This window comes from Anser cygnoides, chromosome 9, assembly GCF_040182565.1.
Source record: "Anser cygnoides isolate HZ-2024a breed goose chromosome 9, Taihu_goose_T2T_genome, whole genome shotgun sequence".
Lineage (NCBI taxonomy): Eukaryota > Metazoa > Chordata > Aves > Anseriformes > Anatidae > Anser > Anser cygnoides.
The window spans coordinates 24,567,319-24,779,894 of NC_089881.1; the positions used below are offsets into that span (position 1 = coordinate 24,567,319).

Consider the following 212,576-nt stretch of genomic DNA (forward strand, 5'->3'; position numbering starts at 1 on the left):
GAACAGGTAAAACTGCAGTGTTCTGGCTCCCCAGGGTCACCAAAGGGCTTTCAAATCCCCTAGATAACTCCATTTTCATTCAATTAGTACTCAGCAACAAGGAAAGTATGTGCATTTGTTTTAAGGGTTTAAGGATGGAGTCTGAGGTTGAAAATCCAATTTGCATCCTTTCTAGTTGCAGCTCAAAGGTTTCATACCTAGTGTTATTTGTTTCGGTGACAGAACAGGTACAGACAAGAACTGCAGCGTGCTAAAAAGGGCACAGGGAACAGACTTAGCACCGTGGGTTTTCTGATTTCCAGAGTTTTATTTCAGTGATTCATTAGTATCCATGCCTTGTGCCTGTGTGCATGAAGTGTGTTTATGAGAATGAGATGAGTTTCCATCTGGGATGTCTCTAGTCTTGATTTGATTTAGGAGAGCAGATTTAATAGGCAGTTATCAAACACTTCCTTGATTCTGCTTTTAATGTAACATGGACAAAGATTTAAGACTTCTGTTGACAAACTAGACATGAGAGAGAATTGGGTTTCTTTTTCAAACTACTTTTCAAATATCTTGTAAATATTGATAGACAAAATGAGAAGAATTTATGAAAACATAAAATAAATCCACCCTTCCTATAAAACTTGATTAGAACCATTGATTAGGTAATAAAAGCCTACAGTTTGCCTTTCATAAGCTACAAATGATGTGTCCAAAGCGAGGAGCATTCTCTTTAAAAGTTGCTGGAGATGATGCAACATCCTTCAAGTCTTTGTAACTCTGTTCAAACCAACGGGATTGAGTAAAATCAAAATCAGACCTTTACTATACTCTGTTTTTCTAGTGATTAATGGCATTGGAAGAACGCAACAGCTACTGCTGGCTTTAGGTCATGCCCCAGGCAGAGCCCAAGGATAAATCTATACTAGTGATTAAAGAAAACAGCATTATATGGATTTCAAATACTTGCAACAAATTGTCCATAAGAAATCCACTGGCTAGAAAGTATTTGCAGAATGTATTAAAAGCTAACACCGACTTAAAAGTGAACTCAAAAAGTCTTACTGTGTTCTCAGACAATTTGGAAAGAGACACCGTTATAACTTCCTCACAATCATTATACATTCACCTCAGGGGTCATTTTAGATACCAATGCACACAGGCTATAGGATAAAGCAAGTGAGCTGACACTGAGTACATCTGTATGATCTCAGCAGTAAAAATTCCACTACGGATCAGCCTGGAGTTCACCAACAAATCCAACACACTATTTTCTTAGTGACAATAATTTAATGATGGACTTGGCAGTCCTAGGTTAAAGGCTGGACTAGATGATCTTCGAGGTCTCTTAACTTCATAAAGACAGAATATATTCTGCTATTCTGTTTTAGTTTAAGTTTACAAACAACTGAATTTACCTTGGACTTGTAAAGCTGGTCTGATCAATCAGTCTGTTGCCTAAGAGCAAAGCCCTTTGGGAGCCATTACTCCACTCCCATTTGGTTGCTGGCACATCACCTGCTAAAAGCAGACCTTCTGCTCTTGCCTGCTTTGTCATGCATCGCATGATTTGGGGAAATTTATTTAAACTGACTTTATCCTTACATAAAGGATAATTTAAGATATGCAAGATTTAAGTGTCACTTTTAAGTACTTTGCAATAGTGATATAGAGACTACAGCACACTTCAATCATGTTAAGCTGCAAGAATATCCTGTCCATGGCTCAGAAGGAAAAAGGAGAGCTCACCATTAGAGCACGGTACAATTTAACAGAGCTCAGTAAAGGCTGATGTACAAAGGACACAGGTACATGATACACTGTGAGAGCTGGCAGAATGGGTTATTTAACTACTTTACTTTTTAATCACTTTTTTGAAAGGGATAAGGAAAAAAAATACTTGCAAATGGCTCTAGCTGGATTTCTGGTGGTCCTACTCAGAAGCATAAGGAAGACTTCAATGGCAGAGAGAATCAATCATTGCTGCATCTGAACACTGACATTACACTGAATGGAAGAACTGACAAAATGCAAATCTTTTCTTCTTCAGAAATGTCATCCTTTGCATTTTGTCTCCCTTCAGACTTCGCTGGTATTAAAAAGCTGACTCTGCTTGCGAGGAAGCAAACGGCATGAAGACACCTCCATTCAGGGGAGCTTGAAGGGCTGTCAGGGGTAAGAAGCAAAATAATCAGCAAGAGAAGCAAAACCAGCACACGGCGAGCTCCCAGTGCAAAGCAATAAAAAGCCCCTGTAATAGGAGACAAACCTCAGAAGGTATCAAGTCGAGAAATGCTTTGACAAAGATAATGCACAAATAAAAGGTAGAATATTTGGGGAGAGTCAGCAGTGGAAAAAGAAAACAATTTATACATAAACTCCAGTAAATGCTCAAAGCATGAAGTGGGCCAGACAACGTTTCAAAAGAGCTGCTGGATTATAACACGCAACCTAGCAAAAGTCAGCAGAAGCAGAGTCAGCCTGCTCCTCTCTGCGCCACCCCAAAGCAGGCCGCAATGCCTGTGTCGCAGTGAGCCCGCCCAGGCCCAGAAGCACTTCTCAACAAGCTATTTAAGGTTTGATCCCATACCCTGGCTAGCCCCATTAATCTCTCTGACTCTTCTGGGGTCACTTGTGTTCACATTGGCCACGTGCACCAGGAGCACCAAGCACCCACCAGCACAGGGCCTGTGGAGCTGCAGCACAGGGGTTGGCACTGCACAGAGCCACACACATCAAAGTGTCCTCAGAGCTCGGTACAGATCAGAATTACCAACTTTACTGAGCTCACTGATATATTGCAGTTAGCAGCCCACCACCAGCCCCATCCAGGAAGCCAGCATGTCGAAACAAAACATTTTTGCATAGCGCACACAGCAAATCACTCGCGAGGCTCCCTGCGGACCAGCCATATGCTGCTCGGCGCTCCATCCAGCATCGCACGTCACCAGCTCTTCCCCTGCACAACCCAGTAACAGCAGCCAGCATCACAGGGGCAATCATCCCACAGAGAGCCTACAGGGCCAGCTCAGGGTCCCACCGGGTCCTGTGGCACAGCAACAGCCTGGAGCTGCTCACAGGGAGGGAGATTTACTGGGAAGGCCTCACAAAACAAGCCGGCACCAAGCCCTCTGGAGAAGTCCTCCTCAAAGGGCAGGTATGCCACGCAGAGATAAATGTTATCCTTCTGCCTCCAAAGTTCATTCCTGTTGATAGTAAAGACTCCCTCGGGCTTCAGAGGCCTCTCATAACAGGCTACGCACATGGAGAGGATCCAGCGAACGATTTCAGCTACACCTGAGTGATACGGCTCAATTTGGCTCTAAATAGCTCCTTGTTATCCAGGGCATGGAATTACAGATTTCTGTTCATCGCATGTTTTACCACACGCTCCCCAGAACTTCGGAAGCTGCTCTACAGCTTTCTGCTGGAAAGAAAAATGGTTTTATTTACTTTGATTAATAAAGTCTTTGCTCAGATAATGGCATTTCTAGCATTTGCAAATTCGAAAACACTGTAAATCCCCAAAGCTTCCCTGCTCTAAGTCTTTTAAATCTTAGGCAGATTTGAAGTCACTTTAAATCTCACGGAAAGCGATTCACCATAAATCCACGCACAGCCAGGATGCCTTAGAGACATTTGGGCTGATAAGAGCACCGAGCCAGGGCACAGCCCATCCCAGTCACATCCTCCTCAGAGGAGGGGCTGGAGATTGCCAGGTGCTCCTGAAGCATTACAGGAAAACCCCATCATTTACCAAAAGCATAATTTCTGCCCCACTAAACTTTGGTGTTCTCACCAGGGCTGACTTATTAGTATCACTTAGTGACCCAGCACTCAGAAGCAACTTTCGCAGTAATACCTCAATGACTGATAATAACTTCCACATCTTTCAAGCTGCCCACTGTGAAAGATTTTTTCATTAGGATGAAGCTGTTCAGGGATTTTCAGCGTATCGTGGAATGGTAACCCCTCAGAGAGCAACGCTGGGGCTGTTAGGAGCTGGCAAGTGCTACCAGGCTGCCACCAAGGGCAAGGTGCTGGATGGACACATGGCTGGTTTCAGAAGACAGTTCTACACGGGGCAACGTGGCTGTATTGTTCTCCCTGCATTTGCTGATCCATCTGCATGCCCTTCAGCTGCTCATCAGAAGCTCACCTGTTGGCTTTCTGTTAGACCAGCTTCTCCCACAGCTTCTACCTCCAGTGCACAAGGGCCTCTATTAGCACAGTGCCTTCGCACCCTCTTGTTTTGCCCAAATGAAGTCCTAGACCCTTCATGCAACATTGGAATTATAATAGAGCAGCATGGGGCTCATTTAGCAGGTTATTCTGTATATTCGTCTGATGTAGGAACGCCTATATCTTTTACATCAACTTGAGAAAAATATCAGATTTAGCTTTTCTATAAAACCAAGACACTTTATCCAGTAAAACTAGGCCCATATCATACAATATTGCTAAAAACATGCATGAACAAAGTGCTGAAATATAAGTGACAGTAGAAAATATTTTCCATCTCCATCAAAGCAAAGCTAGTGGCATTAAGCAACTCCTCCGGTTTCAGCTCTGTGAAATGAAGCCTCCAGGAGCCCGTCCGCAGGGCAGCGCACATCTGGAACGCCGCAGGTCAGCAGCTGGCACAGGCACCGCGGGCTGGGGATTCCCCGTGTCAGGCTGCACACCTCTCCCAAAAGCCAAAAACTCCAGGTGCTGCTTTCCGCACTGAATTTGGATAGTTTTCTGTTATCCATGGGTTTGCTTCAGATGCCGAAACTGTTGAGGTTCCTGTAGTTTCAGCTCAAAGTAAAATAAAGACAAGGCTATGGTAACTAGATACCTTGTTTGACCGATCTGACAGTTTGTTACCAAAAACTGTTTTCATTGTAAAGTTTGTTTTTTAACTCAAGTGCTTTATTTTTGTTTTAAATTATGTTTTCTATGCCTTAGATCTTTCTAGTTTTACTTCTTGATTACTCTTTTTGGCTGCCAGGAAATGCTGTAACTCTAATTGTGTTGCAGATGAACTTAGTCTCCACAGGGAAAAGCAGCTCATACATGTTTATTTTAAAGTTTTAAGGAAGGTTTTATGAGCCTGTGAAAGAATATATTTAGATGCTTTTTTTTTTGGGGGGGTTATTTTCCTTAAAGTGACTGAGTCAACTAGAAATAACAATTATTTCCACTCAATTGGAGTTAAACACAGATAACAACAGTGGATAACAAATGGATGGTTTTACTTTGAAATAGCAAGAAAGACCGTGGCATGGCTGTTTGTAACTGTGATTACTGCTTTAATAGCTCTGGGTACTATTTCATTACTGTTGTTTATGTTACAAATGTTGAAACCCCATTTCTCTTTATACAGCCTAATTCAAGAATAAGAGCCAGGATTTGGGCTGCAGTCAACCCCTTGCATAACTGGATCCAGAAAAGTTCTGCTGCTTTTAAATGGCATGGGAGCCAGTCCAGAGGGACAGGCCTTGGAATTAAGAGCTCAGCACGGCCCTTTCTCCCAGATGTAGGAGTGGGCAATGCAGACTGCAAGAGATGGGTTCAAAAGCTACACGCAGAAGCTAATGGCATGGAGAACAGAGTGCCTTCTAGCAGAGAGCATGAAGACCGGGGGGGAATGCAAATAAATATATGTTCTTCTTTATATTGTCTCCAGTGCAAAAAGACAGGCTACAGTTTTCACATTAGTGCCAGGGTCACACACCCTACAGGACTGTAAAACTTCCTGGGAAGCTGTTGGCCAGGTACCTTGGATCACAGTACCACAGCAGTACCACAGGCTGGGATGTGCCTGCTCAGAGGTGCACACAGCAGAACAGGGCACTCCTTTCCTCTCCCATCCACAAAGCTTTGTCCTCCTGCCTAGGAGCAGTTACCCTTAATTCCCACGTCAGCATCAGAAGTGGAACAAATACAACCTGCGGAGAACAGTGCACTCACACAAAGATCAGTACACCTAGTATTATCAAGATTCACAGCAGACTTCCCCAGTTACACAATGAAAGAGTCTTCCTAAACTGTAGTTTCTGGAAGAGTGCTTTTAAATAAATTCTTCATAAAACCAGAACTGCAAATCTATCAAGCATTTTCGCTTCCAATCTCTTTATCCTCAGTATTTTCATCACCCAAATTCCTCTCATCTGGATTCACCAGTGGGTAACCCTCACAGAGGAGCTGTATTCAGCGCTGAATATTCAATGCACCAAAGACGGCAAATACTGTTCTATCTTCATGAGAGTCTGATATTCCGGAGCCCTCTGCTTTCAAGTGGTATTTGTTGTGCCTTGGTATCTTTATACAATAACAGAGCAAAGCTACAGCCAATAGAGCCTGTGACTACTACTTGCACAGAGTAAATCCACATGAATAAATCTTATTAAGCTTAAAGGCAAGCAGTTACTGCACCTGTTTGATAGATTTATTATCCCCAAAACCTAGCGCAGTGATGTGAAGTGCAGGTATGAATTGAGTAGTTATACTGTACAAACAGCCAGCTATTAGTTATATTATGGAAACAACAAGAATGTTGATAAGATGCTGCATTGGGATATTTAACAAGTGTCAAAGCCTAAATTGAAAGAGGCATATGTCTATGAAAGTCAATGAAGATATACCTCCTCGTATCACAGTTAGATTTCTCTCAAATTGCATACAGGAAAGCAAGGAGAAAAAGTTGCCCCGCCACCCCCCCATCATCTTAATTAGCTTCTTTCAGGTGCTACCACAGGAGCCAGATGAAGCTGCCATGGCTTCGAAGCTAACCCTGCCCCAGCTGGGTGGAGGGCTGAAGACCTCCAGGGGCATCTTCCAACCTTAAACACTCAACAGCCCCCAGACAAGCTGTGTGCCCACCCCAGCAGCAATCAGCAACACGCCCTTGTCAGAGCATCCAATAAAAGGATGCAGGGGGACACGCCAGGCCCTCTGTCCACCTCTCACCTGCACAGAGGTCTGGCTCAGAAGCACAGAACTGAGCTACCACTCATGGTCTTGTCTCTGTTTTTAAGAACTTGAGTGGCACGCACTGCCTCTCCCCCCTAAAATTGTTTGACATTTGAAAGCCAGTGATTAAATACTGTAAAACAACCACCTCAGGGATGAAGAACGCTCAGCTACCTTGTCGAGGTGGTCTCCCAGTAAAGGTCAAGCTGCATTATGCTATGCGTACTTTAACGCCTTGTTCATTGTAACTGATCCTCACATCTGGCTTCAGCCTGTTCGCCACGATTTAATTTATTTCCTCACTGATGTTAATAACATTTTTGTCTCCTCTTCTATGCCCATACTATTTATTTAATCTCTCACAATGAGACATTTTGCTGGTGTTAGTCATTTGGGTGTCCTGACAAGACAGAAGTTGTTCTTTCATACATATAAACTGTGTGAAAATCAGTTTTAAGCCATTTGACTTTAAAGGCTACTTCCATTAAGCTATACTGAATAAAAAACAAGATGTTCATCTCTTCTTACTCCCATCTGCTCCAGTACATTTCAGAGAACATTACTGTAAGAGATATTTCTAGTGAAAAATAATTATTGCTATTCTAAAATAGCTTAGACTGGTGTGAGTGTTGCTGACAGCGTTTAAGAAATCCTCGCATTACAGCCTAATGAGAAAAGAAGTCTGTAGTATAAGAGGTGTTTTAGACAGGAATATCACTTATGCTTGCTTGAAGCTGAGCAAACAACAGGAACTAGCAGCCCAGACCCAGCTTTCAGCAGAAAGTATCTTGCTGGAAGCCCCAGGCCCACTCGTGGCACACAGGATACGCACACCCCCAGGATGTGGTGAGGATTCAGACCCAAAGGTAACATGTAGGGTACTAGTACCACCAAGTTCTGGCCCAGCAAGGGGAAAAACCCATACTTGGATACACAATTTGAAAGTGATAAAGGTTACTTGAGCCCACATCCTACTTTCTTTCCTTCTTGGATTTCACCAGGCTGGTTCAGCTCTTCCTTACAGACCCTCTTCCACCTCCCAGCACAGTCCCTCCCTGCTCCCCCAGTTCCCATATCACACAGTTCCTATATTAATATTCGTTTTGTCCAAAATACAAAAGCCTGACTTCAAGCCCAGCCCTGGGGTTTGGGAAGCAGCTACTGGTGTGGCTTCAAACAGCGTTTGAAGTTTCTTCCTGAAGAATGTGGAGCACAATAATTTCATAGAGCATCTTTCCGGGAGGGAAAAAAGATCACCAAACTGCATTACAAACAAAGCATTTATTGCTTTACTTGTAGTCTCTGCCACCAGATGGGTCGAGACTGCCATTCGGGTATTGCTTTCCATCCTTATTTCAATAACTTCTGCTAATGCCTGGGCCAGGTGGATTGCTCAGAGGAGCCATTTCTGGCCCCAGTGCACGGCCACCATACTCGCGTGCCCTCAGCACCCATTTCTTCAGCTGGGTGTAACAGCCCCGAAACTTACTCAGCCTCCACAGGGAGCTGCCCATGGACCCAAGCTTTGCCTTTTGTGCTGTTTCTGGAGCATAAATTCAAGCCAACCTTCACCACAGCCTGGTGCGAGCGGAGAGGCCTACCTGGCCTCCATCCCTACAGTCCCAGCTGCCTCTCCACGGCCCCAAGATGAAGAAGGAAGGCCCCACATGGCATCTTTTGTCTCGATTTTTCAGGGCATTGAGTAGGCCAGACGAGGATTTCCTCGGTGTGCTGGTCCTTCTGTGGCACCACATTGCCATCTGCTGTCCTCCCCTTCCCTGGCAGCCTCGGCAATAGCCAGGTGAAATACAGCAGCACAGCTAGCTCGGCCCAAACAAAGCTGTTCAAAATGCAAATAGGGCCATGATCCATCGCTTATTTAAATGGATTTTAACATTTTAATTAACTATTTAAGAAATACAAGGCATGAACCTGCAAGGATGCAGTCGGATGAAGTGCTACAAACAAGAGGCTGTGTACAACGGCAACGCAACTATTAAATCTTGGTACTTCAGGGTGATAGTATGCATGGATGTATCACTCGAATAGCTGCTTATAGCTAGAAATTCCATCATCCAGAAATAAATTATGCTTTTTCTGTCGGTAACACATGTTCAGATAATTAAAAAATTAACTGGTTCCTAAAACAAACCAACAAACAATTTGCAGCAGATGTAATCTCCTGCTTAAACCCAACGCGCAGCAGACAAGAACACATCAGCTACCTTGTTTTGCAGGCAGCCTTCCTGGCTTGCCCTCCGTCCTGCTGGTTTTATTTCCTATACAACCTCTAGGAAGGGCTTTGTTAGGTACAGGCTTAAGCAGCAGCTTTGGGACAAAGTTGCCCAGAACCAGGGATGGAACCTGGGTCTTGATCACAGTGGGAAATCAGAGAACCTTCTTCAGAAGGTCATTTAGGCACAAATACTGAGAAAATAAGCCCCACAAAGGGGACTGCCTCCTCAAGAGCTGGTATCCAGCCCAGGGCACTCTGCTGGTCACAGCTCTCTGTTGAAGATGAGCAGGATTACCCTATTTGCCTAACAGTAACAGGTTTGTCTACCAGATGTACTGTTCCTTTTCTTTTGTCCTCCCTGCTTTACAAAACATCTGAGAAAACACAGCACATTCAATGCATTTTCCTTAATCTCATGCGTCACAATCCCTGTCACAGCAGCCAGGCAGGAAAGGCCAGAGAAGCAAGGACCTCCTGGAGACTGCTCACCTTCCAGACACCACTTCAGCTCCTTCACAAGCAGGCTCCTGAAGGCAGGAGCTCTTGTTGGCCCTGTTTCACAGATATAGGAGAAAAAGCGGCTCCCAGAAATGAATCTCACCTCCGAGACACCACCTTCAGCATTGCCCAGCCATCACTAGAACATGGGAAACACCCCTCTTCACAAATGTTTTTTTTAATTTCACCATGTCTTGACTTCCTTTGTCTGAGGGATGGAAAACAAAGCCCCTTATTAGGGAGGGGATCAGTCGGTCACTCCTTCAGCACTCCAAAAAATGAAAAACCTAGTGAGTAGCTGGGAAATGGCATTAACCATCCCTGCAGCCTGAGCAGACAGAGGTGTATGCACAGGGGAGCAAGCATCGCTCATTAACTGCCACGGAGAAGCACAGAACCAGGGGACCAGATTACAGAGACAGAAACCAATAGAGGAAAAAAAATAAAAATCAAACACCAACAGGAACATGGAAAGAACAAAACACAAGGCTGTTTGTTACTAATTCTGTCTAGCCTAACTTGCGTGCTTACTATATATACATTGATCCTTTTTGCAGCTCACTGCAAGCTCAGGAGGAAGCAAACAGATGGACAATGACTTATCATTGGAGAGATTTGGATCAGCAACTTAGAAATTCAGATCTGTAGAGAAGAAGCAAGTTAGTCATCCAAACAAATAGATATACCCTGGGGAGAAGAAAAATCTGGATAGCAAGAGAACACAGGGAAAAAAGAAAAACAGAAAAATAAAGAGCATGGGCATGCAGAATACAAACAGCTATAAACTGAGTATGAAGAAAAAGACAAAACAAAGCAGTTATGTACAAGTGACTAGTAAACATTCATTTCCTGCATGGCTGCATTTTTAACAAAATGAAGGAGACAGATTGAGATCTTAAGCATTGAACATTAGCCGTTGTAGCACAGAGGTCCCTATGTTTGTGTTTCCTGGCCTTTCATGCTGCAGAAGAGGAGCAAGGCCATCACACCCCCAGCCCCTTGCCCTGGTCTGTGCAGGATGTTCCCAGGGCTCTCTCCAACCTCCCCGCACTGTACACTCACCACGGTAAGCCCAAAAAGCATCTGGCAGGCCTCATGCCCAGAAAGCAAGCTACCTAGCCTTGTGCATCAGCAGCTTGATGGGGTGAGATATTCAGGATACATTAATGCCCAGAGTTTAATATTTAAATTAGTAGGGCATTAAAGTCACAGAGCACGATCCCTTACACGATTAATAGCTTTTCTGGAGTCATTTCTCTGAAACATTTCAGATCAAGCAACCTTGCCAAGGCAGAGGATGGTCTAGATGACTTCATCTCTCATGTCAGGGCTGTGTCATTACCTTCAGTTCACATTACAGATTACATGTAACGCACGGTGTCTAGAAATAGCATATGCGCTGCAGGTCCTCCTCCTGGACCCCGTTGCTTTGCACCTGTCCAGAAACTGTTTGCCAGATCCACAGATGCAAATTCTGGTAAGTCAGAGGCTACTGTCTTGTTCAGACAGAGGACACTGAGATAAAGAACTGAGATATTGTTGGCATTTGCCCTTCACAGAAGGGGAGGAAAAAGAAAGAGCTGCAGGAGCATTAAGTATTCCTTCCAGGAGGCCGTCAGACACCTGGATTACACTTGGCAGTGAAAGACAGTTACACCAGTCCCTGCTCTGTTTCCATCTACCTGGTAAATTAACAGGGTTGAGCTACTTATTAGTCTGGCAGCTATTTCCCACCCGTCCAGGCAGCGATAGCATCAGAACTGCAAGCAGGATTTACCTGGGAAACAAAGCCAAGGAAAGGCCCAAACCAAAATCCACATTGGCATAGTTTGAATAGAGAAAGCTTTTCTCTTCGGGTACCTCCAGATGGAAGTTGAGATGATCGTTAAAACCAATTTATCATTTTGGTAAGTGTCATCAACATTCAGTGTCTCAAAGAAAATATGGATCAGAAAGAATACATTTATTTTTTTTAAATACAGCCCATTTTGACCAGAAAACTAACCTTCCTCTATTCAGAGGAATTCTTGCAATTTTCTCTTAAATCACTTACAGTTGGCTGCCTAAGGACTTTAGGAGCTTGAACACTGGAAATGAGAGTAGGAGACGCAGGCGGAACAGACAAGGAAACCCAAGCTTTTGTCCTGAGCACAGGCAGAAATATTCCAACCTTTCAGCCTGCCTGCTCTAGTATTTTGTTCCCTCCTGCTGCCACGGAGCTGTGCTGAGTGGGTGGCACAGGAAGCGATCAGAGAACAAGAGTGTCAAAGCATTATAAATACTCGCTCTAAAATTATTTTCGGTCCAAGCATGATAGCAGACATTGTTTTGTCTAAGAAAATGCATCATTCTAGTTAATTAAACTTGAAATCTAGTTCTTCATAAATACATGAATAGTTTGAGCTGAAGCATTTGAATGCTCATCACCAGGACCCTACAAAGCACCACTTATTTCATGTGGTGAGAGGCCCCAGCACTCGTTGGCATCCTTCTGCCAACATCAGTTAAGGAACAGGGCTGAATGAAAGGAGCAGAGCAGTCTAAAAGTGCCGCTTGCTTATGATCGGAGGCATACCCGTCCACCTTTCAGTTATATTTAGCACACTGCAGAGGTGGAAACCTCCACTTACATCTGTGTCAGCCCTGGCCAAGCTGTTGGCGAGTTAATAGTTTCTCGCTCTTTCCCTCAAGTCATCATCGCAGGCAGAAGTAACACATGCATCAACTCCCTTCTCCCCATTTATTATCCAGTAGAAGCAGAACTAATTAAATATCAGCCTCAAACAGCCAATTCTTTCAGCATGAGGGGGATTGTGAAAAATCACATTCTCCCATTAGCTTCCCATGCAGCACCAGAAGAGCGAAGTTAGAAACCCACCAGCCTGAAGACATTTTCTCCTCCAATTTGCATTTTAATGGGAGAGCAGAGGACTTATTGCTAAGTGCCAGGAGCCGACAGAGCTGCGCACATTCAGAGGGTCTAGCTAATAAATGCACTGACCCATATTTTTCCACATTTTATGGGACGGTGGGGAAAACTGCTGAAAGAGCTCATTTGCAGCCATGTTAATTACACTTTCTGTGGGCAAGCAGAGGAACACACCACAAAGAGCTACCTGCAGCTGCATTTGTAGGGCAGTTTAATCTACTGTGTAGAGCAGGTAATGGCATGCTGGAAGGGCCCTAAGTCCTCTGACAGCTGGACCATGGGCCGTGGTGGTCGTGGTCAGGCCCTAACACTCCCAGGCCATTCAGCCCACTTGCAGAAGCCGTAAAAGCAGCCGAGCTTTACTTGAAGGGTGGAAATGCTGCATCTGTACCAAGCTTTCTTGTGTAATTAGGGCCTCCCAAGTACCCATTACAAACTACAGAGGAGTTCATAAAAGTTCTCATCTGTGGCATTTGTTTCCTCTGATCTGGCTCTGGCCATGGCTCTCAGGCAGGTGTTTCTGCTCCTCTTGTCACAATGGGGAAACGGGCAGGGCCCAAGGGAGCCCCCGCTGCCCTCCTGCTCACCAGCTATCAAAAGCAGGGCAGCTCTGCAATTTAAGAGACATCAGCTCTCATTACATACATCAGAGCCCCTCGATCCATCTCCTGCAGCAGAGGAGCGAGGCAGATGACGTTGATACATACAAAACAGGCAGGAAAGCGAGCTACAGAGCTGACAGCAGAACTGCTTAAATTAAAAGGGACAAGCCAGCTGATGGAGGGTGAGGTTTGTCCTCTCATCTGTGGAGCACACAGGCTCTGCCAGAGCTCTCCCAGCCCTGCAGAAACCTTACAGAGCTCCTGGCACAAACCCATGAGAGGAGCCCTAACCACAGGCTGCCTGGTCTCAGGCTGCCACAGCTGCACAAGCCCAGGTTTGCCTTCCCACCTTGGCCTTCCCAGTTTCCACTCTGAGGAGACATCAAAACGCTTCGCTGGTTATCGCTCAACATCCCTTATTCTCAAGGTCCGTCTCAGCACAAATACACAGACCTCTTCCCTAAAACATCAATGCCTCCCAGATGGTCCTAGAGATAACGCCACAGCTGTCCTCTGAGGCAGGGAAACATTGCTCCGTTTTAGGGATGAATAAAATCCTTGCTGAGCTCACACAAGAAGCTGAGCCCAGCTCCTCAACCCCCCTGCTTAATGCCTCCACCCTCAGCAGAGGAACAGAAAAGAGTAAATGGCCTCCCCTTTGATCTAGAGGAAATATATTCTTTAGTTTACCCACTGAAAATGGAAAGTTTAGGAAAACAGCCCGAGTTTAAGGACTTCAGAGTTTTCCTGACCCAAGTCAGGACTGTATAAACCCTGCCCACGAGAGCGCCCAGCACTGCACAGGCACCTGCCCCTTCATCCCCATGGGAGCAGAAAGTGCAGGCTCTCCGATCTGTAGGGCAAGGCAGTAACCAGGATGGGAGATTTCTCAATTGGCCCTATTTAAGCAGGCAGTCACCCTAGAATATGTGGATGCTTAAATACCGAACGCATTGCATGGGAAGCGGATCAAATTCATTATTTTTTGAGGACTTGGTAGGAAAACAGAAAACCATCACACACACCTGGGCTATTGCAACCGACCACCATAACCGATCCCAGAGCAAAGCCCCCCCAAACCATCCCTGCCAGGCACCTTTTAGGAGTGCCATCAGGAGCTGCAATCCACATGCCACAGAGGTACCGAAAGCTCTAAGAGGATTTGTCAGGTTTAACAACATTTTTTTAATTGGGTTTTGATACCATAAACTTAAATACTCAAAATTTTAAGATCTGTTGTGAATGGGAAGAAACGAACATCTCGTGTGCTCTCAACCTTACCTCTCACAATTGAGTTTCTTCACTTGCTACAGAGAAAAATGTTCTGGAACGAGCTGCAAACTGTTTTTTCCTCCAGCAATGGCATTCTCTAGGGCCACAGCTGTTCTGAATGTAAATCCTTACAGTTTGTGTTTATGAAGTTAGTCTCTGTAACCCCAATCTTAAACCTCTAAAGCCAATTTACTGCTCTGTATTATGCAGCTGAATACCAACAGAAAAAGGGCAAGAGTCAAAATGGAAAAACAACAATTTAGCTTGTGAAAGTGATTGTTTTATTCTAACATTTTATTGACTCTTTAAAATGGAACAAACGCCAAGACTATGAGGATCATAGGCAGATATCTTTATTAACTAGGCTGGTACCCTTTCAGTACCAAACCAATGAATAATTATGGCAGACAATTGCATTAAGCTGGCCACATACCTGCGAAGACCCTCTAGCTTAATAAATTGTTACGGGGCAATGAAAGTTTACATAGCTGACTAGAAGTGTCAGAATAGCATTACACAGGCACCATAAAGTAGAGTATCGCTCATTTGAATCACAATCCAACTAAAATCAGCCCCTAAGCTTGTTTTTATGACCTTGCCCTCACAGCAAACTCCAGTTTTCCAGCCCTTTCTCTCCACTTGGTGACTCAGCACAGCTCCTTCTCTGGGCAGCAATAAACTCTACAGAAGTAGCTTTGACTTATCAATAACTTTTTTTTTTTCCACTGGGGAGTAGTATGCTTAAGGTATAGAAAGAAAATAAAGGCAAGCAAGATGCAACTATAGGGAAGGTTTAGCAATAAAGCAAGGGTGGATGTTTCCTCTGCCAGGCACACACCAGCAGTTTCCCCACTGCCTCATAGCTCCTCCTATGAGAGGAGCAATTAAGTCCTTGCTAAAGGAGACATTTGCATTGATTTCCTACCAGAGCAGCATAAGAGAAAGAAAAACAAAGCTGTCTCTGGTCACCTCCTCTCCCAGAGGTCTGCCTGGCTCCCTGCGAGAAGCAGAGCTGGGATAAGACAGTCCATGTACGCCAGCCCCTTTGCAAAAGGTTCTTGTTTCAGATGATCTGTCTCCCATCAAAGACCTAAAGTGAAAGCTTGCAGCAGGAACGGGAGCCTTCCACATTTATACAGGGCTTGGCACGACAGAATCTCAGAGGGGCTGCCAAAAAGTTGAACATATCTGTTCCACACAGCATCCACCAGCAACATGGAAGGGAAACTGAAAATAAGTTTTCAGGCTGCATCCTACCCCTTCTGCGCCTGGCTGCTATGCTGCAATCTGGAGTAAGGAGCACTGATCTTTAGGAAAAACACTCTGATTTTCATCCAAGTCAACCCAGGTTTTTCAGCATCACTAGTGGAGAGGAAGGAAAAGTTGCTTCTCCTAGCAGAAGCAATTAAGGACTTGCTGGGTGGCTCTCACACACACAGCATGTGAAGAAATGGGCCAAAACCCCGTTCCAGACTATGTAGAGCAAGATTATTTTTTTTTCCTTCTGAAATTGCATTGACATGTAAAATATTTCACTAAAATATCTCTTTGGAAAGTGATCCATTACCATAACATGACACTTTTGGGTAAGAGCCTTCTCAGAAAAAAAATAAAAAATACACACACCAGGAAAGCAAGACCAGGAGAGGCAGAGATATAGAATTACAACAGTTTACTGAAATATTTTGGTTAAAAGTGTAACACTGAATTAGATGCACATAAGTGTTACATATGCAGTTCAGGCTGGGGAGGACATGGAAAGCAGCCAAGGACCAGCTAGGAGCCAAGAGCAAACACGTTTTGTAGTCCCTACTATAAAAAAAAAAAGCAGAAACATGACAGCTACCCAAAAACCTATTCTGTAAACTCTTCAAATGACACCACATTCTTTGCTGTAAATAATCCCAAGCCAATTTTGTTCCTGTATAATATTTCTAACAACACCAAGCACATTAGCCCAACCAAGTCACACCTGGCCCCTATCCCCCTGGAGGCACGACTGGGATTTCATATGGGGATTCAGCTCCGAATTTTCATTTACCAAGCAGAACCTAGAGTCCTACTTATTGCTAGCCCTCTCTTTGATTTCTTTCCCCTAAGAAACTTTCCCACTTTACTAGGACATGACCACCACCTAAAGGTGTACAAAGCCCAGTTCAGTCAGGCATGCTCCCTTAAACACAACGCACCATGGCTAGTGATAGTGCTCATCGTTGCTGGTTCATTAATTTCAAAAAAGATACTTGATTCATAAAGACATTTCAAAGGCCTCAATTCTAGGATTACTTTTTTTTTTTTTAATTCAATTCAAAGTCCAAAGAGCCTCAAACAGAGGGTTTGAGGGAATAGTGGCTGTGAAACAAAGCTTAAACTGAGAAGAATCAGACAGAATAAAACCAGTTCACTTTCTGTCCGTCCTCAACTTTATCTTATGGAAATAAGAGGTTTGAGGTTTCACCCCCAAATTTTATGAACTCAATAAATAAATAAATAAATAAAGCATGAAAGGTCTGGTTACAGCAAGTAGAGTTTTACCCAGAAGTCTTCTTTATTAAGACAGAAAGCCTCCCCTCAAAAAGGATTGACTTACGGAAGAACAATTCAAAAGAATCATTAAAACAGACATAACAATTCAAGTTTACCCTCAAAATTGACTTTGCAACATTTAATACATGTACCTAAGTCCAGACACCTCTGTGGAAGACCATAGCTCACGTTAAACCAGACCCTGTAACACCACGCACGAGTAAACACATTCCGTCCTGAAATTAAATCATTGCATCGTGCCATTCTGAAACAATTTCACATAATAATTCTGAAACTCTAGTCTCAGAGGTACAGCTTTGCAGATAGGGGACATAAAACTGTGATAGAGCTCTTACTGTGAATAAATAATGGTGGCTATATCTAGAAAACAATATCAGCCTACACGCAGCTTGATAGATATCCTCTATTAAGAAGCTCCAGCATTTTACAAGCATGCTAGATAACTGGCAGTGATCACACTATAATCCATTTTAATTCACATTGAAAGGCATTTTTTCTCCTTCCAAAAGGGATTCTTTCCACAACCAAGCAGATACCAGCAAAGTTACATGTCTCCAAAGAAAAGGTGAGATATATTTCAACTGAAATACCTGAAGTGGGATTATTATATTGTGCTTTCAAACCTATTAAGAATTCCTGTCCTAAAGTCACTAAAACTCATCTATTTTTACCCAAACCAGCCAGTTAGAGCAAGCACTGTACTTACCTAGCTTCTGCTGAGGATCCAGCACACCAATCTTTCAGGGGAAAAGACCCAACCAAGGAAGGCTGCCTTCTGCCACCCAAAAACACCAACACAAAACCCTCCACCCCACCCGCATCATCCCTTTTCTCAACCAACACAGCAACCCTAAGGCTCTGCAGGTGGCCCTCATTCTGGGGCAAGCCCAGCTCAGCAGGTGAGCAAAATAAGAGGCTTGAAAGCAAGCCCAGCTGCTCACAAGCACTGGCACCTGGAAATCCAAAAACCATGAGCAAGAGGCACCAGGAGAGCCAAGCTACTCCCTGTAGGACACTGCCTCCGGCATTCCTCTGGGCAAAACCCACAGCCCTGCCAACGCGATTACAAAAATTGAGTTAGTGTTATGGCATCTGTGTAACTTCAGAGATGGGGATGAAAAGGCAAGAAAAGATCCAGCGGGGAGGTGGGCATCGGCCCAGCTTTGTACTGCCGCAGCTGATTGCGGCACGACCTGCACCGGGCAAGGGCAAGTTCAGCGCTGGCCTGACACCACGCCGGACAATTCATGGGCCTGGGGATTAAATTGATGGCATAAAGCAAAGGTGCAACAGATAGGGGCTTCATCAAAGTATCAGGAGTGATTTTCCTTCCCATCAGCACACGCTGCTTTTGGAGGTTAAGAAGAATTTTGCAGCAAGTCATGACCGTTCAGGGCACCTCCCGTCCTCCATCTGGTATCCCTCGCTCTTCCCAAGGCTTTATATGGAGGCCTTGCTTGTCTAACGTGGGGCTCAGGGACATTTTTTCTATCAAGGTACCCAAATTCCCCTGTAGATTTAGCCCTCGAGATCCTAATTAAAGAAGCAGCTGCTTTTTATGTCCTTCTGTCAGTTTGGAATAATTTTTCTTAGTTATTGAAAACAGCTGCTCTTTGATTAGCACAATGAGCATTTATTTTCTCTTATACCAGTGTCAAACTGCTTCATTGCAACACAGACAGGAGACACTTAGTTTTACAAAATAAATCTATACTAAGTAGAAGCACAAGCGAAACGGAACAAATATTTTGGCATTTGTAGCAACGGCATGCAATGAGACAAAGTGCCTCCTCAATCAATTCATTCGCTGTTGTTCTGACATGGCATGAAAAATGAGGAAAACCATATGAAAATGAGGGAATTTTTAATTCTCCAAAACTTTCCCCCGGAACAGTTTGCTTCGGTTAAGAGCTGTCGGAGCAGAACGCTTCACCAGAGCACCCCACAGCAGGGAGACTGCAAACGACGTGGTTAAAAAAAAAATAGGGAGAGAGAGAATTAAAGGCTTGGGTTAAGTTTTGCAGCCAGAGCTGCTCAGGGAGGAGACCTGAGCAGGCAGAGGTGTCAGGATGCTGCAGCATCTGGCCCCACGGGCAGCTCCGTGCCCATCCTACAGCCCCAAGCCCTTTCAGCAAGAAGGTTTCACGTGACATTTAAAAGACAGCCCCAGGAGTCTCTGCCTGTAAAAGGGGGAGGCGTGTGCATGTGTTTGCATTGAAATTTTTGACTCATTTGGGGCAATTCATGAGCCCAGCTGTGGACTGATCTGATTAGCTGTACTAGGACTAACAAACAACGCGTGGTTTTGCCAAGACACTGAAGTAGAAAGGATAACAGTGTAGAGAAACAATATTTTCCAGGCATTACTGTTAATTCTATTTAATATTTGATGAAGATAACTCCCTCTCTACAAAGATCTATATTTATCTAAACCACTGTTCACTGTGCTTTACACAGGCCCAACTTCAAAAGATACTTGTTTAATGTGTCTTAATTAAATCTGAAATTATTTCAAAATAAACACAGAATAGATGTGAGCACGCTTTAAATTCAAAGTACTACTGGCAAAGCTATAGACCCTAAGACACTTATACATATGAAGGAGCTGTGTGATATTTCTGTAACTTGTCCTGCATGCTTCTCTGCCTTCCCAGTCAGGGTTTCAAGCAGAAATACCTTCCACTGGTATTAAGTTAATGACAAAAATATATATTGAGCATAGAAGCCAGCTCAGAGTGCCATTACAGCTCTCCCATATCCATTATGGGGGTTCAGAAATGACTTGGGTTGTGCTGTGAGCAACCCATATCCTTCCTTAGCGTCTGTGAGGACCTTTGCGTAGCCTGAATTGTCTCCAGCTGTTCCTGTTAACCTGCTCTCAGGGCACCTCCACAGGATTTTAGCAGCCCAGAGACCCCTAATCTGGCTGGGTATATTTTGCGCAGGGATGTCTGTAAGGAAGCAGGAGCTCTTCCAGCTTGTGTAGTGCTGCCAGCTCTTCTTTTCCCCAGACAGCCAAGCAATTAATTTATGGAGAGGATTAGATCTGAGCAGGTTCTTGTGAGACCCCACATTTTTGCATTGCTTTCTCAGGAGCATTTGTAGAGGTTATTTATATAGAAAGTGTAAGAAACTTCAGCAGGAGAGGAGAAAATTGCTAGTCAGATGTCCGTATACCACCATCTGTTACAGGGACTGTAGGAGAAGCAGCATGAAGGCACAACAAAAGAATTAAGGGTGTTGTGACAGCAGGAATCTGAAATTATTATTATAACTTGTTGTTTTTCCTCAATATTCAACAGCTGCCAGGGAGTTCATAAACTGAAATCTGCATCTTTTATATACTTGGTACTCTGAATTTGAATCACATAGGAGCTAACTCAGATTAAGCACCGAATTAAGTACCAACTCTTTGACAAAGCTGGTTCATCTCATATTTGAATTGCTGATGTTGAAGTGGGGCTGAGAAGCTGATGAGTTGAAGCACCCTTTGCATTTACCAAACAGATAGGATCAACCTTTTTAAATTGCTTTGTTTTTATCTTAAAATTTAACAGCGGTTCTCCCATGTTAATTTTCTCAGCATATATAAAAAGTCTCAGGAACACTTGACCTTGGTGCCATGGAAAAAGAAGAAATGAGGGACACGATTTATGATGGTATTCAAATAGCACATGGCAAGCATGATGGCAATTTAAGCAAGGAAGGTGGGAGAAAGGGGAATAGTAGCCCAATTTTCTGTGTCCTTGTTGGGGTCAGACCCAGCATTCATCGCATCACTGGGAAAATGTCCTAGGCTTGCGACTGCCTGAGAAGAGGAGCAAATCCCAATGCTACTGAATGCTAATCATGGGATCTCAGCTTTATTTTTTTTTATGAAAAAAAAAAAAGACCAGTCTAAAGTATTACATAATACTGATTCAATAAAATACTTTTATATTTTTTCACGTGATTTGAAGAAACCTACTGCTCGTGCTCGTGTTGGATTAAGCTCTCTGAATCAAACACTACAACCTTTGTCAAAACTGTGACTTTCCAATGGTTACCAGTACTGATGTCCAGAGGAGTTTTGACCACGTAAGGATTGCCGGAGCTGGCTTGATAAAAATTTCAGTTGGATAAGGAGCTTCATCATGTAATTTGATGATGCTGACTATAAATCTGAAGCCCATGATGTGAAACCCCCTCGGGTTCCCCCTCCCCACGCTGGTCCTGACGGCCTTTGGGCAGTGGATTCTCTTAGTTATCAGCACCTGCATGAAGGGCGTGCCGCTTCTTGGGGCTGCTAGTTAAAACTAATCACTCTTCCGCAAACATTTTGTAAAAAAAATCACAAAACCTAGAAACTAAACCAATACACTGCCAAGTCACTAAGCCGATACTTGTTTCTCCTCCGGAGGCCGGAGTGAAAGGCATGCTCCTCAGCAACAGCTCTACCCTTTAAACCTACAGCAGGATCTCAAAAACATCGGGGTACAGGAGGAACCCCGTGAAGACGCTGTCGTCCTCGGCGCTGACGTAGACCCCGTTCCAGTCCCGCGCAACCTCCAGCCACACCTGGTCGCCCGCGCTCAGCTTCAGGACGGTCAGGAAGGAGGCCTGGTCGATCTCCTGCCCGTAGAGCGTCTCGCGGGCCTTGGCCACCTTCCTGCTGCGGGCCACCAGGCTGACGCGGGCCGGGCGGCCCCTCACCGTCAGGTGGTAGGCGAAGACGTACGCCCCGGGCACGCTGCAGTTGAATTTCCCGGTGGAAGGGTTGTAATCTTCCTGGTCGTTGTATAAAATCTTGTCAAACCGGATGGGGACGTTGGGCGGAGGGAAGGGTTTGGACAAGCCGGCGCTGAAGGCCGATCGCAGGAGCTTCGCGGCGTCCCCTCGGGCCCCCTTCGCCCCGCGGGAGCCTTTCCTGCCCGGCGCCCCGCGGCCCCCCTTGCTGCCAGCCACCCCCTTGGGCCCCGAGGGTCCCGTCACGCCGGCGGGTCCCAGGTCCCCTTTGTCACCCTTACTTCCCTGCTCGCCCTTTTCTCCCTGCTTTCCCTCCGTCCCCTGAATGCCCTCAGCCCCCACCTCGCCTTTGCTGCCTTTTTCTCCCTTCGTCCCTCCTTCCCCTCTTTCCCCCTTTTGGCCTCTCCCCCCCGGCTCCCCACAATACCCCTTGTCCCCCGTGTCCCCCTTCTCCCCTTTGTCACCCTGTTCTCCGTCCACCCCCGGGTCCCCAGCGTCCCCCCTGTCCCCCTTGTCTCCTTTGGTGCCGTTCTCACAAGTGTCCCCCTTGGAGCCCTTTTGTCCCTTCAGCCCGGGGAAGCCGTAGCTGCCCTTATTGCCTTTCACTCCAGCTTCACCTAGGACAGAGCAGGGGCAGAGAAAAGGTTACAACCATTACCGTAGGATAGGGTATCCATCACCAGCAGCAAAGGGACAGGCCGATGCATTGTTCACGGCTTTCCCGGCCCGTGTTACGTACCTTGCAGCCCAGGCTTGCCTGGATAACCAGGATTTCCACTTATTCCTCGCTCGCCTTGCTCCCCTTTGCCTCCTAGGACATCGCACCATTAATATGTCATTTGTGACACTGCAGCGCAGAAATCATTACACAGAAAGTGACTGGTACCATCTTGCACGTGTCCCTCAGCACGATGAGCAATGTTTGTTTTCAAGAACAGAGCTCACAACCCCCAGCTGCATCTCCCAGCACCAAGCACCATCATGCAGACAACTCCATCTCACACTCATGTCGGATTTCTGCCCCGAAACAAGGGAAAAACTCCTCAAAAACGAGGAGTTCTGAGTGGGATCTTTATGAGCAGCCGTTCCTGTACCGCCTGCACATATGCCACCACCACCCAAGTTATTGTCCCTCTGTTCATGCCATGCTAAATCTCGCAAGGTGTCAATCCGTATCAGCGTACTCTGCTTCCTTTGCAAAAATATTTTTTCCTACAGTTTTGTGTTATCTGCTGAGGACAACAGCATTTGTTTTCCAAAGGAGCAGTTCGTCTACTTTACCTCTTTCTCCTTTAAAGCCTTTGGGACCTTGAGGTCCCGGGGTTCCCGGCAGACCTTGCACACCGGCATCTCCCTTCTCCCCCTTAGGACCTGTAATGTAATCACATCAACAAAGTTATCTTAGTAACTCAGAGGTTTAACTTTACAGAGAAAACGTGTGATAACAGCTAAGCAACATGCCATCAGGGGATGCAACAAGGGCAACCCTGTTTCCATCACCCTGGTAAGAGCTGGCTATTTTATTTGCTGTCATATGGCTGATGCAAACCAAATGTGAGACAGGCAGGTTTGGCTTGATCCTGCCCTCTGTGCATTGCAGCCGAAGCCCTTGGGGACATAAAGGAGAGACAACAACACAGCACGGCTCCCACTGGTGTTGCTGAGGATGCCCTGATCTGGCACACAGCTCCCCAGCCTTCGCCTTTTGCTGCTGCAATCCCCAAATCGTACAGCTTTCCTTTTCGCTCTTGGCTACAGTTAAAGATTTTTTAAAACCGGCTTTCAGCTGCCTCAAAGCTGCAGGGGCTCAGGCATTCATAAAACATCAGAAGTAATCTGTCTTTAATATTTGAGCACATCCAAGGAGCTCCCATAGCTTAGTAATTGCCCCTCTCCTTAAAAAGAATTAAATCTGCAAATATAGAAAAGGAACCTGGCAGGTGGCTCCATCCTGCACAAGGAACGGCGAGCAAGCCAGCTTTCTTTTAGTTTACTTTTTCATCCATGTGGGAGCAAGAGGCTCCCGGTGCCCATCTGAGGGCAGGCTCAGGCAGCTGGAGCCGTCCCAGCACCACCCATCTGACTCGAGAGCTTCTCCATCAGCCCTACGAGTGCAAACTCCTTCCACAGCCAATATAACTTCCATTCGCTGTGGAAGCTAAGGGAAGTGCAAATCGCTTGAGTACACTGTATTAAAAAAATATTATTTCACAATTTTCGCCAGCCTTCCTCAGCTGAGTAGTTCCTAGCTCCAGTATTAGTGCTCGCAAAGCGAGCATTTGCAGACTAGCGCACTGCTCGTTATAACCATTAGATTTTGGCACTGCAGACATCTGGCAACGTGCTGAGCTGCCTGGTGTGAGCGAACCGATCCATCGTGGTTTGCACCTGGAGGCCCTGGCTCCCCCGGCGGCCCCCGGGGCCCGCCGGTGGGGGGACAGCAGTCACAGCAGTTGAAGAAGAAGTCGGCCGCGTCCAGGGTGTCGTTCTCGAAGGGGAAGAGCGTGGTGGCCGCCCGCACCGCGGGGCTCATGGAGGGCAGCTGGGCTCTGCCCGGGGCTCCCGGCATGGGGGCGAGGGAAGGGTTGGCAGCGCCCGGCGGTGGGGATGGCTTCGGCTTGGTGAATCTCAGCGCCGGGGTGACCTTCGCTGCTGCCTGCGTGGTTGCCACCAGCAGCATCACGGCCGCGGGGACGGCCGACGGAGAGCTCCACATGCTGGCAGCTGTAGGAGAAGGGGAAGGCCATAACGAAGTGAGCGCAGCACCCTCTGCACCCACTTACCCCCATAGAGCCCGTGTGTTCTGCACTCACCCTCTCCATTCCTGCACTCTTCCCTGCACCCCTTTCATTATACTTCCATATTTTTTTTAATCCAGATCATCACCTGGTTTTCTGCTAATGTGAGAACCATCGGCCACGCGCATCGCAGCTGACCTACGCACGAGCCATGCGACCTGTGGCAGTGCTGGGCCCATCTGCCTGGCAGGTGGCCTCACACAGCCCCTCTTTTTATGGGGAAAGTAAAGCAAAAACCATGAAACTCCCCTGCCTGCCCACCCCTGCTGACTGCCACCCTGCAGAGCACTGGCCATCTGGCTGCTCCCGTTAGCTCTGGGAAGTGCTCCCAGGGGACCCCTGAGAGTGGCACGATCACTGCCATCGTGATGTCTCTTCCATTCATATGATTAGGAAAAACTCAGTAATGATTTCAGAGCCAAACACTGCCACACACCATAAAAACCTATGCTATAAAAGAATAAATGAAACAATATATATATATATATATAAATTAAGTATTCCAAAATTTCAAAGTAATTTTTTTTTCTTTGCTACTGATTGAGTCCCTAGACTTGCACGTTCTTTTAGTGCAAATTTTGAGGTCCATTCTTTTTGTTTTTAAAGAGGTGGTTTGGCTGAACCAGAAAGAAAGAGCAAAGTAAGAACTGCCTGTTTTTTCCTATAGGACAGATGACGCCTCTCAGATGACTTGTCATATAAAGCAGCTTTGTTTCTTTCTTAATCCCATGTGCCGGCCTGTAAATACAAACAGAACAGACTCCCTTTCTTGCTGAACCTGTAACCTAACCTTCCTATAGCAGCAGAGGTGCTTCATTACATGAGAAAGCCACCGGGAGAAACGCTGACTGTTCTTGCCATCCAGAGGGCAAAAGGACGGGCCCACCCAGAGCTGGGTGTCTGCGGGCTGCACTGAAACCTTTCCATCTTCAAGAATTCAGTTTCAGAGGAACAGCTCATGACGTTCTTACATGAAATGGCAATTCCCCTACAAAACTAAATAATTTAACAGCAAACGTTATCCACAAAAAAACACCCAGTGACCACTGTTGCCTGTTGCTGATGTTTGTCCCATTCTTCACCCCACCGGCTCCAGGAAGATAAGTTATCATGTGTAATCATTGCATCCCTTCTCGCTGTACAAGGTGCGTTAGGATGGGACACGGGGCTCTAGTTTTTGTCGCAGCCTCACATTTGATCCCAACCGGCCCCTGCCAACCTCACCATGAAGCTTCCAGGCGCGGGAGGGCAGAGCTCAGCGCAGGCAGGGCGCAGCCAAACCCCACCGCCGGTACAGAACCACCACCACCACGGACCGGGAGGGTCGGCCAGCTGCTGGGGAGAGACAAAAAGCAAACCACTCCTGCAACAGGTCTGAAAACAGCTACCCTCCTGTTGCGTAGCCACGTGGATGGGTTGCCACCAAAAAAAGAGAAAAACATAACTAACAAAAAAATATACCTTACCAGTCTGTTCAGAAAATAAATTGGTCAGAGCAAGGAACCATTACACAGGTTTTAATTACAATGGGCCAGCCTGTTTCTAAACTAATTATTCTTACATATAGAAATGCATTTCAATAAAACTGGTATTTAGGATGTTTTCATTGTATCAGCTCACCACCAGTGATTCTGAAGCCATTCATCTGAATCCCCCCACGAGGAAAGATTATTATGCACCGTGGACACAAAATATGAAGAATTAAACCTTTTAAACACTAACTTTAAGAAACCAGTTTCTCATGCAGCTATGGCAGTAACTTTCCCGGAGACGAATTATATTGCCCCTGCGTCTTAAAGTCTACGAGTTCATTGCAAATATCCCGACTGAAGACCAAACGAACCACGTAGATTGTCCCCTACCTTGTAGTTGGTACCACTCCCAGGATGACCTGCCCTCAATGGCACTTTGAAAGACACAACCTTTTATTTGGAGAAAATCTGTTTTATTTGAGTAAGTGCTGCTGCTGTGGCCAATGAGAGCACGCATGGTGTGGGGAGAGGGGGCGGTTGGCGATGTCCCCTGAAAGGACCAGGGTGACATTGATATCCAAGGAAATTCAAGCGCTTTCCCCAGCCTGCGACGCTGCTCTTCACATGGGACTTCTTTGGTTCTTCAGCCAAAAAATGTGTTTTGGAGCATTAGGGACTCTGTTCGTGCCACGACATTGCGTGGCCCCACCAGCACTCAATCCCCAGCTCTTCTGCAGGTACCCAAAAATAGGAGGGTTACTGTAATGTTGTTCTAGATCTTATCAGATCTGATCAACCCTCTGGATTTAATTGATTTTCCTTGTCTCTCCCCCCGCAGTCACAGCACCCACCTCCTTCCCCAGGGACACTAGCACGGGCCATCGTTTATCCCCAGATCTCCCAGCCCGGTGCAGTGCGGTGTGAGACGCGGGAATGTGAGGCTGCCCTTCATCGCCCTGTCTTGGTGAAACACGAGCAAGAAACCGTCTCGTTCAATCAGTCTGGATTTACTACATACCAGCACACTCGGAGCTCAGCTGCCAGACAAGAAAGGCTGCTTGTTTCGGGCAGGCTGGAGAAAACAATCAATTCTTCTTTAATGTAAGCTGAGGGAATTGTGAGCCTCCATGATTTATTTGTAATCGCAAAGCTACCTTTTCCTGCACAATCGTCTACAGCTTTCAGCAATAAAAAGTTGATTAAGGAAAGTCTATTACTAAGCATACCGGGCTGGTTCGATTCACCAGCTTTTCAGGCTGCTCCAAAGAAGCCAGTCAGGAGTTTTGCAGAGCCACTCTGCACAGGGCAGGCGCTCGTCCTAGCCCCTGCAACGGGACCTGCACCAGCACTCCCTGCTGCCCATCGGTGCTGCCGAAAACTGAGCACAGGTCTGGAATTCAAGCAGGCCTTAAAAAAAAAATAATCAGCATCATTTTCAATTTCATAATTGGACTAAATGTTTTAAACTGAAGTTAAAGATACCTGTGTCTTCAGCAGCTGAATTGCTGACAAGACTGGACACATACCCATAAATTGCAGATAAAAGGCAGCAACACACTCGTGGGTTAGACCTAAATCAAGGACAACACAACGTCTCAGGCACGCGGTGTAAATCTAAAGCATCTCCATGCACTTGCTACATAAGCAGTTGGTTTGCACCAGCACGGCCGAGGAGGAAGGAAGCAGCTGGCGACCTCCTAAATCACAGCCCCGCCGGTGGCACCCTGCAGCCATCAGAAATAAAATCACGAGCATCTTACGGTGCGAGAACTGGTCGTTCCCCGTAAGAGTGTCCAATCAGAGAGGGGTGGACACCAACAGTGGTGGAATTAAAGTCTTGGGCTAATTCTCTTTAAGAAGCCAAACTGGATGGCGTCTACATAAATACCCCTTCCCTACCAAATGGGAGATTTGGATCTCCAGGAAAAGTCAGTCCCAACAGCCCGGCAAGGTGATGTGTGAAGAGGAGAGGTCTTCCAGGACGGGGGAGGCTGCCTGGCCCGCTGGGATGTATGATGTACGCCAGCCCGCCCTCATGACTGTGTTATTCTGTGTGGAGGAATACATACAAATGCTAAAGCTAGTAAAAGAAGGCTGTTTTACCATACTTTTGCAACAGTGAAATTATTGGATTAAGGAGAAAAAAATACTTGAACTAACACATTCTCATTCTGCAGTGGTAAGACGAATGAAACACTGGATTTCTTTAACTGGAAATTGTTACCAAAATGGTAATTTGCATTCTCAATTTGAGCTGACGTTGCATGCACTCATTTAATCATCTGCATTGTAATGATAGTGTGTACTTGAATCAAAGGGTTTAATTATTTTTTTGAGTGTTACCAGTCACCGTTTATTTTAAATAGCTTAGGAAAAGGTTGCATTTACTTGTTACTCCCTTTCTTATACAATGTAAGAAGTTAAGAAGGACAAAAGTTTTAATCATTTCCAGCATTTTATAACTAAGTTTACTGTGTGTTTTCCAGTAACACAGGAAAAGCTCCAAGTGGTTTCCAGGCTGCTCTTGGGGATGAACGTAGAGCATTATATATATATATATATAAAGATATCATATATAAAATCTTAGTGGCCACACTGTTAACTTTTATTTAATTTTTTCCTTCAGTGTAACTCTCACAGTGAATTATTATAGGAATATACTGAAACTTTACTCACCCAAAGCTATTAACCACTGAATGACTTGCACAAATAATGCATTGCAGGATCAGGCCTTACCATAACCTGAGCTACTTACCTAAAAAAATAGTCAAATCACTTATAACTATATCCTGTCATTAGCAGCAGAAGTTACTCAATATGGTAAAATTAACCATTTTTAATCAAGACTGATGCATTTTCCAGTGTTGCCTCCATATTCACCAGAGCTACTCTTTCATGGACTTCAATTTAATGCAATATTTGCCACACGTTAAAGCTTAAGCAAGAAATACAGCTTTAATCCTGGGTTAGTATATTTTCTTGAATAGCTTAAACAGCAGCAGGCTGGAATGGTATTATTAGGTTATGTGACAACTGCTGGTTTTTAAATTATACAGCACTAATTGAGTTACTGAAGCAGTTTGGGAAACTCATAGGCTGAGAGCGTAAATTAAGATTTAACACTAGATTAATCACTTTGTTTATTCGGGGGATTCTGAGTCCACACTTCACTGATATAAATGATGCATGTGGTCTGTTAACATTCCTTCAAAGTACATTTCAAGCAGATTCCCAGCTTTGCATATTTGCAGATAACTGGTTTGGGGTGAGATTTGCAAAGCTGACAAGTGACAAAAGGCTGTGGCGGCGCTGCTGATTGCTACCGGCACGACACCAGCAGCGGGTAGGGAGAGCTGTGCTCCTCTGATAACTGCTGGGCCACCAAAAGCACCCCCTGGGGCCTGCCGAAAGCAAGCTCAGGGAAGGCAGTGAAGCTCCCCGGAGGAGGCCTGAAAGCAGCTCCCCACACAAGCAGCTCCCCACCGGCAGCCCATTTCTGCATTCGTTGCTCCCAAACTAGTTGGGACTTGGACAAACCTCTGTTCAAATCAGCAGACAACCTGCACCTACAGCCGTAAGGCCTGCTCACGGCCACGGCACCACGTCCCCAGAGCCCCTCGGCTCCCCGCTCCCCAGCGCTCTGAGGCCCTGGATGCTGGGTGCCACAGCACGGGGGGACGCAGCAAACTGCACCAACACTTTCTGTACTGAATTAATTGAGAATTTTTAAAATGAGATTGGCAAAGGTGATTCGAAAAGCACTTCCCAGTAGGCCTCACTGCCATTTGTCTGCAAATGGAAGTAGAAAATGTAGGCCTGCAGACACAAGGGGACTGATAAACTAAGGTAACGCTTTTGGAAATACAGTAACAGAGAAAACAGTGAAAAACTGAGGAGCACAGAAAATAAGGCAGGTTTGTAGTAATACGTGTTTTTAAACTTTCATGCTTAGGTATCAAGAAGGCAAAATGGAAAAGAGGATATGCACACAGAATGGGAAGTGGGTAAAAATGGAACTGAATTGTATTGGAGCTGGGTAAAAAATGTCAAAAGGAAATTCTGCGTGAAAAAACAATTAACATTTCTCACATTTCCTGCAACAATTTCATACATCTCTTAGAAGAGGCCCTCCTTCCTATCCCCCGCCCCCCTTTAATTTTATTTTCTGTAAAACAGGGATCTGTTCTGCTCTCCTGTATTCATTTTCACAAAGCAGTGGAGCTAAACAGAAAACAGACTGAAATTGATTTTTCCTGCTAGGTTGTTAATTAGCAGAGGGAGTATTTCTACATGACACAGTGCAGTAGATAATTTAATCAAGTCAAGACACAGCTTTCGTTCTCCTCTCATGCCCTCCGTGTGTCGTAGCACTCTAACACCCTACATGCAGCCTCCAGACTGAGCCCTGGATGCAGGTTTGTAGGGTTTGACCTCAAATTTACCTCAGATTTACTCAAATATTTACCCAATGCTTGACCTCAAAATGAAAATACTGCTACAGGGATTTTCACTGGCTAGAAGGGGATAAAATAATCTCCCCCTAAAAGTATAATTGCATTTAGTGTTACTAAGATTCAGATATCAAGGGGAAATAACATGGGGAATATATATATATATATATATATCAGTCCATGACAAGGTAACCCACTAGCCCTACACCATGTGTTGCTTTACATTTCCTGCGCCCGCTGGCTGGCAGTGCGGTCACACCTAAATAGAGATTTATGGCTCTTTAAAGCGTAATGACTAGAAAGACCCAAAAGCGGCCATTTCACATAAATAAGCATTTAGGGAGTTATTTAAGAACTGTAAGAACTTTATGATACCTATTACATCCTATTGAGTCAATCACTCAGGAGTCCCTAAATGCAGATTTAAGCCATCGGCAGCGCGTGCTTATTTAGGTGGGAGCTGGGAAGTGGAGCACGGAGCTGTCGCAGATCCCGAGGCCCCTTTGGGGTGCCAGCCCGCCCCGCAAAGGGACACCTCGAGCCACCGAGCAGATCCCTTTGTCACCACCACGCAGTTGCTTCTGCCTAAGAAACTCGCCCATTGTGCTCGTTTGGGAACTGGAGATGGCCAGAGGTAAAAAAAAGTGATAAAGTTACCTCGCTCCCTGCTCTCCCCCCTGGTCTCCCTTTGTGCTTCAGGGTGGGGGTGTCACAGAAACCCTGCTCCTCCGGTGTACTGCTGCTCTCCTTCAGTGTGCCTCAGGAGAAAGAGACAAAACCGTCCTCAATCGCCGGGCCTTTGCTAACAGCGAGTATTGGGATTGCTTCCCTCCGTTTCTCCAGTGCCATCTTCAGGGAAGACGATGTTTGCTGGCGGGGGGGGGAAGAGCCAGGCTGGCTGGGGAGGCCAAAATAACCCCAAAGGAAGTGCGTCCTGCATTCAGCATGCTGCAGACTAGCAGGGTTATTTACCCAAATTTAGAACTGATTGTGTTTAAACAGACACCCAACTGATCCGAAATATTTATTTCTCTCAGGCTAAACACTTGCCTGTGAATAGCCTGATAAAAATCACATGGACTTCTATAAACAGTCATGACCTGTAATTTACTTTTTAAAACTGCTCACACTGTGGACTATAAAATTGGATTTTGGATAATATCACGGCAAGGAGAGGAACTGTCCGAGCGATTTTATATGAAGAGACGACGTTAATTGCACTTTCTGAGCATCGAGAGGCGAGGGCCCTGCCGGCATCTGAGGGTGCCATCCCCTGCTCCGAGCCACTGCCGCTGGGACACGGCTTTGGGAGCGAGAAATTTGGGATGGCAGAGGGGAAACGGAGCTGGAGGCAGGCTAAGGACGAAGGCATGGCATCACCACACCGTCTGCAAAGCAGCACGGCCCAAGGGCCCGCATGGCCAGGCTGGGCCCTGGCTCCCAGCTGCAAGGTGATGGCTTTGTCCCAGCAGAGCCATGCTGCAGGTGGAGCATCCCTGGGGGAAAACAGCCCTCTCCCCCTGCAGGAGGGCAGGGGGGGGCCCAGCAGAAGGCCTGCAGCAGTGGGGGGGCCTACAAGTGCCTTCAGCACCGTCCCTTGGCACCACCGGCTTCGCGGTGCAGACACGGGCTGTTCCACTAGAGAGCAACATCAGCCTGTCTTTTCCCTTCGTGGCCGAAAGAAATCTCTCTCCAGCCGGGAAAAGGGCTCACCTCGGCCTTCTGCTCTGCCAGCAGGCCCCGTGTGCCCCTACAGCACCCATTCACCTCACGCTTGCCCCGTCCAGAAACACCAGCGCAGCTCTCTAGCAAAGAGCACCTTGCGTCGCTTCGTGTTAAGGCAATGTGTTTTAATCGGACCTATTAGAACAGGAATCATAGCCTGAAAACTGCTCACAGCAGTTGAGCCTGGACCAGGCGTACTTCTTCTGAGACAAAAAGTTCCCAGAAGTTTGCACTGACAAATAAATCCGACTTGGCTGGCGGCTAAGCTTTAAGAAGGCTTTTCCCAATTACAACAGGCAACATTTACCAGAGGTGGATGCAGGGATCACCAGCACAGGGGCTGCCTATTAATCAGCAGAGGGCAGGTGCTGGTTTTTAAGACATTTTATGCCAGCCCTGTTGAGTAAGCCCAATATTTTCAGTTTTCATCTAATTACTTCACCAGTCACAGAAGGTCTATCTCCATACACCTCCATGTTCCCTTATGAAAGGCAGAATTTAATTAAAAACAGGGGTTTATGCCTATGCACCTTCTTTTTAAAAGGGGAGAAGTGGTATCAAGAAGCAGGGCAGGTACCTCTACTGCCAACCCACACAGCTTTGCTGTGAGACTTATGATATTTAGTATTCTTAAAGCTTAATCTCTTAAAACCCTGTGATTGCAGAAAATTGCAGATTTCATTTTAAAAAGTCAGCTCTGAGCCTCGTGCTAAGACTCAGGCTAGAGGGAAATAACAATAATCCCAAATGCAATTGCATTTAACCTTTTCCAGTCTCATCGTTTGAGAGGAAATGAGGCACAGGTTGGGATTTTTCAGGGATATCACCTGGAAAGGACAGCCAGTGGCACATGAAGAAGCAACGAGCCGTGTTTCTGATTCCCGAGGTGGATGGCTCCGTGAAACGAGTCAGCCTGAAACCTGCCCGGTGAATTACCCCGACGGGGCGATGTGCCTGCAGATCTCCGCAGCAGCCAGCTCCATCCCGCAGAGCTCCCGTCGCACAACACTGATGGGCTGTGGTGTCGCAACACCCCTGGAATAAAGAAATGGAAACCCCTACTTTGCTTTAGCCCAAACGCTTTGTCCTGGCAAGTGCATGTTTTGTAACAAAGCCAGGTTGCACCGCTTGGAGTGGCGGTGTTTTAGAAGAGGTGCGTGCTGCACGCTTGTAATCCTGAGAGCAGGTGGGAACAAAGCTGCCTGCCGTGTGTGGAGGGCTCAGAACTTGCTGGGAGTTCGGGGTATTTACAGTGTTAAAGAGCCACGGGGGAGGGAGAGCATTGTTTCTTCTGACATGCAAACTAGATGTGAGAGACTCTGGATCTAAACAAAATTCAGAGGAAAGATTGCCACTGGTTTCTTTGGAACAGGCTCCTCGTGCCCACGCAAGGTGAAAATTAACCATCCTAAGAACACAACTCCACATTTAACGGGTGAGAGGTGGCAGGAGCACAGCGTCATGGGCTCAGGCCCATCTCACACCTCAGCGTGCTCTGCGAGGCAGTGAGGTGCACTGCACACGGTGTCTGCATCCCAAAAGCTCGAGCAGCCGCTGTCGCCTGTGCTGCCAGGGGACTTCCTTAAGAGACAGCACCCCGTGCCCAGAAGGGTTATCCCCCACCCACCAAACCACCAACCCTCCTCCCAGGCACATTTTTCCTAATTTCCCCTGGAGATGCCCCGAGAGGAGCCCCTGCCCGCAGCTCTCCCCTCCTTCCCTGCACCTCTCCCAGCAGCAGCAGAGGCAGCGAAAGAATCTCCGACAGGATAATGAAGGCGAATGTCCAATAGTACTAAATTAATATTATAAATAAATTATAAAATATATTGTATTTATTAGATCTTTTAATGGTGTAGGAGCAGAGGGACTTCCTTTCCACCTCTCCTAGCAGGCTTTAAAAATAGACAAAGAGAATAAAAACGTGCCTTGGTAGGACGGATTTCCACAGCAGTAGCTGCTGTCTGCGAGGAGGTGCCGGAGCCCGGTTTGGACTCCCTGTGTAGTGCTGAGCTTTGCCATGTGCCAGACCTCATGTGAAACGCAGCACGTTTCCCTGAGGAGAGCTGAAAGACAAAGCGGGGTTTGCCAGTTGGCAGGGGCGGCTGTGAAGGAAGCGGGATGATGGGCAGGAGGCGGGAGGGGGGGAGGAAAACACCAGAGGTTTCAGAAATTTCCCGTGGAAAACTGGTATCAGAATAAGCAGGATTACTCACAAGGCTGGTTCTACCCGTATAGCGTTGTGAAAGCACGAGGAGATGAAGCAGATAGAGGAGGGAACTGCGTGTGTGTACACGGAGGTGAAAGCCTTCTCCAGCCACTGGCTGCGACCCAGAGGAGCCGCACCGCTGCCTGGCGCCACCGGCCAGCAGGCGAGGGCTTCCAACCCCACCGAACACCACCCAGTGCCCTCAGGGGAAGCATTCAGCCCCCAAAGAAGAGGTTTCCTCCAGAGCACTGAGGACGCAGTGCCAGGAGCAGGTGCCATAGGCTGCCGCCCGCCCGCTGCCCCATCTTCTGGTGCCCTCGGCCGCCGGGTCCCAGCTTGTGGCAGCTTTAGGGCCTGATATTTAAGGTCCCTTAAGGTATTTTTAATCCGCAAAGACAAATATTCACACCTGATATCTGAGTGAGGGTTGGGTATGGACGTGTTCAGATCTTCCGTAGGTCATTTATGAGATTCAAATTGTGACAGGAGATCACGCACTCGCTTTTACAGACTATTAAACTGGCTGTAGCAATTTAATATTTTCAGAAGGACTCATTGGGAGCAGAGTGATGAGACAATGTGAATCATGCAGGAGTTTAGATCCCGCCCAGCCCTGGTACTCAAGTTGATTAATCGTTCATCCTCTAATTACGCGTGGCACCAGATCTCGCGTGCCACCCAGCCCCTCTGCCCCGGCCCGGGTCCAGGCAGCATCGCCCAGCTGGAATCTGCCCACAGCACCCGATAGTGCCGATATTTATGGTGTTAAGAGATCGGATGCTACAGTTTGCTGGGCAACTTCATTTCTGATTTACTGTGCGGGTGCCGGAGCCTGGCCCAGGTACCAGAGGGTGCTGGGATCTCCCTGGGGACCTCCAGGAGCCACCGGGACGTGGCCCTGGGCCCTGCTCTGGGGCAAAGGGACCCAGAGGTGCCTCCAGCCACAGCCCCGCTGTGGTTCCGTGGTTCTGTGCCACCAGACCGTGGATCCCAGCTTGCACAAACCCCGGAGGACTCACAGCACGAGGCAGGACCCTTACTTTCGATGTTTCCCTTCCATCAATCAAGGAAACCTGACTAACTAGGAAAATATATCCACAAGTTTTCTTATTGGAAAAAAGAAAAAAAAATAGTAATAATTAAAGAAAAATAAGGGAAAAAAAAAAAAAGGAAAAGAGAAAAAAAAGAGCTTCGGCCTGTTGTTTTCTTAGTTTCAAAGGAACATCCTTACATCTGCTCAGGCGCGCAGAGGACCCCGCAGGTATTTTGCTCCTGCACTTCAGGTAAACCATACCGATCCAGACTGGAGTAAGGGGAATCTCAGGCCCTGCCCCGTGTCAGCAGAAGTTACCGCCTGCAGAGGGCAGGTGCAGAGCCTGTCGTGGAGTTAATAAAATCATCACCACGGTACTTCAGTGTGACTTGGTAAATATTTGCCATTCAAAGTTTGCAAATACCGAACACGCTCGTAGATTATGACACGAAGGCAGACAGCTAACAAATGCAGATCTTTATTTTTAGAACCTCCGTGGTTTTGTGTTCTCAAAGGGTTGCCTTAATCCCTAGCGAGCAGCCTCACAGCCTGGTGCTTTACCTTCCGGGATGGATGAAGCCTGATATATATGGGCGAAGCAAGTGGCAGAAAGCAATGGGTCCAGGCACTGCATAAATCCCTGATTCCTCTGGCAGGAGCCAAACTGCAGGAGCTGGCAGAAGGAAGCGGGATCAACGTGCACCCGGACAGCAAAGCCTGCCGTGGTGTGCAATGCAGCCGCTCGCTGAGCGGAGCCAAAAAGCGACCTTGCCCGGTGGCATGTCCCAGCAGGGTGTGACAGAGCCTCCAGACTCATGGAATATTCAAAGAGTGCAGTTTTGACTTTATAAATGTTGTGCTAGCCGTCATGGCAGGTATGCTGCGTTATTCCTGACTCAAGGGGGTAATCTGGATGTGTCCTGCAGGAGCGAAAGCGAGTGCTCGAATCCCCAGTAATAATTAACACAAATCCCCAGTGGTGAAACAAGGAAGGGAGCAGATCTTCCAGAGCACCAACCCCCAGCTAGACAAGGAAACAAACTGACTTTTTTTTATATACTTCATAAAAATTATGACTTTGCTATGCCTCTTGCCATGCCAAGTGCGTGACTCTTTGGGAAGTCTGGGGTTCGAATAGGTTTGGAGCAAGGGATGGCAACCCCAAGGAAGGTGACAGCTACATCAGTGTTACCCGTATTACTTAGCTTTTGTTTCCTAGGCCCATTTTTAAGGCCTTGGGAGGGTTTGGGGCTCTGTTGCCCAGGGACGAGGGGCAGCCCAGATTGGTACAGGCTTCTCCTGGCTCAGTGCATGGAGGAGACCAACAGGAGCGGGCAGCTGAAGGAGAAAGAGCAGGTGGAGGGAACAAACCTTCCCTTTCCCAGCACCTGCGCGTGATAAATCAAACCACAGCCTCATTTTTGATAACCAAGAGTGCTTTTGCAAGTATTTTTAAGGGATCAGTGTAAGGGATATGCACCTGCTACTACATCCCTGGCAAAAATCTCATATCAAGCTCCATCCACCCAACATCCATGGAGCTAGAGAGGGGTACGACTACTTGTTGGTTTAAAACAAAGCCTCTGTGCAAGTATTTTTAGGATCAAAGACTACAGTCAACATCCATAAAAATAGTCAACAATACAGTCAACATTCATAAAAGTACCAGCAGAAGAAAGAGGCACTGTTCTTACGGTGTGAGCTGGGAGCAAAAGCGCCGTATCCTGGTCGTCCCTTTGCTGCTGGTGCTACTTTGTTTGTGTAAGCACCCTTAAAGACACCAAACGAGGAAAGAGCGTTTTTAAAGCATCATTAAAACGTGCTCCTATACAAAAGCAGCTTCAGTAACTGTCGTTACTTCTGGCCTTTGAAACAGCCTGAGTTCTTTTATGGCCTTCAGCAAGCACCACTCTGTGCCAGAGCCGCGATGGGGTGGCCCCGCGGTGGCAGTGCCGGGGTGACAGTGGCAGCGCCAGCCACACCTCGGGGCACGGCCAACGGGCCATGGCCAAACCCTCAGGGTGCTGCTCGGGCAGCCACATCCCTGCACTGCCCCCGGGCAGTTGTGCTCGCCATGTGCCGCAGTCGCTGGCAAAAGAAACTTAATTTTTGGCAGATGGCTGCCCCAGCCGAGCTTGTCCTGCTGGGACGTGGGGCAGGGAAGCGGGTGGCTCAGTGCCGGGGCTGAGGATGCACCCATGGGTGCCCACGCTCCTTTGGGCTGGGTGCAGCACCCGGAGGCGACGGTGCCTCTGATGGCACTGGGGTGGCTTCAGCCCACCTCCGGCTGCGGGAGCTGCCTGCTGCCGGCCAGGGACCAGGACCACAGGCAAGGACCCAGCACCACAGACAGCCCTCCACTGGTGCTCGGGGGGTGTCCTCAGCACCCTCTTGCCAAAGCGAGCGAAGGATTTTTGCCTTGGAAAGGCAGCACAGCGTGCACGGCAGCGGGGGGACACCAGGAGCCACCCGGAGATGCCACATCCCCGCAGGAACACCCCTAACCCGAAATGCCAGCGTCAGCCCGGCGAGAGGAGCGCTGCCATCGCTCTGCTCGGCGGGAGAGGCTGCACCTGCATCAAGCTGCCGGGGGAGCTGGCAGAGGGCGAACACGCCGGGTTAGCTCCCGGAGCTCTCGGTGCCCTTGGTGCCGGGCGGGGAATGAGCGCAGGAAACCCAAGCTGCTCGCCGAGCGGCCCTGCGCGGCGCCACTCGCACCTCCCTCCCCGTGCCGGCAGCACCTCCTCTGCTCCACCGCCACCAGTCCCCTCCTTGCGGCGGGCTCCCCGCAGCGCGGCTCCCCCCCAGCCGCAGTGCGAGCTGCGCTCCCGCCCGGCCGCCCCGCATCCCACCGCATCCCACCGCATCCCACCGCATCCCATCCCCCTGCATCCCGCCGCACCGCATCCCACCACATCCCATCCCATCCCACCGCACCGCACCGCATCCCCCCGCATCCCTCCGCATCCCCCGGCCCCGCACGGCCCCCGCAGCAGCGCTCCGGCCCCGCGGCTGGCCGCGGGGGGGCTCCCTCGGGGTTGGGCAGCCGATGCCGCCCGGAGCCGGGCCGCCGGGGGGGGCGCGTTGACCCGCGGCCCCCGCCCCGCTCCGGGCCCGGCGAGGCGGGGCGGGGCGGTGCGGAGCAAGGGCGGAGAGGTGCGGAGCAGGGGCGGCGGGGATTTAAGAGCGGAGGGCGCCGGGGCGCGGAGCGGAGAGGAGCGGAGGTGAGGGTGGCGCGGTGCGCACGGGGTCCCCGGGCTGGGGGGGGCAGAAGGAGAAGGGGAATGATGAGGGAAGAAGAAGGGGAAAGGGGAAAGGGAAGGGACCCCCCGCAAGGCTGGGGGTGTCCCCGCACCGGGGCCGGTGACCTTGGCGGAGCGGAGCCCCGCGGGCAGCCCGCGGAGAGCCGGGAGCGGGGCGCGCAGGGCAGCGGGCAGCTGAAGGACGGCTGCCGGCCCCCGGACTTGTTGCAGGGAGCGATTTTGCAGGTGCTGCTGCTGCAGCCGGCGGGGGGAAAACAAGCCGGGGGGTCCCAGAGGAGAAGGCTGGAGGGGTTTGGAGGGGGAGGTGGTGCCGAGCTGCGGCGCACCCACCGCTCGTTGCGCGCTGCTTTCCGCCCCGGGGCTCTCCCGGAGCTGCTGCTCGCTGCCAGCCCCCCCGGTGGGACGCAGGTGCAGCAGTGCCAGAGGGCAGGAGGGTGCCTGGCGTAAGAGCCGCTACTTTGCTTCATCTGCACGCCCGCCGCTCTTTGGGGCCGTGTATTTACAGGCGCTCGAGGGATTCGGATGTTTTCGTTCTTTTGCACTTGGGTATCGTGAGCGTGGCACAGGGAACTCTACCACGAGAGCCATTCTGCGAGTCCCTGGAGTGAGTCCTGGGTGACGTGGTCCTGGCAGAGGAATGCGGGGCAGCTCTGCACAGAGCTCAGGTGCTGCTTGGTGGGCAGCGACGGGGTGAAAGGGTGCCTGCAGAATACGTGCGCAGTCACACGGTGCCAAGAGCGTGGCCAGGACACACGACCTGCTGAATGGCACCGAGACTCGGGTGCCCTAGCCGTGCGGTAGGAAAAGCCATCCGTGGCCCCGTGGTGCGTTCTGCCAGGCCCGCTTGTACCGAGCTTTCCCACGTGTGTGGGTAGCTGTTGTGCTCCCTGGGCCCTGCCACGCTCCGGGCGTGGAGCTGAGTGCGGGAGCATTCCCCAAACCAGGCACCCGGCAGAAGCCCCGCTCGCTTCTCTGCTCAGCCTGCCCCTGGCGTGGGTGCACAGCGCGTGCCTTCGAGTAAGATCTCGCGGAGACCTCCTCCTCTCTGCTCACCTGGGCCGTCTGGTTAAATATGATTCAACCCCGCTTTTTGGGGCAGTCAGCACAGCGGCGTGTTGCAACGTTGTGCCTTGTTGTGCCCTGCTGCCTGACCGAGCAGGAGCACTGCTTGTCCCCTCCCTCCGCTCCAAAAATCCACGGGGGTCTTGCAGTGTCCCACATTTAAGGGGTGTTCTGCTGTATCAAGAGTTCCTGCCTTCAAACCTCTTTCCTCCTTGGGATGAAGTGGCCTGCCAAGGGAGCTGTTCCTTATCACATCTGTGGGATTAAATAGGTTTCTGAAAAACACAGATCTCCCTTTTTATTTCATATCTGTTGCAAGCGTCTCACTTCGTTTTTCTTTTCACCTTCCAGACTGATAACCAGCGTGGTGCAACACCGCTTCCTTTCCTTAGTGCTGAAGGGACATGCGCTTGCACAAGAGTTCGGTGCCTGTTTTCCCCTAGTCCCTGCCATGACCATGACAGTATTCACCTGCTCGTATTACCTATAACACAAGAGCAGCTATTATGTACAGCTGCTTCTGGAATGACTCAGAGAACCAAGGGAGTCTGAATAAAATAAGAAATACATTTGAAAGTAAAACTTTGCAGAACACAAACCATCCTGGCTGTTCTGTGAAGCGAGTAATGTGGGTTCACTGCCTTCTGAGCTCCCTTGAAGGATCTAGCCAATGGCCCAAATCTTAAAAATCTTGTGGGAGCTTAGGTCTGCCCTCTAGAGCAAGGCCAAAACCCTAGAAGATACTTCATAGAAAAGTTAGTTCTTCAGGAGCTCTAAATTTTGAAGTATTTGCGGTTTAGACCCAGTGCTGGCCTCTTGTCACAGATTTGGGGGCTAGTTGGGAATCAGCTCTGTTCAAAACCACGTTAATAAACTCTGCTAATGTTAGTAAACTTACACAGAAAACGCAGGGAGGAGTTGTGCGGAGGTTTCAGCTTGCCGATGTGTTTCCCTCCCAGCAGTGCCCATCGCCAGAGGCCGGCTCAGCCCCGAGGTGCGGGTCCTGGCACCGCGGGAGGACGAGAGCCCGGAGCATGCTCGGCCCAGAGAAGGCTGGAAAGGAAGGGGCTTGTAAATCGTAAGTACAAGCTAGTTGTGTAGGAGGGTGTCTGCGGGAACTTCAGAGGGGGGAAGAACAGAAAATTCTTTAAAAACTTAACCTGGCCTGGAGTTAGGTATTGGCAGAAGCCGGGACGGAGCTGCCCCAAGTATGGTTTTGTCGCAGAGAGGGGCTGCACCTTCTCCCTCCTCCCTGCCCGACTGCAGAGAAAGGGGAGGGCTCCAATAAATTGGCCTTCAAAGCAGCATTTTGGAAATTATCTACGTGTACTGCCACCGGGTACAGAGAGATGCTGGTGGGAAGCCACCGGTCCCGACTGCAGGTGCGCCTGTGCACTGGTAGGCACGGCCACGGCTGGGTGCCAAGTGATTGCCGCTTCTCTGCCTTGTTGGAAGCTGCCAAGGGCAAAAAGAAGCCTTTGCCAAGTGATGGATGCTGGTTAGGTCCCTAGGTTGTGTTCACATTACACATGCTAAAGCGGAAACATGGCTGAAAGCGCCATTGCCGCTGTTTCCACTCCCGAAGAACTTTCCCATTCCTGGAAGATAATTTTTTTTCCGAGAAAGGCCCTAGGTGCCGTTGGAGCGCGTCCACCAGCGTGCACACGGCTGAGTCACGGGCAGTAGTAAAACGTCACCCGGCCTCGGCCTCATTCAGGCGTTGCTGCGTGAATGGTGGCCAGAAAGGGCACCCGCGTGGGGCGCGCCGGCGCGGCTCCTGCAGCACAGCAGCCAGCAGCGACGCGTGGCCGAGCGCGCGACAAGGTGCTGGTGCGGGAGGACGAGTGCTGAGGAAGAGAAACCAGAAATAGCCTCAAAGCTGCCGTGTGTTTTCTCTCCAGAACTTGAGGAGGGGAGGTGATCGATTAAGGTCTGTATGTAAGGATGCTGTTAGTGGCGCGTAACTGTGCATAACGGGAGCTGTGCAAGGGCTATTGCTGTGCTTTCCACTGACATTCTTTACCTGGCATTACCTCCCTGTGAAAAACAAGCTGTAGGGTGCATCTAAACACCCACGTGTAAGTACTCGGGGGTTCAGCTTGCCCACAGGGCAGCCTTCCAGGCCGGGCTGCGTACGGGGAACCAGAGCAGCACAGAGGCGATGGGGCCGCACAGACGAGACAGTGTCCCCAGGCCATGCTGGCATTTTGGGTTTTCCACACCATTTTAACTGCTGCCTCATCTAAACTTCTTCCCGACTTCTTCCTGATTGCTGGTCCGCAGGACCCGTGTTTCATTCATTACGCACTGCGTGGTGCTCGCCGGATAAAACACGTCAAAGCAGATGCGTGTTGGACTGGGAATGCGAATCCCGTTCTCATTCTGTTTGCCTTTTCAGAAACGTCAGCCTACGTAAAATCAATGGGGTCGTCCCAGAGCTGTGTCAGCATTAAGGGGGACAAGACTGGTGCCTTGGAAAAGCCAGGATGGACTGTCTGAGTAACAGCAGGGCGAGAAAGAACTGCCGCAGGGGGATTACAGATGGCACCAGTTGCAGACAAATAATTTGCAGACTGGATATAGATTTCAGTTTCCATGGGGCATGGCTACCCGTACTTCTAATAGCAGAAGTGAGACAATGTACCTAATTATTGCAGTTTGCCTTGTCGGATCTGCCCCTTGGAGCCTGCATGCTGTGGGTGTCCCGCGTGCAAGGCCAAATACAAGCCTCGGGGTCCCATGGCAGGATTTTTCTGAAGCTTCATCACAAATGCAGTCCCTCAGGAGCCTGCAAAACCGACCACGTCTTGTTCCTGTGCTGTCACAGCAATCATTTAGCAAAAATCAATGTTCAGCCAGCTAAATATCTGCAATATTTGGGATTGATTTTTTGTTTGCTTGGTTTTCCTTCCTACTTTGTTCATAGCACTTGGCTGTGTTTTGCAGCCAAAGCATCAGAGCACCCGCTCCGTGATGGTGGGGCTATCCGCAGCTCCAGCCTTTGTTTTCCCCCGCTCCAGAGTTGTCTAGGGCTGAATGAATGTTGGAAACCCTTTTTCTCTGTACGTGTAGCCAGCCAGACTCTCCTGGCGAGGGTGAAGGCATTTTTCAAGCATTCTTTGGAAACCAGCCTGTCCCAGTTCCCCTGCAAGAATGTTTGTTTCCTTCCACAGGAATTTCCCCATGTGTGCACCTGGGCAGGTGCCCCTCAGCCACCAGTTGTGGACTGGTGTGAACGGAGGGCCCAAAACGTTGTCGCTCAAAGCAGAAATGCTACAGCAAAGTGCTTGTTGCTGGCATCTGCAAGTCATACCTCCAAACAGCGGCTGTAGCACTGTGAGCTACATTTGGAGTCGGGTTTTTTCTTTTTTTTTTTTCTTTTTTTTTGAGACTAGGCATGCTTTTAAAGGAAACCTGGAATTTTTGGGGGTGATGATTTATCTTTCCAAGCGCTCTAATCAGAGACGTGTGTCAACAAGCAAGAAAATCAGGTTGCCACTTAAGACAATAAAAGCTGCTTTACAGGTTTCTCTTCTTGCTTTTTTTCCTTGGAGGTGAAATTGCTGAAAATAACTTGATTATTGCTTGATGGCTCAGCAGCTGGATTCTGTTCATTTCATTCAGAGCTGGCTGTAACAGTCCTGTGCCCTCCAAACAGGAAGGCATTTCCACAGCACAACTGAATACTTAAATTCAAATTTGTAGACAAATGATTGCTAATTTATAATTGCCTAACAGGGAGTTATCTCCTCCCCATTATGGCGTAAACTGACAAACAAGTAGCACAGGACCCCTTCTGCTTGGAACTGACCGCGGCATTAATGTAAGAAAACCCAGTAATGCTTAAAAATGTAAGCAGAAGCTTCTTTAGGACAAATCCTGTTTAAAATGCAGAATTTTTAGCCTCGGAAGTTTGTCTAGCAACCTGCCACTCCTTTCGGGAGTGCTACAGGGCAGCTGGCCCGGCTGGTGAGCCTGGAGGCACGGAGCCGCAGGGTGCTGCTCGTGCTGCAAGCTGGCCCCGAGCTGATGCGGAGGGAATAGGGTCAGGAAAGGCAGCTGTAACACGGGGTTCCTGTATCTCATTGCCTAGGCAGCTGCTTGAGGAGGGCTTTTTTTTCCCTTCCCATCTATGTTTTCCTTCGATAAATTATGCATGCAGAACTGCATCGTCCCGAGACACCCCTGGTGCTTGCTGCGTTCCCAGAGCCCTGCTAACGGAGAAGCCTCCGGGTGGTTACCCGCAGTGGAAGCGTTAGCGGTGAGGCCGGAGGCTGTAATTTGACTGTTCGCCTTTTACTTATCTCAGCCTCTATCATCCAGCCGGAGACCGCGCAGCCCACGAGCACAGCTCGCCTTACGGGCTGCTGGAAGAGCCCGAGCTCAGGCTGGCTGCCGGGCCCCGTGTCGCTGGGGATCGGTGACAGAGGCAGGCCGAAACGCAGTCCCTGGGCTGGAGGAACCATAAAAGTGCCTCCAGAATAACTCAGGAAGCCTGCTCCTTGTTGACTTCGTACTTCTTCACGTAGCCCTCCCAAAGGACAACGTCGAGCAAGCGACAGCGCCGCGCCTGCAGCCGGGCAGGCTGCTCTGGGGTCGGTGAGATCAGCCGGGGAAATTTGTTGTTATCTTGGGCTTTTCCTTCTGCCGGTGAAGGCACGCCAGCTCCGTAGTGCCACGCACACACGTGTGTGCTGCTGCGGGCAGAAAGCTGCTCGAGCCCCCTCATTTCTGCCCCCAAGCCCCTGCAGCCCCCCCGCTAACCTGGCGGGGTGAAGCGGGCACGGCAGGCGCTCCGGCCCCGCGGCTCCTCCTCGGTCAGGCTTGTCAGATATTTACCCAAGCCAGGAATGAGTTTAACCAGCACGGGCATAACCCCAGCGTAAACACTGCGATCCTAGATAGCATAAGAGGGCTCTTACCGTTCTGCTCTCGGTTCTATAGGCTTAACCTCTTCATTGAAAAATGCTGCTCTTCTCGCAGACGGTATAAATAGAGACACTTTTGGCTCCCAGTGACTCACAGTTTGCCAGCTGTGTCATTTTTATTACAGGCTTTGCAATATTTACAAGGCTTTAAGGCCTCTCCTGAGTTCTGCCTTAAACCCATTTGTCTGCAGGGAATCATCTCCCATTCGGACCAGGCCAGAAGCCCACGGCAGACCTTTCCCCCCAGCCTGTGCCCTCGCAGCTGAAGCTTTTCACAGCACAGATACCTGTTGTGAGAGTTAAAAAGGAAGCATTGTAGGACCTCAGTCTGGGAGATGTAGTCTAGGAGAAAAGGGGAAGATGGAAGGGAAGGAAGGGCACTGTTTGGGGAGAAGGAGGGGAAAAAGATGGGTTGGGGCTGGAGGACACCGAAGAAGAGGGGCGGGTGGAAAGTAAAGGCTGGACGGGGCAAGCGCAGAAACTTCTCCGCACGGAAATCGGCTCAGGCAAACCAGCCTCCCCCCTTTCCGTGTTTACCGCGTTCCTGCACTTGTTGGCAGCAGAGAGGTCGTGTTCGTGGGGGTGTCGAGAGCTGAGGAGCAAGAGGGGAGCAGATGGAGGAGGGCTGGATAGGAAGCCGAGGGGGGAGAGAAATGCTGGGAGAGGAGCCAGCGGATGGATGAAGGAGGGAGCCAAGGCTCCCTAATCGGCAGCCTTGGGCAGGCAAGTGGAGAGCCAGATCAACCCGAAAGGCTGCCGTGCTCAGGTGAGCCTGTGCTTGCTGCCCTCCCAGAGAAAGAGGGCAAAAATCTGTCTGCAGCCTCTCCGCGAGGCGAGCTGTGCGCCGGGAAGGGTGGGCAAAGCTGAGCCGTCGAGGTGCTGCACGTAGCAGTGCATCCACTGGGACAAGTGGTACACGGCGGTAACCAGAGTGAAGCTGCTGCAAAACAAACCGGGGTTTGGTTTGGGGGTTTTTGTAGTTTGTCTTCCCGTTGGTAAACACCCACATACTGCGGAGAGAATATACCAGACAGCCCCCAGAGGCAGCAAATGGCTGAATACCATAATTTATTTGGCGTATGCCAGTGATCCATCGTTATTGCAATCACAGGCAGCAAATTTTCCGGTGTTAGCTTAGTATTTATTGCCTTGAGGGACAGAAACCTTCCATTGCCTAAAGCTCTCTGAGGAGCTCAAGACCGGAGAGACCTGACGTGTCCAAGCATCTCTGTGCCTGGCACTTTAGGCAACAGGTTGTACACCAAAATGATAGTCTGGAAGGTTTTCCAGCAGGACTAAGTCTGCTGCTCCCTTTTACCGTGAGCTGGCCTCGTGTCTATGTGTCCTTAAACTCAGTTATGTGTGTCCTTAAACTCAGCCCCCGCAAAATCCCCATGCAGGAGTCTCTCTGTGAAGCCTCGTACAGTTGCTTATCGTTCTATTTTCTCTAAGTAGATGTTATTATCCCAAATTTAAAGATTATTTAAAATAGTGAAAAACAACTTTAACCAAAGAGTGGAAGGCAAAACCTATTTCCTAGTTAATACTTGCTCAGCCGTTCTCCTTTGTGTGTGGAGATGGGAACGACGAATGCATAAAGCTGTTACCTGAGAGGAAATTCCTTCCTAGACACATAGATTCCACTAAATACTCTTCTGATCTATAATGTATCTTGCTGCTTTTGAATGAGCTGAAAAAACTTCTTATGCTATTTGAGATTATTTTTTCCCCTCCTTCATAGCTTGCCTTCATCCTCAACAATTGCAGAGCACTAACAAATGATTATCAGAAGTAAGCAGATTTTACAGAGCTGCCCTTTTCGTTTCATCCTTAGTCCAGACTCTCACGCGAGTCCGCCGTCCACACGTATGGAAGCTGGCCCAAAGCCGTCCCTTTTTAAATGCATATTACCCTGACTTCCACGTGAACCCTGCGCCTTTACAAGCTAATGGGGTTTTAATTCTTAGGCAGAATGAATAGCCAAACATACTCGTAAGTGGAATGCCGGAATCGAGTGCCCAGCTGATACAACTTTAATAACTGCAGGCAGCAGTTCCAGAGCGAAAGGTTGGTTGCCTCCAGAGCAGTAGAGGCCGTTGGTGGTACTGATGCGTTGTTGCCTTTCAAACTTTATTTTATGTAACAATTACACATGGAATTGGACATGAAATACGGCCACCCCACCAGTTTTTATTTCCAGGTCTTTCTTTCCGCTGCAGATGCAATCTAGACTCCTCTGTCGTTACAGGTCATCTTCTCAGAGTCACTGGAAGCTGAAGATGGATATTAAGCACGTGAAGGACTATATCTACTGGCTGTACTACCAGTACCTGCTGATCACCTGCAGCTACGTGCTGGAGCCCTGGGAGCAGTCCATGTTCCACACCATCACCGTGACTGTTTTCGCGATGGTGGTGTACACTGCTTACGTCTTCGTCCCCATCCACGTCCGCCTGGCTTTTGAGTTCTTCTCCCAGATATTCGGAGGCCAGCCCGACAGCACGGTTTCCATCGTGAACTGAACTCGCCTGAGTAGTGATTAGCAGCTCTTGCAGCGTGTGAAATGCAATGGCTTCTACAATTCTGTGTATTTATTCTGAAGGAGTTTTGCAGTTATGAAGACCCCACTCTATCTTACAAAATACGGCTTGCTTAATTACCATAGCTGAAAACCAGAATAATGCACTGACTGCTGGCTGCACAGTCCCAGCTGAATTAAACACAAGCCTGCTTTTGTTGTGTGATACTGGAACACGTCATCTGGAATGCAACGCTTACCTAGTATTCAACCAGCTCACTCTAAGCAAAATATTCATGTATGATGAGTCCCCTGCTTTCAAGACCATCTTCTAGTCTCTAACATCTCCAGGACTTTCTCTGTTGTAACAGAAGGCAGGTAGTCAGAATGGCATGGTTTTCAAGCGTAGGGCTTTATACACCTCCAGCACCCCAACTGAATCGTGCTGGCATACAGGGAACAGCAAAGGCTGCTTGTGATGGCTGTGAGGAAAAGCATTGCGCTGGTTTTACCGAAAGAAGTTCTGCCAACAGAATGCTGGGACAAAATAGGTTGTGCTTAGAGGATGTAAGGAGATGAGTAACAGAGCGTGACCTGAGTGCTAACTAGTATCTGGTTTTTGACTTCTGGTTTGTAATGGGTGGGAGAGGAAATCAGAAGAGAGAGTAATAGGAGTACTGATTGAATCCAACTTTTCGCGTGCAGGTTGCTGCATCTGTTTAGGTGGTCTAACGAAGATAGTTAAAAAAAAAAAAAACAGGTTATAGGTAATCTTGCAGTTTACTGAAAAGGACAGAAAGAAACAGAATTGTGTCTGTCACTGCACTCCTGCCACCTTTGAGAAAATCCGAGACATCTTTTCTTTCTGCTCCCATTCACTAAGGCAAGCAAAGTGCATGCTGCACCAGGGGAAGATGATCCAGTAAATAGAGTGGAAGTAACATTTTAACAACTGCAGGGAAGTCTGAGTGCTTAAAGACATCTCCTTTATAAAGAAGAAATGAGATTTATTTTAATTGCCTGTGGGAAGTTTCTCAAACAATGGAAGGTTTGTTGCTTTTTCACTCTACATCCAAATCAAATATCAATGCCAAATCAAATCACGTGAGTTATACAGTGCATGTATCTAACAGCTGATGCTGCTGTTATTAAAATGAGAGGTGTAAAATGTAAATAGCTTTCAAATGATGTTTGCACACTTATAGGATTAAAAAAAAAAATTCTTTTTCAAGCTGCAGTGCTTAAAAGAATGATGCCTTCCTAAATTTGTTTGGAAACGAAGACATGTTTTGAAGGTTGAACAGATCTGAACATGTGTATGCAGTTTTTCCGAAAACAATAAAATTTTATTCTTTGGAAACAATACTTCAGTGCATGACTTGTATCTCCCTGTGTTTTCTCTTCACTCATAGGCACCGTGATGCATATCCAGGTTGGTATTATGGCAAGCAGGCCATTTTGTTGCAGGTGTTTTGGAGTGAGGTTTCAGAGCTCCTTAAATATATCTGTGCGTGGACTGCAATGGTCACCCTCATTCGTGCTCCAGCCTGAGGCAAAGAAGTCGCTGAGTACCTCAGCCTTCCCCGTGTCTGTTGTTACCAGTTCTCCCTTCTCATCCATCAGAGGGGGTACACTCTCCTTGGCCTTTCTTTTCTGAGTGATGTACCTACAGAATCCTTTCTTGTTGTATTTTGCATCCCTTGCCAAGCTCAGTTCCAGGGGATCTCATCCACTAGGCCTTTAAATAGCGTGAAGTTCGCTCTTCAGAAGTTCAAGGTCCTGACTTTGCTCTTCACCAGGCCCATATTCCTCGAGATCACAAACTCATCCTGGGTGTGGTAACTGCGGCCCAGACGGCCTCCACTGCCTCCTTTTTCTTCTTTTCTCATTTCCCAGAAAGGTTATTTGTTCCCACCGGCATCAAACCCAACTGGCCTGCTTTTGGCAGTACAAGGAAAAACACTTTCTTATAGGTATGCAAAGGTTGGGCCTCGTATCTTAAGGAGCACACACCCCGATGTAATGTTGCAATTTAAACATTTAAAGCAAACAGAACAAGCAAACAGGCAAGAAGGGGGAATTTCCACTGACCTCTCATGGTGGGAGTCCTGTAAAGCACTTCTCTTCCTTATTATTCCTGTTATCTGTGTTTAGCTTTGCAGGAGGTGCTGGGGAGAAGGAGGAAAGCAGCAGCTGCTTCTCTTTGGGATGACTTAACTGAAAACACTTCTTTTGTGTGTGTTTTTCAGCTTGTTTACTAAATTTCAAAGGAGATTTTGGGCAGGAGGTAGTCAAGGATGTAGAGAGATGGCTGAAAATAACCTCTCCTTCCTGAAAAGCCTGTTGAGATTTTTCCAACCCTTTTCACTCCTTTCTACTAGAAAAAAGCTGAAATATCTCTACCTACTTATTATCCAAAATTAGTGGGTTCCAGAAGGAGATTCCCAAAGCATTTCTGGCACATGGCAGAGAACAGAACCATTTTTTCCCCAGCTGAAAGAGAGAAGGCGGGACACCACTGTCCACAGCTTGAGACCACTCCACAGCTTAGGAAATGCTGCTCCAGTTTTGAAATCCTTTTTCCCACAGGTGAAGCCGTTCATACACGATGAAAAGTGGTTTTCATCAGATTGCATCTGAGCATTAACATGGAAGAACCTATTGCTGTAAGAGCAATAAGCCATGGCAGGAGGGTGCACACATCGGAGATCTGCCAGTAACACCAGCACACAGCTCGGTACGTGCGGCACATGGGCAACTACTGTGCTGTGAAGTGTAGTGATGGGCTCCATAGAAAACACCTTGGCAGGACACTCGTTTCTCCTACTTCATTATTTCTCCACGCTAATTGTAGTTAATTGCTCCATTATTACCTTATGCTAGTTGTAGTTCAGGCTGATCACAGCAGCTGGAAGTTTTTATGCAAAAAAGGCAATACGTTGACAGCAGACAGAACCAACAGCAATAAATGAAACAAAAGCAGAAAGGAAAATGAACTCGTTCCAGCTGCATTCACCCTGAAAGTACAAATGCATCATTAAATTAAGCGCCGAGAAATTTTTGAGCTCAGCTGGCCAGCATTTTCTTAATTTCATTTAATCAAAGCTAGCATTTATCCTGCTGTAAAAGTTTCCTGGCCAATTTCATGGCTCACCTCCCAAATCCATTGCAGAGGGTGACTACACGTGCACGTGTCCAGACAACGAACCCCGAGAAGCATCTTCCTGAAGCCCTTCCAGGCAGCCTTTGCTATTAAGACTAGTAAGGAAAGCTTCCCTGGACCTCTTGCTCAGCTGTGGCCTTACACAAGACATGTAGGGATCAGCATCATTACCAGCGCGTATCTTGCCGGGTTTTCTTCTACATTATTTTGTTGTATATCTTCTATCATGTGAATTAAAATGCAGGGCCTGAAATAGGGTAGCAGCAGCTTCTGGCTCAGAAGGTGGTCATGGGATGTAGATGTCACTGATGATCAGCTGCCAGCAAACTCAGTTAACATGAGCAGCAGCAATATGTAGCATTAATGTATATTAAGTGTGATATTCCCAGTTCTTTTCACACCCCTAGAGAGCCTTCAGTGGCTCCTGTCTCATTAATAACCTAACAAATGAAAGAGAAATGCCTGAACTCAGTGGTGAATACTATGTTCCCATCCTTCCTCTTGATTTTTCTACAAAAGATGCAAAATAGCCCAAAGGAGCAGGTGAGGAAGTGCTTACTGTCCTACACATCCTCAGGGCATCTGGGCTCGGAGCAGTCACCTGTGGAGACAGATCATCATCTGGGCATCTCATTCTATCTACACGGAATTCCCTGAAAAATGAGACCCCGTGTTTCTGAAGTTTTGAAATTCTAAGGATATTGAAGTAAAAATTTTTTCCCTAAAGTTTTGTCATGCAAAACTGTCACGAAAAGGGAAATCGTCTAATCACACAGCGTCTGCTGAGGAGGACCCTGAACACGACATCTTGTGTTCATCTCCCTTCACTTCTTACCAAGGCAATGCCCCACTTCTAGAGTTCAATTTCCCTACCTACTTGGAAGCTAGGAAAAGAAATATTTAAGCCATTGTGAAAGTGGCTCTCTAAGCACAAGAAGAGCAGCCGGGTGTGCTGGCAGGCAATAGAGCCGTAAGAACCAAATTACACTCGCACAGCATCAGCATGCAGTTGCCAAAATCGGGCCGATTCTCGCCAATGGATTACTGCTCCCCAGGGCAGAGACATGGACAAGCGGCAGCGTGCCAGGCTGAGCATTCGAAAATTGAAACAGAAAAGGCTAATTTTCAAATTAAACACTACTGACCTTGTGAGAACCTCCTCATGTTCACACAAAAGGATCAACACCCAATGCTGTACTGAAAGCAGTGCTGCCCCTCGCGTGTGTCAGCCCTTACCCAAGCTATCTTCATTATTTACTCCTAAAATACCAAGCCCCCGCTATATCAGCAAGTCACCGTTCTTATCCTACCACAAACTGCTTTCTGCATGGAATCTACTTCCCTCTGTTTGGCAACTCCAGATATCTTCCTAGCCAAGATAAGGTAATTTATTAATCTCGACTCTCTGTGTGCATCTAGGTATTGACAGCAGCAGAATTCAGAGATAAAACGTGACAAGCAGAGCCACTCCTCTCCTTTCTGGAGTACAGGCCACCTGTAATGCTTCTTTGGGGATGAGAGCATGCAGCAGCAGGGCTGCAGGACGCAGCACACCCAGTGCCCATGGCCCCGCTGGCAGCATGGTCACCAGCCTCCCTGCAGGGCCAAGGCTGCTCCTGGCTCACCCGCCTGGGGAGGTGATGTTTGACGTTTGCTGCTGGGACAGAGGGTTGGCTGAGCAGGGAGTGATCACGGTCTCGCTTCCCTTCAGCTCTGAGGGGGTTTCTGCTGCAGGCATTAATCCCTGGAGGAGGGATTTGGAGCCTCATCCCTCCCCAGTGCACCACCTTGCCCTGCCTCCTTGCACAACTCCCACATCCTCTTCTAAAACACCCCCCAAACCAGGTGGGCTCCTCATTACTTCCTGAAAGGTCATGGGATGGTTCATCAGAAAAAGGGGATATAAAATCTCGACTTTCGTCTCTGCTGCCACCTGAATTACTTGGTGTCTCTTAGCTTGCTCATACTCTCAATTCATACTCTCCCAGGCCCCAGCTGCCTGGAGTATTTTCATGCACAAGCCCTGAAGTGCCTCATTGAGATTGTATCAACCTTTCCTTCTGACCAAAACGTGATCAGAAAGTGAAAAACTGGGGATTCAGTAGGAAAGCCAGACTTATTTTGAAGTACGCCACCTCAGCTGCTCCACCCACACGAAGCCTCAGGCAGCGTGCGGCCTGCCTCAGGCCTGTGGCAGCTGAGGAATCGGGAGTAGAAGTTACCAACCTGTTAGGTCGATATCTCAGGAGGATGAAAATTCAGTGTAATGGCAGTGTTTGTCAGCTGACACGGAAGGTGGGACACCTGCAGGGTCCCCAAAGGCAGGAAGGGCCCTGTGTGAGCACACGGCAGAGGCACAGGCCTCATCCCGTGGCTCCAGCCAGCAGCAAAACCAAAACAAAGCAGGCTCCTCTTCACCCCTGTTCCCAACACACACTGAGGAAATTTTGGCCTGGGCTAAATGAAGATAGCTCAGTTCAAGGCATGACCAATTTTGTCATTTATTCCTCAGAGAAAGCAATACTTTGCCACTGAATTCGTAGAGCCCGGGTTATGAAAATACCTCTTGGCAATTTTATGGGAACTCCCCGGCTCTCAGGCTATGATTCACAGGCAGAGGTAAGAATTAATTCCGAGACTCCTGTCATCGCTGGTGTCTGCTCCACCCTTATTTCAGAAGCTGCTCGCAGTAGTTGCTATGTCACTGGAGTTTATAGCTGATAAACTGTGCTGAGTCTGGTGTTCCACCAGAGTGAGCCCAAAGCGAAGCTGCCCCGGAACTGTTCCCAGGATAACCAAGGCCGCCTTAGATTGGAAAAAGAAGTTCTGAGATAGAAATAGGCTGTAGAAATCGCTTCATGTGGCCTAATATAAGCTCTACTTCCTCAGTTACCAAGAGCCATTAGTCTTGGTTTAAAAGTGAATGAAAAGGATGCATGTGTACCCTTTGCATCAGAAGCATGCCCAGCCTACTGCTGATAAACAGGCGGGCAGGGGAGAAAAACTAAGCAGCAGGACTGAGAGGAGAGCAGAAACACCTACAAGATGGAGAATAGGGTAAATCTGGGAAATCTGTAAGAAAAATCAGAGTCTGCTTTTTTACAAGGCCTGAGCAAAGAGGGAGGAGGGGAGGAAAGGATGTCAAACAGTGGCAGTGTCAGGAATAGACATTGTCAGCCAGGGTGATGGTTCAGTTATTTTTTCAGACAGCTCCTATCTTTGCTTCATAATCAGGGAGTAGATCAGATATATCTCATTATTTCAAGGTCATATTCAAGGATGAGTTACATGCCATGAATCTTGATGAGGTTTAGATGTTAAAGGAAAAAAAAAATGAACAGGAAGATAAATTGCCAGTAAAATGTACATCAAGGAGTATTTGACACAAAACAACTGAGGCCAAGCTCAGAATAAAGCCTCCTAACACTGAAGAGGGCTGTAATGGGATTGCAGCAATGTAATTAAAGGACAGGGTGACAAGGCACAGCACATGGCCTCACCCATCTTCTGGCTGGCAGAGGAAAGAGCTTGTATCGGTTCTTTGCATTCCCCACAGCCACGAATTGCACAACAGAAGCCTGCACAACAGAAGCCTGCTAGCCCATATACATTAATTATCTGCCACCTGCGCAACAATTGACTGATTTATGAAGTAACAGCTGGAAAAATGATGGTGCAAAGCAAGGAAACGCATCCAACTCCATGCATCCTGGTGGCTTGCCAGAGGCAGTACATGGCATATAGGGCAGATATTTCACTGCAGTTAGATAACACTCAGATCCCAAGAAAACCTCTCCAAATCACACATGAATACTTCTTGCTTCCTCTTCCTGTATCTCTCCTCATATAACAAAAGGCACAACATGATGAAATCAAGCATAATTAGTTCACTATCATGGTGAGCGTGCCTACAGTCAGCACTGTGGTCAACTGTAGTGTTGCGGCGCACGTACCATGGGGTCACTTCAAGAAACACCAAGTCCTCCTTGCATTAAAGCGTTCACACCTGGATAGATGTGGCTAATTCACACTCCATTAGTCTAGATATCTTAGTATCCAAAAGCTTAACATATTCTGGTGGCACTGAAATACTTCAGAGTTCAGTTCTACATCAGCTTTCTATCCGGAATTATTGTACCTTCTAAAAGGCACTCAATCCAAACATCAATACAAGAAAACAGGACTCGAGCACTGGCATAAGCATCTTTTTGCAACAACCCTGATTATTTGACCTGTTTTTCCCAAGAAATCTTCAATAACAAAACTAGCATCTTTGAGGTTGTCTTTTATATAAATGCATGCATTCTTAAATAAATCATGAGCTGCAAGCATTCATAGCAGCTGTGGAAGTTTCCATGCACGAAGAGCAGTCTACAGTCTGTGCCTTTACATCAAAAGTCTATCGTACGTATGATAAGCTCCAGTTTTGCAATTTTATAGCAGAGCAATACCTGTACAGACATCTTTTAATAGGGATGTGTCAGATCTCCCTGTCATGCTTGTGCCAGCGTGATGGGAGCGGTGGGAAGAAAAATTCAACCCACTGAAATTGCAACACCTCTTCCTGAGAATTTATCTTGATGAATAATTATAAAATGCATATACTATCAGAGAGGACTGGCACAAGCAAAAAGCAAAAAGAAAAAAGAAAAAAAAAAAAGAAAGAAGAAGAAATAATAAATGGCTAACTGCCATCGCATTTGCCAAACCTGCTACTTCAGTAATGTCCTAGGTTACCACTGGTGTGAGACCTATTGGTAAAATGCTTAAGTGGTCTGGCAGAGCCCTGGGAGGGCAGAGCATTCCTGCCCTCCTCCCTCCATCTCTTCCGTTCCTGAATTTCCTTCTCTCTATAAGCTATTAATCTTTGTCTCCTCCATCCACTTTGAAATACCTAACATGCCTCCAACGCACTCCTGCTCTCTGCTTCCAGCCACAAAAGCAGTGATGGAGGGAGGGGGAGCAGTGCACATCCCAACCAAAGGACGAGGAATACAAGTTTGCTTCTGGAGCAAGGTCACTGAACCGTTTCTGGCTTTTTCTCTGACTGGTTTTGTCTCCAGCCAGCTAGAGTGAGGAAAGCCTAGGAAATGTCAACACCAATTTTTATGTACAGGTTTTTAACAGACTCAATGTGCAAACCATTTTTACCTGCATATTGCTATCCTCATATTCTCTCAGAGGAGAACTCAAAGTGCTAATATGTGAAAATATAAACTCTACAACAATATATTTATTTTACTGATGCCAGTGCCCAGAGTTCACACCGCCGTGGCTCCTCTGCTGGCAGCTCCGTGCCTGTGAAGGCAGCACACCTTTCACCAGGTCTCCTTTAGCCGACTAATGGAACCAGAGGTTTTTAGATGAGACAGGACAGATTACAAAACTAGTCGAAAACAAACAGCTACTGTACAATAGTCTCTAAGATTCCTATCATGACCCGACGAACAAATATTTACCTTTTTAAAACAATTATTTCTGAGTCTGAGCTTCAGTGCATCCTGGTAGAGGTAACAAACATACCAGAAGTAAAGCAAGGCTTCCTGGTTCCTGGCCATGCTTTGGCTTCAAGGGAAATCTTGGGCACGGCTGTTCCCCAGCCCTGGTAAACAAGGCTGAACTGAGCAGCATGACCAGACATGAACTTTTACACACACACGCAAAAATAAAGAAATAAAAATAAAAGGAAATTTGAAAATTTGTAGTACTGTAGACTGTAAGTTGGATGGACCTGTGGGACTTGGCTGTGCTTCCTGCACAGGCTCTCAGGGATAGACAGGCAGGTACCAGTACCCCACGAAGACTGCCAACCCTCTTTGAAAGAGGAGAGCAACCTTCTTTGCAATCGGTGCAGAAAAGCCAAGCATTACAGAGCAATGGAGAATTAATCAGCAAAGAGGGTTTCTCTGACAGTACAGCACGTTCATAAGGCATTGTAGAGTCTGAGCTACCAAAGTTGTCCTGATGATAAGGAAAAAGCTTTGGTTTCTGTGGTTATCAAATAACAATAACCTGTGATGTTTGATAAACATGAAACAGGAGCCAGGAGCTGTTAACGAACATAAGTTAGCACGAGGAGCATGTTCCCTCATAATACCCAGAAGAGGATCCTATTTCATGAATCGAGGATGTCTCCTCGTTCAGCCTGATTCAAGGGACATCACGGTTTGGGTTATTTTGTATTTTAAAGGCTACTGGGAAATAGCATCTGGTGCTAACCCCGTGACAGGGGTAGCAGCGACTCGTAAAATGCCCAGGAATTTAGAAAAAATAGGGCCCCTTTCAACACGAAATTGCCATAGGCATCCAGTGGGCCTCCGGCTGCAGCAGCAGGACAGGGCTTGCAGAAAACCAACACCTTTGGAGCATCCAGCAGCTCCACACCGCTTCGACATAGAGCAAGACTGCGGATTATCCCCCTCTGCTGACAAGCAGCAGCACTGACCCATTTTTCTGCGGTACCCTTTGCGCAGCCTGAATTCAACCTGCTGCTCTCTTAAAAATTATTCAAGAAGTACACCCTGCGACTCTGAACGGCACTGGACCAAATATGTGTTATATGAAGGTTTTATGCAACACATTACCTGGTTAAAGGAAACTAAACCACAGATATCTCTGCTGCAATAAAGCTCGTTAAAGCTCGATGATGTAATGCACAGGTTTTATCTACGGATCAGCTAAAGCTGGAGTGTCACAATACGCAGATTTCTGTTGAAAGCTATTTTAAAGAAATTTCTTCTCGTCTCTTTGTTCTTGCCTCTGAAGTTCAGCAGTAATAATGTTTGCGGCTCATACTATAAATTGGATTGCTAATTGGATTCCTTACAAGGAACTGAAGAAATAGGCAAAAACTGGGAAATAATTGGAGCACTATCCCCGTAAATTTAGTGCAGATTATCTCGCAGTGCCTGGAAGTGTCATGTCCCAGAGGAATTAGGTGATGTTATTCCTCCCGTTCGCAGCGCTCCTTGAGGCCACGGAAGACAAGCTGAAGCAGCGCTACCTCTTCCCAAGCACAGCTCCATATTGCTGCATTGTTGAAATTATCAGTGTGCAATTTCACAGCTGCAACCAATAAAAGGCAACGAGAGCCCTCCTCTCCTGAAGGAACAGGCCATAACTGGGGGGGGTAAATGAATCCCAGACTGCAAATGCAGAAACGGTGCTGTACGGGAGAAACTGCCTGAAAAAAAAAAAAATGAAAAAGCAGCAGAGAGGAGCAGCAATCCATGGAGGGGACGTGAGGATGTCCCTCCTGGGGCCCGCGACCCAGCAGCCGCAGCCGTACCTGCAGAGGCAGACAGGAGCTAGTGCTGCATTTTGGGCCAGGGGGGAATACTAAATGTGGAAGCTGAGTTATCGCCCTGCACGCAGGCAAGGCGCAAACTGTTCCTGTAGAAGAAGACCTCCTACAGCTTCGAGCACTGCAGGCACAACCAGCTGCTGCCTCTGCCTTGAACCTTTAAGCAGCTCACTTGAGCACAGCCCCACCTTTATTTCCTCACTCCGAGTACTGAGCATGCTTTGTTATGTTATGTTACGTTCCTCTGAATGGAAACTATTTCATTCCTCCAAATTATTACTTGATGCAATAGTAAGATGAGTGAAATTGCTAGGAACATATGCTTGTTTAGGACCTTGATAGTAAAAAACACAGAGTAATTATAGCCATGGTCCTAACAAAAACTAAATTGGACACTGGTAGGGACCACAGAGGCCTATAATTCCTATTGCCCAATGCTTCCCGTGTACCCAGCTTAAGGTTTTTAATATACTTCTAGAGTTACATCATGGAATTTTTATTAATTTGTCTCTTGGCAGTGTCAAATGTCCTAGAAGCTGTGCATGTTGCTCTGTATCCAAAATTCACTTTGCAGTAAATATTAAAACAAAACCTCATGTATAACCCACTGTGTTCTCTTTTGTTCTTAGATTCTCTGGAGTTTTACGTGTATGTTAATGCACTAATGAAGAGAGCAGGCCAGAGCAGGACAACACCCCTGGGACAGATTCCTCCCTGTAGGCAGGTTGGAGCAGCTCCCCCTGGGCAAGGAGTCCAAGAGCTCCTCAGGTAGCTTCATGGGCTCCTTTCCTGGATCCTGTTTATGTGAGGGAATAGTGACCTCAGGTGGTCTGTTAAATTAACCACAGGAATATCTTCCCCATGAATTTCCATTCTCTGCTCCTTCTATTTATTGAAGCATCTACTGAAAATTAAGCCGCTGTGAGCCAGCTGTTGTGGCTGGCACATCTCCACCAGCACTGTTCTGGCTTTGGGCTTTTGGCACTTGAGCTTTCGAGCAAACTATGTACAGCTATTTACTCAATGACCCAGTCTTCTGCATATAAGAATGAGAGCAAACCTGTGTTAAAAGTGCTTTTAAATGCTGTGCTTGCTTTCCCTACATATTGCACTGATCCTTTCTAATGCCATGACTTCGGTATTGCTTGGTAGCTCAGAGACTGAGCAGTACTTTTAAAGATCAGATACAAAATCTATTGCAAATCCTAGGATAAACTCATCTTGAGTTGCATATGAGTTCAATGTCATTCATATAATTCAGCTGCCAATGTGCACACTGGTTAAATATTTGGATAGCCTAATGATTAGAAATGAAGCATAATACAGCATGAGATGAAGTAGTGTGCTTATGGTAACAGATCATATAGCTCCTAACGAGTATGACAGTAACAGCAGAAAACTAATATATGGCATAAATATTTAGTACTCATCGAAGAAAAGAAGGATAAGAATTTCATTGTGTTCTTTCTGCGCCATGATGAAGACATCACTTTTCAAGACATATTAGTGACTAAATAATATCCCCCAAAAGGTCCCTTCACCTAACTGGGACCACAGGAGCATGCAGTGGTGCCTTCCCTGTTTGAACAAGTGGAGCTCCACACAGACGCAGATGTGAAGGTTCAGCAGGTACACACTGTGCTATGCTGAATATTCATTTCCAAGTCACTCACATGCCAGCCTGTAAATCCATATTGGAAAAACGTGACAAAACATTTTAAATCACTCTACATCATCCCCAAACACTGTAAACTAAAAGTGCACGATAAAAACTTATGCCCACCACTTGCCATGCTTCAGACCTTAGGGAATCCTAAGGAGTAATTAACAACTCCGTGCAACCGGTCATACATTGAAATGCCACGTCAGGTTTGGACAGCAGCAGTCACGGAAGGAGGAACAACATTTCTCACCCTCACCCTTACCACTCTCAATCATTACTACTGGAGTAGCTGGTAGTGGAGACCTGACAGCTTTATCACCCAAGCTGCCAGAATTTACAAAGCCTTCTTTAAATTCACGGCAGGGCCTGTACAGAGTCTTATAACTCCTGCAGCTCCTGGGTGAAAAGGGAAATTAAATGGAGCTGTGAAAACTGAAATGTCCTGATGAGTTACCATCTTGCACTTCAGACAACAGCTCCAGAGACATTCGCAGGGAAAGAAAAAGCCATGCCAAGGCTCAGCCGACGTTAGAAGTATAATTCTTATGTTGTTTTTTCTTTCTTTTTCTTTTTTTCTTTCCTTAGGAAGGTAAGCAGTTACTTCCAGTTTCTTAGTTCTGGCTTATATATGTCATTAAGCAGTGCATGGCTATGTTTCACTGAGAAAGAACAAGAAAGAAGCCAAGAGCACACACGCTGCAGCACATCCAGGCCACAGCTGAACACCCCTGAGTCCAATTGTTCTGTTTCCATGCTGGAGTTTTATACGCTGCTGCAAGTGTGACTGCCCAACGCATGTACAGAACAGTGAAGTATCAGACCTGTACTCATACAGTGTGTTCTCCCAACCCAGGATCTCCCTTTTTTGTCCCACACGCAGTCCCGTTACAGCAGGTATGGCAGAAAGAAGATGGGCGCCTGGTTTTAAAGCAGGTTTCCTGCACTGCTCCTGAGAGTCCGGATCTCAGCAACCAACATACAATGGCAAAAATACACTGCAGTCTTCCTAAGCATAGCAAATTAATTTAAATGACTGATCTTGACTGAAAAGCCAACCACCAAGAACCAAGCCGCTGTGGCTCGACAAGGCTGAAAAAACAAATCCGTATCCATTATTTTTGCCGCAGACATTACCACAGATGGCTGGTGATCATATGCTCAGAAACTGATGACCTCTGCTGGTCATCAGCACACCAGAGACTACAGAATTAACACTCACACCTACGCAAATCTGCCCCTCTTCTGAAGGATTTGTACTACAAAGGATTTTCCTGAGATGTCAGACCTCCGGCTATTGGCAGCCTACATAGACCCATTCCTAAAAACGCACTGATATAGCTGAAACATCATTCATCTTCCCAACTACAATAATACTGGCATTTCTTTGAATACTGAATCCTCATTACAAAGAGATGCTGAAATCTTTCAGTCTACATTGCATTGCCACTGATTTAGTCAGCTTTCTGCACATATAATAAGATCTAAACCCCAGCCCTACATAGTCAAAGTTCTCAGGGAATTTTAAAATCTGCTTTTTATCTTGTTTATTGCATACAAAGATGTACAATCTTTCAGAAGACTACAACAATACTTCGACAGTTTAAAACATATGAATTTTATTTGAATGCGTGGTAGCCATAGAGCAGCGTGAGATTACAGAGGCAATACCTTAGTGACTACAAAGAGCACAGTTCTGATTTCAGCTGACAGTAGGTAGTGGCTGTGCATTAAGCTTAGGCAGAGTTTAATATATTAGGACTGAAATAAAGTGGAGAAAACCACAGCTGAAAATAAATCTGCAATGGAAGTACTTGGAGCATTATTTGGATCAAATTCTCCTCCTGGTGACTTCACAGAAGATGTAGATCCCATAAATGACAGGCTTTGTCTTACCCCTCTTGCAACATGAGACTCGCGAAGAGAAAGCATGTAATTTACTACAGATGTGTTATTTTATAAATCAAAGAAATCAAAGATCAAGAGATCCATCGGGGGTTGAAAGGAAAAACTATACAACAACCCCTGTACCGCAGGGGTTCTGAAGGGTATAGAAATAAAACTTCAGTTCAGTGAAACACTTTTTTTGGTATTTTTTTTTTTTTAAATAAAATGGTCTGTAGTAAGTCTCCAGAGAGGCCTGCAAAGAAACTTAGCTTCAGAGAAGCAAAAGTAACAGTCTGTAGAACACAACAAGCCCATCAAAGGAAAATGTGCCAAAGTAGGGGGAAAAAAAAAAGTCAGACAGCTTGACAGCCTGTGATTTTTAGTCCCCAAAGCAACTTTAAAGCAACCAATGCAGCTCTTCCTTTCCATCAGGACATTGCTGTATTAAATAGACTTCACACAATGTGTTCATGCAATTCTGCTCTACTTTTCTCCATTGTGAGTGAAAATATACAGAAAATAAATGCCGACCTGCAAACATGCCTTAATATCTTGATAATTCAATAAGGAACTCCTGTCCAACAGGAATAGTTGTTTAGTGCAAACCATGAATGGAATCTCATCCAAACAGTCTGTACAAACTCCTCCTTCTATACCAAAGTATTAAGTAATTTAATTAATGAATTAAAACAACATTGTTGACAGCAATCCCACTGTAAGGTTTTTTGGTTGGTTGGTTGGTGTGTTGTTGGTTTTTTTTAGTTTAGCCAGTAAATTGTATTAGGAGTGGATGAGTGGATCCAGGAAGCAAGGTGCTCATTGTTCTGATTTTCCACCCCTGGGGAAGTACAAAGCCTCTTTCTCAAGGGGAAGGAACAATTCTTAACAGGAGGTGATGGGTGGGACAGAGAAGAGAAACTTGGTGCTGTTGAACCTGCCAGGCTCAGATATTTGGGACTTAAGCTTTAAATTCTACCTCATATATATATATATATATATATATATATATATATACATATAATGTATTATATAAATTGCTAGTTCAATCTTCCACTCAAAGCAGGGTCAAATACGAGACCTGAGCGGGTTGCTCAGGGCTTTAGCCAGTTTAGGCCTGAAACCCTTCCAGAATGAAGACTGCAAAACTCTCTGAGCAACCCTGAATCCCTAGCTGAAACAGTTGTCTGATTCTTCACTTACAAGTATCTGCGCCATCAGAACATCTATTACCCCACTTTCAGGAAGACTCACAAATATTTTAATTCACATTCTCTGAAAAAAATAATAATAATAAATCTGAAATTATCACTCGGATACAAGAATACCAAAAATAAATAAAATAAATAAATAAATAAATAAAAGTTAATGCACTTGGATTTTATTCTTTTCATTCCTACAGAAATAACATTAACCATGGGAAAGGAACATTAACCATGCAGGTTGATTCAAGCACCAGGCAGCACAGATTCATGCCACAGGCAGTGGTAATGAAGAAGGACAGACCAAACTCCATGATATGATCATGTTTTTTTATGGAGTTTGGTTTAATTTCCAAAACCTAATTGGTAGCATCCAGAAGTTTTTTACTTTGAATTTTAAAGAATAAAACAGAAATGTCAGAATGTCTAGCATTGACAACAGTTGCCTGTGTTGAAGGCAGAAAAGATACAGAAAAAGGAAGCTTAAACATATGCCAAAGGCAAGCTGAAGTACTACTACCCAAAAATAAAGGCAAAATGAAGAGTTGCTGCACAATATCTTTCAGATTTATTTATTTATTAACTTTTTCCTCTAGAAATCATAAAAATGTACCACTGACACAAAACAGCAAAAGACAAAAAGTAGGAAACAAAATGTTGATTCAGTAGTTTAGTCAAGAGAAACCACAATGTTATTTTTGTGCCACTCCTGAAAGTGGAATTTTCCGTTCTGACTAGACAAAAACAATTTGTCCGCTTGAAAAAGTTCACTTAATTAAATTGCTATTTGCAAGTGGCATACATACGCCAGCAAGTATAAAATACATTTATCTGAAAACCAGAGAGTAGAAGCTCTCTATTTTCATTTTTCTGATCTGAGTGAAGTAGAAAGGCCTCCAGAGAGCTCCCCTGCATCCCACATGAGGGAGCAATGGAGATGTGTGTGGAAATCCCCATCAGGGAAGGCAGCTGCCCGTCACCCTCAGCTAACGGCTTTCCAGTGAAGCTGTGCCAACGTATCGCCCTTCTCCGTATTCCAACTTTTACTGATTTTGATAACTCAAGTTGGCGTTTTGTTTTGTTTTCAGAACAAAACCTATGGCTGCATTTTACATGCCTGCACTAGTACTAAACCGAGACATCGGATGCCTGAAAGAACCCCAGGCCCCTGAAGAGGCTTCAGTGCCCTCCGGCCCTCACGGCACTCTGGCCCTGGCAGCAACTACCGCTGCTCTTGCTCACACCTCATCAAATTTCCAAACTTGATGCAGAAAAAAAAAAAAAAAAACAGTGGGAAACGTCAGAATCTTTTATTTTCCTGGACCATCAGGCTGATCGCCTGCAATAAAATATAGCGCAAACGCAATATTCTTCTTAAGCTTCCCTCTCCAAAACACAGCACTTGCTATTTCTCTGACGTCTTTATTTATTTACAAAGCACGATGCATTAGGGGGCCAGACCGCGCACCAGGCTCGGTGCCCCGGCTTCCCTGAGGGGAGCGACCCGGGGCGGGAGGGCGCTGCCGCCATCTTGTGGTGGGGGCCGCGGGACAGGGCGGGGGGCAGGAGGGCGCTGCCGCCATCTTGTGGTGGCGGCCCCGGGGCGGGCAGGAGCACGCTGCCGCCATCTCGTGGCGGCGGCCCCGCCGCCCGCTCTCTCGCGGGACCGCCGCTCTCCTCCCCTTCCTCCGGCGCCCGGAAGCCGTCCCCGCTGCCTCCGCTCCCGGCCGGCTCCGGGCCGCGTGTGCTGGGCGCTGAAGGCGGCGCGATGGAGTACATGGCGGGGCCGGCGGCCCCCAGCCAGGGCAACATGTAAGCGGGGCGGCCGGGGGAGGCCTCAGCGCGGCGGGCAGGAGGTGGCTGGGCAGAGATAAGTCCTTTGGGCTCCTGGGCCACCGCTTTTATTTGAAGGGAAAAGAAAGAAAAAAATACCCGCACGTACCTTCGGTGTGCATCGGGGTTCGGTTTGTGACTGACTTCTTTCCTCCCTGTGTCGAAGCCTGTGTTGCCAGTGCGGCGTGCCCATCCCGCCCAACCCGGCCAACATGTGCGTGGGCTGCCTGCGAGCGCGCGTGGACATCACCGAGGGCATCCCCAAGCAGCTCTCCGTCAGCTTCTGCAAGCAGTGCGAAAGGTGGGCGCCTGCACCCCGACCTCCGAGAGACGGCACCCCCCGGGGGACCTGCCTCGTGGGGTGAATCGGGCCAGCGGGGGAACGGTGGCCTCTCCGCTCCTGCTTCTGTCGCTCTCTGTGGTGTGTTTTCCTCAAGTCTGGTACAGCTTGGAGGTGGTCTTCTGGTCTCTTGCACCGATCTGGAGATGGTATTGCAGCTGCAGGGTTAGGTTTTTTTTTTTTTTGTAGGTTAGTTAAGTCGTCTTCATGGAAGTCTTCAATACATGATTTAAGAGTAATCGTACGAGCTTATAGGCTCTGAAAGCAGAAAGTGAACAAATTAATAATGATGGGAGTAAAAGTTTGAATGCTTTTGGAATGCGTAAATCTTATTCTCTTAGGGAGGCAAAAGCTGTAGTTGCATAGCTGATATTGCAATTGAGAGCTTGGTAAATAATTGCACATCTTTTGAATGATTTAATTGGTTGAAGTCGCATTATATACTGTAGTATATTTTCTTTATTATAGGTATCTTCAGCCTCCAGGAACTTGGATTCAGTGTGCCTTAGAATCAAGAGAGCTTCTTGCACTGTGTCTTAAAAAAATCAAAGCTTCACTTAACAAGGTAGGCAGTGAATTGTATTAGTATTTCACAACGTGTCTGTTAGCACTACGTAAAGTGAAGTGTAGCTAACTGATGCAGGGTTCAGTTTTTCCAGAGCAGTCATTAGTATTTGTGTAGAGTTTATTAACCACTTTATAGGGAGCACAAGTAATGACAATCTGATCTCAAAGCTCAGTACTGGGATTCTGGAACATTTGTTAGGGACAGGTTGTAAGAAAAGAATTTTGAAGCAAATTGAGGAGGCTACTGCAGTACAGTTCTGTGACCTAACAGCATGCAGTGTCCTGCACAGTTGTTGTCATATAGATGAGAGATGAGCTCAATCAACTGAAGGAAATTAATGTATTTTAGCGCACCTTAATTTTACAGTTTTCTTTTTAAGTATTTTTGAAATGTTTACACAGTACTTGTTTACTGTGATATGAAAAAAATCTGTAAATAGGCTAAACTGAAAGTCACGTTTTAACTTAACATTCTGAATGTATGAGACACTTTATTATTAGATGAGAAAATCTGAGTGTATTAGGCAAAAAGTTGTTTTGTTACTGCATTTATCAAAATTTGAATTTGATTGGCTTACTGAGCTTCTTGCTGTTGACCAGTACGTATGTAAAATATAGGCATATTCGTAAAATATTTGCAGTACATTTGTGCATTCTTAGTTTTAGAGATTAAATTGGCTTTTAAGTCCTGACCAAACCATTGTACGATTCAGCTTGATCATCACATTGCATCCAGAGGTATTGTTGAATTCGCTTGCTCCGGCTTGACGCTCTGTGAGGTTGTGTGTCCATTATTTTAGGTAGATCAGGCTCTGTGTTCTAACAAGCATTATTATTTGGGTTTAGTATTCCAGCATATGCTTTTTATAATAAGGTTATTCATTTCCTCGGTTAGCTGAGGAACAACAAATTATACCATAAGCTTGTGTCTTTTGGTAGCTAGAGCTGCTTGTTTTTAACGCTGAGTCCTCGTTCATTCCCACTGGCAGGTCCGGCTGATTGATGCAGGCTTTATTTGGACTGAACCACATTCTAAGAGACTGAAGCTGAAACTGACTGTTCAGAAAGAGGTAACAAAAGTAGAGCAATCTGCATGTAGCTTTTTTAAAGCTGTCATGGCAAACAGGATGGTTTTTATTGTTGGTATTGCTTTTTAGATTATCGGTTCTCTGATAAAATTCAACGTGTTTAATGCCTTCTCTTGAAAAAAGGTTGACTTCGTTATGCCTAAAGTTTGTCATTAAAGTGCTGTTCATCACAATTTGAAGAAGATTATTTGCTGTCCCTGTAAAGTTGGGAAAACATTGCTGACATTTCTGACATAAGTATAGCTGTCGGTCATACAGTTCTAGTATAATAGGGAAGTTGCTTAGAATGCTGTGGTAAACTAGTATTCTGTCTTGACAGGACTGACAAGAGAGAATCTTCTACACTTTTGTTTTGCAGGTGATAAATGGAGCGGTTCTTCAACAAGTATTTGTGGTGGAATATATAGTTCAGCCTCAAATGTGTGAAGACTGTCATAGAATTGAAGCTAAGGATTTCTGGAAAGCTGTAGTTCAAGTGAGGCAAAAGGTAGAGGCAAACTAATTTTCATTTGTTGATGGCAAAACAGTAACACAGAGAAATCTTTGGATGATTTTCTCAGGAAAAGATGTGCTTACACTTGCCTGCTACCACAGTAATAAATATAGTGATTGGTGTTTTTTTTCCTACTGGTCTTAGTTTAAAAAAGCTTTTTCTGTTTTTTAGTAGTATTAGCATATTCGTTTTTATGTGATGGCTTGCAGGCGGATCCTATGTGAATTTTTAAATATCGTTCTGTATTTTAAGGCAGTGTTAGAAACAGTGGGACAGATTATTTATAAATATTTAAATCTTCCTTAAAGAAAATGTTATCTTTAGCAATCAGTTATACAAAAATAAGAAATAGAAGCTTTAAATAATTTGTTATAAATAGAGCACATCTCTGAAGTCATTTAGATTATTTAGGGTAGCCTTTGGACTCTTCCTTTTCTAGATGTTCTTTTCACATAAATGTTTATTCTCCAGAGATACTGCATTTGCACTAGGTGGTTCTTAAACAGCTTTGATAGATTTATCTTGTCCTTGTTTTAGACTCTGCACAAAAAGACTTTCTTCTATTTGGAGCAGCTGATTTTAAAACACAAGCTTCATCAAAATACACTTCGCATCAAAGAAATCCATGGTAAGTGGGGTGGCTTGTTAATCTTCAGGGTAAATGTAGTACATGAAGTAGGTGTGCTCATCAAGGTTTTCTTTTCCTTTCAGATGGCCTGGATTTTTATTATTCTTCAAAGCAACAGGCCCAGAAGATGGTAGACTTTCTTCAGTGTACAGTTCCATCTAGGTACATCGCTTTATTTATTTATTGCATTGAGTATCCAAGAGCTTCCGAGAAATGTCTGTTTCCTTCATTTTTAAAGAACCGTGAAAGTGTAATGAACCTGTATTCTGGCTAAAATAGACAAAACCCTTTCTACAGAAGTCCTGTGTTTTCCATTTAGCCATTGTGAAACTAACCTTCATGCGTCTTTCCAATGTCTTAATGTATTGGTTGTTCATAGCTGTATGCTTTTGTTGCTGTACGTTGTGGTGATTATTTTCTGTCTCAGGTAGTGTCCTTCTTGCCGCATGAAAGCTCTATTTTTGTGTTTTGTAGATCTAAGTCATCCCAGCGTTTGACCTCACATGATGTTCATAGTAATGTCTACAATTACAAAAGCACTTTCTCTGTGGAAATTGTTCCAATATGCAAGGTAGCTTCTTTCTGTTTCATCTCCAGAGGGTATTGTATGAAGTGGGTAGAGTTTGGTTTTGCTAGTGGAGGCAAGATTTAGTGTGTGTGTAGGGGAATGGGGAGGGTCTACCCACACTGAGCATGAGGCGCTGGTAGCCAGTATCTTGAAGTTATTGGGGGATGTTGGGTGGAGAATTGAAAATCTAAAGTTTAAAAACTTCTGTTTCGGATTTCTCTAAAGACTTGGTTAAAAATTAAGGAAATGTGAGTGTAAGCTATTTTCTGTTTGTGTGCAGGATAACGTTGTATGTCTGTCACCAAAACTGGCACAGAGTCTGGGTAACATGAGCCAGATCTGCGTGTGCATTAGGGTAACGAGTACTGTCCACCTCATTGATCCTAGCACTCTGCAGAGTAAGTTATCAATTCTTTTCTGCACTATGCAGCATGTGATTTTTTCTGTTGTTGGCACGATCTATTTTTGGTTTCATGAAATCTTGTGTTTTTACACCTTCATGTTGTAAATGCATCTGTGCACTCACAGAAATGTAACAGCAAACTGATACGTAGCTCTTCTCATTTCCCAAGTATTCTAGGCAAAATGTGGAGGGTCAGTACTAGGTTCATGGGTGCTCTAGTGCCCCTCGAAGCACTTAGATTTGTCAGAGGTGTGCTTCTAAAATTAGAAGACCTCTTTTTATTTATTTTTTTTCCTCTAATTTCAATTCTAGCTATCTGGGTACCACAGAAGCAGATGCTTTGATTAGATTTTGCTGCTAAGCTGTACTGTCTAGCTAGTTATACAGACTGCACTGTGTGCATGTGTATTCGGATGCTTTATATAGTAGGGGTGCATGAGCGTGTGTATACCCACTATAGTAGTGTGTGTGTATATGCTATGCCATATATACTATATACGGAAAAATACCTCTAATAAGGCTATGTCCCTTATTAGAGAAATTATTTTTGTGAATAAAAGTCTGTGCTTCAGGCAGGTGGTATGTGATTTGGCTGTCACAGATCATCAACTACTGTCGTAGCGAGAGTTTGCAATGTGTGTCTTGTCCCAAATAGTTTGTTACCATAAAGAAAAGTTGAACAGAATGCGTTGCAGTTGCCTACATTTTGGCTAATGCTTTCTTTTAATTTCTCTGATGGAAACTCTCCCTTGTGATTGTCTGTGCTGGTTCTCATTTTTTTCCAGTTGCTGAAATTGATGGAAATACCTACTGGCGCCACCCTTTCAATAGCTTGTTCCACCCAAAACAGCTAGAGGAATTTATTGTTATGGATATCAGTAGAGTTCAAGAAAGGAAGAAAGGTGCAGGTGCAGGGGCAAGATCAAACAAAGTAAGAGTTCATTCCTCTGTGTTTAATCTCATGTTTTAGGCCTTCCTCTCCTCTTCGTCCCCTCCTCCGCTGAACTTCGGTTTTGAATCATTCTATGTTAAAAGCCAGATGGATGCACTTCTGTCTTGTCACTTGCAAAAGCTCCTCTCAGACAGATGGGGACAGTGTTTTGTTTTGGAAATTGTGAAGATGTTACTTGAGTTCCACTTTTAGAATTTTGTATCAGAGTTTAAACTCTACATTCTATTATCATTGTTGAAATTATTATTTTATGTCAGCTTTTCAACTCTTCAATTACTGATTTTTTTGGTTGTTAAAGTACAGAAGCATTGCTTTTTAATCAGAATTAATGGACTGGTGCCAAATGTTTGTGGTTTTTTTCCTCAGGCAAAAGCTATATATAATAGAAAGTTATGAAGTGTGTTTAAAAAAAAAATCATTGAATTCTTGCGTGAAGTGATCGCCATGTCCATTTCCTTAGTTTTGTAAAGATGAGAAATTAGGAGTGGGGAGCAATATGTTGGATGCCTGTTGTAGAAGTACAAGCTTAATTACAAATGTAATTTAAACCAGCAATGTAGCAGTACAAGTATTTCAACAGTACAGAAAGCTAAGCTGCATTTATTACAAGAGTTTATTTTTCATTCCTCAAGCACACGCTGGCTGAAGCCTGGGTACAGAAAACCTCGGAGTTGAATACAGATCATCAATATTTCTGCTCTACTCACTTGGGACACATTCTAAATCCTGGAGACCTTGTCTTGGGGTCTGTTCTGTTTCTTGGTTTTATTTGAATGAGCTATGCCATAGGAGTTAGCATTCGAGCCTTGCAGTAGGAATTCTGATGATGGATTTACGTAGGAAGTATGAAAGACTTTTATATGCTGTTGTGGAAGGAAAGTTTTGAATCTTTCAAGAGCAAACACAGGAAAAAATACTGGCGCCTGATGACTTAACTGTTAGTTGGTTGCTAGGAAGCTGGAATGGTTGTTTCAGTTCAGACTGGGTTGTTGCAGTTCATACTGCTGGCCTGGATTCTTGCTTATATATTATCAAGAAAGTTGTCAGCTTTCTAGATGAAATCTGCAAAAGGGATAGAATCTTTCATCTTGGCCATGAAGAGATGGTTCTAATACAATAAAACTCTTCTAGCAGAAATAACGCCAGGAAAAGGGCTGTTAGTAGTACGAGAGCTAAAGTGTTGACTTCTAAAGTGCAGATAAGAAAAACTGTTCAGACACAGATGAGAGGGATATTTAAAATGCTGGGCAAGACCCGGGGAAGTGAAGGCATGTGGCCTTTTTGCTTGATAGTGAGTATTGTGTACAGCAGTGACAAATGTGAAATGTTTGTAAGATTAGGTTTGGACAGGGATGCTTAAACTGATGGGCTTAAACATGATCGTTACTGAAGCCAGCAGAACCTCAGGGATATTGTTACGCTGGTCCAGGAGGCTGCTGAGTGCCATGTGCTACTGAATTTGGGAACAGCAGCTTGTAAGAGTTACTCAGTTTTGTCAGCTGCATATTGATGTGGATTTTTTCCTTGCTCTCTAATTCATTTGGAAACATTTATCTTTCTTAGGAGCTGTAACTTGGGTAACTTAGGAGCTATGCTCTTTAACACAAGCATTAAATTTGCTCTTTAATACAAGCATATAATACCTTGAGTACAATCTTGTACATTTATATAAAATGATGAACTACCTGTTCTAATTTTAGGTTTGACTTGGCCAACTGTAACTTGAATGATGAGTTTGTGAATAAGATGAACCCACACAGTATTCCTGACGTGGTAAGAACATCTTTCTCTGTATAAAGTTCTCTACGTTACTCAGGGGTATTAAGGCACATATAATAGTTTTATAATGAACACACACGTTCCCTGGTGTTGAAGGAATAGAATCTAATTTTGAGTATTTGCATTTCTGAGTGGTGTTTAAATAATGTAGTTACTTGAACTTACCCGTTGCTGTTCGAATTACCCTGCACTGTGTGGTGAAAACTGTGTTACATCTCCAGTGTGTGCCTCTTCAGGACAGAAAGGTTTCCAAATACCTTGGGTTGAATTGAAAAATACTGGATGAATTCTATATAAAATTGTATAGTGCCAGACTGGCCATCGTGGGGTGTTCAGGGCAAAAGTACAGAACTCTTATGCTGCCTTGTGTTTGTTGGCAAGAATGATTCTAACATTCATTCAGATGATTTTATAGTTGCTGAAATGTAGACTTGGGTGGTGGTTTGGTTTTTTAAAGCGTGCCATCAGTTCCATTTAAGGTGCGTGTGTAAATATTTGCTGGTTTTCACTGTAGGTGTTAATAAAGAAGAGCTATGACCGTACCAAACGCCAGCATCGCAGAAACTGGAAACTGAAAGAGCTGGAAAGGGACAGAGAAGGCATGGATACAGATGATGAAAGGTTTGTTGTCTGCCATGAAGCTTTTCAGTCCTTCCTACCTGGGATACTGTGCCAAGTCTAGAAGTAACAGTTACCACTTTCTGCTGAAGATAAACCCCTGCGATGTAATGCCTTACTGACTGCTAGACGGGCACAAGCAAATGCTGCTGGTTCTATGTGAGCATGGTGGTGGCTCACAGGATAGGTTGATCTCGGTGTTCTCTGACGAGGAGTATCTCTGCATTTTTCCCCTTTCCCTAGCGCAGGAAGTGCTTCAAGCGTATGCACCTTATTTATGCTTTTAAAGTATTCTATTGTGATTACTGAGTTTTCAGAGAAGACGGATACCGAGGCCAACGGTAGGGGGCAAGGCATGAACTAAATCCTGAATCTTAAAGATAACCCTGCAAGTCTTTCAGGTTTACTGTTGCAAAATATTAAGAAAACTATGTCATTTCAAGAAAAACTTAAACCATGAGACAAACGATTAATATCAGAAGCATTGTGTCTGTAGCTTACGGCTTCTGTCGTTTTGGCTAAAGGGATGCTTTTATGAAAACATGTTTGTAGCTGGTTTGTTCCATGGCAAAGCTGAAAGAGCAACAGGAGATACTAGATAATGTCCAAATGAGTAGAAAAAATGGGGCAATTAGAGTTGAACGAGGACAGGCAATTTAAACATCCTTTGGAAATGAATAGGTGCTAATAAGAATTAAAGATTTGGAGAAAAAGCAGAAATAACAAGTTGGAAATGTTGGAGTGCAGTCAGAAGGCATGTCGAAAGAACTGCAGACTGCAGTTGTTTCTTGAGGCTTTGTTTCTTTGATTGTTTTATAAACTTGTGTAAACGCAAAGGAAAAGTTTAGTAAATTTATGAAGCATCTTTTACAGACAATACCAAGACTTCCTTGAAGATCTTGAAGAAGATGAAGCCATAAGGAAAAACGTCAACATTTACAGAAGTAAGGCTTTTTTAACTGTTTAATTGCATGTAACTTCATCATTACTAGTTGAGTGAAAATATTTTTGTTGAAGTTCTGCGTTTAGATCTTTGAACTGCTCGTTCTTAGAGAAATGCTGTAATGTGATAGCATGTGGTATTTCACTTGCACTGAGTGATGCATACGGTGTTTTCTTGCCCTTAATATGGAGGTAAAAGCCTATTTTCTTCCACACCCAAAACCTGTGCTGGATGAAAGATTTGATAAGTAACTTGGCATCTTCCGGGAAGGCAAGCGTTAGTCTTCGGAGCTGTTGGGTTTTAGGAGGGAGTTGTTTGCTTGTTTAGTTTCTTTTGTTTTGTTTGTGTTTTTGTGGTGGTGGTTGTTTTTTTTTTTGCTTAGCTGTTCCTTTGTTGTTGTCTTTTTAATTGCTCTTTTAGATGCAGACATTCCAGTGGAGAGTGACACGGATGATGATGGTGCTCCACGGATCAGTCTGGCTGAAATGCTAGAGGATCTCCATATTTCCCAGGATGCCACTGGTGGGGAGGGAGCGAATATGATGACAGAATAAGAACAATGCATTAATCAATGCAATTAATACTCCCTTGGAGAGGAGAAAGTACCCCATACGTAAGCAAACGTTATGAACTGGGATCACGTGGAAATGAAAAGTAACATGATCTCTATCAGTGTACCCCTAAATTGTGTTGCTGAACGAACACTTTTATATAAATTCTCTTGAAGATCAGCAATTGCAGATAAGTTCCTGTGCAAGCATTGCAGCATCAGCTCCACACGTTCTTTGCACCTCTTGAGCACTTTCTCCTGCAGCTTCTGCAGGGTAAAGACCACTTGATTAACTGCAGGTTTATCCATCAGTTGTCTGAAGTGGAAGACAATTAAGGAAGAATGTCCAGAGGGAGAGATTTTATTCTAGTTTGCTAGACTTTTATCCACTGCAAATGGCTTCCTTTTCTTCACCTGAAAAGGATTTTTTCGTGTCTTAATCTTTTTGGCACAATGGTTTGAAGCCTTTTATGACGATGCTAGATTATTCCATATAATATTTGGGGAAAGTTCAAGAATGTATCTTCGGATCCTTTGATAAGGAGGCTCCAAATATACATGTTGTGTACACAAAAACACTTCCTTTTAAATTGTTTGAAGATGCAGCCCATAATCAGAAAAAATATAGTTTTTTAAATGGTAATGAATATTTTATTGTACTGTATTCCATGCCTGTATCGGTGGATTAAAAGCAGTTTTCTTTTTAATTAGTAACAGCCATTAACAACTATTAAAAGACTATACGGACATTTTTGTTCTATCATTATTTATATAACTGTTAAATTTATCTCTACCGTAAACCCAAAGAAGACACAAGCAGAGTACTAGGACATTACATGCTGATTGTTCTGGTTTTAGTTTACTGCAGTGGCAGTGTGCCAGAGAAGGCAAAGGTATTTTTGGTTGTAAAAGGTGGAGGTTTGTTTAGTCATCAGTTCTTCGTACTTTTTCTGATTATGTTTCACAGTCTTGTAACCATCCGTTTGTAAAGGAGAAAATGGAAATTTGGAAAGACGGTTTTGATGTAGGCATTGTGTGCAGCTCAGGCATTCCTTAGAATTGCCATCTTTTACTGTGCGTTTGTGTAGCACTAAGCTCTCCTGCTTTCTCTCCCAGGAACTGTCTTGTTTTGTTTTGTTTTCTACTATGTAGAGGAGCAGTTGAGAAAAATCCATTAAGTTGCTGAAAAGCGAAGGGACAACTTATCTCATGACAGTAATTTAGTTCAGTATAAGGAAAGGCATGGCATGTTGTTTTTTTCCTTAAAAAAAATGAGAATGCAGCTGCATAGCTAACCTGAATTATCGCTGCAATAAAAATGTTTTATTATACAGATCTTACTCATAGGTACACCTGCCAGTAGTGTTGCTGGGGAAATGTAGATAATCTCAGTTCTCGTGACCCTTGGGCTGAATATGTGGAAATGGAAGAACTTCAATTTGTAGCTTGTAGTCAGTGTGCCCAGTGTCTGGATGAGAGGTTGTGATTTTTTTGACGGATAAAAAAGATCAATCCTTTCTCTCACATGCTTTGGTAATGAGCTTCCTGTTCTTGGCAGATGGAGAGGGAGTTGTAATAAAAGTTTGTTTTAAACTGTGCTGTTTTGATCAACCCTTTTCCTTCCTCTCTAGTGTTTTCCTTCGTAGTAGCCCTCAGTAATTTCCAATGCATTGCTGTCGTGTCTGTCAGCATGTTTGTTACTGGAGATGTCCCTCCTCTTTTTACCCCTGCGATCTGTTACCAGTCTTAGGTTTCAAGCATCTTTCAGCAAGAGACTTGTATGGAAAAATGTCATACAGGGGATGCAAGACAAACAAGTCATAAATCTAAGTCTATTGCTTGGCTTTTGTGCATTTGTTTGCTAGCTAGTAACGCATAGTAACAGCTCGCCAGTGAGTGGGTAAGCTGCGTGTGTGCTTGAAACCCAAGTTAATTCTAATTTTAGGTTCTCAAGTTTACAGTGTCCCTTTAACATTTCAACAGTTGGGAGCCAGAAGAGGCTCAGATGGTGTACCAGCAAGTGAAGTGTTTGCCAAGATCTTCTCAATGACACCGGATAAGTAATTTGACAAAAGGTACTTAACGGCAGCCTTTTCTCTGTTGTCAAGTTACCTTGCATCTCCTAAAAATCCCTACCTGTGGATTAAGCCAGGGTTTAAAGGGAAAGCACCTTGTTTAATACAGTACAGATTTATGGGGAGCAACGCAGGTATAAAAGGGTTGCTTATAGCTGAAATAATTATATGATGGTGAAGTCTGAAGTATGCTTGTCACACTTCAAAACACTTGTTACTTGTAGTAAGCTAGTAGTAAACCGAAGAGAGAGTACTTTCTAAAGTTGTATTTAAAAAAAAAAAAAGCCTAGCCAGCTGAATAGATTCTGCTTCAGCACAGAAGAGTTTTGTCCTTCAAAACAGCGAATGTGTTGTTGTTTCAGAATTAAGTCTTTCTCAGTGAGAAACCAAATAAGGCTCCGTACAGGCCGTTAGCCCTGTTGCCCTAACTTCCCTGATTAGAAATGGTGGGAAGAAATAGTTCCTTACGCCAAGGGAGTTTCACGTTTTCCCCCCCACTGAATTAATGATGGGAGGGAGGGAGACAGGGAAAATGAAAAACTACATCTAAACTTTCTGGGGGTTTTAGAGCTGAATCTTAATTTTGTTTATGATTCTAGATCATTTAAATGAAATATAAAGTTCTACCAAAAAATAAGTCCATTGTCATGAGAGCTGTTGTTCAGAGGCTGTTGTTCCAGGCACGCAGATCCTACAAGCATGCACGCGATGACGGTACGCCTGCTTAAAGGGCTGTTTCCTACATGCTCGCACTGAATGGTCACAGTTATGCTATAGAAGCAGCAGCCTGTTGGAGCGAAAACTGTCTGTATTTCTGGCTTTAGGGTGAAATTTACCTTTTTCCATGAGGTCTGGCACTAATCCAGCCCTGAGAGAGCTCGAGTGCTGTGTGGACAGTCTACAGAAAAGCTAAGGTATCTTGCAAGTTACTGAGCTCACCCCTGTCAGCGTGTCACAGAAACTTCACACATTTCTGTAGAAGGTGTTGTAGAAAAGCTGCGATGTTCTTGTGATTAATGTGACAGTCCACCTGATGTCACTGTTCCTTCGTGTTAATGGCCTGAAGAGCAGTGGGTTTGGCTGCTGGAAGGAAAAGGGGGCTATAAAGTCAGAAAAACTTGGTTCCGTTCTTGTTGATGCTGATGTCGTTTCTGATAGGTTGTTTTAAATGCAAGTAGTATACCTTCAGTGAAAATAAGACAAAGGCTTTGGTCTTGATGTTCAGGACTTACTGCTGGAAACCTCTCCTGCTGGCAGATTCACCTCTCTGCACTTCACCGAGGACACTGAACTTGAGCTGCATGCTGCCAGAACAGCTCGATACATGGGTGAGATTCGTGTTGGTTTCAGAGCTTTTTTGGCAGTGTTTGCTATAGCTCATTCCAAACCATACTTATGTAGCGAAGAATATTATTACTTCAGAATTTACCTATATTTTAAGTGTTCTGTATTTCACCCTCATGATAAGCTTAGGATGGGGACCTGGTTAAAGCAAGAAGAGGAGGTGAGGTTTAAAACTTGTCAGGATCTCAGTTCCGTGATGAAAAACACAGCATAATCAAGAAAGGTGTCTTTGTATAATTTGAATATTCAGCTTTGTAAGATGAAACAATTACGTGTGACAACTTCTCACGTTGATTAGGATGCTTTAGCTGTGCTAAGCACTGAAAGGACTTGAAAGACTAAAAATAACCAGTGTTCGGTGACAAATTTTGTAAGAGAGAGAAACTAGTTAAGCTGTAAATTATTTGGGCAGGTTGTTTGTATACTGCTTAGCATGATGTGCCTTCGTGCTACATGGGCTGTAATGATTGTGGTTAACACCTTTGTTATTAATGTTAATTCATAGTTTTTATTGGGTGGATCTGAGATATAAAGGGCTGCAACTTTTAACCCATACCTCTCCTCAAATTAATTTGTGCTAATGTAAGGAAGCTTGTCATATTTAAACCAGTATGAAAGCAGCAGAAGAGAAAGCCCTCAAAGACATTGTTTGAAGCTCTAGGTTTGTTTTAGATTTTTTTTTTTTCTTAAAAGATGACTATCATATTCAAAACAATCCAGAATTAGATCATTTAGGAGCCTTGAATCCACCAAGGAGCAGAGATGTTCAAACACTTTGGTTTAGACAGCACTAGACACAGAGAGGAGCAGAGGCAAAGCTCTGGCCTCCTTGGAGAAGCAGTATCAGGACAACTTTCTCGATTTCAAGTTGTTATGTGTGTCACTCGGGAAAATACCTGGAAAAGTCTCTGTGTAGATACTTGTATATTGGAGATCTCATCCAGGATGACCACTACTAGGCTGTTGCAGAGAGTAGTTTGAGCTGAGCAGAAAAATCAGGCAGAAAGCTTCAGCCAGGCAGGACTGACTGATTTCAGGTCGGCTTTGTAAAAGGAAACAGGTTGTCTGTAAACCCAACGTTGTTCTAAACACACACGTGCAAGATGGAATACGTTCTGTGGGATGCAGAGGCTAGGGAGCGCTGACAAGTTCATCTTAGAAACAGGATTTTCAAGTCAGATAGCAGGCAGCTAAGATAACTCAAATTGCAGCCAGATGTAAGTACTAGCATAGACAAAACGTGGATGTCATAGTAGCAAAACCAATAAAAGTTAACAAGGATCACCAACTTATCTTAGGCCTCAAAAATTGCTAGAAGCAATCGGTAGCAGAGGAGATAATGTTCTGTGCAAAACAAAATCATTATCTTCATGGCCTGTAGGAATTTTAAACTATTTGGATCTATAAAATACGGATTACAGCTTTATGAGATGAGTTGTAAAAGTCCTACAATAATAAACCTTCATAATGAGGAAGCTGTGCATCTACTGTAACATCATAGTTGTAAAGATCAAACAGTTCACAGTGAACAGCCTGAGCTGTTTTACTTTAGCAGTTATTTATTATTTAGTTCTTTAGTTTCAACTCTTGCTGAACCAGTGTTGTTAAGTTGTACATTTTAAATGTGAGAGCCCTTTCAAAATGTTGGTTAAACAGCGATACGAACAGTGCTTCGTGTCATGCCCACGTTGCTTTCTAGGTCCGAACTGTTCACAAAGATGGGAATGGAAAGGACATCAGAACACCATATCGGGTAAACTAACTTAAATTAATACCACTTGTTTGTTTTAAGCCCACATTTGCAAATATAAAAATTTAATTCTTCTTTTTTTGACAGAAAGTCACTAAGCAAGTAAACCTAGCATGTATGAGTGCACGCTGTGGTTAGCAGCCCTGGGAGAAAGCAGCAAGCGCCTCTTATTCTTGCATCTGCTCGTTAATAAAAACCTGCAAACAGCATCTGCAAACACCCCTATCTTCCCCCGTGCGCACACACCCAAAAGCTCAGCCCCCAGTGACACTGGGATAAAGGTGTGTGAAATGAGTCTCTCTCGTGTGGCACGCAGTGACGTTAAGGACTGGATATCCTCTCATTAAGCACGCAACTCCTGTGACATTGATGTGTAGGAGATTAACCAGCCAGCCCCGCGTCGAAACAACCTCCTACTCGTGTAGCTTGTGCGTGTGCACCAGTGTGCGAGAAGTATCCAGTGCGAGAAGCACCAGCTGCGTCTGTGTGCGAGAAGTATCTGCAGATAGCTGGCTTGTCTTCATGGGCAAGTTGTTTAGTTTGTTCTTGTTTTTTTTAATATAAAGTATCACTTGTCAAGTGTTTCTGGTGCTAGCTGGAGGGAAGGTGCGCCACTTACACCTGCTGTGGCCATGGTGGGTACCAGGGCAGCTGGGCAAGGCACGGCCGGGTTACCTGGTGCGGCACCGCTCACGGGGAGGTCTTGAAAAGCCTGGAAAATGTTGAAGTGCGCTGGTACAGGAGTTTTGTTCCACATCAGATTTCTGACACAGCCAGCATAAATGACGTATGGAGTGCTGTGGCTGTTCTGGTAAGACACCCAGTGGTGCCAGTGCCTGATCCGGATCAAATTTGCACGGCCAGGTGCACGTGCCCAGCTCTGGCATTAGCAGATGTGGAGCCGTGGCCTTACGCTATCAGTCCGGCACCTCGGGCTGCCGCTCAGAGCACAGCTTCCAGGGGGAGCGTGCCCCAGCAGGTTAGCGTTTGTGTTCGTGCTGTTTCAAAACAGATTGCAAAGTAGAGTTTGAAAGTAATATTTTAAATCCTATCCTGTAGTTAGGAGCCTTAGCGACAGGCCAGGAAACGATCCCAATGAGTGAAATTAATCGAGTATTTTTCTCTCGGCTGCCTTTTGGCCCTTAGTTTCCTTCTTTGGTTTTCGGGGCCTTCTGCCCTCTCCAGCTCACACATCTGAGCCCTCAGGGTCGCTGCTGTCGCTGGACGGAGCCAACAGCTGAGCTGGCTCTGCTGTCGCTCGCAGACAGCCAGGAGCCAGCCCCGAGGAAGGGCTGCAGTCTGCAAACAAGGCAGCTCCGCAGCCCGTCCTGTGCCAGCTGTTGCAAAAGAGGCGGCAGGCAGTTCCGGCACCCACAACAAACATCCAGTGGGTTTGCGCTGGGAGGACAGGGAAGGGGTGGCAATAAACAAAACTCACAAACACGCCCAGCACAAGAGTTCTTCAGCCTGATGCCAGGTTCCTTCGTGTCAACAAATACTACGGATGTGTGTGTAGTCGTGCTGTAATTTAAGCATTTCCTTGCTTACATTAGGGGCTGACAGTTTTGAAATGAAATGGTCGTCTTGACAAATAGTTTGGTAATTGATGCGACTAAAATCCTGCGATCCCTCCTGTTCCTAAACCTCACTAAAGGCAGTACATGTCCTGTACGTGAAAGCTCTTCGGAGAAAATGCAAGAAATCTGTCACTTCAGCCATTCTGTTACTTTAACAAAACTTAAGATGGGATTATCATCAGGAAGCATTAAATAGGCTTGTTGTTTAAACAAACTTAGCTGGGACTACCTACGTACTGTCAAAAGTGTTGTAAGTTTAAACTCATCTGCCTTCGCTTTCACAAATAAGCCGTTTTCATATCCTCCCTCATTTTCCCCTAATTATAAATTGGGAAAGTAACTGTATCTTGTGTTGAAATGACAAGTAACATGATGAGTGTTTTAGTTTGTTTTGTCACAGTCTGTGACCAAATCTCGGTTCCTGAGTAATTTGATTGCCACTTCCTGGGAGCATCCCATCCTCTTGAAGGAGAGGATATTCTAGGAGCAGCGCTAAGCTCAGAAGTTGTAGGGGAACTCACTTCGGTGTGGGTGAGAGTAGAGCTGGACTTATGTCACCCTGTGTGCGCTCTGCTCCTGCTCTGTCGGGCTGATGTAGAGCACAGATCTAGTTCCCGATGTCATTGTGGTGGTACCACCCCAGCCAGCTCCTACATCCCCCCTAAAAAGCTGGCAGCGTAGGCACATCGTGCTTCAAAGACTTAAGAAGGCACGGACTTCAAAGGAGCCGACTGCAGGATGCCCAGCGTTTTACTTGCAAAATCTGAGCTCTCAGGAGTTCGTGTTCCAGGCGCTACTCAACAGGAAGCGTGTAAAACATCCCCACCACAACTGAACATGTAGTTTAGTGTTTTGCATATGCAACGCGTGCTTTACCGGTCTTCTAAAAGTAAAACTTTTTTTTTTTAAGTCCAAGAAAATCAAAATTTTATTTTAAATTTATATGGAATTAACCCCCCATATTTTCAATAAATCAACTGCGTTGTTTACATAATGGTACTGAACCAGTCAAATAATTCACTGCTAAATAATTGAGGCAAACGGAATAAAAACTAAAATCATCACATGTATACATACATACCAAGACTAGTTACATAGAAGCAGCTTATGGTTGTATAATATCATACAAAATCTTTCATGTATACATCTTTCCCGTCAGCAAAGCTGTGGCAGACCGGAACAAATACACGCCATGTAATTTCTGAAGATGAAAGCTCCATATCCAAGCAGCTCTCCCCGGAATAACAATATATGCAGCACAGTTGTTTCTGCACCAAACCCAGCTCCGTAACTGCAGCCAGTCTTTAAAACTGAAAGCTCTTTAAAAAGCAGTCAGTCAAATGATAAAAACAAGGACTGATTGAAATTGTTTTGGCAAAATAATTTGCTGTCACAGAGTCCCGGAACACAGAAGAAAACTAAGAGATACTGCGGAATAAAACAGTGTTTGCACACACCCTGAACCTGTCTTTCTAAACAGAAACGGAGCGTTAAGAAAAACACTTCCTTGATCCAAAAGTCAGCATCAGGTTGCCAATGTTACTTCACGATAGAAACGGCGTTCTCGTGTTGGTTTCCAAGCAAATGCAAGAAGAATTGAAAAGCCGTGCTAATGTGGACGGGGATAAAGATGTAGGCGGTGTACGATATCATCACTAACATGCTGATGTTAAAAGTGTAGAAGAGCAGTTTTTCCCAGGGCTCCATGAGGTAGCTGCAGGTGATGAGTTCAAACTGGCAGTACAGCCAGTAGAGATAGTTCTTCATGCTCTTAAAATCCATCTTCGCCTTTGAGCAGCTGCCGAAAGCCTTCCCTATTACAATATAGAGTTAGTAGAATAGAAACCTTCTTTAAAAAGGTTAAAAAAAAAAAAAACCTTCGTACATATCGTAATATTTATATATGAATAAAATATATCACAAAAATATGTATGTATATAATATATAATATATATCAATATATCATTAAAATGAAGAAGAAAGAAGTCTGTCATATAGGCAGCAACTCCATTCTATTCAGTTTATTCAGACTGACCAGGTTTGGTAAATGATAATTTAAAACCCAAGGGAGCTGAAATCCCAAGACCACAAATACACTTTAAAGCATAAAAGATGACCAGATAGAAACAGCCTACAGCGAGTCATTCTTCTGCCCTGTCCCCTAAAAGCTTCCTTTGCACTTCTTTTGCCCTTTCTGCCTTCACTTCTGAATAAGTCCCCTCCAGACCACCGTACAATGGGAGCTGCACCAAGGAGCCTCCACAGATGGCTTCCCAGAAACTGGTTACCCAATAATTGTTCCAGGTTCATTCTCCAAACCAAACTACTTTCGTAACTTTGCCGTGAGCTGGATTATTTCAGACTCTGTTGAAGCAGCTTAATTCAAAAAGCGCTCATCCCTCTCATTTCACCGGTCATGGATTCTGAGGGAGAACTTGGTGGAAGTCTGGTTTCTGCCACTGCGGGTGGAATTTGAGGTCTTACTCTGCAGCTGTTGGTGGAAGACAAACTGGAAGCATGCAGAATGCTGCACGTACAGAACTACGTCAACGCGAATCTATACACGGATCGTACAGCTCCTGCTGCAGCAGAGGCTATATTGATCTGTTGCAAGAATAAAAACATACGCATTTATTTTAAAGCTTTGCGTTCAAACTGATGCTAGTCATTATTTCGTGATACATCGAGTAGCTGTGAGAAGAACACAGAACCGGGGAAGTGAAAGGAAAACAGAACTAGTTCGGTTACTGGTGCTTCCCGTCACTGGGTAAATAAGGGGAGGCAAAACAAAAACTGCAACTCCCCACTTTTTAATTGGGAAGTCAGAACTTCTGGTGGTGTCATGATTGTGGAGAAAATCTCATCCCACAGAAATTAAATACAACTTCAGTAGTTAAGAATTATTATTAACTACTTTTAGTAATATCCTTACTCTGTCAGTCACATTTCTGTACGTTACAGGCAGTTTTTGCTAAATCAAATTATACTTAAGCCTCTTACCAAACAAACGTATTACCAAACTACCTTAAGGAAAGGCTTTTCTTACAAAAAAAGGGTGCAGATTCTGGAAAATCGGAACTTACCTCTTCACTTCTCCCCGGTGACAAAAGGTTTGGATGTGAGATGCTTCCCGACTCTCCTGCCTTTAGCAGCTGAGCGGCTGCCCCACACATCGAGCAGCAGAGACAATTACCTTTGATCCTCAATTACAGAGTGTGGCCTCCACACCCCGCCCTTCCCCACTATTGCTAAAAACTCCCCTGGCCACAGCTCTGCATTATGCAACAAGGACACCCATCGTCTGGCTCGGCACCGCGCTCATGACAGCGTTCATTTGATAATTTGTACCGAGTCAAAGTTGAAGATCTGCAGGGAGGTAGGAACACGCGAGGCTGGAATGCTCCTTAGGAGAACCAGCCAAAAATGTTTACAATTAGCGCCTTCCCTCATTGCGAATTGCAAAAAATCGACCTCTGCTTCTCGTGGGACTTCCCAACGCAGCTGTCCAGGTTTCTACAAGGCGTAATTTAACGTCTGTGCAAAACCATGGTGTCAGAGTCACGGAGCCACAAAAATGCAGCTCAATTATCATGTCACAGGAAAGCCTCGGGTGAAGCCACCACCTCCTGCAGCCTCGGCTTGAAATCCCTTTCAAAGAGCCCCCAGTCCTCGCCGTGCCGGGGTCTCTCCGTCAGTCCTGCTCCAGGAGCACCAGGGCGGACAGAAGATGTGGCCAAGGTTTGTGTGAGGAAAGGCGATAAGTTTGCCTTAAAAATGCTGCAGAATTAAACCAAGCCATGAGTGCTCGAAGCATTTTAATGATCTAATTTGACAAGTAAATTAGGTAGAGATCTGCATAATACATTATGTTCTAAACTATCTGCCTGCAGTCAAATCATTTCCAAATATGAATCAGCCTCATTTGGGAAGAATATGCCACAAGCAAGGTCGCAGGCATCTTTGCCGCACCTTCTTTCTTCCCTTCCTTACCAAACAGCCTGAGCTGATCTGTTAGGAAATGCCGACCTACTCCCACAACCTTTTTTTTTCCATGTTTTCCAACAAAATAAGGCTTTGTATTCAAAACCTGCCCGGTTCACACAGAAATTTCAGAAGTGGTAAACCAGTGCCTCTGGCAGCAGTTCCGATGCCCCATCCCATCAACTGTTTTCCACTGGACCTTCTCAGCTGGGGATTGCAACAGAGCACTGGGGGTGGGAGCAGGCGTTTTTAGGGTTTTTCCAAACGTCTGTTAGTGGAACATGACATTGAAGCAGCGCTGCTGGTTTTATGCACAGGAGAAGCGACGTCCGGCTCCCACAGCGCCCACATTTCGGCAGGCCGGCGTCCTGCTTCATCTCACTCACCCTCCCAGCGGGGGGAATCGGCCTCTTCTCGTTCCTTTAGCAGGAGGCCCTGGCAGGGCAGCGGCAGGGCGGCCCGAGGCAGGTGTCTCCTCACTCCAAGTCCTCTCAGAAAGGTGTTTGCATGAGGGCCAGGGGAGCCCTGGGAGGTACTCCTGCCACGCTCAAGCGCAGAACTGTACAGATGTGTTCGTTGCTTTCAATCTTTCTCCACTGTTTTTTTCAACAGCAAATTCCCCGAGTTTAAACAATGCAGAGAGCGAAGACTTGTCTGGGTTTGCTTTGCCTCTAACAGCTTCAAAACATCTAAGTTTTTCCCTGAAGCCAGGAGCCATGGAAGGGATCGGTGGTAGCGCAGAAGCAGAGGCTTGCTCACAGGAATGAAATGTTCGGGTCAGCAGAATCCATTCGTGACGTGAGGCTGTAAGCAGCTCCGGTGCAAACCCCCGGGCATGCTCTCCTCTGTGCTTTCTGTGCAGCCACTCCTGCTGCTTCTCCCAGCTTCTACCCCAAGGGGAAATAGGAACTCGTGAATACCTTCCACAATTCGTAATCACGTGTATGGCTTCACTCGGAGTACAAAATGTGCCTGGAATGCCTACCTTTTATGCCAGTTTTAGCCTACATGCTTTAAGGTCCTTTTATCTCACAGAGAATGAATAGAAATAGCCTTCAAGACTAAAAAAAACAAACAAACAACCACACTGTACTTGGTGATACACAGGTGGGTGACTGGAGATGCAAGGATAAAGCCTCTTTTTTTGCAGAGTGGATTTGCTGCAGCTCCGAGGAGCACCAGAGACCTTCCCAAATTGCCCCCTGCCCGGAGGGGCCGCCCCCTTCCCCTTTTGGACCTTTTCTGAGCCGTGCGGAGCCTTGGCTGCAGCTCTCCGACAGAGATGCAAATCTGGAGTCAACTTTATCTGTGCTCCAAGAAAACTGCCACTGACTCACAGCGTTGCATCAACACGAATTTACATAAATCTGGTAAAGGGGAACGTGAGAAGTGCAGGGTAATGCCATGAAAGCTTTATTGCAAATTCCTGAGAGCCATCAGCAGCTAGCCTTCCTTCTCCTTAACTAGCAGTGTGCAGCTCTGAGATTATTTAATTAACAAACCGGTCGCCGCAGTTGCTAGTAGAACAGAAACTGGCGACACGAATGCAAAAAGCAGGTTGCTGGGCTCTGCCTCCCTGAGCCCTGCACCTCGATCCTGCAGCGCACCGCTGAGCTGACCGCGGTGTCCCCTTCTCAGTCCCACTCCTCTCTCCAATTGTGTGAGCACCTGAAAGGCAGGGATTTGGGGACGTTAGACAGATTGGCTGCTAGAACATCCCAGCAGCTTCTGCGCAAGCTGATCCTGCAGCCACCAGAAACAACAGATTCTGGTGGTTTTCAGGCCTTCTAATGCTGTTGCCCAGGTCTGTACCGAGGCAGGCAGGTAATTAAATACCAAAATGCCTTTTTTACTGCTGCTCACTCTGGTTTCCAGTCAAACAAAGTTGAACCCAGCCACATAAAAGGTCACGCAGTGACACATCGCTCCTTCTTTTTAGCATGAGAAATGTGAATTAAAAGATCAGACCAGAAACATTCAAAAGAAATGGCCAGCCCCCTCTTCTGCAGTTCTGTGAGGTCCCCCGTACGATAAAGCAGAGACTTTTGGTTTATGCACAATTTAGCAGATAGCTCCATAAGCAGAACTTCGTTTTGTTTCCTCTTATTTTGTGCCTTACAATGGGATTCTCTGAGGTCTAAGGAGTAAGCCCACACTGAGTGCTTCTTTTCCATGCCTAACTGAAATCGGTCCTGGGTTAAAAGGTGTGGTACAGGGGAGTGTAGAGCTAGAGGTGGGGGAAGAAAATAAGCCTAATTTCCATAGAAGACCAAGCTGAAAATGCCTGACATGGCTCTGCCTCACACCTGAACACTGCAGTAAATGATTTATCTGTTCATTTAAAACCAAGACAGTGGAAAATAATTGAAGCAGAAACTTAAGGCGATCAGGGCAGTTTTCTCTCTGATCTGCCCCGCGTCCGTCCCACCCAAAGCAGGACACAGGCAAGTTGGGTTTGTCATAAAAGTACCCCTGAGTTCCTTTGATCCCTTTTGGCTCCAGCACCATTTGGAAGGCCAGCTCTGGGCTTCTTCCTCATGTCGCTCGTATCACAGGCTCCAGAAACAAGGTTGCTGACGAGTTATTAACACACCGGGGAGGCAGGCAGCCTTCTGCACCTCCCTGAGACAGGCAGCGCCTGCCTGTGCCTCAGTTTGAGCTCTTGCAGCTGCAGCTTTGAGTCCGTAGCACAGTTCTGCTCCACAGCAACCTCCTCCTGCCCTCTCCCTTGAAATCAGGAACCTGGCCAGGCCTGGCAGGACACAGACGTGTCGCTCTTCTCACCACCAGATCACACAACCACAGGTGCTGGAGGAAGGAGGGGATGGAAACACATCCCAGGGGGCAGGAGATGGCTGGAGGCTGGGCAGGCCAAGGCGGCCCAGGCAAAGATGAGCTTACCCTGCTGTGGAGTCACACCACTGGATAATCTGCTCCCAAACGGTGGCGCCAGCCTCCTCCCATGAACATCTGCAGCTTCTGATAGTTATCCCGCGTCCTCAGGACACCTGAGCACCAGCTTCACAGCACGAAGAAAGCCAGCGATAAGGAGTGGCTCATAGAGTGAAATGCTAGCCTGACCTGCCAACACAGCCCAGCTGCACCGAAGAACCGGCAGGACACACGCCGCTGTTCTTGGAAAGGAGCAAAAATGCCCTGTCGTGAAGAACAAGCCAATTCTTCGAAAGGCTCCGCTCTGCATGATGTAAAATATCTGGCATGGGGATCCACAAACGCTGGCACCAGACAGGTTTAGCTGCCGTGGTATCACCCCTGGAATCAGCCTGTCAGACACCTACAGGAGAACAACACTCATGAGGGCTGTATCTTGATGAGGGCTGTATCTTGATGAGGGCTGTATCTTGACGAGGACTGTATCTTGATAAGGAATGTGTTTTGGCTCCAGCCTATACGGGCTTGACTTACTGCCATTTGTAATGCAAATAACGTGTTTTAATTATTACATTGTTGTCTGCCTGAATCATCCAATTTCCCAGCATGGTGCTTCACGCCTGGTTAGACCAGTTCAAGAACTGTTTTAAGTCTACATCAAGACACATGTTTAAGTTAGTGAAACTACAGACACTGATGATCTCCAAAAGCATAAGGAATATGCGTAGCAGGCCCAGAAGGATCAGGTACACACCATTTTGGTGTGATGTAAGATGATATCATACCATTTAAAATTTCAGGAATTGAGCATTTTATAAAATTTAGGCAGCGAAATGTGCCAGTTGGGAAGAGCAGCACGCCCAGATCTTCCTAGCTGCAATTCAGATCTTAGTGAAGTAAGAAGCAGCTCACACAGTATTTTATTTAGCTGCCACTGATCCATGGGCAACCAGCAAAGCAGCAGTTTCTTCAGCCCACCGGAGTGTCTCACCAGTATATCAGTCACCCTCCTGTAGGACAGTCTGCTGTCATGGTCCCTGCATGGCTGGTCTCTCACTGGAGGTCAGCGTGGTTCAAAGTCACCACATTTCCCAGCTCCAGTCTGTATTACTGCTGTGCCTTCACCTGGCAGGTTCTCCTGCCCCTTTCTCAACTGAGCATGGTGCATTTAGGGATAGAAAAGATAAGGAAGCCAACGTGATCCTGGATTGAGCAGCTAAGCTCTGTGCTTTCTCTCTTGATGCTTCTCTGGGCAACGATCACCAGTTACAGTTCTTTTCTCTGGTGTTGCCTATGCTGTGGTATCACTCAACGTGTAACTGATGTTGTTTCAGGTGCAAAGCAATTATAACAGAAACGGAAAAGCTGACTAAAAAGAGTTTAAAATGCTGAACCATATAGATACAAAGACACAGCTGAGTTGCAGAGCTGAGTGCACAATGTGGGGCTAGGAGCTGATTAAATGGGGAGCTCTCCTAAGACCATAATTTTCCTGTTCTGTAATTCTAGAATCATTTTGGAGTTTTAATTTAAAATAGGGCTGATACAACACTAGCTATCTTGCAGACCATGAGCACAGGATGTATGAAAACAGGCTGAAGTACTAAGGAGAGCTCTCACTGTTCCCGCTGAGGAGAAGAAATTTCATTCAGCTTTTACTAGAAAAATGGGTGTGCATACAGCAAACAATATGCACAGTAACAGTCATACTTGTGAGAAATAGTGTGCCCTAAGAAAAGTAATACCACAGTTGAGTGGCACAGGATGGGAATCAGAGGCTTTGCATTAGCACTGGTCAGGGACATCGTATCCTCCTGCGCTGCCTTCTCGTCTTGTTGCTTCTCCCCTCCTCACTCACATCAGCAGTGTATACCCCTCTGGTGAACAACAGCCTGAGTACACATTTCAGCTATATACTTCAGCGAAATTCCACCTTTAATTAAGAACTCTGAAGCTGACTCAGGTGTCCTCCTGCAGCAACTGAGTCTAGAGCAATGACAGAAAGGTAACGCAAACTTCAGTTGTGCTGCCGGCAAATACAGTTGTCTGCCACATGTGTGTGGAGCAGAGCGCTTCTATACATAGGCTGCGGGTGGCAACAGCTGCAGTCCCAATGTGCCCCGTTAGTGTTTCATCACTTTTCCAGGAAGACGCTCAGCTGCCTTGTTCTGTCAGAGGCAGCGAGGAAAGCCCAAAGCCTTCATGACCTAGCCCAGAAGCAAAACAAAACGAAGAAAACAGTGGGCAAGGATTAATTTTAAATCATCACAGCATGTAAAATTGTCATAGCTCCCCCATTTAATGCTGAAACCACAGGAGTTTGGAGTATACAAAAGAACATTGCATCAGGAGCATTCAAAGGACCCCGGGTGCTGTTTGCGTGGCGCTCGCTCCCAGGAGCACCAACATCCCTGCAGCAAGAACCAGCTGGCCATCAGCCGGAGGTCTGAGGAGCATGTTTTTGGGAGGAAAGACAAGTGACTCGAGATCTGTTTTTTTAAGAGAATATGCAGGATGGAAGGATGAGCTCGGTGGTTCTGTCTCGCTATAACTACGGTGTGCCTTAAAATCCCCAAAAGCACGTCTATTCACAGGGAAGAGTAATGATTCTCATTCACACCTTGGTTGGGACATATAAAGCCTGCCTGAAGGTTTTACCATGGTAAGGTAAGATTTCAGGGCCGAGCTGGGTGTTTCAGCCCAGTCCAGCCCCACGTCTAGCCGCAGCCAGACGTGGTCTCGCTCTGAGGAGCAGGCACGGTGTCCCTGTGAGGCGGGAGCCCGTGGTCCTCACCTTGCAAGGGGACAGTGAGTCATAAATCAAACTCAAGGGGAAAAATAATCACATAAAAACCTCGTTCAGGTCTCAGCTCTCTGCTACAAAGCAGGGAGAGGAGCCGACGTGAAAAAAATCTCCTCAACACGCCCCGCTCTACACTGCCAAGCCTCACAGGCCCGCCTGCCCCTGGCCGCCTCATAAGCCCGGCTGCAGCAGCTGCCTACCACCCCCAGCAGCCCCCTCGCCAGGGAGCCGCTCACGGCGTCGGAGGGGCACCGCAAAGGCTGCTGGGAATGGTAGTTCCGGGAAAAGGGCGGGAGAATGGGCTCCCACAGCATGGTGCAGCGCGGGCTGAGGGCACACCGTGAGAGGAAAAATCCAGCGTGGGCATAGTGAGAGAGAAAAAATGGTGTCTGCGTAGGTGACAGAGTAGGAACAACTGCACAGAGCCCAGAAATTCCTTGTTGTAGGGTTTTTACTGTTCTCACTGCATCCTCTCACCTCAAAAGCCTTCCAGCCCAGAGCCTCTCCGGCAGCAAGGTTCCATGTGAGTGGTTAATTTCACTTTTTTCAAGCTTACATTTTCCTCCAACTCAGGCAGCAACACTTTCCAAATGAGAAATGTGTTTTACTTACATGAGCCTGTGTTTTTCACCTCAGGTGGAGTGACAAACCCAGAAGGCCAGCTGCTGCTGTCACGCAGAGCACTGCAGGTAGAGCGTGCCCATAGCTTTGGTACGTTGCTTTTCACCATAGCCATGTACTTGCTGAATAGAATTCAAATTAGCTATAAGAAGAGAAAATCCTGGGAAAAATCTAATCAGGCATATGTGTTTTACAACTATAAGATAATTCATTTAGAGTTTTATGAGGAACAAAATCACTCCTGCCTTCCCTAAGCGATCCATCAGAAAGGCAAATGTGCAAACAGTCAGCATGGCAGGGAGGTCCCGCGAGGAGTTCCACTACCACAAAGTATTACATACTTTTCTGTAATTGCTTTAAGAAGTTATGTTCAAATGTGTTAGCAAAACAGTTGCTCTTTTTTTTTTTTTTTCTGTCTAGACACAGGCTTTTTCACTGGAATAAAATTTGTTGGTGCCTTTCTGATTTTTTTTTCAGCATTTTTTCCTTTAATTTTGAAGGAGATTGTTTCCATTCTAGCATGGATCCTTCCTTGCCTCTTCGAACACTGGGTGTAGGTTCTCCTCGGCGTGTAGAGCTATGCCCAGCTGAATGGTCCCTCCAGAGGAACCAGGCATATGACCACAACTGTGGACATGAATAGTATGTCAGTTTGAGGAACCTAAATGAGATTTACAAAGATATTTAATGCATTACTCACATTTGTCTTTAAGAGGTTTTAGTCTTAAATAGCTTTGAGCTATAAATATTAGAGTAGAAATGGCATGTTCACTTGGTTACTTATTCTCTTTCAATGAAATCCTGAATGGATTGAATCCTATGTGGGTTTGAATAAATAGTGTAAAAAGTGAAAATAGTGCAAGGGAAATGCACTAGGAAACAGTCTAATTAATCTAAATCATACATATTCTTTCAAATAGGACACATCGGTCAGCATATATGAGCTTTATCTAAAACCTATTTCAAGTTTTAACCTTCACCAATGTCATCAAATTAAAAGTATTTGTAACTTTATACTCACTAAATTTTCTTTTGCCCCTACATTATAAAAATTTGTTTTTAATCTATGCTGCTGTATGAGGAGAAAGGATAATCTATGTACTGCCGAAAGGAAAAATGTTGTATAGATTACATATAACAATAGAACGATTGCTATAAGTTTATCTTCTGCTAAGAGACTATACCAGGCTGCTGCCTCTTGGGTGCCTTTTATAGGACAGAAGATAGATCTCAGTGAAATTTAATCTCCAATAGGAGGAGCAGAGAAGACAACTGAAGACTAAGGAAATCAATTGTTTTGTAAATTGCTGACTCCTAACACTAGTATGAAAGTGGGAACAGAGATAAGGAAATTAAGAGTCTAGTAAATACACTGCAATCAAAGAAAGACTGGGAGAAAACACCAAACCCTGCAACTTCAGTATCCTGGAATGTTGTCTAGTTGACAAAAAGAAAAGTGCATCAGTAATGCTACCCAAATAAAGAATAGGGATATGTATTTTTCCAGGCTGAAATAATTAGTCACTGCTTCCTACAGAACCCCAGAATGCAATAACCAGGCGATTTCAGCCCAGCAGATCCCACCTCTTCCAGCTGGCAGACCCACTCACACCAGCAGGTCTGAGCTCAGCTCGCAGAGAGGATCGTGCCCTTGCTTCGATCAGCATCTCTGCTCTCCCAAACGGCTTCCAGCTGCAAAGCACAGGGGCAGCAGGACAGAAAATGCCAGCACGCTGGGGTCGTCTGTGCACCAGAGACAGCTAAGTCACCTCACGCTGCCGTCGAGCCCAGCACTGTGGGGCTGCAGGCGTGTGTTTCACAATTGCCTCGTCACGGTCAGCAATGCCTGTCATCGCTTCCAAAGCAGGATGCTTCAGGAGTCACTGTCACCTTTTCCTCTTGCAACACTAATTAATCAGACTCCACATTCTGTAACAGAGGCACAAAGGATGTTTATGAATCTTATTGTTGCCCTGTGGCCATAAAAAAATGTATCTCAGGACAGGCAGATTGAGCAGAAATGTTAGAATTAATTAGCTAAATCAGCAGATAAAGCGGTTTCTGCATTAAGACATTCATACTAGCTCATTAAAACTACATATGGGCCCCGAGAAGATACACTTCTCTTTTGCCAAGATTTTTTTCTCAAACTTTTTAGTGTGGCACATACAGGGGAAAAGGCTTGTTTTCAGGTCTAATCAGGATGGAGAAATTTTGGCATTGAAGGATAATGTCCGATATGGAAGACACTTGTAAGTTTGAGAGTGTCAGACAGTTGAATCTGCACAGAATGCTTCAATTTATGTTCAGAATTCATTTACCGAGCTGGAGGACTAAAAGTTTATTATTTTAAAAGATCTATGAACAATATTTAAATTGTCTGGAAAGTTGCTAAATATATAAAGTGTTGCCTCTATGTTCGTTTCTCTGACTTCATTTACTTTTCATCCTGTCTTTCTACATAAGATGCTTTATAAAATACAAAGACTAAAATACACAGAAGTGCATCCTCATATTTTGCTTAACAATGCTACAGTTCACTATTCTCCAGGATCCATGGATTTGAAACTCTCATATAGCTTTTTTATCTTAGATCCATCTATACTTTGTAGTAGCACCTAACAGAGAAGTGGATCCATCTCATATTTTATTCCTTTAAGTTCCAAATAATGAAGTTGATTAATGGTGAATGAGAATTTGAGCCATTTTTTTCTTAATCTTTACGAATTTTCTATCAGAAAAGAAGTCTTCTGCATTTCTGCACTGTCAAGATAATCAGTGATGCTGCTTCTTTATTCATATTTTTTTGACAGAGGTTCAGACTTTTTCCTGCATCTGAATTCTCTTTTTTTAGATATTTTTATGTGTCCCAGTTTCTCTAGGACTATGGCATAAGAAACAGGGATGTATTTTCAACATAATTCCCAAATCACCACTGACAAAAATTTGAAGGATTATTAGAACTGTTCTAGAAAACTGCAGGAAAAATAAAAGAAACATAAATATACCCATAGCTTGTCATTTACAGCAATATCAAAACGATATGGTTTCCTACGATTACACACTGTGTTCATACGTACGCACGTGTGGCAGAACAGTATGTATTATTCTAGCGTACAATAATACCATGTTATTTTGTCAACTTTAACAGTATTCCTATAAAACGCTCTTTTTTCTGTGCAAAATTTCTTGGGTTTTATTGTTGTCTTCTGAAAACTGTTTCATACTATTGCAAGGAAATAATTTATGGATCAGCCAGGATGGCCTTATTTTCAGTGCAATTAAGCACTACCAGTGGGATACTATCTTGTGTACACGTACCGGAAAGGTGGCTTCACAAGCAACGGCATACTGGTGTCATTGAACACGACAGTAAATGGCCTCGCTTACATGGGAAGAGAAATAAATATGTGAGAGCAATGAACACGAATTAGAACCAGTTGAATGCCCTCTGGAACATTTTCATTCAGCTCTGGTTCTCTGTAATTTAATCCTCCTTTCAGTTATGTTCAGCAACTTTTCACCTAAGAGTGATCTGCCAAAGCAGTGGGTCTTTGAGCCAGAAGCTCTTGTTTTGAACATTTCTCTTTGCGTTTCTCTTTGTATCCTTCTCTTATTAATAGCCATTTGTCAATGTAGAATTTTCAGATTTTTAGTATAGATGTAAAAATATCTTCCTTTATATGTATCCATCTTTATGATTAATAACAAAAATGTAGTGACAGGCCTAAAAAGACTGATTCCTTTCAAACTTATAAAAGGATTTCATTCCGCCTTCTGATCTGGTGTTAAATGAGGACATTTTCCATTCTGAAAGAATGAGGCATTGCTACTCCACATAAACGACAATCTGAGCTCACAGTCTAATTTAATCCAAAAAGGGAAGAACGGCTCTTCCTTGAAAAATGCAGACATGATCATCAAATGATAGATAAGGTCAATGCTAAGTCATATCTTAGAAGAAAAATAAACCAAAGGATTTACAGATGCAAGATGGTATTTACTATTAACCTTTACAGTGTAACTAAATAGAAACATTTCTCAGCAGGAATTAGTACTCAGAGAGTAGCTTTTGGATCTTCATGGATTTATGAACCATGTTCAATTATGTTTTTAATTCTTTCCTCATACACAGCGCTTTATCACCTTCCCACCTATGAAAGCACCATAAAAATAGGACTCTGCCACTCCAGAGAGACTTTTTGTTTCCAGACTTCACAGACTTACTATTAAAGCCCATTTCATGTTTCATAAATTTTTATATCAAACGTTCATCCCTGGCTTGCTTTCCTATCTGGATGACATACTGGATCGTATTCTGAAGATAAATTAAATCCTTGCAGCCATATTTTCCTCATTCCAGATGTAGCCCTAGAGAATCTGTAAAATATTGTTTGACAGGGAGAGAAAACAAAGCCCATTTTGAAAACAAAGGGCAAAATTATCCAGTTTGTCTTATTGTTAGTTATTGGAATCCTCCTCAGTGTTGCTAATATCAATGTAGTAGTTGTTACTTTCCTGCCTCTACACACGCGGAGTTGAGTCAGTAAGTAGGGGGGATGTAAGCAGGGGATGTTTATCGATATGCTTGTAGCTTGAAGTAGCTGGAGAAAGGGAGAGCTCTGAGGACACAAAGCTGTCATTTTAACTGTAATCCTGTCACTGATTCTAATAGAAGAGCAATGTATCAGGCGAAAGATTTAGATGTGGTTAAACGATACCAGGGTGTCTCTGTGAGTCATTCAGAAATTTGCATCTCATGGAAGGGATCGTGTTCGGCTTCTGGTTGTCAGACATGTCCGTATGTGACATTTCAGCTAAGTACATGTAATGCAGGACTACTTGGTGTTCTTTCACATGATTCGTTTCTAAAGGATGGCCAGGGAAGCAGTTTTCCACAAAACAGTGTTAGAATTTTCAAATGTTTTGATTAAAAAATATATTTATATATATTTTAATAATAATAATATATATATAATATATATATAATATATATATTTATATATATAAATATATAAATATATTTTTAATAATATATAATATTTATATATTTAATAATATATATAAAATATATATAATAATATATATAATATATATAATAATAATATATAAAAATATATATATTTAATAATAATATATTTAATAATATATTTTTTATATCCCTTTATCCCTTAACGGATTCCTTAAATAGATAATTATAGCAACTCTGATTTGTAAAATACCCTTTTAAATGTTTCTGGACAGCCAATACAAAGAAGAATCTCAGACAGTTTTTAAAACTAGATCCTCAGGCTGTTGGGAAACAGAACGGTGTTAAGGAACTGTGTGGGCACAGTGAGAAAGCAGAGAATTTCAGCATGGCAGTGGCAGCCTCTTGAACTGCTTTTGACATTGACGAAAAGTACATTGACGAAAAGTACAACGTAGCTATACCTTTGCCCACTGTTCTTTCTACAGCCTTTCATATGTGTGCAGAGTTACATGCAAAAAAAAAAAATACAGTTTAACAGCACAACAGTGAAGTTATGCTATTTTTACTTTTAAATAACCAGCTATTCACATTATTAAATACTCAAGAAAATCGCTGTGAAACTAAGTTCTGTAAAAAGAACTAGTACTTAGCAGCAATACAGGAGGTATGGAGAGAATTATTATAAACCCTTCCTCAAGTCTTTCACTAGTTTATCAATGTTTGCCTTAACAGTGCAGCACATTGTACTTATTCTCCCTGTGAGATTTTGACATTTTCTTATTTATTTATTGTGCTACAACGGCAGAAAACCAGGAGGTCCTCAGCTTTGAAACAAATACCACAAACAGCTACAGGTATATCATTACCCTCAGAACGAGTCCCGTGGATTTCAGTAGTGTGTATGTTCCTGAGATAGATGCAGGACAGCCATATATAGCAAAGCACATGCTGAAGGACAGCGAGACTATTTATGTGCTTAACTGCCTTTCCAGAGCAAGGTCACAGTTAAAAAAAACTTTAATTTCAGATTCTTCAGCAGAACTCAGCTATTTGGAGAAACAGATTTCAAGACAAGACTTAATTAAATGTCTCTTGGCATTAGAGAGGCATAAAGACTAAGTGAACTTAATAAACTTAAGGAAGTAATGGAGCAGGTTTAGAAAATGGCAGCTGCGGTTTCAGATACATATTACTTCACTCCAGCATAGCTTAGCCAAAGTTTAAAGCATATATATTCATTTAAAATGAGACTTTTTCACTTCTGCAGAGAGGTTCTGACTGACGTGCTGGCTTGTACTGTCATTCCTGTCTTGATATTTGCCAGCATGAGGCATCTCAAGCCCTTAAGAACCCATTTTATTGGGCTTATAGTTTTTTATTACCTACAGTTGAGTCTGCCCCCAAAGTACTTTAACTTTCCTACATCTTCTCAACTTCGGAATTAAAACTTACCATAAGAGAACTCTGTGCTGTCTCAGAACGGTATTTTACACAAGTCAACATTTACTGCCCCTGCTTCAGCTCCTTCTCTGGAATTTGCCAGACTTCTCCTTACATCTCAGTAGTGCTGATTTTCTTGAGAGTGCTTGTTACCGGTAGTTTCAGGTAGAAAACGTATGAAGATTTAAAAAATAATAATCTCAAAGAGTTACAAGTAATATGTTTCATGTCTTAATCATTAGGGGAAAGAAGTATGAGAGCGTTTAGGATTTTTCACCGTGGTTCTACCGTTTCATGCGTACTGATTGAACCAGCCCTTGCGAAAGGAAACTCTTTAAAGGGCACCAGGCTCAAAGGCACAGGGAGAGTGAGGGCTTCCATCTTTTACGCAGGACTTTGGTTGTAAATATAGATTGCTTCACTTCCAAAGAGCGTTGTGATTCAAGACTCCTGTGAATTTTCAGATCTAGAGAGGCCAGATAAAGAAAAGCAATATAAGAAGGAGATAAATATGCACACAGCCCACAGATTCTGCACATTATGCTATAGTTTGCGTTTCTATCCTCAGATGCATCAATTCAGGAATTAATTCCTGGTTGGGAACATAACTAGCAGAACTCAGATTTTGGCTGGTAGCCCAGTTCCTCTCATATAAGTGCATCAGCCGTCTCCAGTTCCATTTCCAAAACCATAGCATCACGTATTTGTTACACAGAAAGTGCTGCTAATGTTTAGCCAAGCTCTGAAATTATTTCTTGAATACTTTACTTTTTCCATTACGGCGAGGAGCAGAAAGGAGAAAGTTTTATCTGCACAGCTATCTGGTTTTAGCTCTAAAGCGAAGGATTAATTCTAACATTAAGATGTTTCTGCTCAGTCGATCCGCTTATCCTGAGGTACATTGCTAATGCTTAAAAGTTAAACGAGAAATGCTACAAGTCCGCAGACAAGGGGCTGCGTTTCCTTTGTGGTGCCAGAGCTGAGTGTGGTCCAGGCCCTTCTTCTGCAGCAGGTCAAGACAAAACGCAACAGCCCTGCCCTCCTCCCGCCACCCCAGCACCACTCCAGGACATCGGAGGCACCTTCCCTTTACTTCGCGGGTCTCCTTCCTAACTCCCATGAGCAACAACAAACATCCTTTGTGCCTCTGTCAGGCATTGCAGAGTGAGGAGTCCAGTTGGTGTTGCAAGAAGAAGTGACAGGGCACACTGACTCCTGAAGCATCCTGCTTTGGAAGCGATGACAGGCATTGCTGACCGTGACGAGGCAATTGTAAAACACACGCCTGCAGCCCCACAGCGCTGGGCTCGACGGCAGCGTGAGGTGACTTAGCTGTCGCTGGTGCACAGACGACCCCAGCGTGCTGGCATTTTCCGTCCTGCTGCCCCTTTGCGTTGCAGCTGGAAGCCGTTTGGGAGAGCAGAGATGCTGATCGAAGCAAGGGCACGATCCTCTCTGCGAGCTGAGCTCAGACCTGCTGGTGTGAGTGGGTCTGCCAGCTGGAAGAGGTGGGATCTGCCGGGCTGAAATCGCCTGGTTATTGCATTCTGGGGTTCTGTAGGAAGCAGTGACTAATTATTTCAGCCTGGAAAGATACAAATCCCCGTTCTTTATTTGGGTAACATTACTCATGGATAAGGCATTGCACAGGCAACTGAGAGACAGAGCCCCTGAATGAGGAGCTGACAGTACAAGCAACTGATCAGATTACCAGCTAAGTGTCTTCAACTCCCATATAAAATAAAGTTGTGTTTATTTTCTTTTCATGCACGAGATTTACTGGTTATTCTGGATAACACTAGCTAGCAACAGCAACCCGTAATGACAATGAGGTTAAAAGAAGCAGGAGATACAATATTTTGTAATGGATTCATGATTTGACAATGGATTCCACTGTGTTGTTTTTTTTTTTTGTCCTTTTTCTTTTTTTTTTTTTTTTTTTTTTAATTCTGGTTAAAAATTATTTCAGTTACTTGGCAGAGAAGGTTTCCTGACTGTCGACTTAAAAGTAAAGGTCAGCAGAGAACAATGTTTTTGGAGAGGTCATTAACTATAAATAAAGCAGTTCGTAACATCTGATAAACAGCCTCCTGCAAAGGGATCCGTGAAAATGCATTCCAGTCCTCCTGCGTGCTCCCTCATCCTTTGTTCACTTCTTTCTCCTCGACCGAAGGCAGCTGCCAGCCATTGTGCACTCTCTAAACAGACACCGTGATCGTGGCAAATTTTGTGAGCTGTGAGGATGCTGAAACCACGGAGCTTGCATTTAGTACTGCCTTGCTATCCCCAGCTTTTCCCATCCGCACGTGCAGAAATGAATCCTCGATGGCTGGAAGCAGCAGTAGGGAAGCCCGCAGCTGTCTGAAACTCATTTTCCCATCTGGTGTCAGCTTCACAGTCTGGTGCCTCAGGAGACTTAGGATTGATGTGGGAATTAGCGGGGAAAAAAAAAAGTAGCTATAAAAGAAAATTAAAACAGTCATAAAATTCTCTTGTAGTCAAATGATTTTCCCCATTAAAATACAGCTCCTGTGCGGCAAATCTGCATCAGGGTGAAGCAGATGGTGCTGTGGTGTGTGTATTTCACCAAGTGGGAAAGAGGAGAGACAGTTCTGACAGCTGAAGGTACCAAGCCATGCAGCGATTTTAGCACAAGCCGTGCAGTTCGGATCTTACCAGACATATTGCCCAGGAGAAGATGGAGAACAAACAAAAAGAAATGGTTTTCACTGCAGACACACACGTAGAATAGAGAACACTTAAAACATCCTGGAGTAGGAGTCGTGTTTAGGATTGTTACTTTTCTGACTGCACCCAGTTCTTATGAACCCAGACTTTCCTGTAGGATTCAGTGGAGTGTGGAGATCTAAATATCTCAAAGGATCTTATCACTAGCACCTAACAGGATTTTAAAGTCTTCTTTTGTGAGTATCACTCACAATTAATTTTGTTGTTGTTGTTTGTTTTTTGGTGGTGGTGATGGTGTTTTCCCCTATTACTTCTGTATTTCTTGAGCTTTTGTATCTCTCTTGGAGGAGGATTATGGCTGCGTCCCATGGACATCAGCAAGGCTCCTTCAGTTTTCTGTGGTGGCTCTTTAGAGGAAGTCTGAGTCTCTTCCTTCCCCCAGCACTTACAGAACACGTCCCATTTGAGCCCCAGGGGTACGAGTGCTTCAGCCTGATTTATCGAACCCACCTCAAGCAAATTCCAAACACTGTGCACAAATTTAAAAAAAAATGTAATTTTAAAAATCGTGAAAGTCTTACATTCTCTGTACCCCAATAAAAAAAAAATTCAGCTGAGTCCACAGTTAATCTTCGCTTCAGAATAGACACAAAAGGCACCTGTAACCTCAGTTCACCTCTCATCTCAGTTGTGGTACAGGCCTAGCTTGGCTGACCTAAGGATCCCCTCCAGACTGCAGCCCGTAATGTTTTGCATACAAATATATCCGAAAGAAGTGAAAATGCAAACTTGGAATGGAAATGTATAAATCAAATTTGTAGTCTCTTGCTTAATGCAAATTAAATGGTCTACAACATAAGACAAGAAACATCTGCTAAACTGAGTAAAAATTAATGAAGAAGAAAATTAAGATTCCTTTGTTATTGATTTTTATCAATTTGTGTTCAAATCTCGGAAAGATTTCATAAGAAGGCTGCCAGGTCATCGCTAATTCAAAGTGATTCTAAATTGCTTAGTTTCTATTTATATTTTGCTTGCATATTTTGGAGTTCTTCATGAAAGCGGTAAGTTTTTGAGGCATTAATCTACCAGCGAACACTTTACAAATATTTCCAGATATATCTTCAGCAAGCAGCGATGCAAAGTTAGGCTGCTATTTAAATGAAAGAACACTTCAGATAGCAGTTTTGGCAGCCAGGATCATCTTCAGCTTTATCTGCTGGGCTTTTTTGGCGATATTTCAGTCATGCTCCAATTCTCAGTGAATTAATCTCTGGAAACTGACAGGGAAAAAAATGTGGTTTGAATAATTATGATACAGAGGAGCTAACCAGGGAAACCTCGGAGTAAATCAATGAGAATTTCCAAGAGCATGTCACGTCCTTGGGAGCTGGACTCAGAATCAAAATTCTGGGACCGTCCTCCCACCGAGGTCCAAGGCAAACGCTCGCTGACTTCAGTGGGAACAGTTTCATCTTTTGGCCCGTATTTCATCACTGCCGTCAGTATTATGGTTTCTTTGTGGGTACTTCATACATACCTGGATCATCCGGTATCTGTGAAATTACTGAAACCGGATTTCAGTATCAGTTAAAATCGGGGATTTCAGTTCCCAGGTTCTCTCTCTGTATAGCTGCATACATTTGACCTTCCCAACGCACCTGAGATGGGCTTCAGCTGCACGGCAGTACTCTGCTTCACTGCTCTGCTCCGGTGCGCTCTATTCCATCCCAGTCTTACGTTTAAATAAAAGATGTTGCTAAAACACGAGTCTGTTTTCCAGGAATCTCCCCACATCCTGTGGCCCCCATTCTCACTGACACGACGTGGCCGGGAAATAAACAAAGACCAGACTGTGCACGGGAAGAGGTACTGTGTAGTGGGGAGTGGGAACTGAGAGTCATGGAAAATAGAGGAGAACAACTTATGTGGAAAATTGCTATTTTCACTCCACATCTGCAAATGTTCCTCTTCAAGGGAGACGCGAGATGAGCAAAATTTCTATAATAAGATTTCTCCTGGGTTTACCAGAGGGAAGGGAGAATTTACCTGCAGTGCTTGGCATTTGCTGCAACATAAAGCTCTGGAAACAATATTATAAAGTGTTGTTTACGTCAACTAAAAGAAAGGATAAAAAACTTCTCCTGACAAACTGGATCTTTATTTACCTCTTATCAAAACTACTGCAGAAAACAGTTTATGATATTTTTATACTGCTCATCCTCTGGAGAGCTGTGTTTGTCATGGCCAAAGAACATCCTGAGTATTCTAAAACTCCTTTCTTTAAAACATCTGAGACGAAAAGCAAGAGATACTTTGCTGCATTGCCATTTTGTTCCTCACATGCGAAAAAAGACAGTTTTGTAGTTATCATTCCTCCTAGTTTTTCTATCACGATTGTATATATTAGCAGAAGAAAAGGGAGCTGACTCTGTAGGCTTCGTGGAATATTCTGGTACGTGTCCTTGTTCCCACCTGCAACGACAGGGCTGACCTGCCACCAGTTACACCAGTGTGCTCTTCTGAGCTACGCCAATAGTATCAGTAAAATCAGTTTGCATAAAGAGTAAGTGAAATAATTTCTTTTTTTTAAGTTGTCCTTGCAAGTATCTTTCTATGAGGCTTCTTGCAATCAAAACCGCTGTTTTTCTATCACAAGCAAGAAGTTACAATGCTAAGAGTGTTGGTGTTGTATAAGCTAACAAAGAGCGAGTGCTTTTTCCAATAGCTTACTCTGCATTTTAATTCTGGGTACCGTGAAAATTACCCATGAGTAAAAGTTGTATGTTGCTGGTTTGCTCTGGGCCCAAAAGAATTTCCCATTTTATTCCCTGTCTGGCAACAGAAAACCATTACCAGCGTATTATACCACTAAACATAAGATCAATACGTGTTTATATTAGCTGATGATTTGTTTCTGTAGACCATGCTTGAGATCGAATTATGCCTTCACAGCTTCATGATACACGGCAGCAGTAGGAGGAGCTGTTGAGCAAGATATGTTTTTTTTCTACATGCTCGACTCATTGTGTAGTGTGTAACCTAAGTTCGTTTGTGAAGCAGACTCTGTGGTTGCTTTCATTTCTTTCACAAGTGAACAAATGCCAGAGCTCTCCCCCCAACAAAAACGACACCTTTCAGTAACAACTGATATGCCAAAGGCTTCTGAAGCTTTTGTTTGGATCTTCAAGTTCTGCTCTTCCACTGGGAGATTTGCTGGCGCCAACAGTGCAGGATTTGGCCATGCAGTGCATCACGAAACCCTCCAGCGAGCTCCTTTGCTCGCTCTGGATCTGACCTTCGGGTTGTCTCACTGGTGCTCAGAACCTCCTCATTGTGCATTTCTGGTACCTTTGCGCAGGACTTGTTCATACTATCTGCATTCGTGGCGTTTCATCAGCAGTCGGTTCCATTTCAAGGGTTGACGGAAAGGAAATTCCCTGCAGCATTTATACGGGTTACTTGGAGATGGCCCTGTCAGAATGACGGCTGCTACCTCTCGCATCTGTTCAGCAGGACAAGATCTCGCCCATACCCTATTGTTCCCTATTGTTGTACTTTATCTTTCATTAAACATAAATAGAATTTTAAAAAAGCGATAATACAATTGTCATTAAAAACGAACACAGTCATTCCAGAGGAAATTTTGCTTAGTGGCCACATACGGCTTCCAGCCAGTGCAATAAATACCTCCGAGGGGAGCTGCTCTAGTGGATGCAGCAAAAAGCCAGGGAGAAGGAATTAGCTCTAAGGCCACATATACAAATTGACTGTGCCGAGGGATCTGTGTTGTACCGCAAGTGCCCCAGCCACACTAAGACATCATTTAGATAGAAAAAAAAAATAGCAGAGGCTTTGTTTAAACTGAGAAATTTTGCAAATAAAGCTCTGATTACAAAATGGGGACCCAGCCTGACCGAAAAGCTCCCGTGTAGGTGCTGTTTCAAAGTTTGCTGAAAGAGCAAAAATAATTCATTGGTACAACATATTCCAGCCCCTGTTTGTCCCAACTAGTCCCATGTTTCATGAAATACTCAGTAAATTAGCCATCCAGTTAGCATCAAGCGCTTCCAAGCCTTTGCTGTTACCGTATTACCAAACTCATGTGTGTGTGTCTTGGCCTTTCAGGTAACGGGCTCACGGCTCGGCTCAAGGGGACAGCGGCACGTGGGACGATAAAGGTAAGAGAGTTTCCTCAGGCCTGAAACGTTCAACTTTATACAGTCCTTTAAACTCTTACTGAAGTGCCACATACCGCTAAGATTTAAAGCAGTGTCATTGATATTTACAACATGTCGCTAACTTTCCTGCTTTTCAGAGTTGTTCGTAAGAATCGGACACAAAGAGACAAAACCATTGCCTTTGGGTTAACCAGGTTTGGGTCTGTGCCATTTATTTAAGTTGCTCTTTGACAAACTAGCAAAAACTAGTTCATGTATGTTTACATGGTTCTGCATTGCCTAAGGAGGCAGAGCGGTTGGAAGGAAGGTGCTGGCGCACCCAGCATGGGCTGAAAGGCACGTTTTTCTCTCAAAATTTCAGGCAGTTTTTGTGGTTTCCTAATTTGTGCTCAACCCCACTCCTACGTGCTTGACCATTCCACCGCTCCGAGGCTGGTGATGAGTTCCGTCAGCCCTCAGAGCCGGGGCTGCCCGCTGGCTGAGCACCGCTCCGCACCACCCGCAGCTCGGGCAGCGTGCTCGGCGGGTTTAGTCCTGGCAACTTCAGCTCGTGCTGTCACAGCTTGCCATTCCCATCGATTATTGGTTATCGGAAAACAGCCTCCAGAGGTGGGGCAGGGAGAGAAGAGCCCCGCTTGGAGTCGTTTATTTATGTTTTTCCTTTAAATGTCGTCTGGACAACCTCTAGTTGAATATTCAGGGCTTTCTGCTTCAGCTCCTTGACGCGGGTGCGAAGTCCCCGTGCCCGTGCCTCACCACCCCCACAGGGCGGCGGTTGAGGCCCTGGGGGCGCAGAGCCGTTTCCCCGTCCCCTCCCCGCCGCGGGCTCCCCTCCGCGGCCGCCCGGGCCCGGCCCCGCCGCCCCTCCCGTCGAACTACGACCCCCACAACCCCCCGCGCCTCCCGCAGCCAACCCGCGCCCGCTGCGTCCCCGCGCGGGGGCCGCCGGGACTTGTAGGCGGGCGGCGGGGCCGGGCGCGGCGGAGGCGGCGGCGCCCCGCCCCGGGGGAGGGCCGGCAGGCTGCGGGGGGCCGGGGGGCGCGGGGCCAGGTGCGGCCGCTGCCTGCCCGCGGCGAGCTGCCGGAGCGCCGGCCTCCCGCCGGGCCCGGGGCGGAGCAGCGGCCTAGGGGCGGGATCGGGCGCTGAGGGGAGAGCGGGGCCGGCGGACGGCGACCGCCCGCACCGCGCCGAGCCGGGCCGCGCTGCGCCGAAACGAAGCGAGCCGGGCCGAGCCGCACCGGGACCGGGACGGGGCCGGGACGAGGCCGGCTGCGGGAGGAGGCAGCGGCGGGGAGCGGGGCTCGGGCTGGCCGCCCGCCGGCTGCGCCCCGGCCGAGCGTGCGGTGAGCCCCCAGCCCCCAGCCCCCGGCCAGCCGCAGCCCGCAGCCCCCAGCCCGCAGCCCCCGGCCCCAGCCCGCCGCCCCCAGCCCCAGCCCGGCCGCCCGGGCGCTCGTCGCATGGTGCGGGGATACCCGGTGCCGATAATAAATGATAGAGGATACAATGACTTTGCTGTCTCTGCTGGGTCGGATCATGCGTTACTTCTTGCTCAGACCGGAGACCCTGTTCTTGCTGTGCATCAGCCTGGCCCTGTGGAGTTATTTCTTCCACACGGATGAGGTGAAAACCATCGTGAAGTCCAGCAGGGATGCGGTGAAGATGGTGAAGGGCAAGGTGGCCGAGATCATGCAGAATGACAGGCTCGGGGGGCTAGACGTGCTGGATGCAGAGTTCTCCAAGACCTGGGAGTTCAAGAGCCACAACGTGGCTGTCTACTCCATCCAAGGCCGGAGGGATCACATGGAGGACAGGTTCGAAGTAATCACCGACCTGGTGAACAAGACTCACCCCTCCATCTTCGGGATATTTGATGGGCACGGAGGAGAGGCAAGTGCTCAGCTGGAAAAAAAAAGGGGGGGGGGCGGAGGAGGGTTACAGGGCAAGGGGCACGGACATGTCCTTGCCTGTGAGATTTCGGGGTTTATTTCAAGACACTGGGGGGTTTGTTCCTTTCTCCTTCAATGGTAGTGTGTGGGGGAAGATTCTCTGAATACAGAGAGAGATACTCCATTTGCTTTCTCTTTCATTACCACTTCCACGATCAGCTTGGTGTAAATATGTTTGCACCCCCTCTGCCCATTGCAGTAGTAAAGGTTTAATTGAAGTAAAAGCCGTTGAAGGTGGCTCTTACGTGCATGGAATAACGATGATGAGCACGAACTCCCTGGAGGCATCTTTTGTTACAGCGAAGTGTGGTGTGATCTGATTTTGGCAAAGGGCTAGTCTCCCCCTCCTGTCAGGAGCTGTGCTCATCCGCCGCGTTAGGAAGGAGCGTCCTCTCAAAGCAGGGCATGTGTGCAGCCTTCCTTAAAGCTGGCGTGCGTGCGTGTCTTCTCCGCAATTCACCCTCCCTTGAAGACCAGCAAGTCACTGAGAATGAGCATTGTGTTTATGAATTGCATGTGGTTTTAACGTAATTATAACTGTGCTGGCATTCTGCTCCCCTTCCGAGTGGGAAGCCAGGAACGCTGTCGTTGGGAAACTTCGGGTGTGTAACCTCCAACTTCTCCGGCAGTGGTTTCCTTGAGGTTGTGCTATGTAACGAGGGTTAGAGCATGAGGGGGTACCTCGCTCATTTCAGATGACAAATGTGGAAACTCTAGTTTCCTCTTCGTTTAGGAGCGTGCCACTTAGCTTGTTGTGTAGCACAAAGCACATCCTTCATAACTGTGGCAAAGAAATGCCGGGGAGGCGGCTCCCTGGCTGACATGTTAGCTCCAGCAACCCTTACGCAAGGTAGGAAATTACCTTCAGGGTTTTGCTGGGATGACAGGAGACGGAGAGGAATGGGGAAGTTTTACACGTAAGTGCTCCTGCCGAGGAGAGGGGTGAGGCTGCGTGTGCTGTACAGCACGAGAGCTTGGGTGTTCCTCCAGCTGCTTTCACAGATCAAGCAGATAAAGTCCTTCCCGAAACAGCCCTGGCAGTGACCAGACGCTAATGGAGCACAAGGATGGCAGCTGCTGTCCCTCTGAACCTCTGAGTGCTGCCTGAAGGATCCAGGCCTTAGGCACGTAATAAAAAAGCTTCTCTTCTGTTGCCTGCACAGTTGTAAAGGGAATCATCTGTGATACTGCTGTCCTGCAGTGGCTAGCATTTCGTCCCCTTTAAAATAAAGCAAACATGCTGGACGCTGGAAATAGTCAACTTCCTAAACAGTCTGGTTGTGTTTGAACCCCGGTTTCCTTTTTGGTTGGGACACGGTTGTGCCAGCTCTTAGGGGCACACTCATGCCAGATCACTGTTCCTTGGCCTTCGAGGAATAGCGGTAGAAATGTGTGTATACATATCTCAAACTGAGACGTATCTGCTCTTCAAGGAATATAGCCTCTGCTGCCTGTGTTTGGTACATCTGGCTTTTTTGTTTTCGGAGGCTTTGGGGGGGAAGGTGCTCGTGTTCTGTCTTGTGCCGCCTTCCCCGTTGTTTAAATTGTCAGCTTTCCTTGTCTGAACTGATCAGCCAAAACAAGTTTGCAAGAGTATCCGTGTCATGTTTTTAAATGATATTCTGAGATGGTTACAGATAGCAGTACAATATAAGCACTTAGACTTTGGCGTTGTGGAGGAGCGATCTTCTTTATTTTATTTTGTGTCGTATGTGTATCTGCCCCGTACTTCGTACTCAGTATATTAGATTACCCCAAATTAACACAGAATAGCTAGATGACAAGAATGTGCTCCCTCTGTGTGTATGTATATGTGTCTGTATATACACAGAAATATTTTGTTATGGAGCTTGGAATCACATCCATAAAAGCTGTTACAGTGTTAATACTTGACCCGTGGAAAGCTCAGTTATCTTCTGCATTCCGAATCCTCAGAGAACTTGTTCTGATTGATTCAGTGGCAAAGTGTGAGGCTTTTAGAAGAGGCCTGTCATTTGAAGGGCTTTGCAGATCTTTCTCCAAATCTTACTCAAGTTAATGTTTTTAAAATATAAGTTGTCATATCTCTCGTTTATGTTTCTCAGAAAATCTCCGGATGTTCTTAGTGGCCTTTACAGTCACTGAGAGATAGGCGTCTAATCACCGGGGACATAACTAGTTTCTACTTTTAGATTTTATGCAAAACTGACCAGGAAAGCGTGAACCGTGTGCTTTCCATACGGTGGAAACAAATTATGGAAAATAGGGTTTTATCTAAGCAGGTTTTATAGTTTCCAGTAGAAACGAGGGGGGAGAAAAGAAAGACCAGAACTGAAGAGTCTTATTTAATCTGCAGTACGTAATAGTAAACTTCAGGCCTCCATTTGAACTGGTTTTCTGGATGTCTTATTTTATTTTTATCTTTGTGAAAGAGATAAATGACTCTGTGGAAGGCTTTACGTTCATGTGTAGCAAAGCCTTTGTAAAGATTAAATTTTCACTGCGCGCTCCCATTAAATGTCTCTGTGTGTAGATAAAGAACAAAGCCCGGCTAATCTGCAGAGTAGCATGTGAAACAAATTGTTCTATGTGTGGAAAAACTGTTTTCCAAACGGACAGTGCCGCAGATGAGATGCTAAATGAATACTTCCCCGCTACGTGCAGGGGAACGTGTCCTCATTAATGAGTCCCTGCCGTATCGCAGTGAAGGGGAGAGAAGCGTGATTCAAATAATACGAATTACGGCGTCGTGCTAATTTGTGAAGATTTCTGGGTTTTGCTTAAGTCCTGCCAACTTTTTGCATAAATTCTACCCTTCTCTTATGTCATTTGCTCTCCCATCTTACAATTCCGTCTTGAATAGGCTGGCAGCCATTTACTTCAGTTTGCGGCTGCCTTGGTAAAGTGATAGACAAAAGGAATTACAAATGCTCCGTGTTCAGCTAAGAACCTGACGAGCTGCTGCAATTACTTGTTACAGGGAATCGTGTTTTAGAGGTGAAATTTGATGCATGGTGCGTAGTGCAGGCTTCCTTTCTTACAAAGTCGGTTTGTCTTTTCCTTGGAGGTTGAGCAGTACTGACGTGGGACAGGTAGAGGGCAAAGAAGCAGGCTTGGGAGGAACGAAGAAAAGTTTCTGCCTGTTGTCTCCCTGGATGATTCTGGTCAAAGGAATCTCTAAGGTGATGTGACTTGGAATCAAATCAGAAAGGAATAAAGCATCGGGCTGTTATCTCATCAGCCTCTTTGTAAAGCTTAAAATGTCCTGCACGCTTTTTTTCTTTCTCTATCTAGAAGTCTCGGGGCTGTCTAGACTTGGAGAAGTAGCGAACTAGATAAACGACAAAATAAAACCCAATGAGCTTGAAGGCTGAGCAGCCAAAGGGAAGGGATGCTTAATCAGAATGATTTAACCACGTTAACGAGCATTTACCGCAGGGTCCTCTTTGGAGATATTCAAGGCTCAAGCACCGGGTTGAACTGAGATTTCGGTATTGGACGAAGTAGCTGAGCTGCCATCTGCAGTTTTATGGCTGTGGCTACACTGCAGATCGTTTTATCAGTCCCACGAGGTGAAGACTTCTAAAGTAACGCTACTGACGGTGCCTTCTGTGCTGCCTGTGCTTGTTGCAGCTGTAAACTGACGTGGATCATCACGGTGAGAAATTAAAGATGAGTAATTGGCTCATAAAAAGTGTCTTGCTCTTTCTCGTAGCCTCCTTAGGCAGGGACGTGGCAAGGCTTGCTCCTTAGGAGCCCGTGCGTGTGGATTAGGGCATTTTGCCTGGTACAGCTGGTTTCAGAGCTGCGGGTATGGTGTTGCAGTATGGGAAATGCACCTTTTTACTCACGGTGTAGGGAAGCCTAAATGTGAAAGGAGAGAATTGTGCTGTATCAATGGCTCAGGTTTCTAACTGTACAGAACCTTGCAAAGCCTTTCGTGCCGCGGGGCCTTGAAATCGGTAGCGCGAACCGTTGGCAGAAGGCTCTGGTTACTGATTAACTTACCAAAAGAGGGGAAAAAAAAAAAAAAAAAGGTCAGAAGATAATGGTGAGAGCCCTTCCTAATGTTGTCTGGGACTATGGAAACGAGGACGCTGAGGTAAAGCCCGGAGCAGACGGCACCGCTCCAGCCGCGTTGCAGCGAGCCCGCCGCGCGCTGCGTGCCTGCCGGGTGGGTGAGGTTATGGCAGAGCTGAGGAGCCCCCGGTCGTCCTCGCAGAGCGCGGCGGCGGCTCCTCTTGGCTCTGCACGCCTGCGAGTCGCTGCTTGTGTTCCTGCCAGGGCACGGGGGTTTTTCACCCTTCCCCACATTGACGACCTGAGCTCTCACGTGCAGAGGCCATGCTACGATGAACGTCGTCTTTTCAGGCGCTGATGGGGGGAAATTTATTCTGCTTAACTGGAGATGGTAGTTGCAGGTTGGAAGGAAACGCTCGCCTTCTACCGAATATGAATTAATAACAAGTGAATGACTTTATCTTTGTTTGGTTTTTTTCTTTGTTTTCTTTGTTTTGGTTTGTTTCTGATCCTAATAGCAAAAGGTATTTATGCTGGGAAGAGAGAGCTGAAAATTCTGTTATTTTTCTTTTCTTTCCCTTTTTTTTTAAATTCAGGATCTGTTAACTAACTCAAAACCCGTTCCTCTGATACTGAACTACTTAAGCAAACTTAGTAATGAAAATGTGTCTGAGCAGAGGCCAATGAGGATTAGTGGCTTGATATTTAAAAAAAAGAAACATAAGAATAAATGAAACAACAGCTTTGAGGTTCTGCGGATGTTGTAGCCTCGTTGTAAAGGTGAAGTCTTTGAAGCTTTGCAGTTTTAAAAAAGACACTGCTGGGGTTACTGCTGGTTTTCCTTTTATAGTCATTTCTTTCAATTTCAGAAGAACGCTCTGCAAAGTGCCCAAGCGTTTGAATGGATATTTACAGAGGTGAGGCCACGTTGATACACAAGTTTCAGATCTGCATGTAAATTCCACACAAGTGGCCTACAATGTAAGCCAAAATGATACATGGGAACGCTTCTGTCATTTTGCTTACTTTATCCAAATTTTGGTTCTTGGATGTCGCCTCACAGGGTTACGATTCTCACCCAGCAAGACCACAGTTACGTAATTTTTAGATCTGCTCTGTATTCATGTTTACTTTGCAAAAATGTGACTTAAAATTGGTGAAAATGGTGTTAAAACGTGTAATTGGAAACAGGGAGTCTTACCGCTGTCATTCACAGCTGTATTACTGGGCGTGGAATTGAATCTTTTTCAATTTTTATAAAAATCAAAGAGTCAATTAATCTTAAATGTGGTCTGCCAGCTTAGCTTGAGCCGGTGCTTCCACGTCTGGGCACAGAGGCCGCCAGCTGATTGCCGCTGATTTAATTACATCAGTGTTGATCCATAGATGCTTTTAGATTATGAGCAGCCGTTTAAGTTTCTCGGTGAGCTGGAATAAGGGGGACCGGTCCGTGGGAAGTGTTCGCGTGCGTGCTCCTGCTCCGGGCTGAGTGCTCCGCAGCTCGTCCATCGCTACAGCTGCGGGACGGGGATGTTCAAACAGTTTTTAGTGGGCCTGATGCTTTTTAACTTGAGATCCTGCAGTAACGCTCCTGGGCCCACATCCGTACACGTACAGGCAATGTCTAAGGGCAGAGCAAGGCTCAGTAATGAGCGGTGTCTTAAATAGTTTAAAAATGTGCTAATTCGTACTACGGATAGTGCTTGCTGTGCACCACAGGTGATGGCGAAGACTTGCTGGCTCGTCCTGCTTATCCCAGAGTCCAGCCTGGATGGATTATAAACAAGTGGCTCCGGAGCAGTGGGAGTTTGGTGGAAGCACTTCTGGATGCTTCTGTGTTTGAGTGCAAGCTTGTGAGGGGTCTGGAGAACAAGTCTTACGAGGAGCGGCTGAGGGAGCTGGGCTTGTTCAGCCTGGAGAAGAGGAGGCTCAGGGGCGACCTCGTCGCTCTCTACAGCTACCTGAAAGGAGGCTGTAGAGAGGTGGGGGTTGGTCTATTCTCCCACGTGCCTGGTGACAGGACGAGGGGGAATGGGCTAAAGTTGCGACAGGGGAGTTTTAGGTTGGATGTTAGGAAGTACTTCTTTACCGAAAGGGTTATTAAGCATTGGAACGGGCTGCCCAGGGAGGTGGTGGAGTCACCATCCCTGGAGGTCTTTAAAAGACGTTTAGATGTAGAGCTTAGGGATATGGTTTAGTGGAGTACTTAGTGTTAGGTCGGAGGTTGGACTCGATGATCTTGAGGTCTCTTCCAACCTAGAAAAATCTGTGAATCTGTGAATCTGTAAAGAGGAAGAACACTGACGCTGGTCGTGGGGTTAGTTCCAGCAGATCGCTTGGTCTGCACTTGCCTGTTTTCAGTAGCGCTGTCAGACCGGAATAGTGTTTCTCCTTCCTCCCTGATGTTAGGGAGATCCAAATATTTATGGTGTAAATTGTATCTTAAAGGTGGAGTTGAGCTCTGTAAACAATCCGGGTGCGTGGATGCTTTGCTTTGCTGCCGCCCAGTTCTTCCCAGTCCTGCAGCTCCCTGCAGCCGCCCTGGCCCTGCAGTAAGGCCCCGTGCTGGTGGCTCTGTTCCCATGCACTCGGGCACCTCTGCTTTTTCCCTTGCTCTTGAGACCCTCCAGAGCCGTTCGTCTTCATCTGCCCTGCTCCGCATGCTTCCTCAGCACATGCATCGTGCCTTCGGAGCAGGGAAGCTGCAGGCAGTAGCTTGTCACCCTCGTGTCTTGAAGTGCCTTGCCCTGGCACCAGCAGCCTCTGAATCAGATCTTGGGAATGGTGCTGGACGAGATCAGTCGTGTTTTGTGACCCAAAAGGCATTAAAAAAGTGTCTGGCACTAACAGTTTTGGTCCTTGAACCTCAATGTTCAGGGCTCGCTCTTCATTTTAAGCACATCATAGACACCAGTGGATCCAGAAAAAGGAACAAAGTGCTTATATTCTGTGAGCTCTGGTTTGAATCCGCGGCCTTCAAATGAGAGCTCCCAGAACTAGTTTAAGGGCAGCAGCTGCTATAATTATGCACTCAAAGTCATACACCTCTGGCTCCACTTCTCTCTAAAATTCATTAAAGCCTTAAGGTTGCAGTGAACTCGCCAACCCAAATTCTGCCTTTCAGACCCTGCTGCCACCCCCTGCTCGAGGGCAGCATCCTGGCTCCCGCTCCCCGCTCTCCAGATAACCTTGTGGCCGTACCTTCGTCCCACGCATCCCTAGCATCCCGTGAAGCTTACACCTTCACCCGTTTAGGGGATGCTGTACCTGTACTCTGCCCGCAGCAGCAACATGGGGCCGTGCAGGGGCAGACCCCGTGCGTGCCCTGCGGCAGGACCGGGCGGACGCGGGAGCAGCTGCGCAGGGGCCCTCAGCAGTCGCTGCCTCTGACGGGGTGCTCGCCCGCCTCTGGGGCAGCGTGCCAGGGTAAGGCGAGCTGCTGCCGCTCGTGCCACGTGGCACATCCGTGCTGCTTAACGCGATCTGTGTGTTCCTAGAAGCGCCTCGACGCGCAAACCTCCGTAACGAGCTCGGGAACGCGTGCCCTGTGTGCCTTCGCAGCCAGGCAGCAGGTGACAGCGAGGCTCTTCTTGCTCAACGCCGGCTTCGGTGGCTGCCATCCCTTCGGCTGCTGACCCCTGCTCGCGTTCGCGGCGTGATCGATGTTCCCTCGCCAGCCCCGCTGCTTCGCTAGCAGCCCGGCAGGACAGACCAGTTTCCCTGGCTGGTGGCCAGCTCCCTGCCCAAGGGATCTTCGCTGTAAAAGATCATCAGGAAGATTTAATGGCCCTCGGTTTTTATTAGCCCTGCGGAGCTTCAGCTCACCCTGAACGTAATCGTGACAACAAAGAAGACGTAAGACAAGTCCAGAAGGAGGTTTCCGTGCTGACAAAGACGTGCCTACAGACAGCTCATGGTCTCAGGCTGCTAGGAGTTGTAGGCAGAGTCAGCAGCTGCTGCAAGCCGGAGAGTTTTTGGGTTGGGCAGTTGGTGCGCTTTCACTCCAGTCACTTAGCTGGTGTGAAACACTTCAGCTAGTGCTTTTATTCAAGCAGCTTAAAACTTACTGCTAAATGGAGAGATTTATTTGAAGGCTATTTAGCTTAAAAAGCATGTCATTTTTGTTACAATTTGGAGGAAAGAAAGGTTTGAAGGTGCCAGAATAGTAATAAATACTTGAGCCAGGGTGAGTAGGTGACACTGGTGAGAGTGTAAAGGGTAGCTGAAATAGCTGCCCTTCTGTGCCAGCGTTGCCTGACACTTAGGTGGCAGAGCTGTTCCTGACCTGGTCCAGGTGAGCTATCGTGATCACAGCCAAGAAATAAAAAGAACAGAACATACTTCTTGAGACCAGGCTTTCAAGTTTAGAGTCACGTGCAGGCTATGAAATAATCTGCGTGGAAAATCAGACTATTTTCTGCTCTCGTAGAAGTGTCATTCCGGGAAGGTAGCAGCTGACGTGTGGTTGCAGCTGGTGCTGAGCCGGGTGCAGGGCAGGCTCCGGGCAGCTGAGCGCTGCAGCAGAGGACGGGGGAGGAGGAGGCACCGCTGTGCCCGTTGGGTGCCGTAGCGAACCTGAGGGCGCAGCGTGGCAGCACCAAGTTCCAGTCCCGCTGCTCCTGCTGCTGATACAAATTGATTACGATGCTGAAACATTGCTGGCTCTCATCATCTCCGACCTTGTCTGATTCACAGCTGTGTGAGCAGCTGACATCGCCAGCCAGACAATCAAAGGACGTGTCTTAACTGCTAAACCACGGCGCAATTATCCGCAGCACGTCATGTCGGCAAACCTCAAAGCTCCCCTGGAGAAATGAACATTTATTTGCATTTACTTTCGGTGTTAAAATGTTATCCCTTGCAAATTTTCTCATTGTCATAAATGTTAAAAAAGCTTTCCTTTTTTTTTTCTTTTTTTTTTTTTTTTCCCAAAAATCCCCTTCAGGGGTAAACACTTGATTTTATTAAGTTCTGCTGTAATAGCTGAAACTGTCATACAGTACTGCTTTCAATCAATACACTTTTTAATGTAATAAATCTCTTTACTTTTTCATTCTCTACCAGACAGAAAACTGCTGGAGGGCACGAAACATTTCTTCCGCCAAATGAAAGTGCACGGTCCGTAATACACTTCTCTGGTGTGCCACGGCTCACTTGCACTTCTTTAAACTTGCATTTTAAACGGCACCGTGATTTATTTGCAGGTAGCATACATGTGGACTGCAGGGTTGCCTAAACTTTCCCTGAAATGTGCATTTTCCCCAAACTGCTACTGAAGCGGAGGTATTGAGGAAGGGAGAGCAGTGTGTGTGTGTTTGCATCAGCTTGCCCTAGCTGCAGGTTGCTGTAGGGCTGGGTACGTTTAATAACACGCTCCTAGCACGGCTGTCAGGCAGCCGTAGGAAAACGACTCTCAGTTTCAGTGTGCCACTGTTTATGTGCTGCCCGAGTTCCAAAACCTGGGAGATGTACGTGTGAGAGTTATTTCGGGGTGTTAGGATGAATGCTGTTTTATCTCTCTCTCTTTCTGTGCATGTTTGAGAGGAACAGAGAACATGAGTGTGCGTTTTGGCTGCGTTTCTTTATGGCTCTTTCAAGAGCACTAACAGTTTTATAACTCTGGCTGCTCTGAAAACTAAACTTTGCCCTCTTTGTTTCTACTGATGGTCATTGGTTTGCTGGCATGTATTGAGAGTCCTTATTGCTCAGGACTTCGAGAACAAAATGTGGGACCAGCTGCCTGTTTCGGAGTGCCAATTGGCACGGAAACGCCGGAGAAGAGCTCCAAGCTGCCCCTCCTTTTGCTTATGTTTCATGCATAAATATAATGTGAGGTGCTGCATTAATTCGCAGCGAGATGGATGTGACAAACTTTTCCATTTTGCACAAGATAAATGTTGTATGCTTTCATACAAAATGCATCACCCAAGTTGGACTCTTTTTTTTTTTTTTAAAAGGGGGCTTGTCTCACAACTACTATTCCAGCAGTGGTTTTGAAAGGCAAAGTAGGGTGATTGAATTCTCAGTGGATGAATGTTACATAAAAGATTTGCAATCTTTGGCAATTAGAAAATTGTTGCCGAGGTTAATGACGATATTATTTTTAACATTGAGGGCAGGAGCAATCTCCTGCCTCCAGGATGGAATTATTTCAATCAGTGCTTTAAATGAGCACTTTCTGTGATGGTTTTAATTGACAAGCATTTAAATCATCAACTTGAATTCTTTTTTTGCTTTAGTATTTATTTTAGCAATTACATCTCCTGATATACTTCTTCACATTATCTGTATCTTGTATTGTTTGGGGAAAGGGGAATGGTACATGCTATCAAATTCTTCCTTGAGATTTTTTTTCCCCTGTTTTTGTGTGGATATCATAACTGTAAATAGAAGCAGGAGAAAAATAAGAGACCAAATAATGTATCTACATTTGTTAGGAGTTACAGAATGATTGCTACTAGAACTAATTGTGTTAAATGTTTTAATGCCGTGGAGTGTGAATTGATTTGAGACATACTTTTGGGACTTTAAAGGTTGATTTTGTGTTGGAGGTGTTCTTACCAAGCATCTCTTCCTGAAACCTGGGCTTTGTGGCCAGACCGTTGGTTACGAGGTCAGGCACTGTCTCCTCAGGCTCCATTTCTAAGTTGAATTACAACAGGACAGGTAAGAATTGGAAGTACTGCTCTGCAGTCAAGCTAACCTACCAGCTCTTCAGAGAGAACGATCGTAAGACAGGCAGTAATTTCAAAAGCCCCAAACATTTTCCTGGTTTGGAGAACCTGCCGTCCCGCAAGGCATTTGCTGGAGCGTTGGTGTAAATCTGCTCGAAGGCTCTGTCCTGGTGGCTCTGGTAGAAGGTGGCACCTTGACACTACGACCTCAGTAACCGTTCTTCCCTCTAACCTTCAGAGGCAAACATGTACAGTTCATAACCTGTTATTCCAATCAGCTGTCTTACTAAGGCGATAGTTTCTCTTCTCAAGCATGTTCTCAAACCAGAAAGAGCAGCGCTCGTCTGCCTGCTAGCGGTGCCCAGCCAGGCAGGATGGCAGCTGCATCCTGGCCCAAGTCTGCATCTCGCTTCACTGGAAGGATGTTCTGAGTAGCTCAGCGTCGCTCTTGGGATGTGTCGGTTTTGCTCTCCTCGCTTTAAGTTCCCCGAGCTGGAGTTTGTATATTCTAAAGTGTTCATGTAAACTTTCAAGACTGGCAATTGACATAGCTGCTTCTAATAAACTAAACAAGGCTGTAATGCCAAGGCAGAAGAGCCAAAAGAGAGTGTATCCAGCTGCATATTGGAATTAGTTGTTTCAAACCTAAGTTTTAAAAGCTTTTTTGGCACGTGGGTTATGCATCCCTTATTAAGGGAAAACCTGACGGTGAAGGAAGACGAGAATCATGTTGATGAATAATAGGAAAGGACACAACCTCAAACCTATTACGGTGCAGAGAGATTTTTACTGGAATGTTTTGTTACTGAGCTTCCCAGCACTCCCAATTGATTGGGAGAGCAGAATACAATTTGAGTGACAAACGCCGTTTAACGTTAATTGAGATTATTTTTATATACAAGTTGCAAACTCAGTAGTTTGTCTGTCCCGGGGGCTTTAAGTTTACCTGGCTGAGCTTCTCATCCAAAGTATTTCAAAAGTATATCGGGAGAAAACATTATACCTCTGTGAACAGGTGTTTTCGGATCACTTTACAGGCTTAAATTTCTGTTTATGTCCCTTGGCTGATCTGCTACAAGTCAGCAATACAACTGAAAATAGAACTTTGTAGTCCCCCTGCTTTTCTCTCCCAGGTGCAACTGAGCCTTTTTGCTCTGTCAGGCACCAATATCATTAACTGTGTAGCTTCCAGGTTGATTTTCTTTTTAAAGTAACCTGCCTGCTGCTTTTTGCAATCTTCAGCTTCTTTTCTCTTTATGTGGTTATCAAGAAAATAATGGCGCCTAAGACCTGGGAGCATCAATGCTTTCTCCACATCAGCACCACGGATCGTGGGGGTCACCCTTCATACCAGAGCACGGTGTTGCTGTGTCCCTGCCCTGCGAGCAGCTCTGATGTAAACCTGAGCGGGCTGGGGCTTCTCGCCCGGCACCGCTCAGTGCCTTAGCACTGAACTCTCGTCGCCACGGGTTGATTTTACAACACAAAATGAGCAGTACGGAACAGTGCGAATAAGTAGGAGATCCCCTCCTCTGCCTGTATGCTAACACGAATGACGTCGGATGAAATTTCCTGAATTGCTCTGTCTAGACAAACAAGAAGAAAATACTTTAAATAAAAAAGAAATGTTTGCGAAATGCCAGAACATTTAATTTTGTCGTATTTTAAATGAATTCTTTCAGCATTTTGTTTTGAAACAGATTTTTTGGCGTAAAAACTACTGGAAGTAACAAGGCACGGATGTGTGAAGCCGACCGGCTCTATTAGACAGGACGAGGGTGAGGAGCGCAGCCGTTCCTCTGTAAGTGAGCTCCCAGCCCGCTGCCTGACGTCGTAGCTCACAGTGGGTCCCACGAACTCATCCCGCGTGGGAGCTGTGAGGCTGGCACCGTATTGGTCACTTCTGGAGCTAGAGGGGGTCTGCCTGGCAGTGTCAGGGGCTGGGATGTAGCTGCCTGTAATCCCTGCTACCTAATGGGGTAGCTCGCAGAGCTCCCAGGCCTTCTCTGCGGTGCTGCCTAGGGGGAGAAGCTGAACTGCATCGTGGTGCTCACCTGCTTCTCTGGAAGGGAGACGCGCTGTTCTCTGTCCTTGCCAACCCGAGTCTTTCAGTATGGGGAGCTAACGGCAGGGCTTGAAAACTTGGCATAATGTGCTCTCTCTTGAGCAACATAAAGGAGAGTCACTGCAAGCAACTGCACTGCTTGCAATTTAACGACTGCAGGTGTTGCGGCTTGGGCTCCTGAGGCAGCACTCCTTCTTCACTCCGATTTTCTGGTGCTGAAAGGAGAGTTAAATAAATGCCCTGCAGGACTAACGTCTTCTGGAAGCTGCTGCTTTTGATCCAGGAGACCAGCTTCAAAGAGCCTGGGTTGTGACCACAGCAGCAACGTGGAGCCTGGAAGGAGTATGGTTAATGTGGTCTATTTGGTTTTGGCTTTTAGTTATGTTGATAAAACACTCAAGACTGACCTGATGTTTACTGAATTAAAGTTCTTTATCGCAAGAAGATCGCTCTAAGCAGTGAGGAGGGTTTCAAGGAAGAAGGATGGGTTGAGAACAATAAAAGGGAATTAAATTACAGTTGGGGATGAGGGTCTCTGCTCTTATCATGCAGATAAGAGCATGCATATAGCATTCCCTCCTCCATATAGCCACATGAGGAGGGAAATCAAATGAAGCAAATGACAAAAGCATGCGTGTATCCCAGCCCATCGGGGTTCTTACTGTCGCCTGAGGCCCCTAGCTTGAACAGCTCCGTGCCAGTGGGAAAAACCTGCAGGTGTTGGTTGTGTGCAGCCAGAGATCAGTGAGGTACTGGGCGGGAGGGAGGTTGAAAGAGATAATGAGGGCCTGAAAGGCGCAAATATATAAATATTTTGTAGAGAGAAGTTGTTAGCGGCCTGGGCTGTGGGCTGCCAGGCAGCACAGATGCTCCACTACACAGCTTCAGATTGTCCCACTGCTGCCGTGTCTGCTTCCATCATTAAGCATCACGCCATAATACGCAAGAACTTACTTAAACGTTGGAGTTCAGGAGCTCGCCATGAAGCTGTCTTTGTAGGCTGAAGATGAGGCACGACGCTCCGGGGAAGCTGTTCTCACTGATGCGTCTCTGCAGAAGCAGGGTCCTGCAGAGCGCGGCTCCCAGTGACGTGCTTTAGGGGTCCGAGCACCTCCTCGCATCCGGATTTTGAACACTCTGGCCTCTGATTCACACCGGCGTGCACAGGTGCCCAGACGGGGAGCTGTAGAAGTCTGGTGGCACTGGCAGTGCTCCGTAAGTGCTTTGCATTTTTGTCCTCTAGCTGTGGTGCTGTAGGTTGACAAACTAGGGAAGCGCACGGGCTGCCCTGGGAGCTGTTGGAGCTCCCTGTGCTTCAGGAGGGCGCTCAGAGCCCCGGGATCCGCAGGGGCAGCTCGCCTCCTTGATGTCCAACCGTCCTTTGCTGGTCCCTGTTCTGGGACGTTCTTATTGCACCTGCAATAATTTCCAATGTTTGAGACAATTTGAACCAGTCGCAATTAGTAAACATGTTACTGATCTCTTATTTGCATGAACTTGGAAAAAAAAAGGGGAACTAATTAAATGACAGCTGAATTACAAAGGGACCAAAGTGATGATGGGCTTAACTGCGTGGTGCGTGGCTCACGTAGCTGTCAGGTACGTGGGGAGTCACAGCTGATGGACCTGAAAGGGGAGACATAAGTGCAGCCTTTCTTATGGCCATCTTCCTCTTTCATTAGGAGAATTTACAGTGTTGTGGGACACTATTCATAGCTTAAAATCTCAATATATCGAAGAACAGGAACTGAAGATCTCATCAGTCCAAAGTGAGAGTTGAGGGAAGGTTTAAAAAGTAAGTGAAACGAGGCAAGTTTTTTTTCCCTTCCGTCACAGAGAAAAACAGTCCATTAGCTGCCTTCTTGGTTCATTCCAGTGAGGCTGAGAACATCTGTTCCAGCTTGCAAACAAAGGTTGGAACAAGGGTCAGGAGAGGACCCTGGTGCCGAGCCAAGTTACGGAGGCTGGCTTTGCTGTGCGCTCGTTTGTGTGCGGAATCATCGTGGACACCGACTGCTGCTTCTGCCCCCGCACCTCCCGAGGCCAGGCACCACAACGAGAAGTTTCTGAGTTTTCGTAGGCGTTCGTCAGTCCTGCTTGTTTCCCTTGCGTTGTTTCCAAAGCTCTCGATGTTGAGCCGTTTGCTGTTTGGGACAGAAGTGAAGAAGGAAGGACGACTGCTCTGTGAGCGAGATGCGTTGACTTTTAATATCGTCCTGTGCGTTACTGGGTATTTGCGGGTTGCGCTGAGAGAGGTGATACAGGAATGAGATGTAAAAATGCAGTTGCAGAGGTTTCGGTATCGCTCATCTAATCGCAGTGTGCTGCCGTAATGTACTGAAGGGGCTGCACAGAGCCGGCTCCTGCTTTGCTGTGCGAGTTCTTAATCGGGAAAAAGAGCATCTTGCACAGAAGCCTGAGGCAGTAGCAGATATACCACTCATCTTAAATCGTTCTTGAGAAGAGGAGGAATACTGCGATGGAATACGCGGTCGTATCAGGTTACGGTGGTTTGGAGACCACAGGCGCTGCTGTGGCTGTGACGGAGCCTGGGCACCGTGACTTGTGCAGCTGCCGCGGTGCTCTGAGCCTGATAACGCTGTGCCCAGTTAGCCTCGGCGGCTCTCCGTGCTACAACAGCCACACGCTAGCAATGTGCAAAGAAGCCATTTAAAATCGGCACTTCGGTGCGGGAGTATAGGTTATCTGCGGTATAAATACTTCTTCTGTCTCCTCCAGACCTACTTAATTCCCCGTCATTTTACTCAGCCCCAAAGTTGAAATGTTTAACTGCTTAAATAAAATATTTGAGAGCTATTACAGGGCTTAATACTTGATGTTTGCGCATGAAACCAGATCCCAGCTCATTAGGGTGAAATGGAGATTTCTAGCTAATAAGAGACGATAAAAGTGCTGTTTTATGTTCTGCTGTACGAGAGAATTTAGTGCTAATTATTTATTCTGTGGGCATGAGGTTTGTTATTTTACATACAGCTTTTAAAGTACAGACTTTAAATCCTGATGTCCTGCCTTGAAACTCGGTTTCAGTCTGAATTTGACGATCTGGATTTAGGCTCTTTTGGAAGCCAGAGAGGCTTGCAAAGCAGTAGCTAGCCCTATATCTGGATTTCATCAGTGCTAGTAATTCCTCCCGTTTTTCTGGACAAGAAATCTGCATATGTACTCGTTCAATAAATCAGGCGTGGGCAGGAATGCATGGCGTGGTTGGCCATAGTGCACACGTAAACAGCGTGAGGTCAGACTCCAAAATGCTGCTGCTCTTTTTAAGTTGAAAGCAGATAATAACCATAAATGTTTTATACACCGAAAGTATATTTAGTGGAGGTTTTATTAATAGCTAAAAGAGGTCGTCTTTAAAACAACAGCTCTCGTTACGTGCGTGTATGTTTAAGACCAGTGACGTTCTGCTGTCATTGCTTATGGGTATGCAACTTGCAGCTTGGTGATTTGACTCTGGCAGCTGGTGAGCTGTAAGCCTCAGCGTCAGTGCAAACGGGATTTAACGAAGGAGGAGGTTGGAGAGTTTGTTGGAGTAACTATTTACTCCTGCTTTAGAAAGGGTGCTTCAAACTGCCCTTAAAGAGAAGTTCATCAATTTTTTAAATTGCCCATCCAGTAAAAATTGCAGATTTATGTTGGCTGAATAATTCGTCGCTCCCTGGTTGTAATCCTGGTATGACTGCTGCCTTTCCAGCTGCAGATTAAAGTTCTCAACAGTTCTTCAGTTGCCTTCATCTAGCTGAAATGGAAACTGAACTTTGAGACCAAAGAGAGAGAAGACTTGCGGTGTACGAGCCTGTAAAGACCGAGATGAGGAAGAACAAAAAGAGGGTAGGAATTGTGGCGTTGTGCAGCTGTATCAAACTCCTTTTGGCTTTTCATTAGGTTGTCCAGAACTAGTGGGCTGTCCTTTCCTGACTCTCCCAGCTGGTGTTTTCAGCCCTTGCTCGGCTGCCAGAAGACGACTGGAATGACAGCTATTTGTTGGGGCAGGGAACGCCTCGGTGGACAGCAGTCTCGCTCCGCGGGAGCTGGTTCAAAGACTGTTGAACTAATGTGCACTACCACAGGAAAACAGCCCGTGAAACCCACGTAAAGTAGGAGATATAACCCGATTTTAAAAGTTTTATCCCGACTCAAAGAAAAGATGGAGATTTCTTTAGCAGAAAGGTGAGAATACTTGAAGGAAACATCGTGACATTTCACAATCTGAAAAAGAACAACATCTCACTGGAAATCTGCAGCTTGAGGGCTACAGCTGCTCCTCTACAGGATTTGTCCGAGCTAAGTGTCAAGAATGGAGTGGTCAAGAAAAGATGTCTAGAGGATGAAGATGAATCTGAAAGCATTACTGGCCTTTGGGTCTTTATTAGACAAGAGGCTCCTGAAGATTTGTTAGTTTAGATTATTCTGTGTGAAAAAATAGGAAACTTTTAACATATCTCTGTCCTGTGTTAGAAAGTATGTCAGAGCTTGAGCATCTGTTGTGTAAATTGAGCCACATAAATGGAGCGGTGATATACGAAAACTTGTTTTGATAATTCTTGCATTGTGGAAACTGCATTTTGCTTACAAAACATTTTGAGTGTCTATTGTAAATGTGCCTTTTAAAAGGATGTTTGTGTTATTACTGGATTTATTAGTCCCATTTAAAGTTAATCCCGTCTTAAGAAAATTACTTCTCTTTAGAGAAAATAATGCTGTTTTAAAATCTGGATCCAGTTATATTTGTGCTCTGTGGTTATTTCATTTTTTCCAGTCCCAACAGATGATTGTTTTCCACCGTGATGCTTCAGTCTGGTTCTGAGGTAACGACCATCCTGTGGCAACCACTGATTGCATTAGTGGCCTCCCGAGTTCAGCGAACGGTTTTGTTTTCAACAGTTCAGTTTGAAAATCTGGCTTACGTCTTACAGAAGGTAGAAGAGAAAATTTTGCCCCAGGCTAAGGGCTGTTTACCCCGAACAATTACAACTTTTCAGTCTGAGTCTGCTTATTGTTCAGTGCACCAAAATGCGTACGTTTTTAATTTCGGAACCACTTGGCAGAAATCAGGCACCAGGGTCGTTCTGGTTGGGAGCCTTTGGATGCTGAAGGTGAGACCATTTCTTTATTTTACCACCTGAGCAGCTTTATTGCAGGAAAGCATGGCTGTCTCCTAAGGTTGTGAGAGGCAAGAAAAGCACATCTGGGGAATGCCCGCTACAGCTGTGCTGCAAGCTGCAGGATACTTGCTGGCAGAGCAAGCGTGTCTGGGAGAAGAAATTAAAGTAGTTTGAATTCATCTTGTTGCTCTAGAAGCGAAAAAAGCAGTTGAAACGGAACTCATCTGTAATTTGATGATGTTTTGACTGGTCACAGGCAGTTTTCTTCAGTGCTCTACGGTTAAATAAAGAAGAAAAAATAGTAGTCGTGTTCCAGGAGATCTCAAAATATTTTCCATAGCTACAACAGTGAAGAACCAATAAGCACAGCATAATAATCGTACAACACTGAATTCCACATAGCCAGAAACTGTGCAGATTTTTTTCATGCATGCTTTTTTGTTTGAACGTCTTCCCCTCCAAGCCTGCCTCTAGTTGCGTGAGATGACCGCGGCAGGACAGCTCGCAGGGCGGTGAGCTGCTAGCCTCTCTTGCTGCCTGATGTAACGTGGTATCACTCTGTCTGCTTTTTCTCCTACATCAAACAAACAAACAAAAACCTACTTTGCACTCGACTTCTGCTTATAATCAGGCAAAAACGTCTTACTGTTTTCTGGGAACACGACTGCACAGAGGGGCAGGACCGGGGGACTACGCGCTCGAGTGATTGGCCTGAGCAACCGTGCCTGTGGACTACCCTGCGAGGAGGATGGATTTTCTTTCTTTGCGACGCATGGAGCTCCAGTTGGTATTCTTAATTATACATGAAATTAAATATACATTTCTTCCGAGGCAGGATTTTATAAGTGTTTGTACATGTTTTCCAAGAAATGGTCCTCCTTTGCCTTATCGGAAAGGCCCCAGCTATTATACACAAATGGTACAAGCAAATGCCAGCTAATTCTTCCTCTGTGACAAGCCCTGAACGCCTGCAACCAGCCTTTCCTGCCGCTAAGTTAGAGGTGTGTCGGGAGAGAAGGAGCATCCAAACTAGAGGCCCTGGTTAAATGTCTATGGCACTGGAAGAAATTCATTTACCAGGCAGCTTTCCTGGGACACGCGCCTTTTGATTTAGTTTGCCAGCAGTAACAGGAGCAGTGTGTGTTAGGTGTTTGTATTTGCGCATGTACACACGGGCTCAGTATTGTCAAGCCCTGGTGTTTAAATGCAGAAATAAAAACCCTCGGTGTGATATTGGACGCTAAATGTTTGCATGAGACTTCATCTTAACGCATCAGAAAGTGGCAACAGTTCATGGAGATTTCGTGCTGAATTCCGAGGCCATTTTGGCAAGAAGGAAATAGAGCAAGCTGTGACTGCACGGAGGCCTGGAACACACCAGAAATGTCCTAGAGGCACAGTGGGAATTCTTCTCATGTAGCAGTTCTTGGCCCCATTAAGCGACTGGGAAGCAGAATCAAACTCTGCGGATTAAAACTTTGTGAAACAGGTGTTAAAATTTTAATAGGTTCTGATTAGTCCTAGGGACTGGGGGATTTAAAAAAATAATTGAGCAAGTGGTTCCTGAGTTACGTATTTCCAGCTGATCAAAAACTCTGTGCTAGACCGTTAGCCTGTCAGAGGTGCCTCTGTGGAAGAAAGGCAGATGTGGTACCCGCTGGCATCAAAGAGCAGAGAGAGCTCGGGAGTCGTTTGCTTTTCAGGTGCTCGTCCTGGTATTCTCTGCCTCTGAGAAGGAGAAACACCTGCAGCAGGAATACTTTTATACTAGGAAAAATGCCCTAAGGGGTCTGAAATGTTGTCTAAACATTTGTTGAAAATCTCTTAGAAAACCTTCAATGTGATCAATACTTTTTTTTTTTTTTGACTATTGTGTGTCTTTTTTTTTCTAAAAAAAAAAAAAAAGGCAGAAAACAATTCTGGCAGAACATTTCAGTTTCTGGACACGGTTAAAAAGCACTGATCTGCAGTGAGTGATGCAGTGTAAAGTCAGAGCGGGTGTTATCAGGAGATTTGCCATCTCTTTCCTGCTCTTTCTTTTCAAATTCATCAAAACCAGCTCGAACCAGACTTCCCCAGGCTGTAGTCTGTATTTTCTTAGTGTTCAGCTGTATCCAGAGGTGCTGGCGGATTGACATTTGCTTTGTTTGCACTAAATGACTTTACGCCAACATACAGGTCCGAAAAACCTGTCGGGTTTCCTGTTTCACCCAACCCCGTGCAAGGGCAAGCTGCCAGCAGGTGGGGAGCTCCCGTTCCCTGTGCTTCTCCTCCCTCTTCCCCAGGTGTTCTCCGTGGTCCTGGGGCCACACAGCCACGGGCTCCCAAACGTCCCGTGGCCCTCTCTTCTGCCTGATGCCAGAGATGCCCAGCTCCCAAAGGATCAACCCCTTTTGTTCTGTCCCAGCTGCTGTGATTTTAGCAGATCCTCAGTTATTGCACCTGCCTTTTAACAGGCATCTCTACCTTCTGCCTACCCCGCTTGTTTTCTTTTTCTGGACACTCAAAACACCGCAGGTAGAAGTTTTCTGCCTCACTGTTAGATGAGCTCTCCGTGGACTTTGTTTCCTCCACAGCTTCACTGCTAAAATAACCAAAAAAAAAAAAAGGACATTCCTAATTGCACAGCTCCCCGGAGGTGCTGGCCTAGTAAGGACGTAGCAGCTTCTCAGCTGCGCAGACTGGAACGAGGCTGCTCCCTGCAGCTGGGCCGGTGGTACCTCCTCAGGCAAAGCGACGTGGGGTTTTGTGGGGTCTGCTTTAATCGCTAATAGCCTGCTCCGTCACGGTAAACAAATACCCTGCGGAGCTTCTCCACCGAGATGAGCGTGCCTCTTCTAACCAGCTCTGTTCTTTCCAGCGAAGTAGCCAACGCCAGCCGGCGAGTTCAAAGCCACCCGCCTGTGTTCGTCAGGATCCGGCCCCGGGGGAAGAGCCAGGCAGACCAAGGCAGCGTGGTGCTGGGCCCAACCGGCTGCAGCTTCTCTTCTCTGCCGTCGTGCCCAGCTGTGCCTGTGCTCTCAGCTGCCGTGTCGTAAGGCACAGAGACGTTCAGTTATTCCGGAGGAAGACGGAGCCTGGGAAGGCGGCGTTCAGTTCTCACCCAGGCACGAGTCTCACAGCTCACCCGCTGAACGCCGAGGTGCTCAGCGGTAGGAACCAGGATGTGGTGGCGGGGTGTCGGGCTGATCTGAAGGAGGCCCTTTCCCCTTGCTGCTGGCCCAGACCTTGCCTTCCTCCTGCCCTGACGCTTGACTGACTGGCAAGAGGGGCTTCAGGAAGCTGAATTGGCAGAAGCTTTCTTTTTTTTCCCCCCAGCCGGTGGCTGCAGGCTTGAACTAACGCTAGAGCCAGCGTGAAGGGAGGAGAGGGAACGTGGGGCAGGGACCTCTGGGTTTCTCTGTACAAAGATTGTACTTTCAGACACTTGTTTTTCTGTGCAACCCTGGCAGAAAGAACCTGCTTTGCCTTCTGAAGGCAGTACGTCAAGTTAAGATCCTTGTGATAAACTTAAAAGTATTTCTGTGACTCATTCTCTGCGTTTCAGCACCTGCTTTCTACCCCACCCAGTCTTCCATTGTATTTTTTACACCTGTGACTTGTTGGTAGTGTTTTTCCTATTCAAAAGCTTCCTTTCCAACCCCTTCACTGACTCCAAGGGTAAGCTTAGCTCCTCTGGCCTTGGTGTCCTAACTCTTTGCTGCTGCCCCCTGTTCTCCTTTCTGTGCCTGGTTTTGGGTGTTAATCTGCTTGTGGTTTTGAGTCAGTCTGTGAAACTATGGGAGAAGTAATTGCTCCTTTAGAAACGTTGCAGAGGTAGAGGAGACAAGCAGTGGTGCTTTCCTGCACGATTTCCAGCTGCAGCAGCGTAAGCCAGCCGTAGTTTGTGCCTTGTGAAAGAGCACATTTCCTGGGAAGAAGGTAGGATCGGTAATTAATGTGGTGCTGGCATGCATGGTTTGTGTGCACCCATTGTACGGGGGTACAATGAATTCCTTGTCTCTGACATGGTAAGCTCTTACTGCAGGTTTACAAGTGCTTCAGAATATGCTGGGGGTAGTAGAGACAGAACAAATCTCCTCCGAGGCGCTATTAATATTCATTGCGGAGTTAACAGCATCGCAGCGCTCCAAAACAGACAGAATAACAGAGAGGAGAAACTTTGTGGGGGCTGGATCTGAGGGCTCGGAGCTAAAAGTAGCTGCTGCACTTCTGGAGCTAACGCGCGTTGGCAGCAGGAGCAACAGCACCGCTCCTCTCCTTCCAGCCATTAAAAGGCAAGTAAAATATAGCTTTGCAAAGCCTTTATATTTGGAGCTCCCTAAATCCAATTGGAAGAGATACGCGGCTCTCTTGGCACCAGCTCGAGGCTCTGTCAGGGAAGCTACAGAAACTCCGGTGACGTGCCGCAGCCTGGCACCTCTGGGGTGTCCCCGAGCTGGCGTGCAGAACGGCTTCTCGGTGAAACGCCTCCCTTGGTGCGTGCGCCTCTCCTGTAGCGAGCTAAACCTCGTGTAGCGCAGCCGTCGCTCTGCTAAGGAGAAGGCTGTGCCCTCTGTTTGTGCGACGTGGAGTTCGTGCAGCGTTCTTCATGTTAACAAGCAGCTTATTCTTAGCAGTGCTCTTGCAGAGAAAGCAGGCGCGTTCTACAGACAGGAGGAGGCAAAAATGGAGCTACGTGCTCCTAGAAAAACTGTGAGGTTAGAATAGGAAAGGGACTGACTGCCCACCTGGGACCGGAATAGGAGTTACTTGGCAGAACTTGGTGGTGTTGGTTTGATATCGTTGTTTGGTTTGCTTTCCTGGATGTGACACTGAGATAAATTGAGTTAGGAGCTGAAGCTAGAGATCAGGTGCTGCCTTCCTGTGAGCCAGCACTTCCCACTGCTGCGAACTTCAATCTTAGCGAGATTACGTGTTGTTAGGTTTGCTTGGTAAGGTGGCTCCTGTTGTCTTGGCCTCGCTGACCACATTTCACAGATTCTCGGTGTTTTGATTTATTTTCACTTTGCAGTTGGAAATGTGTGCGATTCCAAATTGGCTTTCGTGCAGCTTGACCCGCCTGGCATCCTCTCAGCTGCAGTTATGAATTTCTAATTCCTTTAACGTAGAAGTAGACGTGCCGTTTGATGTTTGCTTTGTGTCGCCTCTTCGGCTTAGCAGAACTTAGCGAGAGAAGTCAGGGATTATCTAATAATAGCTGCGAGTTTTAGGAATAAGGCCACAAACACCGCATTGCCTTGCACCACGGGAGGTGGGTTAATTGGTCCGCTCCTCCGCGCCAAGGGAGCGGGGCGGTGGGTGGCAGCCAGCTCTGCTCTGCTGCCCGCCTGGCTCAGGGGACCGGGCCTTTCGAAGGATTGGTTTGGGGGTTGGTGAGTTTTAAAGCAAATAATTGTCTGGGCTGGGTCTGGTACAGTGCGGCCTTGCCTGTCCAGGTGTGGTTAGCGCGATCTGGCTCTTCGCTGGAATCGGTCTGAGCGTAACGCAGGTCCAGGAGTAACTCCAGAAAGTTTCTTTAGACCACTGCTGGCACTTCGTTTTAAACCCGTGGTGACGATGATCGAGCAAATTTTGGAGGCTGGTGGTGGATTTTTTTTTTTTGCCATACAGATTACATTGTCTGCCTACATTATAAATATTTAGCTGAGGGAGCCTGGTAGTCTGGTTCGGACCACCTGTTGGTCCACAAATAAGTATTAATGCAACTTTGAAAGGAAAAAAGGTTGCTTGTCACATTCATAAAAATAAAGGTGAGTGTCTCCTCTGGCTTTGTTTTAAAAAACGTGAAGACAGACCTTCTGTGATGAACGTACCTGGGAGTAGCACTTCATCACCAGTTGATTTGTAGGAGAGCTTGTGGAAGTAGCAGGGAACGCGGTAGAAGTGACTTTGTGCTTCCATCTGTTGAGTTAGCCACAAAAGAGGTGTCTGGTGTTAAATCCGCGTTGTATGGCAGAAGGCATTCAAGCTGTTAGAGAGAAATAGATAAACAAATTGATGAGAACTTCTTGCATGCACTGAAAACAGCCTCACGTGACAAACTTGAGGGCTGAAAACTGAAGATGTTGCAGTTATAAAGGCTCAGAGAGATTTTAGAGTAGCAATTTTCTTAGGATTCATTCAACCTGCTCTGAAGGCAACGTTTTGAAGGGGTTAAGACAAGAAACAGTGAGCCTGTAATTTTAAAATTGATTCCATGCAAAATGAATTATACTTCAAAGTACGCTATTCTAGAAATAATAGCATGGTTTTGTTATTGTTGCTTTATAAGTTTTGTTTCCAGAGCCTAAAGAAGCTATTTTATTTTATGTTTTTCATATAAGCCTTCTAGGAATCTAGTCCTGCTTTTAATGGGTTGCTTGTCAATAAGGATTACCCATGTGGTAAGCATATAATTTTATAAAGAATTTGGAGAGCGAGGGATTAAGCTGCGTTGCTGGAGAACCAGAAATGAAATAGAGACAGTGGACAGAGGAACTGAATTAACCTTGCGAGAGCTGTTTTAAATTAGTTCTGAAAAAATCATGAATGCTATAAATGGATCTGAAAATTTCAGCAGAGAAGAAACTGTTCCCAGCGCTGCATTTAGATTCACGTATTTGTCATCCAGTTACTTGTTAGTTTGGGTGGAGTGTGCTGTCCTTTGGAAGGAGTGGAAATCCTAATGTGTAGAACTGAAACGCTGATTTCCTTTCAGAAGCCCGTTTGCTTTTTTCAGGTCTCCTTGGAGCTGTAGCATTGCTGTGTTGGGAAATGGCATAAAACAGCCCCCGACCCGATAAATAGGAGCTGGTTCTGGCGTAGCTCAGCCAGCCAAACCCGGTTGCACCCCTTGCAAGTTATCTTGTCCCATCCCAGCATTGCCTAGAACAATTCTGGGACCTGTCTCTCACTTAAGCAGGATGCGATGCCAGGTAGGTACATGCCGATGTCTTTGGTGCACCCCAAGAGCTGTCCAGTGCCACCGGCGCTGCTTGGTTCCTTCTTGCTGAGTGCCTTTCTCCGCCTGTATTTTGGCACCAGTCTGTCACACTTGAGTCACTGATGCTCCGTATTCCTCTGTGCCTCAGCAGACCGAGGGGTGCTGTTCCTAAGGTTTCAGAGGACACTCTGCACCTCCTGCCTAGCAGTCCCCCCAGGCTCTCGTATTCGTTTGAGCTGTACCCACAAACTCTTTGCCCGTTAGATGGGTTGATACTGACATAGCTGCAGTCCCCAACATGAGAGGAAAAACAAATCAGACTTCTTTGCCTTTAGCTTTTCTTTGCCGTTATGATCCTTTCTGTAGCCTGGTCTTGATACAGTCGTTTTTATGGGAAAATTTTATATTCAATTTCACTGTTCTCATTTGTGTTTTTATGCGAGATTTGCAGTTTATCACATCCTTGACAGCATCTTTCTTCCTAAAACTTGGGGCTCTCTGGTGTTCTTTGTAGCTCTCTCTCATCCTATGATTGCGATCGACTCAGACTTCCCAGTGTTTTTTATCTCAGCCTTTCCTGGGCACTAGTTTATCTTCTTCCTCTCCTTCATACTCCTTTGTCAGCACCTTTTTGTCCCATCTTTCTCTCTCTCCACGTTCTGGGGGAGTCCTTGAAAGCTGTCCTCTCCGCCCTTCTGTTTCTCCCTCTAAGCCTAAGGTTTAAACGTACAGTTTTTGCCCTTTGTTCTCTCCGAGCTAAGCTGTCAGTGGCCAGCTCCCCATCATCTATCACCCTTGCTATTATAATTTCCTTGACTGACGGTCTGTACACCCGAGGGCTGAATTTTGCAGCACCACGACACGCTCATCAATCTCCTCGTGCCAGGCATCTCTCGTCTTTCTGGGATGCTGTTTCCAAGCCAGTTAATAAGTAGCACTGCCCCAAACAAAACAGAGAGGCACCTTCTCCATCCCGTTCCCAGTCACCAATACCCCTTTCCACTGTTCTCCAGATTGTTGTTAATACGGAGTTACTCCACGCTCTGGTCAGACTGCTTGTGGGGCTGCCAGCCTTGGGCCTACGCTCAGCTCCTAGCTCATGCCCTGTCCTGCTTTCCCTGCTGGGAACGAGTCACAGATTCCCCCTGCCCTGTCTCCCCTGCTGAAGGAGCAGCAGTGTTTTTACACAAATCATGTGGGTTTGGGAGGAAATCTTCTATTTTTTTTTTTTCAAGTGAATAGCAGTCTGTGATTATACAGCAGGAGCACGTAGCCTTTCGGAGGTGTCGAATGCAATTCACAGAACAAGGCCAGGCACAGCAATAGGTACTAACAATAGTGAAATAAAAAGCCACTGCCAAACACGTTCAAGTATTTTACTTTTTGGTTAGCTTTGCATGTTAACTGTTCACCATTAACCGTGTGGCAGCATCCGACTTTTTATTGAGTTCTGATTTATCCCCTTGCCAGAAAAGCTGTTACTCATCGCCTGCCTAGATTTCCCCTACCAGTTTATCACTTAAGCGATACAAATGTGGAACGCAGCAGGGGTTGGGGGAACTGTAGTTAAATTTGCTGTTTGTAATGCCAAATGAATAAATTCCTTGTTTTGAAGCTATTTCTGAAGTCCGCTGGATAATCAGGGATCTGCCCGTGCCGCACATCCAGCTGTTTGATGGCCAACAGCTCATGTGGGAAGAGCGAGGAGTTGCCTGACAGTGCTCTGGCACTTTGTGGAGTCCTAATTAATCTCCTGTAGAAGTCGTCCACTCCAGGTAGCGTTCTGCTAATTTGCTGAAGTTCTGGGCCCACACATAGCCCAGCAAATACATCTCTCTGCAGAAACCGCAGGTGCTTCCCCAGCAGGCAGCACTTGTGCTTGGGTGCCGTAAGGAAAGGGCGAGAAAGCAAAGAAGAACAGTGCGTCGTGTGTGGGAAACAAAAACGGGTGAAAACCCCAATCCGCCTGCTTCGCATCGTGCCTCGATAGAAGGCAATTGTTCCTTGCGAGGCTTTTCCTCTCTCAGGCGCCTCATTCTTTCGCAGGAATGTCAGCCCACTCTGAAGCAGGCTTGGCTGCTGTGACAAAAGAGCTTTCTGTTCAGTCGTCGGTGTTCAGAAAGGGGCTTCGGGTGTTAGATAAAACCTTGTTTAAAAGCTCGGCCCGGTGGTGTCTTTCAGTTGCGTCCCCAAATAGCCCGAAGCCATCTGGTGAGCTCTGAGGAGAGGTGACCGTGCAGCGATGGATTTGCAGCGTCTCAGAAAAACAACCTTTAAATATTCCGGCAGTGCCAGGTAACTTCAGTGAGCGTCTCGCGCCTGGGCCAGCCCTGCTGCTCCTCTGGTCAGATCCGTGTCACGGGGATCAGCACCCCTCGCAACTACTTCTGGAACCTTCCCCTACTGCTGTGGGGGTTTGGTCTCTATAATTCAGAAAGTCTGATGTGAGCCCGGTGAATTGGGCCCTAGTCATTTCATAACAGATGGGCCCAAATTAGATATCGCAGGGCTGAGGATCGTGTAAGCATCCAGCTAAACGTTTAATGATACCAAATATTAAAAACTAGCTTTCCCATAGGCAGTAAAAAACGAGGATCAGAAAGCTACCTAGTGACGTTTAATTGTAGCATGAGTGGCTTTGGGATGCGAAGAGCAAACACTGTGGGGTTTATGTGGTGTAATAAAGCTCCATAACGAGTGCAGGGCTTTATTTCCAGTGTGGGAATGAATCCTTTCATAGCTCTCCACTAGGGTGCGGGTCCTTTTTACTCACAAAAGATAAAATCATCTGCCTGTGATGCAGGCATGCGAATGGTTCCCCAGGAGCTGCTAGGAATCTGAAATAAATGATCACAGGACCATGTCTTTCTCTTTCACATGATTCCCCAGTTGTATCAATTTAGGCTTTCCCTTCTTAACAAGTACTGTGCTGTGAGCACAACGCACTTCGTTTTTAATTTCTTGGCTCTTGAGGCAAAAAAAAACAGATGTAGCCATAGTTGGATGGCTTCAGAGAGACATCAGCATGGATTAGCAGGGTAGCCTCTGCCTTTGCCGTTCGTATTGATTAATAAAAACCTACATTCCCTCCTGAAATGCTCGTTCCTGCTGAAATGTTTTGTTGTTTTTATATTTACTTATCAACTCATTTCCCTCCAAGCTTTCTAAGTAAAGGAATTAACTGTTTAGGGAAAAATCTTTCCCTTCAAATTGAAAAAGCTGGTCCCTGGTGGTTTCCAGCTGGTCCGGTTGATACCTTTACGAGTGCCTGCTGTTGGGATAAAGCCTTCAACTGAGGGCAGCGGGGGCTTGCAATGTATGCTCCAAAATAAGGATTGTTTTTCTGGGGCTAATTTATAAACTGATCTCTTTAGGCCTAGTGAACTACATTTTGGTATCAACTTGAAATTGGTTCCCTTTGGGGATGCTTGGTTTGGGGCTGCTGAACTGAAACTGGATTAATTTTTCCATGAGAGCTGTTGGAGATACTCCTCTGAACGCCTGTCAAGTGCTTGGTGCTGGAGGGAGCTGTAGCTGTGGATCTGGCTCCTGGGCTTGGTGTCTTCACACGTCGATAGCCGTGTGGCCAGGTGGCTCGTACTGCGTGCTGCATGGGGGTCTGTGCTAAAATACCCTTAAATTTATGGAGTAACGCAATGGAAATCCGTTCTGTAGGAGGTGTGGTAGACACAATGCTAGACAGTCGAACAGGGAACTTAATGACAAAATATTTTCGGCATTTACATAGCCACAGGTGCTTCTAGTTATTTTTTTCTAAGATTTTTACAAAGTGACTGTATACGTAACTTTAAATAATTACGTAACATCTCAAGTTAAATGAGATGGAGGCACCCAGGCGCTTCAAGTTTCTGGAGTCTATCTTTTGGATAGCTAATTGTTCACTACAGAATTGATTTCCACGAGTAACTGAACACCCTGTAAGTCTTGCTTGCTTCTCTTGCTGTTTCAGATTTAAACCTTTACACGCTTTTCTGTTACAGCAAAACCACAGGCGTGCAAGGTGAGTTCTTCTGCTCCTGGTTATGGAGCAAGAGAAGAGACTGTGGTTTAATAGTATTTGGTCCGTCTGTAATCCGTCCCTTTGAATTTATGTGTATTTTTATTAGGCACTCCAAAGCGATATCAAAGTGTACGATTATAGGGCAAGAGAAAGGAAAATCAGCAGCAGAATGGAATAAAGTTACTTCTCCTCGACCATCGCCACCAGGAATTAATTAGCAGAGCTGCGTAGTCAAAGGATTGCAGGTTCCGTTTTTAGAGCTGTTTCCCTGAAGAGCCCCAGATCCCCGCTGTTCTCCTCCCCAGCACCGTGCGGTCTCTCTCACCTCTTTGGTTGGGCTGTGCCGCAGCCCAGTTAGCGGCACGGAGCTGGCCGCGTTAGCTCCTCTGTGGCCCGAAATGGCGAGGGGGGGAGTGAGTTAGTTATGGTCACGCTTAGAGAAAGTTTAGTGATGTAAACATAATGTTTTGTAGGAAGATTGGCAATTTAAAGTCTGTTTTTTTCTATTGAGATTAAAATTTTAAAAAAGGGATAAAAGCTTTAAGAAGTTGTTTGACAGAAACTGCTGTGGAACGCTTCTAGAGGCAGCTGGCGTTACAGCGCGGTGCCGGCTTTAGCTTTGTTTGTTGAGGTAAGGATGTAGTTTGCCTTCACGTTGTACAAACAGCGCGGTGAATACAGGCTGCATTAATTTGCCTGTCCCGATGAGCGGGATTTCAGCTTCTGCTTTACAAGTTGCTGGGGCACAGCGTGGTGAGCTGTTGGAATAACTGGGGCTTTCAGGAGCAGGGAATAAACGAGAAGAGAATAGCTCTTTAAGACGGCTCTTATGCAAAGACTGGGGGAAGCAACATTGCTGTGATAGTCCTTGGTGCCTCCGTTACGTAACAGCTCGGTATTCTTCAGTTTGCTGTGAGCGGAATAACCCGACACGCTGACGCTCACCGCGAGCTCAAACACGTCGTGGTGTGCGGGCCAGGAGAGAGGTCACTGCTTGCGACCTTGATGGTCCTGTCCTAACTGAAAGCGGGCAGCCAGGCGGGGTTTGGTGAGCGGCACCCGACGCGATGCTGCTGCTGGCAGCGCCACGGTGAGTACCGAGCTCCAGGTATGACACCAGCGGCCGTCCTGCTGCTGCCACCAGGTCCGGGGCCTTGGCCCCGAGCTCCTGCGTGCGACGCAGTGCCGCACAGCTCCCATCCCTGCTATTTATAGGCCCTTCTGAGGCCGGGATGCTCGGAGCCAGAAAGTTCTGTTCTAAATTACAGGCTCTAATGATAGTTTTTTCCTGTCCAACTTCACATGTAAGGAAGCAATTAAGCCCTTGGGCAATTAACTGTCAATTAAAGCATGGCTCTTCCTAAATTGCCTCTAAGTAACTGTGAGTTAAGTTCATCGAGATGAGAAAATCAGCAAGTGACACCAGAGGTACATCTTCAGAGGGCTCTTGTTCCCGCAGTGGTCAGCGAGAGGAGAGCTGTGTCATTAGCTGTGCCTGGCACGTGCTTAAAGCAGCTCTCCAGCTTCATCAGCAGTAATTGCTATGATCAATATGCGGTTAATGCAAGTAAATCGAGTTCCTAATTAACTTGGTGAATCAAATGCGTGTCCAGGCTTATTTCTGTCCCTTTTAAGTCGGATGAGGTTTTTCCAAGACTTCTTTTCTATGATGTACTGAAACAGTTATGTTGTGTTTATGCTTCTGCAAAACGACCCACTCTGGATTTGGCGTATGTGTTTACCTAGCTCCTCTTTGTTGAGAAGCCTCTATTTTTATTTTGCCCATGCTACTTCATGAGCAGACTGAAATACAAAAAAGTTTTGGATGAGGCATCTGGAGTCCAGGAGCTTAGTGGCCACAGATTTCCCAGCCACTTTTCATTACGATTTCAGCGCGGTTGTGAATGCTTTCTGTCTTCACGGACCAAGCTGCACTGTCTCAAGCTGATAATCTGCAAAATGCAGATACCAAGAAACTATCGCGGCTCAGCTCAAAACCTTGAGGCTCAGGTCACGCTAGACAAGCCACGGGGGCTGGTGAAGCCTGGAAGCGAGACGGGGTCGTGCCTCCTGGCTGTACCACGAGCCTTGGGCATGGCCGGGAGGCAGAGGGGTGCTGCTGGGCAGAGAGAGCCTTGGGCTGGCAGGGCAGGGGGCAGCTCCAGGGGTCCCAGCGGGATTTCTGAGCTGGGGGAGATGGCTGAGGGGACAGCAGGGACAGTGAAGGGTGACCCTGGCTGGTGGAAGCAGCTGCTGCTGCTGTCTCCTTCTCTCGCAGCTCCTCCTCCTCTATTATTCCAGTCTCAGCTGGCCTTGGCAGCTCCATCGCCTGTCCCTTAAGGACAAGCCTGACGAGCTGGGATTATCCCTGTCTCTGTTGACTTTGGGTGTAGTAATTGGCAGGTGTAAAGATATCTGTGAGTTATGAATGGAAAACACCCCCTTGGCAGCCTTTATGAATATGGATGTGTGAAGTACGGCATCGGGAAAGCAAATCAGCCTGCAGAACTGAAGAATGGAGCGCTGGCAACAGCGCTATTAAGAGCAAACGGCAGCGGCTTACCCTCCTGAACAGAAGAGCCCTGAGCAATGTCATTTGTCCAAATTGCAGACTGCGCAGTCTAAAATTTAAAAGGCACTTCAGTATTCCTAAACTGAGGAATTATTCATAGCACAATGTACATCTATTTTTAGAAAGTGCGAACGAGAGACTATTCATTTTACATTTACTTGGGGATTTAGGCTGTTTTGTAACGTGTGGCGTGGCGTGCCTTCTCTGAAAACGTCTGCTCGGAGGAGGAGGAAAGCAGAAAGTGCTGTGCCTGGCTGCTGTTTTCAGACCACACGTTGCCTGTTACGAGCATAAACATCATCCTTGCAAGCAGGTACGTAGCAGAACCGTGCCTTGAACAAATTACTGGTGATTTCCCCTGCACGAGCACTCAGGACACACGAACGCTGTAAATGCTTTTCAGAGGCACGAGGAGGATCCTTTACTCAGAGCGTAACGTTCATTTCAGTCATGTTTATTTTATGAGTGGAGGTTCATTAAACTTTCATTCAGAATCGGACAGAGGATCCGGCCGCGATCCGTCCTGGAAGCAGGAATGTGCCTGAGGACAGAGCAGTGTGGCCTGTAGGAGATGCGGGGCAGTAGCCACCGGTGCCCAGAGGTCGAGCACTGGGAGGTGCAGCCCACCCTGCAAGGCCGCCCCTCGGAGGGCAAGGTTTTGCCCAGAGAGGTTTGTGACAAATCGCTCTTCGCTTCCTCAGAGTGCCCTTGCCGTGAGATGCTGAGCTCCTGTCCTCTGCCTGCCAGCTTTTCACACGCATCAGACCTATTTTTATGTGAGCTTTAAACGTGACTGAGGAGAAACCCAAGCAAAAACCAGCAAATAGAAGAAAGGATTTGCTGCAAAAAATATTTTCAAGTACTTATTTAGTGTAGCTTCAGAGGAATTGCTTGAGTGTTCACCCCATACCTTTTCATTAATATTTATCTTGGAGCAGCTGACAAGGCAGCAAGGCCTTTTGGTGTTGGGCCATTAGCACGGGGGTGAGGCAGAAGAAGCAGAGGCAGAGCATTTGCTGACAACAAAAATGCCATTTTCAATAATAGAAATATAACTCTCCTTGTGCTCTTCAGGGAAGCATTTGTGTTAATGGCCTTCACTGCAGTAAAAGCCATGGCGTGGCTTCTGTTGGGTCCATTCACGTTTGGGATCTGGGAGAAAGAAAATGTCTGGCAACTTGCATTGAAGCACCGCGTGCAAGGCCAGATTTCTGTCGGAAGGCTCACCCTGCGCTCAGTGTGGAGAAGAAGTTGGCTCCTGAAATAGCCTGTGGTTGGCTGCTGGTGGTGGTGGCTGCCAGTGATGAATGTCACGGTTCATTCTGCAGCCAGAGCTGTTTCCTTGAAGGCTGCTGGTGTGGATATACAGAGAGTAAACTTCTCTGGTGTGTGCTGACCAGAGCTGACTGCCGGATTAGAGCAGAAATTCTTCTCTTTTTCAGCTCCCCCATCCTGGTAACAACATTGAGCAGCATCCCGTGGTTATCTGTAAATAAGTGGGTGCCCTCCTTTCTGTTTTGCAGGAGAATTATTTCCAGTTGCTGTTTCCAGTGGAGGTCTGTCACGAAGTTTCTTGCCTGTCATAAATACAAAATGTCTCGTGTTCACAACTGAGGCGTGAGGCTTTGGTGGCGATCCAAATATAGTACGTTATTAAGGTGCTTTCCGGAGGTGTACCCATAAAACAAGTTTATGAATAACCACCCTTTATCTTTCCTGCATGTTTTGCAGGAAAAGGTGTCTTGTCAAGTTGACTCTGATGGATGGGCTTTTATTGTGCTGAATGCGCTAATATATAAGGATCTCTATAAGCAAGTTTCTAAGGGGGGCAGCTGGAGAACCACAGGCAGCAGAGCATTGCCCAAACTTAAAATCCACAAGAGTGGCTTAAAAATCCCCAGGTTTCACTGAAACTATTACATCCTTTAATTTTGGCCTTTTAATTATGATTTTGGTTTCCTTCATTCCTCCTTTATGAGTGGCTGGCGAGGGACTGCCATGGTTCGCAAGTCTTACAACTCAGCGGAGCTGAGTTGGGACGTCCTGCAGTAGAACCACGCGGGTTTGTATCGCGTGCTGTCTGGGCAGGTGGAACCGACGCAGTGCACGAATGTGATGTTAGCGTGGGACCTACTGCCTTTGCCTTGAACCATGCTGTCCCCTATCCAGCAGGAACTGTGAGTTCTTCCCGACGCCTGCGTGTTCTCCCAGTCTTGCATCTCCTTTTACCACTTGCTCTCATCTGTCTGTTCTCTTTGCAAGGAAGAGGCTTTTTGGCTGTTTCTTATGCTCCCCAGCTCAAGGCATCTCTACTTCCTACACCCCTCTTCAGTCTTACTGGCACAGCAAGAGAGGCCAGAGCTTATTCTGCCCGTTTCCCTAGCAAGGGAAGCTGCTCCGAGCCGTTCTCTCTCCTGGTGCCCTCCTTTCCTCTTCTCGTTGTCCTCTCATCCCCTGCCTGCCTCAGCATTGCTCCTGGGAATGAAAGGGGCAACCTTCCTTTATTGGTAAGGTCTGTGGCAGTTTGCAGTCTAAAATTCATTGGAGCAGCTATGACAGCTCACGCTCAGCAAAAATCTGCCCTTCAGTAATGTTAATAATGTAATTTTATGTTGGTATTAATCAGCCTGACAGCTTCCTCTTAGAAGGACAGCTTCCCCCTGGAATGGGAGCTGCTGCAGATCGTCACGCTTCATATACAGTGATAGGAGTAAATTATCAAGATTTAAAGTTTATAAAAAGTGGCTTAAAGAAGGGACTTTTTTTTTTCTGCTGTTGGCAAATTGTCAGCTCGGCGCTGTCAGCAATTACACTGGTAGTTGTCCCCAAAAATGCCTGCTGCTTGTCGGCACGGTAGTGACTAGGCGATACCCGTTTGAAAGAGGTCTCTGCTGCTGGGACGCTTTTTGGGACCCAGAAGCAGCTGCAAGTGTCCGGGCTGCGAGGTTCGGCAGGGTGCTCGGAGGCTGGCTGAAGCCTGGAGTTGTGCAGGAGCACGCGCCTTCTGCTTTGGAGCAACTTTCATCCCAGAACCACGGCTCAGAAACTTGTCGTTTTCTTGGCACTCTGTTGGTGCTCAGACTTCTCAAAGTGTGCTTTTGAAGTTGCTCAGCTTGTGTGCACACATTTCATGCCGTACAAGTTCCTGAACTACTTGTCCTAGCTGAACTGCAGCTGCATTGTGTTAAGGTACATAACATAGCTCATTTTTCTTTGTATCGTCTTTCCAGGTGGGAACTTGTTTGTGCAGCGTGCTGCTTGCTTTGGTAGGCTTTCATTGTTAGATGGACACTTAAAAAAAAATATGTTGCTTTCTCTAACATAGGAATAAGAGGGTGTAAATCCAAGTAGCACACCTTGGGACAGAGTCAGTTGTGCAATATCCTTCAGCTCTTGTTAGGAATTTGCTTGTAAAAGCTGATGGGGGTGAAAGAAAGCATGTCTCTGCGCAGAGTACCTGTATCCGTCTGGGGGAAGACTGCGTTTTGCCTAAGTAATCGGTAAGGTTTCCCATCCCGAAGCTTGAGGTGGTGGACTCGTCTCAATGCTTAGTGGAAAGGTAAGGACTAAGATGATGGAACTGATTTCATTTACGTGCTTATCTTGAATACTGAGGTGATCAAGCCCAATGCCAGACGGGCACTGATAAAGAACTTTTTAAAACACATCATGTTAATGTGGACTAGTTATACACGAGGTTTGTCACTTTTATATTCGGTGTACTGACTTCAGAAACTACTCAGGCCCCTTATTTGTTTTTGCACTAACAAGGCTGCACGTGTACCTGCGCAGGACACTGGTGCAGATTACGCACTGGTAGGCTTCAATGTTTCTCTTGGCCTCTTCAGAGACGTGCACGGAGCAGAGAAACGTTGGTAGTACGTACGTTGTCGCAAAAAGCTGGACAAATGCAGCAAAGAAAACTGTCCTTCTCCAAGCGATCCTGGCAGCGTTTAAGGGTGAGTGTTGTTCCTGGGATAACAAACCAGCTCTGTGCTATTCCCCGGCCTCAGATTTGCATCAGCCCGCGATGACGGCGGAACATCAAGTCTCCTAAAAGCACAGCAGCTCCCACCCCTCGCTTCCCCAAACAAATCTTCTCCTTCTCAGTGCTCCTGTGGTGTCAGGAGCAACAAAGAAAACCCTTCAGGTTTCTTGTAAGAAAAAAGCAGGAGGAGCACGTTCTTGGACTTCCTTCTCCAGCTTTTCTGGGAACAGCTCTGCATTATTTATCTTTAAACAATTTTTTTCTCTGATTTGATTTTTTTTTTAAGAGACAGCCTTTGAAAAGAAGATTTTGTTGCATTGTGTATAAAGCAAGAACTTGTGTAGTACTTAGCTAGCAGTCTTTATGCTTACAGCAACATGTATAATATACAAAAAGTGTGTGTGTATTATATCTACGGATGTGTTGCTGTCTAAAATACTCCCGTATTGCCTTAGATTGGCAGCCCTGAATGAATTCCTGGTCACTGCGGATTGCCAAGCAGCACGACCTGTGGTTATGTTGAACGATCTCTCTACCAGAAGTACCAAAACCCATTTTCTACTTAACTTGCTTGTTGTTGACGTCCTCTGGGGAGCTTGTGTCGCTGTGCGGTACATCCACGTACTGAATGGAGATAACAATTTATTAAGTTAGCATCTACAGGAAGATGAGGGGTTAGGCTTGAGACGCAGCCTAACCAGCGGGCTGATTGCACAGTCTGCCTCAGTCCTGCTGCGGTGTAATTTTCAGCTTTCATTTTGGGACTTGCCGGGTAGAATTATTGCTTCATTTCAGCCCATTGTGCTTTATATTCTGGTTTAGGGTCCTTGGCACAGGTCTCCTTGCTTTGGGGAGATCTTGATGGCTTGGTATAAACCACCGAGTGTGAATCTCTTGGGTTTTCCCTTCCCCTTTCAAAACGTCACTGTTCCTGGTAGTGCACTTCCAGACGTCTTGTCTTTGATTCTGGAACTGAAATTTTACCTCGTGCTCCTTTTGTTCGCTTGTCGCGCCTGCTCCTGGGTGCGTAGCTTTCTGTGGGGTGGCTCTTCCAGCTGGCCGGAGCTCCCTCAGCTTTCCTGCCCCTCTCATCCCTCGTTCCTCTGTCTTGCCCTGGGGGTTTCAGCCCACGGGGGGGGGGGGCTCACTAGTGCCTACATCTGTTAACTCGCCCGGCCATGGAGCAGCGTGTCCTACCTGCCGAGCAAACGCCTCTTCTGTGCCCGTGGGCAGGAGTAAGCGTGGTAACAGCTGCCCTCTTGCTCTGCTGTCACCCCTCGCAAGCCATCCCGGCTTCTCCCTCCCCACCGTTGCTTTTGAACTGTTGGAGCAGCCCCACCACGGCTGCTGAAACGTTTCTGAACCAGCCTCGAGATGGCCACGCCGCCTCTCGCCCATACTCTGATGTGCAAATGGGTTTCCCCGTGAGTAACCATGGGTGGCGGTGTGACTGGGAGGCAACTGGAATTTCAGTAGCACGAAGGATTTCTAAAGCAGAAAGGAATCTGTTAGGTTTCCTTAAATACTTCTGTAGGCTGGCAGCAGCTGAAACAACAGTCGTGCTGCTGATTCTTCGCTTTGCGTGCTCTCTGCTTATTAACATTTAAAAATACTGCCTAGACACTCAGTCATTAGCGTTCAAATTCAGCAGCATAAACCGAGCTCTGACTTTCACCCACAGAAGCCGCAAATCGTCGCTCGTGCATGGCACATCTGCCGAAACCTGGGGGCTCTTCTGCAGCGGGGGCGGCCCTGCGCAGCCCCTGCTCCCCAGCTCCGTGCTGCCGAACCCCGGGGCAGCCGGGAAGCATCTCTGCTGCCAGAGCGTGGCCGAGATGCAGGCAAGGAGTGGATTGCGAATCCAGTGGGCTTTTGATAAAAACAGGTTTTTTCTAAATTACCTTATGAACTGGGGTTTTTAAACCTTTTCTTCGAAGCAGTGGAAGGAGGTGGCGCTGTACTTCTGAGCTTCGCCTTCAACCATCTCGCAGGGTACCTGACAACAAAATGCTTGATTCTGTATTCACGAGCGATTTCCATTAACATGAGAAGCAAAAATTACATCTGAAATTCAAATCTTAACTCTATTATGGCATCCTTTCATTCCGAGCTGAGGTTTTTCTTTGGTTTCTGAACTGTATTCGTTAAATGTTTACGCCGCGGTGAATTTAGGCAGCAAAACCTGACACGTGAGCCGCGTGTCAGCAGCAACTTGGCCACTTCAACTCCTGGAAAGAAAGAACCTGGTGATCAGTGACTTCAGGTACTGTGCAGCACATGTTCTGTGAGCCATACAGCAGGGAAGAAGTACGTGCACCCACAGACGTAGTGGGCACGGAGGAGCACCCGTTCCTCTGCTGTGGGGTTTGCACAGAGTGCTGGGCAGGCAGGGCCCCACGGGGATCGTTGTGTCCTAAGACTCATGAAGCGCACGCTCCAGCAGCACTAAAAGAACGTTCTTCAGGTTTTAATCTTAAAAGTTCAACACCCTGGAGTTAAGTTCCTAATCCCTGTCGTTTGTACCACGTTCCCCCCCATGTTCAGTTTCTGTGCTGTTTAGTTTCTGTGCTGTTCCCTGCATCAGCTGCAGCTTTAGGTTTAATTTGCCTCTTTTTTTTTTTTTTCTAGTGGTGCTTTAATGGACAATGTGATGCTAATTTGGAGTTAACAGCAGAAAAAAAAATCATTTCATCTGATTAAATTAAAATGCATAGCTGTGATTTCATCTTCAGCCCTGCGCTCCTGAAGGCAGCACTTAAACTTTCTGAGCTGTTGAGGGAAAAACCAGTCCCTCAGCTGCTTCCAGCGAGCTCCTCTGAGCTGCTGCTTTGCCCTGACGCCAGCCTCTCCCCGGCTGTGGTCCCTCCACGGTTAAAAACTGCAGCCTGAATGCACGCTGTTCATGCCAACGTCATTCTAAACGTTACATTCAATTCAATTTACTGTGCCCCTTGTATTTAAACACTCATAAAACACGATAGTTGCCTCGTGGCACCGGAGCAGTGCGCGTTGGAGCTCTGTACCCAGCGGAAGGGATCCCGGCAGCCCCTTTGGTCCAGTTGCGGGGCGTGGGGCTGAGCTCCCCGACCTGCTGTGCTTATTCCGTTCTGCACCGCGTCCTCGCCAGGCGTTTTGCGGGTCTGGGAGCTGCATCTTTCTGTGCAGCGTCCCGGGGCTGCTGTCCTCCTACTCCCTGAGCTCCTGGGAGGGTGCCCGAGGGCAGCTCAGGGACCAGGCAGGTCCCTCGCCCGGCTGCTGTTTCACAGCACGGAGGACAAGAGCCAGCGGTCAGCAAATCACAAAGTGGAGATGCTGCCACTGCACGAGTCAAAATTTATTTCCCTGTGTTGATTGTGGGTCAGCCCTTAAGTTTGTACATAGAGTAAGCACTCAGTAATCCTAACCTTTGCCTGGAGTAAGGAACGTCTTGTGCCAAGCTGTTTGAATCACTCGAAGTGTGGAAATTAAAACGCAACTGCTGTACCCTCTGGGACATGAAAGCAGTCCTTGGTTGGATGTAAACAACGGTTACGCCGCCGTTGTTTCCCTTTTATAACGACCCATATTTAATGAAGTGCGGAGCAAGTAATAAATACCAACTGTTCGTAGGTCTGTCTCCTGGAAGCAGAAGAAGGTATAATTGCTTTTCAGTCCATCAGTGCTCTCGTTGCTGTCATTAGCCAGGAGCCTGCTCTGAGCCGCGCGCGACGTGCCCAGAATGGGCACTGCTGGTCCCGACCAGGCCGCACGTCCCTCTCCAGCCCGTCACCTCCTGCCCCGGAGCACGCCATCCGAGAGTTCAGAATTAAACGGCTATTTCACGTAAGCAAGTCCGGACTTCTAATAAATTCAAAATCCTTTCTATGCAGTCAGATCATTAAATTTTAACTTCTGCGGCCTTTTTCTAGAAAGGCTCTAAGCGGGATTTTCCCTTTAGCAGGAGAAGTCACGTTTCTCTGCAACCGCTGTGGGTTGTGGTGCGTTTAAGAGCAATGTTGCATGGGTTCTAAAACTGGCAAGCAGTTTTATATTTATTGGATTAACCTCTAAACTTTCTAGTCTTAAAAATACCTCAAAGCATCAGACACGAAGCAGACAGTTGTGGTTTTTTTGCTGTTGCTTTATAGCTACAGTTTGGGTATAATTTACTTCATTTGTCATCTTCTGTAATTATTTTTCCAAGGCCCCATCTACCCCGGAGACAATACATGCATTTCAATAAGCTGGGAGAGCTGCTCATGAGGGGAATGACAATTCAGACATGCGGAGATAGTTACTCGCATTCATTTATTTTTAAATAGGACTTTCCTTATCCTTTTTATTTTGGTCCTTTATTATCGGTAACGTCGCAGCTCTTCCCCAAACATCCCCTTCGCGTGCGTGAGCTCTGCAGACAGCAGCACTTGGAGAGCAATTGCTTCCAATTAGCCTGAATTAGCTAAAATGCGTTAAAGTAACAAGGAAGTAATTGAAGCTGCTAACCTGAGCTCCAAGCCAGAGTCCTCCTCATCGTATGCATTGCAGCTGAAAGAAGAACAGCCGCCTTCCCAGCGCACGGAACTGTACCTAAATTAAGAGCCTGCTTGGGAGCAAACACCAGTAAGACTTTAGTCTTAGGTATGGACCCACCCGGGGGGGGGTTTCTGATGCGTCCCCTGTTTGATAATCTGTGTGCCATTTCTAGACAGGTTACATTTCTGTATCTCTGAATTCCCTGAAGCTTTTTGCTATAAAACTTAGGACGCAGCCTATATAGGAGAAACTCTTATAATTGTCTTTAGCTCACTGGCTGGTCTGTCCTGCTGGTTGCAGACTGGATGGCTTGTACCCAGCAGTAAAGGCAGCTGCAGAAGCACAAGGCTTTGTGCTCGCCAGCGAGTTCTCTCTTCTCCAATTTCAAATTTTTGCTGGTTTTACGGCCCCTGCCGTGCAGAGGGCTGCCGGGAGGACTGCGGTCCAGCTCTGCGGAGCCTGGCTGCTGCTGAGCCGGGTGTTCTCGCCTCTCCTTCCGCTTGTCTTTGCTGGTTCCTGAAACCCAGCGAGGTGACCGGCTGGGCCGTTGTCTGCTCTTCTACTTAGCGACCTTCGGAACTCTATCAGATGACTTCTTCACTCACTCATGAATCATTTCCTATTCTTTTATCAGGTTTTTTTTCTTTGCTCTTTTTTTCTTGGTGCAGAACCTTATTTTTCAGGTGTCAGCAGCTGTTTGAAGTATACCGATGTCACTTCCCCTTAAATCCTTCCTGCTAGTGAGATAACTGTTTCTCAACACCTCCTGATCTCTTCATATATGTATGTATGTAGACCCTATTTCAGACCCCAAGTCTCTGGTCCTGTATTTAGGAGAAACACAACAACTCTTGCGTTAGCACAGGCCTGCTGAGCACCTGCTTTATAATATCCTTTGCTGTTCCTGTCCTGCTTGCAAGAAGAGAGGCAGCGCTTGGTGGATGCCAGCTCTGTGAAGGCGCCGTGTGGGTACGTACGCTCCGGGCAGGGCTGTGAGCTCCGGGCAGGGCTGGCTGCTCTCCCTCCACTCTCCCAGTCCCTTCCCACTGAGACTGCAGAAGAAGCCCGTGACTTCTCCTCCTGCCCGCTGGGTAAGGACTATTTTTCCAGTTTCCCGTGCCTCACGTGACTGAGCTGCATTCCTCGCTTTCAGGGCTGTTGGGCAATTTTGCTCTTCTGTGATTCTTCGCCTTACCTCCCAAATCCCGGAGGCTGTACTGAAAGGAAATGGAGGTGACTTGTGTGTGCTGTTGTTCTGTTCTCCTCAGCTGCTGGCCTGCCTTCCCTTTGAGTTACTTTCATCTCATGCCACACGTTGGACGCTGTCAGGGTGTGCCGTATAATGCAATTAAGAAATAACACAGTTTATTAAAATAAAACAAAACCCTGAATTCTGCACGTATTCAACAGGCTAGCACCTTGAAGAAGCACCAAGCAGCAGTGCGGTGTTTCAGCCCAGCTAGCGCTCGTCTGGAGGCCTCCTTGGTCAAGACGAGCACGAGCAGCAGTGATGGAAAGTCTGAAGTGCTGTAAATGTGCTGGCGGCTAAATACAGAAGCATGAAGGCTCCTTGAGAGCCGGCAAGGCCCTTCCTGGTGCGTGGTGTTGTTATTAGAGAGAAGCCTTCATTAAGGGTTATTCGGGTTCGGTGTCGAGGGAAATGAAGCTGAAAAGAATGCTTGGTGCTCGCAGAGCCGTTGTGCTACGGGGAGCAGTAGTGATAACGGGGGCTTTATTAACGCAGCTCTCAGCACCTCCGTCAGAAGGAAAGATGATGAAGAACTTATTAATGCAGAACGGAATTAGCACAGAACCGATGTTTGTGACGGCTATCTGAAAGAAAGAAAATGTGGAACACTTAAAATTCTTCCAGAGAGAAATAAATGAGACGGGAGAGTTTTGAAGAACAAACAAAACCAACCAGCCTGCTTCCCACCCTGACCGGCAGCCCGAGGCGCTCTTCGGGAGGCATCTGAAAGCAGCAGGAAGGGCCGAGCAGAGTGGGAGAAGGGCAAGGAGGAGGACGGGAAGGGGATGAGGTTTATGAAACTGCTTGACGTGAGGCACGTGAGGCGACTTGCTGTTAGTCGTGCAGCTTAAGGATTCAGCATTTCAGACTTCGGGGGAAACAGCTCAGCGTCCTTGGTGCTGGGCTTCGGTTGGTTGGCGGCCGTTAGCAGCACATGGGGTGATCGGCCCCTGTCTTCCGTCCCACCTCCCTTCTCCCGAACTACCTGCGGTTTGAGACATCCCTGGCTGCGCGGTCACTTGGGGTTCGTTCTTTTCCACTCTTATATCAACAGAACTTTTTTTTAGTGTACGTTGTGCCTATTCCATGAACACTTCCCAGGGCCCCGGCCATGCCTCTGCGTGCCTGTGGAGCACGGCTGTCAGCGAGACTGAAAATCCACCAGAGGGTGGGTTTGGGGCCAGGAACGGTTTTTTCCCCTGGTCATCAGCTGAGTGCTCGTCCAGTTTCTCTTCTGGCAGCTCCCCTGAAAAGCGTGTTTTGAAGATCAGGCGCTGCTGGCTGTTCCAGGACACAACAGTTCCCTTTCCAAATACAGAACGCACAAACATCCTGTTCACTTCTGGGATGAGCACCATTTCCGAGGCAAGCCTCTTAAGATAACTCTGAAAGGGATACATCAAAGGGGAACCTTGTAAAAAATTTTCCCCCCATCTAAAATAAACCTGCGAACAAAGCCCTGGATAGGATGTCGGTGTGAGGAGGGTTTTGTGTTGCTTCCTTGTTGACAGAGAACCTGGTACCTTAGGGTTTGTTTTTTACGAATCTATTTATAAAGCAGTTTATGCTCACCGATGTAAATGCAGAGGGTTTTGTGTTGATTTATGAAGGATCCTTAAGGCAGAGCGCCTTGCTGCTTTCTCTTCCTTCGGTTCTCCGCCTAGCTGCTGCCGCCTGCACGCGTGCAGTTAAGAAAGAATTAATGAAATTTTGCTACCCGTAATTATTGTGCTGTTCCCTTGAACGTCGTCCCACCGGGAATGCGATTCTTCAAATGCTTTCTTTAGAAAATGCATATAAATTACTCCCCAAAATGTGTTTTCAGTGGTTTGTTGCGTTATCTGCAGCACAATGAGGAGGTTTCTTTGCCGAGGGTTAGCAATATGTCAGATATTTTGCTGTTCTGCTCATTTCTCTGTAGAGGGGCGCACTCCGTGTTCCTTCAGCCGCACGGTGCCTCTCCTTATGCCCACCCACCGCGGTTTTTTTACCGGGAAACTTTTGTGCAAACGGTGGCTGTGGCTCAGCCGCGCTGCCTTGGTTGCCCAGGTTCACCATCCCGTGGCCCAACGGGGCTCTGCAGCTCCTCGGGACGAGGCAGTCAGCGATCCTCAGAGCAACTCGCCGCGACAGGAACCCAAACCGCACAGCCTGCGGCGGGCTGCAGGAGTCCGCTTCTAAATCTCTGAAGGCTTCCTGCGAGGCAGAAGAGGCGGTGGGATCAGCACAAGGTATATTTTATGTATACCGGGTGTAGGAAGCTGGGGCTTTCTTTGAGATACGCAGCTGCCGTGACTTCCGTGGGGATTTAGGCCTGAAAGTGGGACTCTGAGTAGCTGCAGTGACCTGCTCCTCAGAAAATCCCTTCTAGTCCCTTCGTTGGCTTGGCTGGTTGTTGCAAGGGGATAGGTAAACGCTGCGAAGCTGCGGCTGGCTGAGGCTATACAGTTGTTCCTGTGTGTAAATACAGACTGCCATTTCCCAGATTTCTGGCTGTCGCCACGTTTGTTTTGTTTGCACTGGCAGGCTCCGTGGGGAGAGCGGTGCTCGCGCTGCTGCGGCAGAGACCTCCCCGGCTCCCTCCAGAAATGGCCGCGTAGCCCAGCGCCGGGGCGCGGGGGGCCCTTTGTCACCAGTGGTATCACTGAAAGGGCTGCAGGAGCCACCAAAAATGTCAGTAGGTTCAGTGAAGTTGTGGAAATCATCAAGCAAGGCTTTTGGTTCCCTTTTTTATGACTTTTTAACATTCGGAATTTTATTAAAAACTGGAAATGCCAAACGTGACACGAGTTCTGATGCTAACCACCTGTAACGAAAAGAGGAACAGCCGCAGAACTGCTGGAGAGCCAAACGTTAAGGATGTAATTTGCCCTGAGTTCCCTGTCACATTTCTACCTCGAGTCATTTTCTGGATGAATATTTCATCACTCAGGTAGAGCTGCATGGAAATTATTTCGTTAGGTCCCTTTCAAAGGCGAGGTGAGTGTTACTCCTGGTAAAAGAAACAATCTGCACGCAACAATTGCTGCCTAAGTACTGCCGAAATAACCAGAACAGAGCACAGGTTCTTCTTGGAATTGATTTAATTACAAAAAATATGCGATGCTAAAGCAGTGAGAGACGTTATTTGAGCGGATGGGCTTCTAACCTGGTTTTTAGGTGACAGCAGGGGGTATTTATTGACCGCCTGATTATGGAAGTCTTTTAACGGCTTTCTTGCTTGGCACAAGGGCTGTCCCTTGTCACGCGTCTACCAGCAACGACTTCTCTGTCGAGCGCATCTCGCGGACGGCCGTGAAGCGCCATCTGAGGTGACCTTACGGGGCTGCAGTGCCACCCCCAGCAGGTTTTAATTTCTGTTTTATTTCCGAGCAACGGAGTTTATTGCAGAACTTTGAAAACGACAATTCCTTTAAAATGCAATTTGAGCGTCAGGAAACGTCAAGCGTTTTGTCATGATTACCTTGTCTTTGCTCCCGTAACTTTGATTTACCAGTTCGCTAAGCTGCTCTTTCTGAAAGTACTGCGTCCCTGTGCAAGGGGAAGGCAGTTTGTGGGCATCACGAACGGGCTGAGTTCAGATGCAGCCCTGATTAAGTTCTTGTGGGGTTTTTGCTTACGTTTCTTGTTCTGACATTTTGGGGAACCTCTTAGATGGAAATGAAATGAAATGAAACGCTTCCTTAAAGCAGCACTTTTGTCCAGAGAAGCAGCCTTTTTGTCTAGAAAAGCAACACGTGCATTCGGTTTAGTTCATGACCCTAATTTGCTCTCAGGTTCGTGCATGCTCATTCTGGACTAACTTTGTTTTTACATCCAAGTTTCCGTAGCTCTTTAAGGTAAGGGTCATTCTCAGTATTTATTTTGCAGGAGATTTTCTGCTTTCTGCAACGGGCCAGATTAAAAATAGCCAAGATTCAGTCAAAAGGCCAAGCAAGGCAGGCTGAACTACTTCGAACTACCGAGCTGGCACACGCACCGAGGGCTGGATCGGCTCCGGGTTCTTGTTTTGCTGTGCAGCTGCCGGAGCCGCCTGTAACGCAAGTCGCTCGCTGAGCAGAGTCCAGCTCGGTGCTCTCATCGGGCTCATCCCGACCAAGTAACCCTTCTCAGAAAGCAGGCACCACAGGCTCTGGGTTCACGCGGTGCCCTGCTGCCTGCCGGGGCACTGAACAATGCCCAGGCTGGCGTCTGCCTGCAGGAAGCCCCCCCGAGGTCAGCGGTGCTCTGAGCAGCAGCTTAGGCAGCGGGTGCTGGGCTCTGGGTACCGAGAGCACAGAGCCCCTGTAACTTCTTTCAGCTTCATCCAAACTGCCCCTGAAGTTGTCTCTTAGAGCTTTCTGTACCGAGCTTTCTGGAGGTTGGGCTCCCTTTTGTCTCCCCTTCTCTCCCTGTACGTATTTCTTCCCAAAGCGATCTCATTTTCCTTTGGCTGCAGCACCATACCAGCATGTTGGCTCCCAAATCGGTTTCACAGTCTTCTACACACTGCGCGTCTGCCAGGCTTTTTCCCCCCCGTTTCCTGTTGGTATTTTATTTTTCTCTATTTAGGTTAGTTTCTGTCACACCCCCAGCATTCCCAAATCCAGTTTTATCCTTCTTTGCTCGGTGTTGGCACTGTCTCCTTCAACCGTCCTCAGTGCGCTGGGATTCTTTGCGATTTTGTTTTCCCCTTCTCTGTTTGTGTCTGTCTCAACGCCAGCCGCCAAGAAGCAGCCCACTTGCTGGTGCACAGAGCCTCGGCTCCGGCAGCTTCCTGCTCCAAATTATTTGCTCGCATTTTTCGTCCTAATCTGTTGAGACACTTCAAGTAGCGTATTTTTTCGCTTTGTTCTTCTCTTTTGGTTTCCCCCAGTCCGTCCCATTGCTATGTATTTCTTCTCAAAGCAGAGGCTGCGCTGCCATTCACCTAAAATTTTGCCATCCTGCTCTGCGGAGGTGACCCTTCCCTGCCTTAGTATTTCAGCACCGCGCAGGAGAGTTCTGGCCCAGCGTTTTGCAGTCCTTGTGTCTTATCTCAGAGTAAAAAATGAGTCTAAGATGAACGAGGTGTTCAGAAGAAAAGTAAACAAGCCTGCACTACGTGACTTGACAAGTCCTGTCTGTCGTGTCTGCTGCTGAACAGCTGCAGAGGGTTTTTTTGGCAGACGTCACTGAAGGAGAGACCTGGAGGCCAGAGCATCAGGTACGCTGTGGATTTTCGGTTGGCACGGCCGTGGGAGCTGCAACCAGCAGCGCTGTAGATGTACAACACTGTAGGGGTAGCTGTAGAGCACAGCACGGCGTTTGTAGGTGAGCTGGGAGGATCGAGAAGGCTTAGGCATGGTTCAGGTATCGAGTACAGCACACGGGGCCAAGCCCGAGTTAGCGCCTCGAATGGGTCTTTGGCAGGGAAGAGCACTGGGGTTCTGCTGGTCTCTGGGGTAAGAGGATGAGAGGGGGACTTACGGGAGGGGATTAAGAGCTGTGCTGACACCACTTTATCCTGCAATCCTGTGTGAACATCCACAAGTAAACGCTAAAGCTGTCAGACTTGGATTTCGGTTCAGAAAGCTCTACAGAGTCGAGGGAGATTGGCAAGTCGTCGGCATAAAGATTACAGCTGGCTGAAGTGAGCTTCAGCCCCGATCCTTCCCTTGGACAACCACTGTGAAACTCTCCGACAGTAACAGGTGGGATGGGAGTAATTCTGTGAAAAGGGTCCAGGTGGAATACTTAGCAGCAGGAGGAAAAGAGAGCGCCATTGAAGCGGGCACGGTTTCAAGGAAGCAACGCTGGCAGCGGCGGCAAGTTCCTGGCAGAGAAGCCAGGAGGTGTCTGGGTACACGCCGGTGGTGGACAGCTCAAGCCCCGCCGCCTTATTGGGGCTCACCACCCTGTCTCTCTGCTTCTCAGCCTCCTCGGGCTCTGTTTTCTCCCCCAGCACCTGCGTGTTTGGAAATTGTACCTTGAAATGCATCTGCTCCTTCCCACCTCTCGGCAAACCTGCTGCTGCTCTGCAAGCTGCACCTGGTTTCTCCTGCCTCCGGCTGTCCCAGACAGGGCGCGCAGGCGGGGGCACGGGGTGTGAGGACGGCGAGCGGGTCGGTTCGGTGCCAGCGTTGTGCGGGGAAGGTGTTGGTGTCTCCAGGAGCTGCAAGGAAGAACGCCGCGGGAACGGTGAGTCTCGGGAAGCCTCGGGAGGGCAGGCAGTGCTGGTGGTGCTCAGCGGGGTGCTGCTCGTGCCCTGCTCCCCGCCAGGCTCTGTTAGCAGAGCCCATCTGCGGTACGGGCCTCTCAGGGAATTCCTTGTCAGGAAAGAAATACTGGAGCTGGGGCACGGCACCGGTTTTAAAATCAGCGTCTGATTTCAAAACAGCATCTGGCTGGAAGGCCTGGAGCGGCCGTCAAGTGCCTGAGAGTTTGGGAGAAAAAAAATACAGAAAAATAGAAATCAAAAGCTGAGTGACAGCAGAAGAAAGGTTTCCTACCAGCCCTTTTTGCTGAGAAAATAATCTTGATCTGCCAGCTTCCAGCTCTGTGCCTCAGAGGCCGGCAGCTAACTGAATCGGAGAAACACGAGCCGTTTGTTCGCCAGAGGCAGGTTCTGCGTGGGGTTCTGAAAGAGCAGCTGTGAGATAAGTTCCCTGTTAGCCTTGTTAACGTGCTTCAGAGGGAACCGCCGCACCGGCCTTTGCTGTTGCTTTCGAGAAAAATCTGCGCCATGTCCTTCTTCTGACGAGATGCATCGTGTGCTGGAGGGCTGAAAGGAGGGGATCCAGAAGATGAGGAACGTTTCCTCGAGTAAAGGGTGCGCAGCTGCTGCCGAGCAGATGGCGGCAGAAGAAAAAAACTTCACTGCAGTCGGCCTGGAAGGGGCTTTTCAATCAGCTCTGGCCTTGCGCACGTCGAGGAGGCCAGGGGAGATCGCTGGGGGTCTGCCTCTTCGCTCGGCTCCCAAAACGCTCGCTTGCTCCATGCCTCGTATCGAGGTCAGGACAACTCACAGGTCTTCAGTCAGGGTGCACGCACCACGGGTTTCAGCTCAGGACGTGAGAAGCGTGCAGAAAGCCCCGGGGAGTGCTCCCAGCCCTCCCGCGGCACCCAGGCAGCAAGGAATGCCTTCGCTCGGGACGCCGGGGGGCTGCCGGGTTGCTGCCAGCACGGCCTCGCTGCTGGCAAAGGCAAACCACAGCCAGCCCTTACCATTACCGGGCTTCGCCAAGCTGCAAAAAATCTGAAAACTGTTTTTCTTTAGAAACGTTGGCTTAGGCTTAGTTAAATTTCTGGTTAACCTCGTGGAAGTTAAAGGTTGAATATTTCTGGGAACTTTCCAAAACACAAGCCGCCGTTGCATAAGTCGCTTTGCTACGCGTGCTCCTGCTACAAGGTACGTGCTTTCTGCCGTCTCGAGGCTCACCGTGAAATCTGGAAACTTCAGGCTGGGCCCCTTTAATACACAAACATGCTGAGCAATACAAAAGGCTTAAAATCAAAGTTGCGCTCTGTTATCTCTTCAGACCAGGAGCTTTTTCAAGGAGGCTCTAATGCAAGAGCAGAATAACTTCCAGTTGCGTCTTTGAAGTTTTTTAGTGTGATATCATGGGCATTTAATCCGTGCTGCGGCTGCTCTTAAAAATAGGGCGAAATTGCAAAGTGAAGCAGTAACAAAAAGGGGCTGTTTGAACATTTAATCAGTCCCGATTCACAGCGTAAGCTGGTGTGGTGCGGTGTGGAAGGAAACCTGGTCAGGGCTGTACCTCTGCGTCTGATGCTGCTGAAATGCCTCGGTTTGGGTGTAGCACGGTGTGATAACGTGTAAGGGTACAAAAACCACTGAAGCGATGACTCCAACGTGTGCTTTTGTGTTGTTCCGTGGCTGAGTGTGTGCGTTTGTGGTCGGAGCTGATGAAGACTCGGCATGTCTCCAGCAGACCCTCGGATCTTACCTGCATGTATCTGATTTTTGGTCGGTTGTGGCTTGTGGTTTTTTGGGTGTTTTCATTCAGCAATGTCACTAAATTCAGGTGGCTAACACACAGGAAGGGGTGTTTGAAACACCGACGCTTCAGCACCAAATCGTTTGGCTGAATAATTTCACTTGCTGGGCCCTCGTCCCTCCCTTTATCCAGGGATGAAAATAGCCTGAAATCCACTTGACCTTCTGCCTTGGTAATAAGTGCTATTAACAGCCCCTTGTCCTAACGAGCTAGAGAAACAAAATTACTTTGTAGTATCATATTTAATTAAATTGCGTTTCAAGAAACTGTCATTTAAACTCTAACTTACAGCTCCCTGGCATGGGTTTTATCTGTCCTTTTCCTAACCTCATGCCCCGGTAATTACTGTTCTCTGGACTCGGTAAGCCAAGAGCTGATCACACGATCAGGAGAACTTTTTCTAATTCTTCAATCACGTACGTTTTTAGAGGGAAGAAATGACAGCACCCAGGCACTTGTGTTTCCCCTCACTGGAGGCCTGATTTCTGCCTTCCCTTCTCTCAGGGGCACTGCTTTCAGCATGCACGTACAGAAGCGGCACTAGAGGATGAACGTGCACTGGGACCCTTACTTACAGATGGCAATTGGCTGCGGTTCTGCTTAATGAAGTCCCGTCTCTGAGTCTGTGCCATTTAATTAAGTCTTCTGTACGACTGCTCGCTGTCAGTTCTTTCCACTCGGGAAGGTTCGTGTGTCCTCACTGAAGAGGATGTTTTAGTTTTTATGAATTCTGCGTATGTAACGGTGCCTGGTAAGTACCGAACTTGAGAGAAGAAAGAGCAAACGAAGGCGAGGAATCCCGAGTTAAGGACACTTTCCGTAGCAGTAGGGATTGAGCTGAGTGGCTGAAGCCATTCTTTTCCTCCTCGGTTCCTGATCTACCAAAAGGTTGCCAAATTTCTGTTCTCTCTGTAGCACGTTGCAGTCATAGAATCATCTAGGTTGGAGAAGACCTTCAAGAACATCAAGTCCGTCCATCCCCCAGCCTAGCCTGCCGGGTCCCCTCACTGATCTGCCTCGTTAAGATGAGTTCACCTTAGCTTCGGTAAACTGAGACAGCTCCTTGCTTCTGCAACCTTCGGTGTTTCTTGTTTGCTTGTTCGTTTTGTCCTTAATCCTTTAGACGATCTCTTGGTTCTCGAATAGCAGGGATAAGAAGTAGACGCCGTGTGCCATTAATGGGTCCATAACCACCTCATTACAGCCGCATTCTGCTACTTATACCTTGTAGGATCACAGTGGCCTCTTTAAACAGCGTTGTGCCATGATCTTGTGCTGCAGCCCCTCTTCACCCACATGACCGCAAGGTCTGATGGGCAGGAGAAATCTTTTTTTCCTGGCAGACTGGCGTTACGCTGGGACACACGAGGAGGAGACAGAAGTTCACTCTTGAACAGTGTTGGATTAGTTTTACATGAAGGGTGAATGCGGCACTTTCTTTGCTCGCTCCTTGCTCATTCTGTGCAGCCTGGGTCCGTACAGCGGCCTTTTCAGGTCTGAGGCGAGGAGAGAACAGAAGCGAAAGATCCGTAATTGCATTTAAACAGAGCTCATTGAATCTCCAAGTCATTATCTTCACAAACTTTCATTTCCATACACGTGGCTAAAGGAGAATGTCAGCGGGGCCGTGGTAAATCGTTTACAGGACTACACGGCCATGTTTTCCTCGTTAGCTGTTTGTGAGCACCGTTTGTTACAGCTTTTGAAGAGGCAGTGGGGACTCCGTAAATACGGCTGGAACAAATTGCAGTGCTGTCATCTATTCATTAATCTCCCGAGCCCCTGGGCGAGCGGCACAGCAGAACACATCCACGGGTCTTGGATTAACCCTTAGGCTCTGCGGCTTCAGATACTTTTTTTTTTTTTTCACAGCAAAGTCCTTTATCTTAATTCGCATCTCTTTCTCATCGCGGTATCGGATGTATCCTGGGGCTAATTATTAATGTGATTTCTTAATACAGAGTGAAAGCTTAAGGATTGCTTCCACCGTTAGGCAAATCCAGGTTGGTACAAGCCTTGGTGGTTCAGGGCTTGGCTGTTGGGTGTCGTGGGCAGCGCCTGGCCAGAGCTCTTCTGCAGTGCTCGACTTGCTGCCTGCTGCTGCAGCTCTTTGTGGTCGTGAGATCTCCAAGGTGCTTTGTGACCACGTGAATTAAAATAGTAGTACTTGATGTTACTGGAAAATTCCTGTCCGTTCTCTACTCGTTAAGCCTTTTTGCAGTTTTGAAATGGTACCGGAATTGTTTGCAGAAATATTTCAGGAGCATGGGACTGGGTGTTGTGGGCAGGAGCAGTGGGAGCCCTGCAGGTGCTCTGCTTCCTGGGGGAAAACGCGGCCAGAGCAGCGGCGTGGTAACCAGTGTGTGCCATCCCGCGCTTCCCAAACGTTTCCCCTGTGGTTTTTTTAGAATGCATTAAAAGCAATCCTTGTAGGTCTGCTTCTCAGCATGCCCAACGTGTGTCCTCCCCCGCAGTTAGGACGGCGTAACGCGGAAGGGCCGGACTTCCATCCACCCCATGCTGCAGCCCGAGCCCTGAGGAGTTCCTGGAGGTTGGCGTCCGTGCACCTGGCCTGCTGCGTGGGAGCCCGTAAGGCAGAGCAGCTCCGCGTGAGCCTCCTGCGGGGGTTACATCAGCCGCGGTCAGGCAGGTGGGGGAGCCGGGCGGCGCCGAGCAGCAGCGGCACGCGCTGGGTACGGGCTGCATGGGGCGAGGCGTCCTGGGCGCTGCTCTCCTTGTGCACCGCTGGTCCTCAGCACCCCGCGGTGGCCCAGTGGTCTCGCTCCTGGCACCCTGGAGCACCCTGTGGGTGCTGCCTCCTGCACGGGCCCTGCTCGGGGTCAGCTGCAGCTGTTTAAGAATGGGGTGCCAGAACGGTGGCTGCTACAGCAGGGGAAGCAGCATCTCGTTCCTTAATGTTCTCTAGGTGAACTGGATTGCTTTGACTACTTTTTTTTCTTTCGTACAGAGTAAGAATCTAAAATAGATTATAAATTTCTGACCAGATGGTGGAATTTTGGTAAAATTACAAGCAAGAATCTTCTTGGTCTCCTGCATAAGGAGCTAATTCGTAGAGTGTTTCAGCCCGGGCTGAATCTTTCTAATTCTTGCGATGACTCCTGCTTGGCAGAAAGTGATAGCTTTAAATCAGGAGAGACCATTTAGACTGAAATATTCCTCTGTGCTCACTCTCTCTTTGCTGGGAGAAAGAGAACAATGTCATAGAAAGAAGAAAGCCTCTTGCTATTTAGTTGTGTCTAATAGGCTATAAATACATTTTTCACTAAACTAAAGCAGCAGAATGAAAGGCTTTGGGTAAAACTGATTCTCCATAAAGCATCTTACATCCTACTGCTATTTGCAAAAGCATCTGCACAGAAATACCTGGAGAAATCCTCTGGAGCAGTTTTAAGGCTCTTTAATAGCTGATGAAGGCATTCGTTTCAGTGTCTGTACTGATGCAGGGTTACAGTCACCAAGTTTTAAACACGATTTTCTCAGGGGTTGCACAAAACAGCCTTCATTTTGCACGACTTTTTTCTTTTTTCGCCTTCTGTGTCGAACTTGATGAGCTCAGTAAAATACAAAATGCCGTAGTTTTCGGTATCAAAGAAACATTTGATGCCTAGCTTGCAAAATGAGCAGTTCGATACCCTCGTAAAGTTAGTTGTTTTAGTGATATTTCAGCCACTATTTTCAGCGGTATCTCTGCTTCTGTTGCTTCTGGGTTTTATGCCAACATAAAAAAAAAAATTGATCCACCGTCGCTTAGATTTGATCATAGTAATACAAGAAAATTTTCAGTTCTTCTGGGTTGGATGAAATTCTTCCTGGCAGGTCTTCAGCAAACGCAGTCCCTGCTGGTGTAGCTGTATGGGCGTTTATATTTAGTAATCTCTTCTGACCATAAATTGCAATTTGGGACCCAGATTTTCCTGCAGCGTTAACTGGTAGGAGATGAGCATTTTCATGCATTTTAAAACCTCTTTTTTTTAATTGTTTCTTGCTTTAATATTTGGTTGCTTCCATGTTCATAGTGGCAACCAATTATCAGAAAATTCAGGCAAAGCCTTGACATTCCTCCTTCATTTTTAATAATTCATTCAAACATCTTTGCAGTGTTCCACAAGCTCAATCATGCCTTTTGGCAAGTGCAGGTATTATTCATACGCCAAATGGCGATGTCCTTTAGATATGGCCAAGTGGACGTGGAAGTTGTCATTGTTTGTCTCTTGTGTCTCTACCTGTGCATCTTCCAGGGTTTGCGAAACACAACCCCTTCACAGTCAGCTTCAGCTTCTTGTTAAGACTAGCAGGAGCGTTAGAAAATCACAGCTTTGTCTGGGGCTAATTTTCAGTTTAATTTCCCTACTCATTTTAATTTTTCTCCTAAAAAGGACATGAATAGTAATTGCCTTCCTAGCACAGTTAGGATTCAGAATTTGTGTCTGCTCATATGCAATTTCGGTCCTAATGTATTTCCTTTTATTAGGGTAATAGCTCCTCTTATTACTCTTAATATATTTACTAAACATTGCTTTTTGGTGCATGCATGCAGTTGTTTAAAGAACCAGAATAAATCTTCTGGGTTTTATGACAACCAAATAAAATGGGTCCACCCGTGCTTGGATTTCTTCTGGCGGCGTATCATCCCGCTGAGTTACCTGGGAACATTTTCACCCTCTCTAAGGGGCAGCACATCCACGTAGGATCGACCACGAGATCAGAAAACGCGCACGCTGACTTGACATAAAATAACGTGCCCTTTGAGGAGCTCCATCTATTTGGTTTATCAATGGGAGGATAATGGGGTGATGGGATCAATTTGCATGTATTTACATGAGAAAGAGCAATGCAGGTGAGCAGACGTTTCACTCGATTCAGTGGCTGAAAGTCATAGATAATAGCAGATTCGGACTGGAAATGATGTGAACGTTTTCTGTGCTATGTGAAATTACCCGCTAACAGGAAGGGTAATTAACTTCCAAGGGCAATGGAAGATCCTCTGGCTCCGAAATAGAGTTGAATATTTCTCTAAATGACTTATTCAAGCAACGAGACAGAGCAGTCCTGTGGTCCTCCCGATATGAGATGTCAGACGAGATAATCGTAACGCTCCCCCTGCTTTGATAAAATTAATCTTTTAATTAGACGTCCTGTGTCGGAAGCCCTCCTTGTGGCTCTGCCAACGACGGTGTAACCTCTGACAAATCCCTCCCTGCCCCGAGTTGTGTTCCTTAGCTGTAGTGTGAGTGACTGCTTGGCTGTAGCACGCGGAGTGCTTCTTGGTAATTTTAATTAATTAAAATTCTTTCTTCAAGAACTGAGCAAGTATTTCGCTGTCCCTTCTCCATTTCGCTGTCCCTTCTCCCATCGGAAGATGGAAAATAATCGTTTTGCATTTATCCTCGCCTCTTCTGATCCACGTCCTGGATCGAGGAGCCCCATGCCAACACCAAGTGTGCCCCCCGCAGCCCGATGCCTCTCCTTGCCTAACGGAGGGGGAGTGGGCGGCAGAGCAGAACGTGTCGTCCCTGCCTTACATGTCTTGTTGCCTCACCTGCTGCTCGTTCGAGGACGTCTAAATAAGTCTATTTAAGAAGTGAGTGACAAGCACTGTCTTAGGGAAGAAGCTCAAATGCATAATTTAAAGCCATAAATCATCATCATTTCTCATTTTTATTTCTACTCTTTCTGTTTGGTGCTGTGGTTGTTTGGATTGCTCGTAGCCGTAAATCCACACGCCGCCTGTGTCAGAGGAGATGGAGCTCTCCGTGCTCGAAGCATGAAGTCAGAGCGAAGCTCCACAACAGATGGCCTTTTCTTTCCGTTTCATGGACACCGGTTCTCACTGGGCAATTCATTATTTTCTACAGTGCAAGCAGCTGTGGATTACTGTAATTATGGATTTCATCTCTCTCTGACAATCCGGGGTGAATGCTAATTTGAACTTTATGCATCTCCTTGGAATCAGGTTAATTTTCTCGTGATGACAGAGCTGCTGATTAACTAAAGATGTTTGGGAGGCTAATATTTTTCCTGCTACGGAAATGTACGGTGCGTGGATTGCGAAGTAATAGCGGTGGGTGTAGGGTTCGGTCTCGTCGAAATTCCCGGGAGAGATTCCTGAGTCCTGCGGCATTTCTGGAGGCGTGCTTTTGCTACTAACCTTGCTTAAAACTGTGAGCTCGGCTTTCCTGGGATCCGGACTGATCAATAGCAAATTATTTGCTTGAATAGTTCCTTTGGAGGAAAAGACACTTGGAAATAGAACTGGTAGGCTAATTGTAGCAACAGTTAGATTATGGGAAAACGTTACTCCTGAGCCTCTTTCGACCTGTTTGTTCTTTAAATAGCTCCTGGCTTTGGAGGGCAAAACGTTCGTCCTAGCACCGTTGGTAGATCTTGCATTATCCTCTCGAGAGTAGATTATGTTTTGCTATCGTGTTTTCCTTTTGAATCGCTATTAATAGCTTCGCGTCCTTTTTCCAAGGGGTTTGCCTTAGCAAAATTCCCCTGACTTCAGAGGAGTTTATTTGTGGTTCGTGCTGATGAAGGAGGGCATCAGCCCTGCGAGACGCCGGATTCGGGCCTTGTGCCCCTACGTTCCCTTACGCTCCGGTAAGGGGCACGCGTGGGTCTGGGGGCAGAATTTTTGGATCTCCTTCAGCCAGCACCAACCCCTCCTGCGTGGCCACGTGAACAGGCTGAGGAGGCGGTTTGCCTGCGGTGAGCGCAGCTCCTGTCCACAGGAGTGCAAAAAATATTCGCTGACCACTTCCTTCCTGCCGTGAGCACCCAGAAGGGGACCGAGGTGTCACGAAACACCTCTTAAAGCCTTATGGCTGGGTAGCTCGATGTGGAAAGGAGGTGAAGTGGGAGTGAAGGTGCTGGGCTGCGTTTAAAGCAGCAGGAATCTGCCCGTGAAGCCGGCCTGGAAGCGGGGTGAGACGTAAGTTAAGGGCACTCTTCTTTGAGAAGTGAGCTGTGGTTGGGTCGGGTTTGAAGATGTAAGCCCAGAAACATGTGTATAAGAGTATGCGGAATGTGAAATCCCGAGAGGGATCAGTACATATTTCACATTCCTCTGGTGGAAATCCTTTCCATGACCATAAAACGATTGAGCTTGGAGAGGAGCGAATGAGAGGCACGCGGTGCTGGTGGCAGCGGCACACCCACGGGGGCTTCCCCAGGAGCGCCCAGCTCACCTGGCGGGTCGGAAGGGATGCTGGGGATGCATCTTGGCCATGGAAATCTCTCTGACATGTTCAGTCTGTATGGGATTCGGCATCCCAGTTTACATGGAAGGCTATTTCTCTGGGTTCCCAAAGCTGTGTCTGGGCTGATGATGTGTCAGTGGCGCTGAGACTTTAGAGTAGAGGCATGCTGCCTGCAGTGAGCAAAAGAAGGTTTGCTCGGAGGAAGGTTGCTACGAACCAAATTGACGTCTCCAGACACCCCAAGAGAACCACCTCGCTCTCTGTGGCTTCCAAATCTTACCGCTTCCTCATCCTTAGAAATCAATTGATCTTTCGTTCCATTATTTAGGCGCTGAAGTTGAACGGACTGGTCTGTGATTCTGTTTCTCCCTCTTTATTCTATTTTAAAAGGAGGCCCTGCATTTACCCTTTCCAAATAGTGTCTTGCCATCCTCTGAATTTTTGAAGATAGAGGTTGGTAAGGAACTTGTCCCAGCCGGCCACCTGTAGCTGAATTAATTCCGTCTGGCCCAGCCAGCTGGAAAATACCTGGTCTTGATAAACACTTCCTCACGTGTTCTTCCCCTGCTCTGTCTTGAGATTTTAGTTATTTGCCTTTGGTATAAATTGCCACTTGAATGCAGCAAGGTAAAGATAGTGAGTACTGTAGCCCAAAAAAGAGACATGTTTTTCACGGGGTCCTGGACCTGCTGAACGCTTGCTGTCCTAATTCATGGGCTTGGCCACGGAGCGCTTGGGTCGCTGCCCACAGACGTGCCCGTGGGAGCGGATCTCCCCTGGGTGCTGCTCCTGCTGCCCCTCCGAGCTCTCGTCTCAAGGTCGCTGCGTTGCTGTGCTGACACCTGGATGGGGAAGGGGCGAGCAGGTCGGTGACTCCAGCCGGGAGACGTGCTGAGCTGCAGCCTGCAGGAGGGGCGGCACCCGCCGAGGACGTAACGCCTTTACGGAGGCGCTGCTTTCACACACCGGACGTCCGACTTTCCTACGCGAGGCCTGTCCTGGCTGCCTCTCGGTGTTACTTTACGAGGGTTCTGCTGAATGTGGGGGTATCGGCATTAACGTGGGGGTATCGGGGTTAATTCAGGGTCGTCTGCAGCCAGGGGCATACCTACGCTTAGGGAGGCCACTCAGTTACAGTAGGCAGCAACAGGAATGGAAGCCAGCAAAGGCAGGTGATGGCTGTGTACGGTTTTTGAAACCTGCAGCCCAGGAGAAGTTGATGCAGGGGCTCTGCTGCCGTTTTCTTCAATTCCTGAGCGTGGAAAGCCACCTCGAAACCACCCGGGGTAGCTGTGTAAGGAGACGTCTTCGGGGAGCGCCGCCTGCCTTCTGGGTGGCTTTGTGAAGAAGCTTGTAATTAACCGTTTTAGACCTTTCCTTCCCCCATCTGAGGGAGCTCCCAGAAGGATACACTTCGGAAAAGCAGAGCAGATATTAGCAGACAGCATAAGTTATAAAAATTAAGTCCTTTGAATGCGTAGTCCTCGTCAGGTAAGAAACATGGGCAATTGGGGCGGTTACAGAAGGGTGGGGGTGCTTGTGAGGTTTGGGTTCCTGCACAGGGAGGGATTTCAGCGTCTCCTGATGTGATTTTTGTTTTGTGCAGGCTTTTTTTTTTTTTTTTTTAGTAACTAGAGAAAAATGTGATTTTTTGGTGAATAAGCTCTGCAAGTATATTACCTTGCAGGTACATAACGTATAATAGTAGCTTTCTGTGGCCAAATGAAATACCTTAAAATCAATGGAGCTATTAAAGTCAGCCTTTTGTTCAGCTGGAGAAGGGAGCTGCGGAGGGAAAACAGACCCACAGAGGATGCGGCCTTCTCAGCTTTGTAAAAGAGGCAGGGAAATTTTGCTCTCTTGTTTCTCATGGTTTTTATTAAGCATGAGCTGCCCCAGCTGCTGTGGGCTCAGAGCGCAGAGCCCCCTACGAGAGCAGGACCACGTTTTCGTTACATTTTCTCAAAATTGTGATTTAATCCTGACAGTGGCTTTGTGGAAAGGCCCTCTGCAGGGGCTGCTGTGTGGCGGCCTCTGTCCCCACTGCGGCGCCGGTGAACTCGGGCTGCAGGTGTCCCGTGGTGTCCGTCCGTCCCGTGGTGTCCGTCTGTCCCGCCGCCGTGCCGCCCTCGCCGTCCCAGTGGTTTCCCATCTGCTCCTCTCCGGCTGCCCCTTGGCTCTGCCTGGGCTGCGGGACCTCTGGGACGGGAGCGGAGCTTTGTCTGCCCTGTGCACGGCCAGCGGTGCGCGCGTCTGCACTCGAGGGCACGGGATGGGTGCCGCAAAGTGAGTGTGTGCAAAGCCCCAAACCTTCCTTTGCTCCCTGCTCTTTCGAACTGCTGCAGTGGGAGAGCCCAAAATGCCCCCATGCAGAGTAAAACCTCTTCTCGAAGGAACGTGAAATATAAAGGCCTGCCTACGGCGCCTCTTTTGGCCTTCCCTGGGAAGGAAACACCGATTAGACTGTAACGTCGACTGTGTGGTACCCGTGGGGAGAGCTCCTCTGGTTTCCCTACAATAATTTCATTCGTCTCACATGGTTTAGCCTGCAGATAAATTGAACACAACTTCGGTGATGTTTTAAGGTTGTAAATTAATCAGCAATTGACTTTGGAAAACTAAATATAAACCCAGGAGAGAGTGCTGCTGAGCGGGGGGGCAACTTGTGGCCGGTCCCTGGAATAATCTCACCTTTTCACCATTTCTTTTTCTCTCCTGCCTGGGAGTTGGCAGGAAAGCCGGAGCACGGGGCAGCAGCCTTCGCTGCATCCCTCCTGTCCAGGTAGGTTTGTATCGCTGGTGGAAAGCCAGAAGGGCGGACACTGCCCAGGGGCAGGAGCTCTTGGTGTTCACTGCCCTGTGCATTTCGGCATAAGGCTCCCTAACATTGGTACAACCATGCCACCTTGTGTTAATTCCTGTTTGCTTATGGCTTTGAGCAGTCACAGGGAAGAAAAAAATAGGAATAATTTTCTGTGTTTGGCTGTATATCTGTAGGTAGTTTTTTAATGCTATTCAAGATTTATTTTGGGCTCCCTGTCCTAACCTGGTTATGTATCCGTAGCAGGAGAAGAGACTCCTATTGATCGTCTGATATTTAAAATTAAAAATAAAGGCATTATGTGTTGTAGTTACGTTTTCAAAATATGCTTATGGTGAAGAAAGTTCAGTATCGCAGTATGTGTCCAGTCAAGCGTGGTGAACTGGTTTTGGGCTGCCGTAACCTTCCTGCTGGAGAGCAGGATTGTGCCCCCGCTGGAGGGTTTGCGGCTGTTGTATCCCTGATTCCGTGGGAGTTCTGGGCACACGGGTGATTTTGGCAGAGAAACGACCTGTTGACTTCACACTGTGGAGCTGGTAGTAATGAGAGCATTTTATTGATTTGAAAATGCTTTAAAATAAAATAAATGCTATGGATATGCACGAAGCATTTCAAAAAGAAAAGGTCCTCATGAAACCTTTGCTTCTTTTCTACACAGTCAGCAGCAGAATACGTGAAGTCCCGGCTGCCTGAAGTCCTAAAGCAACATCTTCAAGACTATGAGAAGGACAAGGAGAACAGCGTGCTGTCTTACCAAACCATCCTGGAACAGCAGATTTTATCAATCGATCGAGAAATGCTGGAAAAACTGGCTGTATCCTATGACGAAGCAGGTATGGTTTTATTTCTTCCTAAGTTACGTTTTACTGAGAACAAGTTGCTTGCTTCCAGCCTGTCTTCAGACCAGCAGGGCTTGTGTTGGCAAACTGAACTTTGTCCTAGAGGTTTGAGGTGTTTCAGTGAAACATTTTTCTCCTAAAATCAGGTTGATTTAAGAGAAAAAAATTCCACTTTGGTGATTTGCATACTTAATAGCTGAAAGGACAGTCTTTGTACCAGCACTTGGTTCTTTGTAACGTACAGATGTTGATGGTCTGGCCATGTGTTTTGTATTGTCTCTGCGAGTTGTGTGACCAAGTCACTAAATACAATTCGGAAGGATTTTGAAGCCTGTTAAAATGTTTTTGTCAAATGCACGTCCTGCACGTTCCTGGGTTCTTCTTCACAACTTATTTTTGGACTTGCCTAGCCAAGAGTGTACTGGGTAGTCACAGAATCAGATTTTTAACTGGGACGTGATGGGTGTGGGCAGCCAAAAATAGACAACTGGTAAGTGTCGGAGGCATTTTAGTAGTGCGGTTATGGGGTTCTTCGGTTTTGATATTTGTGTCTTGGTAGTCTAGATATTTGGTGGCTTTCTTAGGTACAGCTAACACTTTCTACTAGGAAAAAAATGTTTTTTCTTACTATAAAAAGAACAGTTAAAAGTTTTACTGCTCGATTAACATTCATGGTAGCGAGTGGATTTTCTTAGTCGCTGGTACTTTCTTGTTTTGTTTTCACTTGACTGTAACTGGCACCGCAGTGCCCTTTAGGAACCATTCTGAGCATAATTCGAGGTTTTTCTTCCAGCTGTTTTGGCTAGAAGCCTAAATCTCATAACCAGGTTTTTCATCCTATTTAGCTCATGTTTGCCAGATACCCCTCGAGGTGGATGACTGTTTTGTTTGGCCCTTGCTAGATGGCGCTGCCAAAATCACCATCCTCTGAGTTCATCTTTCCTACTCCTCATCTTCCCTAGTCCAGCTCTGGAAAGCCAAGCACCAGCAGGCCTGTATTATTTTCTCCTATTACTGGGTACTTACGCTGTAGTGGCCTGAACTGCGTAGAAAGCTTGAACCACTTATCAACTTTGTTCAGACTCCTACTCAGACTCCTGCGCACCATCAGTATCATTCTCCTAAGCTACTTTGATCTCAAATGCTCAAGCAACTTAAAATGCCATTTGCAGAGTGTGTGCTCTGGGTACTTAAAGGACTGTGAGCTTTAGGAACTGGAAGTAATTACAGTGCTCTTGTCCTTTATCAACCACATTCGCGCTCTCCCCCGGTAAATAAGCCTGATTCTCTTAACCTACTTTGATCTCAGGAGCTCTCGAGCAGCTCGCGGTGCCATTTGCAGCCTACTCGTGTGCTCCTGTGCTTAAGGAGCTCGGAGTCGTGAGAGTTCTTGAAGGACGACGTGGTTAAAAGATGGGTACGGGTTATCTTTTTCATCAGGTACCTCCTGTTCTTAATGATGCATAAAAAATAAGCTTTGGAAGTTGTGGCTTTCCGTTGCTTCTGTTTATACTTTAAACAGAGAATTTATCAGTCCAATGGCTGGCGTAGATCTTTCTCAGTCACGCTCATTCGGTCACTTTATTTCTCTCGTCATTTTGATTGATAGACGTTTGTTAGGAAGGGAAGAAATTTTCTCAGTGGAGAAAATTACCAATTCCTGTCAGGAGAAGGCATTTTTCTTTCTTGAAAACTGCATGTTTGTGCAGAGAAAATAAAGATTAAGCTGCTCCAAACACACATTGGGGATTTATATCTTACAATAAAACAATGATGTAGAAATTAGGAGCTACATAAATACCTAGTTTAGAAAGGTCTCGATGTACACACACGTCCCAAACAGAGTGAGTGCACCTTGCTGTAAATAAAAAGCCCAAATTTGAGCTGGCTAATTGTTCCAAGGCACGCCGCTGGGTGTTGGGCTTAGGTGCTGTAGTGACTGGTGCACTCGAGGGAAAAGCACTTCTCAAATGGGTCTGAACTAGTTCCTCCTGTTACTTGTCCTCACTCCGTCATTTCATAGGTCACAAACGTCTTTTCTCTGCGTAGGATTCCTCTACATCCATTCGCCAGGTGAAAACAGAGCTGCACCAAAACGGCCTGGGCTTTTGGCACAATTGTGCCTGTTAATTGGGCCGTTAGAGCACAGCGGGCGATATTAATAACGATGTGCAGCTTCGGTGGGCTCCACGTCGTACTGCCGTCCTGTAAATCTTCCCTGTCAGGAGCTCGGCGTCCCAGAGCTACCAAACACCGTGAGTTCATCTAAAAATAGTCAAATGTTGACAAGATTTTTAGTGAAGTTTGACTAAGAGAGCTTTGTAAGATGAAAGCAGGCCCAGCGTGACGGATGGGTACAAATCCTCTCCTAATCTCTAAATCCCTTAGTTTAAAAAGTGGCGTTCTTGGCTCGCTAAGGCTGGGTTAATTTTGTGCAAGGATGTTTTCTCCCGCAGAAACGTTGTTGGATGTAAATCCTGTTCCGCCTATCTACAGCATCTCTCCTGTCTGGGGTGGCCAGCGACTCCTGCACAAATGAAATTTTGGGATATTTGAAGGCACTTCGGCGTGCCAGTTGGCCACAGCCTGCTAGGAGATCCGCCGATAGCTCGTGCCGTGGTCGTAGGGCGTGCTGTGATGGACGGCCGCTCTCCCCGCGTGACAAAAAAAGATGAATTTCATTTTTCCTCGCCGTGAAGCGCTCGTGAGAGATGTTGATATTTAGGCACAGTACTCGCGGCCAGTTGTCAGCCCCAAACCATTTCCTTAGCTGGTGTTTACCGGCACGTCCCACCTTCCCTGGGGCCACCTGCACCAAGGGGGCTGCTGCTCCGCGCGTCCTGCCAGAGGGCACCAGGAGCTTGTGGCTACCACCAGGGCTGTGCCTGGCCCTAACGAAGCTGCCTGGGGGGGGTTGAGCAGAGGACAGAGGTAGGGAAGGATGCGGCTGCCCCGCACCTGCCGGGGGGAGCCAGACCCTCCTGCAGCCCAACGCCGGAGCCGGGCACGGCACCCCCAGCCAGCTCCAGCAGCCTGCGGGCGCTGCTCCCCCTGCCCGTGGAGCCGAGGGGCTCGGCCAAACCCCCAGCGAGGGGGCACGGGCGCTTCGTAGGGCTGGTGCTGTCCTGGGGCTCGCACAGGAGCCCGCAGCGAAGGGCAGGAGCGGTCTGTCCAAAGGGAGCCAGGGAATCCGTCTCGGCAGACAGGAGCACAAAGAGCTGTCCCCGCAGTCCTTGTCGTGGGTAGCTCCATTTTCAGGCCTTTGCTCACCTTTTCCTCCTCTGAGCCATCTTTCAGTGCCACTGAGGAAGTGAAATTGCTCGTATCAGCAGTTTGTTTCCGTGAAGAGTGGTTTTACGCTAGCAGATCACGTCCCAAATTGCCCGAATGCTCCGATCTTAGCAACAGAATTTATTTTCTGCTGAGGTAAAAACGCGTCCATTAGCGCAACAACGTGCCGCAGCCTGTCTGCGAGTGAGGTGGGCTCTGGGCTCCGCCTGCACCCAGCGTGCCCGTGTACGGTGCTCTCGCCAGGAGCCGCGCGGCCCTCCCAGGCACGCAAGGTATTGTTCGCCGCTCTGCATCCCTGCAGGGCTTAGCACCAAATGAGTGGATAACGAAGCCAATTGACTCTCCTGCTCAGCCTCTGTTCCTGTGCCTTGCAGAAGACCAGGCTGGGTTTCTGCAGCTCCTGGTTTCTGGGACAAGCGGCTCTGAGCGTAACTCCAGGACTCGGGATTCGTTCTGGCTTCAGGCCCTGCAAGAAGACGCAGCCTGGCGCAGGTCTGCCCAGGTCCCATCCCGGGAGCTTTGGCTGCTTCTGGCAGGTGGACAGAAAAGCAAAAATATCCAGGGTTAAATTTCAGCCCAATGGGTTGGCAAATCCATTTCTCTCACACAAATGTCCAGGCTAGTGTGGGCGCTCTGGGAATGTGCTATAACTTGGGATAATAACCACCTTGCTGGGGAAACATCATTTTTTTCCACTGCAAGAGGTTTTATCAGGTACAGCCCTCATCGTCCCACATCGCAGCCAAACTGCAGTAGGTTATCTTCGCCGTGATGTTTATCGCACGATAGCTCGTGCACATCACAAATGCAGGAAGAAATCTGTTGGGTTTGCTACAGCCACGTTCTTTTTTTTTTAAAAAAAAAGTCTTAAAACTCTGGGATCGTGCTTTTGATACGTGTTTGGCTGCTCCTTGCCACGTGGGGCTGGCCTGCGGGGACGTACCTGAGCCCAGTTTCAGCAGCGGTGACTCCCCGGAGCTTAAATCCCTGCCTGACCAGGAGCCCAGCACTTGCGAAGGCAGCGGGTTGCACCGAATGTGCAAGAACAAAAACGGGGGAGCCGTAAAGAAGCTGCCAGGAAGGGAAAAGCCAAAAGCAAGGCTTTTTGGGGAACAAAAGGCACGTCCAGGCAAAGGATGGTTGTCCAAGTGGCACTTGTATTATCTCGAGGGATGTCGGTGGGATTGCCGCGTGCCGCGCGAGCACCGTTTCCCAGCACTGCAGCAATCTGGTACATTTATTTTCTGACCTGTTGCAAACCCACTGACACAGCAGCCGCGTACCTAACACGGCTCAAACGTGTCAGGGACAACATTTATTGCTGCGCCGGAGGCGTTCTTCTGACAAGGAGAAAAACACCGCGGCCTGCAGGCCACCGCAGTTGTTTGCTTTCTCTGCAGCTCGGGTTGGAGTTTCAATGATTTTCAGGTATTTAATCTCGAGAACACGATCCGAAACAACTCGCTTCTCTCAGCTGCCAGTCGTTGCCGTGAGAGCTCAGCCCTGTGCCTTCCCCGAGGAACACGGTAAGAATTGTTACCCCTCACAGCCGGATGATTACCACTGAATGTATCCAGCCTCTGCCTTATGCTCAGCACCTCCTTTGGCACATTTGTTTCTCTTGCACATTAAAACTGCACTTTCACCTTGGTCACCACAAACCCGCGCTCTGTGTTTCAGCAGAGGGCCAATAGCTCTAGGAAAAGATCTCGGGGCATGGCCCAGGGCAGGATTTCCCTGCTAACCAGCTGTGTTTGCGTCCTGGGCCACGTCTCTAGAGCTCTTCAGCAGTGAGCAGAGGGAAACGGGGAATTTCCAGCATGACCCTGACTTTAAGCGTGCACTTTGGTGCGTGAAGTCCCATCCTAAATGTGCCCCTTCCCTCTGCTTACCAGGGACTGGCTTCCACTCCCAGGTGGGGCAGGGAGCTGAGAGCAGCCCAGGTGGCTCCGTAGGTGTACACACAAAATCATTTACATTACGGTTGCGGTGTGGCTCCAGCAGGAGCCACGTGGCTCTCATTTCCCACACAGGGGCTCCTGCAGCGCCTGTGGTCGTCCCGGTTTCGAGGCTCGCGGCGGTGTTTGCACACAGCGGGCTTACACCGAAGTCTGCCCAAGCGTGTTGTAGGCTTTTCCTCAACTAAAATAATTTTTTATTATTCATATGATTATCAGCTTTCAGCAGAAGCTCAGAACAAAAACAGCACTGACAGCGAAGTGCCTACTTGCGTGTGAAATGTTCTGCCCTCCTGATCGATTTGTAAGTAGGCTGTGAGGTATTTAGCTATTTAAGGCAGGCAGCTGGCAGCTGGGCTTTCCAACACGAAGCTAGCAGTGCTCGCGTCTGGGGGCTTCACCAAACCTCCTCCTGCCACGAACGTCCCAGCAAAGGAGAGGAAGCCGGCATGGTCCTGTATGGTGTGGGCATTCAGGAGGGTAACGGGGAAGGGGGAGAGTCAGCGATGGCTTTGAAACCACTTACACGACAATATGTCAGGGACCCAACTCCCTTACATGTCACGGGGTGAAATGTTAAGTTTGACAACGGTGGAATTGCAGGGGCTGGGCTTTCCTGCAAGGAGGGCACGTGGCAGGGTTGAGTTCTTTTGTTGTCTGTGTCCCAACGGGGATTACGGGGGGCAGCCACGGGGGGCCCGCTGCCGGTGGGTGCCTGCAGGGCTGCCCCTCTGGGGCCCGCTGCCGCCTCCGTTCGCCGACCTCGTGCAGAAGTTTCCCCAAACTGCTGCTCGCGCTCGGCTGCGTGCTGGGGGGGTGAGCTCAGAGCACCTGGGGCTGGCTGAGCGATGCGGGGATGCGCAGAGCATCTGTAAGCGGGCTGCTATTTATGGCATTTGTGCAGAACTCGCTAATTACGGGTCTGGCGTTAAGGTCGGTGCCTTCCCGCTGGTGCTTTATTTACAGCTGCTGCTTTAAAGCCGGTATTTATGGCTCGGGCACCTCAGAAAAGTGCAGGTCGGTGCCCTTGGTTCAAATGAAATTTGGCAGCCTTGATTCTTTAGCCATAAACCCAGCGCTATCACAGGGCTTTGTCGGATGCTTTTAATTACTTTGAATTTGTTTTCAGACGGGATTTTCATTTTGCTCCTACTTTTTCCTCTTGCTCACGGCTCCAGCTACCCGTTAACGTTGCTAGTGAAAGCCCGCTGAGTACCCAGCACGAGATTTTCTGCCCCAGTAAGGTCAGTGGTTCCCTCCCCCAGCCCCGGGGCAGCCTGTCGATGGGTGCCCCCTGCCACCTGGCCGGTCTCACGGCTTTGTAGACAGAGGAAGGAGGATCTTGGATACATTTTGGCACTCGACCCCAGCCAAACCCACGACAGGGGTTGGTTTCTTTGGCTTGCCAGCCCCTCCCGGTGCCACGGCTCTGCTGGTGCCACTGAGCTCTGAGCTGCTCCCAGGGACCACCTTCACCCGGCGCCCGCAGCACTGCACGAGCGTGGCCTGACAAGCAGCGACGTGTGGGAGATTAAACGGGGTCTTCCTTAAATACTTGGTGGCAGCTACAGGAGGGACGGCTTCTGAATTACTTGGGAGCTGACATTTAGCGGGCCGCCTGGTACCTGAAGGACATGGGTGGCGTGAATTCCACAGGGCAGCCCGACGCCGTTCTTTAAGTTGGTTTTATTGACAAAAGTCATACCCGAAACTCGGTCACCTTCCTGCTTGGCAGCAGGAATCGTGCAAACCTCTGTAACGCCCTGGGAGACTTGCAGTGACTCCAGACGATATCACGGAACTGGAGACAAATCGTAGCAGAGCAGGCTGTGCCCGTATCCTACAGCAGTGTCGTGTTCGCTTTAGTTTGTTTTATGTGTTTGATCCTGCTCATCCTCAGAACAGTTCGGTGCTGTTCTCTTCAGGGAACGCCTTCGTCTTTCACAGTGAAAACCTCACAGCTTCGTCCTGAGCACTCCCCGTTCGCGTTAATGATTTTTGCTGCTGATGACGCCAGGTTTTGGGGGGTTGGAAGGGTCCCTGCATCCTCCTTTTTACGTCTTTCTCCTGATGTATTCAACCGCTGAGCGTGGTGCAGAGGTGAAACTAAATATCGCAGCAATGCCAGGAAATCTTCTTTAGAACTGAAATAGAGAAATGAATCCCTCCTGCATTCGGAGGATTTTTCACAAGGGCAAGGGATTCATCGTGCTGTGAAGGGGGGGTGCTCCCCGCTGCCTCCGTGCGTTGATGGGGCAGCGTCGGAGGCTGCCCCGGGGGGGTTCCAGTTTGCAGCAATTAACTCCTGCGACCTGGCGCACACAACTTCCTTCCAGCTGCTGTTCTCCCGCCTGCAAAACGCTTTGAGGGATTTTAACAACGCCGAGCTGAACATCCACGCGAGTCTCTCGACCTGGGTGCACATCCCACAGCGCTGTAGGTGAGCCTGGTGTGGCTGGGGTGAGCAGCGCCGAGTGCTGGGCACCAGCTTACGGCTTAGCCGAGAGAAGAGGACGGAGCTGAACGGGAATGCAGAGCAGTTCTCTGTTGTTTCAAACACAAAATCTTGACGTGGTAATTGCGCGGGCAGGCAGGGATCGTCTCGTGTTGGGAATTAATCTGCGATCGTAGAGGTTGAAGGTGATTTCTGTGTATTTGTAAGAATGGCGTTTCCTTTAATCTGTTTTAAAATACATCGGTCTTTTAATCTTAGGAAAAAAATGTTATGCTGAGATGATTAAGAAACTATGAGACCTCGCATTTTTCAGAAAGGCTATTTTTAGGTCTGTGCTTTACAGCGCAGATTTTTGCAGAACGATTTATTTACCCGCGCGAAGAGGCAGGCACCGCTCGCTCGGAGGAAACACCAGCGCCAAGGGAACTCAAGGACAAACATCTGCGTGATGTGCGGTCAGCTCGGCCCCGTCTACCTGGCAAGAACTTTGAAGAAAAGGAGTCAGGCACCTTAAAAACCCACATCTATCTGCTTCTGAAAGGCGTTGTGAGTGGTGGCAGTCTGTGTCGCTCCCGGTAATTGGGCAGAGCTGTGCGGTGTTTTGGAGATTACAGTAACGTTTCCTCTAATCCGTGTGGCTTTTGCTAAAAGCGATTGTAAACGATTTAAACACTTGGACGACCTCTAAAGGAGCAGCGGGCGAAGGAGCGCTAATGAGCGCAATTAGCTTGGCCTGCCGCAAAATCCTTGAGGAAGGCTGGGTGCTGTCGGAGAGGCCAGAACCGCGCAAGGGGGTCAGATGGCAGCCGGGGAGGCGCGCGGCTTGCTGCGGGGAGCGGCCCACCCCGGCACGAGGCTCTGCCGGACAGCAGCGGGCTGGGATCCTTTTTCCTCGTCGGAGAACTGATCGCAGCACCCGCCTCATGCCCGCTTCCCACGTGGAGCACGGGCAGGCTGCAGCCGCGGGCGTTGCGCAGGTCTCCTCGCTGCCCCAGCGCGGATGGCACGCGAGTGTCTGCCGCCTGCTTTATCTTTCCTTATCTGATAGATAAGCAGCGGAGAATTAGGTTCATTTTTATGGCTTTGGGTTGCAGTTGGTGGCTCATCCGGAGGGCACACGAAGGCGGCATTACGTGATCCTAGCGCTATAACCGTGCTTCTCCTGCCTCCTTGTAACCCGCTCCTGCCTAGTGGGAAGGAAGCGACCCCCCCGCCCTCCTCCCTGCCTCGTCTCACGGCCGTGAGTCTACCCCGCTGCCCTCCCGCGCTGAAGCGGAGCCGCACAGTGCCAAAGGGGCAAGGTGTGTGGGACCGGACAGGGAGTGCAGGGGGACGTGGCTCCATGGGCTCTCCAATCAAATTCACCGTTTTTAATTCAAAGTCACCGTTTTTAATAACGACTGTTTGCGGAGCGTTGTGCTGCCCAGACATGGGGGCTCTGGAGTTTCTCTGCTGCCTGTACGAGCGGTGTGCCTCATGCTGCCCTCATGGGGAGGCGCTCTGCAGGGCGGCAGGGGGACGTTGCACCTGCAAGAGCCGATGAATTTGCAAAAGCAAAGAGGAGGGCAACGCTTCAACAACAATTTTGTTTTGAAACTTCTCAAAAGCCACTTCGCTGGGCAGAGTCTCGCCCTGCGAAGCAGCAGCAGGAGTAACAGTGACCACAGGCAAGGCTCCTGCTGCTCTGCACACGTGGTGGGGGCTGCTGTCCTGTCGAGGCATTAGGCTGCACCTGCAGGGTATTATTTTGTTGTTTTGTTCTCCCCTGTGCTGAGGCTCCGGCAGGAGCCCTGTCCGGGCTGCCTGGGGACCCTCCCCTGGAGCCCTCAGCTGGGGCGGTCCTCAAGCAGGCACCGAACCCTGCAGGGCTCCTTGGGTGAGCCTGGGGGACGGGTTCCTCTGTGTCCTGCTGTTCCAGGAGCCATTAGGTTGTGCAGCTGGCGGGGTTTTGAGAAAAAAAATGGGAAGCTGTACCCGTCGAGGTCTGCGAAGCGTCAGTCGATTGCACAAAATAACCTATATATGTGCCTGTGTTGCGAAACAGTGTTTTTGGTTTAAAGCTGTGCAAGACAGACCAGTAAGTTAAAAATAAATCCCCAGAATGCCGCGCATCTAAAAACAAATTGTTTATTACTGGCTATTATATTTATACCAGCCGTGGGATATTCAACTACTGGCATGGGAACAGCAAAACACAGTTCTTAATTCTCGTTTTGGGCAGCAACGCAACAAGCTGCAGCCGTGAGAGTTCAGACTGAAGAAAACAGAGCGTGGACTTGGGCCCCAGTGCAGCTCCCTGGGAGCAAAACCAGAGGTCAGGCAGCCGCCGAGGGCTGTGCCGGCACGGCCTGGTGTTGGCGTTCTCGTTAAAACTGCTTCTTGGTCGGATTAAACCACACGCAGAGACGCGCTGCTGTACAGCACGCTGCTGCCTGAGGGCTCTGCTCGGGCCCTCTGTGCCTCCGCAGGAATTCCTTTCGGCCTCCCTCCTGGCAGAGCCACGCAGATGACGAACAAGTCCGTGTCAGAGCCGTTTTTCACATCCCGCCCGTCTCCATCTCCTGCCCAGCTGGTGCCATTTTCCCTGTCAATCTCCGTTGCGCAACAAGGGTAGATGCCTCATGTTAATGAATAATTAGATGTAAATTAACAACAGAGGTGAAAACTCAGCCATGTGCTTCCCTAGATCATGTAAAAGGAAAAGAAAGCAGCCACAAAATGAATTTTATTTACTGGTGAAGGATGCTGGAGTGCCTTTTGTAAGGATTGTAGGAGTGCCTTGTGATGAAAACCAAGTGTCAGGAATGTTCCCTTTTAATGTTTGCGAGTGTATGTATAAAATCTTAGTCACTTGCCATCTTTCTGTTCTAAAATACAAATGAAATTGCGACACCTGGTCCAAAGCTGGCGCAGGAATATTTTTAATAGCTGGAGTTTTCATTAATGCTGCTCATAGCACACTGGCTACAAGGGCAAAATGTACAAGAGGCGTGTTCTTAACGGGGTCTGTTCTGTCCAGCGTCCGCTCTGCTCTGCATCAGCCGAATGAGGAAAATAAAAACCGTGGTGTCAGTACCTTGAAAACAGCCCATTTTTTCCCGTATTTTCCTGCCACTTCAGCTGACAGTACTGTGCCCGTGGTCAACGACTGACTAACCGCTCTGTGTATTTAAAGGTTAAAGTAATTAAAAAATGCCAAATCATTTTCTTTTTTCCAGTAGAACATCCTTCAGGTGCGTAGCCTTCCTACCAGCGGCAGTTGTAGCAGGTTTGCTGTCTCCTAGCCGTGCACGCAGCGCGTTGAGCACACAGCCACATGCAGCAGCTTCCGTTCGTGGAAGCTGCGCGGGGGCTCTGCTGCGAGACACGCTTCTGTCTCCTGCTGCTCTTCTTGTCCGTTAGGGAAAGGCAGCGCTCAGAGACTGGAAACGACTCTTCCCCCTGAGCCCCTCCCCAGAATCACAGATCTGAAGAACGCTTCCCTGCTAATCATTTTTCCTACCTGAGCATGAGACCGCTGAGTTTATTTTCAGCCTCGCCACCGGTCGCCCACCTGCGGAAGCAAGGCAGTGAACGCCGAGATAAGTGCCCGCCCCAGCAGGACTCAGGGTGACGTCTGTCCAAACAGCAACAGTGTGAGATAGCGTGAGTAGGGAATGACTCGGTAAAACCAGCTGATAAGAGAGAAAATCTAGTGGACTTAAGTATCAGTAGAAGAAAGCTGTCAGGTGTGATGACAGCCTGCTCCACGGCACTCATATTCAGCCAGGTACGCGTACGGCTGCTGCTCCTTACAGCCACCGACAGCAACCGCAGAAAATTTGCTGCGTAACTGCAGATATTTGTATCCTCTGTAATTGTTTCTGCTTCCCATTCCCTTCTGTTTTTCCCCAGGTACGACTTGTTTGATCGCGCTGCTGTCGGATAAAGAACTCACGGTGGCCAACGTCGGCGACTCGCGGGGAGTGCTGTGTGACAAGGACGGGAACGCCATCCCCTTGTCCCACGACCACAAGCCCTACCAGCTGAAAGAGAGGAAGAGGATTAAAAGAGCTGGTGAGTTACAGCATTTGTGCTTCGGATTGAAGGTTCATCTTTATTTTCTCTCCTCTGTCAATAACGCAGACTTTTCCCCTGTGAGACACTGAGAGCACCAGAGCGAGGAATCAGCAGATAAAGCCTTCCATTATTAATACAGCCCTGTTCAGAGGGGTTCGTGGTGCAGACAAATGGAAGCAGACTGGCCTCTCCCTTAGTGAGGCGGTGTCCAAGTAAGAAGAGCAGCCTCCAGCTCCAACAGGCAGTGCGCCGTCCTGGCCAGTTCCCCTGCGATCTCCGCGGGGAGCGCACGAACAACCAGCAGCAGCACCCTTACAGGCGCCTCACGGCCGCATCCTGGCAGCAGCCCTCGTCTAAGAGGCTGGGTCTGAAGCTCAGCGAGGTTTAGTTTCTAAAATAAGCAGACCATGAATCTAATTCATTACAACTGTTTTTCGTTCCCATATAATGACTGTTAATGAGCACAAACGCATGTTGTAGCAGGAGTACAGAGTCAGTAACCTTTCCACAATAAATCTTCCTAGCTTGCTTACCCTGTCACTTCAGCGACCCCCTGGGCTGGAAGTTACATTTGGAGCATCGAGTTTAATAGCCAATTCTCCACGAGTTTGTCAGAGCCTCTTTTGAACCCATTTCTGTTTTGGCTCCCAAAGCAGCCTGCAGCAGGGAATTATTTGATAAAGAAAAAAGTGTTAAAGCTACTGATGAGCGTTGCCTCTGGAGATGCATTGTTTCTCTGCCTCAAATTCTTCATCTATAAAGTGGAAATAACACATTTTTCCCTGAGCGTAAAGCATTTTTAAAACCTGCAGGTTATCAGTATGCCCACCCCAGTATAAATGCCTGTACGTGTCAAATGCCTGCCTGCTCAGTTTGCTTTTATCGCTGACAGAGCAGTGCGACTCTTCCTGCTGCTACGCAGAGACTCAAGGTCGTGTAAGCTCCCCAAGGGGAAATAAAAAGTTTACAGATCCTAAGAAAAAGGAATAGGAAAATCTTGGTCTCGCTTTGCTTCAGCTGCGTACCTGGGAGATGTATTCATAAAAACTGGAGAGTTTTCCATTTAGCAGTTCAAGTTCCTGAGGCCTCCTTTAACAACATCATCCAGGTGCTCAGTACAATTGTTCACTTAGAGAAGGCCTTCACTTATTCAATATTTGTTTGTTTTTTATTTTCGTTGTTTATGTTGAAATGAGTCTTTATAACACAGCAACATGAAAAATGAACCTGGATTTTTGCAGGAATTTCCAACTTTGGAATAAGCTAATTTAATAGACAGGTAAACATTGTAATTACCTGCAGCTGAACAAGAAATATTCTAGTGAGCGTAATAACATAACGAATTTACTCACCTGTTACCTACTGAAAAGTCACTTCGTACGCAGCAGCGCTGCCTGCAAAGGCTGGCATAAGCGTGCTGCAGCGAGTCAGCAGCATCAGCTCCCTCCTCTGTAAGCCCAGTAACGGGTGGCAGCAGTGCTCTCCTCTAATTGTGTGTGTAATGTGTGCTTAAACTGCCTCTGCCTAAGTGCGTTCTGCTTCCCCTGTCATTCCAATACGTACACACGATTACGCTCCGGGTTACTACAGCTCTAACCACTTCTGAAGAAAAGCCCTGTGCCGGTGAGTAGGTGGCTGTGCAACGGACAGCTCAGGTGCCCTCCAAACACGCAGCAGCAGCTGGACAGGGCTCGTTGGGCTGCCTGGCTGAAGTGGAGTCGCAGTAGGGTAAAATGGGAGCTGAAAACACTCTGGTAACTACGACAAACAGCCGCGTTTCTAAGAGCACCAAATACAGATACAGACACCAGTTCATGTAACCTGGTTGTGTTTTAATGCTCCATGTTGGGCATTTCGCAAATCAGTTGTCCTCAGGTGACTCTTGACTTTTGATTCGTGTTAAGCTGGAGGCAATCCTGCTGTGCATCGCTGCAGACAGTGGCACCCAAACGCACACACGTGAAATTGAAGGTGCTTCCCTTCTGCTGTGACCTTGAGGCCCTGTGTCGTTCCCCTCCTAAGGCGGTCGGGCTGTGTACCGGCCAGGCGCTGGCTGGATCAGTCTTTGGTATCAGTGCAAAACCCATCTTACTATGAGCAACCTCCAAATACTGTGACACATTTTCAACTGGCAGTAGCCTTAATCGTGGTGATGGTCCGTCAGTCAGTCAGATCCCACCCTGCATTCTTCTAGCCTAAAATTTTGTGATTGCTTTGTTCACAACATTTTTCTGGGTTTGACACACCTCATTCGGGGCAGTTTGCTAGAAGAGCCTACAAATGTTTTTGCACTTGCTTCTTTCCTAATGCCTTAAGTGAGATTTGGGTTCTGCTGCAGGTGTTGTCACTGTTATGTTTCCTTCAGAGATCTTCTGAGGTGGGGAAACATGAGCTTCACTGAAAAAGGAGGGCTTTACTGACACAAGAATATAAAGACTCGCTTTCAGTATTTTCATTCTAACATCACCACGAGGCTTGCCAAACAAAAACTTGTGCAGCACAGGAACACCCGTCTGCATTCAGTACGGTGCAGTCTCACTGGGGACTACAAAGCTGCTTCGCTGAAAAGCGCAGCCACTCGTGTGCTCCAGCTGTTCCAGCAGCACGAGCAGGCGGGCACAGTCCCGCTCTTTGTTGCAGCACTGGGGCATTTACTGAGGACATCTCCTGTTTTTTGAGATATGTAACACTGATGTACCTCAGGACACCACATCTCGAATTTTTGGGTGGATCTGACAGCGAGTCGGGGAAGGTTCTAACACTGTTTGTGTTTCTCTCCAGGTGGATTCATCAGCTTTAATGGCTCGTGGCGTGTTCAGGGGATCCTGGCCATGTCCCGCTCGTTGGGGGATTACCCTCTGAAGAACCTGAATGTTGTCATTCCTGACCCCGACATCCTCACCTTTGACCTGGACAAACTGCAGCCAGAGTTCATGATCCTGGCATCCGACGGTCTGTGGGATGCTTTCAGCAACGAGGAGGCTGTCCGATTCATCAAGGAACGCTTGGATGAACCGCACTTTGGTGCAAAGAGTATAGTTCTACAGTCCTTTTACAGAGGGTGCCCTGATAATATAACAGTGATGGTGGTGAAGTTCAGGAATAGCAGCAAAACAGAAGAACAATAATTACCAGTGGTTCTCTGCCTCACGCTGAACTTAAAACAAACTCTTACATTTTAAACATAGTGGAAGGCTCTAGTAAATACCATTAAGATTCTCCACAAAAAGAACAGATCCCTCTGGTCTTTGTTCTTTGCTTAACAGAAGGAGCAATACAACAAACACATTTTGAGTGATTATAAGAATTAAGTTCGTTCACACGTATCCGTCTCCTGTGACCTTGCTGCTCCTTAGAAGCTAACTGTAATCTTCCATTTCAGAATTTCCTTTAAAAATCCTGCGTATGCTTTTCACTTGATTTTTTACCTCTCATTTCTAATAGAGGTTTGTTGAGATGCACAGCGGGGCAGGGCAGCGCTGCTGCTAACAGCAGGTGGTAGCAGTGATGGTGCTTTTCACTTGTAGGTGTGACTTTTCAGAACGATGCTCTAATGTCTCTCATCTCTTTTCTTTTTAATCTGCAGCGATAAGGTTGTGTTGGAGGAGGTCTGTGATTGTCGGGCTGTTACTGGTACGAGGAGGATGAGGAGCCAGCTGTCACCCTGCTGTCACACAGCTGGCTCGCGCTTTGCTCCCCCTCCCACCCCCCATTAAATAAACCCCTGCCGAGCACGCGGTGAGGTGTAGGTACTGAGCTACCCGAAGACACGTGCTTGTTCAGGCCGTGCATTGCTTTACCAGCATTTCTTCTATGCCACATTGTTAAAGTCCAGCAGGATACTGGCGGTCTGAGGTCTGTCACCTTCTCCATCAAAAAGAAAAAAAAAAAAAGCTCTGTTGTGCTAGCAGCATGACTGTCATTCGCTGAGACTCACCTTTTTGTTATTTTTTTCGCATGGACTTTTCATAAGCATGTAAGAAAACAATGCAAGATAAAATTCATTTCATTAGTGACTGTTCGGAGAACTAATCAAAGCAGAAGTTCCTTAGAGCTACCTAGGTGGAAGTCGCGCCTCTTAAAGACTTCTTTGTAGCACCGCAGATTAATTTGTGGTTTTAATCTGGGGGAAGGCCTCTTTAGAATGTTTTTCTGGTATAATGTATTAATGCCAAACAGTGTCGTCGCACTGTTGAGATGAAAGCTTGTGATAAATCTAGATAAAATATTTTTAGATCTAACTTTCAATATTTAACTGTATTTTGGAATCTGTGACTGTTGTAAGTTTAAGCAATGGCATTCTAAGTGTGCCATCTGGTAACTTAGTTGGCTGCTTCATGAACAAGTGGCAGCAGTGGCAGCATGACAGGACAGCGTGTGTCAGGGGAACAGAGTCGGGGCCCGAGTCGGATGTTAGCGTTTTGGGTGGCTTGTGTACCTGTATCATGTCCCCTGGGACTCCTCCCTCCCTTCGGAACGTGCTCCTGGATGATCCGCCGGCGTCTCTTGTCTTGGAGGTAGTGGAAGTTCTCCGTAATTGGTCCCTGGGCTGAACCAGGGCCATCGGCTGTAGTTACAGAGTGACTAACACTGTCTGCTTCTTGGGTGAGGATACAAAGTAATTAGACAAAAAGCTATCGCCCTAAAGCATGTTCTGGGAAAGTGGCTTGCAGGTCTCCAAAACGCTGTGATCTGTTGTGGCTGTGTTGGCAGGTAGGATGTCTCTCAAGACAAAGATGAGAGCACAAATTCCGCTTTCTGTGCAAGAAGGAATTCCCATCTTGGTCTTTTCGTTTTTATTCCTAGGTTAGCTCTTTCCTACCAAACTTCCATTCTTGAGTTTGTTTGGAGATAATCACAATTTTTAGCTGGAATGTTGCTATTGCCAGTGCTCTCCAAATTGTACACATGGCCCTTACCAGCCTCTTCTCGGTCAAAGCTGCGAGCCTCTTGGCTCCGAGTAGAGGACAAAGCGTGCTAGTGAGACACAGAAGTACGGAAGTGTCCAGCGTGCTCTGAAACCAGCCTGAGCAGCCCTGCCCCAGAGGATGGAAGGTTTCGGGCGTTCTTAAACACTCGAACAGGAAGAACAGCTTTCAGGGAATTTTAAATGCAAGTTTGCATTTAAATTGAGTGGGTAACAGGAAATGCTCGTAATCGCAGGGTACCTCAGTTGTTTTATTTTGAAGAAGTACTCGAGGTCAAATGCTGCGCAGTGAAAACCTCGGGTGATATTTTCAAGGGACTGCTTAATCACATCATAATGCTACAGCAGCAGGATCGAAACCGGGCTCTAGGCAGAGCTCATGGTGCATGGAGCATTTGCCTTTCCTTTCTCCTTCACAGGTGATGGTTCTGTTGTGCTGGCTTTTCTGTGTAGAACAGAGACTGGATGTTTGTCAGAACAGCTGTCCAAAGAAAAGAAGAATTGGACCTAGCAGCCCACGGAAGTCTAAAGCAGAGAGGCTTGTGCAGCAGTGACAGAGCTACCAATCCTTCACGGGCATTTGAGAAGTTGGAAGCGGAACAATGGGCAGCTCCAAAAAGAAATTTGTAGACTACCACCACTTCAGTGAGAAGCTTATGGCTGCCAGGAAACCTCTCTGCAGTGCACGTTCTTGAGGCTAGCAAGCGTTGCTGAGGAATTCCAGACCTCTTGAGCACGGCTGGCTTTCTGGGTGCTCTAGCACTTGAGATAGCTGGGAAATGAGGTGGCGGGAAACGCGTGCCTTCACAGAGTCCCGTAGCTGCCATAGGAAGCTGAGGGAGGGAGTAAAGCAAGCTCTCACATGGCTTGCTTGAAGGATTTAAGAAAACTCGCAGCACAAAACAGAAGTGTCCTGCAGGCTTGCTTGGATATTTATGCCAGGATTCACTCACACACGTGGCTGCCCCATCAGCTGCTGAATCGGCTCTATCTCACCCTTTCAGCGTTTGCAGTTACAGCAGTGGTTGCTCCAGCCCCTTCAGCTGTCTCCGTAACACTCCCGCCCTTGTAGCAGCTCCCTTCCGGGCCACAAGTGTTAAGGCAGGGATCTCCGGTAAGGCTGTTGGCGTTTGTTGTTTTGTCTTGGTTTGGTTGACTTTTAAAAAACTGGTAACAGCTGCTTTAGGTTTAGATGAAGGACTAGTGGAGATGGAGGCTTCGTGCAGTCTTCCTCGTCCAGGCGCGGTGCCTGCCCACGTTCCCTGCCAGACGTCTCCTCAGTTTGCTAACCCAGCTGTAGCTCTCTGCAGCTTTCCGGTCGTGCCAATTTGTGCCAAGTTCTGCTGTGACACATGCAGCTAGCTGCTGGATGACCGGATTAAGTAACGTACGTATTGCTTACACAGCCTAAAAGATCTAGGGCCTGATTCTCCTGCCTTAATCGTACATCCTGTATCTGGAAGGAGCTCCCAGCCACGTAGCCAGAACCATCCCCGCGTGTGCCAGAGCCGTGCAGCAGGACGTGGCACGGCAGCAGGACGTGGCACAGCATCGGGGCGGCAGGACCCCCGCCCGCCACCCCGGCTGCTGCCCAAAGAAGGGGCTGAGGCACGCTTTGGTTAGAGCTGCCTGCAGACATCGCAGAGCTCCCTCCTTGCCTTAGGTGTTCATGGACGTTTTTTGTCAGTTAAGCTCCATCAGCGACATCTGTTCGCCAGGCAAGAGCATCTACTGGCAGACAGCTGCTGTATTAAGTTGCTGCCAAAGAGCATCTTTTGTACGGTCCAATCTGAAAAGGGTGCCTGTAATCAGTCATCCTATCCAGTACTTCAGTAATTCAGGCTCTTCCCAGTGCTGCTATAAACTAGCAGTTTGATTCTGTGGTGTATTGTAAAGACGCTGCCGTCCGGGGGGCCGTTACACACGGGCACGGTTTTAGACCGGCTGCACCCTCGCCGTTTGCCGCTCCTTGTGCACCGCGGGAGGGCCAGGGCCGGGGCCAGCGGTGCGGGGTGGTCTCACAGCTCCGCCTCGTGGTCGGCCCAGGCACACGGCCCAGGCAGTGGCGGGCACACACACGTACGGGACGATGTGATTTAAGGCTCCCTTGTCCCTTGTGCACGCTCCCCGGGGGGCTGACGCAGGCCCGTTCTCTCAGGCTGTCTCCCAGCACCGCCAGGGCAGCACGGGCAGGGCTCAGCAGCACAGACAGGCCGGTGCTACAACGGTGCCTGAAACAGTTTGGCAGAGCAGCATTGCGCCCTGCAGCCCCGGCCAGCTTACCCCGTGTGGGTGCCCTCTCGACACCGGTGGCCGCGTTGCCGGTGTTTGTCTGCGGGCTCCAAACGTCTGCCCGAGTGCAGCTCGCTCAGACAGCGCCCAAGCTTGGAGGGCTCCAGAGCTCATCGCTAGTCCCGCATGAAACGCGTGCCGCTGCTTTTGGTGGGCACCCGGTGCTGGCGGCAGGGCAGGACCATCCTGTCTCGGGGGATGGATGGTCACAGATAACGTTCTGGGGGCTGCAGCAGCGCTGGAGGCCTAACATTTCTACAAGTACTAAATCTGAAATGAACGAATCCATTTTACTGATCAGTGTTTAGATAAATACAAATAAAGTGAATGCCATCTAACATAATGAAGAATTGTCTACTGACTTGTAAACATAAGGTCAGCATCAAAAACTACTGCTAGTGTTATTACGGTGTTATACCATTTACACGTGGTAAAATTTAAAAAGTTGTGAAGATTTTAGGATACAGAAATTAGTACAAGAACACTGCATCAGCTTGAACTAACAGTGTTCGCTACGTCACCACTAATGCTGAATCTTGAAAAAAAGGTTTTGTTCAGCTGCTTCTCAGAACAGATGACATTCTGGCTTTATATAGTATTAATATATTGCAAAAGTATGCAGAGAAACATTTAGTAAATGATTATATCAAAGGAAAAAGCCACAACTCATCAGCCTTTCATTTTCTAAAGTAGTTTGTTCGGCCTCCATCCTGAGATCTGGCTGTACAGAACTGCACGATGAAGAAAACGAGAACGTGCTGCTCAAGTGTGACAGCTGTACGGACCAGAGCTGCTGCCCCTCAGCGTTATCAATGTGCTTATAACTTAATCTTTCTGAGGACTCATATCTAATAAGGTACATACAGTTAAGCTAATATTGATTTGAATTTTGAGTTACTTGTATTTATGTAGTACTGACAGGCTCAGGTAAGCAGCTGTTTTTGGTTTCCCCCAGGTAGCCAGGGGTCCCAGGTTTCAGTTTGTGCCCAGTTACACGTAACATTGCAGACGTACTTTGCTCTGTTAAGCAAAGTGTGTGCAGTCAGAGCAGCTGGAGCTTGTCTAAAACCATAAATAGAGAGGCTGACATCAAGAGCAATTCTGGACTGAAGTTTTGAAATCCACTTTTATGAGTGTGTCAGTTCCTATATCTGGCATTAAGGACAAACTGAGGTGGTTGAGCAATAGGGAAATAAAGCTCTTTCGTCCTGCATTTAAAGGACCGGCCGTGCATTCGTTTAAGCCTGTGCAGACCCATTAGTACCTCTTGGGACACAGGTGCTCAGAAATCTTTTTCAGCCTGTATACAGCAAAGCTAAGTAAGTAATCAATGATAACGCCTTAGAAATGAAAATACGGGACTGAAAAACCTTGCTTTCTGCCCATTCCTACACTGTGTTCAGGGGCATGAGGGTAATGCAGACAAAACTGTACTTTAACTGCGTGTGCTTTAAGCTTGGTAATTACGAGAACAGTCACGAAGTCAAGCTGTGTGTCAAATACCTGCTCAGCGCCCCCAGCAAGCAAGGCTGTGCCTGTGCCCCCATGCTTCCAGGACCCCCTGACAGTCAGTTGGCCAAAAGCAGCACGAGTTTGCTCCTGTGCCTCTGCCCATGCGCTCACTTGGCTTCATCTGCCGATGAAATCAGACTTTCACACCAGAACTGCCAAAGTCCCCGTGTGATTTTTAAACTTTGTCCTTCGGGTAAGAAAAAAATGAGTTATGTTAAAGAGTTGCTTTTGGAAAAAGTTCTTTGGAGTTAGTGCCACTCTGTACGGAGCCATTACACTGCTCCTTGAGAAACTGTTTCTTGCAGTGGTTAGCAAGTACTGGATTTACAAATGACGTCCGTTTCTGTACATTTCAAATCCGCCTGCCTTCAACATGTCAAACTGTAATAATCATGCTAGCCTTAAGGACAAAGCTAACAGGGGGCAGGGGCCGCAAGAACAACTTTAAAGCCGCATCGCACAAGTATTACACTGAGTGCCTGCAAAACCACTTCTACCCAAGGCATTTGGAAGTGCTCTCAAAAAAAATGACCAAGAAAAAATCATTATCTCATTATGAAAATGAACTGCACAGTGAGAGTTCTGTATGGGTAGCGCAGATGTTTATTGGAGAACAGCCTACACAACACACAAGATAAAACCACCACGCTTAAGCAATTTGTCCTGGTGAAAGACAGCTTCCATTTAGCACAATGTCGCTGTATTCTCTTAGATAAAAGCCTCTTCAGGCTTCTGTTTTAACATTTTTTCTCACAAAGACACGTGTTTTTGAGATTGCATCTTTACTGCAAGCTCAGGAGAGGCTACACTTCCCTCTTACTTGAAGGACCACCACACAGCACTGCCGAGAGGAGCAGCGAGGACACGGGCTGTGTCACCCCAGGTCAGAGAGCAGATTGGGATGCTTATGACATCTACGCAGCATCGTCACTCACACTATAAAAAAACCTCATTCGGGTCATTTGGATTAATGTGGCCTGGAAAATGAACGTGCTGCGTAGCAACTGTGGGAAGGCCAGAGGTAAACAGTGCTGAGACACAGACCTGCTCAGGAGAGGTCTCCTGGGGTGAGCGCTGTGTTCTTAAACGCTTATTTTATAACAAGAAAATTAAGTTCAGGCCCATAAGTGCAGCTGAGACAAACTGTCCTACAAAAGATAGAATGTTTCCTCATACGAGTTGCAGGTGGACAGGGCCTTTAGCTAAGACTCACGGCACAGCAGTGTCTCAGACTGTGCTTTAAGTCCTGTGAAAGAAAGCGTCTTTATGATTTTCAGAAACCCAATATGTTTTTTCTGTTTGTTTTTCCCAGGTTGAGGTTTCTTTAAAATGAGGACTCAATTGCACGTAACAGGCAAATAAACCATCTGCCGTGCTCCATTTTAACTCTGTTTGCTTTCCTTCCTACATGGAGCCCTTTCATTTGGCTACGGCTTGCAGCTTAATGTGCAACACCCAGTAACTGCATTACAACTCGACCAGCTTAACAGTCAGACTGCAGAAAGCTTTCCATCTCTTTCCCCAACCCCCCTACTGTAAGCAAATCACAGCAAACTTAATAAATGACCAGAGTGGTACACATTGGTCAGTCAAAAATAGATGAAAAACAGGGAGTAGAGAGCTCTGCCTCCCCACCGCCTTCACCATCGCTAACATACCCATACCTGGTAGGCGCATCAGCAATTCGGTGTCACTTTGGTCGGTTAACGTCCAAGCAGCTTCTAGTTTTTTGTTTTTTGTTTTAAATATGATGAAATTCCATCATTTACTGTACATCCATTTGTGAGTTACTTACCGCTTGCACTGACATCTTTTAGTACTAACTAGAGAGCGTACCATAAAACCTAGGAAGATGTGCCCCCCTGTCTGTGTGCTCTCACACTGAGCTGGTTGTAGGGAATAACGCCTCCGAATTTGCAGCACACACTTCGTGGCTTGTACTGAACTTGTTTATTCTAAAACGTACACAACACACAGAAGCATTCTGACTTAGGAACTCTCTGAAACAACGTACAGGCAAGACAGGCTTGAAATGTCAGACTGTAAACCTTTTGCTGTTCACCCTGAAGTCGTTCCCAAACATCTCTGACCAATGGATTATCAGGCTTTTCAAAACAGAAAGTCTGACACTCTTCATATCAACATCGTAACTGCTTGGCATTTTATGTTAATATGGCTTTCTGAGCCACCTGCGTGCACAGTAAAAAGAATATTAGGATTTGGAAAAATCTTAGCCTGTGGTTTATGCATCATTTTCAGTAAGCAGATGCTATAAAATTTGGGCCCACCACTGATTTAAATGCTTGTATTAGTTCCCTGTGTTAAGCTCTTTTACCTGTTGCATGGCTGCTCACTCTAGAAACTCTCCTGATGCTTGCTTTAAGCAGAAACATTAGCTTAGTTGTGTGTTTTTCCTGCCTTTTAAGCAATAATAAGGTCAGACTCAAATACAAACTAGATTTGGAAATACGTTTCAGGAAAAAAAAAAAAAGCAGAATCGGGAATAACTTTGCAGTGCAACTTTCTTGCAGAACTGACATTCCCTTTAAATGACAACTTCAGGTGGCATAAACAGATCACTGTGTGATAAAGCTGCGTTTGTGAAAGCAAAAGCCTTGTAATCTATGATCAGCATTATCATCCTGGGGTGCAAATATAAAACTACCTTGCTCGGTGGCGGTCACAGTTTTACTGCAGCACTGCACAGCCATTTATCCCGGGTACTGGTTTTTATTCTCTCACCAGGAGCGCTGTCTGCTTTATCTACCCAGTTGCTGAAGATTGCATAGTCTTTCATAACCACATTTTTTTGAAAAAGCAATACAAACTATGCTGTAGTATCAGTGTTCTTGTGACAAACAATTTATTTCTAAACATTTTACCTGGCAGGCTTAAAAAAAAAACGCTTTTTTTTTTTATTTAGGGGTATAAACAATCAAAGAGCAAGTTAACCATTTTTCACAGAGCTCTCAGGATCTGACCACAGTTCTACAACAATCAAATAACGGATCCTAAAACAATAGGAATAGCTGTAGTTTTACCTCTGTTTCGGGAGCTACAATAGCATTCTTTCCTCAGTTATGCAATGCAGTATCTTTAGCTATTTGGTTTAACAAAAATATATATGCATTTTTGAAAAGCTTTGACCCTCTTAGCACACATTCTTAGAACACTGAAATCTGAAATACTTGTCTAGGCAGTATTTTCCCCAATACATCATTTTTATATATATAAAAAAAAAAAAAGTCCTATACTTCCATCATAAAACTATGTACAGTTATTGAAAAGACAGCAGAATTCAATACTGACCATAACCACAGCGTAACAAAAACATTGGTGAAACCTCAGTCTTGGTACCAGAGGCTTCTGTACCTCTTCTAATTTGTCTCTAAGAGACTATCTGAAAGACAGCCAAATGTAAATATGTCATAACCCGTTAGCTGTAGTACAAATAAAGTGGCAGTGCTCTGTCATTCTAGATGTACAGGATGTAACTATAGTCTCCGCTGTGTAGTAGATGTGTCTAGAATAATTATGTTAATGTAATTGCAAATTCTGTATTGTTGTCTATTAGAAGTGTAAACTACTGAAACCTTGGTCTTGCCGATATGAATAAAGTGATTAGAATACCTATCTTTACAGATACAGTACACTTTGTCTTCTTTACGTTAGAAGCCCAGAACTTCATACTGCTCTCATTTTAAAACTCGAAGCAAGAAGACTATTTCTGAAATGGATATAAAGTTTTGAATGGATGTGAAGTGTCGTTCCAGTACCCCTCGGGATGCATCAGCACACACGCACATACACACGTGTACGGATGTCTGCGGTACCTGATGATACCACTGCGTTAGGGATGTCTCGGGCCCAAACTGCACATGGAGTATTCTGGGGCCAGCCCTCTAATGGTCTGTGAACGTTACTAATGCTACTTGTAAGGCACCAAATCAATTCTGTTTTACATGTATATAAATATACATATACATGCACACAGAGTGCATCCCATTTTCAGACCTTCCCCTTGGCTTCTGCACACCCCACAAATCCAGAGCCCTGTAACACTCAGAACAATTACAGAGGCAGTATGTGTCAATAAGAAGGCAGCTCCGAGTTTCGTGCTAGGCAGAGAACAAATACCTGAAGGCAGCCAAGGATGATGCAGTTCACAAAAACAACAAAAGAAATCAAGTTAGGCAGTACCCTGAGAAGCATCTTCCAAGCTAGTTTCTTGGCATAAACATAACCCCTGTGACATTTTATACATTCAAGGAGATTCAGGCAGCAATCCCATGGTTACAGCAGACAGCATGCAGAAGCATCAGAGCAAGACAGGACAGCGTATTCCGAAGCATCCTGCATGCATAGGATATACACATGGAAAAGTGCTTTGCGAATTCCTGATATTTTCACTTAAGAATATTAGAATGTCCCAGGGAAATGCTGCCATCGCAGCTTTCCCCCAGCAGCACAGTTGTCCTTCAGCCAAAGTCAGCTCAACAACCGTGCTCTTGTTTCGTGTGGCCCTGTGCGTTAGTTGAACACTTCTGCAGTACAATTCAAAGTTTAAGACGGTACAGGTTTAAGCTCATGTACATTTATACAGAATCAAAGGCAAGTAACTGAAGTGTTGGATGACAAATCCTGCCAAAACTGGATCATTTCCCTTGGCTTAATGCCATGTACTGCAATCAAATGCCTATACTTACAGATATCAAAATTAATTTTATAAAGAAAGAACCGTTGTTCTTCTGGAATGAAGACATTCACCTTGAGTATATTTAAGCAAATTCCAACATAAACATCCTCAAATTTAATAGGTTTGATATGACTCATCATTTCATAAACCCTCAGAGCCAGGTTTCCGTCCAATATATAACCCATGCCACTGCAGTACGGAGGATAAAAACTGAAAGGATATTCATCATAAGAGATGTATGTTTTCTTGTAGAAGCCTCTGTAGGCGAAGCTACCTATAAAAGGATAACCAGTGAAAATAGTTTCTGAGGAGTTGAGCTTCAGAAGAAATTTTACTAAGTTACCCGTGTTGATGAAGACGTCAGAATCAGTCTTCATGACGAATCTAGCATTTGGACAGAACTCAGTCACCCATCTGAATGCCATAATTGTTTTCAAGGTAAGATTGTTGTAAGTGTCCATAAAATCTTGGCTAATTATGTCACCGTACAGGATGCTTTCATCTTCTACTGACAGTGCTGCAGACTTGTCTTCTCTTTCAGTTGCCTGACCCAGTAAGAACAGGGTTAGAATCCGATGTCCCCACCAGAAGCTCTGAGATCCCCATGTTATCCTTATGGCCTGCCTTGACTCCACATCATTAGGCCTTGAAGACACCAAGATGACTAGAAATGGATTTATGTTTTTGCATTTCAAGTGTTCCCGTGACGTGAAGAGGTACGGTTGCTTGTAAACCGGTTCATATTCATAGAAATACATGGTGTTTGTATGTTCAATCACAGTGTTTGAAGAAAACATGATGTACCACATTGTTATGACTGAAAATATGAGAAGAAGCAAGAAAATGCATTGTAACAGTCTCACATGCATGACACTTACTGGAACTAGGCAGTAACTGATTTGTAGAAGTACATCAGTGGCCTTCCAAATCTGCACCACAAGTTCTGAGGCACATTTCTTACTGAAAAAGAAACGAAGAGGTTGTATTCAGAAGGCTATTGCTCAAACAGTATCTTTTTCTTAGCTTGTCAGCTAGAAGTGTGCTATAATATAATGAAGACACATCCAAGATTCATTGGTCCAGCTGTCACGTGCAGCATCCCATACACCATGAATCAACGCTGCACCCCAGAAACGAGCATGAGCAGAATACTGAGCTGCTGCTGAGTACGCTATGGACTGAAACCTCTTAAGCTTTCACCCTGGAAATTTCCCTTACATAAACCACATCTCAGCAAGAGATCACTCATCAAACATTTTGATCCCAAAGAAAGCCGAAAGCTCTCAGCACAATGTCTTCGACTCATTTCAATCTGGAGGAAGGAATACAGACCACAAAATCTAATGGCTACGAAGCGTTTGTCAAATGGATGTTCAGAGGCTTCAGAAATGTGTAGTTTATTTCAAGGAAGGGAGGCTCTGCTAGTTTTCGTGAGATGGAGCAAATCAGCCAAGACAGCAGGTGAGGAAAGAAGTACAGGCAAATAATTCATCCATCACCTCAGGCTGAGCCTGAAGTGGAGTCCATGCTGAAGGCATAAGTACAGTACCAGGACTAGGTACTCAGACCACTACAGCTTTCTACAGCTACATTTAAAAATAAAATCCCATTCTTGTGCCCTCCATCCAGCAGTGCTTACCTTTGCCATATTTCTTTAAGATTACATACACTGTGAACATGTATTCGGTATCTTTAAGTGAAAATAATTACTATGTCATACTGTGGGACTTCCAAATCATTTCTACACTGTACTGTGAAGTACCCGCAAGGACACCGTACGGATGGTGGAAGGTTCAACCTCACAGCACAATGAAATACGTTAACTTAGCTTTGTGAAGATCACTGCAGAGCTTGGAGTTTTCTTGATACAAAACATTTACCAAAAAACCAACATAACATGCTAGAATCTGGATCGATTTGATTTGCCAGAGCCCACCTGCCTTCTATTTCTGTGTGACTTGACTTGAAATAAACCTTCCCTAAAGGAAGCGTCCGGACTCCATTTCATCAATGATGCATAATGCACCACCTAAACTGTACTAAAGCAATTTTACACAAAAAGCTGTTTCAATGGGATAATTTCAGACTGATGCCTCTCAAGGATGTATTACCTCCTATGTGCTACAGGAGCCGATCCTTCACTGAGGGTACCTCACAGAGCTGCAGGTGAAGAGATGACTTTTATTAAGGACTTCCTAACATGATGGTGGTCTTTCCCTAGCTTACACAAACACAGAACCTCTGAAGTTTTGTGTTGATTCACTTCTGTTTCTCCACATGGATTAAACACACGCAAATAAAATAAAATTGAAGCCTGGCAAGCGCAGAGGAAAGTATCATCAGGACTGTTCAACCTACCAGTAGCTTAGGGAAGTTGATCAGAACCCCAAAGCACTCCCATTTCCCTTTCCTGTATGCGCTCCAAGCTGGTATTACCTGCCCAGATTTATGGGAAGCAAAAAAGAAAGGTGCTGACTTCTTTTCTCTTTATACACCAGCCTACCACCCAGGCGTAACATGCAGCTGCACAAGGGAGAAACGGGGACGGGCAGCCAGAGGCGAGCTGCTGGCTCCCTCGGGCAGGCAGCGATCCATGGCAAGGAGAGGGCAGCAGCCAGCAGGTGCCAGGAGCACCACCGATGGCAGAGAGCACTTCTGGACATCCAAGGTCGCGTTCCTGCAGTGACACGCTGACCTCTTTGCAAGCTAGCACAGGTGCACCACACACGGCTCTCGTGGTGGTCAGGGGCAGAAACCACGCACCCCAAAGCATGAGGCAGCTATTTCTGTGGTGCTGAGAATCCATAATGCAGGCCAGTCATCCTCCAAGCGTGTTTGGCACAGAACTCTGCTTCAAACTCATGCAGCAAAAAGGGCAAATTAAAGAGGAATCCCTAACTGGACAGAAAAATCCACTTCTATTCCTAGCTCAGATGCTTAAATGACAGTACGGTCAGGACTGGTCCTTCCAAGGAAATGGTTTCATTTCTTTGTGAATTCACAGCTTCCTGGCAAGACTCAATAACGTTTTAGAGCATGCTATAGAGCATGCTCTGTAGGAATTTTAGATACTCGTACTCTGTCATAGCTGGGTTATTATTTAGTGTGGGCGTTTTTGACAGGAAAAAGGTGGCAAATTATTGTAATAATTGAATTCTAATAATAACAGTGATCAATGGGTAGACCAATTTAAAGGTTAAAAATACCTGCTATAGTTATAATGCCAGAAGTATAACAAAAGATTTTTTTAAATCAACTTGCAGAAATCATTTGCAAATGTATTTTAAGTTTTTGGCTTCTCAAGTTCTTCCTGTGGCTTACTACCGATAGCAACCAGAGGTATTTTTGCAAGATACCAGGCTATCCAAAACAACAATACTGTAAAAAATACTTTAAATAACTTTTTAATGACTTGCTATTGCTTCAAGTTGTCCGAGCAATCTTAATTTTCGGTTCTAGGAGAGCTTTCAGTAAATGAAGAGCTTGCAGAGGTAGCAGCCCAAAGGCAGAAGCCTTTAAATCTACCGTCCTGTGCAGGAAGAGTTAGGTTACTTTCATTTTCATACTAATAAAGATAATGATGCAGGATTTTGCATTCAGACCCGAGGCTCGCAGACGTTACCTGCTGAGGTCAGCGCCCAGCTGCGGGGCAGAGGAGCTGCGGGAGCCGAGGCGGGGAAGAGGACCGGCACCATCGCGGCCCGCTCCCCGCGGGCGAGCGGCCGCCGCCTCACAGCAAGGCCGCCGCGGCGAGCCCCGGCCCGGGGCGGGGCGGGGAGCGGGAGGGGAGCGGAACGGAGGAGAAGGGAAGGGAAAGGAAGGGAAAGGAGCCGAGCCGAGCCGAGCCGCCCGGCAGCGGGTCCCCACCGCCGTTACCGAGCCGCCCCGCCGCCCGTGACGGGTGCCGGGCGGCCGCCTCAGCCCAACGGCCGTTCCCGCCTCAGCCCAACGGCCGCTCCCGCCTCAGCCCAACGGCCGTTCCCGCCTCAGCCCAACGGCCGCTCCCGCCTCAGCCCAACGGCCGTTCCCGCCTCAGCCCAACGGCCGCTCCCGCCTCAGCCCAACGGCCGTTCCCGCCTCAGCCCAACGGCCGCTCCCGCCTCAGCCCGGCGGCCGCTCTCCCCTCAGCCCGGCGGCCGCTCCCTCAGCCCCAGGGCCTCAGCGGGTCCGCGGCCGGGTGCCCCCGCTGGGATCCCCGGCGGGCCGGCCGCCCCCCTCTTTTTGTTTTTGGTTTTAAACTGAGGGTGCCCCACAAGTGAGACAGCCTCGCCCCGGCAAAGCAAACACACCTTTGGACAAACCAAAGGTGCTTTTCGCAGTGTCCCGAATGCTTGCTTTCCTGGGCAAATGCAGCCCGCTGCTTACCGGGCGTGTGTACGATGCCGGTTCGCTCCGGATTAGCGCATCGGGTTTCACTCTGCATCCACAGCTGGAGGCTGCCCGTGGCCCTCTGAAAGATGTGTGGCGGATGGGGTAGCGTTGTACCCTCCCAGGATGCAGCACTCGGATGCGTGTCAGCACTCTGCAGCCCTGCTCTTTCTGTAAGTGAATTAGGCTCAAGCCTGCGGCCCTGCCCGCAGAACCTTCCAGCCGCAGACTGCTGGATGCTGGATGCTGGATGCTGGATGCAACCTGCAGTGCCACTCGGCGCGCCTCCTGCTAGCGGGTGGAGAGGCCTCGCCATGGTACGCCACGTGCAGGTGACCGCGGCTCTGCCGGCATCGCGTACCGCTGCACGAGCTGCTAAGGAGCACAAGAAGTCATCGGCAGTGGCTCTGAGTTACAAAACCTTTCTCTGAACCAAACCAGTGCTTGACTGAGGTACGGTTTACAACAGTGGAAACACACGGTCCTCAGAAAGTAGCTGTTCTGTCCTGGAAATAAGTTTAGTTTCCTTGTAAAAAGTCAGACGTCGTTTAATCGCTACTTTAAAGTGGTAGTCAGATTTAGTAAAATAACAGTTGAGACCATAAATATCGAAATAGAGTTGGAGGGCAGAGAACTGTAAGTAATCTTTAAATCACAGCACTACCCAGGGATACATCCATCCACGCTGTCACAGCTCACGCAGGAGGGAGGTTTTGCCCTTTATCAAGATAACCATATTTCATGGAAATGACATGCTATTTTGCAGGGAATTATGATTCATTTGACTGTGCTAACAATGCGTTTTGCATAGTTGCCTCTCTCCCCATCTTTCAATTCATATACATTATTTATAAAGAAACAACAATACTTTCTTCCACGGTTTAATACTTTTTTTTTCCTGAAAGAAATCCTATACATAATCTATGTATGTTATTAAACATGAAAAATGTACAAGAGTGAGTCTGTCACTGTCATCTTTTGTTGCCCCCAATTAGTTCTGGTATAACCCTTTTAGCTTCAAGAGAAACCAGCTTATAACTTGTCTGTCAAGACTGACTTTTTTTTTACATAATGTGTAATATCCGGGGCAACCGATGTCGTAATTACCAAAATGATTACCCTATCAGTCAGCAGCTCATTTGGCCAGAAGACCTTTACATCTATTTGCTGATTATGTATTTTCTGAAGCAAAGACAAATGATACTAATAAATACTAGTTATCTGGCTACAAGGGCAAATAAGTATTGAAGGACTTGGTATGCATTGGACTAGCTCAATATAGATCTAGGAGCTGTCAAAAAGTGGAGACCTAACATAAATTAAATAATATTAGACTAAATTTTCTATTTCTTCTCTTTTTTAATCTACTATTTAGAATGTTAGTATAAAAATAAAAATAATAAAAAAACATTTTTTGATTGAGACTCAATTACTTCCACCTTTCTTATTCCTTTCTCAAAGGAAATCTTCATCGTAGGATCAGCGAGAAACCACAGAATAGATCACAATGAAGCTTTCTGAAGCTGAAGATTTCAGGTAGCTGAATCTCACCAATGATCAGATCATAAGACCCGTGTTTATCTGTCTCCATCATGCAGGGCGCAGTTAGACGTGTTCATAAAAACATAACTCACCGAGTTTACAACAGCGTAATCAAGGCAGACAAATTCATGCAGGAATGAGCAGGAAGGGAACTTACTGAGTCAAAGGGAGACAGTTTTAGAGCAGAGCATGTTTTTAAGTGCTTAGCATTTAAAGCTCCTATGCTATTGTGATTTGGTTGAGTCCATGTACCTACGTAGACTTACATTAGAAGTCTCTTGAGATTAATACATTGCTGGGAGACGAGATACACTGATGAATCAGGTACCTCGTCATTTCACAGATCGATAAGTCCAGACAAACCTATAAGATTTCCCCTCCTCACTGCCCATGTCGATATTAGGTTTCTTCTCCAAAATGGATGCAGTAAAAATGCAGTTTTCTCTGAGCACACACTGAAACAGTGGCAGACAGGGGGTGGTTCCCCGGACCGTGGGGCTGGGGTGTATAACCAGATCACAGACAATTTTACAACGTAAAAAGCATTCTTGAATTCTAGAGAAGGATGGTCATCGAAGTGTGGGTCAGTGTTCAAACATGTTCAAAGACCTTTGGGCTCCGTGACCAATCGGTGCGTTACTCAGTGTTCCACCCACAGGCTTGGCACTGAATATTACACCATCATAAACACTGTTTGCATGTTATCAAGTTGGTAAAAGCCAGAGTGTATTTGTTCAGAGCTTTTAATATTTTTCATAGCGCAAAGCTGCTGCTTCCACTTCTTCTTCCTTACTCTTTGCGCTTCATCTCGTGGAGGAGGGAAAAAGTCTTACTGAAAAACTTGGCTGCACAGAAGACAGCGAATACCACCTGTAAAGGTTTCATACAGGACACCACGGCACAGATGGGCCTCCAGAGCACCAAACACTCCAAAGTCAAACAAGCTAATATACTGATGTTAGGACTTGATTCTGCTGGAAAATCTACGTTGTTGTACAAGTTCAAGTATAATGAAGATTTTCTAACAATTCCAACAATTGGCTTTAATGTTGATATGATTGAAACCGGCAAAGATTTTACGTTGACAATTTGGGATGTCGGAGGACAACAAAAAATGAGACAGCTTTGGTGCAACTTCCTGGAAAACGCAGAAGGAATCATGTATGTTGTGGACAGCTCTGATAAGCAACGTCTAGAAGAATCAAAGAAAGAATTTGAACTCATTTTAAAGAACGAATCTATAAAAAATGTACCAGTTGTCGTGCTAGCAAACAAGCAGGATTTGCCTGGAGCTTTAAATGCTGAGGAAATAACCAGGAGGTTCAACGTGAAGAAGCACTGCTGTGACAGAAATTGGTACGTACAACCCTGTTGTGCAATCACAGGAGAAGGTTTGTCAGAAGCTCTCCAAAGACTAACCGCGTTCGCAAAAAACTACATCAGATCAAAGGAGTTTTCTACAAGTTTTAAGGAAAATGAAAAACTGTAAGAATTTCTAGCGTCAGATTTTGATGAACATTACTCAAAGTATTTTGTGGGACAGACTAAAATATTTGCTTCTGGAGAACTCTTATAAGTAACTATGTATTTATAAAGCACTTTGACTATTTTAAATTATACTGTTTTACCTGCAGATGTTTGTGAGAGACGACTGCATTATTTTGTTAGTGATAGTATACTCGGGGTTATTCAGCTTAGTGTGTGTTGAATGATAAAAAAGGCAGAGTTGACCATCTGAATTTTTGCAATTGGAAACAAAAAAGGTGAACCGCGCTTAAAATGTCTACTTCAAATATTTTGTCAAAAAGTAAAATAGCCAAGCGGTTCATTCAGCAAGAAAAGCATGATGTAAATTGTCATTTTGTAAAAAGTGCCCTGTGGACATATTTCTCATGTAAAAATATAGTCGGTTTGGAGTTTAAACTCTTAATTATGTATAAAAGAACCTGAGAACCTTAAGTATTTGTTTGGATATTATTGCATTCCAGAACCAATTATTATGAATGGATTTTAACAAACAGGATCTGCTCCTCATCAGGCCACAGACTAGACTGAGATCCCTGCTGTGCGTAAGGTGTAGGTCTGATGTCACCGCTACCGGTTTCCATGTTTGGATTTGTTCCTGCACTGCTGCTTTGCCAGCAGCCAGCAGCGGAGCTATGGAAGACAGCACGGCATCAGTGCTGCAAGGCGCTGGTTATGTATGTCCCACTGCTCGCAGGAATCCTGGTGGTGGGCGAGGAATGGAGGGACAGGCTGCTTGGTCAGTTTTTATAGATCTTGATGCATCCTGTCCTGCCTGTACTGAAGCCGCTTTAAATTTTGTTACTGATAAATTTAGTTTTGTTTAAATCTGACACAAGGAGTGGCACAAAACTACAATTTCTACTCCTACAGTTTGGAGAGAAAAATTTCAAATGAAATTTCCGTTGAGATTTACTGATTCATGGCGGAGTGAATTAGTATTCTGAATGCCATTAAAGCAACAATGGATTGTTAACTAGAAGACTAATTGAATGGTATCAACCATGAGAAGTTTAAATGCTAAGGCAGAGAAGTTAATAGACTTTGTTCTTCTAAAAGCAAGAGAAAAAAAGGCCATCTAATTATTGGTTATACGGTCCCAGAAAATCCAACCCATTTATTTTCGCCTTCTTGAGCAACGTCTGCAGAGGTAGCATGCTCCACTGGTTAGGATGTCTGCTTAGATAGTTGGATTTCTTTTCCCCTACATCTGTCATCATCCTTGACCATGAGCAAGTCATTCAGTCACCCTGTGCCTTGGCAAAATGAACTTCCCAATTATACTCTTCGAAAAAGTTGTGGCAAAGGTCAGCTCGTGTGCCTCTCTCCTGCGACCAAATGACCATGTCGAGCAATTCACGTGAGAAGTTTACATTTAGTCCTTACTAACAAACAGGCAGGAATTTCAAGCTACAGAAGGGTGAAGCAGCAAGAAAAGCACCAGACATACCCTATTGTCTCATGCATACATTATTCAAAGCCAAGAAGTCATCGGGTGAATTTGCTGTAACAGTGAACAAAGGAAGCTTTCCCAACAGAAGCTGTTATTAATACTGACAGTAATTACTGTGGGCTAAATCCTGAGTCATGTTGAGCCTACGTTTCTAAAAGGGGAGCAAGTATTTAGACTCGCCATTGCTTGGTCTGAAGATTTATGGTCAATATAAAATATCATCTTGCCCAAAAAAGGTTTTGAAAAAGTCCGCAACGATGGTAATGTTATTTTTTCTAAACCCATCAGTTCAGCGATAAAAAATGTGTTGTTTCAGAACAAGAAATTTATGAACATTTGCATGTGTGTGGTACATTTAGTTCTCCCACTAGTTTAATCTAATCATGTGTCTATTATAAATCTGAGTCTAGTTCACTGGCCTCAGGACTTCCTCAAGGAGAAATACCCCTTGAGAGATTTAATGAGTGCACCGGGGTCTCTAATTAGACAAGAAGCAAGTTCTGAAGGGAGAAACAACATATAGACCAGCTGATATAGCAAGAATAGAGAATAAGCGTTCAGGCAAACAGTTGCTTCTTCAGGTTATCGAAATAGATGAAACAACGCTCACATTGATTTGAAGAAAATCTTATACATTACACTCCAAAGGAAATGGACTCTATTCCATTCACTTTACAGAATATCAAGAATTTAAAAATTGTTTTTCTGTGAGCTTTCCTAAAGATGAGAAACCATAGCCATTTTATCTGCCCATGGAGCCCCCTACCTTTTTGAATAGTTTTTAAGCCTTAAATATCAATGAGCTAGGACAGAGAGAAGGATTCTCAAAGGATTACATGACTGAAAGTTTAATTAAAAAAATCAGTGAGATAGAGAAAAGTGACCACACCGGTGCCCTCGGTGAAGGCAGGGCTGATAAGGTACAAGAGACTAATCTCTGTGGGATAAATGTTCCATTTTAGCCGCAAGAGAGCCAACAAGAGCACATAAATCCACAGAGCCCAGACTTAATTAGTTCGTCTGCTCCTGGAGCTAGCTGGTCTTTTCCTATATTGTATGAATAAAGAGCGTACCTGGGGGCTTCTTTAGGATGAGGAGTTAGTGGATAGAAACTCCACTGCTTAAAATTTCCTTCCTGCACCTGGAGCAAAGCATTTCCGTGAATATCCAGCACGTTTTGTGTAAAGGTCCTTGGAAAGTTTTATGACATGGATAGGGAGGTGCAGAGGAAGCGCAACTTCTGTCTGAGCTCTGCAGGAATACAGAGCAGAGCACAGCTGTGCGCGCTTGGCAGCCAGCGTGGCACGTTGCCCTGGCCCACAACCAGACAGGCTCGTGCTGAATGAAGGTCGGTTGTCAGAGGCAGGGAGCAGGACCCCCCCCGTGCCACTGAACACAGCATCTGTGCCTTCTGCCCTTGTGCATATACTCACGCCAGGGCACTGTTTTGTCCCTGCTGGAAGCCTGGAAATTGTTTGATATCTGATCCCATCCCACATTACATGGTGCAATCAATAGCAAGGAAGTTATCAAGGCATTTCGCTGCTTCATCCTGCTATGGAGAGCTTTAGAGCCTTTGACTGTGTAGCTGAAAAATATAACGTTCCCTGTAATGGAACAGGACTGGAAAGGGGATATCATGTCTGAAGCTGTTATTTTTTACACAAAGTTGGCTGTAACTGTTTGTTTCTGTTGACAGAACAACCATCCCTGGATAAATAAATGGATTGTGAAACACAACGGGCAGGATCTGTGAATCCTGAGGCATGTTGTATCCTGCCCCTCTCGAGAAGTTTATCCACGGGGCCATGTTTGGGTGTGACAATTTCGAAGTTAACAAATCCAGAATATGGGGAATCGTCCTTCTGACCATTCACTGATAAGATGACCCTGGTATAAAACCACGATGAGCTTTCTGAGTTTTGGACCAGCTGTCATGGAGCTGATTGAACGTAATTCCAATAGGATCAAATGCTGTTTTAAGGGAAGGCAGGGAACAGCATAAGAAACCACGACAAATTTGGATAGTAACACTCCCTCCTCCTTTGTCCGAGAGACCACTCTCCCAGTAACCGAATACTCTGCGGAATCAAAGGGAAGTGTCATGTAGAAGGAACGCAGGACAAGGCTTTTTCAGTGTCAGGTAATGCAAGCTTCTAGAGCTGGTCGAGTTACTCCAAACACCTCTGTTGCTATCTCCTCCGCATTTCTAAGAAGTTAACTGAAACAACTGAGGGAAAGGCTTTCAAATATCAAATATTAGTTCTAAGCCTAATGTGTAGAAAAACAATATTTAAAAGCCCCGTATGCATATTAAACTGCTTGAAGTAGGCTTTCTTGCCAAAGTAAATGTCCCATGCAGAGTTCTGTGCTGCTACAATTAGACTTCTTGCACTTATAATTAGCTCAAGTATTCCAGGCATAAGGATTCTGGACACATATCTCATCAGATCACACAATAGATTATTTAAGCCTCTGTAATTCGGGATGCAAATTCTTGTGGGTGGAGACCCTACTTAAAAAGCACATACCAAGCTGCAGGTAAAATTTGCAATTATAAATTCATGAACCAGTAACGATTACAAACACACCTTATTTTGAATGCATACAATTTTAACAAATCGTGCTTTACCTTGTGTTTCAGTTTCTACAGCATTCAAACTGTGATGTTCTTGAACCACTTGTACTGGTTCACAGTTTGCAATGCAACCGTACCACGTCTAGAGCCAAGTTGGGCTGCCATCGAGACACCTCCCCTCACCTGTCTCCTCTGCGCCCCCCTTGCCAGTGACACTTGCAGGTCTTTGCACAGCTGATATTTTCTCACTTTCCCTGGCCTTCAGTAGCTATCAGAGTGGTGATGACAGTTTTTGTGGTCTTTTTGTTAGATCTTCATTGGGTGTTTTTGTGCGTGCTCTCATGCTGCTCCTTATACTTAGAAACAATAAACCAAACACATTTACGAAATTGCGTCATTGTTTTCTTCTAGGTCCTTCCTTAAAGCACTCCTTTCCCATGATGTATGCAAAAAACCCTGACAATAGCTCTTACACTTTTATGATAAGGCCCTGGCCCATATTTTTTTGGAGACTGTTCTTTTATTATTTCCTTGTACTCCTTATTTTATTCATCCATTCCCTTTTAGCCTTAGAATATGCTTTCTTTGGTCCAAAGATCATCTTTTTGTTGTGCCTGACTGATGAGAAGAGTTTCTGGACCATATACGACTGCTATAAGTAGCCCGAATCTTGTGGAACATTGGCTAAAATACGTAATTTTGTGAGTTTAAATAAATCATCTAGCTCTAAAACCTGAGCCTTTCCTTTTTAGCAAATGTAGTTGGAGAATGCAGCAACAACTTCACTGATCCAAAGAAAAGCTAATCTCCCTAACAACTGCGCTCGGCTGTTAAAGGGTAACTGTGCCTTAATCAATAGTTTTCAGTTACTTTATCTAAGGCATACACGTTAATCATTAAAGAAAGCCAGTCTTGCAGCCTTCTCTTAACTGATTCATAATTCTGAAACGTTCTAGTTTTGTTTAGGACTGTCATAGATTCATGCTAAAATCCCTCTTTTCATTTTGATACAAAGCAAAATGGAAAGGCCTTGTGTAAACAGTGTAACAGCTCTCTGAGAAATGAATGTTACTCTCCTTATCGGCTGGGTCTCATGCCCGGGGCTCCACCGCTGGCTACTATCATTGCACGTACCCGCAGCACAATGCAATGGCTTTTGACTGAATTCACGTGTTTTTTCCGTTGTTAAGGCTTTACAATGAAAGGTTCAATGTACCTAAAATGTATACAGCTGTTCACAATACAAATGCTTTTGTATTCATCAGTTATTTATACATGCTGCACACCGGCATGAGCACATACAAACACAGCTTGAATTATTCTATTTTATCTCCTAATCTAAGAAGGTAAAATAAAATAAGAAATAGTCTGCTACAGAGAAAGTATATAAAAAGTTGGGCAGGAGAGGAAGTGAGAAAAGATAAGCTGAAGAACACAATGGGAAAGGATAGAGAAAATAAAAATTGGTGAGAAAACTTCCCATTCTGCTCTTGTAATAAGTATGTTAAGAAGCCGTTTCTTATTTTTTTCTTTTTTTCTTATTTTCTTATTTGAAAATAAACATTTAATGGAGGCAAGGATTCCTACTTTTGTTCATACATGTAACTACACGAGTATTCTCTGAACATATATTACATGCAAAAGACATTTTTTTAATAGATTTTAGTAACATTAGGCCCCAAAGATAATGTCACCTTAGAGAAAACATTATGCAGTCGACTCCCTATAGCAACCTCAAACAATATTAATCCTGAATATGATTAATTAAAATATGTAACATCTTATTAAAATCAAATGTGGAAATGAAATATAGTAGTTAAAAATTGTTTTTCCATTTAACCTACATAGGAAAACGTTCATGTTTCTCAGCTATCACCTGCTCACTCAGGGCTATACTCTCAGCCCTTCCTTTTTTAAAATTAAGATTTTCCAATGAGTCATTTTGTTCATTAACCATTTAAAATAATAATTTATTGCCTCTGCTAATGGGTAAATAGGTATCCACTTCTCTTTCTCATGTGCTACTAAAAAGCCCCTGTTGAGTATTAGGTAAAACCCAAGCCAAATACTGGAAATTCTTATCTAAATTGAGTAATATTGTAAAAGTACTTGTATAAAGTTTAGTATTTCTGCACTGAGACATCTTGTGGCACATAAGACATACTGCAGTTAATAAAATTGAAACTGATTGTAAATTCTAATGGCAACAACATGATCTTGAGATCTCTCTGTTTTGAGATGTTTAAGTCACAGATCTGTACCTCACTTTTTCAACCCAAAGCTCCTAATTACAACATTGATCAGACATTTTCAGACATGAAGTATTTACAACCCAATGGTGACAATTTCTTAAATTCTAATTTCTGCACTCTAGGAAATATGTACATTTCCTTCCACATTAAGACGAATGTTTCAAAGCTACAGCACTTTGGGGAACAGAAACTTCATAACAGCAAGTGATGTCCAACTTACTGTTTTCTCAAAGAAGTGTGTCAAAACAGAGAAACGCATTTGCTTTAATATTTATTTGATCCCAAAAATGCTGGTTTAAGTCCCTTAAAATTTAAATATTCCAATTCAACTCAAAACTCTATAGACTCAAATGTTCAAAAAAAATTGTCAAAAAATTTCTCTAAAGATAAATTATTTTGAGGAAATTATTTCTGACAATTATCTCATTAACAAGCCTTATTATTCTGTTGTTTTCTACTTCAATCTTTCATTTGAAAAAAAAAAGGCAAACATTTTTGAGATGAGCTATAGTTAAATCAGTATTTGTAGATTTTCTCATAAACTTGTTTAGCCAATAAATACAAATAGTATCACACACTGAAAGAATACCTTTATGTGAAAAAGGTACCGCAGCAGTATAGCCTCTGACCTTAACTTTTTAGTTTTTTGGATCATCTCCTCCTTTCGCAGTATTTCCAACCCACAGTACCACCAGCTAGGGAAAGCTATAACCAGCGAGGGAAAGACTAGCACCCAGCTGCCAAAAGAACACCCTTGGAGACAAGGGAGACCCTCTGAACGTGATGATTTGCAGCAGTAACACAGGACCTTCTTCTATATGCTTTCTCATTTGCTTTGGGGGGCTTGTTATTACCAACCTCACTAACCCAGCGGGCACAAAGATATTGTATATTTTACTGTAATTAAAAGTCCATTAAATATGTTAGCAATATAATTCACATATACAGCAAATTGTATTAAGTTTTTCATACTAGCTTCACAGGGTTCTGATTTATTTACAGCATATAAATGCTGAGAGGATTAAAAACAGTGTTTATATCTCATGGGAATCCCTCCTGCAATCTGTTCCATAGAAGAAAGAGTGATTTTCAAATCAAGGATAGCTTACGATGAATAATGAGCTAAGGCTAACAAAACAACAAGCCTGACATTTATTTGAAACATCTTTCAAAGTTACAGAGAATTGAAGATAACTCTGGAAGAAACTCCACTTACTATTTGACTACTAAGCTGTAGGTATGCGGTACTACTTCATGTTAGTAACTTCAAGAGCACTCATCCCAACCTACTCCCCCCTCCTACTGTACCAAACTTACCTCCCCAGGAAGAAACCTTGTCCCATCACTCTCACGGCTGTGCACGTACAAGCCCCGAATGGCTGCTGGGGTGGGTTCCAAGGGAGGCAATGTCACCAGGGTGGGAATCTCCTAGTCTCCCCATCCTTTTTCCATTTCTCAGTTGTAGTCTTTGGTTTACGCTAAGGGGGGAAGAAATAGACAATAGTCATTTAATATTCGATATGCATTACCCAGTAATATAGATGCCAAAGCTTAACAACCCATTAGTGTGCAACACATGCTCCCGATTAAAGTGTGCTCCTGTCTGCACCAAGAGCATCAAAGGCAGGAACAATCAATAGGGGGTTGAGTGGATCTGCATGAAAACTCTCTCATTTCTACAGGAAAGGTATTACGGGGGAACACGCGCTGCACTGTAGAGGAGCCCACGGGAGGTAACTTGTCTGCGGACACCCTTGCTTCTCTTCCTAACTGGCTACTGTGAGGTTTTCCTTTTCCCTTCTTCTTTCCCTCTCTCCTTTTTTTTGTTTTTGTTTTTGTTTTTGTTTTAAATCAATTTTTACCATTAGAGTAAAACGTACACCGGCAGCTATGTACTCAAATCCTCAGGCAGGTAAGTCTGCCTCAAAGTCTTCTCTGCAACAGATGGGAGTGCAACCAGCTTTACTTCAGTTTTCTATTTCCTAGGTTGTGGGCAAGTATTACTCATAGTCTACTAAAATACTGAAAAAAAAATATTCTGTTGGCCACTACAGCATCTGGGACTGCCAGACCGCCATTCTCCCAGGCCCTTGTCACTCCTCAGCCGTTTCACTTCCTCTGCTTCCTTCGCTGTGCCAGCAGCATTATTCTCCTGCAGGAACTCAACAATATTCCACCCTGTCTCACAGACTCGGAATATCATGGTGGAGAAAGGACAATAGTTACTCCCCAGCTTATTAGATTATAATGATGTGCTGCTAAATCGGAATTGCCATTAACCTTAAAATGAATTTTCGCGTGAAGGTGGTAGTGATTTATCAGAGCCTTGAATTACAGTTCGTACCTAAAAGGAAATTTTAATATAAAAAGAAGTAATGAACACTAAAAGAAAAGAGTTGATCTAGGTGATCTGACAGGTGTAGAGTTCTTAAAGGTACTAAAACTCTACATATTTCGGGAAAACTATGTGGCCATTATCCCCCCTCCAAAAGAAAAGCTGAAACAGAAATATTACCCCTTATCAGACATCAGAAAATCAAGGAGAGATCAGTCTCAAGTCCTTATGAGAATAGGCCTCATTAGTGCTGCTGCTCAGAAGTACTCATTTTCTTCATTAGAGTTTAACAAAGAGAGATGCATAGTTAGTGTATTTTCGCATCTCTACTCAACGTCAATCCTTCAGCCTTCCGAAATTCCTAAGTCAGTTATATTTTCTAGTTTCCTTGCAAAATTAGCCTGAAACACAGCATTGAAAATAGCAATCTGCATCTGGACATTTACATTTTTGCTGCATAAAAGAGGCATCTTGGATCCAATGCCATTTTATATGCTAAATTCTGCTTGCTGGCACTGTTAACAGCCAGAAGTAAGACAGCTTACAATTTAGATGCTCCCATAAGCATCTCTGTCTCTGTGATCCTTTTAGTCACAGAATCATAGAATACCCCGAGTTGGAAGGGACCCACGAAGATCATTGACTCCAACTCCTGGCTCCATGCAGACTGGCCAAAAACCAAACCCTGTGTCTGAGGGCATTATCCAAATGCTTCCCGAACTCCAGCAGGCTTAGTGCTGGGACCACTGCCCTGGGGAGCCTGTTCCAGTGCCCGAGTGCTTCATGTACAACGTGAAACTCATATTACCTAATACTTCATACTGGTTTTTAATTAGCTAACCATATTGTATATATTATTTTTTAAAATACAGATCCGAGTATCACTCTTCCGTCTGAAAGGCTGAGAAACTAAGGATATGTGACCTACCCTTGCTGCAGCCAGCCAACCTTCAAGGGGAACAGAATTCAGAATACTGAAGTTCCCAGTCCCGTGAGCGGGTATTAGGGACACTGAAACACCTCCTTTAGTCAACTCTTTCCTCACTTTTTATTCCAAATGAAATTTTCTTGCTTTGCACTTATTAGGAAATTGTTCTGTTTGAATGGTAGAGCTGCTAAGACAAAGACAGGAAATGCAGCCCTGCAATCTGCTGATTCATGCTTGATTCCTGTTCTTTTTTGGCTGTCTGCAGCTGATGAATTTTGTGATCAACTCCAGCTCCAGCACCAAGAAACTTCTTTAGCAAGGGTCAATTCATAATCTGTAAGTTTGTCTCCAAATGATCTGATCTAATGCATTAAGAGCTGAATGTATATAAGCAGAACTGTAGAAAAAAATCACCAAGGTAAATCAAAAGCAATCCCCAAATAAAAGGTTATATTAAAGTTAAATTAAGTCAGAATAACTAAGATCAGACATAGGTTCGTGTACTATTTCAGAGATAGCTCTGAAACTCTGAACATAAATTTTAACACGACTGCCTGCTGCTTAGCGTTTGCAGTCATGTGGGAGCCCTAAGTTTATTTTCTAATCGCAAGAGCAGATGTTCTGCTGATGTGAATCAGCAAACTAGCACTGAAGCCAGAGGAACTACCTTTAATTTGTACCATCTGGGGATCTGTTTTGCAGGCTCTCTTTTGGAGGGAAAATAATATTGTGCATTATCTTATAACTATTCATGCAGTAGCTTCCAAAAAAAAATGAAAAAGGAAAATATCTAGAGCTCTTTAACTAGAAAAAAGTGCTCATTAACACGGTTCGAATTCAAACAGGCCATGTAGGAGGACATCCTCAAGGCATCTATAATGCTTGGGTCCAAAGTAAGCACAGAAAAGAAAGCCTGGTGAAGGACAGTGCCAAATGAGTGAGACCACTAAAACTAATTTGGCACAGTGATATCAACAAGCTTCTGGTTTCATGAAAATCTGATATGGGCCATTACTGAAACCAAGTTCAAGAACATCTCTTAGTGATTTTAGTGTATTGTACAACATGATTAAAGTGTTATAAGTGGAAAGGTGTTGAATCCTACTGAATTTTGGACATATTAGAATATTTTAGGCTGATTTTCTTTTTCGGTTCTGTGCAGTTCATTACTCTGAGTAATTGTGCTGCTAGAAAGTAGGTTTCCAAGTGCCACTCCAACTAAAGGGTAGTTTTTATACGTGTAAATACATTTTTTTTTTCAAAATACAGCAAAGCTAAAATACAATATAAGAAATAATTCTAAATCCTGGTTGTAAAATGGACACCGAAAAATAAAGGAGACACATGTGTGGGAACTCTGCAGCTTTTGAATACAACAGAAGTGTCCCACTGTGCAGGAGACTGACCCCTGCATGAGAATGAATTTAGCCCAAAGACATGAGAGCTGCAACTTCTTGCAGAAAACTACCTAAAAGTTCTTTCTGTTCATGCTCTAGAGTAGCACCTGCCATTGGTTATACGGGCGATATTACCTTTCAAAGCAGGGTAAGTCATTTATCTCCCAGCCCTGGCCACAGAGCAGCACTGTGATATCTTTCTAGGCCTGTAAGGAACAAAGACACTTGTCAGTGGTATTTAAATTTCAAAACATTAGACTACTGTACTACGTATTATGTGTAGTCAAGAGTTTGTGGTCCACAGCTTTTCCTACTGTCATGCAAAGCACTTAAGCCAACTTCCATCAAAAAGCAACTTAAAACTGTTAATTGTTAGGGTAACAATTTGAAAAGTAAGTAGAGAAATAAGCTGAAATGATTGCATATCAATTCTTTTTTTAAGTGAGAAGAGAAGCAGGGCAGAATGCTGTATTTAATTTTAGGTTTAATCTGTCCAAGAAGACAGCAGCTCAAAAGGGATGACACGCACCCACACCAGATGTGTCTTCAGTGCACAGCCCGTCACACTGCTGTTTTCACATGCCTCTAGACAATAGCAAGAGTAAAGCAAGGATAGCAGAGTCAGCAGCGACAGCAGGAACTCTCGTGGATTTGTTGTAGATGCTGCAGATACTCTATGTACGGCCTTTCACTGCAAAATGGCTTACGACTGGAACAAAGCAAATTTGAGCAACTAATAAAGAATCAGCTAACAAAGCAATCCGGAAAAGAACTTCATGTTTGTGTGAATGCTTTCTAAGAGAGAAAAAATTGCAATCTGGCTCAAACAGTTCAAATGGGTAAAATAAGAAAACAGCAGAGGTGAATATAGAGGCTCAAATAAAATCAAACACTACTAAAAGGGGAGATCCTAGACACAGCTTCTGCTTAACGGCGTGATTCTAACACAATGACATAGAAGACTAAATGCAAAAGTCATATTCAGAGAGTAGAAATCATCTCTTTTTTCCTAGATTTAACCATAAAAATTGTGTTGTCTTTTGCAAAAGTGTGACTTTGGATTAGTTCCCCTGAAATCAGCCTGTGGTTGCTGTTCCTTCAGCGGGGAGGTCTGAAATGCAGGCACAGCAGTGCTGCTCACAGCCTATTGCTGCGTGGTGCGGGGTTTGCATGAGCTGATGCTAAGGGCTCCGTGCTGACTTGCTTCTGGGATCCTTATGCCTCTAGCTGCCCTCTCATTCAGCAGAAAATGTCTGTCAGCACCTCAAGTTCTTTCTAGAAAAGGCTTTGGATGCTAAGGAGCTACAGAGCTACTTCGGGGAAAGGTGAAAAAGAAAAAAAGCAGGAAAAGAACTTGAGCTGCTTCATGGAGCCAGAGAAATCCACGGTGCCTTACTTGAATTGGTCCTGTTCAATCTTAGGCAGTTGCTTTTTGTAAAAATGTCCCTTTTATAACAAAGTCCCTGTTCTATGATGCTCAGTTCTGTGTATTTACTGTTTCTGCGTGACAGCTTTTTTAAGCCTTTTTCATCTGGTGCAATATTCACAGCTGATCCCAGGCTAAGTTTAGGTATTATGTGATATGGCTGTTCCAACGTCCAGCAAGTGCGGTTGGATTCCGGGCTTGGGGATGATGTGTGTAAAATGAAAACAACTAGCTGCGTTTGCATACCAGATGAAAGATTGTCATAAAATATCCCACCAGCAGTCCAGTGATCTACTTTTTTGTTAATACTAGCTATTCCATTTCGAGTCTGGAAAGGCAGATAAACCCCAGGATTAATAAACATTTTTATTTGTGAAACAAATCTTCTCAGCTTCACATAATACTTTGTTTCTCATCCTAGGGAGACAGTTTGCTGGCTATGAGATGCCATTTTCAGTAATTCATGTTACTTTATTGAATATTTAGGGCAAAATACATTAGTAAAAGATTTCAGATCAATCACTATTATTACTCAGAAGAGATTTTCAATATAATAACTTGATAATCACACATTTTCTAATTGTATAATCAAGTGCAAAGTTCAAAATTATAAACGTTACAAGTTTGTAAGTGTAAACTATTTCTGATGCATCTATGTATGCGTATACGAAGCTCAGTAACCTGCATAACAAAGTTTATTAGCTGAAGAAAAGAAGAATTAAAAAATAAAAATAAAAAATAGAGGGAGACTAGCTTTCTAAAGTATGATTACTATGCCAGACTGAGAATAAAGCGGCTTCAAAATAGTGAGTACTCCTCCTTGTATTTCCTGTGAAATGGAGCTCCCAGATGATGCTGGGAAGCTTGTATTTGCTCATGGTCCCAGCCCCAAGGAAAGGATGTTGGAAGTGGGAACGTGCAGGAGGGCCCAGCTGCCCGCTGTGCCACCCAGCAAATAAAACACCTTTCCTTGGGAGACCCGAAGAAGGGCCTGGCTCAGCAAAGTTACCTAAGTACGTGAACATCTGAGAGCAGGGGAGGCTCGCAGCATGACCTGGAACGCTGAAGAACCAATTCTGCTTTACACCCCGTAGGAGGCACAGCACGGAAGTGACAACCAGGGTAAGGGACAGCTGTGGCTAAAAGCCATCTCCAACCCACATATTCTGCCTTCCCCCGAGGGTCCAAGGGATCACTGCTATAAACCAGCATGGCCTCTCCATGTTGTAGGTGCTTGGCAAGGCAGAATTTTCATACCACGCGCAAGCAGCAAACCCTCTGTGTCAGGAGCTCTGAAAAGTGACCAAATTTTTTGCTTACAAGAAATTCCCGTTGGAGAAAAATTCTTCCTCGTCAAGTGGAATCTCCTTTCTACCACCTATACAGTCCCAGAGAGCTCAAATCCTGCACAAATTGCAACTACCTCAAGCTACCCTAACTTTATGTTCAGGTGCCAGGAGCCACTCATTAATAAGAGGTTAAGCCAGCTCCTCTCAGCACCTTTCCTGTTAATGCTTGAAGGACTGGAAGAGGAGAAAAACCTAATTCACAACTTTATATTTGCATTAGTATTATTTTCCAATCTGAGGAATACGCAAAAACATGAAAAAGATATACAGCTTTGGGTTGTAATATCATGTGATGTTTTAACATCAGCATGCCAAGAGAATTTGCATTATGTGCATAATTTATTATGTTGTAGGCATCTACATTAAACCAAACCATATCCTTGTAGAGAAACTAATTTAGAATGAAAATACCTGTGTTTTGTTGTTGTTCTGTTTTGTTAACAGACAGACCAATGCCACAAGATCAAGAATTCAGAAGGGAACTCGTCTTCAGAACTATTCCTCCATGTGCTGGGAGATTTGCACTGCACATCTGAGGTAAAATCAAACCAATACAAAATAACTCGGTAATTGTTCCTCTGAGAGCTAAACAGATTAATTAGACTACAGTTAAACAAAATGCACTTGATTAATCTCCGATTATGTCTTCACTTAAGTCAGACCGTGAATTATTCTTCAGATGATACCAGATCAGAAGTGCAGATCAAAGACTGATGAAGGACAGTCTTCCTCCAAACGAACATAATTTCATAAGAGCAGAGCCTGTTCTTACATTACATGCGAGGATGCA

The 212,576-nt window shown here is 46.2% G+C and overlaps 6 protein-coding genes and 1 long non-coding RNA gene across 16 annotated transcripts; 4 read left to right on the forward strand and 3 right to left on the reverse strand.

Annotated features, from left to right (window-relative positions):
• Positions 1-20,321: 20,321 nt before the first annotated feature.
• On the reverse strand, positions 20,322-28,316 carry OTOL1 (otolin 1). Its single transcript, XM_048059606.2, has 5 exons — positions 27,548-28,316; positions 24,140-27,428; positions 23,033-23,122; positions 22,491-22,562; positions 20,322-22,368 (listed from the first exon to the last, which is right to left on the reverse strand). The coding sequence occupies exons 2-5, from the start codon at positions 24,465-24,467 to the stop codon at positions 21,473-21,475; spliced, it is 1,386 nt and encodes a 461-aa protein (XP_047915563.2). The 5' UTR covers positions 24,468-27,428; positions 27,548-28,316; the 3' UTR covers positions 20,322-21,472.
• A 5,725-nt stretch (positions 28,317-34,041) lies between these two features.
• SPTSSB (serine palmitoyltransferase small subunit B) lies at positions 34,042-48,573 on the forward strand. Of its 4 annotated transcripts, none has more exons than XM_067002092.1 (3): positions 34,042-38,663; positions 40,727-40,842; positions 42,163-43,292. In XM_067002092.1, exons 1-3 carry the CDS (start codon positions 37,915-37,917, stop codon positions 42,261-42,263), a joined length of 966 nt encoding a protein of 321 aa, XP_066858193.1. In that variant the 5' UTR covers positions 34,042-37,914; the 3' UTR covers positions 42,264-43,292. The 4 variants fall into 4 exon arrangements, with proteins under 4 accessions (XP_066858193.1, XP_066858192.1, XP_047915505.1 ...); XM_067002091.1 differs by having other exon boundaries at positions 34,045-38,663; positions 40,724-40,842; XM_048059548.2 differs by lacking the exon at positions 42,163-43,292 and adding an exon at positions 46,941-48,573 and having other exon boundaries at positions 37,974-38,663; positions 40,724-40,842.
• A 15,484-nt stretch (positions 48,574-64,057) lies between these two features.
• On the forward strand, positions 64,058-73,933 carry NMD3 (NMD3 ribosome export adaptor). The gene is made up of 15 exons (XM_048059547.2): positions 64,058-64,234; positions 64,422-64,556; positions 65,064-65,160; positions 66,152-66,232; positions 66,609-66,737; positions 67,281-67,371; positions 67,455-67,533; positions 67,846-67,942; positions 68,220-68,337; positions 69,128-69,273; positions 69,927-70,039; positions 70,995-71,067; positions 71,588-71,694; positions 72,565-72,635; positions 73,055-73,933. Exons 1-15 carry the CDS (start codon positions 64,191-64,193, stop codon positions 73,186-73,188), a joined length of 1,515 nt encoding a protein of 504 aa, XP_047915504.1. The 5' UTR covers positions 64,058-64,190; the 3' UTR covers positions 73,189-73,933.
• A 15,973-nt stretch (positions 73,934-89,906) lies between these two features.
• PPM1L (protein phosphatase, Mg2+/Mn2+ dependent 1L) lies at positions 89,907-189,581 on the forward strand. 4 transcript variants are annotated; one of them, XM_013193009.3, is made up of 6 exons: positions 89,907-90,129; positions 90,243-90,295; positions 103,456-103,508; positions 165,264-165,438; positions 177,043-177,204; positions 179,989-189,581. In XM_013193009.3, coding segments are annotated over exons 1-6 (792 nt in total). In that variant the 5' UTR covers positions 89,907-90,127; the 3' UTR covers positions 180,336-189,581. The 4 variants fall into 4 exon arrangements, with proteins under 4 accessions (XP_013048463.3, XP_066858194.1, XP_047915328.2 ...); XM_067002093.1 differs by lacking the exons at positions 89,907-90,129; positions 90,243-90,295; positions 103,456-103,508 and adding an exon at positions 104,535-105,399 and having other exon boundaries at positions 165,268-165,438; XM_048059371.2 differs by lacking the exons at positions 89,907-90,129; positions 90,243-90,295; positions 103,456-103,508 and adding an exon at positions 127,005-127,239.
• Positions 176,054-195,116, reverse strand: B3GALNT1 (beta-1,3-N-acetylgalactosaminyltransferase 1 (Globoside blood group)). 4 transcript variants are annotated; one of them, XR_010833473.1, is made up of 3 exons: positions 194,257-194,411; positions 178,560-191,594; positions 176,054-177,864 (listed from the first exon to the last, which is right to left on the reverse strand). XR_010833473.1 is itself a non-coding variant. In XM_013193011.3 (2 exons), exon 2 carries the CDS (start codon positions 191,501-191,503, stop codon positions 190,544-190,546), a length of 960 nt encoding a protein of 319 aa, XP_013048465.1. In that variant the 5' UTR covers positions 191,504-191,594; positions 195,000-195,116; the 3' UTR covers positions 176,054-190,543. The 4 variants fall into 4 exon arrangements, 2 of the variants coding, with proteins under 2 accessions (XP_013048465.1, XP_013048464.1); XR_010833474.1 differs by having other exon boundaries at positions 176,054-176,180; positions 176,651-191,594; XM_013193011.3 differs by lacking the exon at positions 194,257-194,411 and adding an exon at positions 195,000-195,116 and having other exon boundaries at positions 176,054-191,594.
• Positions 195,117-195,206: 90 nt separating this feature from the next.
• On the forward strand, positions 195,207-202,271 carry ARL14 (ADP ribosylation factor like GTPase 14). Its single transcript, XM_013193016.3, has 3 exons — positions 195,207-195,455; positions 196,464-196,538; positions 197,304-202,271. Exons 2-3 carry the CDS (start codon positions 196,510-196,512, stop codon positions 198,031-198,033), a joined length of 759 nt encoding a protein of 252 aa, XP_013048470.3. The 5' UTR covers positions 195,207-195,455; positions 196,464-196,509; the 3' UTR covers positions 198,034-202,271.
• A 1,193-nt stretch (positions 202,272-203,464) lies between these two features.
• Positions 203,465-209,890, reverse strand: LOC106043528 (uncharacterized). Its single transcript, XR_001211730.3, has 3 exons — positions 209,541-209,890; positions 209,147-209,217; positions 203,465-205,829 (listed from the first exon to the last, which is right to left on the reverse strand). It is a non-coding gene; the product is annotated as an uncharacterized lncRNA (long non-coding RNA).
• Positions 209,891-212,576: the final 2,686 nt, after the last annotated feature.

Coding starts and splice junctions, on each gene's coding strand:
- OTOL1 (XM_048059606.2), bottom strand. CDS start 24,467: ATGTGGAGCTCTCCGTCGGCCGTCCCCGCGGCCGTGATGCTGCTGGTG. Junction 23,123..24,139: donor GGGGGAGCCAGGGCCTCCAG/GTGCAAACCACG, acceptor ATTACATTACAG/GTCCTAAGGGGGAGAAGGGA. Junction 22,369..22,490: donor AGGCAAGCCTGGGCTGCAAG/GTACGTAACACG, acceptor GCTCTGTCCTAG/GTGAAGCTGGAGTGAAAGGC.
- SPTSSB (XM_067002091.1), top strand. CDS start 37,915: ATGCCACATCCCCGCAGGAACACCCCTAACCCGAAATGCCAGCGTCAG. Junction 38,664..40,723: donor CGGAGCGGAGAGGAGCGGAG/GTGAGGGTGGCG, acceptor TTTCCCTCCCAG/CAGTGCCCATCGCCAGAGGC. Junction 40,843..42,162: donor AAGGAAGGGGCTTGTAAATC/GTAAGTACAAGC, acceptor TTGCCTTTTCAG/AAACGTCAGCCTACGTAAAA.
- NMD3 (XM_048059547.2), top strand. CDS start 64,191: ATGGAGTACATGGCGGGGCCGGCGGCCCCCAGCCAGGGCAACAT. Junction 71,068..71,587: donor CACACAGTATTCCTGACGTG/GTAAGAACATCT, acceptor TTTTCACTGTAG/GTGTTAATAAAGAAGAGCTA. Junction 71,695..72,564: donor ATGGATACAGATGATGAAAG/GTTTGTTGTCTG, acceptor CATCTTTTACAG/ACAATACCAAGACTTCCTTG.
- PPM1L (XM_067002093.1), top strand. CDS start 104,997: ATGATAGAGGATACAATGACTTTGCTGTCTCTGCTGGGTCGGATCATG. Junction 105,400..165,267: donor TGGGCACGGAGGAGAGGCAA/GTGCTCAGCTGG, acceptor CTACACAGTCAG/CAGCAGAATACGTGAAGTCC. Junction 165,439..177,042: donor TGTATCCTATGACGAAGCAG/GTATGGTTTTAT, acceptor GTTTTTCCCCAG/GTACGACTTGTTTGATCGCG.
- B3GALNT1 (XM_013193011.3), bottom strand. CDS start 191,503: ATGCATGTGAGACTGTTACAATGCATTTTCTTGCTTCTTCTCATATTT.
- ARL14 (XM_013193016.3), top strand. CDS start 196,510: ATGAAGCTTTCTGAAGCTGAAGATTTCAG. Junction 196,539..197,303: donor TCTGAAGCTGAAGATTTCAG/GTAGCTGAATCT, acceptor TATTTTTCATAG/CGCAAAGCTGCTGCTTCCAC.